Genomic DNA, 288358 nt, shown 5'->3' with positions numbered 1-288358 from the left:
AGACCAGACTGCTCTCATGTTGAGTAATAGATACCGTGTAGCAGTCTGGTCTCATTAGACATAAAAATGGAAGAATTTTTTATATCTAGAAACAACTTTATTTACCTATTTTACAGAGAAATATCTGAAATTTAAACTGTAACAATTTCAACAATACCAATTGACCCATATTTTGTTTATGTTTACTCACAAATGTGGTCTCAAAACCTTAATTCTCAAGCAAAATACATACGTTACAAGAACTCTCGTATTTGAAAGTATTTTTCTATGATTTACAAATAAAATTATACAGGGACCATGGTTGAAAATTGTATAATTAGGTATCTTGCGATAATTTCACATAAATTTAATTCAAAACATTTTAGCGTTTTCTATTGTGAATTATGAAAAAAGACAGTAAATTGTGCGTAAAGTGCATCTTTACCAAAATTTCTCATATTTTACATTTTATTTAAGTTGATAATAAATATTCAAAACATTAAAAACATTTTAACTTGTAAAATTAATACCATTCTAATCATAACAGTTTCCGATTCAAAATATAAGTACGAAAATTTAAAATGTGTATGCCTTTTTAGTCACTCCAAAAACATAACGTATCAGATGCACACGACAAGAGACTGTTCATTAAATCTATAATTGATTTCAGTGTTTTCCTGCTTCCCTTTTGGTCATGAAAATATGGCATGAAATTATTACAAATATGTTTGTATAACCATATTAAAGACGTACATTCGTCATTGTAGTTATTTCTCCAGTATGTGACAGTTGAACATCATCATTATGCCCATGATCATTGATCTGATATAATCATTATGACTTATTTAGATAAAATGATTTAAATTGTTATGCTTAATTTAAATGAATTCACGAAATTTTTAAATAAAATGAAATAACTAATATATTTTATAAAATATTTTGTTACGTAGAATGGTAACGTATGTGTCTAGTGTAAAACAGAAATATTTTTAAGTTCAAGCAACTGTTTCGACGCCTTTATTTCAGTCAAACTGCATTGCATACAAAGAGTTTTCTTCTTAAAAGATTCCGTCTTCTTGGGGTCAGATATAAATTTTCAACATCTGCAACGGCTTTTTTACTTGGTTTTAATTCCTTAAGTGCTGCCAACAGTCTGAGGTTTTTTATTTAATCGCTCAATTTTCTTTTTTTTTTTTCTCTGTCTTTCTTTTACGTTTCAGGTTTGAAACATCAGATTTCAGAATACCTATATTTTTTGTGGTCACGAGGAAGAGCCCTAAGCCTGATCATCTGCAAACCTTTTCCTTTGTTACTTTTAGTACTAAAGGGTATCCTTACTATCAGGTGATCATTGTGCTCTTCATTTCTTGGTACAATATTGCCTTTACATAGCTCTCTCTCTTTGGAGGAACTCCGGACCTTTAGCCCTCTGGCGTTTCCTGTAGGCCTTTTGTATTTCCTTTCTTGTTTTGGCCATTTTAAACTAAAAAAAGTGTTATGTATATTTGATTTAATTGAATTGTCAGTAAGTTTTAAAAAATAATTTATTACACGTTAAAGTAATGTAATTTTGTTTACTAGAATTCGGCATTTTCGTAAACATCTAAAGCTGACCTAGTTCCCGACCTTGATTTGGAAACCAGTGAGTCAAGTGAACAACTTTCTATTTTTATCTTATTCTTAGAGTAAAATGATTGGTTTTTGTCAAGGTCATTCTGGGAATAGGTGACTTGAGATGTAAACAGCCTATATTTCGAAATCAGGTTTTACCGGAATTGCGCAGTAGTCATGTTTAATACCGATGTTTATAGAGAATTTAGTCAGTTTGGGCTTAAAAACACTTGATGTCAAGGTGTTCGTTTTGTTGCGACCAGTTTGGAATTACATTTTAATTTTTACTCAGATTATTTGGATTCTGAAAGATTAATAGGTTTTCCTGAAAATAATTTAGTGCTCATACAGACTTCTTAGACAAAGACATTTATTTAAATTGTATTCGGAATTCAAGCACTGGAATAATATTATCTTTGGGATAGCAAAGAACTGTAGACACAACATCACATTACTAGCCTTCCATTTTGGATTTTCGGCGGGACTCAAACTCAACTTTCTTTAGAACATTATATTATTAAGACTTCTTGGATTATTTTTGGATTTTATTCTTAAAACCCTAAGTTTAATATTTTTATTTTTACCTTGTTTTTTTCCAGGGAAATAAATTATTTGTTAAATTTTACAAAGCTTGTTGTCTTCACTTTTTTTACTAGTTACTGTTTATTAGAGCCTAAACACGTAGCGTGATACAAAAACGAGTAAGGGACTAATAACGTAAGTATCGATAATACGTTACCAAATTATCACGTGACGTATTAAGTATTGCTGAAATTAACTTCTTTAATATAAATAGTAACACTCGTGGTTTGTTTCTAATTTACTTTTGCATTGAATTCTTTTTTTTTTCCTAGTTCGTTTATAATTTACCTTCGTACTAAAGATTTGTTCTTTTTTATTCTAGTCCTTCAACCATTTGTTACCGAATATACTTATGTCATTCATAGTCACTTTTAAAACTTTTTTAAAATTTATCCAATATTAATTAAGAATTATTTGTGTAGTAGAGCTAAGCTGAAGATCTAAATTGTACTCATATTTTACACTGACAATCGTTTTTTTCTTCTTGATTAAGTCTTAATACATAAGTTACGCTCTGTAACGTATGTATCAGTACTTTATACACAGTGATTACATCGCTTATAAACAAAGAGATCACAATATTTTAATGTATGATATCTACTCTTTCTTTTTCACTGATTCCAGTCCAGTACAAACGTAAAATGTTAATCAAAAGTTTTAATTGGAATCGCTTTCCTATAGGTGGGCTTTAGTACATGGAGTAAAACAATTTTACTGGCATGTCCTCGTTGTACATGATTTTTTATATATATTATATACTGAGAATTGAAAGATGGCGGCTTGATACATTTCAGCGTGTAAAGTTGGCCGGCTATCATCACGTGTTCCGTTGTTTAGTATATCTTTGTCACGTATGTATCGATAACGTAAGTAGTTAAGTGGGCCACTTTACCGTCAATGGGAATTAGCATTACAAGACCCCTTGGGCAACTCTAGCGTCAAGGGAAATTTAACATGGAGAAAAATCGTGGGCAACTCTAGGGACAATGGGAATTTAACATAGAGTTTGGGTCTGTCTAGGGACAAGGGAAATTAACATGGGGAATAGAGTTTGGGCTTTTGGGATTTTTTTTTTTTTTTTTGTAAAGTTTTTTTCAAATTTAAATTTAAATTTAAATATAAAAAAAGGAATAGGCAATGGAAAGGCTATCTCTTTTCGAGAAATATGGCTGGCCCTGAAAAGGGCCTTTGGGTTTATGTTAATGTATTCATTAACATAAATGGTACCGCATTGGTCTTCTTCTTGTCCTTAGGCTACGTCTCACTGTTGGTCCGTAAATCAGCACTCTTTTCAGGCATCCTTGTCTTTCTACGTAGATCCTACGTATCCACAGGCTGGTGTTTGTCCTGTGGACAACGGCCCACTTGGATCGGACATACATGGGTATGTCCGTCCGGAACATCATGGAAGACACAAGCGTAGAAGATTGCACATCGGTCCACATCTTGAAGCGACGAGAACAGGTGAATCAATGCACTGAACTGCGCTTATTTATAGGTAGAGGCAGGATTGAAACGGATTGAGTTCATTCACCAATCCAAACACGCGTTACAAAATTCAGTCAGCCCACATCCAATCGGAAGAGAGTAGTCTGTGACGTCAGTTGGTCTATATAGATTCGCTAGCGCTTGTGTGCAGTCAATCTATGCGACAGTGATTCAACATGACGGAAACTCAGAAAACGATCCATTGGGGTGCACCAGCAGGGGAGACTGCCCAAGGGAACCCGGACTTACTTTCAGAAGAGGTACATTGGGATTTTGTGGATTTTCTTACCTCGCAAGAATTTGTTCCGGAACCTTCGTTACCTTCTTCATTACCGCAAGTGGAGAATTTTAGACAGAGACAGAAAGAAGAATTGGAGAAATTTATGCAACGACAAAGGAAGCGGAACAAGCTTTTCTCCTACAGCAACAGCAACAGCAACAAGAAGAGGTAAAAAAAAAACAACAGCAACAACAGCAAGAAGAAGTAGCAGCAAAGAAACAAGAGGGTGAAAATCAAACGGCTACGGTACTGTTGGACATTTTAGCGGAGTTAAGAAGTCTGAAACAAATGTATCAGACTTCTTTATCACGACCGAAGAGAATACGACCTTCCCGAGCTAAACACGCCAACCCTGTGACTAAGCCTGTCGTACCACCCTTAGTGATTTCAACCCAATCATCAGAAGTAGGCCTTGGCCGTGGCGAAGGCTTAAGGCAGTTAAAGTTGATTGGTTAAACTCACTCCTACACCATAAAGAAAAAGGCCCTTTTCAGGGCCAGCCATATTTCTCGAAAAGAAATACAATTTCAATTTGCCAATAACTCAAAAATAAACCCACCCATTTTACCCTTATATTACGTGTCTGTGTATGAGTGCGTGAGTGTAGCTTCTTATTTTAAAATCAAAACTCAAAGACACTTACCTTATATCATTCATGTATTCTTTTATCCATTTTTTTACAATCCAATTCACAATTCACCACAGAACACTTTAAAAAGTTCGTACACTTCTTCTTTTTCATTATTTAGTCTCTCTGTTTTTTTGAATTTCTTCACCGTTTTTTCCTCATTTTCTTCCTTTCTTCTTTTCTTCTCCTGTTTCTTTGCCTCTTTTAAATAGAAATGTCTTCTTTCTTCCTCTTCTTCCTCTGAAGAATCCCTCTCTTCTTCCGAAGAATCCCTCTCTTCTTCCGAAGAATCCCTCTCTTCTTTTGAAGAATCCTTCTTTTCTTCTGACTCCTCTTGTTTCTTTTTTGGGCAATCTGGAGACCAATGTCCTTTTTCTTTACAATAATAACAGGTATCTTGACTTTTGTCTTTTTTAGCCCCTGTTTTTGTTCTTTTTTGACGGTCTGGACACTCTGAAGACCAATGCCCTTTCTTCTGACAGATATAGCAAGTATCTTGACTTTTATCTCGAAAGGAAGGAGAGTAGTCTGTCGGCTGGTCTGAAGAGAATTTTCTAATGACCCCTCGCAAAGCTCTGACGAAACGTTCCATCTGGGTAGTCTCTTCCATCGTTGTGCTCATCGTCATGCCACGGTGATGGCTCACAATTTCTCCGGATACGATGGACAGTTTCTTTTGAGGTACTATACGGAACATGGCACCGAACGTCCTAAAGTGATTTTGAACGGAGCCAAAATCATTTTCATGCAAGTGGGACAAGTACAGTTTAAAGATTCGATGAGTTACTTGGCCATGCCTTTGAGCCGAATGCCTAAAACGTTTGGAATGACAGAAATGGCTAAAGGGTACTTTCCACACTTTTTCAATACGGAAGCCAATCAACATGCTGTTCTACCCCATTTGCCTGAGGCTCACTATTACGACCCCGACAACATGCGTACCGAACAACGAGAAGCTTTCTACGCTTGGCACCAAGCTCACGCCTCGGACCCTTTCGACTTTCAGGAAGAAATGTTAAAGTATTGTCGTTCCGACGTGGACATTTTACGGCGTTGCTGTGGAAAATTTCGAGAACTGTTCATGGAACACGGAGAACAGCAAGGATACCAAGTGGTAGAAATGTGGGAACACGAGTACGATCACCGTTTGAAAACCGATCCCGAGTTTAAACGCCTCGTGGAAAGTTACCAGTTCATGGACCCGCTGAACCCGAGGGATAGTTTGTACGGAGGAAGGACCAATGCCACCTGTTTGCTGTACCAAGCCGACGAAGAGAAAGGAGAAGAAATCAAATACTTGGACGTGTGTTCGCTGTATCCCTACGTGTGCAAATATTGTCGCTTTCCTGTAGGGTACCCGCAATTGTTCACGGAACACATCGACCTGAAAAACATTCGACAATACGAAGGCTTGATCAAGTGTAAAGTTTTGCCTCCCACGAACCTATACCATCCCGTCTTACCTCACCATTGTCAAGGCAAACTGATGTTTCCCTTGTGCCGTACTTGTGCCGAAACGTGCAACCAGGACCAACCTTGTCATCACAGCCAGGAAGAACGTGCCTTGACGGGAACCTGGGTCAGCGTGGAATTGTTCAAAGCTCTGGACATGGGATACCAACTGTTAGAAGTGTACGAAATTTGCCACTTTCCCAAGACACAACAGTACCACAAGGGTGACCCTACTCAGAAAGGCATTTTCGTCGACTACGTGGATGCCTTTTTGAAACTGAAACAAGAAGCCAGCGGCTATCCTTCCTGGTGTCACACTCCCGAAGACCAAATACAATTCAAAGAGAAATACTACGCACAAGAAGGCATCTCTTTAGACCACATCGAAAAAAACGAAGGCAGGCGATCGTTTGCCAAAGTGATGTTAAATTGCTTGTGGGGTAAAACGGCACAACGACCGTGTTTACCCAAGACGGAATATTTGACAGAACCTTCCCGCTACTTCCAGATGATTCACGACAAAACCAAATACATGAAACACGTGGACGTCGTTCGAGAGGATTTGATCTTGGTCAATTACGAAGAAGATCTGGACTTTGTACAAGACGACCCTTTTGGAAATGTCATCATTGCGGCTTACGTGACAGCTCATGCTCGCTTAAAATTGTACGAAGCTTTAGAACTGTTAGAAGAACGCGTCCTGTACTTTGACACGGACAGTTGCATTTACATCCATCACCCGAGTCAACAGCACCCTGACATCGAAGGAGACCGTTTAGGAGCCTGGACAGACGAGCATCCCGACGACAAGATTCTAAGTTTCGTCAGTGGTGGTCACAAAAATTACGGCTACGAATACCGGGACAAACAAGGAGAAGTGCACACGACGTGCAAAGTGAAAGGACTGACTCTGAATCATCGTACCAGTCGAGTGGTCAACTTTGGGGTATTGAAAGAAGCCTTGCAATCGGGAGAGGATGGAAACTTTAAAGTGACCACCTATCAACCGAACAAGATTGTACGTTTACCCACTCACCACATCGTCAGTCGACCCTTGGAAAAAGTCTATCAAATTGTATACCAGAAGCGAGTGCGACTTCCCAATCACTTCACCTTACCGTACGGTCACGTCGGTATTGGTCTGTATATGAAAAGGAACCCTAGGCAAGATCGATAGTTCGTTGTTCATTGAAGTAACTTACCATGTCGTTGACGAAGAAGAAACCAGACTGGTTAGGAGTCAAATGTTGGAGATCACCGAGACCAGGGTTTTGAGGCTTGGACACAAGAGGTGGCCTAGTATGCACGAGAGTTATTCAAGGAAAAAAGTTACTTTTCAACCTGTGTTAGTGACGGTGCCAGAAGAACCCGTCACCCAGGACAGGACTGTCGTGGACAGGCCTGAAAGACCCTTTCGGGAGGACACTTGTGTGACCTTACCCCTACTATATAACTGGTTAGAACTTTACCCAAAACATGTTGTACAGACACTTGTGTTTATTCCACGTTCATGGTTATCATGTGCCTTTTATTCTTGTACTTAAGCCTTTGGCTTTTATGCATTTTTGTCTTTCGTATTCATGTTTGAAACATTCAATAAACGTGTTCTGAAAAAGTATATAAACTCTTGTCTTGTTTGTTTTTTCGTGTCACAAGTGCCATTTCTCACACCATGGCTACCTCTGCTGTCTCTGCTCCCTCTTCCTCTACTGTCAAAGTCATCGACGAACATTTAGATCGTGCCAGTTGGGAGGCTTTGTATCTTCGCCATCCCTTTAACATGCTCATTGCTGGACCTAGCGGTTCAGGCAAAACCGAATTCGTCAAACGTTTGATCGAACATAAACATCATTTGATCGATCGACCCCCTCAACTGATCATGTGGTGTTACAAAGAGTGGCAATCGGCGTACAGCCTCTTGCGAGAAAGTCAAGGCGATTCCATCGTGTTTGTGGAAGGCATTCCTAAAGAAGACGACGGCATCGTCTCTGACTCCCGTCTAACCCATTTGGTCATTTTCGACGACATGTTAGGAGAAGACGAAGAAGAAATTAAATTGTGGTTCACGCGCAAAGGGCATCACCGTAATGCCAGTGTCGTTTACATCACCCAACATTTGTTTCAACAAAGTAAAGCCCATCGCACCATCAGTCTCAATGCGCATTACGTGGTCTTGTTTAAAAGCCCTCGAGATAAATCGCAAGTGCAAGTCTTAGCCAAACAGTTAGGAACGCCTTGGCTGACTCAGGCGTACGAGGATGCCACTCAAACGCCACACGCCTATTTACTCGTCGATTTGAAACCTACGACTCCCGAGGATTTGCGATTTCGTACCCACTTGTTTCACCACTGGTGCCAAGACGGAGGGCCTGTCCTGTACACGTCTCCGTCCTCGACTTCATTTCACTCCCCATAAAAAAATCTATAAAAACCTCAGACCCTTTTCCGTCTGTCTCACTCTCAGTGCGAACATGACGTCCCTTCAGTCGCATCTTCCCGTCAAATTGATTCGTGCCTTGTATGGCATCAGTCGAGAAAAAGATCCACAAACACGAGCTCGTGTCTTAGAAGCTAGTCTCAAAGAAGTCTTACGATGGTTCACGGTGACGGCACGTCAATTACTCCAAGGAATCATTCAGATTCCTCATCAAAACAAACGCTTTTTCGATCGAAACAAAGTCGCTTTGGTCCAACTGGCCGATCCCCGCATCGACACTCAAACCAAAAAACAAATCATTTTGAAACCTGGAGGGAGCGGTACTCTAGGAGGGGTCATCATTCGCTCACTCTTAAGATGGGATCCTAATGCCCCCAAAGTTATACCCAAGACAAAAGTCCAACGAAGCCCCAAGAAGAAAAAGACCAGGTCCCCAAGGAGAACTTCTCCAGAGGCAGGACCCTCCTCTGACCAGACACCACCCCGGAAAAAGAAAAGAAGCCCCCAGAAAAAGAAAAGTCCACAGAAAACTAGTTGCAAGAGAGGCACTTCGGCCAGGACGCAACCTTACACTCGCAAACCACGACCTGCCACGACGGTGACTGCGTCTCCGGCAGCTTCACGTTTGTCCACTTCTCCGTTAATGAAACCCAGAACTGAAGAGTACTTGGAGACGTTGATCACACCAAGAACTTCTCCGTTGATGACCCCCAAAAGAACTTCCCCAGTGGCAGGACCTTCCAATTTAGTGGCAGTGGCTGCTGCTCACAAAGTACCTTCTCCCAAAATCAAAGTTCAAGAAAGATCGGGCATGTTACAAAGTTTACTGGATTTGTCCAAGCAAGAACTGGCTCGATTTAGTCCGTTGCGTACCCCTGCACGACGTGTCATGCCTGTCCTCAAACTGATACGACGTCAAGACAATCAGTGGCGACGCGTTCCAGTATAAAAAAGGCCTGTGACCAAGTCGGGTATCAGTGTTTTTTCGGTGCTCCTGAAGACTCAATGATGTCACCCTCCAGAAAACCCCAAGGAAAGAAAAGGAAAGGACTGCCACCACGTTTAGCCAAACATGGGGACATGTTATCTGTCCTGTCCAAAGCTTCTCCACCCCTACGAAAAAAACTCATTCAAACGGCCTCCAAAGAGGTCATCGATACCGTGTGCGAATGTTGTTTGAACGTTTTGAAAGGCACGATCCCTTTGTCCAAACACCAGAAACAATGCTTAAGCAAACATCGTCACGTTCTTCGCCAAATGGTTCGAAAGAAAATTCCCATTCGTCAAAAAAAGAAGATGTTAGTGCAACGTGGAGGTATTTTACCTCTCTTGTTAGGCCCCATACTGAAAGGAGTCTTGGGAACCATGTTGGGAGGACTGGTGGGAGCAAGATAAAAAGGCCTTCGGAAGTCCCAAGATCTCAGAATCGACCCCTGACAACCCCATGGAAGGACGAAAACTAGCTTTAGTGCCTTACAAACGATGGATGGAATACCATCGGTGGCAAGAACAACGCACCCCGCATTTACCTCCCAATCCCCATTTGAGCGAGATGTCCCAGTTACAACACGAATTGCAGTCCTTGATGGATCGCCAAGATTTGTCCGAAACAGAAAAATCGCAAAAGTACTGTCAACTCTTGCAACGACTGCAACTCTTTCACCAGAAAGCTTTAGACGAAACAGCTCTACCCACTCTGAAAGATTTTAAGACCTTGATGAAAAGTCCAGCACCATCACCAGTACCAGTACCAGTACCAGTACCACCAGTACCCGTGACCAAGACAGAAAAAGGAGAAGAAGAGGAAGGGTTTCAAACTCCACCAGAAAAAGTACGCAAGTTAACAACACCACCTACCTCCAGAATTGGATGGATTAAAAAGATGATGGCCACCCCTTCTTCCTCACAAGAGAAAAAGAAAGTGAAGACAGAAGTGAAGACAGAAGTGAAACAAGAACCGATATCCCCCGCTCAGACATCCTTCTCCTCTTCGACGCCTATTGCTGGCCGCACACGCAAAGCATTGCAATCCAAGAAAATACCCCAAGAGAAAAAGAGTAGCATCCTCCAAGAGTGGGTGTCTTATTAATACACCAACCAACACAAAAAAATGGAAAAAGTCTTAGCCAGCATTTACTACGATCCCTCCCATCCTGCAGGTTACGCAGGAGTTCAAAAATTGTATCGTGCTGCCAAAACTCGACTGAAAAGTCTCCGTTTACCTCAAGTGCAACGATGGTTACAAGAACAAGCTACCTACACTTTACACAAACCCATTCGACGCAAGTTTGCCAGAAGTCGCACCCGAGTGGAAGGCATCGATCATCAATGGCAAGCCGATTTAGCCGATGTCTCTCATTTGGCCAGCTACAATCGTAGCTACAAATATTTGTTTTGTGTCATCGACGTCTTTTCCAAATTTGCCTGGGTCGTGCCCTTGACTTCCAAATCGAGCAGCGAGTTAGTGCGAGCCCTGCAACGAGTGTTGAAACAAAGCGGTCGTCACCCTCTTCGATGGCAAACGGACAAAGGTACCGAATTTCTGAACCAAGCTTTCCAAAAAGAATTAAAGAAACGTGACATTCATTTTTTTACCACCGAGAATCCCGAAACCAAAGCCAGCATCGTGGAACGTTTTCAACGCACTTTGAAAGAACGCATGTGGAAATATTTTACGCATCACCACACTCTGAAGTACATCGACATCTTACCGCACCTGGTGCAAGCGTACAACCAATCTTACCATCGAAGCATCGGACGTGCCCCGCAAGACGTGACTCCCGAGAACGAAGTGTTGGTGTTTGAGCGCCTGTTTGGTACGTCCCCGACGAGGGCTGTCCCCAAGGAAAGTGGAGAGTTGACCGTAGGAGATTGGGTGCGCATTGGCAAAACCAAACGCACTTTCGACAAAGGTTACTTACCTAACTGGACGACCGAATTGTTTCGCGTCACTGGACGAGTGCATGGCCGTCATCCTGTCATCTATAAATTGGAAGACATGAACGGAGAAGTGCTCAAAGGAACGTTTTATTTACCCGAGTTACAACGTGTGACCAAAAAAGAAGACGACGTGTACGACATCGAAAGCATTCTCGAACGCAGAACCCGTAAAGTGGGCAAACGACGTGTCAAAGAAGTCAAAGTACGTTGGAAAGGATATCCGCCCAGTTTTGATTCTTGGATCGACGCTTCGCAAGTCATCGACTATAAAAAGAAGTGACCATCATGCCTTTTCACACAGCAGACGCAGCTACGTCGACCACTCCTCCTTCCCCTAGTTCTTCTGTGCAAGATTTACAAAAACAACCCTTGTGGGTGTGGTGTGGAGAACGTGTGCCTAAAACGCAAATCGTCTTTTTCTGCCAAATCTTCGTGGTGTATTGTGTCATCGGGGCAGCCATCGCCAATTTGAGTTTGCAACAAGGAGACAAACAATTGTGGACCATTTTATTGAGCAGTTGCATCGGTTACCTGCTTCCTAATCCCTCCCTGAAATTCACCTCGAACGGGAACCCCGGGAACCTTGTGTCCAGTGCCAGTGCCAGTCACCACTTCAATCACAACCAGAACCCCATTTTAGACGGAGACACGCCTCTGACGTCCAGTAACCCCTCGGACAGCCACAGAACTCTGGAATTATGAGTCACCAAAACCAATTTTACTTAACTTTACCCAGTGACAGTTCCATGGAGGTGTTTCCCAAGAACACGTTGTGCTGTTACACGGCCAAATTAGCTCAGACCATCCCCTTAGATCACGAAGCCCATTGGGAAGTGTCTTTAGTAGAAATGATTCACCCGACCCAAGTCCTCAATGTCCTTCCCAATCAAAACTTTTTTGATGTGGAAGTTCATGACGAGCAAATGCAACAGTGGATGGATAGCAATGTCAAATATGACAAGAAAACCCGTACACAAAAGTACACCACCTATCACTTGTTCATTCCCCCAGGCTATTATTTTAGTGGTCAACATTTGGTCAGCACCATAGCCTCCAGGTTTAATGTCGTGTTTCTGAAAGCTTTGGAGCATGTCAACAAAAGTGTCACCATGGAGTACCACAAAGCAGCTCGTCGCTTCTTGATGAAATTTGAACGAAGTAAAATCATGTCCATTTTATTTTGTCCTGAATTGTTTGACATGTTGGGCGGAGACATGGACATGAGAAAGGCCATGCTCAAGAAAAACGAATTACCCATCGTTTACGACAACGAGTCTTTTAGCAAGTTATTTCGTGCCCCGGTAGAACTGAACCAAGGACTGAATTTGATGTTCGTGTATTCCGATGTGGTGGAGTACAACGTGGTGGGACACACCTCCGTACCGTTACTGCGTGTCATTCCTTTCAAAGTAGATTCTGTCACGAACGCTGACGAGGAAGGTGGAAACACTTACCACGTTCACCGCGAATTTGTCCATCCTCACTATTTGCCTGTCAGTAAGTCGTATTTGGACACGGTCAACATTGCTATAAAAGGAGATCTGGGACAAAATATTCCATTCACCAAAGGAAAAGTCATGGTGAAACTCCATTTTCGAAAACGGTTCTCTCACGACTCGTAAGTCATGTATCCAGTGTACCGAGGGGTTGCTCGACAGCGAGGACACGGTTTAGGAGACATGTTAAAATCGGCCTTTCGTTCGGTGGCCCCGGTGTTGAAACCGATGGTGACACGCGGATTGCACGCCTTGAAAGATGCGGCACTGACGCAAGGCAAAGAATTTCTCCAAAATGTCATCATCGACAAACAAAACCCTAAAGAAGCCTTCATGAGAGCAGGCAAAAATGTCTTGCTGCAAACGGGCAAAGACATTTTAGGCCAACGAGAAACACCTATAAATGCCCTGCACGCTACCGAGTCAGGCATTCAGCAAGGACAAGGCAGAAAGAGACGACGAGGAAAACACCCTTTCACCAGACTTCAAGCGAGAAAGGCCAAGAAAAGAAGAACCGTTCGAGACTTAGACGTTTTCGATTATTGAGAAAAAAGAGACAAAAAAATGATGCACCGAGAATCTTGCGCTTGTTCCAAGACGGAACTGGATCTGTTTGCCATGCCCCCCACGATGATGACGATGCAAGAATCCCAGTGGGTGGAATTTCACCCCGTCTCCTCACTGACCGATTCCGCTCCCATCGAGTTTGAAATCAAAGGACAGCCCGAAGATTACATCGATCTGAATAGCAGTTACTTGTACCTGAAAGTCAAAATTCTAGATAAGACTGGAGGTGCTATAGACGATGAAGCAGTAGCTCCCGTCAACAATTTCATGCATTCCTTGTTCAGTGGAGTGGACTTGTACTTGAATAACAAACTGGTCAGTAGCAGCATGGATACTTACCCTTATCGTGCCTACCTGGAAAATCTCTTGACGTACGGAATAGATGCCAAGAACACTCATCTCAATGCCTGTGTGGTATGGGAAGCTGACGAACCTACCAAGTTTGAAATATTGGAAACTGATGAAAAGAAAGACAACAATGATGGATTTGTAGAACGAAGAAAGAGAATCACGGGAGCCGACACAAGTTTAGAACTGATGGATCGTTTGCATTTGGACATGTGGTTGCAAGAAAAGTATTTGCTGAACGGGGTGGATGTCCGCCTGAGACTGAATCGTAGCAGTGCCGCTTTCCATTTGATGGCTGATAGTGACGGTTACAAAACCAAAATCCTAGAAGCCAGACTCTACGTACGCCGTGTGGAAGTGTTACCTAAAGTGGGAAACGACATCAGTCAGACGTTGAGTAGAACGACTGCCAAGTATCCCATACGACGCGTGGAAGTGAAAACCTTCACCATTCCCAAGGGACAGCGATCCATGATCGAAGATCATCTGTTCCAAGGACAGTTACCCAAACGTTTGATCGTTGGTATCGTCGAGAATACAGCCTTCAACGGAGCTGCCGAAAAAAATCCTTTCTACTTTCAACACTTTGGCGTGTCCAAAATCGAAGTCAGTCGCGATGGCAAGACCTTGTGTACCCGACCTTTCGAACCTGACTTTACCAAGAAGAATTACTTGAGATCGTACTTGTCCCTGTGCGAAGCCACCGGACAGTTAGGAACCAATACCAGTCACGGTATTACGTACGAGGATTATGCAGGAGGCTACGCTTTGTGGGCTTTCGATTTCACTCCAGACCAAGGCAGCGACGAGGGACATTTCCACCCTACAAAATCCGGCCAGATTCGTGTGGAAATTCAGTTTAAAGACCGAGACCCTGATGAAACGGTGAACGTCATCCTGTATGCAGAATTCGATAATACCATAGAAATCAACAGTTTGAGAGAAGTCATCCTAGATTACTAGAAACCATGGAAGACTGTTATCCCTCTTTACCTAGTGGAGAAACTTTTAGTGTTGGATTATTGTTAAAAAATGTTAGAGTTCTTGTTGTTTAGTGTTAAGTGATTTTTTAATAAAAAATGTTGTGTTTTTAAAACAATTGTTTGATGTCATATTGTTGGATTATTGTTAAAAATGCTAGAGTTGTTGTTTAGTGTTAAGTGATTTTTGAATAAAAAATGTTGTGTTTTGAAAAAAAATGCCTTTGTCTTTTGTTTAGCTATAAGAATGTTGGATTGATGCTCTTTCATTTCTTACTATCCCTCTCATGACACTCACTAAACGTTGCGACTCAAACACCGTGTGGGGGATGTTTTCCTTCACGTCCGCGCTTTGACTTTAAGAACCGGGTTGTTTCCAGTCTAACCATCCATTGTCGACTCATCCTCCTAAGACGATGTGCTCCAAACTAGCTAAACTCAACGAAGCCTACGTGAATTTGCATAGGGTCAGACACAGTCTGATACCGAAGCCAGAAGAAATAGAGAATGTGAGAATGTTAAAAATCACTGAAGACCTGATAGAAGAGCTCTTCAGAGAAGAAATGAACAGGGAAAAAGAAGAATGGACAGAGAAGTACAGACTTCAGAGACAGCAGCAACAACAACAACAAGAGCAGCAGCAGCAGCCTGAAGCTGACAGAGGCTTTGTCGATTGCCGTATCGACACCAAAGAGTTCTTCTTCTCTTTCCGAAGAAGCAGACCTATCGCCAGAAAGTCTATCCTCAGAGGACATCGCATTCTTAGAAACTAAAAAAAGAATGCCATAGCAAACAAAAAAAACAGCCCTTTTCAGGGCTACCCCAATACTCTAGAAAAGAAATAACGATCGATTTGCCAATGTGTGTAGGTAGAGTAGTGTGAAAATAAACACTAACTCTTTTTTAAAAAATGTGAGGGTATGTGTTTGTGTGTTAGTAAGTGCTTAAGTAAGTTGGTATGAATAGTAGATTAAAATCATGTTTTTTTTGGTGTTTGAGGTGTATATTTGGAGTTAGATTGGATTGCTTTGCGTATGTGGATAGTCTAATGAAGTGATTTATAAAAAATTTTAAAATAGTGATGGGTAGCATAAAAAGTGAGTGAGTGTTTCTTTTAGGTCCGCGCGTTGTTGTTTTTGGTCATGATGTAGGTAACATCAATTTTATTTTTTTTAGGGGGATGTTTTCCTTCACGTCCGCGCTTTCACTATAAATTGAAACTCGCTGGGCAGTCTAGCTACCCTTGTTGATTGATCAACACCAAAAATGAACACGAGACTGTCTAAACTGTTGGAACTTCATGTGCATCTGGAATATGCCAGGCGCCTGTTGAATGAACTGGCCGCGGAAGCCATTGTGGAGGAGGGAAGGATAAGAGAGGAGGAGGAAAGAAGAAAAAAAGAAGAGGAGGAGAGAAGATACAAAGAAGAAGAAGAAGAGGAAAGAAGATACAAAGAGGAGGAGAGAAGAAACAAAGAACAGGAGGAGGAGGAGAAGGAAAAGAAGAGAAGAAGAATAAATTTCAGAATCCCAGAGAGCGAAAATTGGGATTCTGAAGCGACATATCCTGCCTCTGCTCTCTCCCCCAAAAAAGTAAAAAGTAACTGGGGGATAAGATGTGTATGTGGCGCCAGGCCTGGAAGGTGCCACCATTAACCAGGTGTCCATGAAGTTCCAAAAAAACAGCCCTTTTCAGGGCTACCCAATACTCTAGAAAAGAAATAACCATCAATTTGCCAATGTGTAGGTAGAGTAGTGTGAATATAAATACTAACTCTTTTCTAAGATAGTGTGAGGGTATGTGTTTGTGTGTTGGTGCTTGTAAGAGCTAAGGTATGTTTGTGTGAATAGTAGATTATGGGTTTCTTTATTGTTTCTTAGCGTATGTGGAGAGTATAGTTTGGGTTTTGTAACCGCTCACGTACGATTGTGTGGATAGTAGATTATGGATTTTGTTTATTGTTTCTTAGCGTATGTGGAGAGTATAGTTTGGGTTTTGTAACCGCTCACGTACGATTGTGTGGATAGTAGATTATGGATTTGTTTATTGTTTCTTAGCGTATGTGTTTGTGTGTTTGTGTTTGTGTGTTTATGTTTGTACCCGCTCACGTACGATTGTGTGGATAGTAGATTATGGATTTGTTTATTGTTTCTTAGCGTATGTGAAGAGTATAGTTTGGGTTTTGTAAGCGCTCACGTACGATTGTGAGGATAGTAGATTATGGATTTTATTTATTGTTTCTTAGCGTATGTGTTTGTGTGTTTGTGTTTGTACCCGCTCACGTACGATTGTGTGGATAGTAGATTATGGATTTTGTTTATTGTTTCTTAGCGTATGTGGAGAGTATAGTTTGGGTTTTGTAACCGCTCACGTACGATTGTGTGGATAGTAGATTATGGATGTGTTTATTGTTTCTTAGCGTATGTATTTGTGTGTTTGTGTTTGTGTGTTTGTGTTTGTACCCGCTCACGTACGATTGTGTGGATAGTAGATTATGGATTTGTTTATTGTTTCTTAGTGTATGTGAAGAGTATAGTTTGGGTTTTGTAAGCGATCACGTACGATTGTGAGGATAGTAGATTATGGATTTTGTTTATTGTTTCTTAGCGTATGTGTTTGTGTGTTTGTGTTTGTACCCGCTCGCGTACGATTGTGTGGATAGTAGATTATGGATTTGTTTATTGTTTCTTAGCGTATGTGTTTGTGTGTTTGTGTTTGTACCCGCTCACGTACGATTGTGTGGATAGTAGATTATGGATTTGTTTATTGTTTCTTAGCGTATGTGGAGAGTATAGTTTGGGTTTTATTATATGAAATGAAAAAGTAGGGGATGTTTTCCTTCACGTCCGCGCGTTGTTTGGTCATGATCTAGGTAAGATCAATTTTACGTTTTAGGGGGATGTTTTCCTTCACGTACGCGCTTTAAGTATAAGAACCCACAGTATTCGTCGTTCAAACCATTCTGCAAAGAATAAAAAAAGAAGATGGCTTCTAACCAAATGGACAAAATACAAACATTACAAGACGTTTTAGACAACTTAGGAATGATGGAGCAGATGTTGATAAGACTGGTTGAAGACCATTATTCCTATAGTCCCCATCGTGTAAAGATGGAAATTAATAACTTAAAAAAGGTAAAGGACAAGATTAGTGGTGTCATGAAAGAGATAAAGGAGGAGAAGGAGGATGAAGAGGAAAGAATAAGAATAAGCAAATGGAACGAAAAGATTGAAAAAGAAGAAGAAAATGAGAAGAGGAAGAAAGAAGAGGAGGAAGAGAAGAAGAAAGAAGAGCAGGAGAAAAAAAAGAAAGAAAAGAAGAGAAAGAGTGTTGGAGATAAAATAAGAACTTGGTGGAGAAAAAGAAGAAACTAGAAGCAGAAGAAAACCCAAAGGCCCTTTTCAGGGCCAGCCATATTTCTCGAAAAGAGATAGCCTTTCCATTGCCTACCCCTTTTTTAAATTTAAATTTAAATTTAAATTTAAAAAAACTTTAAAAAAAAAAAAAAAAAAATCCCAAAAGCTTAAACTCTATTCCCCATGTTAATTTCCCTTGTCCCTAGACAGACCCAAACTCTGTGTTAAATTCCCATTGTCCCTAGAGTTGCCCACGATTTTTCTCCATGTTAAATTTCCCTTGACGCTAGAGTTGCCCAAGGGGTCTTGTAATGCTAATTCCCATTGACGGTAAAGTGGCCCACTTAACTACTAACGTATGTATTATTAAGCATTAGTTATGCTAAAATTTGTAAAAATATGACTTGATAGATTTATCAAGATTTTTTTCTCAGACATATATTAAACATGAGTAGTGAAGTGGGATACTTTACGGACAATGGAAATTCCAGTCAAAACACCCCTGGGACACTTTACGGACAATGGAAATTTAACATGGCGAAAAATCGTGGGAACATATACGGACAAGGGGAATTAACATGGGAATAAATCGTGGGACACTTTACGGACAAGGGGAATTTAACATGGGAATAAATCGTGGGACAATCTACGGACAAGGGGAATTTAACATGGGATTTTTTTTTAAATTTTAAAAAATTTTTTTTTAAAAAAGGGGTAGGCAATGGAAAGGCTATCTCTTTTCGAGAAATATGGCTGGCCCTGAAAAGGGCCTTTGGGTTTTCTTCTTCTTCTAATTTCTTCTTTTCCTCCACCAAGTTCTTATTTTATCTCCTACACTCTTCTTCTCTTTCTTTTTTTTCTTCTCCTCTTCTTTCTTCTTCTCTTCCTCCTCTTCTTTCTTCTTCTTTTCATTTTCTTCTTCTTTTTCAATTTTTTCGTTCCAATTGCGTATTCTTATTCTTTCCTCTTCATCCTCCTTCTCCTCCTTGATCTCTTTCATGACACCACTAATCTTGTCCTTTGCTTTCCTTAAGTTATTAATTTCCATCTTCACACGATGGGGACTATAGGAATAATGGTCTTCAACCAGTCTTAATAGCATCTGTTCCATTATTCCTAAGTTGTCTAAAACGTCTTGCAAGGTTTGTAATTTGTCCGTTTGGTTTGACGCCATCTTCTTTGTATTCTTTGCAGAATGGTTTGAACAACTAATACTGTGGGTTCTTATACGAAAAGCGCGAACGTGAAGGAAAACATCCCCCTAAAACATAAAATGGATCTTACCTAGATGATGACCAAACATCGCGCGGACGTGAAGGAAAACATCCCCCTACTTTCTCATTTCATATAATATAACCCTAACTATACTCTCCACATTTGCTAAAAAACCCATAATCTACTATTCACACTAACATACCTGAGCTCTTACAAACACACAAACACATACACTTCCACTATTAATAAAGAGTTAGTGTTTATTTTCACACTACTCTACCTACTCACATTGGCAAATTAATAGTTATTTCTTTTCTAGACTATTGGGTAGCCCTGAAAAGGGCTGTTTTTTTTAAACTCCAGATGCACCTATCTAATGGTTGCACCTTCCTGGCCTGGCGCCGCACACGCATCTTCTTCCCCAGTCTTCTTTCACCTTTCTTCTGGGGAGCGCAGAGGGAGGATGATTCGCTTCAGCACCCCAATCCTCTGTTTCAGGAATATTAAACGACATCATCTCTTCTCTTTTCTTTTCCTCCTCTTCCCTCTGTCTTCTCTCCTCTTCTTCCTTCTTTATTCTTGCTTCTTCTACGATAGCCTCCGCTTATAGTTCGTTTACTATCCGCCTGGCATATTCCAGGTGCATCTGGAGTTCTAACAGTTTCACTATTCTGCTAGTCATTCTTCTGGCTGTGTTGATCAATCAACAAGGGTAGCTGGACTGCCGAACGAGTTTCAATTTATACTGAAAGCGCGGACGTGAAGGAAAACATCCCCCTAAAAACATAAAATTCATCTTACCTAGATCATGACCAAAAAAAACAACAACAACGCGCGGACCTAAAAGAAACACTCGCTCACTTTTTTATGCTACCCATCACTTCAATAGACTATCCACATAATCAAAGCAATCCAATCTAACCCCAAATATACACCTCAAGCAGCCCAAAAAAAACAAACAAACATCATTTTAATCTACTATCCACACCAACCTACTTTATCACTTACAAACACAAACACACCAACACATACCCTCAAAATTTTTAAGAAAGAGTTAGTGTTTATTTTCACACTACTCTACCTACACACATTGGCAAATGGATCATTACTTCTTTTCTAGAGTATTGGGGTAGCCCTGAAAAGGGCTGTTTTTTTGTTTTGCTATGGCATTCTTTTTAGTTTCTAAGAATGCGATGTCCTCTGAGGATAGACTTTCTGGCGATAGGTCTGCTTCTTCGGAAAGAGAAGAAGAACTCTTTGGTGTCGATACGACAATCGACAAAGCCTCTGTCAGCTTCAGGTTGTTGCTGCTGTTGCTGTTGTTGCTGCTGTTGCTGCTGTCTCTGAAGTCTGTACTTCTCCGTCCATTCTTCTTTTTCCTTGTTCACTTCTTCTCTGAAGAGCTCTTCTATCAGGTCTTCAGTGATTTTTAACATTCTCACATTCTCTATTTCTTCTGGCTTCGGTATCAGACTGTGTCTGACCCTATGCAAATTCACGTAGGCTTCGTTGAGCTTAGCTAGTTTGGAGCACATCTTCTTAGGAGGATGAGTCGACAATGGATGGCTAGACTGGAAACAACCCCGGTTATTATAGTGAAAGCACGGACGTGAAGGAAAACATCCCCACACGATTTTCGATTCGCAACGTTCAGTGATTGTCATGAGAGGGATAGTAAGAAATGAAAGAGCATCAATTCAACATTCTTATAGCTAAACAAAAGACAAAGGCATTTTTTCAAAACACAACATTTTTTATTCAAAAATCACTTAACACTAAACAACAACTCTAACATTTTTTTTAACAATAATCCAACACTATAACATCAAACAATTTTTTCAAATCACAAACTTTTTTTCTCAATGGACAATCTACTTTAAACAGGGCTGACAACGTTGTGAATGAAATTGTGATTTCCACTGTTGGAAATCATTAGGCCATTGATGGACACTACGTTTCCTAGCTTGAGACAAAAGATAAGCATAATGGTCACAAAACCATCGATCTACTTTCACATCGTTTCTAGCAGAAGAACGAGGATCAAAATGAGTCACTAAATGTTCTAAGGAATAGCCCAGGCTGCGATGATGCAGAAAATACACACAGTACTGTCCACACACCAAGGAATCTGTGCCTTGTAATTTCACGTTATTGAATCGGGTGGTTTGAGCATTTCTTCTCATAAAGTCGATGATATCGTCTTCCAAAGGGGGCAATCCGTACGAATCGAAATATTCCACACATCCTTCTTGAGGAAAGTAGACGGCTACCCAGTGGGTTCCTGGGAGATGACTTTCGTCCGTGTTGATCACGTAAGCTTGATGGTCTTTAGGTTTGCGATGAGGGAGTTCATCTTTAGCACAGACGACAGGATTCCAAGAAGCCGTATACGAACTATGGTTCAAAAGGTAATAAAGTTCCCAGGTATCCATTGATTTGTGTTTTTTTTCTTCTTCACAGGTAATAATAAGTCGTCAATTCGATCCTGACTTTTTGCTTGAAAATGTCTGACGAATAAACGGTTATTCGTTCTGTTTCCTCACTCTGATTCAGGAGAGCTTCGATACGATGGATCTCTTGAGTGGTTAATGGTGGACAAGAATGTTCACGCAAGTCTTTATACCACTGGTGCAACACGTCTTTGTTTGAGATGAGACTCCAAGCTTCGTCCAGATACTCGTCCAATTTTTCTTCTTGACTCAACATCAGGCATTTATCGTGTTGAATTTGACTGGGATGATCGTTTTGACATCCATAACAATTTTTCTTGATCAATTCCGTCATTTTGTCGACCAAGTGTTTGGCAAAACAGGAGACTAAATGGGCTTCTTGTTCTGGCCATCTCGACTTCATCATGACAATTTCTTCGTCTTTGTCTTGGGATTCTCCTTCCACGGTCTCCTCACATTTCATGTCCAAAGTTTCTTCACTAGGTAAAGAGGGATAACAGTCTTCCATGGCTTCTAGTAATCTAGAATGACTTCTCTCAAACTGTTGATTTCTATCGTATTGTCAAATTCTGCATACAGGATCACGTTCAACGTTGGATCAGCAGGGTCTCGATTTGCAAACTGAATTTCCACACGAATCTGGCCAGATTTTATAGGGTGGAAATGTCCCTCGTCGCTGCCTTGGTCTGGAGTGAAATCGAAAGCCCACAAAGCGTAGCCTCCTGCATAATCCTCGTACGTAATACCGTGACTGGTATTGGTTCCTAACTGTCCGGTGGCTTCGTACAGGGACAAGTACGATCTCAAGTAATTGTTCTGGGCAAAGTTAGGCTCAAAGGGTCGTGTACACAAGGTCTTGCCGTCGCGACTGACTTCGATTTTGGACACGCTAGAGTGTCGAAACTCAAAAGGATTTTCGTTGTGAAGTCCATTGAAAGCTGAATTCCTGACGATACCAACGATCAAACGCTTGGGTAACTGTCCTTAGAACAGATGATCTTCGATCATGGATCGCTGTCCAACAGGAATGGTGAACGTTTTCACTTCCACACGTCGTATGGGATACTTGGCGGTCGTTCTGCTCAACGTCTGACTGATGTCGTTTCCCACTTTAGGTAACACTTCCACACGGCGTACGTAAAGTCTGGCTTCTTGGATAACAGTTTTGTATTCGTTGGCATGGGCCATCAAATGGAAAGCGGCAGTGCTACGATTCAGTCTCAGGCGAATATCAACTCCGTTCAGTAAATACTTTTCTTGTAACCACATGTCCAAATGCAAACGATCCATCAGTTCTAAACTACGTCCTTGCAAAATTTTAGTTCTACGTGTGTTAAACCCCACATTGTGAGGATTGTCATCTTCTGTCAGGGCTGTGTCGCTAAACGTGCCTGCACCTGCCGTGTCAGGTTTCCATACCACGCAAGCATCCAGATGAGTATTCTTGGCTTCTTTTCCGTACGTCAAGAGATTTTCCAAGTAGGCACGATATGGGTAAGTATCCATGCTGCTGCTGACCAGTTTGTTATTCAAGTACAAGTCCACTTCGCTGAACAAGGAATGCATGAAATTCTTGACGGGCGCTACCCTATCATTGGCTCCAGGATTGGTGTTGTCAGTTTTGATCACTTTGACTTTCAAATACAGGTAACTGCTATTCAGATCGATGTAATCTTCGGGTTGTCCTTTGATTTCGAACTCGATGGGAGCGGAATCCGTCAAAGAGGAGACGGGATGAAATTCCACCCACTGGGATTCTTGCATCGTCATCATGGTGGGGGGCATGGCAAACATATCCAGTTCCGTCTTGGAACAAGCACATGACTCTCGGTGCATCATTTTTTCTGTGTCTCAATAATCGAAAACGTCTAAGTCTCGAACGGTTCTTCTTTTCTTGGCTTTTCTAGCTTGAAGTCTGGTGAAAGGGTGTTTTCTTCGTCGTCTCTTTCTGCCTTGTCCTTGCTGAATGCCTGACTCGGTAGCGTGCAGGGCATTTATAGGTGTGTCTCGTCGGCCTAAAATGTCTTTACCCGTTTGCAGCAGGACATTTTTGCCTGCCCTCATGAAGGCTTCTTTAGGGTTTTGTTTGTCGATGATGACATTTTGGAGAAATTCTTTGCCTTGCGTCAGTGCCACATCTTTGAAGGCGTGCAATCCGCGTGTCACCATCGGTTTCAACACCGGGGCCACCGAACGAAAGGCCGATTTTAACATGTCTCCTAAACCGTGTCCTCGCTGTCGTGCAACCCCTTGGTACACTGGATACATGACTTACTTACGAATCGTGAGAGAACCGTTTTCGAAAATGGAGTTTCACCGTGACTTTTCCTTTGGTGAATGGAATATTTTGTCCCAGATCTCCTTTTATAGTAATGTTGACCGTGTCCAAATACGACTTGCTGACTGGCAAATAGTGAGGATGGACAAATTCGCGGTGGACGTGGTAAGTGTTTCCACCTTCCTCGTCAGCGTTCGCGGCAGAATCCACTTTGAAAGGAATGACACGCAGTAACGGTACGGTGGTGTGTCCCACCACGTTATACTCCACCACATCGGAGTACACGAATATCAAATTCAGTCCTTGGTTCAGTTCTACTGGGGTACGAAATAACTTGCTAAAAGACTCGTTGTCGTAAACGATGGGCAATTCGTTGTTCTTGAGTATGATCGTTCTCATGTTCATGTCTCCGCCCAACATGTCATACAATTCAGGACAAAATAAAATGGACATGATTTTACTCCGCTCAAATTTCATCGAGAAGCGACGAGCTACTTTGTGGTACTCCATGGTGACACTTTTGTTGACATGCTCCAAAGCTTTCCCAAACACGCCATTAAACTTGGCAGCTATGATGTTGACCAAATGTTGACCACTGAAATAATAACCTGGAGGAATGAAAAAGTGGTAGGTCCACTTGTGAGTTTTCTCATTATAGGTTTTATTGTCATATATGACTTTCTTATTCAACTCCTGTTGCAATGACTCGTCATGAACTTCCACATGAAAAAAATTTTGATTGGGAAGGACATTGAGGACTTGGGTCGGGTGAATGATTTCCACTAAAGCCACTTCCCAATGGGCTTCGTGATCTAAGGGGATGGCCTGAGGTAATTTGGCCGTGTAACAGCACAACGTGTTGTGGGGAAACACCTCCATGGAACTGTCACTGGGTAAGGTTAAGTAAAATTGGTTTTGGTGACTCATAATTCCAGAGTTCTGTGGCTGTCCGAGGGGTTACTGGACGTCAGAGGCGTGTCTCCGTCCAAAATGGGGTTCTGGTTGTAGTTGTTGGAGTGGTGACTGACACTGGCACTGGACACAAGGTTCCCGGGGTTCCCGTTCGAGGAGAATTTCAGGGAGGGATTGGGAAGCAGGTAACCGATGCAACTGCTCAATAAAATGGTCCACAATTGTTTGTCTCCTTGTTGCAAACTCAAATTGGCAATGGCTGCCCCGATGACACAATACACCACGAAGATTTGGCAGAAAAAGACGATTTGCGTTTTAGGCACACGTTCTCCACACCACACCCACAAGGGTTGTTTTTGTAAATCTTGCACAGAAGAATTGGCTGAAGAAGGAGTGGTCGACGTAGCTGCGTCTGCTGTGTGAAAGGGCATGATGGTCACTTCTTCTTTTTATAGTCGATGACTTGCGAAGCGTCGATCCAAGAATCGAAACTGGGTGGATATCCTTTCCAACGTACTTTGACTTCTTTGACACGTCGTTTGCCCACTTTACGGGTTCTGCGTTCGAGAATGCTTTCGATGTCGTACACGTCGTCTTCTTTTTTGGTGACACGTTGTAACTCGGGCAAATAAAACGTTCCTTTGAGTACTTCTCCGTTCATGTCTTCCAATTTATAGACGGTAGGATGACGGCCATGCACTCGTCCAGTAACGCGAAACAGTTCGGTCGTCCAGTTAGGTAAGTAACCTTTGTTGAAAGTGCGTTTGGTTTTGCCAATGCGCACCCAATCTCCTACGGTCAACTCTCCACTTTTCTTGGGGACAGCCCTCGTCGGGGACGTACCGAACAGGCGCTCAAACACCAGCACTTCGTTGTCGGGAGTCACGTCTTGCGGGGCACGTCCGATGCTTCGATGGTAAGATTGGTTGTACGCTTGCACCAGGTGCGGTAAGATGTCGATGTACTTCAGAGTGTGGTGATGCGTAAAATATTTCCACATGCGTTCTTTCAAAGTGCGTTGAAAACGTTCCACGATGCTGGCTTTGGTTTCGGGATTCTCGGTGGTAAAAAAATGAATGTCACGTTTCTTTAATTCTTTTTGGAAAGCTTGGTTCAGAAATTCGGTGCCTTTGTCCGTTTGCCATCGAAGAGGGTGACGACCGCTTTGTTTCAGCACCCGTTGCAGGGCTCGCACTAACTCGCTGCTCGATTTGGAAGTCAAGGGCACGACCCAGGCAAATTTGGAAAAGACGTCGATGACACAAAACAAATATTTGTAGCTACGATTGTAGCTGGCCAAATGAGAGACATCGGCTAAATCGGCTTGCCATTGATGATCGATGCCTTCCACTTGGGTGCGACTTCTGGCAAACTTACGTCGAATGGGTTTGTGTAAAGTGTAGGTAGCTTGTTCTTGTAACCATCGTTGCACTTGAGGTAAACGGAGACTTTTCAGTCGAGTTTTGGCAGCACGATACAATTTTTGAACTCCTGCGTAACCTGCAGGATGGGAGGGATCGTAGTAAATGCTGGCTAAGACTTTTTCCATTTTTTGTGTTGGTTGGTCTGTTAATAAGGCACCCACTCTTGGAAGAGGCTACTCTTTTTCTCTTGGGGTATTTTCTTGGATTGCAAGGCTTTGCGTGTGCGACCGGCAATAGGTGTCGAAGAGGAGAAGGATGTCTGAGCGGGGGATATCGGTTCTTGTTTCACTTCTGTCTTCACTTCTGTCTTCACTTTCTTTTTCTCTTGTGAGGAAGAAGGGGTGGCCATCATCTTTTTAATCCATCCAATTCTGGAGGTAGGTGGTGTTGTTAACTTGCGTACTTTTTCTGGTGGAGCTTGAAACCCTTCCTCTTCTTCTCCTATTTCTGTCTTGGTCACGGGTACTGGTGGTACTGGTACTGGTACTGGTACTGGTGATGGTGCTGGACTTTTCATCAAGGTCTTAAAATCTTTCAAAGTGGGTAGAGCTGTTTCGTCTAAAGCTTTCTGGTGAAAGAGTTGCAGTCGTTGCAAGAGTTGACCGTACTTTTGCGATTTTTCTGTTTCGGACAAATCTTGGCGATCCATCAAGGACTGCAGTTCGTGTTGTAACTGGGACATCTCGCTCAAATGGGGATTGGGGGGTAAATGCGGGGTGCGTTGTTCTTGCCACCGATGGTATTCCATCCATCGTTTGTAAGGCACTAAAGCTAGTTTTCGTCCTTCCATGGGGTTGTCAGGGGTGAATTCTGAGATCTTGGGACTTCCGAAGGCCTTTTTATCTTCCTCCCATCAGTCCTCCCAACATGGTTCCCAAGACTCCTTTCAGTATGGGGCCTAACAAGAGGGGCAAAATGCCTCCACGTTGCACTAACATCTTCTTTTTTTGACGAATGGGAATTTTCTTTCGAACCATTTGGCGAAGAACGTGACGATGTTTGCTTAAGCATTGTTTCTGGTGTTTGGACAAAGGGATCGTGCCTTTCAAAACGTTCAAACAACATTCGCACACGGTATCGATGACCTCTTTGGAGGACGTTTGAATGAGTTTTTTTCGTAGGGGTGGAGAAGCTTTGGACAGGACAGATAACAGGTCCCCATGTTTGGCTAAATGTGGTGGCAGTCCTTTCCTTTTCTTTCCTTGGGGTTTTCTGGAGGGTGACATCTTTGAGTCTTTAGGAGCACCTAAAAACACTGATACTCTACTCGGTCACAAGCCTTTTTTATACTGGAACGCGTCGCCACTGATTGTCTTTACGGCGTATCAGTTTGAGGACAGGCATGACACGTCGTGCAGGGGTACGTAACGGACTAAATCGAGCCAGTTCTTGCTTGGACAAATCCAGTAAACTTTGTAACATGCCCGATCTTTCATGGACTTTGATTTTGGGAGAAGGTACTTTGTGAGCAGCAGCCACTACCGCTAAATTGGAAGGTCCTGCCACTGGGGAAGTTCTTTTGGGGGTCATCAACGGAGAAGTTCTTGGTGTAATCAACGTCTCCAAGTACTCTTCAGTTCCTGGTGACATCAACGGAGAAGTGGACAAACGTGAGGCTGCCGGAGACGCAGTCACCGCTGTGGCAGGTCGTGGTTTGCGAGTGTAAGGTTGCGTCCTGGCCGAAGTGCCTCTCTTGCGACTAGTTTTCTTCTGTGGACTTTTCTTTTTCTGGGGACTTTTTCTCTGTTTCTTTTTCTGGGGGCTTCTTTTCTTTTTCCGGGGTGGTGGTGTCTGGTAAGAGGAGGGTCCTGCCACTGGAGAAGTTATTCTTCTTGGGGACCTGGTCTTTTTCTTTTTCTTCTTGGGGCTTCGTTGGACTTTTGTCTTGGGGATAACTTTGGGGGCATTAGGATCCCATCTTAAGAGTGAGCGAATGATGACCCCTCCTAGAGTACCGCTCCCTCCAGGTTTCAAAATGATTTGTTTTTTGGTTTGAGTGTCGATGCGGGGATCGGCCAGTTGGACCAAAGCGACTTTGTTTCGATCGAAAAAGCGTTTGGTTTGATGAGGAATCTGAATGATTCCTTGGAGTAATTGACGTGCCGTCACCGTGAACCATCGTAAGACTTCTTTGAGACTAGCTTCTAAGACACGGGCTCGTGTTTGTGGATCTTTTTCTCGACTGATGCCATACAAGGCACGAATCAATTTGACGGGAAGATGCGACTGAAGGGACGTCATGTTCACACTGTGTGAGACAGACGAAAAAGGGTCTGAGGTTTTTATAGATTTTTTTCATGGGGAGTGAAATGAAGTCGAGGACGGAGACGTGTACAGGACAGGCCCTCCGTCTTGGCACCAGTGGTGAAACAAGTGGGTACGAAATCGCAAATCCTCGGGGGTCGTAGGTTTCAAATCGACGAGTAAATAGGCGTGTGGAGTTTGAGTGGCATCGTCGTACGCCTGAGTCAGCCAAGGCGTTCCTAACTGTTTGGCTAAGACTTGCACTTGCGATTTATCTCGAGGGCTTTTAAACAAGACCACGTAATGCGCATTGAGACTGATGGTGCGATGGGCTTTACTTTGTTGAAACAAATTTTGGGTGATGTAAACGACACTGGCATTACGGTGATGCCCTTTGCGCGTGAACCACAATTTAATTTCTTCTTCGTCTTCTCCTAACATGTCGTCGAAAATGACCAAATGGGTTAGACGGGAGTCAGAGACGATGCCATCGTCTTCTTTAGGAATGCCTTCCACAAACACGATGGAATCGCCTTGACTTTCTCGCAAGAGGTTGTACGCCGATTGCCACTCTTTGTAACACCACACGATCCGTTGAGGGGGCCGATCGATCAAATGATGTTTATGTTCGATCAAACGTTTGACGAATTCGGTTTTGCCTGAACCGCTAGGTCCAGCAATGAGCATGTTAAAGGGATGGCGAAGATACAAAGCCTCCCAACTGGCACGATCTAAGTGTTCGTCGATGACTTTGACAGTAGAGGAAGAGGGAGCAGAGACAGCAGAGGTAGCCATGGTATGAGAAATGTCACTTGTGACACGAAAAAACAAACAAGACAAGAGTTTATATACTTTTTCAGAACACGTTTATTGAATGTTTCAAATATGAACACGAAAGACAAAAATACATACAACCCAAATAGTGATGTACAGGAATATAAAACACAGCAAAGCGATCAAAGTGGAATATAAACAAGTGTCTGTACAACATGTTTTGGTTAACCAAGATGTCCTAGGGACAGTGTGTAATGTTCTTACAGTCTCTACATGAGGTATTGTCACACAAGTGTCCTCCCGGAATGACCTTTCAGGCATGTCCATGACAGTCCTGTCCTGAAGCGAGTGGTTGTTCTCGGTGACGGGTTCTTCTGGCACCGTCACTAACACGGGTTGAAAAGTAACTTTTTTCCTTGAACAACTCTTGTGCATACTGGGCCACTTCTTGGGTCCAAGCCTCAAAACCCCCCTTTTTCCAATCACGAACATCTGTCCAATGAGGGTGTAAGTCACAAGCTACACACACATCGTCATACACGTCTTGGGTCGCTAAAAGTTGACGAATCTTTTTTTCCTGTTGAGGTCGAGAAGTATCCAGATGAAAACGCAAGGCTTTGAACAAAAGGAGTTTTTCGTGACCATTTAAGGCCATGGAGGTGGTAAGTACTGATCGTAAAGAGTCCACAAAGAATCGGCTGGTAAACGAAATCCCAGAAAACAAGTCACTAAGACACACACCACTTGTCGTCCAAAATTGAATGGATACAGTTCTTGTAATAATTGATGGTAATGATCCACGGTTTGAATATGGTCATTGAGTTCCTTCCACGGAATCTGTTGGATGACATGTGACATAAACCGTGGCATGGCAGCCTGTTTTTATATTCTCTTTTTTTCGGATGCAATAGACGTACTTTCTAGCCAGAGATCTTCGTTCTCCAGTAGGGAATCTAAATCTTGCATACTGTAACCGAAACGTCAGAGTTCGTTTAGGTGTTTCCTCTTCCTCTAAGTAGATTCCACGTAAAATATGTTGGTAATCCTTTAACTTGTCTTCCTCAATGCATTGCACTAGGTGAATCTCGAAGTAACCATAATCATGAACATGTCGATCATTAGCGACCTCAAAGTTTTGAACAATGTCTGACCATTGAAAGAATTTCTGACGAATCAGTTCTCTTATACCCTTCAGGTACCAGTGGTTAAAGATCTGGTGACGTATCGGATGCAATTGTTCTTTACGTTTCACTTGTATTTTGACCAGCTCTCGGTAAATGCGTTCTCTCAACTCCACAGGCAAAGCACGAATGTTCTCTTGTAAAGTATCCATGAATAGGTCATACTAAATCCTCTTTGGTCTGACACAAGAAATGTACTCTTTGCACAAACATGGTTTCACTTCAGTGTCGAATTTAAATCGTTGAGTCACTAATCTACACATTACAATTCGTTCAGAAGTTTCCTCTTTCACCAAGTTGACATTGTGTTCAAGATGTTGGTAATTCGTTAACTCTTCCTCTGGAATTCGATGCAGTACGTTTACAATGTAGTAGATAGAATCGTCAATACCAAACCATTCCTTTTTATAACCAGGAGGTCGTTGATCAATGTCTGTCCAATGGAACACTTTCAACTCAATCAGTCCTTGTATAGCCTTCAGGTACCAGTGGTTCAAACACCGGTGACGTAACGGATGCAATTGTTCTTTACGTTTCACTTGTATTTTGACCAGCTCTCGGTAAATGCGTTCTCTCAACTCCACAGGCAAAGCACGAATGTTCTCTTGTAAAGTATCCATGAACAGATTATTATGGTAAGAAATTACTTCAATGTCTCGGTCCCACTAAAGGTAAGTAATGACAATTCGGTGACCATCGAGCATGTTCAACGTAGGCCGAATCTTGCGGTTCCCAGTGGTGAAGTGACACACCGCAACTGAAGCACTTGACTTTATCTCCTTCGCCCAAGTAGAAAAATCCGGCTCTGGCTAATTCTTCGGGGGTCGGCCCTCCCAGATACTTTGGCCATTTTCCTTTGAACGATTGAAGACGATTTTCAAAGTCGCAGTATTCCGACAAACGCACAGGAAACGAATATTCGTTTTTCACAGGTTCGTTTCGATGAGGGTTGAGTGAAATGGGCAGGAGTTTGCTCAGGGCTGGATGACATCCGTAGGGAGGTAAACGTGAAGGTCGACATTCCCCTTTAAAACGAAACCCAGTAAAATGTCCAAGAGGACGAGCAGCATCGCTTTCGCATCCCTCAGGTTTGACACGCACAGCATCACTTTCCATGACAGGGGCAGTGAGAACAAAGTTCCCATGATGCTTTACGGCATCGCTCAGGTCACAACGTACAGCATCGGTCCCATCGCAAGGCTCACAATCGCACTCGTCTGCAAACTCCGTTACGCAATTACAATGGTAACCACATGGACAATCGCAGTTTCCTTCCGGACATTTTCCGTCGCAATGCATGGGTCTTATCCATCCAGTATTAGTCACACTAGAGGAAGATACAACTTTTTTACAATCCCCAAACTGGAACGATGTCTTTTTCAAAGTATTCATCTTGTTCGCTCGGTCTTGGTAGTCACAATGAACTATCGATCTTGACCATAGCCCCCTTTTTATACTAGTCGCAATGCAGTCTCCAGCTTGTACATCTTTCCTTTTTTACGTTTTTTATGTCTTGTTCTGGAAGGTACCGTCTCTAAGGTACCGTCAACATTGTACCGTAGTGTGATGGGTGGAAAGGCCATAGAAAGGTAAGGGCAGTGCGGAGACCATCGAGTATGTTCCAGAATAGCTGAATCTTTATAGATACATAGATCCATTCGTAACTTCAGTCCGCAAGCAAAACACTGTACCTCGTATCCCAATCCTGACTCAGGTCCCAAGTAGACAAATCCTGTTCTAGCTAAAACATGCGAAGAAGGTAATCCTTCCCTATCCGTAGGCCATTTCTGAAACGTGTCCAATCGACGGGCACAATCACAATAGTCAGGTAAGAAGAATGGAAAATGGTAGGGTTTGAACTTGGAGTTCTCATCGGGTTTCTCACTCGATTCTTGCTGTGGCGAAGTCATCTTTCTGGTGGGGTAACTATCCTCTTACAACCAATGTTTTATACCAACGTGTCCATACGGTAAGGTGAAATGATTGGGAAGTCGAACTCGCTTCTGGTACACGATTTGATAGACTTTTTCCAAGGGTCGACTGACGATGTGGTGAGTGGGTAAACGTACAATCTTGTTCGGTTGATAGGTGGTCACTTTAAAGTTTCCATCCTCTCCCGATTGCAAGGCTTCTTTCAATACCCCAAAATTGACCACTCGACTGGTACGATAATTCAGAGTCAGTCCTTTCACTTTGCACGTCGTGTGCACTTCTCCTTGTTTGTCACGGTATTCGTAGCCGTAATTTTTGGGACCGCCACTGACAAAACTTAGAATCTTGTCGTCGGGATGCTCGTCTGTCCAGGCTCCTAAACGGTCTCCTTCGATGTTAGGGTGATGTTGAATCGGGTGATGGATGTAAATGCAACTGTCCGTGTCAAAGTACAGGACGCGTTCCCCTAACAGTTCTAAAGCTTCGTACAATTTTAAGCGAGCATGGGCTGTCACGTAAGCCGCAATGATGACATTTCCAAAAGGGTCGTCTTGCACAAAGTCCAGATCTTCTTCGTAATTGACCAAGATCAAATTCTCTCGAACGACGTCCACGTGTTTCATGTATTTGGTTTTGTCGTGAATCATCTGGAAGTAGCGGGAAGGTTCTGTCAAATATTCCGTCTTGGGTAAACACGGTCGTTGTGCCATTTTACCCCACAAGCAATTTAACATCACTTTGGCAAACGATCGCCTGCCTTCGTTTTTCTCGATGTGGTCTAAAGTGATGCCTTCTTGTTCGTAGTATTTCTCTTTGAATTGTATTTGGTCTTCGGGAGTGTGACACCAGGAAGGATAGCCGCTGGCTTCTTGCTTCAGTTTCAAAAAGGCATCCACGTAGTCTGCGAAAATGCCTTTCTGACTGGGATCACCCTTGCAATACTGTTGTGTCTTGGGAAAGTGGCAAATTTCGTACACTTCTAACAGTTGGTATCCCATGTCCAAAGCTTTGAACAATTCTACGCTGACCCAGGTTCCCGTCAAGGCCCGTTCTTCCTGGCTGTGCTGACAAGGTTGATCTTGGTTGCACGTTTCGGCACAAGTACGGCACAAGGGAAACATCAATTTGCCTTGACAATGGTGAGGTAAGACGGGATGGTAGAGGTTCGTGGGAGGCAAAACTTTACACTTGATCAAGCCTTCGTATTGTCGAATGTTTTTCAGGTCGATGTGTTCCGTGAACAATTGCGAGTGCCCTACAGGAAAGCGACAATATTTGCACACGTAGGGATACAGCGAACACACGTCCAAGTATTTGATTTCTTCTCCTATCTCTTCGTCGGCTTTGTACAGCAAACAGGTGGCATTGGTCCTTCCTCCGTACAAACTATCCCTCGGGTTCAGCGGGTCCATGAACTGGTAACTTTCCACGAGGCGTTTAAACTCGGGATCGGTTTTCATACGGTGATCGTACTCGTGTTCCCACATTTCCACCACTTGGTATCCTTCCTGTTCTAACTTTAGGCGTCGCTGACAAGTGTCCTGGTACAAGTCTTCCATGGTTCGTTGCAAAAACTGATTTTTAGTGCCACGGTCAGGGTAACAGACGGGACATCCGTGAAATAAGCAACCGTTAAACTCGTACACGATCTTGGGGTTTTCTAAGTCCCAGCCATCGACCGAATACGTTCCGATGGTCTTTTCGCCCCCTCCGTTGCGGGCATGCTGAATCCACTTGTCTTCCTTGTCGCACAAGTAATGTAACCAACGTAGGGCTTTGACCGAGTATTGACGTTTGACAAAGTGGGTCGTTTGAGGGCTGATGACAGCCACGGTGTTTTCAGGCATGAATCGTTGTCGATACACTAGGGAACACGCTTTGGCAATGGTGCAAGCTTCTTTCAAAGGATCCACCCCTCCGTGTTCCATGAACAGTTCTCGAAATTTTCCACAGCAACGCCGTAAAATGTCCACGTCGGAACGACAATACTTTAGCATTTCTTCCTGAAAGTCGAAAGGGTCCGAGGCGTGAGCCTGGTACCAAGCGTAGAAAGCTTCTCGTTGTTCGGTACGCATGTTGTCGGGGTCGTAATAGTGAGCCTCAGGCAAATGGGGTAGAACGGCGTGTTGATTGGCTTCCGTATTGAAAAAGTGTGGAAAGTACCCTTTAGCCATTTCTGTCATTCCAAACGTTTTAGGCATTCGACTCAAAGGCATGGCCAAGTAACTCATCGAATCTTTAAACTGTACTTGTCCCACTTGCATGAAAATGATTTTGGCTCCGTTCAAAGTCACTTTAGGACGCTCGGTGCCTTGTTCCGTATAGTATCTGAGAAGAAACTGTCCATCGTATCCGGAAAAATTGTGAGCCATCACCGTGGCATGACGATGACAATCTCCGTAACGTTCGATGTCCTCTTGGCTCCACGTCTTGTCGACGGGGTCTAAGACCCATTGGGCAAAATCGGCTAACGTGTTCGGTCCCCGAAAGATTTTTTCACGTCCTCCAGGAATCTTGCTGCAGTGAGGGCAATGACTGAAGATAGGTTCTTGAATGCACTTCTCGCACGCTCGATGAGCCACGCAGAAATTAGGGATGTGAATGCCAGTCTCTTGCATGCATTCGAAATCGAAAAAGATGAAATTGCCTTTCTTCTTGTGACCGTCCTCTTTCTCTGGTGGGGGTTGGTATTTTTGCACGTAACATTGGTGTTCCAAGTCCACGATGTGGTGACAAATGTGACATTTTTTCTTTCCTCGACATACGTGTGCCTTGGCATTGTTGGTAAGTATGCCTTGTCCACACGTAGAGCACAATCTCAGGAGTTGACAAGCACATTTCTTCTGTGAACCTTGTGTTTTCAAATGTTGTTGGTAACAGGTAGGGCTGACAAACGTGCGCAGACAAGTGGAACAAGGCACTGGTTCTTCGCTCAGACAGGGTGGAGAGGCCAAACATCCTGAGCATTTCCATCCACAATGTTTGTGTTGCTCTCGATTATTATAACCATAGTCACATTTCTCACAGTAATAACCGTATCCCAGGAATCCGGTGATACTGGTAATGGTATCGAAATGGTCATCGTGATGATAAACATGAATGTATTTTCCGTCCTTAAAATCTTGGCCTCGAAACAATAGAGGCCCGCGCATTTCTTGAGGGTGCACTTTCAAGGTGTAGCGTGGAGCTAGGGCATCTTGCAATTTTTGCATCTCAGGAATGCCACAGGGTGTGTCTTTGGGCAGTCCGGCTTGTTGTAACAGGAGTTCTGCTTCGTTTCGTTGTTTGGCTCGGTCGGAACGTTGAATAGTGTCCCAGGTTCTTTTCCATTCTACCGTGTCGTTCTTGTTGGCATAGGTTCGTCCCACCACGATGGCACGGGCTAAACACATCTGGTCTTGAGGGTTGTTAATTCGGACGAGACTCTTTTTGGTGTTGCGAAGGTCGTCCACCAATAACATCTTTTTGCGTCCTGTCCCTTGAGGAGGAGAGACGTGGGTCATTTCCAGTGTGGCTTTACCATCGGTGATGTCAAACTGATCATTGGATTGTTGTACGTGTTGAATCTTGTCCATGACTTTGGAAGCAGTCAATTCTGCAGGGGTGCTAAACTCGATCCAAACAGGGGATTTCAAACCGTCGTGTTGTATGGAAAGTCTCAAGCGATCGTCTTCTTTGGGTTGACATTGTCGCTTGAGTGCAGTGAGCAAAGAATCCCACACCTCGGTGATGAACACTTCTGCTTTCTCTAACGGCACTTCGGACTTGAAATCTTTAAACTTCACCGTGTATTTGTAAGCCGTGGTTCTAAATTTTCTAGAGGAGCGCTTTTCCGTCTCTCGAATGGAATAGTACTTTTCAGGGTTGACTAAGGGTGGTGAACTTGGTTTAGAGGGTTCGGATTCTGGTTCACTCATGTCCTCTTCAAAATCACTGGCATGAATTTGTGCCAAGATTTCAGCCCTGGTACGAGGCGATAGATCACGTTTCTGCCTCTTACTTTCTTCTTCTTCTTTCTTCTCGAATGAATGGGATCGTTTCATCTTGAAAGCAAAAAGTCAAATGACTCAAGTTCAAACACCATAAACTACTTTATAGTCATAGCAGACCAGCGTATATAAAAGGGTGTGTGTCTTGTCCTTTCACTATTCATTTCACTCTCAAGCCGAGCACAACGATGGAAGAGACTAACCAGATGGAACGTTTCGTCAGAGCTTTGCGAGGGGTCATTAGAAAATTCTCTTCAGACCAGCCTACGGACTACTCTCCTTCCTTTAGAGATAAAAGTCAAGATACTTGCTATATCTGTCAGAAGAAAGGGCATTGGTCTTCAGAGTGTCCAGACCGTCAAAAAAGAAAAAAAACAGGGGATAAAAAAGACAAAAGTCAAGATACCTGTTATTATTGTAAAGAAAAAGGACATTGGTCTCCAGATTACCCAAAAAAGAAACAAGAGGAGTCAGAAGAAAAGAGGAATTCTTCAGAAGAAGAGAGGGATTCTTCAGAGGAAGAGAGGGATTCTTCTGAGGAAGAAAGAAGACAGGTGAAGAAAAAGAAACAGGAGAAAAAAAGAAGAAGGGAAGAAAGCGAGGAGGAAGAAGAAGAGGAAAAGAGTGTGACGGTGAAGAAATTGAAAAAACAGAGAGACTAAACAAGGAGAAAAGAAGAAATCAATGAACTTTTTACTAAAGTGTTGTGTTGTGAATTGTGAATTGGATTGTAAAAAATGGAGAAAAGAATAAATGAATGATATAAGGTAAGAGTCTTTGAGTTTTGATTTTAAAATAAGAAGCTACACTCACGCACTCATACACAGACACGTACTATAAGGGTAACATGGGTGGGGTTTATTTTTTTTTTGAGTTATTGGCAAATTGAAATTGTATTTCTTTTCGAGAAATGTGGGTGGCCCTGAAAAGGGCCTTTTTTCTTCATGGTGAAAGGGTGAGTTTAAGCAATCAACTTTAACTGCCTTATGCCTTTGCCACGTCCAAGGCCTACTTCTGGACTGCGTAATGTTGATAATGATTGGGTTGAAATCACTAAGGGTGGTACGGTAGGCTTAGTCACAGGGTTGACATGCTTGGCTCGGGAAGGTCGTATTCTCTTCGGTCGTGATAAAGAAGTCTGATACATTTGTTTCAGACTTCTTAACTCTGCTAAAATGTCCAACAGTACCGTGACCGTTTGATTTTCACCCTCTTGTTTCTTTGCTGCTACTTCTTCTTGCTGTTGCTGCTGTTGTTTTTTTCTTACCTCTTCTTCTTGTTGCTGTTGCTGTAGGAGAAAAGCCTGTTCCGCTTCCTTTTGTCGTTGTATAAATTTCTCCAATTCTTCTTTTTGTCTCTGTCTAAAATTCTCCACTTGCGGTAACGAAGAAGGTAACGAAGGTTCCGGAACAAATTCTTGCGAGGAGAGAAAATCCACAAAATCCCAATTCACCTCTTCTGAAAGTAAGTCCGAGTTCCCTTGGGCAGTCTCCCCTGATGGTGCACCCCAATGGATCGTTTTCTGAGTTTCCGTCATGTTGAATCACTGTCGCATAGATTGACTGCACACAAGCGCTAGCGAATCTATATTGACTACGTGACGTCACAGACTACTCTCTTCGGATTGGATGCGAGCTGACTGAATTCTGTAACGCGTGTTCGGATTGGTGAATGAACTCAATCCGTTTCAATCCTTTCTGTCCCTATAAATAAGCGCCGTTCACTGCATTGATTCACCTATTCTCGGAGCCTCAACATGTGGACAGACGTTGAATCTTCAACCCTTGTGTCAACAATGATGTTCAGGACGGACATGCTCATGTATGTCCGATCCAAGTGGACCGTTGTCCACAGGACCAACAGCAGCCTGTGGATAAGAAGAGTCTATATAGAGAGACAAGGTTGCCTCAAGAGGACTCTGATGTATGGCCCTGCTGTAAGACGAAGTTTGAGGACAAGAAGATGTCGCAAATGCCCTTTATGTTAAGGGCATATTAACATAAACCAAAGGCCCTTTTCAGGGCCAGCCATATTTCTCGAAAAGAGATAGCCTTTCCATTGCCTACCCCTTTTTTAAAAAAAATTTTTTTAAAATTTAAAAAAAAATCCCATGTTAAATTCCCCTTGTCCGTAGATTGTCCCACGATTTATTCCCATGTTAAATTCCCCTTGTCCGTAAAGTGTCCCACGATTTATTCCCATGTTAATTCCCCTTGTCCGTATATGTTCCCACGATTTTTCGCCATGTTAAATTTCCATTGTCCGTAAAGTGTCCCAGGGGTGTTTTGACTGGAATTTCCATTGTCCGTAAAGTATCCCACTTCACTACTAACATGATTACATTTTCAAAGGGTTTATTCAATCATTGATTTTGATTTCATATTATTTGGACCAAGTAACGTAAGTATCCCATATTTTATAACCAATGAACATCACAACATATGGCATGTAAAAATTATATTCATCAGCAATAACCATTTATTTGGTTGTTTTTTATATAATAAAACGTACAAGCCAATTTAGATGGGTTTTTAAACTCTCCAAAATCCTCGTTTTACACCCCAAAAAATGCCGTGCATAAAAAAGTGTTACGTATGTAGCATGACCTTAGCGACCTACATTCAGAAGCCTCGTTACTTTAATGTTCAGGTCTTAATTTTCAAAATTTGCTTTTAGATTTCTCAAAGAGTATAGACGATTGATTCAGAGACTTTTTAATTCAGTCTTCAGTTTTATTTTTCATCTTTATCTGACAGAATTGGCTCGTAATTACACTAGCGACATCAACGTATGTATTGATATACATCATTTAGGTTGCAATATTTTCAGATCCATGCATTATATATTGTTTACATCGGTTTGTGTGAAATGATAGACGTATACTGATATAGCAAAATGGTATGCATTAAGGAAAGAAACGTGTCAGCGACATTGATTTGTGCCTCATTATTGAATTTGGATGGACAGTTACTGACACATATCTCATATATAGTAGTTCTTCAGCGCCATGACATACCCCCTAGCATGACTAACCTGTATGGCAGTACCTCCGTGCCATGACATAGCTACTGGCACCACTGGCTTTCATCAGCGTTCTGTCACCCACCCCCACCCCCGCTGCTAGGTGCAAGATTTATGACTAAAACATTACAGAGTGGGAACATTTTCAAAATTAATTCTGCACTGTGACAGCACTTCTATTAACTTTCATTCATAAAACACTTAAGAAAATTTAAAACCTTCTCTTGTCTGACTGACACTAACATTAGTCAATAGTACGTGCCTTTTATGGTAGTTACATGTATATACAATAAGGCGGATAAATCCGGTTTCTACGTTATTTATAATTCCAAACATCACAACATCTGCACATTGACCGAGTTTGATATTGCAGACGCAGTAGCAGTGATGCATTATTGATTTTGCTGACTCAAACCTACTCCACCCAGGTTTCGGTATCGACTTCCTTAGATGATGAGTAAGTCAATGTAACTACAAAAATCTCCGTTAAATCTACTAAATTTCAGTGTCTGCAGTAAGTTTATAATACATGAAAAACACTTAACATCAATGCCATGGGGAGCCCGCAGAATTATTTTCGGGGCTGGGGGTGAGTTGGTTAGCAAGGACGTAGTGGTCAACTATTCAATTTTACGCAAGTAGGCCACAAATTGTTTACAGCTGAATTCCAGGGTGGGGGTAAGTACCCCTCCCCTTGCCCCAATGTGTTAGCGTCCATGTCAATGCCATGTGAATCCAGAAATGCGAATTCGATATCACAATTTCACAAAATTATTGATAATGATACTGTGGCAATTATATATGTTTATATATGTTGCCTTTTCTTCTCTTATTACTGCTGTATCTACGACAGTTGTTGTTTTGGGTTTAACGTCAATTCTCAGCACAAGAACGGTAGACATGGCGGCCAGTATTATTGTTTGAGGAAGAACCCAGGAAAAATCCCGGTAAGAACCACCAACCCAGGGGACATAGTGTGAGTGCTTTAGCCCCCTCGGTCCCACAATGAAGAGGAAGACGACCACTACCACTAAAGATGGTGCCCACGTTATTGCCAATGTTTGTTATTGTGTATATACTAGTCTAATGCGTGCATTTACATATGGGGCCGACAATTTAATTGTCGAGGATGATGGATGCTTGGAATTTAAAAATAAATAAATTCAGCTTTCCGACAGCTTCAAAATATACTTCATCTGATTTATGACAAACAAAACCCTACTATACTCGTTATATTAGTTATACCCATTAGATGGGGAAAAATACCGTGTGTATGTGTGCACGTTTACGAGACAGGTATGTATTTGTTTACCTGAAAAACAGGCAAATGCCTAAAGTTATTGTTATTGGCCATGACTGGAGAACGACATGCACAATTGTTTGTAGTTACGCGGTTTCATGCAACTCATTTACTTGCTATATTATCTCCCACAGCAACATGGAATCAATACAGCTTGGGTTGATCCATACGACACATGCGGCTTCCTTTCAAAAGCGGTCAATATAACCGACAAACATCCAAGGTCATTACTTGGCATAAACACGGCATATTATATAACATGACAGGTAACTTCACTATTAACATGCATACGGCTAGAATTACGTATATAGACTGGGAGGTGTCACACCATAATAACTGGATAATAATGGCATTTAGGCATTTCAACATAACATGGCTCAGTATTAGAGCCAGCGGGGGGGGGGGGGGGAACCGGGGATATATCCCCGGGGTTTGGACCCGTAAGTGGGCCGGAACTGAACAACACTTTTTAATTTTATAACAGAAAAATGTTGTTTGAACAAGAACTAGGTGAGGCCCGGGTGTTTCTTACCCAGGGTCCGTGATCGCTCTCTACTGGCCTGCTTAGTATACACCAAGGCAGAAAACGCTCGGGTCATGGATTTCAGATTTCGGCTAATATGCTCACTTTTCCGTCATTATATACTTTGCTATAAAAACTTGCTGTTTAAATATTACTATATATAAGTACGAACAAGAAAGTCCTTGATAATTTTCGCCAGTCAACGTCAAGCATTATAGCATGGTGTCGTTCTTCCCCAACAGAAATCAGTCCGTAATTAATATCAATATTTGTTTCGGTTGTATGTCTCTCGAAAAAATATAAATATATCTCACCATCATTTATCCGTGCCCTCAACCTGCATTAATATGAAAACAACCAAGATAAAACAAAATTTTATATTAATTACAGATAAAGGTCCCCTCCCCCCCCCAAAAAAAAAAAACAAAAAAAAAAAACAAATGGAATTATGCACGATAAGCATGTAGTTAAATATTTAAGTACAATGAACAGTAACAATAACTATTTGATTGCCTTTGCGTTTCCTTTTAATAAATGTACAGTTCACGCAGTTATTGTAGTGGAGAAGGAAATTGTAGAAAACCGCTGAAGTACAAACCAGACTCGTAATCAAAGGATTGCAGATAACATACCCACCCAGCCCAGCTCGGGTCGGCTGCATCAGATCCGTTTAATTCGACTCCTTTGCCTGGTCACTTTTAGAAATTTTACCCTTACTTTTATTTCGTCTTGAACATCCTATTACATCCATTGTTTTGCAAATGTCGCTTGCACGTGACCAATTATTTCTTCATCACACCCTTTATTTGGGTGTCTTGTATGATGAGTTTATTGGGTTTTAATTAGCTCAATGTTTAGATTTTCCTCTTCCAATCTACCTCTAAAGAATACTTGTATGTAAGATGGCTATCCTATCATTATCACACCATCTTTAGGTAATATTTCAGTGAATTCTTGGAAAGAAACCCTCTGACAATTACACGGTGTCTAGAATCATTTTCACTATGATCGAGTCATACAGGGTCATATTAGGCAGACCAAGCGAGTTTTCAATGGAAACTGAAGTGTTCGTTTCGCACGATCCAAATTCTCCAAACATTCAGCTTTGCCAGCAAAACAAGTATTACCTTTTCAAGGTGTATTGTGTTTTACAAAAAAGAAAACACAATGAACTGGAAATTTCCTAAGATATTGTCTCCCTTGTAAAAAAAGAGGGAAAACTATAATTCACTATCTTGGGACCCATGCGTTTCTTTGCCAAAGCATTCTGCTTATATATATATATATATATATATATATATATATATATATATATATATATATATATATATCGCGCGTATTCAATGAGAGACCTCATGCAATAAACTTTGCTTGTAGCGATATTATCTTTCAGGATGACCATAGCATAGTGTTACGAAAATAGATGGGATGGATGGACGTACATACGTACATACATATCCATCCATCCATCAAATCCATCCAAGCAGAGTCTCTGTCATTGCGTCTGTTCATGCTAAGTATAAAACAACATAAGCAATGGTCATGTTTTCAACATTGTCTTCAACTGTAGTCTCTTTACAAATGGTCAAATTCAAACATTATATTTTGCATGAACAATTTAGAATATTGCAGAAGAGCAAAGATAAAAACTTGATAAAGTAAAGAGTCGAAAGTATTGTTTGAATTGTATGTGATAAAGTAAAGAGTCGAAAGTATTGTTTAAATTGTATGTGACAAAGTAAAGAGTCGAAAGTATTGTTTGAATTGTATGTGATAAAGTAAAGAGTCGAAAATATTATCTAAGTTGTATGTGACAAAGTAAAGAGTCGAAAGTATTGTTTAAATTGTATGTGACAAAGTAAAGAGTCGAAAGCATTGTTTGAATTATATGTGACAAAGTAAAGAGTCGAAAGTATTATCTAAGTTGTATGTGATAAAGTAAAGAGTCGAAAGTATTGTTTAAATTGTATGTGACAAAGTAAAGAGTCGAAAGTATTGTTTGAATTGTATGTGATAAAGTAAAGAGTCGAAAGTATTGTTTGAATTGTATGTGACAAAGTAAACAGTCGAAAGTATTGTTTGAATTGTATGTGATAAAGTAAAGAGTCGAAAGTATTATCTAAGTTGTATGTGACAAATGTTGCTCTTCATATACACCTTCAATTATTGAGACTTTTCATTTGAGAGAGAGAGAGAGAGATTTCTAGGGGCATCTTAAACCTGCTTAAAAACGTGCTCAGGAATTGAAAATACCTGTAAATAAACTACCAATTTAGTGTTTACTATCCTGTCATTTTAGTGCAAAAATGTATGGTTCTATTAAAAATGGACGCGATTACTCCTTTTATAGTAGAGTATACTGGTATGCCATGCTGTTCAATACATAATCCATTTTTACCGTTTATATCAAATACAAATAGAATTTGAAAGTGCTCAATATATGAATGGTCACAATATTAGGACCATAGTATTGACTCGAAACATAACATCCTTGCAGTGTACAAATGTCTTTGATTTTTTAAAATTGTGTTGTATATACTCGTCTCCATGTTTTGTACCATCAATTTGAATTGACTTGAATGAATCTTGCTCCACCACCGCGTGTGACATTTTCATAGGAACATGTTTTGTGCTGTGCATTTGAATTGACTTAACATGAATTCATCCACAGTGTGCGAAATGTTACAGAGAAACATATCATGTACCACACAAAAAAAAGGATTTGTCTTAACTTGAGTACATCATGTTCTACCACCTCGTGGGAAATGTAACATATGTTTTGTACTATACATGTGAACTGACTTGACTTGAATTGATCCTGCTTTAGGCCTATAAATGAGCGCTTCACCCGTGATGATATTAATTTTCGCATGAGGGGTTGATATTACCTGTTCATTAAAAGCTGCAATTATCCGCATCCATATTTGGCTGCACACATCGGTGTACATGTTATACACTGATCCAGGATTTCTCGTGGCTGTGCAGCACCGTCGGCTGAAGGGTTCTTTTGGTAACATGCAGATTATATTACCTTAGCAAATCATATGTTTAATGACTTGTAAATCCACCTGGAATAGCACAACCATCTGTCATGTGGCCATTTTAAATTTCGCGCTTGATATGGCTATTACCAATTATCGGTATGTTTCTAAAGTGTACGCCGGTTTGTTCCGGAATCATCTGCATGCAGCAAAAATGCACATATTAATGAACATGTGACATCATACCCTCAACATCGTCCATCAGTATCACCACAGATTTGTGGGGTTGATTTATCGGACCAATCCCGCTCCATTACCGCGTTTTGTGCCCTGTCATTTTTTTTTTTTTTAGCCTTTTGTTATTGTAGCCTTTTGTTATAAAATTTGATTTCTAAAAACAAAATAAAATAGTCAGCATATTTGAGTGTTGTACTCTCTCTCTCTCTCTCTCTCTCTCTCTCTCTCTCTCTCTCATGTTGAGAATTTTAATTGTAGCGTATAGGTTGTTCAAGTGCCTGGTAGTTGAAAGAGTTTGATGTATAGTGGAGAATGTGGGTACCATATAAATGTCAAACCACTCTCAAGTGTCGTAACATGAAATATTTATGTGTTAGCGATAATTAGAAATATTATATAAATGTCAATTCACTCTCAAATGCCGTAACACGGAAAATTTATGTGTTTACGATAATTAAAACTTTCAAGAGTTGTGAGAATAGCTATCATATTCTCAACCTTGACATGCTTCAGTAGTTTACCTGGCGACATTGATATTCAGCACATCTGTCAAATTCCAACTCATAAATATAAACCAAGGACAGGTATATTTTTATTCCCAAGGGCTGGGGGTTGGGGTTGGTGTAAACTGTAATGTATAACAGACTGAAAAACTTATTGTTTGAATTAATTTTTGTTATCGATATTTATTTGAAAAACTATTTATCTCATAAACTAAATAGAACCCCTCTTATAAAGTTTTATACATATCTCATAAACTTAAGATCTCTTACAAGTGTCATGAGATAACAAATCAAAAAAAAGATATGTTATAAAAGAAGTTAATTGAGATATCTTACAAAGAATACAAGATTGTGATCTACTTTATTTATAACAGGGTTGTCCAACATGAGTAGTATATGGGGCCACCCTAGCGACAATGGGAATTAGCATTACAAAACCCCTTGGGCCACTCTAGCGACAAGGGAAATTTAACATGGAGAAAAAACCTGGGTCACTCTAGTGACAAGGGGAATTGAACATGGAAATTGAACATGGGAATGTCACCTGGGGATCAGTGGGAATGAAACATTGGTGACGTCATAGGTTTATAGGGTCAAAACCTTTTATAGGGTGAAATGTATTTGTAGGGACAAAGGGTTGATAAGGACAAACATAGACATGCAGAAACAAACAAATACACATTGAAACACACAGAAAAGAGGACAGAAATATTCTAAAGAAAGACTCACAGATAGAATAGAGACTCGATAAAGAAAAGTCTGTTGTATGGGTTCAAAACATTTATTCAAGTACATATATACATGGGCTCTCTGGCCTGTGCTTTGGTCTAAGCACTATCCATTAAATACATAAACATTTGAACATAAAAGAAACATATTTACGAGTTGTTTAGTTATTGACTCTAGTAAACTAATGTTTAAAATTAACGTTCACTCCTTTCTAAAATCACTTCATATGCAACGAATTTACATTAAATGTTCGTTTATAAGAAAAAGTCAAAACAAAACAAGTAACGAACAATCAAATAAGAGAAAGTTCGTGTTTGTCTCTCTATCCGTTACACACGTTGTTTAATATCTGGTCAGCTACCACTTGTGTCCCAGCATAGATGTTTCCGATCTCGTATTCCCTGTCAGTCGTAAATCTGCTGTTACGTCCATCGTGCTAGGTACACTTATCGGTAAGCAGATCAAGAGCAGTGATCGTCTTCTTCCCATGGAGGTGCAACATATGCCATATGAATAGTCACTTTTTCCATCGGTGATGTCAAATTTTTCTCTCACCGACCGCACGTCTTCAATAGCCCTCAAAAGTTTGGAAGAAGTTATTTCTGCAGGTGTGCTAAATCCGAGACATACAGGCGAGTTCAAACTGTCGTGATACATAGATAGGCTCAAACGACCTTCATCTTTGACTTGGCAATGACATTTGAATTCCTCTAACAGTGAGTCAAGTAGATCCGTAATGAAACCTGATACTTCCTCGGCTGGAACGTCAGACGCGAAGTCTTTAAATTTCATCGTGTAGGTGTAAGTTGTCGTTCTAAATTTTCTTGAGGTCGCTGTCTGGGTCATTTGGATGCTAAAATACTCCTTTAGGTCTATTGAATCCTTTCCCTTCTTGAACGCACTTTGCTGTGACGGTATGGTGGTGAAAGAGGTCAATGATGTTTGTTCCTTCTCTTTTTTCTTCTGCGTAGAGTTATTCATCTTTCTCGTCGCTTGTCCTCGCAATGAAGTGTCGTTCTTGGAAGTCGTCCCTTTTTATACTGGGTGATATCAGCATGTCCATAAGGTAAAGTTTTGTGGTCTGGAAGTTTCACTGGTTGCACGTAGTTTGTCATGGCATTAGTACATAACAACTAAGATGTGGTATTGCATTGGTGATGTGATCGTGAGGCATAGAATCACACCCGAGTTTCTCGTTGGACTTGAGTCTTACGCTCTATACTTGCTGTTTGAAAGGATTCATTTTTGTCGATTGGTCTTGGCAGTGACAATGAACTGTTGGTCTTGGACGTTGTCCCTTTTTATATGCTGACCAATATCGATGTGACCGTACGGCAACGTAAAGTGATTGGGAAGTCTCACTCGCTTCTGGTACACGATTTGATAGATTTTTTCCAGGGGTCGACTGACGATGTGGTGAGTGGGTAAACGTACAATCTTGTTCGGTTGGTGAGTGGTCACTTTAAAGTTTCCATCCTCTCCCGATTGCAAGGCTTCTTTCAATACCCCGAAGTTGACCACTCGACTGGCACGATAATTCAGAGTCAGTCCTTTCACTTTGCACTCCGTGTGCACTTCTCCTTGTTTGTCCCGGTATTGGTAGCCGTAATTTTTAGGACCTCCACTCGCGAAACTTAGAATCTTGTCGTCGGGATGTTCGTCTGTCCAGGCTCCTAAACGGTTTTCTTCGATGTTAGGGTGTTGCTGACCCGGTCGATCGATGTAGATGCAACTGTCCGTGTCAAAGTACAGGACGCGTTCCCCTAACAGTTCTAAAGCTTCGTACAATTTTAAGCGAGCATGAGCTGTCACGTAAGCCGCAATGATGACATTTCCAAAAGGGTCGTCTTGTACAAAGTCCAGATCTTCTTCGTAACTGACCAAGATCAAATTCTCTCGAACGACGTCCACGTGTTTCATGTATTTGGTTTTGTCGTGAATCATCTGGAAGTAGCGGGAAGGTTCTGTCAAATATTCCGTCTTGGGTAAACACGGTCGTTGTGCCATTTTACCCCACAAGCAATTTAACATCACTTTGGCAAACGATCGCCTGCCTTCGTTTTTTTCGATGTGGTCTAAAGAGATGCCTTCTTGTTCATAGTATTTCTCTTTGAATTGTATTTGGTCTTCGGGAGTGTGACACCAGGAAGGATAGCCGCTGGCTTCTTGTTTCAGTTTCAAAAAGGCATCCACATAGTCAGCGAAAATGCCTTTCTGACTGGGATCACCCTTGTGGTATTGTTGTGTCTTGGGAAAGTGGCAAATTTCGTACACTTCTAACAGTTGGTATCCCATGTCCAGAGCTTTGAACAATTCTACGCTGACCCAGGTTCCCGTCAAGGCACGTTCTTCCTGGGTGTGCTGACAAGGTTGGTCTTGGTTGCACGTTTCGGCACAAGTACGGCACAATGGAAACATCAGTTTGCCTTGACAATGGTGAGGTAAGACGGGATGGTATAGGTTCGTGGGAGGCAAAACTTTACACTTGATCAAGCCTTCGTATTGTCGAATGTTTTTCAGGTCGATGTGTTCCGTTAACAATTGCGGGTGCCCTACAGGAAAGCGACAATATTTGCACACGTAGGGATGCAGCGAACACACGTCCAAGTATTTGATTTCTTCTCCTTTCTCTTCGTCGGCTTGGTACAGCAAACAGGTGGCATTGGTCCTTCCTCCGTACAAACTATCCCTCGGGTTCAGCGGGTCCATGAACTGGTAACTTTCCACGAGGCGTTTAAACTCGGGATCGGTTTTCATACGGTGATCGTACTCGTGTTCCCACATTTCCACCACTTGGTATCCTTCCTGTTCCAACTTTAGGCGTCGCTGACAAGTGTCCTGGTACAAGTCTTCCATGGTTCGTTGTAAAAACTGATTTTTAGTGCTACGATCAGGGTAACAGACGGGACATCCGTGAAATAAGCAACCGTTAAACTCGTACACGATCTTGGGGTTTTCTAAGTCCCAGCCATCTACCGAATATGTTCCGATGGTCTTTTCACCCCCTCCGTTGCGGGCATGCTGAATCCATTTGTTTTCCTTGTCGCACAAGTAATGTAACCAACGTAGGGCTTTGACCGAGTATTGACGTTTGACAAAGTTGGTCGTTTGAGGGCTGATGACAGCCACGGTGTTTTCAGGCATGAATCGTTGTCGATACACTAAGGAACACGCTTTGGCAATGGTGCAAGCTTCTTTCAAAGGATCGACCCCTCCGTTTTCCATGAACAGTTCTCGAAATTTTCCACAGCAACGCCGTAAAATGTCCACGTCGGAACGACAATACTTTAGCATTTCTTCCTGAAAGTCGAAAGGGTCCGAGGCGTGAGCCTGGTACCAAGCGTAGAAAGCTTCTCGTTGTTCGGTACGCATGTTGTCGGGGTCGTAATAGTGAGCCTCAGGTAAATGGGGTAGAACGGCGTGTTGATTGGCTTCCGTATTGAAAAAGTGTGGAAAGTACCCTTTAGCCATTTCTGTCATTCCAAACGTTTTAGGCATTCGACTCAAAGGCATGGCCAAATAGCTCATCGAATCTTTAAACTGTACTTGTCCCACTTGCATGAAAATGATTTTGGCTCCGTTCAAAGTCACTTTAGGACGTTCGGTGCCATGTTCCGTATAGTATCTGAGAAGAAACTGTCCATCGTATCCGGAGAAATTGTGAGCCATCACCGTGGCATGACGATGACAATCTCCGTAACGTTCGATGTCCTCTTGGCTCCACGTCTTGTCGATGGGGTCTAAGACCCATCGAGCGAAATCGGCTAGCGTGTTCGGTCCCCGAAAGATTTTTTCACGTCCTCCAGGAATCTTGCTGCAGTGAGGGCAATGACTGAAGATAGGTTCTTGAATGCACTTCTCGCACGCTCGATGAGCCACGCAGAAATTAGGAATGTGAATGCCAGTCTCTTGCATGCATTCGAAATCGAAAAAGATGAAATTGCTTTTCTTCTTGTGACCATCCTCTTTCTCTGGTTGGGGTTGGTATTTTTGCACGTAGCATTGGTGTTTCAAGTCCACGATGTGATGACAAATGTGACATTTCTTTTTTCCTGAACATACGTGTGCCTTGGTACTATTGGTACGTATGCCTTGTCCACACGTAGGGCACAATCTCAGGAGTTGACAAGCACATTTCTGCTGTGAACCTTGCGTCTTCAGATGTTGTTGGTAACAGGCAGGGCTGAAAAACGTGCGCAGACAAGCAGGACAATGCAATGGTTTTTGCCCTTCGCTCAGACAGGGTGGAGAGGCCAAACATCCTCGGCATTTCGATCCACAATGTTTGTGTTGCTCTCGATTATTATAACCACGGTCACATTTCTCACAGTAATATCTGTATCCCAGGAATCCGGGGATGGCGGTAATGGTATCGAAATGTTCATCGTGATAATAGACATGAATGTATTTTCCGTCCTTAAAGTCTTGGCCTCGAAACAACAGAGGTCCGCGCACTTCTTGAGGGTGCACTTTCAAGGTGTATCGTGGAGCTAGGGCATCTTGCAATTGTTGCATCTCAGGAATGCCACAGGGTGTGTCTTTGGACAGTCCGGCTTGTTGTAACAGGAGTTCTGCTTCATTTCGTTGTTTGGCTCGATCGGATCGTTGAATAGTTTTCCAGGTTCTTTTCCATTCTACCGTGTCGTTCTTGTTGGCATAGGTTCGTCCCACCACGATGGCACGGGCTAAACACATCTGGTCTTGAGGGTTGTTAATTCGGACGAGACTTGTTTTGGTGTTGCGAAGGTCGTCCACCAATAAGACCTTTTTGCGTCCAGTCCCTTGAGGAGGAGAGACGTGGGCCATTTTCAGTGTGGCTTTACCATCGGTGATGTCAAACTGATCATTAGATTGTTGTACGTGTTGAATCTTGTCCATGACTTTGGAAGGGGTTAGTTCTGCGGGTCTGCTAAACTCGATCCAAACAGGGGATTTCAAGCTGTCGTGATCTATGGATAGTGTCAAGAAATCGTCTTCTTTGGGTTGACATTGTTGCTTTAGTGTGGTGAGCAAAGAATCCCACATCTCGGTGATAAACCCTTCTGCTTTCTCCAATGGTACGTCGGACTTGAAATCTTTAAACTTCACCGTGTAGGTGTAAGTCGTGGTTCTAAATTTTCTAGAGGGTCGCTTTTCCGTCTCTCGAATGTGATAGTACTTTTCAGGGTTAACTGGTGGACTTTGGTTTGGAGTGGGCTCTCTATGTCTGGTCGCAGACGTGGAAGGTGTTGGTTCAGGTTTGCTCATGTCTTCGTTTTGAGCGAACACTTCTTTTCGTGTGTGAGGCGATACGTCACTTCGCTGCCTCTTACGTTCTTCTTCTCTCTCGCTGAAATCGTGCGATCGTTTCATCTCGATTGCTGATTCAGAAATGATTTAACCAAGTTCATTCTCTCCATATATACCCTCTCTACCTCTTGTTGTCACAATGACTTGGTATATTTCACAAGGGCAAGTGAAAGCCAAGCATATAGGAGCCCAACGACAGCGGTGCGTCTTAAACACCTCATGCATCTTGATGAGCCTTCGATTCAAACCCTACCACGAAAGAAAAAAGTTGCAAGAAAAAAACCCAGACAGTTGGTGTCTTCAAGAGAGCTAGAGACGCCGGCACTGTGTCGCTGGGACACGTACGTACTCCAGAAAACTACGCCACTCGACAACGTTGTCTCCTTCTCTCAGTCACTTCTACTTTGTCGCTGAATACATTCTACCAACCCTGTTTTAACACACGTTTCTTCATCTGATATTTTTAAAAAATATACTAAACGCATTTTTAAAAGAACTACCCTTTATCGACAGCAGTGACGGCGTCTCCTGCTGCTGTTACCACTGTTACTGCACAAAGATGATCTTTCCTTAAGATCAAAATATGAGACAGAGCAAGTAAGTTGTGAAGTTGAGCGGCGGTGTCTAAACAACAACTGTCAAGCCCCTATGTTCCATTTCTGTTTGTGATAATAACTTGTGATACTTCACATTTTCTAAAGTGGAAATCTTTACAAACCGTACAAAAGTTATATGACTTTGGCTTCTGACAGTTGTACAGACTCTTCACTTTATAAGTGTCACGACAAAATAGTGTATCCAAGTTTTACCATTTTCCAAAACACCCACACACTTGCAACGTGACCAGAATCTGTACTTCTTTATTTGTGGATATCCAACAGACCCGTCCCAGCATATATAGCTGGTTAAGAACTGTAGGAATATCACCTCATTTTTTTTCAGGAATATCAAAGCTTTTATGTGTATCTTCCCTGTTCCACCCTTTATTAGTGCTTAGGTATATTCCCTAAACAACACAAACAATTTGGAACAAAATTAAATTTTGAATTAAGGTTTCTCTCTGTTTATACATTTTTTTTTCAAGTTGTTGGTACATGGCATATGACATCCAAATACTTTCTCAAACTGAGAGGCATTTCTACACATGTCATTGCCTTTGTTAAATTCGGTTTTGTTGGTTAGTCATCGTTAATCTTTAATTCTATTTTTATGATGTATTTCTTTTTTGCTAGAAGATTTAATTTATTTATGTTGTTTAGTCTGCTGTTGCAAAAAAGAAAATGCATGTATCTATAGCAAAGTGTTTCAGTTTGTTCAGTTTTTTATTTCAAGCTCTACAAAAGGTATCAAGTTTGTCTTGCAGGGGGATTGAAACTTTAAGTTACGCGGACGTGAAGGAAAACATACCTTTGTTACTACAATTTGCTGTCTTTGTGTTCGTTCTAATCATGCTTGCCTTATATCTTTTTGTTTTAGGATCATATTTCTTCTGATGTAAATACATACATCAATGGATAGACAGCTTGGGTTATCATCCTTGAGGTTCACTGTACTTTTAGTTTCTTTACTTCATACAAACCCCAAAATCACTAGCTTGAAGGGAAAAAATAACAAAAAACTGACACCTGGTACTGTAACACATCTGTCTCTGTTGATGTGAGTGTGCTTGACAAAATGTTTGAGTAAGATTAAAAATGTTTGTCAGTTTCAAAACTCGAACCAGTACTGTGGCCGTTTAATATTTTCATGTGGCAAGAAGAAATGGTACAATACGCAACAAAGGGATTGTACATTTACACTCCAATCTGTCTGCACTGCAATGGTAACAACGCTCTTGCGTTGACATTATTTTGCCACACTACCTAAGAAAAAACAATTCATCACTCATCATAAACGATTTCATTGGCTATACATATTTTCTTACCGCTTTCGCTTCGAATTGACTTCAGTACCTTTTCGCACAGTGACAAGATCGGACGTGTTTTTTGCTTTTTTTTTATTCTGCGGCTGGTCGCTACACTACTTGCTCTGAATTTACAACCAAACATTGTGTTACGCATTGCAAGTGACTTCATTGGGCCAACCGATATTTGACACTTCTGTCTCTATTCATATGAGTGTGCTTGTCAAAATGTTTGAGTAAGATTAAAAATGTTTGTCAGTTTCAAAACGCGAACCAGTACTGTGGCCGTTTAGTATTTGACCTGGCAAGAAGAAATGGTACAATACGCAACAAAGGGTTTGTACGTTTACACTCTCCAATCTGTCTGCACTGCAATGGTAACAACGCTCTTGCGTTGGCATTATTTTGCCACACTACCTAAGAAAAAAAACAATGCATCACTCATCATAAACGATTTCACTGGCTATACTTATTTTCTTACCGCTTTCGCTTCGAATTGACTTCAGTACCGTTTCGCACAGTGACAAGATCGGACGTGTTTTTTTTTTTTTTTTTTATTATGCGGCTGGTCGCTACTCTACTTGCCCTGAATTTACAACCAAACAATGTGTTGCACATTGTAAGTGACTTCATTGGTCAGTCGATATTTTCCACCGCCTTAGCTTCAAATTGGTTTCACTTGTTATTCGCACCGCGAGATAATCAGACGCGTTTTTCTGTACCTGACCATTAGTCACTTCACAAACAATAAAACTAACACACAAATGATCACGCCATGGGCGACTCATGGAAATTATGTTAGTCATGTTACGAAATATATCACGACTTGTTTGGATGTACTTTTCTGTGGTCACTCTTTAATCACATGCGTCTTCAGTTCACTCTTGTCATGTTTTTTAAAGGGTGTATTTTTTCTATGGATGTGATTGTTATGTTCTATATGTTCTTTTATGTTTTCAGTGATTTTACTTTATATCTGTATTTTAATTTAGATGTATAGACTATGTAGTCTGAAATAAAGAATTCTTATCTTATCTTATGTAAGTGGAATGAGTGTTTCTTTGAAACTTTCATAAGGCAAATATACCGTAAAAAACAAACGTACGTGTCGTGATATTTTTAAAGTAGGAATACATGCTTTCTCTCTCTCTCTCTCTCTCTCTCTCTCTCTCTGTGGTTTTGATTTATACCCTAATGAAATATGTTCCCGTTTGAAGATACCTCTCCAAAATTGTGATCAGTGGTCACCATAATTACGCGAACTGTTCCGTTTGTCATCTTATTTTTTTTAAAAGTTTACACTCTAAAAAATTGTAGAACGATTTTTTTTCTTCCATCAGTAAATCTTTGGATAAAATAAAAGCTTGAGTTTGCTTAATTCTGGTATCTTAACTTTATCCTATTTTGGAACTGAAACATGTCACGGATTTTTTTTTCTTCTAACATTAGATTTACAGTTTTTCAGAAAAAAAGACAATCACACGGCTTTTTCAAGAATGAAGCAAGCGACATTGCACTGTATAACCCTGCCTATGGTTAACTCTGAATTCTAAAGTCAACACATGGGTTCAGGAAAAAATGTAACAATGTTCGTCCTATCCTCCTAAGACGAACATTGTTACATTTTTTCCTGAACCCATGTTTTGACTTTAGAATTCAGAGTTAACCATAGGCAGGGTTATACAGTGCAATGTCGCTTGCTTCATTCTTGAAAAAGCCGTGTGATTGTCTTTTTTTCTGAAAAACTGTAAATCTAATGTTAGAAGAAAAAAAATTCCGTGACATGTTTCAGTTCCAAAATAGGATAAAGTTAAGATACCAGAATTGTGCAAACTCAAGCTTTTATTTTATCCAAAGATTTACTGATGGAAGAAAAAAAAAATCGTTCTACAATTTTTTAGAGTGTAAACTTTTGAAAAAAATAAGATGACAAACGGAACAGTTTGCGTAATTATGGTGACCACTGATCACAATTTTGGAGAGGTATCTTCAAACGGGAACATATTTCATTAGGGTATAAATCAAAACCACAGAGAGAGAGAGAGAGAGAGAGAGAGAGAGAGAGAGAAAGCATGTATTCCTACTTTAAAAATATCACGACACGTACGTTTGTTTTTTACGGTATATTTGCCTTATGAAAGTTTCAAAGAAACACTCATTCCACTTACATAAGATAAGATAAGAATTCTTTATTTCAGACTACATAGTCTATACATCTAAATTAAAATACAGATATAAAGTAAAATCACTGAAAACATAAAAGAACATATAGAACATAACAATCACATCCATAGAAAAAATACACCCTTTAAAAAACATGACAAGAGTGAACTGAAGACGCATGTGATTAAAGAGTGACCACAGAAAAGTACATCCAAACAAGTCGTGATATATTTCGTAACATGACTAACATAATTTCCATGAGTCGCCCATGGCGTGATCATTTGTGTGTTAGTTTTATTGTTTGTGAAGTGACTAATGGTCAGGTACAGAAAAACGCGTCTGATTATCTCGCGGTGCGAATAACAAGTGAAACCAATTTGAAGCTAAGGCGGTGGAAAATATCGACTGACCAATGAAGTCACTTACAATGTGCAACACATTGTTTGGTTGTAAATTCAGGGCAAGTAGAGTAGCGACCAGCCGCAGAATAAAAAAAAAAAAAAAAACACGTCCGATCTTGTCACTGTGCGAAACGGTACTGAAGTCAATTCGAAGCGAAAGCGGTAAGAAAATAAGTATAGCCAGTGAAATCGTTTATGATGAGTGATGCATTGTTTTTTTTCTTAGGTAGTGTGGCAAAATAATGCCAACGCAAGAGCGTTGTTACCATTGCAGTGCAGACAGATTGGAGAGTGTAAACGTACAAACCCTTTGTTGCGTATTGTACCATTTCTTCTTGCCAGGTCAAATACTAAACGGCCACAGTACTGGTTCGCGTTTTGAAACTGACAAACATTTTTAATCTTACTCAAACATTTTGACAAGCACACTCATATGAATAGAGACAGAAGTGTCAAATATCGGTTGGCCCAATGAAGTCACTTGCAATGCTTAACACAATGTTTGGTTGTAAATTCAGAGCAAGTAGTGTAGCGACCAGCCGCAGAATAAAAAAAAAGCAAAAAACACGTCCGATCTTGTCACTGTGCGAAAAGGTACTGAAGTCAATTCGAAGCGAAAGCGGTAAGAAAATATGTATAGCCAATGAAATCGTTTATGATGAGTGATGAATTGTTTTTTCTTAGGTAGTGTGGCAAAATAATGTCAACGCAAGAGCGTTGTTACCATTGCAGTGCAGACAGATTGGAGTGTAAATGTACAATCCCTTTGTTGCGTATTGTACCATTTCTTCTTGCCACATGAAAATATTAAACGGCCACAGTACTGGTTCGAGTTTTGAAACTGACAAACATTTTTAATCTTACTCAAACATTTTGTCAAGCACACTCACATCAACAGAGACAGATGTGTTACAGTACCAGGTGTCAGTTTTTTGTTATTTTTTCCCTTCAAGCTAGTGATTTTGGGGTTTGTATGAAGTAAAGAAACTAAAAGTACAGTGAACCTCAAGGATGATAACCCAAGCTGTCTATCCATTGATGTATGTATTTACATCAGAAGAAATATGATCCTAAAACAAAAAGATATAAGGCAAGCATGATTAGAACGAACACAAAGACAGCAAATTGTAGTAACAAAGGTATGTTTTCCTTCACGTCCGCGTAACTTAAAGTTTCAATCCCCCTGCAAGACAAACTTGATACCTTTTGTAGAGCTTGAAATAAAAAACTGAACAAACTGAAACACTTTGCTATAGATACATGCATTTTCTTTTTTGCAACAGCAGACTAAACAACATAAATAAATTAAATCTTCTAGCAAAAAAGAAATACATCATAAAAATAGAATTAAAGATTAACGATGACTAACCAACAAAACCGAATTTAACAAAGGCAATGACATGTGTAGAAATGCCTCTCAGTTTGAGAAAGTATTTGGATGTCATATGCCATGTACCAACAACTTGAAAAAAAAATGTATAAACAGAGAGAAACCTTAATTCAAAATTTAATTTTGTTCCAAATTGTTTGTGTTGTTTAGGGAATATACCTAAGCACTAATAAAGGGTGGAACAGGGAAGATACACATAAAAGCTTTGATATTCCTGAAAAAAAATGAGGTGATATTCCTACAGTTCTTAACCAGCTATATATGCTGGGACGGGTCTGTTGGATATCCACAAATAAAGAAGTACAGATTCTGGTCACGTTGCAAGTGTGTGGGTGTTTTGGAAAATGGTAAAACTTGGATACACTATTTTGTCGTGACACTTATAAAGTGAAGAGTCTGTACAACTGTCAGAAGCCAAAGTCATATAACTTTTGTACGGTTTGTAAAGATTTCCACTTTAGAAAATGTGAAGTATCACAAGTTATTATCACAAACAGAAATGGAACATAGGGGCTTGACAGTTGTTGTTTAGACACCGCCGCTCAACTTCACAACTTACTTGCTCTGTCTCATATTTTGATCTTAAGGAAAGATCATCTTTGTGCAGTAACAGTGGTAACAGCAGCAGGAGACGCCGTCACTGCTGTCGATAAAGGGTAGTTCTTTTAAAAATGCGTTTAGTATATTTTTTAAAAATATCAGATGAAGAAACGTGTGTTAAAACAGGGTTGGTAGAATGTATTCAGCGACAAAGTAGAAGTGACTGAGAGAAGGAGACAACGTTGTCGAGTGGCGTAGTTTTCTGGAGTACGTACGTGTCCCAGCGACACAGTGCCGGCGTCTCTAGCTCTCTTGAAGACACCAACTGTCTGGGTTTTTTTCTTGCAACTTTTTTCTTTCGTGGTAGGGTTTGAATCGAAGGCTCATCAAGATGCATGAGGTGTTTAAGACGCACCGCTGTCGTTGGGCTCCTATATGCTTGGCTTTCACTTGCCCTTGTGAAATATACCAAGTCATTGTGACAACAAGAGGTAGAGAGGGTATATATGGAGAGAATGAACTTGGTTAAATCATTTCTGAATCAGCAATCGAGATGAAACGATCGCACGATTTCAGCGAGAGAGAAGAAGAACGTAAGAGGCAGCGAAGTGACGTATCGCCTCACACACGAAAAGAAGTGTTCGCTCAAAACGAAGACATGAGCAAACCTGAACCAACACCTTCCACGTCTGCGACCAGACATAGAGAGCCCACTCCAAACCAAAGTCCACCAGTTAACCCTGAAAAGTACTATCACATTCGAGAGACGGAAAAGCGGCCCTCTAGAAAATTTAGAACCACGACTTACACCTACACGGTGAAGTTTAAAGATTTCAAGTCCGACGTACCATTGGAGAAAGCAGAAGGGTTTATCACCGAGATGTGGGATTCTTTGCTCACCACACTAAAGCAACAATGTCAACCCAAAGAAGACGATTTCTTGACACTATCCATAGATCACGACAGCTTGAAATCCCCTGTTTGGATCGAGTTTAGCAGACCCGCAGAACTAACCCCTTCCAAAGTCATGGACAAGATTCAACACGTACAACAATCTAATGATCAGTTTGACATCACCGATGGTAAAGCCACACTGAAAATGGCCCACGTCTCTCCTCCTCAAGGGACTGGACGCAAAAAGGTCTTATTGGTGGACGACCTTCGCAACACCAAAACAAGTCTCGTCCGAATTAACAACCCTCAAGACCAGATGTGTTTAGCCCGTGCCATCGTGGTGGGACGAACCTATGCCAACAAGAACGACACGGTAGAATGGAAAAGAACCTGGAAAACTATTCAACGATCCGATCTAGCCAAACAACGAAATGAAGCAGAACTCCTGTTACAACAAGCCGGACTGTCCAAAGACACACCCTGTGGCATTCCTGAGATGCAAAAATTGCAAGATGCCCTAGCTCCACGATACACCTTGAAAGTGCACCCTCAAGAAGTGCGCGGACCTCTGTTGTTTCGAGGCCAAGACTTTAAGGACGGAAAATACATTCATGTCTATTATCACGATGAACATTTCGATACCATTACCGCCATCCCCGGATTCCTGGGATACAGATATTACTGTGAGAAATGTGACCGTGGTTATAATAATCGAGAGCAACACAAACATTGTGGATCGAAATGCCGAGGATGTTTGGCCTCTCCACCCTGTCTGAGCGAAGGGCAAAAACCATTGCATTGTCCTGCTTGTCTGCGCACGTTTTTCAGCCCTGCCTGTTACCAACAACATCTGAAGACGCAAGGTTCACAGCAGAAATGTGCTTGTCAACTCCTGAGATTGTGCCCTACGTGTGGACAAGGCATACGTACCAATAGTACCAAGGCACACGTATGTTCAGGAAAAAAGAAATGTCACATTTGTCATCACATCGTGGACTTGAAACACCAATGCTACGTGCAAAAATACCAACCCCAACCAGAGAAAGAGGATGGTCACAAGAAGAAAAGCAATTTCATCTTTTTCGATTTCGAATGCATGCAAGAGACTGGCATTCACATTCCTAATTTCTGCGTGGCTCATCGAGCGTGCGAGAAGTGCATTCAAGAACCTATCTTCAGTCATTGCCCTCACTGCAGCAAGATTCCTGGAGGACGTGAAAAAATCTTTCGGGGACCGAACACGCTAGCCGATTTCGCTCGATGGGTCTTAGACCCCATCGACAAGACGTGGAGCCAAGAGGACATCGAACGTTACGGAGATTGTCATCGTCATGCCACGGTGATGGCTCACAATTTCTCCGGATACGATGGACAGTTTCTTCTCAGATACTATACGGAACATGGCACCGAACGTCCTAAAGTGACTTTGAACGGAGCCAAAATCATTTTCATGCAAGTGGGACAAGTACAGTTTAAAGATTCGATGAGCTATTTGGCCATGCCTTTGAGTCGAATGCCTAAAACGTTTGGAATGACAGAAATGGCTAAAGGGTACTTTCCACACTTTTTCAATACGGAAGCCAATCAACACGCCGTTCTACCCCATTTACCTGAGGCTCACTATTACGACCCCGACAACATGCGTACCGAACAACGAGAAGCTTTCTACGCTTGGTACCAGGCTCACGCCTCGGACCCTTTCGACTTTCAGGAAGAAATGCTAAAGTATTGTCGTTCCGACGTGGACATTTTACGGCGTTGCTGTGGAAAATTTCGAGAACTGTTCATGGAAAACGGAGGGGTCGATCCTTTGAAAGAAGCTTGCACCATTGCCAAAGCGTGTTCCTTAGTGTATCGACAACGATTCATGCCTGAAAACACCGTGGCTGTCATCAGCCCTCAAACGACCAACTTTGTCAAACGTCAATACTCGGTCAAAGCCCTACGTTGGTTACATTACTTGTGCGACAAGGAAAACAAATGGATTCAGCATGCCCGCAACGGAGGGGGTGAAAAGACCATCGGAACATATTCGGTAGATGGCTGGGACTTAGAAAACCCCAAGATCGTGTACGAGTTTAACGGTTGCTTATTTCACGGATGTCCCGTCTGTTACCCTGATCGTAGCACTAAAAATCAGTTTTTACAACGAACCATGGAAGACTTGTACCAGGACACTTGTCAGCGACGCCTAAAGTTGGAACAGGAAGGATACCAAGTGGTGGAAATGTGGGAACACGAGTACGATCACCGTATGAAAACCGATCCCGAGTTTAAACGCCTCGTGGAAAGTTACCAGTTCATGGACCCGCTGAACCCGAGGGATAGTTTGTACGGAGGAAGGACCAATGCCACCTGTTTGCTGTACCAAGCCGACGAAGAGAAAGGAGAAGAAATCAAATACTTGGACGTGTGTTCGCTGTATCCCTACGTGTGCAAATATTGTCGCTTTCCTGTAGGGCACCCGCAATTGTTAACGGAACACATCGACCTGAAAAACATTCGACAATACGAAGGCTTGATCAAGTGTAAAGTTTTGCCTCCCACGAACCTATACCATCCCGTCTTACCTCACCATTGTCAAGGCAAACTGATGTTTCCATTGTGCCGTACTTGTGCCGAAACGTGCAACCAAGACCAACCTTGTCAGCACACCCAGGAAGAACGTGCCTTGACGGGAACCTGGGTCAGCGTAGAATTGTTCAAAGCTCTGGACATGGGATACCAACTGTTAGAAGTGTACGAAATTTGCCACTTTCCCAAGACACAACAATACCACAAGGGTGATCCCAGTCAGAAAGGCATTTTCGCTGACTACGTGGATGCCTTTTTGAAACTGAAACAAGAAGCCAGCGGCTATCCTTCCTGGTGTCACACTCCCGAAGACCAAATACAATTCAAAGAGAAATACTATGAACAAGAAGGCATCTCTTTAGACCACATCGAGAAAAACGAAGGCAGGCGATCGTTTGCCAAAGTGATGTTAAATTGCTTGTGGGGTAAAATGGCACAACGACCGTGTTTACCCAAGACGGAATATTTGACAGAACCTTCCCGCTACTTCCAGATGATTCACGACAAAACCAAATACATGAAACACGTGGACGTCGTTCGAGAGAATTTGATCTTGGTCAGTTACGAAGAAGATCTGGACTTTGTACAAGACGACCCTTTTGGAAATGTCATCATTGCGGCTTACGTGACAGCTCATGCTCGCTTAAAATTGTACGAAGCTTTAGAACTGTTAGGGGAACGCGTCCTGTACTTTGACACGGACAGTTGCATCTACATCGATCGACCGGGTCAGCAACACCCTAACATCGAAGAAAACCGTTTAGGAGCCTGGACAGACGAACATCCCGACGACAAGATTCTAAGTTTCGCGAGTGGAGGTCCTAAAAATTACGGCTACCAATACCGGGACAAACAAGGAGAAGTGCACACGGAGTGCAAAGTGAAAGGACTGACTCTGAATTATCGTGCCAGTCGAGTGGTCAACTTTGGGGTATTGAAAGAAGCCTTGCAATCGGGAGAGGATGGAAACTTTAAAGTGACCACTCACCAACCGAACAAGATTGTACGTTTACCCACTCACCACATCGTCAGTCGACCCCTGGAAAAAATCTATCAAATCGTGTACCAGAAGCGAGTGAGACTTCCCAATCACTTTACGTTGCCGTACGGTCACATCGATATTGGTCAGCATATAAAAAGGGACAACGTCCAAGACCAACAGTTCATTGTCACTGCCAAGACCAATCGACAAAAATGAATCCTTTCAAACAGCAAGTATAGAGCGTAAGACTCAAGTCCAACGAGAAACTCGGGTGTGATTCTATGCCTCACGATCACATCACCAATGCAATACCACATCTTAGTTGTTATGTACTAATGCCATGACAAACTACGTGCAACCAGTGAAACTTCCAGACCACAAAACTTTACCTTATGGACATGCTGATATCACCCAGTATAAAAAGGGACGACTTCCAAGAACGACACTTCATTGCGAGGACAAGCGACGAGAAAGATGAATAACTCTACGCAGAAGAAAAAAGAGAAGGAACAAACATCATTGACCTCTTTCACCACCATACCGTCACAGCAAAGTGCGTTCAAGAAGGGAAAGGATTCAATAGACCTAAAGGAGTATTTTAGCATCCAAATGACCCAGACAGCGACCTCAAGAAAATTTAGAACGACAACTTACACCTACACGATGAAATTTAAAGACTTCGCGTCTGACGTTCCAGCCGAGGAAGTATCAGGTTTCATTACGGATCTACTTGACTCACTGTTAGAGGAATTCAAATGTCATTGCCAAGTCAAAGATGAAGGTCGTTTGAGCCTATCTATGTATCACGACAGTTTGAACTCGCCTGTATGTCTCGGATTTAGCACACCTGCAGAAATAACTTCTTCCAAACTTTTGAGGGCTATTGAAGACGTGCGGTCGGTGAGAGAAAAATTTGACATCACCGATGGAAAAAGTGACTATTCATATGGCATATGTTGCACCTCCATGGGAAGAAGACGATCACTGCTCTTGATCTGCTTACCGATAAGTGTACCTAGCACGATGGACGTAACAGCAGATTTACGACTGACAGGGAATACGAGATCGGAAACATCTATGCTGGGACACAAGTGGTAGCTGACCAGATATTAAACAACGTGTGTAACGGATAGAGAGACAAACACGAACTTTCTCTTATTTGATTGTTTGTTACTTGTTTTGTTTTGACTTTTTCTTATAAACGAACATTTAATGTAAATTCGTTGCATATGAAGTGATTTTAGAAAGGAGTGAACGTTAATTTTAAACATTAGTTTACTAGAGTCAATAACTAAACAACTCGTAAATATGTTTCTTTTATGTTCAAATGTTTATGTATTTAATGGATAGTTCTTAGACCAAAGCACAGGCCAGAGAGCCCATGTATATATGTACTTGAATAAATGTTTTGAACCCATACAACAGACTTTTCTTTATCGAGTCTCTATTCTATCTGTGAGTCTTTCTTTAGAATATTTCTGTCCTCTTTTCTGTGTGTTTCAATGTGTATTTGTTTGTTTCTGCATGTCTATGTTTGTCCCTATCAACCCTTTGTCCCTACAAATACATTTCACCCTATAAAAGGTTTTGACCCTATAAACCTATGACGTCACCAATGTTTCATTCCCACTGATCCCCAGGTGACATTCCCATGTTCAATTTCCATGTTCAATTCCCCTTGTCACTAGAGTGACCCAGGTTTTTTCTCCATGTTAAATTTCCCTTGTCGCTAGAGTGGCCCAAGGGGTTTTGTAATGCTAATTCCCATTGTCGCTAGGGTGGCCCCATATACTACTAACATGCGGCCCGTGGACCAGAATCCTACCCTACAAAGATTTATATCTACCCCGCCATCCTTTCATAATTTTCAGCAACGGCTCTTTGAGTAAGAAATCATTATAATTTGGCTCCTCGGGTGAAAAGGATGTACACCACTGCTTTGCACGATATCTTTTATGCTGACTCCGTACCAGCTGTTTCCTTTGAACAATACGTTGCAACCATAAAATCACGCTCTTTTTGTACAAAATTGATGTATGATTTGAAAATTGCTAGTAACATTCAAAACAGTAGCTGGTTGCTCGTTTTAGTCTCGGACGAGAAGTTTGTCTGGAGAGTGCAGTTAGCTGTACATTTGGATAAAAGTCCAAATCACGTGACCTGAATAAAAATATTTTGACCCAAAGTTGAAGCTGAGGGGTCGGTGTTGGATGCAAGACCGTAATAAAATCACAATCATATACAAACGTAGTTCGTTTGAACTTAAAATTTGTTATAAAAATTCCTGATGAAAATTATAATTACTGGTATTGAGTTTCTCTATTAATGCCGGAACAGTTTACCTGGCGACGGCAATCAATACATCTGCACAATGATGTAAATGTGTCAGCAGGGCGTAGCTGTAAACATTGACCGTCGTTACTCTTGTCTGAATCGATTTGTTACCGTCGTTGCTTCCGTATAATACGCGTAAACAAATAAACAAACAAAAAATTTAGATACATTTATGCCGTTACATAATGCACATTTACAACACGTTTCCGACACAGAGGACAACATAGATAGAAATGCTTTTAGTTAATGATGATGTATAACACGTGTACAACATAGAACAATATAGATACCTATATCCCGTTACATATGCTGATCTATAACACGTGTCCAACATAAAACAATATAGATACCAATATCCCGTTACATAATGCTTATGTATAACACGTGTCCAACATAGAACAATATAGATACATATATCCCGTTACATAATGCTCACTTATAACACGCGTCCAACAGATGACAAGATAGATATATCTATGATATTGCATAATGTAATTTGGAGATAGTAATTACAGTCGTTTGTTTATCTTTTACCATTTTTTTCATGCTTTATTATTTCTTTATTTTCATTTTTAATTAATAAAAATATAAAGGTAAATATTTGATCTTGATAGAAAATATGGTTTGGACGGGTTGCTGTAACAAAGTCAATCCTCATATTGGTATTGTTTTCCAATGTAAAAGCTTACTTGCAGGGTTATCAACGATCACTTATCTCCGTTATCTACTGTATTTAGAACTACAGTTCTGGTGATCGATATTTTGAAATCATGTTTTGTTACATTTTGTTTCTTCAAGATATTTATCCAGCATATGGCGTGGCTGTGCAAGCAATACATTATGAATTCTAGATCGATAACACTGACTCAGTGTCCTTGACCAGAAAACAGTAGGGAAATCTATACTTATACAACATGTCAATTTATCTTTATTTTATTACTTTCAATATTCACCAGGCTTTTGTTTACACTGTCTTATATTTATTTATTTAATGTATTAATAACAAATGGTATTAAAAGACTAATTATTACCTTGATTATTTATCTGTATAAATGTAGCCGATTTAACGTGAAAATACTTGTTTTTATCAAGCTTTTCTTTCCAAAGCCTTAATGTTCAATGTCTTTAGGTTTATTCCTTACTAAGAATAACGTCCGGTATGTTTCCGGTTCTCTTCCTTACAAAGCGCACTGTTCAATGTTTTGTATATACGTCTATTTCTTACTCAGCCATTTGTTCAGTATATCAACAGGGATTTTCCTTACTATGTATAGTGTTCATTTGACTTTTACTAATGTTCCTTACTATGTATAGTGTTCAAATGACCTTTACTTACGTTCCTAACTATGTTTAATGTTCAATATACCTTTATATATGGTCCTTACTATGTTTAGTGTTCAATTGACCTTTATTTATGTTCCTTACTGTGTTTAGTGTTCAACTGACCTTTATTTATGTTCCTTACTATGTATAGTGCTCATCTGACCTTTATTTATGTTCCTTACTATGTTTAGTGTTCAACTGACCTTTATTTATCTTCCTTACTATGTTTAGTGTTCAGCTGACCTTTATTTATGTTCCTTACCATATAGAGTTTATTTAACCTTTACTTATGTTCCTTACTATGTTTAGTGTTCAATTGACCTTTATTTATGTTCCTTACTATGTTTAGTGTTCAATTGACCTTTATCTATGTTCCTTACTATGTTTAGTGTTCAATTGACCTTTACTTATGTTCCTTACCATATAGAGTTTAATTGACCTTTACTTATGTTCCTTACTATGTATAGTGCTCAACTAACCTTTATTTATGTTCCTTACTATGTTTAGTGTTCAATTGATCTTTATTTATGTTCCTTACTATGTTTAGTGTTCAATTGACCTTTATTTATGTTCCTTACCAAATAGAGTTTAATTGACGTTTACTTATATTCCTTACTATGTATAGTGCTCAATTGACCATTACTTATATTCCTTACCATGTACAGTGTTCAATTGACCTTTATTTATGTTCCTTACTAAGTATAGTGTTCAATTGACCTTTACTTATGTTACTTACTATGTATAGTGTTCAACTGACCTTTACTTGTGTTCCTTTCTATGTATAGTGCACAATTGACCATTACTTATATTCCTTACTATGTTTAGTGTTTAATTGACCTTTACTTATGTTACTTACTATGTATTTTGATCAACTGACCGTTGCTTATGTTCCTTACTATGTATAATGTTTAATCCACCTTTACTTATGTTCCTTACTATCTTTAGTGTTCAATTGACCTTTATTTATATCCCTTACTATGCATAGTGTTCAAGTGACCATTTTATGTCCCTTACTATGTATAGTGTTCAATTGACTTGTACTTATGTTCCTTACTATGTTTAGTGTTCAGTTGACTTTTATTTATGCCTCTTACTATGTTTAGTGTTCAATTGACCTTTACTTATGTTACTTACTATGTTTAGTGTTCAATTGACCTTTACTTATGTTACTTACTATGTTTAGTGTTCAATTGACCTTTACTTATGTTACTTACTATTTATAGTGTTCAACTGACCATTACTTATGGTCCTTACCATGTATAGTGTTCAACTGACCGTTGCTTATGTTCCTTACTATGTTTAGTGTTTAATTGACCTTTACTTACGTTCCTTACTATGTTTAGTGTTCAAATGACCTTTACTTATGTTCCTTACTATGTTTAGTGTTCAGTTGACCTTTGCTTATGTTCCTTACTATGTTTAATGTTCAGTTGACCTTTACTTATGTTCCTTACTATGTATAGTGTTCAACTGACCTTTACTTATGTTCCTTACTATGTATAGTGTACAAATGACCTTTACCTACGTTCCTTACTATGTTTAGTTTTCAACTGACGTTTACTTATGTTCCTTACTATGCTTAGTGTTCAACTGACCTTTACCTACGTTCCTTACTATGTTTAGTGTTCAACTGACCTTTACTTATGTTTCTTACTATGTTTAGTGTTCAACTGACCTTTACCTACGTTTCTTACTATTTATAGTGTTCAGTTGACTTTTACTTATGTTCCTTACTATGTTTAGTGTTTTATTGACTATTGCTTATGTTACTTACTATGTATAGTGTTCAACTGACCGTTGTTTATTTTCCTTACTATGTATAGTGTTTAATCGACCTTTACTTACGTCCCTTACTATGTTTAGTGTTCAAGTGACCTTTATTTATGTCCCTTACTATGTATAGTGTTCAAGTGAACTTTTTATGTCCCTTACTATGTATAGTGTTTAATTGACCTTTACTTACGTTCCTTACTATGTTTAGTGTTCAAATGACCGTTACCTACGTTCCTTACTATGTTTAGTGTTCAACTGACGTTTACTTATGTTCCTTACTATGTTTAGTGTTCAACTGACCTTTACCTACGTTCTTTACTATGTTTAGTGTTCAACTGACCCTTACTTATGTTTCTTACTATGTTTAGTGTTCAATTGACCTGTACTTATGTTCCTTACTATGTTTAGTGTTCAATTGACTTTTATGTATGTCCCTTACTATGTTTAGTGTTTAATTGACCTTTACTTATGTAACTTACTATGTATAGTGCTCAACTGACCGTTGCTTATGTTCCTTACTATGTTTAGTGTTCAATTGACCTTTACTTAAGTTCCTTACTATGTTTAGTGTTCAATTGACATTTACTTATGTTCCTTACTATATTTAGTGTTCAAATAATCTTTGCTTATGTTCCTTACTATGTATAATGTTTAATTGACCTTTGCTTATGTTCCTTACTATGTTTAGTGTTCAAGTGACCTTTGTTTATGTCCCTTACTATGTATAGTGTTCAACTGACCGTTGCTTATGTTCCTTACTATGTATAGTGTTTAATCGACCTTTACTTACGTTCCTTACTATGTTTTGTGTTCAAGTGACCTTTATTTATGTCCCTTACTATGTATAGTGTTCAAGTGACCTTTTTATGTCCCTTACTATGTATAGTGTTCAATTGACCTTTATTTATGTCCCTTACTATGTATAGTGTTCAACTGACCGTTGCTTATGTTCCTTACTATGTATAGTGTTTAATTGACCTTTACTTACGTTCCTTACTATGTTTAGTGTTCATTTTACCTTTACTTATTTTCCTTGCCATGTATATTGTTCAGCTGACCTTCGCTTATGTTCCTTACTACTTTTAGTGTTCAGTTGACCTTTACTTAAGTTCCTTACTATGTTTAGTGTTCACTTGACCTTTACTTATGTTCCTTACTATGTTTAGTGTTCAATTGACCTTTACTTATGTTCATTACTATGCTTAGTGTTCAGTTGACCTTTACTTAAGTTCCTTACTATGCTTAGTGTTCAATTGACCTTTACTTATGTTCCTTACTTTGTTTAATTTTCAATTGATCTTTTCTTATCTCCCTTACAATATTTAGTGTTCAATTGACCTTTACTTTTGTTCCTTGCTTTGCATAGTGTCCAATATGACTGAAGGCCTTTTCTTAACTAAGTATAGTAATCCATATTTTTAGGTTTCTTCCTTACTATGTCTAGTGTTCAGTGGATGTATGTATGTATGCACGTATGCATGTATGTATGTATGTATGCATGTATGTATGTATGTATGTATGTATGTATGCATGCATGCATGCATGTATGTGTGTATTATGTTATTAAGGGAACATAATGTTCAGAACGTCTCTAGAAATCTGCCATACTCAGCTGCGTGTTCATTATGTCTTCAGGTCTGTTCCTTGCTAAGGGTAGTGTTTAGCTTGTCTTTTACTAAGCCTAGTCTTTCCATTGGACTAGATCTGTTCCTTGCTAAGGGTAGTGTTTAGCCTGTCTTTTACTAAGCCAAGTGTTTCCACTGGTCTAGATCTGTTCCTTGTGGTGTTTAGCTTGTCTTTTACTAAGCCTAGTGTTTCCACTTGTCTAGATCTATTCCTTGCTAAGGGCAGTGATTAGCATATCTTTTACTAAGCCAAGTGTTTCCACTGGTCTAGATATATTCCTTGCTAAGGGTAGTGTTTAGCATATCTTTTACTAAGGCAAGTGTTTCCACTGGTCTAGATCTATTCCCTACTAAGGGTAGTGTTTAGCATATCTTTTACTAAGCCAAGTGTTTCCACTGGTCTAGATCTATTCCTTGCTAAGGGTAGTGTTTATCATATCTTTTACTAAGCCAAGTGTTTCCACTGGTTTAGATCTATTCCTTGCTAAGGGTAGTGTTTAGCCTATCTTTTACTAAGCCAAGTGTTTCCACTGGTCTAGATCTATTCCTTTCTAAGGGTAGTGTTTAGCCTATCTTTTACTAAGCCAAGTGTTTCCACTGGTCTAGATCTGTTCCTTGTGGTGTTTAGCTTGTCTTTTACTAAGCCTAGTGTTTCCACTTGTCTATATCTATTCCTTGCTAAGGGCAGTGATTAGCATGTCTTTTACTAAGCCAAGTGTTTCCACTGGTTTAGATCTATTCCTTGCTAAGGGTAGTGTTTAGCATACCTTTTACTAAGCCAAGTGTTTCCACTGGTCTAGATCTATTCCTTGCTAAGGGTAGTGTTTATCCTATCTTTTACTAGGCCAAGTGTTTCCACTGGTCTAGATCTATTCCTTGCTAAGGGTAGTGATTAGCATGTTTTGTTTACTAAGCCAAGTGTTTCCACTGGTCTAGACCTATTCCTTGCTAAGGGTAGTGATTAGCATGTTTTTTTTTACTAAGCCAAGTGTTTCCACTGGTCTAGATCTATTCCTTGCTAAGGGTAGTGATTAGCATGTTTTTTTTACTAAGCCAAGTGTTTCCACTGGTCTAGACCTATTCCTTGCTAAGGGTAGTGATTAGCATGTTTTGTTTACTAAGCCAAGTGTTTCCACTGGTCTAGATCTATTCCTTGCTAAGGGTAGTGATTAGCATGTTTTTTTTTTACTAAGCCAAGTGTTTCCACTGGTCTAGATCTATTCCTTGTTAAGGGTAGTGTTTAGCTTGTCGTTACTAAGCCAAGTGTTTCCACTGGTCTAGACCTATTCCTTGCTAAGGGTAGTCATTAGCATGTTTTTTTACTAAGCCAAGTGTTTCCACTGGTCTAGATCTATTCGTTGCTAAGGGTAGTGATTAGCATGTTTGTTTTTTTTACTAAGCCAAGTGTTTCCACTGGTCTAGACCTATTCCTTGCTAAGGGTAGTCATTAGCATGTTTTTTTACTAAGTCTAGTGTTTCCACTGGTCTAGACCTATTCCTTGCTAAGGGTAGTGATTAGCATGTTTTTTTTTTTTACTAAGCCAAGTGTTTCCACTGGTCTAGATCTATTCCTTGCTAAGGGTGGTGTTTAGCTTGTCGTTACTAAGCCTAATGTTCAACTGGTTATTGGGCCTATTCCTTAATAAGATCCTATGTGTAAACGTGAACATGATCGCCTCCATTTTGTAAATTGCAAGTATGCTTGGCTACATTAACTTTTTATTTTAAATTAAAAAAACCCAAAGACTAACCATGTCATACACAGAGACACGATGACTTTAGCTCGAATTTGTCTGTCTGTCTGTCTGTCTTTTGTTTTACAAATACATACAAATTCGCTCACTTGCCCTTGCTAAGTTCTTCTATTTATTTAATTTCAAAATGGTTTTGTCTAGTTTGACCAACTAAACTATCAATTTACCAAGAATAATCGATCCATTTCCTTCTTGGTATAAAGTATATTAATGACCCTTGGTCAGCGAAGATGGACCAATTAGTGTCCACGTTATGCAAACAAATTGTGGATTATTTTACAACTATACCGACGTCGACTTAAGACCAGATCGCTCTTCATTTCGAACAGTTCCATTTGAAAACATCTTTTATTCTGATCACGATGCGCAGGACGAGGATAGCCTACAACATTTGTGATGATAGCTTATCTTCGCCGCAACTAGATAATTGATATACAAGTCGTGGCACGAGCCTAGGTATTGAACAATTTAACATAAACTATGTTCATGGACTTTCAGCTTACATGCGGCGTGCAGATGATTACTGTGTCCGAACAAGACACAGAGTCCGGAAGGGGGTTGGTTATGTGTTCTTTTATTTTCACTGAAAGAATTAAAGTCGGCAAAACCAGGAATGAAATGAATTTGACTTATATGAATAATTCTATATTTTATATTGAAGATATATTGTTAACTTTTATTATTTAGCAACTATGATGAGAGAGAGAGAGAGACGGGGTGGGGTGGGGGTGGGGGGTTAGCTAGAAATCCAAGTTTGATGCAAGTAAACATATTTAAATTGTTAACCAGCATCTCTCTCACGTTAGTATGGTAACTATAGCTATTATCTACTGCCGATGTTTACGTAGCTGTCATACTTTGATGTAGTATCATCAGTCAGTACCAGATGAATACATTTCGATATCAGTTGGGGTGACACAAATAAATAACATAAATGTGTTTGGACCAGGAAGAACACGTGATACGAATATCAGGTGTTACCCAAGCACCTGTCGGAAATATACGATTGATATATAACAACTCCATGCAATGACCAGTCCCCTTGAATGTTAAGATATATAGAATATGCCCTGTAATCCTATACTATGGAAGCAGTCTTGATGGAGGAAGTAGTGTGTATGATAATGAAGGAGCTTTTTTCTTTGGACTGAGATGTCAACTCCACGTGATTTTAATACTGAGTTACTAGATATTTTTCCGTATGATTTTAGCATTAGTTATGGTACCTTACAGAACTAGACGCAACTTAAGTTTGTGAAGGGGAGTCATCCAGGGTCCATTGGGGACATAATTACATATAAAGCCGCCATAAATTACAGAGAGAGAGAGAGAGAGAGAGAGAAGGGTCTCATTGTCTGGGGTTTTAAGCCGAGGGTGCTGACGGCAAAGTCAAAGTTGGTATCTTACTGTGTTGTTTTTTTAAAAGTACTTACTACCTCAAATGGTTTCTACCACATAACAATGTTTCAAAACAGGATGCGTTCAGTTTATACAAACGGTAATGTCATCTAGGAAATAGCGACGCAATAATTGGATCAGAAATTTAACTTCCAAATAATTTATTATCTTTTTAATGAGCTTTTGAAAGGTTTTGATAGCATTATGTCTGATTTCTTTCTACACGACCTTGTTTACTTTTACCAACAGTCTTTGATAGGCTAACACCTGGATAATTAATTTGATCATGCCAGATTATATTACATCTATATTTGACTTATTTCTACACGATCTTGACTATCTCATCCAACAGTCGATAACCTACGTGATCTTTGTTATCACTACTAATAGTCTTTGATAGAGTACACGATTTTGGTTTTATCTCTATTAATAGTCTTTGATAGAGTGCACGACTTTGGTTTTATCTCTACTAGCAGTCTTCGATAGAGTACACGATTTTGGTTTTATCTCTACTAGCAGTCTTCGATAGAGTACACGACTTTGGTTTTATCTCTACTAGCAGTCTTCGATAGAGTACACGATTTTGGTTTTATCTCTACTAGCAGTCTTCGATAGAGTACACGACTTTGGTTTTAGCTCTACTAGCAGTCGTCGATAAAGTACACGACTTTGGTTTTATCTCTACTAGCAGTCTTCGATAGAGTACACGACTGTGGTTTTATCTCTACTAGCAGTCTTCGATAGAGTACACGATTTTGGTTTTATCTCTACTAGCAGTCTTCGATAGAGTACACGACTTTGGTTTTATCTCTACTTAGCAGTCTTCGATAGAGTACACGACTTTGGTTTAATCTCTACTAGCAGTCTTCGATAGAGTACACGACTTTGGTTTAATCTCTACTAGCAGTCTTCGATAGAGTACACGACTTTGGTTTTATCTCTACTTAGCAGTCTTCGATAGAGTACACGACTTTGGTTTTATCTCTACTAGCAGTCTTCGATAGAGTACACGACTTTGGTTTTATCTCTACTAGCAGTCTTCGATAGAGTACACGATTTTGGTTTTATCTCTACTAGCAGTCTTCGATAGAGTACACGACTTTGGTTTTATCTCTACTAGCAGTCTTCGATAGAGTACACGATTTTGGTTTTATCTCTACTAGCAGTCTTCGATAGAGTACACGATTTTGGTTTTATCTCTACTAGCAGTCTTCGATAGAGTACACGACTTTGGTTTTATCTCTACTTAGCAGTCTTCGATAGAGTACACGACTTTGGTTTTATCTCTACTAGCAGTCTTCGATAGAGTACACGACTTTGGTTTTATCTCTACTAGCAGTCTTCGATAGAGTACACGACTTTGGTTTTATCTCTACTAGCAGTCTTCGATAGAGTACACGACTTTGGTTTTATCTCTACTAGCAGTCTTCGATAGAGTACACGACTTTGGTTTTATCTCTACTAGCAGTCTTCGATAAAGTACACGACTTTGGTTTTATCTCTACTAGCAGTCTTCGATAGAGTACACGACTTTGGTTTTATCTCTACTAGCAGTCTTCGATAGAGTACACGACTTTGGTTTTATCTCTACTAGCAGTCTTCGATAGAGTACACGACTTTGGTTTTATCTCTACTAGCAGTCTTCGATAAAGTACACGACTTTGGTTTTATCTCTACTAGCAGTCTTCGATAGAGTACACGACTTTGGTTTTATCTCTACTAGCAGTCTTCGATAGAGTACACGACTTTGGTTTCATCTCTACTAGCAGTCTTCGATAGAGTACACGACTTTGGTTTTATCTCTACTAGCAGTCTTCGATAAAGTACACGATTTTGGTTTTATCTCTACTAGCAGTCTTCGATAGAGTACACGACTGTGGTTTTATCTCTACTAGCAGTCTTCGATAGAGTACACGATTTTGGTTTTATCTCTACTAATAGTCTTTGATAGAGGGCACGATTTTGGTTTTATCTCTACTAGCAGTCTTTGATAGAGTGCACGATTTTGGTTTTATCTCTACTAGCAGTCTTCGATAGAGTGCACGATTTTGGTTTTATCTCTACTAGCAGTCTTCGATAGAGTGCACGATTTTGGTTTTATCTCTACTAGCAGTCTTTGATAGAGTACACGATTTTGGTTTTATCTCTACTAATAGTCTTTGATAGAGTGCACGATTTTGGTTTTATCTCTACTAGCAGTCTTAGATAGAGTACACGACTGTGGTTTTATCTCTACTAGCAGTCTTCGATAGAGTACACGATTTTGGTTTTATCTCTACTAATAGTCTTTGATAGAGTACACGATTTTGGTTTTATCTCTACTAGCAGTCTTCGATAGAGTACACGATTTTGGTTTTATTTCTACTAATAGTCTTTGATAGAGTGCACGACTTTGGTTTTATCTCTACTAGCAGTCTTCGATAGAGTACACGATTTTGGTTTTATCTCTACTAGCAGTCTTCGATAGAGTACACGATTTTGGTTTTATCTCTACTAATAGTCTTTGATAGAGTGCACGATTTTGGTTTTATCTCTACTAGCAGTCTTTGATAGAGTACACGACTTTGGTTTTATCTCTACTAGCAGTCTTCGATAAAGTACACGATTTTGGTTTTATCTCGTCCAACAGTCCTTGATAGCAGAGCACCAGGCGGATTAATTTGAATATACCAAATTACATTACTTCTGCGAAAACATGGCATGCAATGTCATTTAAACCTTATTACTGCATTATATTGCGTGAAATACTAGTACTGCGATTGCCGTGAACCTTGCCTCACGGTTACTGTACTCCTATGTATAAGTCTTACTACAAGACATTATACATTTTGTTTTCAAAAGGCTTAAATCAGTTTTGTAAGATTATATTTACCATTTCAAGACTTTAATGTCTGGTCATGAAAAAGATTATTTAAAACCTTTAAATAAGATGTTATATTATTTCTATAAACTTTGGAACATAACTTGAAACTCTAAGCCGTGTCATTGTAAATATAAAACAATTATGCAAATAGCGGTGAAACCAACAGGTAATGTTTCTATTATTTATGTAATGTAAGCAATGTTATTTTGTTTTCTTCAGATAATAGTTACTATTGTTGGTCACACGTTTAGGGGAGTCGATTATCAGATACAAAAATAATATATATATGTCTTCAGTCGACAAAACATACTGAAGTCGTACACTATGGAACCTATATTGATACATGCATTATCACGGCAGATCGTTTCTTTTTCGTATCCAAACACTTTATTTGTAACATAGTAGCTGCCATATCTTTCCTCATATATGACATGTTTTTCCATCTATTTATTCATTATTAGAACGTCATCTTTTATGTTGTTTCCTGGTGATGCTATTCGGTTCAAGTATTTCGACAAGAAAGTCAAAATGATTACGAGAATCTCCATTAACAGTAAACACCTCGTATAGTTTGGCTTTTATAATACCAAGCCTACATGATCCTGGTTTATCTTTTTTTTTTAAATATATATAATGTTAATCTGGTGAGAGAGAAATTGCCCCTCCCCAACCCACCAAAAGTAAACGAGAATCTAGTGTGTATTATTGATGCTAACCAATATGTTTGAGCGAAAAAGTGTCTTCTGGGACTATGACGCATAAGATGGACAATTATATATTTCTGTGACCGTGTGAAGAATAAGACGAACAAGTGTCTGTGTTACCGTGAGACGAATAAGGCGAACAGGTGTTTCTTTCTGCGACTGTGTGAAGAATAAGACGAACAAGTGTTTCTCTCTATGACTGTGTAAAGAATAAGACGAACAAGTGTCTCCGTGACTGTGTGAAGAATAAGACGATCCAGTGTCTTTCCGTGACTGTGTGAAGATATAAGATGAACACGTGTCCTTTCTTGTCTCTGTAAATATATACCACGAACAAGTCTTTCTGTGGCTGTGAAGAATAAGACAAACAAGTGTCTTTCTGTGACTTTTTTATTACCAATAAATATAATTACAAACATATTAGTCAGGCAAACATATACATTCAAGTGACTTCCCACAGCACCTTAAGACAATACATATTTTTGTTTGATAAGCCAAGGGACTTGTATACATTCAATTTACTACACAGAATAACACATTAAAATAACTAATTAGGTTTTATGTTCCCATCTTGGACATTTATACATTACATTTTGATCACATGACTTTAATTCAACATACTAGAAACTATATTTGCAATTATTTCTAATTGCTATGAGTACTTTCATTATTGTTACTATTAGGTCAAGTTTTGGAAATAAGTAAAAACTGAAATGCTTGTGCCAATGGCAACCGATTCAACGTTTATACCTATTTTTAATTACATAAATGTAACCATGATATTTCTAACAGTTGTAATTAATTATAATGAACAGTTTCTGCTATTCTCTTTTGAAGTTGTGTGGCCAAAATATATGGAGAAAAGACCCATATGGGAACATCAAACCGTAAGTTGCGCGGATGGCCGAATCAGTTCTTTTTCAGGTACACTGAGATTAGATTGTGTTCCTGTTAAATTCTCGTTTCCTGAAAACTACGTGAGTCGATGCGATGTTTTACGTGGGACGACCATAAATAGACTTGTTAATAATGTTCAGAATTAGATTTTTGTTTGTAAAATATGTATACCTCAAATCTAGATGAAAAACCTTTAAGTCCAAGATTTCAATAACTTATTTACAAGGGTAAATATGGCTTTCGTGGCATGAAACTTGATCAATCTAACCATGTGTAAACTGAGGCGTATTATATTCCATGTTTTGTTTTTGTTTTTTTATAAATCTGCGACATTGATGTTTCAAATTGTGCTTACAAGGTTGATAAAAATGTCTCAAGTCCAAATGTTTAAAAATATACTTGTAAAAATTGTAAAAACCTTATGCAAACCAAGTCCGTCAAAATAAACACAAATACGTACTACTACAAGACAAGCCATTCCAAATAAACGTAAATACATACTCCTATAAGACAAGCCCTTCCAAATAAACGTAAATACGTACTCCTACAAGACATGTCCTTCCAAATAAACGCCAATACGTACTCCTACAAGTTCTTCCAAATAAAGGTAAATATGTACAAGATAAAAGATAAACAATAACGATATTAAAATTATTTAAAAAGTAATATAGAAAATGTGATCTAAGTAAAATAAATACTTAACAATATGCATTTGAAGAAAAAAAAATCTTCATTTAAACAATTTTTATAATAAAAGTCCATGATTCCATTTCGTGATACATACAAAACATTATGGCTTTGAAAGAAAAAGAAGAAAGGTTTCTGGATGGAAGCAATAACACTCGACAGGAACGAGTTCTACTATAAGTGGGCACGGGAAGGTATGGACTTTGGTCGAGTTTCATCCTAGAAGAGGCATGCACGAATCAAATACTTATGTGATATATGAGAGTTTCATCATAGAAGTTACATGCACTAGCCACCAGGGCCTACGGGGGGGGGGGGGGGGGGGGGGCAACCGGGGATATATTACGAGGATATAATGCGTGCCTTTGTCCTGGCAGAAAAATCGAACCCCCATCAGCTTAGCAGTGATCTAGGATCTAGACTAGTTATGTTGGTACTAGTGTTGGGATGAGATTAACAGTGACCTGGGATCTAGACTGGGTGATGGTGTTAAGTGATGGGATGAGATTAACAGTGATCTGGGATCTAGACTGGGTGATGGTGTTAAGTGATGGGATGAGATTAACAGTGATCTGGGATCTAGACTGGGTGATGGTGTTAAGTGATGGGATGAGATTAACAGTGACCTGGGATCTAGACTGGGTGATGGTGTTAAGTGATGGGATGAGATTAACAGTGATCTGGGATCTAGACTGGGTGATGGTGTTAAGTGATGGGATGAGATTAACATTGATCTGGGATCTAGACTGGGTGATGGTGTTAAGTGATGGGATGAGATTAACAGTGATCTGGGATCTAGACTGGGTGATGGTGTTAAGTGATGGGATGAGATTAACAGTGACCTGGGATCTAGACTGGGTGATGGTGTTAAGTGATGGGATGAGATTAACAGTGATCTGGGATCTAGACTGGGTGATGGTGTTAATGACTGGATGAGATTAACAGTGATCTGGGATCCAGCTGTGTGATGGTGTTAAATGATGGAATGAGATTAACAGCGATGTAATATCTAGATTGGGTGATGATGGTGTTAGTGATGGGATGAGATCAGGTTCTATTTTTATTCACAGTCTGATGTTTTCGATATTTAACAAGGCTGAAACCGTATACTTCACTGATATTAGTACTGTACGAGTTCTTTTGTTTTGTGGAGTTTGATTGCATATCAACACATGAAGGCTCTATAATACCAATGCAATGGGAGTAACGTATTTATTTGACGGCATATCAACACATGAAGGCTCTATAATACCAATACAATGGGAGTAACGTATTTATTTGACGGCATATCAACACATGAAGGCTCTATAATACCAATGCAATGGGAGTAACGTATTTATTTGACGGCATATCAACACAGGAAGGCTCTATACTACCGATACAATGGGAGTAATGTCTTTATTTGATAGCATATCAACACAGGAAGGCTCTATACTACCGATACAATGGGAGTAATGTCTTTATTTGTGGCATGTCAACACAGGAAGGCTCTATACTGCCGATGCAATGGGAGTAATGTCTTTTGTCAAACTGATTAAGGCTGATCTGGACAAGATTCGAACTCGCGACCGATGGCTTACAAATTTTGAATGGTCACCACTCAACCATCGCGCCAGCCACATTTTTTTCTGTATCTAAGTTTGGAGACACGTGCCACAAAACATTACCATTGAAACAGTAACAAAGTCATTAAAAAATGGCCCCTCCTCCACCTCAATGGCACACACCGAAATCAGTATGACCACTGTAAACTGGGGAAACAAATTTGCATTGCCTGGTGATTTAAGTCAAAGGGGAACTCCACTCCAATAAAACTCTACTCCATTAAAATCAAGAATGATACAAAATTAATCACAGTAATATGTAGATCAAAGGTACTTATGGTGGACGGGAATTCGAGAAAAATGGGTAACGCGTATAGAATACACCAATGTATATTAAAGGCAAGATAATACATAATAATAAAATCAGACACTATACAATCAAGTAAAAACTACAAGATAATACATAATAATAAAATCAGACACTATACAATCAAGTAAAAACTACAAGATAATACATAATAATAAAATCAGACACTATACAATCAAGTAAAAACTACAAGATAATACATAATAATAAAATCCAACACTATACAATCAAGTAAAAACTACAAGATAATACATAATAATAAAATCAGACACTATACAATCAAGTAAAAACTACAAGATAATACATAATAATAAAATCAGACACTATACAATCAAGTAAAAACTACAAGATAATACATAATAATAAAATCCAACACTATACAATCAAGTAAAAACTACAAGATAATACATAATAATAAAATCAGACACTATACAATCAAGTAAAAACTACAAGATAATACATAATAATTTGAAGAAAATAATCAACTGCAATATTAAAGGCAAGATAATACAAAATATACTTAAAATGTGGTAGACGTCTAGAGCTACTCATTTCCTGTGACGGAAAAAAAAATTGCTGTGTAGAATCCCGGATTCAGTTGCTAATATATATATATATATATATATATATATATATATATATATATATATATATATATATATATATATATATATATATATATAGCTCCAGAAAGTCCTGTATTTTATTCAAGAAATTTATTGTTGAAAGTATAATAAATAAATTCAACTCTAACTGCAGAAGGTCAAACAAAATTAAATAAAAATTTGCCGGTCATGCGATTTATGGCCTGCCTGCTCTAAGCATAATCTAAGACCCCAAAGAGGGTAATTTGACTTGAAGATATGTCACTGCAACCTATTTTTGGTAGAGATTGTTAGTACCCATCAAAACGCACAAGTATAGCTTGTTGGCTAAAAAAAATCTATTCAAATAGATCTGTGTAGATGCACCCCCCAGCATAAAGAATAAATTGTAAAAAAAAAGGTAAACTTCTGTAACCCTCTGCGAAATAAAATCTTCAAAACAAAACATAAATGCCAGGCAAATAAACCCAAATAAATTTTCTGATGCTTTAAGTCAAAGAGGAACTTCACTCCAATAAAACTCCACTCAATAAAATCAAGAATGTTACAAAATTAATCACAGTAATATGTAGATCAAAGGTAATTATGATGGATGGGAATTCAACAAGAAAAGGTAAGGTGCACACAATAACTACAATACCATGTAGCTCAATAAGTACTGATGGTCAAACGGGAATTCGGCAAGAAAGTGTAATGCGTATACAATACTTACATCATTATACATTAATACCCCAAATCAAACACGATACAGTCATGTAACAACTTCAAGATAATACATAATACTTATTTGAAGAAAAAATCAAAAACTATATTAAAGGCAAGAAGATACAAAATATACTTAAAATGTGGTGTACAACTACATTTCCTGTGACGAAAATAAAATGGCTGTGTAGAATCCCGGGTAATCTGACTCGACATTTGGTCACTGTAACCTACATTTGGTAGAGATTAGTAGCAGCCATAAATAATGTACAAATAAAGCTTACTGGATGTAAATTCAATCGAATCTGAGAGATCTGGGTCAACACAAAATCCCAACATCAAGAAGAAATTGTAACAATGGTAGGCTCTTGTAACTCTCTTACAAATAACAGCAAATTAAATTCTTGAAAAAAATTATGCGAAAAACGTTAGAAATAAATGTAAATATTTTGTCGTTCAAGATAAAAGGCATTGAGCCTGAAAAAGTTGCCAGAATATCTATGTTAACAAGTGAAGTGCTTCAAATGATAAACCTTCCAAATAAAAGTAAATATTTTCTTTTACAAGATAACTATAAAAGTCTCGTCTTTGGAATTTGATATACTTAACGTGTTCTGCTGTTAGTGGACACTAGCAAGGCACTCACTCAAGGTCAAGGTTCATTTTTCAAAAGGTATGCATGGGTTAGATATGTGTATTATATGCGTGTGATATTTGTTAGATATGTGTATTCTATGCGTGTGATATTTGTTAGATATGTGTATTCTATGCGTGTGCTATTTGTTCTGTATGAATTATAGCATTCTTCAATGCTTCGAAGCTTGCTTGGTGAGTTTCCATTGCACATATTTTGCGAAGTATAACTAGCATATTAATTAACATACACCACCTTTATGTCTGTATATGGAAAATTCCATTTAGAAACGGGTGCCATTGTTGCCGTTAACGGTAATACTGATGCAATAGGGCATCCAGCCGTACAGAATACTTTTTCCACTTTGTATAAGCATATCACGTACGAAGCGATTGTAAAATTTAACATTTTGTCAAGTTTTCAGTGTGGAAAATGAATCTGATTATATAATGATAAAAAAATGTGTACAAGTTTCGATATAGTGCAATAATTTAGGCTATTTTCTGAGAAATGTGAAAATTTTATTCTGTTGTAAGATGAAGAAAAAAAAAGAAAGTGAATAAAAGGTAGTTCATAGTCAGCATTATATAAGTCAGCTGTTAAGAACAAGATAAATGATGAATGCAGTAATAACAAATATTAAAAAAAACATCACAAACATTTATACATTACAGAAACCACAGATGACAACACCAAGCTAAATGTATTAGACATTCTAACACACAATATACATGTATAAATATAGTGAAATACAAATGTTATCATCATACATCGCTAGGTAAATGCACCTGTGTTTTCTCAATAAAATCCATAATTTTCTATACTTCTTTGTCTGCCTTTTTGTAAATTCTTCTCATCGAATCCCCCCCCCCCCATAAACAACATAGGATGAATTCTTGAGTTCATCGAGATTTCTGATAACTTTTTTGGTTATTTTGCAAATGACGTCAAACTTGATTGTCAACTTCCTGAATAGTTTACACACACACACACACATATATATATATATATATATATATATATATATATATATATATATATATATACACACACACTTGGCTTTATTTACAAATTGTAATTCAAACCTGTTTACTTCAGTCATACCATGGTTCTCAAGATTTCCGGTGATCACGAGACCGCATGACAGGACCCAGAACATAATTAGTTTTACTATATATTTTCTACATTTGTTTCTCAGAACTGAACTATCACTGTGTGACAATACAAATCATATAATAATCGAAAATACCTTCAAAGATGACTTCACGGTGAAGTTCTTGTCATAGGTTCACCGGCATTTTTTTTTTTGTGTTGAGGTTGGACTGTAAACAAAGCAATATGCAATGAAACATAGATTTCACTTCCGGATCATCACCAAGGCCTTATTACTCACTGTGCACTGTCGCAAAAATAAAAACAGAAAACCACACCATAAGCTCATATTCTCAAGAATAACCAATTACCTTTAAACCCCTGCCAAAAATGCATAAATATAACTCTTCTATCACCACCAAAATGAGAGAGAGGAAAAAATTATCTAAAAATAGACTGAACTACATTCGTGGGTACTGAACTGAAAGTACTATTTGTGACCCGATTCAAGATAACTAGGCCCTGGCATAATCCATCTTAGTGAAAGTACGGACCCGCATTGTTTTCCCCGTGATCCACTGCGCCCATTGATCTGATCCACCGGATCTTATTATTTTCATTATCCAATGTACTAACTAATTGGGAGTTATTTTATTAGTTATTGGCAATCAGGCTTTTCAAAAAAGTCTAGAAAGAATTCTGAACTTCTTTCATTCACACTGAACAATAATAGCGGCGGAAGGAGTCGAAATGATAAGGAACAACATCGGCCTTTGCTGTCTTAACATATGAGGTGCACTCCGCCAAAGGCGAATCACAAAACACATCCATCTGATGTGTATTCTTACATATACCTCTGAGGCTGTTTTGCGACCTGACGGAAATGTCAGTTCCAATCATAGTTACCGGCATGTGTTAGTGATCCGAGTACATGTGATAGAGAACTCTAGAAATAAGCACAATTAACACTATTGGACATACTAACATAAACAACAGTGAAAATTTGAACAAAGTGTGTGAAATAGTCTTAGGTAACAAGCACATATATTTTTCTTTGTTGGGGTGGGTGGGTGATAACTCTTTGCAAATGTATTACATTTTATAAAAAAAAACTGATGATGTAATACATGAATCAAAATCTAATTTAAAATAATTATAATAATCTTTTCAAGCTTAAAAGAAGATTTTGATCTCTTTTGTGTTTTATACCACAACTATTAATCACATACTGAAATGGAAAGGAATAAAACTGATCCACATTAATGACAAATTGAAAGTTTAGATTTAGTTTTAAAATACTAAATCTGTGTTTCCTAGGAAAATGAACAATGTTAATCTCCAATTTCTGAGTATATTAGTTACAGGTATATCATTCTTGAAGTGTCCAGTGAAATACAAAAAATGAAACATCAAATTAATATTGAGATAATACATTTTTAGAAATATAGTAGTATATTCTGAAATCATCAGAACTCATGAATATTAATTACACTGACAGAAGTTTTTCAGTTCTGAAAAGTTTTGATTAAAAAATTTCTCAAACGTTCATAATGGTATTTGATGGAATGTTTACTAATAGTTGTATTTAAATGCATTCAGTGTCAATTTAAGTCGAGAAAGATACCAATGGTAAATCTGTACAAATTTTATTTTATTTGGTGGTGTCCTGACAACACATCAATAACATATTACAGAAACACACATCAATAATATATTACAGAAAACACACATCACTACATCCATCATCTACTTATTTACTTTATCTAATCAGACCACAATACAAAAATGCATTAGAAAATTCATGTTTCAGTACAGAGTTTGAGTACTCACTTCAACAATATTTTAAAGTATTATTCATTCATTGATTGTATGGTATATTCACTATCTCATCAACAAAAGGCATTTTTAATAAAGGCAGTAAAGCTTTAAGGTAAATGACAAAATAGAAGTATTATGACACAATATCAAGTTGTTTAAAACTTTTTTCTGAAGATGAGGTGGTCTGTGTGTACTGCTTCCTTGATTACTTTAGCAAATTACTTATCAGCCCGGTCGACAAAACTCTTACTGTTAATGAATGAGTCGTCCAAAATATAAAGATCAATTGATAACGTCATATATTTGATACGACTCTATAAACTTTGATCAAATAAAATATTTAATAGGCTTACACATAATCAGTTTCTATGATATGGATAAAAATATGACTTTTATGACATACATATTACACATGCATGTTTACATATGTACACACATGCATACATAAATAGTCACAATTTCATTACATACTGAGACACACACAGGCACACATATGTAGACACAATTTACATACATACTGAGACGCACACACATGCATACATATGTAGACACAATTTGCATATATACTGATACACACACATGCATAAATATATAGATGCAATTTGCATACATACTGAGACAAACATACACGAACACATAAATATGTAGACACATTCTGCATACATACTGAGACACACACATACATACATATCAGCATTTGCACCCATTTGAATATAGAGTAAACTTTGCATATTTGTACACCTTTCTGTGATGTTTACTATAAAAATGATGAATACAGAGTTTACCTGACATGTGCCCTTTGATTGTTCTATGTACATGTGTGCACTCATCATAAAAAACATATTTTATACATAAATTATGCAATGTAGTACTTGAATGAGAATGCTGCACACACACACACACACACACACACGCGCATTTACTGGCTTCAATGATACTTTCTCTTTTCTCTTCAAATAAATTTTTATTTGTGTTGGTTTCGTGCAGTTTTTCTCCACACAATAGGTTATACATGACAGCCAGTATATGAGGTGGAGGAAGACCACAGGAAGAACCACTGACCTACGGGGAGCTTCTTGCAAATTGTTTCACATACTGACATTGGCTGAGCCGAGATTCAAGCCCATGTGTAATGAGGTGAACTGCGAGTCATCTGTAAAAGTGAGCATCTTTGACCACTTGGTCACATGGGGTAGCCTTCACTGACTTACACACCTGCTTAGTTACATGTAACTGCTTTCTAAGTTACTTATACACTTGCTTGCCTAGTATATTAGACTATTTAAAAACAGGACATTTAAGTTTATTTCACATCATTTTTAAGCCTTTCTATATCTATAGATTACTGTTTTAAAATTGATTCCCATAGATTTTGTCATTTTCTTCCTCACTTATATATATGATCACACATACACACACACACACACACACACACACACACACACAGAAAGGATTATTACGTAAAAATATCAAGACAAAAATATTGAAGACAGATTTTACACAATCTGATTAATATTCCTTAAAATGAAAACAAGTACTGGGATGATATACAGATGAATGTCATGAATCCAATTTCACTAATTAGTAATTAGAATTATATACATCATGTACATCATAATGTGATGGCCTCACTAATAGATGGTGTGCTCTAAATACTAAATGAATGTGTATTTAAAATTGATCTACATAGATTGAACATTTTAGACTTCTCATATCAAATGCAAAATGACAAGTATATGATGGTGAGTGCATTGTTTTTTTTAGTATGACAGAAATAATGAGATCACATTGGCTTTCTTTATTGGAAAGTCTGTGCTGCTTATTTATGGCAGGTAGCAAATCACCTATGATCTTTTCTACTTTTCATTGATTTCATTATTTTCTTTCACTTGACTGTTATTATTATTATTTAAACTGTATCACATCATTTTCTTTTACAGTTACTGTGATTTATTAAACCGTACAACTTCATTTTCATTTACAGTTACTGTGATTTATTAAACTGTACAACATCATTTTCTTTTACAGTTACTGTGATTTATTAAACCGTACAACTTCATTTTCATTTACAGTTACTGTGATTTATTAAACTGTACAACTTCATTTTCTTTTACAGTTACTGTGATTTATTAAACTGTACAACTTCATTTTCTTTTACAGTTACTGTGATTTATTAAACCGTACAACTTCATTTTCTTTTACAGTTACTGTGATTTATTAAACCGTACAACTTCATTTTCATTTACAGTTACTGTGATTTATTAAACTGTACAACTTCATTTTCTTTTACAGTTACTGTGATTTATTAAACTGTACAACTTCATTTTCTTTTACAGTTACTGTGATTTATTAAACCGTACAACTTCATTTTCCTTTATAGTTACTGTGATTTATTAAACTGTATCCCTTCATTTTCTTTTACAGTTATTGTGATTTATTAAACTGTACAAATTCATTTTCTTTTACAGTTACTGTGATTTATTGAACTGTACAACTTCATTTTCTTTTACAGTTACTGTGATTTACTAAACTGTACAACTTCATTTTCTTTTACAGTTATTGTGATTTATTAAACTGTACAACTTCATTTTCTTTTACAGTTACTGTGATTTATTAAACTGTACAACTTCATTTTCTTTTACAGTTACTGTGATTTATTAAACTGTACAACTTCATTTTCTTTTACAGTTATTGTGATTTATTAAACTGTACAACTTCATTTTCTTTTACAGTTATTCTGATTTATTAAACTGTATAACTTCATTTTCTTTTACAGTTATTGTGATTTATTAAACTGTACAACTTCATTTTCTTTTACAGTTATTGTGATTTATTAAACTGTACAACTTCATTTTCTATTATAGGAGCTGCAGTGATTCAGTGGTTAGCATGCCAGACTCACAACTGAAAAGGGTATAGGTTCAAATCGATTTGCCAGGCTCACAACTGAAAAGGGTATAGGTTCAAATCGATTTGCCAGACTCACAACTGAAAAGGGTATAGGTTCAAATCCATTTGCCAGACTCACAACTGAAAAGGGTATAGGTTCAAATCCATTTGCCAGACTCACAACTGAAAAGGGTATAGGTTCAAATCCATTTGCCAGACTCACAACTGAAAAGGGTATAGGTTTAAATCTATTTGCCAGACCAGCCTGAATTAGCTACCATGTTGTGTCCTTGGGCAAGGTACCTTGCACCAACTGCATTCACACTAAATAACTTTGTATCCTTGGGCAAGGTGCCTTACACCAACTGCATTCACACTAAATAACCTATTTGTGTTGCTGTACTGTAGAACATGAAACCAAATCATTTCCTTGTACAGTTGGTGTGATTTTTTAAACTGTATCACATCATTTTTTTTTTACAGTTGTGATTTTTTAAACTGTTTCACATCATTTTAATTTTTATTACTGAGTGAGAGACAAAGGTAACAAACACATCATTTTTATGTCTAATTTATTTCTGAGTTCACAGTGCTACAAGGTAACACATGACATCATATCAATGAGATCAAAATAAAATGATCACAAAATTATTTTGAGCCAAGCAGGAAGCATTGAATTTACAAAATCAGACATCCTTTAAACTGCCACAGAACAATATTACATAACAGAAGACCAAGAAGACTTGTTTGAATGACCAAATCATTTTATGTTATGCAGCAGACATTGCTATAACTACCAAATCATTTTCAGTTATGCAGCAGACATTGCTATAACTACCAAATCATTTTGTGTTATGCAGCAGACATTGCTATAACTACCAAATCATTCTGAGTTATGCAGCAGACATTGCTATAACTCCCACAGCCCAATATTAAATGTTACAAGGCTGAGATGATGTCCAATTGGAATAATCATGTCATTTGGAACTGTACAGTAAGCATTGATTTTAATGATAGGAGACTGAGATGAAGCCAGTGATGTGTATGCAAATTATTCTAGATTTTGTACATATGTATTAGTACAGAACATCAATATTAAAACTCTACCATAATAAAGAAATAGAGCATACAACCATACAGAGAGACCACCTTGTATTCAAGCATATCAAATATTGTAACACTGTCCATAGCAGCCAAGTAGTGTTTATAGTGGCACCACCTTACAATAAAGTATATAATACTGTAAGAGTGTATATTGGATGCATGGCATATTCCATCTTAAAGTAAACCTTGCACATTATAAAGTACATGATACATATCATTTTAATAGTACATTAATAACATGGAATTCATCACAATATCCACCTCATGATAGGCTGTTATAGTGAAGGGTATTATAGTGAGGGAGTTCTGTATAATACAAAGTTATATGTTAACAGTAAGTAAAGGATATAAAATTATCACAGGTACAATATAGTTAAATGGATAAACTCCAATGTTTCAAATGAATCACATATTGAAATCAGATTCAATTTAAAATTCTGACATTTGATTAGTCAGTGATTTGATGTCAGCCAATCAGACATCAGAAGGGAAAGCTGAGTTTTACTTGAAGCATGAAAATCTTATTATAATCTTGTGGCCTTTTATTTTCGTATTGGCCTTGAATGAATATAATGAGTGAAAGAAAATGAATGACATTATTTTATCTAAATCCAGTTCTAAAGATTAATTTCAAATGTTTGTGGCAAAGAAGTACTACATCAATAAACCTCTTCAAATTTGTGAATAAAATAAACTAGCTGAGACATGAAGTTTAAACATAATTCTAAAAACAGTTAAAATTTGTCCTTTTTTTGAATATTTGGTGATGTTTCACAAAGTGCTGTTTCAGGAATATTCTTTCCATTCAACTCTTTCTGCTCCTCCTCTTGCATATTCAGATCCCTCAGACTGGTTTTTGTTTTCTGCAAAGAAAAATTAAAAAGTCAAATGAAAACAGAAACATGTGCATATAAAAAAGATGTGCCAAAGCACTGTGTCTGGAATTCAATAACACACATTTTTACCTCTGTGATGGATGCAAGGATTGTCTATACCTAAACTATATACATACACCATTGTGCCTGAACCTACATGTAAGCCTACAATGGGTGTGATTCATGGACAGAAAGACACATGGACAAGGGTAGATGCCTCTACCACTGCCATAGTGGAGTATAAATATCTAGCCTTGAAGCGGATAGTCTCAATGCCTGTGTCCATGTCTATGACTTTGGCCAGTTGTAGACTACTAAGTATCATTTGCTGTGGCTTTTCTCTGCCTTAAATATATTACTTCTTCACAGCCAGTACACTGTGTCATTCCAGGACAGCCACAACACAAGTTCAGGGTAAGTTTTCACTTTCTTTTTTGCCAGACATCTTGAAATAGGACTCTGTCTAATGTATCTGACAAATTGCGAAGCAGCCTGCCTGTATTAATCTTATTGACAAAGACTGTCTGTATTAATCTTATTGACAAAGACTGTCTGTATGTATTAACCTTATTGACAAAGACTGTCTGCATTAATCTTATTGACAAAGACTGTCTGTATTAATCTTATTGACAAAGACTGTCTGTATTAATCTTATTGACAAAGACTGTCTGTATGTATTAATCTTATTGACAAAGACTGTCTGTATGTAATAATCTTATTGACAAAGACTGTATGTATTAATCTTATTGACAAAGACTGTCTGTATTAATCTTATTGACAAAGACTATGTATTAGCCTTATTGACAAAAACTGTCTGTATGTATTAATGATATTGATAAAGACTTTATTAATCTTATTGACAAAGACTGTCTGTATGTATTAATGATATTGATAAAGACTGTATTAATCTTATTGACAAAGACTGTCTATATGTATTAACCTTATCGGCCAAAAATGTCTGTATGTATTAATCATATCGACAAAGACTGTCTGTATGTATTAATGATATTGATAAAGACTGTATTAATCTTATTGACAAAGACTGTCTATATGTATTAACCTTATTGGCCAAAACTGTCTGTATGTATTAATCATATCAACAAAGACTGTCTGTATGTATTAATCTTGTTGACAAAGACTGTCTGTATGTATTAATCATATTGACAAAGACTGTCTGGTTTCTGTAAACATTAGCACATATTGACAATTTTAACCAAAATTAGTATAACCCACATATTTAAATATACTAGTACTTGATACTCTGATGACCAGATTATTCTCCGTAACTGGTTATGTCATACCCTGATGACCACATTGTTCTGTGTAGCTGGTAATGATATACTCTGATGACCAGCTTGTTCTATGTAGCTGGGAATGTTATACTCTGATGACCAGCTTGTTCTATGTAGCTGGGAATGTTATACTCTGATGACCAGCTTGTTCTATGTAGCTGGGAATGTTATACTCTGATGACCAGCTTGTTCTATGTAACTGGGAATGTTATACTCTGATGACCAGCTTGTTCTATGTAACTGGGAATGTTATACTCTGATGACCAGCTTGTTCTATGTAGCTGGGAATGTTATACTCTGATGACCAGATTGTTCCTTACAGCTGTAATTTTATAAAATGCAGATGTTGAATAAAAGAAATGTTACCTTATGAAAGCCATTATGTCATTCTTATTTTGGTGTTAAATTACGAGGGTAGAATAAAAAGGAAGCACATGCTTGAGCAGGTAAATCAATACAAGATATGGTGTAGAAATTGGTTATACTTCACTCCAGTGTTGGTACATTCATACAGGAAAAGATGTACCATTATATTGTACTATATTCCAGTGCTGGTACAGTAATACAAAATAACATGTATAATGATACTATGCTGCATTCCAGTGTTGGTACATTCATATAAGACATACAATTATACATTCCAGTGTTGGTACATTCATAAGATAACATATACAATTATAATATACAGCATTCCATAGCTGGTTACAAGAGAGTGACAGTTATACAGTTATACCATAAGAGATGGCCATGCATAATAATTAAATAAGCATGTAATTGGGTTTAGACTTGCATGAAACAATAAGCAAAAGCATTTATGGCATCATCCAACATGTACGGCATCAAATTGGGATCCATCACCTTAACTTATGAAATCAAAATCAATTTACTTATATTGAAATACAAATTATTAATATGATACATAAATTAAAAGCAATTTTTAATTTTAAAATGTCTACATACATACCTTTTTGTTGTCTGGTCTTGTACCTGAAGAAAATTGCCACTAAAACAAAATCACAGATCAATTTGTATAATATTTAAGGACAACTAATACAACCACATAACAAGTTTCTCCTTGTCTGTGCTGATGAACAGGTTGGAAGGAGAGCGGCATCAGACCATATGAAGTATGTGTGGCGTTACATCAGGAATTATGTCACTTGTCATTAATGATGCCATTTGTTATTTATTATGACATGGTATGTAAGTATTTATCTTGGAGTGATGAAGGTGATAGTTGCATGGGGAACCATTTTGTCCAGCACAAAATTATCATGTCCATGTGTGTGTGTGTGTGTGTGTGTGTGTGTGTGTGTGCAAGCTATTTGGTATGGACTGTAATTTAAGATAACAAAAACTAACTATATCATAAATTTTATTGAAATATAGAAAGTAAAGACATAAATATCAATAGCTGACTACAATATTGACAGATACAAAACAATAATGACAGACAGAATGTTAGAAAACTTACAAATATACAAAGTCAGATCTCCTCTCTGTCAAGTTGTACTTATCCAGAAATATATCACATGTAAATTTCAGACAAATTCAATCAAGATGACTTCACTTATACATTGTATGAGTATCTGTCCCTTGCAGTATAACCAAAACAATAGAGCACTGATTGAAATCCTGTGTATAACCAATGCTAAGGGTACCGACATTGTCGTAAACATGGCAGTAATGGTCATTCAAATCCTGTGTATAACCAACATTAAGGGTACTGACATCATGGTAAACATGGTAGTAATGGTCATTCAAATGTCACATATGACCAGTACTAAGGATGCTGACAAAGGGATACATGGTGGTATTGGTCATCCAAATCACATGCATAACCAACACTAAGGGGGATGACATAGTGTTAAACATGTGATGGGTGGGTGGTTGGATAAATCCCATGAATAACCAGCACAACTGGGGTTGGCATAAGGGTTAATATATAGAGATAATATTCAGACATAACCTGTATATAACCAACACTAAACATGGATCTAATGTCCATCCAAATCCAATGATTAACCAACACTAGTGGGACTGACAATGGGGTATATATGGTAGTAATAATTATCCAAATTTTGTTTGGTTTTCTTTTTCAAATGATAGTGCAAAGACTGGTAGTCACTGAGCTCATTATACAAAATAATCTATATCCCAGGAGAAGCCACCACAATGGAAAATTAGTTTTGACATCAATTAATGGTAATGGATAAAACTAATTAAAATTCAGTATAGTCATTAGAAATCTTTTCTGGGCTAAAATCTGGTTTGGCCCTAGAAAGAGTGTTTTGTTATTCTAAATGGCACACCAACATATGAATGATTATTTAGTGCCAAGGCATATGCAGTCAAGTGCCATGCCCTGGGACACACCAGTCACCTGGGATTGAAACCAATGGTAGGATTTGTACTCAAATTCTTTTGGTCACATGTCTTGCATGCTATTCCCTTCCTTCATGCTAACCCTTGTTATAATGTGACCCCTGCTATTTAATGTGGAACCTGAGACAAAAGATGGATCAAACTGCAATTAGAAATAATTGATTGAATCTTGCATGGACCTATAATATTTTGGATTATTTTTAAGGTACAGTAACACAGAAATTGTTATTCAGTGCCATGGTAATTGCAGTAAAGTGCCTTGCCAAGGATATAACAGGGTCTAAACAAGAGTAGGATTGAAACTCAGATCCTTTTAGTCACAAGCCCAGCATGCTAATCACTTAATTGTGATCCCTGCTATTGCGAATGAAACTTGTGACGTTATATGACTCTAATTTAGGTACATGTGTGTGTTTGTGTGTACAATTTGGATTTTTAACTTAGCTTTAAAAAAAGTTCAGTTGTATTGCTATCATGTCGGCAGTGTGGCAGTTTATAGTGATGTCTAGCACTGGGGCATCAATCCACCCAGTCACATTATCCTGACACCAGTCCAACCAGTCCTAACACTAACCTCTTAATGCTGAGCACTAAGTAATGCACCTACTAGTACCATTTTTATATCTTTGTTTGGTATGACTTGGCCGGGGTTCGAACCCATGACCCACTACACTCTAACCTTAAGGTCACTGGAGCAGTTTAATTTAGATACAAACTTGAGTTTCATCAAAACTTAAAATATCCACTCGGGACTTGAGCAGTCTCATAAAGTATTGAAAGATCACTGAGGCCATTTTGAATGTACATTACTGTAGAGCTGGATCACCCAGTTCTACACTTAGATTTATAGCATGAAGACTGGTTGTCCTCAATTTTGATTAGTACTGAATCCACGGTCAGATCATCCAGTTCTGCCCTTAGATAAAGTTTTAAGATTTTTCTTGTCCTTGGTTTAAATTAGTAGAGAATTGTGGAAGTACAACCTAGACCAGGAGAATATTAGATGTGGACAAAATTGGGGACAGAGACACAATATTGGCAGATGCATGTTGCTTTGGTACATGTATACTGCATTGTATGCTGGATTGGTATATGTATGTTGCTTTGGTACATATTTGTTGCATTGGTACATGAATGTTGGATTGGTACATGTATGTTGCATTGGTACATGAATGTTGGATTGGTACATGTATGTTGCATTGGTACATGTATGTTGTACTGGTACATGTATGTTGCATTGCTACATGAATGTTGCATTGGTACATGTATGTTGCATTGGTACATGAATGTTGGATTGGTACATGTATGTTGCATTGCTACATGAATGTTGCATTGGTACATGTATGTTGCATTGCTAGATGAATGTTGGATTGGTACATGTATGTTTCATTGGTACATGAATGTTGCATTGGTACATGTATGTTGGATTGGTACATGTTGTATTGGTACATGTATGTTGTATTAGAACATGTTGTATGGGTACATGTATGTTGTGTTGGTACATGAATGTTGCATTAGTACATGTATGTTGTAATTGTACATACATATATACTGTATATTTCTTAGTTTAACAAATACATCCTTCCGTATAAACTCACCAAGTATACAATTACTTTAATATAAATACATTTATTTGACTTTACACAACAATTTCTATTCCTATTCTTATTCTATGGGGAGGAAGACAGCTATAATTATACCACTGATGTCTTCTGATGAGTCTAGAATTCAATACAAAACCACATTACTTACAAGTGTATACAAATATTGTGACATATGAATAGATATAAAATCAATTCTAAAACTAGAAATTTATAAAAATATATAAATTGATAAAAGATCACAGACTTTTCTTATATAGTACATGTATAAAAAAAGATGCTCTACACTACCAATCAATATTTTATCACATGAAAATGCAAACAAAAATCTCTACACAAGTAATTTAATTTATGTTATGGCAAACACATCTTATAACAACTGATCATAATTGACTATATATATAGTGCATATATGGCTCCTAGATCAAAATGCAAGCTTACAACACACAAATATATACATAAGCTTACATTTTGAAAAGTACCAGTACAATACAAAAAAAAGTGCTATTTAAAAATACTAAACTTCAAAGTTAAAAAGTTAACTTTTGTAAAGTTGTAGATGGCAAATTAAATAGATTCATGTCACTGATCATTACTGTACACCTGTACTTGTATCATACCCATTCTCATCAGGGTTCTTAAAAAACATACATTATTGCATTTATTTACAAAATTAAATATTTTGTGAATGGATCTTATCAAACACAGGACATGGACTGTAGTGGCCATTTGCCTTATGTACACTGGTATTGTGTACATTGGTCTTGTGTACATTGGTCTTATGTACATTGGTATTGTGTACATTGGTCTTGTGTACATTGGTATTGTGTACATTGGTCTTGTGTACATTGGTCTTGTGTACATTGGTCTTATGTACATTGGTCTTGTGTACATTGGTCTTGTGTACATTGATCTTATGTACATTGGTCTTGTGTACATTGGTCTTATGTACATTGGTATTGTGTACATTGGTCTTATGTACATTGGTATTGTGTACATTGGTCTTATGTACATTGGTCTTATGTACATTGGTATTGTGTACATTGGTCTTATGTACATTGGTCTTGTGTACATTGGTCTTGTGTAAATTGGTCTTATGTACATTGGTCTTATGTACATTGGTCTTGTGTACATTGGTCTTGTATAAATTGGTCTTATGTTCATTGGTATTGTGTACTGTTGTCTAATTATACTGTATTCCATTGCCACTGATTGTCTAGTCATTATACCACAACAGCACTAAGTTTGAGTAATTACTTTGTATCAGACTGTTCAAATCTAGCAAGCATATATATCACATTGCAATATGGTCTAGTAATTAAATGGTATCAGATTACCACTGATATATATTAATTGTTTCAGATTAGCACTGAGGTCTAGTAATTACACTGTATCACACTGTCAGTAATATCTAGTAATTATAATGTATCTCAATCACCAATGTCTAGTAATTATACTCTATCACACTGCCACTGACATGTAATAATTATAAGGTATAAGTCGGCCACTGACATGTAGTAATCATACTATATCAGACTGCCACTAACATGTAGTAATTATACTATATCAGACTGCCACTAACATGTAGTAATTATACTATATCAGACTGCCACTGGCATGTAGTAATTATATTGTATCAGACTGCCACTGGCATGTAGTAATTTTACTGTATCAGACTGCCACTGAGATGTAGTAATTATACTGTATCAGACTGCCACTGGCATGTAGTAATTTTACTGTATCAGACTGCCACTGACATGTAGTAATTTTACTGTATCAGACTGCCACTGACATGTAGTAATTATACTGTATCAGACTGCCACTGGCATGTAGTAATTATACTGTATCAGACTGCCACTGGCATGTAGTAATTTTACTGTATCAGACTGTCACTAACATGTAGTAATTTTACTGTATCCGACTGCCACTGACATGTAGTAATTTTACTGTAATTAATTATTATTCTATCAGTTTGCCAAGACATGTAGTAATTATACTGTATCAGACTACCATTATGGTCTAGTAAATATGCCACATTTTAGTGCTGGAAGATGCTGGGAACCACATGGAAGATTAATGATAAAAGACTAATATATATATATATATATATATATATATATATATATATATATATATACATATATATATATATATATATATATATATATATATCCAGAAATTCAGTTATTTGCTAAAACATATAACTTAATATGATGGACGGATTCAGTTTACTCATATCACATTTATATAAAATACTTTGAGACATTATTGCCCTATATTGTAAGCGTTCATCAACTGACATGTTAGACTTCAATTGTCCATTTATTCATTCATACATAATCATCAATCACATGGATCTGTGCCCTTCCTTGCCCTCCAATATAATCACAGTTTGGTGTGATGAAATTATTATACTTCAGTATTTTGTAAATTTTGATCACATATAAATATAAGCTTCAGGGCTAGATATAAAAATCATCACAAGTCAATTTCTACACATTAAGGACAATGAACAATTACTGAAAATGCTATACATTACTTTGGTTCTTGAAACACTTTTACTCTTAAGATAAACTTTCATTTCTTTTGTACAAATGTAATACATGTAATACATGTTCAATCATTGTTAGTTAGACATTACATAAATATTACCTAATTATCTAAAGAAACTCTCATAATAAATAATCTTGGTAATATGAATTCCTTTATATGATACATGTACATAACCATCTCAGACTCCCACTTGAACATAAAGATAATGCTTCATGATAATCAATACTGTGTTTTAATGCATAGTAAGGGACTATTGTTAAATCATGAAGGAAAGGAAAAAATTAATCTTCTTGTAAAGAAAACTTTCTAAAAGAGCATACTATATAATAATTAATGCAGAATTCCAAGAAATTTTATTTTTGCAAAATAATTCTATTAAATGAACCTTAAAAAAGGTCATGTGACTTTTCTTCTCTTAGCTGTATTATAACAGAGCTTCATTTACCAAAATCGAGACATGTGATATTTTTCCTAGACAATTTAGCTGAAGATAACATGGATTAGCTCTTCATGATGGGAGTCTGCTAAATGCTGTAATGAATAGACCCTGGTTAATCTCCATCAGATTGGTCTTCTGGCATTTCTGGCAATTTTCTTTTACTTGTTAATACTACCATTTCTCCTTCTGGATTCCCATCATTTATCTGACCCCTCTTATTTTTTTTTTCTTCTTTTTTTTCTCTTTGGGCTTATCTGAATCATCTGCGAGAGGAGGTAGCTTATTGGATCGAGATGTTGGTATGCCTTGCTTATCATCAGAAGTAGCAGATATCTCTTGCTGATTTGGATTTTTAACATCAGTGTCCTCTGGGGGTGTAGGTAGTGCACGAGGCTTTGGTATACCTCCAGTTACTACAGCTACATGTGGCGAAGGTTGAGATCCACCATTTGTTTTCTTACTGGTAGTTTCTGATTTACCTTGGTTTTCTGTATAAAATGCTGCAGGCCTGGAAATTAAAAAACCCCGTCTCAGTGGTTATTAAAATTTTCTACGAAGAAAACTGTGCATTTCAGAAATTTAATAATGACTATATCATGTTATAGTCTGCTTCAGTTTGTAAGATACATTGTCACTGGGACCTGAAAATGAAGAATCCTCATCTAAAGGGCATACTACTATAGTACATAAAAGATACAATGTAACAGGGACCATATATTAATAATCCCTGTCTGAATGGCATATTACTATAGTACATAAAAGATGCAATGTAACAGGGACCATACATTAAGAATCCCTGTCTGAATGGCATATTACTATAGTACATAAAAGATGCAATGTAACAGGGACCATACATTAAGAATCCCTGTCTGAATGGCATATTACTATAGTACATAAAAGATGCAATGTAACAGGGACCATACATTAAGAATCCCTGTCTGAATGGCATATTACTATTATAATAGTACATAAAAGATGCAATGTAACAGGGACCATACATTAAGAATCCCTGTCTGAATGGCATATTACTATAGTACATAAAAGATGCAATGTAACAGGGACCATACATTAAGAATCCCTGTCTGAATGGCATATTACTATAGTACATAAAAGATGCAATGTAACAGGGACCATACATTAAGAATCCCTGTCTGAATGGCATATTACTATAGTACATAAAAGATGCAATGTAACAGGGACCATACATTAAGAATCCCTGTCTGAATGGCATATTACTATTATAATAGTACATAAAAGATGCAATGTAACAGGGACCATACATTAAGAATCCCTGTCTGAATGGCATATTACTATAGTACATAAAAGATGCAATGTAACAGGGACCATACATTAAGAATCCCTGTCTGAATGGCATATTACTATTATAATAGTACATAAAAGATGCAATGTAACAGGGACCATACATTAAGAATCCCTGTCTGAATGGCATATTACTATAGTACATAAAAGATGCAATGTAACAGGGACCATACATTAAGAATCCCTGTCTGAATGGCATATTACTATAGTACATAAAAGATGCAATGTAACAGGGACCATACATTAAGAATCCCTGTCTGAATGGCATATTACTATTATAATAGTACATAAAAGATGCAATGTAACAGGGACCATACATTAAGAATCCCTGTCTGAATGGCATATTACTATAGTACATAAAAGATGCAATGTAACAGGGACCATACATTAAGAATCCCTGTCTGAATGGCATATTACTATAGATAGTTCCTGAATGACATCATCAGCAGCCATATTTGTGGTATGATGCCATATTTACCATTGAGTTTATATGGTGTTTGGACATTGAATTAAATTTATCAAAAGAAAGTGTTTAGTAAAAAAACTACACTGATATAACCATCCATTCAGTAGGATTAGTGATAATATTTTCAATATGTATATAATATCCACACCATTTTCATTTGGGGCCAGCTGTACATCATAAGAAGTCTTCTGGCAATATTACTTTTCATTCAGGAAGATTAGCTATGACAAGATTTTTGAGATGGTCAATGTGGCAGCCATATCAGGCATCAGATCATACCATTTTCATTTAAGACCAACATGATATAATAAGAAATCTTCTGGAACCAACTCATGGCAATAATACACTTCATTCATAAGTAGCAATAACATGATGGCCACTGTGGAAGCCATATTTGACATCAGATGGGCGCCATTTTCATTTAGGATGAAATAGACATCATGAGAAGTTCTTGAGTGAAATCTCCATGTTGATATGTCCATTGATTCATGAGGAGTACCAATAAGATTTTCAGGATGGCCACTGAAGTGGAATTGATGGATAACAGGCTCGCACCATTTTCATGTAGGGTCAACTAAGCATCATAAGAAGTCTTCTGTTGAAAACTGTCAGTTAGATTTTCTGTTCAGGAGGAGTATCAATAACAACTGTGCTGGCCATACTGGACATCACATCAATCCAATTTTCATACAAGACCAACCAGACATCATACAAATTCTTTTGTGGAAACACCCATAACCATCCATTCTGGCAGAATAGTGATAACAATATTTTCTGTATGGCTACTGTGATGGCTGTATTAAATGTCCACATGGCACCATTTTGATTTAGACCAAGTACACCATGGGATAAATGTGTGTATAAGTTTCCTCTAAGTAGTTTAGGAGGAGTAGTGTTAACAAACTTGTGCTGATGGACAGATGGACATTGATAAACAGACCATCATAAAAGCTCTTCTGGTCTATGACCAGTAGAGCTAACAAAATACAAGAAATCCTAGTGGTCCCCAAGATCATTCAACTGCATCTTCTTAATAGCCAAATGCAAGACCCAATGACCAATAAAGAGTTAATATAATGCATTATGTTTGATTTGTTTCCAAATCTGTTGATTAGTAACAACAAAGGTTGAAAGTGTTTCTTTTTGGCATGTTCAGTGATTTGTTTTAGCATGATTCTGTATCATTTGCATATTATTTAGAGACTTTCAGTCCAAGACGAACCTTTGCAAAAGTTTGCTCTAATTTTGTTGAGTGGTTTGGCAAAATTGTCATTTAAAGATTTTGCTTTCTAGTTTTAATAATGTTTCCATAATGGATTTCAGATCAGAATAATTTGCACAATGAAAGAACATGCCTGAATGCTTTTATAAAATTTCATCAATTTCTGTTGATCATTTAAAAAAATTTAATTTGTTAACCTTTTTAACCTTTTCTTTAGTGATTCGGCCTTATTAGGTGACATAACAGTCTCATTTGTTCCCCCCCCCCCATCAGCAGGAGTTCATTTCAGTCTAATCTAGTCAAAAGTTTTGTAACAGTTTTTGAAGAAAAGCCATTTAAAAGTTTTGCTATTTTCATTAACAGCAGTAATCTCACCAGCCATATTGCATGGCAGACTAGTATTATTTAATCCAATTATTGGAGTGCATTTTGTAAATTGAATTTTATCTTTTTATTGAGCTAAAACTGTCAAAGTAATACAATCTTGCCTCTCATAAATATGTTTTAATGATTTGGTTAACAGATTTTATTTCTATAAATGTTTTGTGTTTCCAGACAGACTGGGTTGTAAAGATTTTCTTGGACTCATGTAGTGATTCCAGTCAGACTGGGTTGTAATGGTTTTCTTAGAGTCATGTAGTGTTTCCAGATTGACTGGATGTAATGGTTTTCTTGGATATGTGTAGTGTTTCCAGGCAAATTGGGCTGTAAAGTTTTTTTTTGACACATACTATGTTTCAAGTCAGACTGTGTTATAATGGTTTTCTTGGACACAAATAGAGGTTCCAGTCAGACTGGGTTGTAATGGTTTTCTTGGACACAAATAGAGGTTCCATTCAGACTGGGTTGTGATGGTTTTCTTGGACACAAATAGAGGTTCCAGTCAGACTGGGTTGTAATGGTTTTCTTGGACACAAATAGAGGTTCCAGTCAGACTAGGTTGTGATGGTTTTCTTGGACACAAATAGAGGTTCCAGTCAGACTAGGTTGCGATGGTTTTCTTGGACACAAATAGAGGTTCCAGTCAGACTGGGTTGTGATGGTTTTCTTGGAGTACTGTAGTGGATATTAAATAAAGAGCAAAATGTCTCTTATCAATAACACTTAAGGATGTCTTTGATTTGATCTGTGCTATACCCATCAACAAAGTGTACAAATCAATGAAGATAATGATGATGGACATATAAGCACTTTTTTGTGAATAGTACACAGATAATACCTTGTCAAAGCTCTGACCAGAATATATCATATCAAACTGTCTGAAACTAGATGCAAAGATGTAGTGTTCAAATTCTTTCTCAAGCATTTTGGAAAAGGTCTGAACATTGACTGTAATTCTTACATAATCAATTTCCAAATTAATTATTTATAAACCAGTTGTTAATCCAAAAGAATTCTCATGAAGTTAAACATGGTATAGTGTAGGGTGCATATCTTAGAAGGCCATAGATGGGCAGAAATAACATAAAAACTAAATTTTATGGGAATGTGAAAAAAGTTTTAGAACTCAGATTAATGGCATGTTAAAGGGAAATGTGAAATATTTGTCTTAGAACTCACATCACTGGCATATTAAAAATATGCCTCAGTTATTTGGACCTCAACTGCCTAGTTTGTACAAAAAAATACACAAGCAAAATATTCCAAAATCTGCACTAGATATCTGAACTGAAATCATCATTTTGAAAATTAGGAAATGATCTTGAAATACAATACTTTTGTAAAAGAACTAAATTTTTAGTTATCTACTCAAACTTTCAAGTTGTATAAATGTACATCTTGATTATGTTAGAATACCACATTACAGATTAAAGTCCAGGTACATATACACTCATGATAATTCTATCAAAGAAAACAAAATGTTCTATTATTCTGACCTCTCCTCGTCATCTCCCTTAACACCTTTTCTCTCCATCTGTACCTCAACATGTCCTCGTGACACAGCAGAACTGTTACTGAAATTGATCAGTAAATATATTGATTAGAAAGTCAAATACTTTTGGAAAGAACATGTGATGATCTTCAGTTCCTTTACAAGTTAGCATCAAGCAGAAATCCCTGCCAAGTTTTCAGTTCCTTTACAAGTTATTGCTGAGATTCTTGCCAAGTTTTCAGTCTTTTCAAGCTATTGCATCAAGCAGAAATCCCTGCCAAGTTTTCAGTCTTTTCTAGCTATCTACCAAACTGATGAAAAGAATACTTGTACAAGTATTGCCTTTTATGCAGCAAAACATGACAGGAAGGAAAATAATTGGACAAAGTGCATTTTGCAATGAAGAGCTATTTATATCAATAGTTGCATTGGTGTCAAAAAGCATGCACAGTGGAGAGAATGTTGGCATACCTCTGTGCTACATTAATGTAATGTGAATGATATTTCTTTGGATATTGTACTTGGACACACACTAAAGTTTTTGTAAGTGAAAAAGAAAATTACTGACAACACACATTCCCCTTCTATTAAATTAACAAGGCAGTTATAATTCATACTGTTTGGAATGTCCCATTACAGAGTATGTACTAATTTTTCCTTAATCATGCTGGCACATTTAGTAACTCATTAGGTATATATATTTCATAAAAAGGAGATATTCCAAGTGTGTTTCCCAATAAGATTTAAGTACATTAAAGATCATTTAATAGTCAGTTTTGTTTGAAGATTCTCCGTAACTTTGTAATTATACAGACTGAGTTTGGATGCCAATGCTTCTGGAATGTCATACTGTCAGTTCTGGTTGGTTGTTATTGTTTATTCAAGTCCTGGGTAAAGCAATAACCACCAATCAAAATTAATGTAGCATATTTCATTGCATGACACAAAGCTGAGTCCTTATATTTGATACAAGTAGACAAGATGTTATGCAGCAGTGAAACTTTGCATAAATGGGGTTATTACATAATCAGTAAAGTACTTATATACACATGGGGTTATTACATAATCAGTAAAGTACTTAAATCACACATGGTGTTATTACATAATCAGTAAAGTACTTAAATCACGCATGTGGTTATTACATAATCAGTAAAGTACTTAAATCACACATGGGGTTTTTACATAATCAGTAAAGTACTTAAATCACACACGGGGTTATTACATGATCAGTAAAGTACTTAAATCACACACGGAGTTATTACATAATCAGTAAAGTACTTAAATCACACACAGGGTTATTACATAATCAGTAAAGTACTTAAATCACACATGGAGTTATTACATGATCAATAAGTACTTAAATCAAACAAGAGGTTATTACATAATCAGTAAAGTACTTAAATCACACATGGGGTTATTACATAATCAGTAAAGTACTTAACCCTTTACCTCATGCAGGCGTCTTTGGATGCCTCTACTCCGTTTGCATGGAAGCGCCTTTTGACGCTGGCTGTAAAAATCAGCCATTTTAAGACGGTTTTCGCTGCACCACCTTCGGGGGAAAACCCCCTATTAGACACTACATTCATTTCTGCGATTGACAATTACTTCAGATCACGTGGTCACTGTTTATGCACTGGTTGATATCTGCTATTTAATGTAACTGGGTTGTAATCTCCACTCTCCAAAATGGCGGTCGCGGATTTCATTCAGTACTTACAACGTTTTCATGATTAGAATCACAACTATGAAAGATTCAATAACTTAGGTAAAGGCTCAGATATTGATGAAGGCAGCAATTAGCTTTTATAAATGATCAGAATCAGATGACTTAGTGATGTAGACAGACAAAAAACTTGTAAATTTCGAGTATGAGAAATGGCAGCTATGTTTGGTCATGTGGCCTCACTGACATGATGGTGAATGAGTTCTCTCAAGATTTTAAAGCACATAAAATATTCTTCCATGAAAAATAATTACACAGCTATAACAATCAGACTTTACTCTTAAATTTTTCCACACAAAATAGATGTGTACCAAAAAGGTAAAATGGTTAAAATTGCTGTTAAACGTAATATACACTACATTGGTTAACAGTTAAAGCAGCAGAGGGGGCGAACAGACCGAAACTATTTTCACAATAAACCCTTTCACGGAAACTTTTCCCGATAGAGGGCTTATTTCGACAAATAAACCCTTTTATTCAGAATACAGGACAAAAAAAAATGTCCCCGATCCCTCGAAGAGTTTTCAGGGACAACCCGTGTTGAGTTTGCACTGCCCAACTTGGGTTACTTCAATAAATCTGAAACAGTTTCCGTGGCGGGGTCGTTATTGAAAAATCCATGGGTCGTGTCCAGCCCCCCCTCTGCTGCTCTACGAAATGAGTTTCCATGGGAATCTTCGATTCCTAAGAAAACATTTTTATGTCGCAAATAGTGTATCAAGGCCGACGCGGTATCGTGTACGCGGGTCGTGTAAATTTATTGTCACAAATCCGTGCTGGTTTCTTTGAGCGCGACTAAAGAAATTCTTAAACTTATTAATATCCATATCGCCGCTACACCAGGTTTGATGAATGTTTCTCAGCGTGTGAACATCAACTCCATTAAACACCGCAAGAAGATTACAGTTATCCCTGATTACTTTTGGAATTTGTGTATAACGCTGAGTAACATAAATCACATCAGTGTTTTTGTGACGACCCCGGGAAAATATTCTTGCAGGATTTTTTTGCTTGTCCAACATCACATCATCATACACTACTAGGTTATTTATTTCCCCGTTAAGGTCTTCCACGGACGGAGCTTCTTCAATATCAGTTATAAATTCAACAACATCCTCGCCGTCTTCACTCAGCGCTTTTGCACTCTCATTAAAATCTTTTATAACATCATAACAACGTTGATCATCCACAGACGGAGCTATCAAGTATAGTTTGTCCCATTTCATCCACTTCATTATCATGTTCAGCAACAGCTGTGTTTTACCTGATCCTGACGGTCCTATGATGATCATTCTGATAGAATTTGGTAGCACGGAATTATGCTTGACTGGTTCTTTCCTTCGCGTCGCAGAAAAATCAGTGATCTCCATTTGTATATAAGGAATAATAATTATGGATCTATATTGTGTAAAGTGTCGGGCACGAACCCCTACGAATGATCTAACAACCATTACAACAAAAAATAACAGACAAGCACTTTCTGGTAAGTGTGCGCGATGTGGCACAAAAAAATTTAGATTTCAAAAAAAAAGCCTGACAAACGCGGAGGTGACATCGCAGCAACCCTCGGACGACTTCCAGGTACCCCTTGGGGAAAATATCCCGGAGAAAAACATCTCCCAGGATACAATTACTGCGGTCCAGGGACACGACTAGATATCAGACTTGATGAACAATCTAAACCAAAACCGGGAGAGTATCCGATAAACGCTATCGACGCAGCGTGTCACATGCATGATGTTGCTTATCGAAGTAAAGATCTGCAAGACAGGCATATCGCGGATGTGAAATTAATTCATGCACTAAGCGCCATAAAAAATAAATCATTTAAGGAGTCACTCGCTAATTGGTTAATAAGATCAGCGATGAAATCTAAATTAGTAATCGGGGCTGGATAATTAATAACAATGGAAGCGATTTATTATTCCCCGGCCGGATACTGGAGAGGTAATGCAGCAATTAATAAACTCGCCAACGCGGCATCAGTACCACGCGAGGTTGCCAAAAAATGGCTGTCAAAACAAGCAATATGGCAAATCTACTTACCACCACCTCGACAAATCAACTTTGCACATTTTGATGTTAGTACCCCCAATGAAGTTCATCAGGCTGACATACTATTCCTGCCTCATGATACTGTCCGCAGAAAAATATACAAATACGCGCTAACAGTAGTTGATGTTGCCAGTAGATACAAAGAAGCAGAACCGTTAGCGACTAAAACAGCGTCCGAAGTCGCCTCTGCGTTTTCGCGAATTTATCAGCGAGGACCTCTAAGCTGGCCTCGATTATTACAAGTTGATCCTGGCAAGGAATTTCAGGGCGCGGTGTCATCACTGACAAAGCAGCATAACGTTACCATACGACGAGGACATACTGAAATTCATCGGGATCAGGCAATTGTTGAGCGATTTAATAGAACACTCGCTGAGAGATTATTCGGATACCAGTACGCGAAGGAATTTCTTTATGATACACGATCTCGTGAATGGGTTGCAAGACTGCCAAACGTGATCCACGCACTGAATAATGAAATTACCAGAACAACAAACATGAGGCCTGTAAATGCAATCACAAAAAAATATATACCCCGCGTCAGTGAACGTGTTTCAACGCAGCCAACGACGCTAGCGTCCCCGTTGCTGGGTAATGTCACCGTTAGGTATTTATACGAACCCGGCGAACTCGAAGGAGGAAAAAAAAGGGCAACTGATCCTATATGGAGTGTTACCACACACAAGATATCCAGCATAACCAGATCAACTGGGAGAAACGCAATCTACAGATTAGATTCAACTGCTCCTCAGCGTGGATTCACACGCGAGCAACTTCAGGTGATTCCCACGGATACACAATTACCACCTCGATCACTTAAATAACTGCAGCAGCACCTCTGCGTCGATTACACTCAAGACAGGTCAACATCACATTTTCACGCGTATGACCGCGATTACTATCTATTCTATCTACGGTAAATTGCCTTGGATTATTTTTCGAATACTGCCACAGCAATAAACAATTACAACTCGCGCAGTGATTATTCTGCTGCTGTTGTAATTGTATAATAAATGTTTCGTCGAGATCAAACTCGTTGCCATTTTTTTTGTCGCTCTGTTTGTAACCGGCTAATTTCTTTCTTATTGTATCATCAGCGATTGATCTGTTGATGCTGTCGTTGATAACATCATCTAATACAATTCTTCGTAACTGACCTATCCTTCTTACTCTTGACACGGCTAAATAAACTAAATTTGACCACTCGATGCGATCATCAACAATCCAAACTGTTGTATCTGAAATAGTTAGTCCCTGCGAACTGTGGATGGTCATAGCGTATCCTAGCGTCCACGGGGATTTGCTCATTTTCAGTGCCTGTTCAACAGCATCAATATCAACTGTGACAATATCATTTAATACTAAATTCTGTTTTTCCGATCTCCCAGGTATATCAACGTCGGTATTCTGCAATCGCGTATCAGCTGGTCTATAACACAACGGCACTACCAGCATTGGAAATTTCTTCTGATGTAACTGAAATAACCGCTGCTGAAGTGTGTCCCTGACTATCTTTCTACTTGCCACAATTAAATCACCTGGTTTCCACGTTTCCCAAAAGTCGCTCAGCTCCGTCTCTGGAATTATTTCACGCATTATCTCACACTGGACTTTATTGGTTTGTAGCCTGATCAACGCCTTAAACTCTTTCAGCGTTTCATCGAGTGCTCTAACATCGTTAGTTATTTCCTCATAATAATCTACAAAAGTTTTCAGCCACGTGTGTGGAGATTCACCTGTAAATGGCGGTGGTTGACCATGATCGCCGCACATCACCACTGCGGTATTTTTCTTTAGCAACCAATCCAGAAACTGTTTTAATGTATCCAACGGCACAGTGTCTATCTCATCCCAGATGATTATTCCAGGGATATATTTCGTTCCCATTCGCGTAGGAGTCCATGTGCCGCCGCTGTATTTGAAAAAACTGTGATACGTGCACGCGTTAACATCCCGTTGTCTCATCTCCCTGGCAAGTCTATGTGTGGGTGTTAGCACAATCATGTCAGAGTTTCTAAATAATTCTATCGCGCGAGTTGTCTTACCGGAACCACCAGCCCCGTTGAGATAAACTGTTCTATGTCTCACAACAGGATCGTGCACCGGCGGCAGCGAAGTTGTCGTAGAAATTGAAAATTTCCCAGATATTTCTGCGCCGCGATATTCATCCTCGATTTCAACATCAGCTGATTCACAATATCCATGCAACATTTCATTTTTTATTCTCCATGAACCCCACGATGGATCATTCGGTATAACCTTATTCAACGCCGCTAAGTGTTTTTTATCGATATAGAATGAATCCGTTGCAACTCTCACTGCGTCAACGGGAAACCTATTAATCATCGACAATAGGTTTATTGATACATAAGCTAGCATCGAAGATCTCAAATGTGTGTACTGAGATGATTCTCCGTCGATATAACTAAAAACAGTTCCTAATTTTTCCCCGTTTGACAGAAACACATCTTCGCGGGTACAAAACGTATTATTCGTGGCGGCATCAGCGACAATAAGATCCAATTCGGCCTCGTCCATGATTAATCGACTATGATGTAGTTTATGATCATACGCTCCACCTTGAGTAAATTTTCCTATTATTCTTCGTCCTAGATCTTTTGCGGCGCTTTCATCAGTTTGGGAAATTTTAGGAGTTCTTTCGATGATAGTGTCGATAAAAGATTCTGGATACTCCTGGAAATTATTAGTTTCTTCGATGACTTGCGGAGTTGGCAACCAAACTTCGGTTTGACGACAGTAGCATATAATCGCTTCACTGACCGTCAGCGACAGCAGTATTCGACTGTCAAGCATGTATCGCAATAACACTATTGGGGCCCATCGCTTCTCAACGAAATGTTTACCAAACCAAGCATAACACACAGGATGTAAACCCGTAGCGAATTTAAACGACGACACACAAGCAACCCCGGTCAGGTCAAAATCAGGCAATGGTCCGTCAACAGCTACTCTTGTCATCGAGTTTGTAATGTGACCAAACCGTTTAAAATACTCACTACATTCTCCGCGCCCAAGGAAACTTCCTGGATAACACGCCGTCATATCCACGGATATCATATCGCGGTGATCATACTGGGTATTCCACAAACCACCGTGTCCGTATTCGATACAGCTCTGTTGAATATCCTCGAGAAAACTCTTCGGGGTTGGTCTCCATGAATTTCGTTCTCGGGCTATATGCGTGACAACACCCGGGACAGTAAAACACTGCGTCAGTAACGTATCAGTGTTCGTCGCATGATATTTTTCTGCGAGTTTTTTCATTTCGTGATGTAATGCCGCCGTTCTGTATACCTCCCCGTTGGGTTTCACAAACTGATCAAACTCACCCTCGAGGTCACTTCGGAATAACCACACCGACACTGGATCGGTTTTACTTATCTGATAAATAAAATCAAACATGGAAACTCTTCGAGTTTCACCACTAGTGGTTCCCATGCTAGCATTTTCCAATTCCGGATAATACTTTACAACACGGTCTCGAGGAAATATCCTAACCGAGTCAGTCCAGGCGTGACTGTTATGATCGATAATAGTTATTGGTGCTCCACGGGAATCATATTTACTCTTGTACAATACCTCACCGGTCAACGATGAAACCGTTATAGGAAATTTTAGTAATCGTTCGAGCTCGGCAACATCATTTATTGACGCTCCTTCATCCACTACTTTTGCCGCCCACGCTGTTATTTTAGTCTGTCTTAGCGGTGTTAGGCCGTTTCCTCGCGCGGCATTTTTAAAATGTTCCATTACTCGCTCGGCTACACAATTCATCCTGGAAGTCAGAGACTTCTCTGTGGATTTTATCAATGACTCTGACATCTTCATCGGGGCGAGTTTATCAACGCGTGGTTTCTTCATCGGATAAATTCCATAAATGACTGCGGTCACAGGATACGCTCTGGCATAATATGGTATATCAATCCCAACAAGTACTCCCGGGTTTGAGTCTTTGGTTACGACGACGGTTTTTCCCCGTCGGGCATCAAGAATAGGGTCTAGTTTGTCTCTGATAATCCATGTTGTTTCACCTGTTTCCGTGTCGTCGACGCCAACGATAAATTTTATCTGAATGAAATATTTTTTATCATCGAGATACCCAATTATGTTCGACGCGATTGTATCGTTGATGGTACCATCAATGATGGCATTTTCAGAAATGATTTTATACGAAGACCACACATGTGCAGCACCATCACGACGAAACTCTTCTTTGGCGTTCTTGATAACACCAATTACGAGTGTGAGTTCTCGTCGTCGTCGATCAAAAGTTAACCGGTCAAGATCGAATCGACCTCGGGGAAATTGGAGATTTCCAGGTTTTATTCTGGATAGTCTTTCAAAACTCATTATTATAATTAAGACAAGTATTTAAATAGACAAATATATTATATGCACCAATGCAAGTGGATTAAACTAAATTCATCAGCGCCGTGTAGCAGACGTTGCAGACACGAATACTGTGGACAACATGCTCAACAGGTCCGCGGTGGGAGTCTAGGACCGATACCGTGTATCAGATGCGGCATTGGAGTACGAGGAAAAACGCAATTATGTTCAGCGTGTGGGGGGAAACGCTATCGAGAACTAAAACGGTATTATGATAAAAAAAATCCAGACTCGAACACGTTCTCGGAGCGTGATTACATAAATAAGTTTTCAGACAAATTATGAATTAGACAAATGATTTGCTTATAGTATAATGAATCAAGAATTTGTTCCCAAACAAGAATTTGTTCCCGAACAAGAATTTGTTCCCGAACAAGAATTTGTTGCACATCCAACTATTAAAAATTATGAAGCATCACGCGACGGCATAGTCAGACACTGCACGCGAAGACGACCACTCGGATTTGCAACTAATACTGGTTATCGAATGTTCACTGCTGAAAAAGGAAGAAAACATTATTACTGCCATCGTTTTATCTACGAATGTTTCTTTGGAGAGATTCCTAAAGGTCTTGTCATTGATCACATTAACGGTAACATACTTGATAACTCTATAAACAATCTTCGCGTGGTCACTCAGAGCAAAAACTGCCTACTGGGTAACACAGGGTGTTGTAAAACAGTTGCAAGAAGAGCTATTAAATCTATAAACGCAGGTGAAGAAATTGTATTCCCCTCAATAAACGCCGCCGGTAGGTATTTCGGTATTTGTCCACCTTCTGTACAGCGTGTCGCAGCTGGGATCCGCAAAACAGCATTTTCAAAGAAGCTCAAACAGAAGATTTCATTCTGTTATATAACTCTTATCGCTGACACAAACGACGATAACTCCTCCACGAGTGTGTAACGCTTTGCAGAGTTGTCGTCGTCAGAGGATTTACTTCCCCTGACAGAGTCAAACCTGATAAAATATTTTATCGAGTTCATAACATGTAATCATTTATTTACCGTAGAATATATATTTTTTTACAAACAATATCCTCGTTTTACTGAATATATCCGACTGTTTTGCTCTTCTGTGCTTGTTATATGACCGCGCTCGAGAAAACATACAATTAAAATATTTTAAACAAGTCCCGCCCACTGCTAGAGCGAATTTCCAACTCGCAAGTAACAGTTGGGTTATATACGAAATCGCTCCCTAAGACCTTTGGGTCGATCGAAAGTCAGCACGCGCAAGCAAAACCATAAATTTAATCCGCCAATGGCGGGTGTCTTTTGTGCACCATCCAATGGTCGATTCAATGGATGGTTTTGCTCTGCTGCTGATCGTAGAAAATGACCCACCTGCATGTTTGTGTCGTCATAGGATAAGTTAGGATAAGATTACATGTTCATTGTGCCTTTACTTGCTGTCATACTCGAATCAGAGGTTAAAGGTTGTTCTGTGTTGTATCGTCCCTCCCGAGCTTCTAGACCGTTATTTGACGATCTAGAAGTTCCTCATGGGGGTGAGTGACCCCCAAAAATAAACAGATAGATGGATGCATAAAGCTCTACGTCACCTGGGTGCCCACCAATAGAAACATTCAGAAAGAGTGTTGGCCAAAAATAAACGGTAACATGAGGTGCCTAAGGGAAAAATCACAACACGAAGGTCTAATATAAGACCAAGAAAAAAAAATCCTAACAAAGGACTCATGAAAGAACCGTAGGCCGGTGAAGAGTACCCAGTAAGTGATAACCGCTCATCATCTATCTGTTTATTTTTGTTTTTGGTGATGCTAGCATTTTTCATGCATTTAAAAATATAAAAATATATAATAATATGAATCACGAAAATATAAATACCATACTTGTTGAAATTAAAGAATTACAACAGCGAGGTTTTAATATTTTACTAGACACTGAAACAATTATGTCAGATTTTGAATCCTTGAATGAGCTATCACAATCGGGGAAGAACAATCTCCCCGCGTGTTATAGGTTCATTAAAAATATACAGAATCACGTTTACAAATCACTTGCCGGGATAACTGAAAATCAGGTATCTGAATTTATTCCACTGTGCCGTGCAGTTGAGAAGATTCGTCTTGTATTGTCAAGCGAGTATGAGACTCGAAAATTAATTAGCACCAGGGTGAGACGGTTAAAAGGTTATATAAAGAATCTAGACACGGAAATGCCTTGCATTTCTGACGAAAATACTAGTATTTGTGACTACGAGGCCGACAAGGAAGTATAAACCGCCGCGTGTGACTCACAGCACAAAGTGAAAGTAGAACCTGAGAAACGCTAGCCCGAGAAGTCCCTTGGACTTCCGGGGAAACTCAAAGAGTTTCTCGAGTGTAAAGCACATTTCCACGGTAAAAAAAAGTGTATTATTTTTTTTGCCCGAGCGTGGAAACTCTTCGAGTTTTACATGAGAAATGCTTTGCATTTCCAGAGAAGTCCTTAGACTTCCAGGATTTGCTTAAGCGTTTCAACATCAATACAACAATGAGAATAGTTCATAATCTGTTCTCGTTGACACCAAGCTGTGATCATATGATTTTGCTGTAGCTGTGTTAATTGTGACGACGTTAACAAGAAGTCTTCGTCGCCGTACACGTCAACGATTATTTTAACGGGGAAATACTGTTCTGGGAATGTCTGTATTTGAAATGCGGTTTTTATTGCCGTGTGAAGAATTTGCTTATCATGAATATGAACTCGTGCGTGAATGTATTCACACATTATATACAACTGTTTTTTTTTTAAATGCGCGCCTGCGTGCTAAGCACTCGCATGAGAAGTCCTTTGGACGAGAAATGCAAAGCATTTCCAGAGAAACTCTTCCAGAAATGCTTTGCATGAACGATGCCGGTTTTGATGGGGTATTTGCACGCGATGACGAAAGTGGACCACTGCAGAAAAAAAACTATTATTATGGATCCGTTGACTTGTCCTTGTCCTCGAAGAGTTTCAGGACTTCACCAGTAAGTTCACGGAGACAGTCTCGCCACGCAGGTCCAACAACCCCCCCCGTTGGTTGGTGAGTTTAAAATTTATCGTTGACAACCACGGATTATTACACCGCAGATAGACCACATTGATTGGTTCTTGCACAATCAGAAAACCAGGGGGGTCTCTTGGTGTAAACGTATACAGGATAAACCCCTGTTGGGCCGTCGTTGTGTCAGCGCTAGCGCTGTAGCTACCGTCGATGACGTCACATACAAGATTGACCGCGACCACATCTGTGATATTTACGATCCCGGGTGAGATGTGTCTGCCATCGGATGCTGTACTGTTGTCGTGTCTTAAAATAACAGGTTGTGGTTTTATTTTCGCATACGCGGCAAGAATATCCTTGTAGGATTCCTCGATGAGATCCTGGACTGATTTTCTCAGTGTGTGCACGTTATATCCAGGAAGTTTAAAATCTGAAATATCCTTCACGGAAATACCAAATAGGGTTGCAAAATTCGATCTTTTTCGGTTTCCATAATCGCCCTTGAGATCCAGTAGATGTTGAATTACTTTTTGATTCATAAATTCCATCGTGGATGCGAGTTTGTTTAGTTTTTCTATGGTGGTGATAATGTTCGTGCGAGAATGCAAAGCATTCCGAGAACTGCTAGCGTTTCCAGTTCCAGGTTTTGTTATATCAGAGATATAATCTTGGAAATGTCCCCGCAACAGGTCTAGCTGTTGTTTATGTGCTTGTTTGATCGGATTAAAAAAATGAGCTTCTATGTCTTCTGCCCGGTAATTCCGGCCTCCATACCCCTCAAAAAAAACTGCCCCTATTATATCCAAGGGAACTTTATCTGATGCTGAAAACCAGGCTTGGCCTGATCGTAATCGATCTGAAAATAATAAATACTCGCCGTACACGAGGTCGTGTAGTTCTTCCTTCGTGGTCTCGAAATCCGACTTCGATGGTGGCGGTAGATCCGGTTCAACCTCGGGTCGTTCTCGTGGCCATCCTAATACTGTTCGGATTGAGCTGCTATAAATATCCACGGCGTATCCCGGTGTTGAGATTTCAATGACCGCAGACAGCGTTGGTTCGTGCGCGGCCACAGATATTTTGGCTTCCTTGCCGGTGATTCGTTTTATTTGGCGTTGTATTTCATTATTGATTTCTTCGATCTGATAACTCCCAGTGGGTAGCGTAATTGTATCCCATTCAAGTTCACGTTGTTGTGGGTCCGCGCTGGGTCTCCCGAACACAAACGAATTATTTGGCTGCTGACCGGAAAATGATGCCGACCTGATATTGGGCCAGCTGTGATACACACTGAGCTTCGCCAACGCGATTTCATTTACGGTAATAGGAGTTGGAAAATTAATGCTGAATTGTGGTGTCGTCGAGGACACTGAGATCATCGTTGTTTTTACCGGTGTTGTGTTTGTGGCTATTTGTTGAAGCAGTTCTTGTGGCGTTGCCATCAGTGACATTATTTATTTGTTTAGTTTTCAAATAGTCATTGTACACATCTGACATTAGTTTGAATTCAGAATCTGATATCAACGCGGCGTCGCTGGATTGCGCGTCTAACGATGATGATATCAGCGATGATAATTTCTGATATGCGGTCGTGGCTGTATTTAATTTTGTCGTGTAATCGTGTAATTTTGTGACCGCGCACGAGGATATTTTTTTTGCTATGATGCCGAAAACTCCTGCTGTTGCTGTAGCAGCGGAAACAGAGATCGTGGCAGCGACTACTGCAGTCACTGGAGTGACCGCTGATAGTATTACTCCCGCGGATGCAACAACGGCAGATACTGAATAAACCATAACGTCTAACACTGTTATGCGTCTGCGGTATTTTTTTACTTTTTGACTGGTTACTTCGATGACAGTTTTTAACTCAGATTGCCACTCACGGACTTGATTATATCGATATTGTTGAGCATCTGGAAATGTTTCGGATGGAAATCCGAAGGATTTTAACGTTGACATATTATTTAAAAATCGCTGGCGATTTTCAATTACGCGGTGACCAATTGAGGCGTTTCTGCGACGAATTCCAAACACCACCAGTAAGATGTTGCGGTTAATTTCTTGTCTGCGGCTTCAAGTATAAATATTTCTTCGGTTCCGCTGTTTAGTATTATAGTTACAACCCCGGAATACTTATCGGTGGAATGTCTCCAAGGATATGTTGTGAAGATTTCAAATTTAGCGGCTGAAAACACAGACAACCTGTACACGCCAGTGACCGTTGCTGTGTATTTGATAGTGTTGTTTTGTTGTGACCACGTTGCGAATCCCGATGATACCGTGAATACGATGTTGGTGATATGCCCGGAAGTAACTCCAGTGGGGACTTTAATCAAACTGGTTTTGCTATCGATCTCAGGAATTCCCGCTACGATATTCTGCTGTGTTTGTTTGATCGTGTTAATGTTATTTTCTATTATCTGAACCTGATCTGAAAAACTTTTTTCCGTTCTGACTACACCTAACCGGGTATTAATCTTATTGATATCGTTGGCGTTATTAGTAAGATTTGGTATGATTTCAGAAAGTTTCGTGTCGACGACTGGAGGATCCCCAAAGAACTTATCCACGGTCTCATCAGTTTTTGAGAAGTTTCTTCGAAGTCTTGTAAACGCGCCCACGTGAACATCATACTCTGCACGCAGCGTATTTAGTTTACCGTTGACGATGTCCACGTATTGTTTGTTTGACGCATCCTGGTCGGATTCGGGATTTGCTAACGCGGTTATTTTGTTGCCGCTCATGCTGAGTTCACCGGTCATTACGTCGCCGGCTTTTGTTACTTTATCGCTGATTAGGCCAGCAACGTGTTGGTACTGCGTGTCGACGTATTGTTTATTTGCGGCATCTTCGAGACCTTCCGGATTTTTTAGAACGGTTATTTTGTTTCCATTCATGCTGAGTTCGCCTGTCATTACGTCGCCGGCTTTTTTCACACATTTATCAACGCCGCTATCAATACTGTCTTTGATGCTTGCGATTGATATGTTCGAGTCCTTGATCCGGCAGCCATCACTAAATGCGGCGAAGTTATCCTTGGTAGCTCCAAGAACTCTGCGAATTATGTCATTGAACTTAATGTTGCTCGTTCTTAGTTTTCCTTGCTTGTCCTGAAAAATAGCAACTTCATCTGGGTCAACTCCAGCTATATTCAAAAGATTATCGACTTCATCTCGGGTCGCATATTTTGAGAGATCAACATCTGTGCCAGGTTTGACTTTTCTTGTGAAAGGTCTTCCGTAAATATCCACCATTATTCTTATTGCTGTTTTTCAAATGCGTGAGAAGTCCTTTGGACTTCCAGAAATGCTAAGCATTGGAAACGCTAGCATTTCTCGATGCGGTATATTCATACACTGCTCGATGCGGAGACGTTGCTGGATTTCTTGAGATTGCATCAAGAACATTTAAAACCTCGTTTCCACAAATGGGCGGATCAATTAATGTTTGTGTTGGTAGCGTCGACTGCCACACTGGAACATTAGAAAATCTGCTGTTGAGAGTGCGAGGCACTCCGCGGACATACCTGAGAAACTCAACTGGCGGTGCTAAACCGTACGAATCAAAATAGATAATTCCACGTGGATCGATCGCGTAAGCAACCCAGTGAGTTCCAGGACCGTCTTTGTTGTCGAGATTGATAATGCCAGTTTCTGGATTATTCGGCCGCGTCGGTAATTGATCTCGCATAAATACTCCTCTGAAATGTTTTATACGCAATTTTTTAACAGCATCGAGTAAATCAAAATTGCTCAACGGCGTTAGAATTTTTTTGGATACCATGATGGTGGAGTTCCTGGTAGTCTTAGACCTGATCCGCGAGTGGATCTCCCCTTTTTTTTCTTGTATCCTTTTCCCGTTGCCTTCTTTAGTGCCATTCCAGCTGCGGTTCCAACTGCACCTAACGCTGCAGCTTTTGCCGCTGCGCCGAGTAATCCTGGAATTGCAGCAGCTAGTATTGGGATGAGGGGAAATATTCCACCGGTTTTAGTCATGTCCTTGATAGCTGCAGCAGAGAAATCAAGGCGGATACCGGTTTTTGCTGTTAGTGCCTTATTAAAATGTTTAATCTGAGTATTAGTCAACGACAGCTTGTTTGGACCGCCAGTAATCTGATCTCGTTTTAGTGTTATTGATGTCCCGCACGTGCTTGCGTGTTTTGATTGCAATTTCTTCGTTTGACCGGAAGTCAAGGTGACATTAACATGACTGTATGACATTATATTTCAGAAACTAATCTAATTGTTACATATTTTCTACTGGAGCGTCAATAACTCTCATTCGTCCGCCAACACCTTCAAGCAGCATTGCTTTATCGGAGAGTATAACCGCGACAGCTCTAAAACCACCAGGAATTGCAGGTACGGCTGGAGGTCCAACCACTGCAGCAACTGCAGCGGGAAACTCACCAACGTTAGCCCGGAAGTGTATATCAACGACAGATTGTTTGGTTAGATCAAGATGTTCCAGCGAAAAGTAATAAATCGGATACAGCGTTGTGAAATCCAACTGTGATATTTGCAACCCGGTATCAATATTCTGATCACGTCCCATGAATGTCATTAGACGATGATACGCACGCGCGACCTGATTATTTGCGTAATTTATTAATATATCCTCGGATGGTTCCTGATGCCCGTTTATTCGCAGCGAAACCCCAGAAACAGCGAGTTTATCAAATATCATATGCGATCGTGCTTGTCTATTTACTCGTGCGTTACCCTGAAGTGCTATAAAAATATGTCGCGGTGCCGACACACCCTGCTGTGATGAAATATGCCACGTAAACTCCCCAGCACCGGCACCTTGAATAGAATCTGTTGTTGTTGTCAACCATGATATCAGTGATTTACCGCCTGTGTCCATAAAAGAGAGTAACCGTTGCTCTTCAGCGAGTGATGGAGACATTACTGGCATCCACAATGCAAGCTTTAATAATATTACTTTACCGGCAGCGACAGCGGGATTATCGTCTCGCCAGATAGCGTCGTTGTCGTCACCTTTTCGTACGAGTATAACCGAATGTTTGGCACCAAAAATAACTTTGCGAACATTTCTACAAAAACCAAAGATGTGAGACAATGGAATTATACATGAGAATTTTCTCTGTGGATCTGCCAACATTAATTGACGTGACCTAAATCCTAAATTATAATTAGGGTTGGGAAATACTAAATCTTCAATATCATTACTAGGAGCAGCAGGAGCAGCACGGTCGAATGGTCGTCTAATAATGCTAGGCCGTCCATCTGGTTCATCGTAATTATCCTTAGCGAACATCATAGTCGGACCAGCCGATCTGGTGTAATCATCTGAGTATCGTGCTAATCCGACGATTGTTGTGGCAACGTCAACATTATCCTGAATCGTTTCAATTTCTCTCCCGTCAATGCTGTATGAGGCACTTCTGAATAGTGCCATGATACCGTTGTTAACAAACCCAACTTGAATATTAGCGTCGTATGGTGTATCAGCAGGAACATCTGTTACAAGTTCCCCCGTGACTTCAAGAAATGCTTCAGCGGGCAAGAAATATCTACTTGTGTCCTGAACTTGTAATTCAATTCGTCCTCGCTGATTAGGATTTCTTGCTTCGTAAGAATAATACTGATAATCGCGAACAGATTCATCTTTGAGTATTGGTGCTTCCATGTCAAATGCTGGATCAGATACGCGTTTAAACATTTTATATAAAATTATTGTCGTCTAAAACGAAGACCACTTCGGGAAATTCCGCTTCCTGATATCAGGCTTGTATTTATTTGTTCGGGTGTTTGGGTTACAAGCTCTGCAAGTTTTTGATTGGCAGCCTGATTTATTACTTTACTGACGTCCGCGGGCATAAGTTCAGTACTGGCCAGTTTCACCGGTGGTGGTTTTTTTGATCTGCGAATTAACCGTGACAGTCTGTCCTTGATTGACGCGAATGCTTTCCCGGCGAGATCACCAACACCGCCAAGGGCTTTATCCTTGATAACATCAATAGCTTTCATCGACAATTGTTTTGCAATCGGTAATGCCTTAGGGGCTATTCTTGAAAACAAACCAGTAATTGTATCACCGAGACCATCTCCGTAGGTTGCTCTGTAGACTGGTAATCGCGAGTTTACTACGCGGACTTGTAACACACGAGCGTGTCCGGGTTGAGAATTGTGCACGATCATTTTATTTAATTATTGTTTCTCTAACTAAATTTGCTAGTCGCTGTGGTAACCGTCTGCGAGTTCATCAATGAGTCCCCGGTAGATGCTGATATCCATAATGCCACGCTGAAATAGTCTCTGACAGATATCTGCGGCTTCATTTATAATTTCCGGAGAGTTGTTTCCGGCGCGTCTTCCTCCGATGAGAACTTCTAACCGTGATACGTCATTGATGATATTATCAGGACAGATGTGGTTGTTATATCCGCGACCAGTGTAACCTTTTCCTATTTTCCTTATTTCCCTTTGTACCCTTTTAATATCAGAAATTACATCATTTTTCTGAGCTATTTTATCTGATAAAACCATTTTAGCAGAAGCACCCTTCAATGTTTTTTGTTCTCTTATTTCCTCATTTAATTCGTTTAATATATCATTTAAATTGGCTAGTTTCCCCTCTAATTTTTTTCTTTTTTCTGATATATCGGAGGGAGTGGTATCATCATCTTTTTCTTCTTCTGGAGGTGTCGGCGCTGGTTTTTCAAGTTTTCGTTCAGGCTCCTGGCGCTGTAACGGTGGAGGAAGAGGATAAGGATCTTGCGCTGGTACATATTTTGGCGGCGGAGACGGTGGTTGATTTGCAAGTTTATTTATTTTTTTTATATATTCATTATATTTCTCACCACCACTCTTTTTTCTATTATAGTATACGAGAAAAATATTTTTAACAAAATCACTGTCTTTCATAGAACGATATTTTTTGTCCAAAGCAAGATCCTTGCGATCCCATCCCCGTAATACCATTTCGGCTAATTTATCTTCTGGTGTTCCCTTGATCGCCTTAACAAATTCTGGGGTGAATTTTTCAGCGGCGGGAATAATTGTTCTGGGTTTAATCTTTTTAGCAACAACAGCTGGACCTGCAACAACTGGACCTGCAACAGCGAGATCTACACCACCAGGTGGAAGTCTATCCGAGATAGTTTCCAAAACTCTTCCATGCTGTTGTAATACTTCAAGCAATCCCGGTTTTCCCTTATCAGGATCAGCAGGATCAGGTTTTCCTACAATTGCAGTTTTAACAGTTTCAGTAGCTTTGGTCACGGGTTTAAATAATTCCTCCGCGGATTCTGCAAAGCCTTCCCGTGCTTGCTGTCTTAGTTGTAATTTTTGTCTGACACTATCACGGACGGGAATAAATTTCTGAATTGCTTCGAGACGTTCTCGAGCTAATCTAGTAGTGAATGCTTCTCCAATATTTGCCATTATTTATTTGTCAATGATTTAATTTCCCGTGTGACAATAAATTTACACGACCCGCGTACACGATACCGCGTCGGCCTTGATACACTATTTGCGACATAAAAATGTTTTCTTAGGAATCGAAGATTCCCATGGAAACTCATTTCGTAGAGCAGCAGAGGGGGGGCTGGACACGACCCATGGATTTTTCAATAACGACCCCGCCACGGAAACTGTTTCAGATTTATTGAAGTAACCCAAGTTGGGCAGTGCAAACTCAACACGGGTTGTCCCTGAAAACTCTTCGAGGGATCGGGGACATTTTTTTTTGTCCTGTATTCTGAATAAAAGGGTTTATTTGTCGAAATAAGCCCTCTATCGGGAAAAGTTTCCGTGAAAGGGTTTATTGTGAAAATAGTTTCGGTCTGTTCGCCCCCTCTGCTGCTGTTAATAATAATAATAATAATAATAATAATGAGGACTTTGTCTAGCACCTAATGTTTAGAAGTTCTAAGCGCTTTATAACATTACACAACACCTATAAGATAAGAAACATAATAATATTATTACAAAAACAAACAACATGAAATTAGAAAAACATTTTTAAAAAAAGACATGCTGAGAATATTTCAGGTAGGAAACATTATTAGGTCTTTAAGTTTTTTCTTGCTGTCGAAATAAGTGAGTTTTGAGAGCCCTCTTGATTGTGATCACTGTGTCTTTGTGTCTGAGTTCAGGTGGCAATTCATTCCATGTTGCTGGACCCTGGTATGCAAAAGAACACTGTCCATATGACTTTGTTTTCATACTCAGAATAATGAGTATACAGTTGTCAGAAGAGGAGCGTAAGTATCTTGCTGGTGTGTACACATGGGTGAGATCAGATAAGTATGTTGGACTAGAGTCTGACAGTGAAATGTAGCACAGAGAACAAATTTTGTGTTTGATTCTGGATCGAATGGATAGCCAATGTAGGGTACAGAGCAGCGGGGAGGTGTGCTCTGATCGTGGTACTCTAAGTATGATCCGGGCAGCTGTGTTTTGAACTTTTTGAAGTTTCTGGAGTAGATATTGAGATGAACCAAACAGAATTGAGTTACAATAGTCCAGTCTTGAAAGTACTAATGAACACACAAGTGTTTTAGTGGCATCAACTGAAAGATATTTGCGAATTGAGCTGATGCGTCTCAGCTCAAGATATGCAGCCTTGCATATGTTCATGACATGTTGGTGCAATGTGAGAGTACTGTCCAGAGTAACACCTAGGTTTCGTACTGATTGTGTGAATCTAATGTTGGTGTTGCTGATATTTATTGTTTGAGGTAAAGGATGTGAATGAGAAAGTCTTTGTGTTGTGATAGCAGGCCTATGCGCATAGAGTTGAATAGGTAACAGGTGTTCTGTTTATAGCACGCTGCACTTTGTAACTATGCTCTATGAGGTAAAGGGTTAAATCACACATGGGGTTATTACATGATCAGTAAAGTACTTAAATCACACATGGGGTTATTACATAATCAGTAAAGTACTTAAATCACACATGGGGTTATTACATAATCAGTAAAGTACTTAAATCACACATGGGGTTATTATATCATCAGTAAAGTACTTAAATCACACATGGAGTTATTACATGATCAGTAAAGTACTTAAATCACACATGGGGTTGTTACATAATCAGTAGTTGTTGTTGTTCTAGAGTTTAACACCATTTTTCAGCACAAGATAGGCTATACATGGCGGCCAGTATAACTGGTGGAGGAAGAACCCTGGCAAATCCAGGGAAGAACCACCGACCCACGAGAAGCTACTGGCAGGCTTTCCCACGTACCCACGTTAGCCGAGCCTTGGACTCGAACCCACGCAGCCAGAGGTACAAAATCAGTAAAGTACTTAAATCACACATGGAGTTAGTACATAATCAGTAAAGTACTTAAATCACACATGGGGTTATTACATGATCAGTAAAATACTTAAATCACACATGGAGTTAGTACATAATCAGTAAAGTACTTAAATCACACATGGAGTTAGTACATAATCAGTAAAGTACTTAAATCAAACACGGGGTTATTACATAATTGGTAAAGTACTTAAATCACACATGGGGTTATTACATAATCAGTAAAGTACCTAAATCAAACACGGGGTTATTACATAATTGGTAAAGTACTTAAATCACACATGGGGTTATTACATTATCAGTAAAGTACTTAAATCACACATGGGGTTATTACATCATCAGTAAAATACTTAAATCACACATGGGGTTATTACATGATTAGTAAAGTACTTAAATCACACATGGGATTATTACATAATCAGTAAAGTACTTAAATCAAACATGGGGTTATTTCATAATTGGTAAAGTTCTTAAATCACACATGGGGTTATTACATCATCAGTAAAGTACTTAAATCACACATGGGGTTATTACATCACCAGTAAAGTACTTAAATCACACATGGGGTTATTACATAATCAGTAAAGTACTTAAATCACACACGGGGTTATTACATAATCAGTAAAGTACTTAAATCAAACTTTGGTTTATGACATAATCAGTAAATTACTTAAATCACACATGTGGTTATTACATAATCAGAAAAGTACCTAAATCACACATGGAGTTATTACATGATAGCAAATTACTTAAATCAAACATGGGGTTATTACATCATCAGTAAAGTACTTAAATCACACATGGGGTTATTACATGATCAGTAAAGTACTTAAATCACAACCGGGGTTATTAAATAATCAATAAAGTACTTAAATCACACATGGGGTTATTACATAATCAATAAAGTACTTAAATCACACATGTGGTTATTACATGATCAGCAAAGTACTTAAATCACACATGTGGTTATTAAATAATTAATAAAGTACTTAAATCACACATGGGGTTATTACATGATCAATAAAGTACTTAAATCACACATGTAGTTATTAAATAATCAATAAAGTACTTAAATCACACATGGGGTTGTTACATAATTAGTAAAGTACTTAAATCACACATGGAGTTATTACATGATCAATAAAGTACTTAAATCACACATGTGGTTATTAAATAATCAATAAAGTACTTAAATCACAGGTGGGGTTATTACATGATCAGTAAAGTACTTAAATCACACATGAGGTTATTACATGATCAGTAAAGTACTTAAATCACACGTGAGGTTATTACATGATCAGTAAAGTACTTAAATCACGCATGAGGTTATTACATGATCAGTAAAGTACTTAAATCACACATGTGGTTATTAAATAATCAATAAAGTACTTAAATCACACATGGGGTTATTACATGATCAATAAAGTACTTAAATAAAACATGGTGTTATTACATAATCAGTAAAGTACTTAAATCACACATGGAGTTATTACATGATCAATAAAGTACTTAAATCACACATGGGGTTATTACATAATCAGTAAAGTACTTAAATCACACATGGGGTTATTACATAATCAGTAAAGTACTTAAATCACACATGGGGTTATTATATAATCAATAAAGTACTTAAATCACACAATGGGTTGTTACATAATCAGTAAAGTACTTAAATCACACATGTGGTTATTACATGATCAGTAAAGTACTTAAATAACACATGTGGTTATTAAATAATCAATAAAGTACTTAAATCACACATGGGGTTATTACATGATCAATAAAGTACTTAAATCACACATGGGGTTATTAAATAATCAGTAAAGTACTTAAATTACACATGTGGTTATTACATGATCAGTAAAGTACTTAAATCACACATGGGGTTATTACATGATCAATAAAGTACTTAAATCACACATGGGGTTATTAAATAATCAGTAAAGTACTTAAATTACACATGTGGTTATTACATGATCAGCAAAGTACTTAAATAACACATGTGGTTATTAAATAATCAATAAAGTACTTAAATCACACATGGGGTTATTACATGATCAATAAAGTACTTAAATCACACATGGGGTTATTAAATAATCAGTAAAGTACTTAAATTACACATGTGGTTATTAAATAATAAATAAAGTACTTAAATCACACTTGGGGTTATTGCATAATCAGTAAAGTACTTAAATCACACATGTGGTTATTAAATAATAAATAAAGTACTTAAATCACACATGAGAATAAATCTGGAATATCTTCTTTGCATTGATGTGTTATCAGTATCTAGGCATGCTAATGGGGTCAAATAATCACCATGTAATTGGCAGGAGGAAGGCAGCATATTTCAAACCATGCAAGTTAGTCACTTTAGTTGCTAATTTGCAGAAGACGAGTGGGTGTTGTCAGTTGTTTTTCTTTCTTACTGACATAAATAAATGCATGTGCCAGCAATAGCTGTCCAAGATAATTTCTCAATTCAAAGAATAAAAAGGTAAATGACAAATAATTATTCACAACGCTGAAGATTACAGTAACTTGTATAGAAAAAGTGTCATTTTGTATTAATTCTTCCCCTCTTGCACTGATCAAAAGATCAATGTCTACTACAATGTATCCTTATATCAATTAGAGTTATTGTTGTCCCCTACTACATCTACCCTGTAATCATTATACTGGATACAAGCTTACTGACCTACTACATGTACCCAGTAATCAGCTTACAGGATATGAGTTTTCTGACTTACTACATGTACTTGGTAATCAGCATACAGGAAACAAGCTTACTGACCTACAACATGTACTTGGTAATCAGCATACAGGATGCAAGCTTACTGACTTGTTACATGTACCCAGTAATCAGAATACAGGAAACAATCTTACTGACTTACTACATGTACCCAATAATCAGCATACATGATGCAAGCTTACTGACTTACTACATGTACTCAGTAATCAGCATACAGGATGCAAGCTTACTGACTTACTACATATACCCAGTAACCAGCATACAGGATGCAAGCTTACTGACTTGTTACATGTACCCAGTAATCAGAATACAGGAAACAATCTTACTGACTTACTACATGTACCCAGTAATCAGCATACATGATGCAAGCTTACTGACTTACTACATGTACTCAGTAATCAGCATACAGGATGCAAGCTTACTGACTTACTACATATACCCAGTAACCAGCATACAGGATACAAGCTTACTGACCTACAACATGTACCTAGTAATCAGCATACAGGATACAAGCTTACTGACCTACTACATGTACCCAGTAATCAGCATACAGGATACAAGCTTACTGACCTACTACATGTACCCAGTAATCATTATACTGGATACAAACTTACTACCCTACTATATGTACCCAGTAATCATCATACTGGATACAAGCTCACTGTTCTACTACATGTACCCAGTAATCAGCATACAGGAGACAAGCTTACTGACTTACTACATGTACCCAGTAATCAGCATACAGGATGCAAGCTTACTGACCTACTACATGTACCCAGTAATCAGCATACAGGAAACAAGCTTACTGACCTACTACATGTACCCAGTAATCAGCTTACAGGATACGAGCTTACTGATCTACTACATGTACTTGGTAATCAGCATACAGGATGCAAGCTTACTGACCTACTACATGTAACCAGTAATCAGCATACAGGATGCAAGCTTACTGACCTACTACATGTAACCAGTAATCAGCATACATGATGCAAGCTTACTGACTTACTACATGTAACCAGTAATCAGCATACAGGATACAAGCTTACTGACCTACTACATGTAACCAGTAATCAGCATACAGGATGCAAGCTTACTGACCTACTACATGTACCCAGTAATCAGCATACATGATGCAAGCTTACTGACTTACTACATGTACCCAGTAATCATCATACAGGATACAAGCTTACTGACCTACTACACGTACCAGGCAATCAGAATACAGGATTTATAGGTTACTGCATCTGTATGGGAAAATATGAACAGGTTTTTTGAGTGGAAATACTGCACAACCTAGGGAGTGTAGTATATCCATCCAACAAAACGAGTTCATATTCTCCCATAAAAAAACATCCAGTAACCTTTTTATTATGTGCTAATTTTCTTATTCTACGTAAGGCTTAATTATGTAAACAAAACTACACTACATGAAACAAAGTAACTGAATTTATGCACAAGCTCAGATTATTATTTCACAACAACGTTATTAATGCGCACATAACTTTGCCCAGGTAAATTTAAACTTAGTCATGCAAGAGACATAACTTTCAAAAGAAAATTACATTTTGATCTACTTAAAATTGTAATTTTGAGTAATATTGTGAACGAATGCATATTGCAACAACTTTTCCATTTGATCCGGAATGAATAGATTTTGGTATTTTTGTCAATGCTATGAAATTTCATGATTATAGACTAGATTTATCTGTGTCAATTCTACATGATATTCATCGGATTGAAGAAGCGAGAGAGAAGCATGTTGACATCTGCCAATGTGTTTATGTTCTGTCATTGAATGTTTGAAATCATAATGTGGGAAAAATATGAAGTCTTTCAATTGCAGTTATCAAAAAGATTCTATGGAATTTAATGTTTATTTCATCTTGAGTGCAGTAAGGAGGATGTAATTGCACTTGGAATATAGTCGAAATTACAGTCCAATTTTGAAATGTGTAATCAAGCTTCAGAACCCATGACATGACTCACGTAATTTTGGATTTGTTCAACTTAGTAGATTTTGAGGAAATTCAGGATGTAAAACTAGGTATATTCTTTGCCATTCTTACCAGCTAAAGACAGTTTATGCCTTGCCATTATCATGCTATTTGTAAGGACCATGTCTGGAGTGTATCGCAAGCCTAAATCTGAAACATTGTATCAAAAAAGTTAAATTGGAATGTGCCAAAGCAGCTGGTATCTGGAAGTCCACGAATCATCTTGTTTAGTTCATTCAGAAACAAATTCAATTAACCAAAATGTAAATCGTCTACTACAAGAGTGTAATGATTTGTTTGCAAAGTAGTTCCAAATAAACTAATAGGCATACATGAGTTCAATATGAAGTTGTGCGCGAGTGCAATATAAAAAAAATACTTACTGCCCTACTACATGTACCCAGTAATCAGCATACAGGTTACTCACTTATTGCCTACAAACATGGACACACAGTACACAAATTGAAGTATACCACTGCAAAAAAGCTTTTGTCATTATTTCTTTTTGTTGATGTTTACATTGTTACTTATCAAAATATGTTTGAGAAGTAAGAAATCTACCTAAATAATGCTTTTAGTCATATCTGCACTCACAGGGTAAAACTTCAAGTTGTCACCATTATGTTTTACCTGTCATAATGGAGATTGTTGTTTGAGATTGTTTGTCTACTGTTTTAGTTGAAAAAAGGGACAAAATTATTTGGAATATCATGTTTGTTACCTACAAGGAATGAACATGTTAGAGAAAAGACATAAACTGTGAAATAACTTACACCACTGGACTGCAGAGCTTTTGCAATGACCTTAGTTTAGATTAAGTCATATTTACTTACCCTGGTAATACAGTGTTACTCATCTTTTGAGTCAATTGTTCTAACCATTCTAAGTGTTTATAATATTAACAATAATAATACTAATTTTTTGCTTATCACAACGACTATATAAATATGCATACCTTAATTGTTGTAATATGAACATTGTACACTTCCAAAATTCTCATTTAGGTTAATTTCATAAGGTTAATGGTGATGATGATAAGTGCAGATCACATGCATGTACATGCTATAGAAGTGTCACCAATCACAGACTGCTTGGTTTGGTCATTTTCAGTACATCAACACAATTAGGTTATGAAATCCAGAGTACCCCCGTGAGATTTTTTAAGTGTGGTTTTGATGATAGCCTCCAATTAAGAATGGTTTAGATAGGCCCAAAAGGTACCAATAACTCGGACCATGGACTTTTATCTTTATGAACAAAAGGTCCCTTGATGAACAAGACAATCCACCTTGAAGCAGTAAAACCCAAAATATAAGCCAAGTCCTTTAGGGTTTGGAAAATATGCTTCCTACCCTTTCTTCTCCCTTTATATGTTGCTAATGTAATGCCCTGACTGGGCATACATGTCAATCCTTCCATTATATGTTGCTAATGTAATGCCCTGACTGGGCATACATGTCAATCCTTCCATTATATGTTGCTAATGTAATGCCCTGACTGGGCATACATGTCAATCCTTCCATTATATGTTGCTAATGTAATGCCCTGACTGGGCATACATGTCAATCCTTCCATTATATGTTGCTAATGTAATGCCCTGACTGGGCATACATGTCAATCCTCCCAATATATGTTGCTAATGTAATGCCCTGACTGGGCATACATGTCAATCCTCCCATTATATGTTGCTAATGTAATTCCCTGACTGGGCATACATGTCAATCCTTCCATTATATGTTGCTAATGTAATGCCCTGACTGGGCATACATGTCAATCCTTCCATTATATGTTGCTAATGTAATTCCCTGACTGGGCATACATGTCATCCTCCCATTATATGTTGCTGATGTAATGCCCTGACTGGGCATAAGTATCAATCCTCCCATTATATGTTGGCATATGGCACCCTACTATTGTAGAAGGAAGTGTACCTCTTGCTTTGATCAAACCTGGTACAACTGGTCAAACCAGACAGGGGTCTTTTCATGAGAGGGAAGTTTGCAAAACTGAAGTCAGTATCCTTCAATTATGATAGAAAGGACCCGCCTGTTGTTTATGATAGAAAGGACCCACCTGTCATTTATGATAGAAAGGACCCACCTGTCATTTATGATAGAAAGGACTCACCTGTCGTTTATGATAGAAAGGACCCACCTGTCATTTATGATAGAAGGACCCACCTGTCGTTTATGATAGAAAGGACCCACCTGTCATTTATAATGCTTGACAAAACCACTAAAAAGAGTCTTTGTCTGGCAGCAAAGGTTAAAAGAAGGAAGAGGGACACATCACATGAGAGGGAGAGAATTCATCCTAGGGCCTTCTTGGCACCTCCCAACTGCCCATAGGGAAATAGTAATCGGGGCTGCTTCTCAAAGAAATTACATTACACATGATAATAGATCACCAACTCACAAACCCCTGACAAACAATCAGTATTTGGCAAAAAGAAATGTTTCAATTTCTGTTAAATGTTTATTAAAACTGATTCCTTATTATTCATACAAATGTAACATTACAAAGTTGGATACATTGTATTACATTAGAACATATGCATATTATTTTGTATTTCAAGTTTGTAAAGTAATAACTACATATTCGTTTCAGTAAATCAAGAAAATCAGTTTTAATGCAGCTTGAGAACATATCCATATAAAAGGGAATTCACTCTAAATGATATTAATGTACTTAGTATACAGTCTTATAATTATTATTTTCACATGATTTTTGTTTATACTGCATTATAGGTAAATGAATGAAAAATATATAATAAAATGGTAAATATTTACTTGCTTAGAAGTATACCATTGTACATAAGAATTTAAAGTTCTACAAAGCTGGTTTGTACCAACAGGAAATTTTATTAGTGATGTATATCGATGTTTAAAACATGTAAGTATATGCTTAATGTATCAGAAGATAAATATTTAAAATTATAGTCTATTTACTATTACTTACAATTTTCATTCCCCAATTAGCTCAAGACTGAAAGTAAAGCTGCTCAAGTCTTGGAAAGATCCGGATGATGAAGCATTATTTTTGGGATAACCCAACATTAAAGTGTAGATTTTTGAAAATTCAAAATAATGTAATCTGGGCTTCAGTGCTTCCCATAGTTGAAAAACACACACAGCAAATCCAAAGTTGTTTTCTTTTGAGACATGTCAATTTTTACATTGTTCCATTTTCTAATTTTTTTCTTCAAAATTATTATTATGCATTTCTAATAATTTTTTGTAACAACACACATGGTAATTGAAATCAATTGTGTTCATATTCAGTGGATCATAAGGCAGTCACAAGCCTTTATCATTTTTCATCTAGGTTTTGTGAAAGAAATTAATCTAACTCCTCCATTAAGATGATCTGGGTATGAACTGTTAGAATTACAAAACCCCACCGACTTGTTTTCACCACTGTTGATGGAAAAAAACTGACAAAACATAGCAACATTGTAAATATTCACAATAACAAACTCCTTTTCAAAACAATCAGCTTGTTCAAGAATGATGGTGATCATAAGTGACGCACGTTGGTGTGCCTAATTTAAGCCCACTGACTTGTTAAGCAACCAGTGTGATTGACAAGTGGCAATAGACCAAATAAAGAACTCTGCTGATAGTCAGGATGATATTGCTTCTTGAACAGTTTCAACCAGCCAGGAGTGTATTGAGAGATGGATGTCCCTTAGATCATAGAAAGCAACAGAGGGAACATGTCCTTTGAAGAGAGTTTGTTTCCATGGGGAGCAGCCCTCAGAAGATTCTTACTGTGCTCCAGTAAGACCCAGGATGTGTCCAAGGCAACACCCATATGGCAGTGTAGAAGCATTGCTGATAAAACCATGGACATGGTTAACGCATGCCTGGATATTTTGGCCACTGCCTTCAGCAGGTCTAAAGTGCTGCTGAAGAAAGAGAATCCTCCATCAGCAGGCTGAAGGATGCTGCCAAGAAAAGACTGGCATGCAAGTCTATGATGACCAATGGCCTAGCCATAAGATTTAAGATTTCAAGTATTGTGACAAAGATGGGCCCAGGTCACCAAACGAATGCCCACTTGTGATTCCCCAGGACACAATGTTGGAAGTTTAAGGGTCCAAGACAGCAGTGTGGTCCCTATAGACAGCTGCAGAAACCAGAGGTCTCATTGTAGAGTTGGAAAATGACCACAACTTATGCTGTCTAGCAAACTCATGGCCCTTTACAAAAAGTTCCCTGACCATAAACAAGTCAATGGCTGCCTTGTCAAATGACCAAATATCTTCCTTCTTCTCAGCCTAATTTGATAGTTGGGAGGAGGCAGGGGACTGGAAAGAAAAAGGTGCTACCTCAGCCCATTCTCATCTTGGTCTTGCTTTACAGAGGCTGGATAATGTGATCCAGTGTTCCTCTGTTGTGATGGAGAACTGAGGGACTTCATCTGTAACTCTTCGCATCAGGCAATGATACTGTCACTAGTAGCAAATATGGCAAGAGACTCACCCTTCCTGGGGAGTTTTGAAGAAAAGGACCCATCCTCACATTCCATATAGACTCCACTTTCTGAAAGGTGGGATGATGGTCCATGGACCACAACATTGCTGCCAGGTCACTATAAGGATCCAATGGCAGCCTAGCAAGAATGGAGTCCTGACCTGACCAATATCCCCATACTGGGGGGTGGGTGGGATCCAATGATGGGTGACCTTTGCTTGGTGAATAGCGACCAGTCAGAGACTCTGATCTTTAAAAATACAATTCCTCAGTTAGAGATTTTCAAAGCAGGCTAAATGGGTGCCACAGGGTGCTATTCTAAATGCCCCTCCCCCCAAAAAGAAACTCTGCTTTGACAATTTGCTCTAAAGAAAACATCTGGAAAAGAATAATTTTGCATAAAATAAATTAATACACTTGAAATTGCATGTAACTAGATGCCAACGAAAATTAATAACAGCAAGACAATACCTGCCCAGTTGTTTCTTATTAAAATGAATGAAAACAAAGCAATACTTTACCATTCAATCCCAATGACAGCATGAATACTTTCATCAGAAGAGCAAAACAACAAGATATACCATGATAATACTAATGCTATGAATAAAAAGGGATATCATCCTTAGTGACTACAAAACTGAGACCCCCTTCAATGATTTCAAAACTATATCAATTCTAATGAACTAGAGTTTTATTTGTACCAATTAAAATGTATATGACTGGAAAAAGGATGATGATGATTGTACATGTGCCAGTGATGAAAGGTTGACTTCGGATCTTTCTGGAAGTCACCTTAAGGAAAAATGAATTCCCATGAAATGGTTGAAGGTAATTTATGTCCTGGAACAACAATACGTTGCATAGTACTTATCTAAAATTTTTGTTGTATTTGCATCAATCTGTAGTAATTATTTTAAGATATAAATATATATAAAATTCCTTACAGTGTGCATAAATACTATGTCTGTCTTTACCCATAATACATAGGGCGTCACATGCCACTTGGCTTTAATAAGTAGCCATAACCTCCGGTAAATATGATATGGGTTACAGTAGTCGTCCTGCCTCAATCCAGCCTTCAGTATATGGCCATGTTTAGACAATATATAGTAGATCCCATTCCTAACAACACTGAATTTTTTAGGAACGATATGATTACATTAAAACAATGAGGGCAGTTTAAAACAATGGCATAAAAATGGTCTATATTATAAATGCATATTACCTTAACTTGCATCGTGATACCTGTTACCTATTTCTTCCTTTTTTTACTGGATTCTCGAACAAATTATGATATCAGCAAAACACAGCACTCATTGGCAAATGAGACATATGTAAAAACAATTATACAAAGCATACACACTTTTATCCAGCAGCTAGGAACAAAGCCAGCAAACACCACAAGATATGATAATGGCAGGTGCAAGTGGCAGAATGTAAAAAGCATGATAGAAAGCAGGTATTTTACTTTCAAAAATAGTTTTTTTTTTCTGCAATGCTGTGAACATTCAACTATTGTGATCAAAATCAATAAGCTTTGCAAAGCCTAGCGTACATAAATCTTGAATCTATGGTCTTGGTCTCATTCATGATTCTCATTGCTTCTGATATATCAATCTCAGACCAGTACTTTTCCTGGGATTGTAAGTGTTTATCGGTAAAGTCTACAACTGATATGTCAATCTCAGACCAGTACTTTTCCTGGGATTGTAAGTGTTTATCGGTAAAGTCTACAATTGATATATCAATCTCAGACCAGTACTTTTCCTGGGATTGTAAGTGTTTATCGTTAAAGTCTACAACTGATATAGCAATCTCAGATCAGTACTTTTCCAGGGATTGCAAGTGTTATCAGCAAAGTCTATGACATATGATGTCATCAAAATTATTACTTTTGTTCGTAAATTATTTAAATATTTTGCTTTGGTGTCATAAAAAAGGGAAAATTAAGGATAGCTGGTAAAATATGATATCAATTGTACTAGTACATTAATTAACAAGAGTACAAAGAATTCCTCACTATTAATGGTACAGCCACTTGACTATGCAAAACAGTGAGAGAAGCTGATCGTATACAATACAGTACAGAAAAATCACTTACCCTGGATGTTTAGTCTTGTTTTTCTTATCTGCTGGATACAAAACAAACATTATAATATTAAACAAGGTTGTCACAGAATATAATATCTGCCAGTAAGACAGAATTCATATATAACATTTTCCTTACTGAAAGGTAAAACAATAAACAGTGTCATACACTGCTTACAAAAATATTTGATTGGTTACATGAATGCTTTCTAAACCTGTATAAAATAATAAAACATGTTGATTAGTTTTAATATAATGACAATATATGTGATTAGTTTTAATATAATGCCAATATATGTGATTAGTTTTAATATAATGACAATATATGTGATTAGTTTTAATATAATGGCAATATATGGTATCACATTGAATTTTGTCCTACTGAAGACAGTTACAACTCTAAGTCACCATGTATCAAACATTGGTAACAAATATTATCATTACAACAAAAGTCATCGAAAAGAATCTAAACAAACAAATAACTTACATTTAGTTTTTGTTTCCAGCATTCAATATTAACAACCATATAGCTCCTGTCAATCATATCAATATTAACAAACATATAGCTCCTGTCAATCTTATTAATATTAACAACCATATAGCTCCTGTCAATCTTATCAATATTAACAACCATATAACTCCTGTCAATCTTATCAATATTGACAACCATATAGCTCCTGTCAATCTTATTAATATTAACAACCATATAGCTCCTGTCAATCTTATCAATATTAACAACCATATAGCTCATGTCAATCTTATCAGTATTAACAACCGTATAGCTCCTGTCAATCTTATCAATATTAACAACCATAGAGATCCGTCAATCTTATCAATATTAACAACCATATAGCTCCTGTCAATCTTATCAATATTAACAACCATATAGCTCCTGTCAATCTTATCAATATTAACAACCATATAGCTCATGTCAATCTTATCAGTATTAACAACCATATAGCTCCTGTCAATCTTATCAATATTAACAACCATAGAGATCCGTCAATCTTTTCAATATTAACAACCATGTAGCTCCTGTCAATCTTATCAATATTAACAACCATATAGCTCTTGTCAATCTTAACAATATTAACAACCATATAGCTCCTGTCAATCTTAACAATATCAACAATCATATAGCTCCTGTCAAACTTAACAATATTAATAACCATATAGCTCCTGTCAATCTTAACATAATCAACAACCATACAGCTCCTGTCAGTCATAAAAATATCAACAACCATACAGCTCCAATCAATCTTATCAATATTAACAACCATACAGCTCCTGTCAATCTCATCAATATTAACAACCATATAGCTCCTGTCAATCTTAACAATATTAACAGCCATATAGCTCCTGTCAATCTTAACAATATCAACAACCATATAGCTCCTGTCAATCTTATCAATATTAACAACCATATAGCTCCTGTCAATCTTATCAATATTACCAACTGTATAGCTCCTGTCAATCTTATCAATATTAACAAAAATATAGCTCCTGTCAATCTTGTCAATATTAACATCCATATAGCTCCTGTCAATCTTATCAATATTAACAACCACATAGCTCCTGTCAATCTTATCAATATTAACAACCATATAGCTCCTGTCAATCTTATCAATATTAACAACCATATAGCTCCTGTCAATCTTATCAATATTAACAACCATATAGCTCCTGTCAATCTTATCAATATTACCAAAAATATAGCTCTTGTCAATCTTATCAATATTAACAAAAACATAGCTCCTGTCAATCTTATCAAAATTAACAACCATATAGCTCCTGTCAATCTTATCAATATTAATAACCACATAGCTCCTGTCAATCTTATCAATATTAACAACCATATAGTTCCTGTCAACCTTATCAATATTAACAACCATAGAGCTCCATCAACCTTATCAATATTAACAACCATATAGCTCCTGTCAATCTTATCAATATTAACAATCATATAGCTTCTGTCAATCTTAACAATATTAACAACCATATAGCTTTTGTCAGTCTTAACATAATCAACAACCATACAGCTCCTGTCAATCTTAACAATATCAACAACCATACAGCTCCTGTCAATACTGTCAATATTAACAACCATACAGCTCCTGTCAATCTCATCAATATTAACAACCATATAGCTCCTGTCAATCTTAACAATATTAACAACCATATAGCTCTTGTCAATCTTAACAATATTAACAACCATATAGCTCCTGTCAATCTTAACAATATTAACAACTGTACAGCTTGTCAATCTTATCAAAATCAACAACCGTACAGCTCCTGTCAATCTTATCAATATCAACAACCATACAGCTATTGTCAATCTTATCAATATTAACAACCATATAGCCCCTGCCAATCTTATCAATATAAACAACCATATAGCTCCTGTCAATCTTATCAATATTAACAACCATATGGTCAATTTTATCAATATTAACAACCATATAGTAATTCTTATAGCTCCTGTCATTCTTAAAAATATCAACAACCATACAGCTCCTGTCTATATTATCAATATTAACAACCATACAACTCCTGTCAATCTTATCAATATTACCAACCATATAGCTCCTGTCAATCTTATCAATATTAACAACCATATTGTCAATCTTATCAATATTAACAACCATATAGTAATTCTTATAGCTCCTGTCAATCTCAACAATATCAACAACCATATAGCTCCTGTCAATCTTATCAATATTAAAAACCAAAAAGCTCCTGTCAATCTTATCAATATTAACAACCATATAGCTCCTGTCAATCTTATCAATATTAACAACCATATAGCTCCTGTCAATGTTAACAATATCAACAACCATACAGCTCCTGTCAATCTCATCAATATTAACAACCATATAGCTCTTGTCAATCTTAACAATATTAACAACCATATAGCTCCTGACAATCTTAACAATATTAACAACTGTACAGCTTGTCAATCTTATCAATATCAACAACCGTACAGCTCCTGTCAATCTTATCAATATCAACAACCATACAGCTATTGTCAATCTTATCAATATTAACAACCATATAGCCCCTGTCAATCTTATCAATATAAACAACCATATAGCTCCTGTCAATCTTATCAATATTAACAACCATATAGTCAATCTTATCAATATTAACAACCATATAGTAATTCTTATAGCTCCTGTCAATCTTAAAAATATCAACAACCATACAGCTCCTGTCTATATTATCAATATTAACAACCATACAACTCCTGTCAATCTTATCAATATTACCAACCATATAGCTCCTGTCAATCTTATCAATATTAACAACCATATTGTCAATCTTATGAATATTAACAACCATATAGTAATTCTTATAGCTCCTGTCAATCTCAACAATATCAACAACCATATAGCTCCTGTCAATCTTATCAATATTAAAAACCAAAAAGCTCCTGTCAATCTTATCAATATTAACAACCATATAGCTCCTGTCAATCTTATCAATATTAACAACCATATAGCTCCTGTCAATGTTAACAATATCAACAACCATACAGCTCCTGTCAATCTCATCAATATTAACAACCATATAGCTCCTGTCAATCTTATCAATATTAACAACCATATAGCTCCTGACAATCTTAACAATATTAACAACTGTACAGCTTGTCAATCTTATCAATATCAACAACCGTACAGCTCCTGTCAATCTTATCAATATCAACAACCATACAGCTATTGTCAATCTTATCAATATTAACAACCATATAGCCCCTGTCAATCTTATCAATATAAACAACCATATAGCTCCTGTCAATCTTATCAATATTAACAACCATATAGTCAATCTTATCAATATTAACAACCATATAGTAATTCTTATAGCTCCTGTCAATCTTAAAAATATCAACAACCATACAGCTCCTGTCTATATTATCAATATTAACAACCATACAACTCCTGTCAATCTTATCAATATTACCAACCATATAGCTCCTGTCAATCTTATCAATATTAACAACCATATTGTCAATCTTATGAATATTAACAACCATATAGTAATTCTTATAGCTCCTGTCAATCTCAACAATATCAACAACCATATAGCTCCTGTCAATCTTATCAATATTAAAAACCAAAAAGCTCCTGTCAATCTTATCAATATTAACAACCATATAGCTCCTGTCAATCTTATCAATATTAACAACCATATAGCTCCTGTCAATGTTAACAATATCAACAACCATACAGCTCCTGTCAATCTCATCAATATTAACAACCATATAGCTCCTGTCAATCTTATCAATATCAACAACCATATAGCTCATGTCAATCTTATCAATATCAACAACCATATAGCTCCTGTCAATCTTATCAATATTAACAACCACATAGCTCCTGTCAATCGTATCAATATCAACAACCATATAGCTCCTGTCAATCTTATCAATATTACAAATATATAGCTCCTGTCAATCTTATCAATATTAACAACCATACAGCTCCTGTGAATCTTATCAATATTAACAACCATATAGCTCCTGTCAATCTTATCAATATTAACAGCCATACAGCTCCTGTCAATCTTATGAATATTAACAACCATATAGATCCTGTCAATCTTATCAATATTAACAACCATATAGCTCCTGTCAATCTTAACAATATTAGCAAGCATATAGCTCCTGTCAAACTTAACAATATTAACAAGCATATAGCTCCTGTCAATCTAATCAATATTAACAAGCATATAGCTCCTGTCAATCTGAACAATATTAACAACCACATAGCTCCTGTCAATCTTATCAATATTAACAACCATACAGCTCCTGTCAATCTTATCAATATCAACAACTATACAGCTCCTGTCAATCTTATCAATATTAACAACCATACAGCTCCTGTCAATCTTATCAATATTAACAACCATATAGCTCCTGTCAATCTTATCAATATTAACAACCATATAGCTCCTGTCAATCTTCTCAATATTAACAACCATATAGCTCCTGTCAATCTTATCAATATCAACAACCATACAGCTCCTGTCAATCTTATCAATATCAACAACCATACAGCTCCTGTGAATCTTATCAATATTAACAACCATACACCATAAGCTCCTGTCAATCTTATCAATATCAACAACCATACAGCACCTGTCAATCTTATCAATATTAACAACCATACACCATAAGCTCATGTCAATCTTATCAATATTAACAACCATACAGCTCCTGTCAATTTTAACAATATTAACAACCATATAGCTCCTGTCAATCTTATCAATATTAACATCCATATCGCTCCTGTCAATCTTATCAATATTAACAACCATATAGTTCCTGTCAATCTTATCAATATTAACAACCATACAGCTCCTGTCAATTTTAACAATATTAACAACCATACAGCTCCTGTCAATCTTATCAATATTAACAACCATATAGCTCCTGTCAATCTTATCAATATTAACAACCATATAGCTCCTGTCAATCTTAACAATATTAGCAAGCATATAGCTCCTGTCAAACTTAACAATATTAACAAGCATATAGCTCCTGTCAATCTTATCAATATTAACAAGCATATAGCTCCTGTTAATCTGAACAATATTAACAACCACATAGCTCCTGTCAATCTTATCAATATTAACAACCATACAGCTCCTGTCAATCTTATCAATATCAACAACTATACAGCTCCTGTCAATCTTATCAATATTAAGAACCATACAGCTCCTGTCAATCTTATCAATATGAACAACCATACAGCTCCTGTCAATCTTATCAATATTAACAACCATATAGCTCCTGTCAATCTTATCAATATTAACAACCATATAGCTCCTGTCAATCTTAACAATATTAACAACCGTATAGCTCCTGTCAATCTTAACAATATTAACAACCGTATAGCTCCTGTCAATCTTAACAATATTAACAACCGTATAGCTCCTGTCAATCTTAACAATATTAACAACCACATAGCTCCTGTCAATCTTATCAATATTAACAACCATACAGCTCCTGTCAATCTTATCAATATCAACAACCATACAGCACCAGTCAATCTTATCAATATTAACAACCATACAGCTCCTGTCAATCTTATCAATATTAACAACCATATAGCTCCAGTCAATCTTATCAATATTAACAACCATATAGCTCCTGTCAATCTTATCAATATTAACAACCATATAGCTCCTGTCAATCTTATCAATATCAACAACCATACAGCTCCTGTTAATCTTATCAATATCAACAACCATATAGCTCCTGTCAATCTTATCAATATTAACAACCATACACCATAAGCTCCTGTCAATCTTATCAATATTAACAACCATACAGCTCCTGTCAATTTTAACAATATTAACAACCATATAGCTCCTGTCAATCTTATCAATCTTAACATCCATATAGCTCCTGTCAATCTTATCAATATTAACAACCATATAGTTCCTGTCAATCTTATCAATATTAACAACCATACAGCTCCTGTCAATTTTAACAATATTAACAACCATATAGCTCCTGTCAATCTTATCAATATTAACAACCATATAGCTCTTGTCAATCTTATCAATATTAACAACCATATAGCTCCTGTCAATCTTAACAATATTAACAACCGTATAGCTCCTGTCAATCTTAACAATATTAACAACCGTATAGCTCCTGTCAATCTTAACAATATTAACAACCACATAGCTCCTGTCAATCTTAACAATATTAACAACCATACAGCTCCTGTCAATCTTATCAATATCAACAACCATACAGCACCTGTCAATCTTGTCAATATTAAAAACCATACAGCTCCTGTCAATCTTATCAATATTAACAACCATATAGCTCCTGTCAATCTTATCAATATTAACAACCATACAGCTCCTGTCAATCTTATCAATATTAACAACCATACAGCTCCTGTCAATCTTATCAATATGAACAACCATACAGCACCTGTCAATCTTATCAATATTAACAACCATACAGCTCCTGTCAATCTTATCAATATTAACAACCATATAGCTCCTGTCAATCTTATCAATATTAACAACCATATAGCTCCTGTCAATCTTATCAATATTAACAACCATACACCATAAGCTCCTGTCAATCTTATCAATATTAACAACCATACAGCTCCTGTCAATTTTAACAATATTAACAACCATATAGCTCCTGTCAATCTTTTCAATATTGACATCCATATAGGTCCTGTCAATCTTATCAATATTAACAACCATATAGTTCCTGTCAATCTTATCAATATTAACAACCATACAGCTCCTGTCAATTTTAACAATATTAACAACCATATAGCTCCTGTCAATCTTATCAATATTAACAACCATATAGCTCCTGTCAATCTTATCAATATTAACAACCAAATAGCTCCTGTCAATCTTATCAATATTAACAACCATACAGTTCCTGTCAATCTTATCAATATAAACAACCATATAGCTCCTGTCAATCTTATCAATATTAACAGCCATACTGCTCCTGTCAATCTTCTGAATATTAACAACCATATGGATCCTGTCAATCTTATCAATATTAACAACCATATAGCTCCTGCCAATCTTAACAATATTAACAAGCATATAGCTCCTGTCAAACTTAACAATATTAACAAGCATATAGCTCCTGTCAATCTTAACAATATTAACAACCACATAGCTCCTGTCAATCTTAACAATATTAACAACCATACAGCTCCTGTCAATCTTATCAATATCAACAACCATACAGCACCTGTCAATCTTATCAATATTAACAACCATACAGCTCCTGTCAATCTTATCAATATTAACAACCATATAGCTCCTGTCAATCTTATCAATATTAACAACCATATAGCTCCTGTCAATCTTATCAATATTAACAACCATAGAGATCCGTCAATCTTAACAATACTAACAACCATATAGCTCATGTCAATCTTAACAATATTAACAACCATATAGCTCTTGTCAATCTTAACAATATTAACAACCATATAGCTCCTGTCAATCTTAACAATATCAACAATCATATAGCTCCTGTCAAACTTAACAATATTAATAACCATATAGCTCCTGTCAATCTTAACATAATCAACAACCATACAGCTCCTGTCAGTCATAACAATATCAACAACCATACAGCTCCAATCAATCTTATCAATATTAACAACCATACAGCTCCTGTCAATCTCATCAATATTAACAACCATATAGCTTTTGTCAATCTTAACATAATCAACAACCATACAGCTCCTGTCAATCTTAACAATATCAACAACCATACAGCTCCTGTCAATACTATCAATATTAACAACCATACAGCTCCTGTCAATCTCATCAATATTAACAACCATACAGCTCCTGTCAATCTTTTCAATATTAACATCCATATAGCTCCTGTCAATCTTATCAATATTAACAACCATATAGTTCCTGTCAATCTTATCAATATTAACAACCATATAGTCCCTGTCAATCTTATCAATATTAACAACCATACAGCTCCTGTCAATTTTAACAATATTAACAACCATATAGCTCCTGTCAATCTTATCAATACTAACAACCATATAGCTCCTGTCAATCTTATCAATATCAACAACCATACAGCTCCTGTCAATCTTATCAATATCAACAACCATACAGCACCTGTCAATCTTATCAATATTAACAACCATACAGCTCCTGTCAATCTTATCAATATTAACAACCATATAGCTCCTGTCAATCTTATCAATATTAACAACCATATAGCTCCTGTCAATCTTATCAATATCAACAACCATACATCTCCTGTCAATCTTATCAATATCAACAACCATACAGCTCCTGTCAATCTTATCAATATTAACAACCATACACCATAAGCTCCTGTCAATCTTATCAATATTAACAACCATACAGCTCCTGTCAATTTTAACAATATTAACAACCATATAGCTCCTGTCAATCTTATCAATATTAACATCTATATAGCTCCTGTCAATCTTATCAATATTAACAACCATATAGTTCCTGTCAATCTTATCAATATTAACAACCATACAGCTCCTGTCAATTTTAACAATATTAACAACCATATAGCTCCTGTCAATCTTATCAATATTAACAACCATATGTCCTGTCAATCTTATCAATATTAACAACCATATAGCTCCTGTCAATCTTATCAATATTAACAACCATACAGCTCCTGTCAATCTTATCAATATTAACAACCATATAGCTCCTGTCAATCTTATCAATATTAACAGCCATACTGCTCCTGTCAATCTTCTGGATATTAACAACCATATGGATCCTGTCAATCTTATCAATATTAACAACCATATAGCTCCTGTCAATCTTAACAATATTAACAAGCATATTGCTCCTGTCAAACTTAACAATATTAACAAGCATATAGCTCCTGTCAATCTTATCAATATTAAAAACCATATAGCTCCTGTCAATCTTATCAATATTAGCAACCTTATAGCTCCTGTGAATCTTATCAATATTAACAACCATATAGCTCCTTTTAATCCTATCAGTATTAACAACCTTATAGTTCCTGTCAATCTTAATAATATTAACAACCATACAACTGTCAATCTTATCAATATCAACAACCATACAGCTCCTGTCAATCTTATCAATATTAACAATTATATAGCTCCTGTCAATCTTAACAATATTAACAACCATATAGCTCCTGTCAATCTTATCAATATTAACAACCATATAGCTCCTGTCAATCTTATCAATATTAACAACCATATAGCTCCTGTCAATCTTATCAATATTAACAACCATGTAGCTCCTGTCAATCTTAACAATATTAACAACCATACAGCTCCTGTCAATCTTATCAATATTAACAACCTTATAGTTCCTGTCAATCTTAACAATATCAACAACCATATAGCTCCTGTCAAACTTACCAATATTAACAACCATATAGCTCCTGTCAATCTTATCAATATTAACAACCATAGAGATCCGTCAATCTTAACAATACTAACAACCATATAGCTCCTGTCAATCTTAACAATATTAACAACCATATAGCTCTTGTCAATCTTAACAATATTAACAACCATATAGCTCCTGTCAATCTTAACAATGTCAACAATCATATAGCTCCTGTCAAACTTAACAATATTAATAACCATATAGCTCCTGTCAATCTTAACATAATCAACAACCATACAGCTCCTGTCAGTCATAACAATATCAACAACCATACAGCTCCAATCAATCTTATCAATATTAACAACCATACAGCTCCTGTCAATCTCATCAATATTAACAACCATATAGCTTTTGTCAATCTTAACATAATCAACAACCATACAGCTCCTGTCAATCTTAACAATATCAACAACCATACAGCTCCTGTCAATACTATCAATATTAACAACCATACAGCTCCTGTCAATCTCATCAATATTAACAACCATACAGCTCCTGTCAATCTTATCAATATTAACAACCATACAGCTCCTGTCAATTTTAACAATATTAACAACCATATAGCTCCTGTCAATCTTATCAATATTAACAACCATATATCTCCTGTCAATCTTATCAATATTAACAACCATATAGCTCCTGTCAATCTTATCAATATTAACAACCATACAGCTCCTGTCAATCTTATCAATATTAACAACCATATAGATCCTGTCAATCTTATCAATATTAACAGCCATACTGCTCCTGTCAATCTTCTGGATATTAACAACCATATGGATCCTGTCAATCTTATCAATATTAACAACCATATAGCTCCTGTCAATCTTAACAATATTAACAAGCATATAGCTCCTGTCAAACTTAACAATATTAACAAGCATATAGCTCCTGTCAATCTTATCAATATTAAAAACCATATAGCTCCTGTCAATCTTATCAATATTAGCAACCATATAGCTCCTGTGAATCTTATCAATATTAACAACCATATAGCTCCTTTTAATCCTATCAGTATTAACAACCTTATAGTTCCTGTCAATCTTAATAATATTAACAACCATACAACTGTCAATCTTATCAATATCAACAACCATACAGCTCCTGTCAATCTTATCAATATTAACAATTATATAGCTCCTGTCAATCTTAACAATATTAACAACCATATAGCTCCTGTCAATCTTATCAATATTAACAACCATATAGCTCCTGTCAATCTTATCAATATTAACAACCATATAGCTCCTGTCAATCTTATCAATATTAACAACCATGTAGCTCCTGTCAATCTTAACAATATTAACAACCATACAGCTCCTGTCAATCTTATCAATATTAACAACCTTATAGTTCCTGTCAATCTTAACAATATCAACAACCATATAGCTCCTGTCAAACTTACCAATATTAACAACCATATAGCTCCTGTCAATCCTATCAATATTAACAACTGTATAGCTCCTGTCAATCTTAACAAGATTAACAACCATATAGCTCCTGTCAATCTTATCAATATTAACAACCTTATAGTTCCTGTCAATCCTAACAATATTAACAACCATATAGTTCCTGTCAATCTTAACAATATTAACAACCATATAGCTCCTGTCAAACTTACCAATATTAACAACCATATAGCTCCTGTCAATCCTATCAATATTAACAACCATATAGCTCCTGTCAGTCTTAACATTATTAACAACCATATAGCTCCTGTCAGTCTTAACATTATTAACAACCATATAGCTCCTGTCAATCTTTAATTGTACTATAATGATCTTGATAGCACATTAAAAAAGATACACTATTGAAATTTTGAAAGTTTACCAAATAAATCTCCATTTCGATGTAACAATATGTAAATGCTTTGAAAGTAAATAAATACAAATACTTCCATTTACAGGTAGATATCAGCAAATGTTGCTGTTGAGTAAAAAACCAAATCACACTGCTGAGTAATCGAAGCATCTCAGAAATTTCAGAGAAAGTATAACATGTTAAATCCGGTAACAAAAATATTTTCAAATACGTCTGAGAGAAAATGTTCACAAGTTAAGTGGCCTTAAACCTTGAACCTGAAAATATGATATCATTGCCAGACAATAACTCATCAGATAATTGGTAATACATATCCATACAGTAAATCTGGTTATATTAATATTTAATAGAGATAGTATTGAATAACAAACAACGATTCCATGACTTCCCAAAAGAGATTCACAGTACTGGTGTTTTGGGGAAATAAATTATTTGTAGAACTTTACGGAGCTTGTTGTTTCTCATTCTTTTCTATTACCTATATTAAGACCATAGAGTGGTAATATATCATAAGAAGTCATTTAGCAAAGTTCAAATGTAGATATGACAATCCTTTCAGAAAGAATAGAGAATAGTAACAATAGGATTTTCAAGCTGGCCACAGTGGTAGCCATATGGCATGTCCAAACCACACTCATTACAACCATCAAGAACATGGGATGAATGTGTTTAAAATATGGGAATTGTCCAAGAAATTTAGTAGGAGTAGTATTAGCAAACTCATTGTTGTTGTTGTAAGGTTTAATGCCATTTTTCAGCACAAGATAGGCTATACATGGCGGCCTGAATAAATGGTGGAGGAAGGACCTGGGAAAACCATGGAAAGCACCACTGACCCATGAGAAAGCAAACTTTTGGTAATGAATGAACAAATAAAAGACTACAACACAAACTCTTTGTGGTCTATGACCAGTGGAGCTAAATAATAATCATTTATCTCTTCTCTGACATCATCAGAATTCATAAATATTAAGGAGATGGACCAGTGTTATCTCTAGAAGCCATGGTGGCTCAGCGGTTAATGTGCTGTTCTCACAACGGAAAGGTTGAGGGTTGCAAACCCTAGAACTGGACCAGTCTGGCTAAGTTACCATGGTGTAACCCTGGGCAAGGCACTTTGCTCCAACAGGCTTGGCACTATATAATCTGCAAATATTGCTGTGCCATTAGGCACCAAAACAAAGCAAATTATCTCCCCTTAATTTATGAGTTTATAAAATCTTGCAATGTTCTTGATTTTGAAAGAATTTCAATGTTATTTACATTAAAATGTCCTCCTGAAGGCCATCAGCTTTTCGATTATATCATTTAAGTAAAGGTATAATTTTACTAGCTTTATTGCTCAGTAATTCCTTTGATTTATGGTGTCACATTTTTAACGATATACACTGTATTTCTGGGAACTGAACCACCAAAAATAATAAAGAATTAGAGGAGAATGACAGAAGGGGTAGAAAGGAATTGATGTAGGTAAATTAAGTGTGGGAACCAACTAGTCATTACTGTGAATGTTCATTCATTTCACTTGTTAAATGTTCTAAGAACTGACATTTTTAAGCGTATCAGTTTAGGTATCTCCACAAATCACTTAGATTGAATGGGAGTGTCTTAGTGAACTTTGCAGTGTGACCTAAACTAGGTCTTTTTCACACTTCTTGATGATCAACACTGTTCATTTATCAAAATGTGTCAAATTCAACATAGCCCATTATGCTTGACCTGACTCACTGAATGATCATTGGTCTTACTGAAGTTAAGGCCTGACTAGCTGAATGCTCATTGGTCTTACTGAAGTTAAGGCCTGACTAGCTGAATGATCATTGGTCTTACTGAAGTTAAGGCCCGACTAGCTGAATGATAACTGGTCTTACTGAAGTTAAGGCTTGACTAGCTGAATGATCATTGGTCTTACTGAAGTTAAGGCCTGACTAGCTGAATGATCATTGGTCTTACTGAAGTTAAGGCCCGACTAGCTGAATGATCATTGGTCTTACTGAAGTTAAGGCCTGACTAGCTGAATGATCAACTGGTCTTACCAAAGTTAAGGCCTGACTAGCTGAATGATCATTGGTCTTACTGAAGTTAAGGCCTGACTAGCTGAATGATCACTGGTCTTACTAAAGTTAAGGCCTGACTAGCTGAATGATCACTGGTTTTACTGAAGTTAAGGCTTGACTAGCTGAATGATCATTGGTCTTACTGAATTTAAGGCCTGACTAGCTGAATGATCATTGGTCTTACTGAAGTCAAGGCCAAAGTAGTGCCTTGCACTGGAGACACAACCCTCTATCTTTCCTCTACTTAGCTAACAGGATCCTCTACTACAAGAACATGTGATGCAACTCACATAGCAATCATGTGGCTTCCTCTCAGGTGTTCTTAAAACAGACAGAAAGCATGTGATGTGTTTATTCTACAACCCTGAATATGCAGGGAGATAAGCTGGATGATAGATGACACACTGTGCCATACCAGTGGCTTACATGGCCTTGAATAGAAATATGCCCACCAAATATTATGTGTCTATCTGAAGAGGGTTTTGCTTAATTTTGTTCGAAGGTATATAATGATAAAACTAGGAGTAAGTCCAAAAAAGATTAAAATTGTTTTTCAGAAATTCAAAGAACTGCTTAAATTTTAGTACCACTGACCTAATATGGATATAAGGCAGATACACAGATGCTGGGACCTGTAAATGGAGAGGAGAAAGGCAATATGTCCACTCCACTTCTGTTATCAGTGTGCCTATTTTCCTGATTTTACAATAATATGGATTACACTCAATCAAATGGGCATTTTGTAAACTTGCACTATTTTCAGATAAATGTTTTTCTTTGTTTTTATGATTGGGCATATTAAATTCAGAACAGGTGTCACTTGGTACCCAATTGTTTTATTGCTGCAATACAAAAGCTGATCACAGAAATCCTGTGCACTAGTAAGCAGACAAAGTTGGTCAACGAGTATGTGAGAATGGTATGCTCATTATGTGATTTCTCCCACCTGCATCAAGTATGTATACATGTACATGTACATGTATGTATGTATGTATGTATGTATGTATGTATGTATGTATGTATGCATGCATGTATGTATGCATGCATGCATGCATGCATGTATGTATGTATGTATGTATGTATCTATGTAAGTATGTATGCATGTATACATGTATGTATGTATGTATATGCTTGTGTGTGTGTGCCTCATCAAGATGACATAACAGTAAGAAATGACTGATTGCAAATCAGCTTTATCTCATACCTCATAACCCTCATAACCATTGTGCTTTTCCAGTCGATGTAATAACATGATTTTCTAAGACTTAGGACTGTCAGATTAAGAGTATGTCTGTTTTTTTGGTGTGGAAAGTGAATTTGAAAACAGTAGGTTTTCTGAGAGTTTTCAATATAGTGCATGATTTAAGTATGGCTGCAAATTTATGCAGAAAACATGTATTCAGGCTGTGATGCTTCATTGTCTCCATCTTTTAAACCATCAGAGAGAGAGAGAGAGAGTTGTTGTTGTTGGTGTGGGATTATAAACCATTTTTTTTACCACATGATAGACTATACATGGCAGCCTGTATAACTGGTGGATGAAGAACCTGGAGAAAAACAGAGAGAGAGAGAGGAGTTGAAATTAAAACTGTGACAACTTACCAGATTGTTCTGGTGATTTTTCTTCAGGGTTTACACCTATAATTAAAAGGAAAACAAACTGTAATATTTTCTTATGATGCAAGATATGACTTAGGCTAACCCTTACTCTAATATTTGTGAATGGCTCATAATAAAGCATTAAGTGCTGATTAAAATCACAAGCCAAATAATTCACATTCAAGTCAAAAGCCTTATGCAGTATAAAGTTGTTGCAATTTATAAAAAAATTCAGCAAGGACTCACACACACATACACAATGAAAATTGCACATTCTTGAGGCCATGCTGGTATTATTATTATGATTTCAGAGTTTCTGTGCTTTTCATAGCTCACAAACTATTTGAAATCTTTGATGTAATAAAGGAACCGTCATAATTAAATCCTGAAAGCTCTTGAACACATTTCAATTTTTGAGGGAGATGATGATGTAAAAATTCACATGTGATTCTGGATATCAGTGTGCAAAGTTACAGACACTCAACAAACTGCCTGTCTAATTATAATTTTACAAGAAACATTAGTAATCAACACCTGATGTAATGGAGCAAATATCTTTTTTTATTAAACTTATTATTTTGAGCTTCTTCAGTGAAAACATTTTTAAATTTGCAGCTTTAATGGACATATTTTATGTCAAATTGGATTTATTTTAACAAAATATAAACATTATAAGAGTCTCATGGTGAAAATCTCATATTAACATGATTCTAAATTTTGAAGGAAAACTGAAAACAAGATGTCTGCAAAGGTGGCCATGTGGGATATCAATCCGATACCTTTTCCATTTAGAATCAATAAGACATTATTGCAAGTCTTTTGGTGAAATCACAATGTTGATATGAACAGCAAATTAAAAATATGTGGATTAAAACTTAAGATGGGATATTAGAACAATACCTTTTCCATTTAGAATCATCAGGACATTATAACAAGTCTTTAGGTAAAATCACAATCTTGATATGACCAGAAAATTAAAAATAAATGGATTAAGAATAAAATTAAACAAGTGAAAACTAAAAAACAAAAATATTGTATGCATGTATAAGTGTATGTGTTTTGATATAACATTTCTGTCCTGCAGTTTGGAAGTTGATACACTCAGCAATAATGTGTTCTTTTGACAGTGGTAAATACTCCAATATGTCTGGGTTTTTTTTGTTTGAAAACAATAAGTTGTCAGAGAATTTTCAATACAGTGCATGATTTAAGTATAGATGCAACTGTTGCAGTTAAAATGTAGGTTTGTATTCAGTATCACACTGTGTTGCAACTGGATCTGCCTCACTGTCTCCATCTTTTCAACCATTCAGGAGTGAAAATAATTGTTGTTGTTGTTGAAGTGGGCTTAAAACCAATTTTCAGCACATCATTGACTGACTATACATGGCAGCCAGAGAGAGAGGAAGAGAGAGAGAGGAGCTGAAATTAAAACTCAGACTACTTACTTATCGATTCTGCTGTAAGTTTTTTATCTGTAATTAAAAGGAAAACAAACTGTAGTTTTTTTCTGATGATATGGCAATATTTGTGAATGGCAGATAATAAGGCATTAAGCTCTGATTAAAATCACAAGCCAAATAATTTGCATGTTTCTGAAGTATTATTTTCTAGAATATTCATAACACTGAACTGTATGATAATTTCATGATGGCCTTACATTTTAGCCATTGAGCGATGTTAATCAAATATGTATCACACACTATTAGATGCAGAATTGGGGGTTCCATTTGTTTCCTCAAAACCTGTTAGAGTCTCTAAAAGAGTCAATTCAGTGATAGCCATACTGCATGTGCAAGTGGCATCATTTTTGTTAAGGTCCAACCAGACAATGCAATAAATCTTTTAGTGAAACCCAATGTTGATGTGACCTTCCATTCTGAAGATGTAGTCATAAGAATGTTTTCAAGATGGACATTTTGGCAGCCATATTTGACATCAGATCAGTACAGTTTTCATTTATGCCCAACTAGACATCATAAGAAGTCTTTTTGACAAAACTTCATTTTCAAAAAATTCCAATTCCGGAGCAGTAGCCATATTAAGGTGTTAAAGATGGTGGAGAATCTGGAAGCTGCTTTGCAGGAGATATCCCCTGTGTTGAGACAGAAGAAACCTCCTCTGATCCCCTCCAGATTGATGAATTGCTTGGGTCACAGAGGAGAAATAAAACTGATGCACAGTGAAGTGCCTGACTTTGTGTACGATTTGTGGGATCATAATGATGGATAGAAAGGCATAATCGAAGACGATTGTACTACTTCCAGCTGAATGCATCCACTGCCCAGCCATCTGGTCAGGGACTGATAAGACTTAAAAGGAGAGCATGCTGTTCAGCTTGTTGGCAAAAGCTCCACCAAGGGTGTTCCCAAAAGTTAGAACTGGGAGTCAGCTATGAGTAGTTGGAGTGACAATTTGGTAGAACTATCTTCCCATTTGTAAAGTGACTGTCTGCCGAAATGTTCTTCCTGCCAGGAATGTGGCACACTTAAAAGAATTGTTCTCTCTGAAACTGTCTAGTGAAGGAAGATCCAAATCTCCATGTAGAGAGAAGATACACATGTGCCATCTTGTCTCCTGAGGTATGCTACCACTAATGTGTTGTTGGAGACCATCATACAATGACCTCTTTTTTGGAGGATGCACCCTTTGAAGGTCTAACACTGTACTAACTGCCAAACTGCTGATGTAGAGGGAAGATTCTTCCTGAGATCATGGACCCTGATGAATCAGACCCTTCAGCTCCAAATGAGAACCCCATTCAGAATCTGATGCATCTGTGAATAGATAAGGAGTGAGGTTCACGTGTGTTCATGAGGACTCCGGCCAAATATTGGTCCAGATTTGTCCACCAATTTAGATGGTGGTGGAAATCACAAGCTGCTAAAAGCAGAAACTGGCGGGGAAACAAGTCAAACCATCCTAGATGAATCAAGTCTGTTGAGGAGTTCAAGGTCCCCAGCAGAAAGAGAGTAAAAGACAAACTGATACCTCAGTCCTTACTCTCAGCATCTCCAACAGGGACTGGATTTTAAGTGCTGTGCCCAGAGGAACATAGCCTAATGGTGTCTGTGAGAAAATTGATCCCCATGTAGACAAAATCATGTGATGGAATGAGCTCTGATTTGGTAAATGACCAAGCCTGGTCACTATGAAGCAACAGTGAGACAGGTCTAGATCTGAAGGATTCAAGACTGCCATTGCTGATCAATCAGTCATCAAAATATTGGAACATCTGGATACGCCATGGCATTGAATGGACTATAATGTACTATAATTACTACCATGTCCTTGGTAATAGATTCAGGCGCTGAGATTAAGATGAACCACAGTCTTGGAATTAGAAGATCCATTCATCCAAAGAAATTCTGAGATACTTCATTGGTGAAGGAAAGATATGAAGATATGAATGTGAAGGTATGCAACCTAAAGAGAGATGGATATCACCCAACCATCAGGTATTATGGCATTCCTGACTGGATCCTTCAGCAGAAATATATTGAGGGAGAAATGGTCTACACTTAGAGATGTTTGACCTTTCTTGGGAGCCAGGAAAGTCTGAGATTAGAAGGCCTGAGATTGGTCTATTAACACCCTCTATATACACCCTTTCAAAGAAGGGAATTGACCTCTTCCTCTAACTGGACCAGAGTTAAATGGCAGAAGCAAAAAGGGAACTTTCTAGAAGAGGAAGAATACGGAACTGAATGAAGTAGGTAACCATCTCTTATGATAAAAACGACCAACCATCGCCCATTATACTTGACCAAGCATGGAAAAAGAGATTTAGTCTGGTGCTAATATGGACTAAAGGAAGAGGTTTAGTCTGCAGGAAAGAGGGTGAATCCTCATGGATATCCACCCTTGTCATTGCAAAATGGCGAAGACCCTGCAAACTTATTTTTCCCTGGACCTTGTGGCATGCCCTGTTAGCACCTGCCAAGTCAGAGTGAGCTCACAAATGTGGATTAGGTTGACTGGGGCTTCATGGCTAAAATAATGTATCCAATGGGTTCTGAGATCAGCCAGGTTGACTCCACTTCTTGGCTGGTTTTAATGAGCTAGAAGTGGATGCAAGAGACCTTTGTTGATGGTCTCTTAAATCCTGAGTATCCACAGATGGGATGAGCCCTATGAAAGATAGTTTCTGCCTCCAGGAGACAGCACTCAGAAGCTTCTTACTGTGCTGAAAGACCTTGGAAATGTTCAGTGCCACATCCCTGTGGAGATGGAGAAGCTCCACTAACAAGTCCATGGAAAAGGACAATGCATGCCAAGACGTTTTTGCCACTGCTTCAAACAAATGATGGCAGGTCATTGGCAACATAGATTTCTTCTACAGCAGGCTGATCAAGCCTGACAAAAAGGGGTCAGCATGTGTGGCTATGGTCACTAATAACTGAGCCTTTGGTTCTAAGGATTCCATTGTTTTTACTGGAAGCTGAACCCAGGTCCTTGTAGAAATAACCACTTGAGCTGGTTTAGCATCCAATGTTAGTGGGCCATAAAAAAGCATAAACCTTGTAGAGAGAAGCTGCTACCAAAGGTCATAACACAGAGGGAGGAAAAGAGCACCTAACATTGTTTAGCAAAAGTTTGGCCTTTGTCAAATGTTTGAGAGAGCTCCTTGATCATAACTGAGTGAGGAAGGAGCAAGAGATCCAATCGAGAGTCTGCCCATAAAATTTCTCCAAACTCAAAAGAATTTGGGCACCAGCTGAACCTGAATTTCAGACACAGATTGCTAAGCAAGTGGTGGTAAACCTCAGTCATCACTTCATCTTAATGAACCAGGATTCCTCTTCCTCCTTAACTGAAGGTTGAGAAAGGGTTGGGGATAAAAAAAATGTGGGTATCACATCAGCCTTTTCTGTGTCAATCTCACTGACTTCAAAGAGGACAGAAAACACATCTTTGTCCTGCACTCTCTCAAAGTAGGAAGAACTATGTGACTCAGTGTCTCTCTGCTTAGGGGGAGACTTGGCGGGAGGAGAAACTTGATGAGGTATCTCCTTCTGTGAATTAATAGACGGTTTAAAGCAGAGGCCTCTGCTTATTGTTTACACCGACTCTCCACCTAGCTAGAGCATTTTGGGGAAGAAGGTATATCACACTCCTTTTAAGACCCAGCCTTGTAAGACAATGAAGGCCTATGGCCAGCAGGCATGAACTCATTACTGTGCTGCCCAGATCCAGAAATCTATGGCTATGTATAGGGAATGGCTCAATGGCTTCCATGAGGAGGAAGGCCCATATCCCATAGGGATTTAGAAGGATAACAGGGAAGTTGAAGATGCCAGTTCAATCTCCTGTCCTCATCTGGCATCTGAATGCTAATTTATAGTCCACTTGGGATGAAATATAAGTCTGGATAGAGTGGGTCACTCAGCCTGATTCCTATCTCTGTATCACACTGGCTAGAAAGATCCATGTCTGGTGCAAGGACTCCACAAGTGACTCATGTTTGTAGGAAGATCCACCCAGTCATGTGAGAGACTTAGGTCAGAGCTTTCCATTATTTAAGGGACTATTTCGCTTTGCCAACGAGGGATCCCACAGAATGCTTCCCCATTATGACAGGGTGCAATTCACAATCATCTCTTACTGAGTTGTGTGTCAGTTGAAGGTGCTGCTCCACTCCTGCAGAGAGGGGGGTCATGACTTACTCTTTGTTATTTATGGACACAAGATGGTGCTGCAGCTCCCAAAGTAGAGCATGTGACTCAGTCTCTATATTAGTAATAAAAAGAGGGTGCTACTCCTCAAACGTCAAAATTCATGATACGGGTAAGGTGGATAGAAAGATTAGCAGGCTAATCGGTAGACTGAACAATGCTAGGAAAGGAGAAATTAAAATAAATACCTATAATTGTCATTTTGTAATGGAAATAAAACAATTAATTTGAAATAATAATACCATTAGAAGGGAAAAATAAAATGCCAAGAGGTAAACCATGTGAACAGAACAACTGTCTAAAAATCTCAAGAGAACTTAATCAAACCCTGATAAAAATCAATCAGGGTATATCATAATGTTTATGAAAAATATAGTTCACATGACAAATAATAATTCACTCATTAACTCACAAAATGGTGCTTAATCTTTTTCAAGTAAATGATGCTAACTATTACAACATGCGACCCAGAAATGTAGGGCTGATCCAGTGTTCGTCCTAATGGCAGTATGGAATTTTCATCATTTGGTTCGGTATTTTCCTGCAAGAAAAGTACTCTCTATCCAATAGCAACAGGTAGGGTATTACTGACATTAAAGAGATAACATCCTGCAGGGTAGATGTGTTATTTTCATTAAAGAAGTCAATGCCATTAAAATTTATCTAAAGTTTTCCTATGGGAGGTTTTACATTATAACAGTATATCATGTAGCTGCTTGATAAGGAACTGAGAGAAATTATTCCATAATTTGTAATTAAGGAGCCCTTATAAAAGATAACTCACATATTACAAACACCACAATGCCGATGACAGATGCGATGAGTAACCCTGTGATAATTCCTTTGCCAACTTCAATATCTGTAAAATAAATTTATCTACATTCAGAATATATAACAGTAAAAATGTATGTGACAATAACACTAGGATTTCAGGACATAGTATGCCATTTATCTTAATGGTGCAATGTTGGAGATTATACTGAACTTGTCTAGAACTTGCAATATGAAGGAAATACTGAGTATCATAATAATCATCAATAGCTATCCATATACATGACTTAATAATCATCAATATCTATCCATATGCATAACAATAATCATCAATAGCTATCTACATGTACATACATTACTTAATAATCATCAATAGCTATCCATATACATGACTTAATAATCATCAATAGCTATCCATATACATGACTTAATAATCATCAATAGCTATCTACATGTACATACATTACTTAATAATCATCAATAGCTATCCATATACATTACTTAATAATCATCAATAGCTATCTATAGACATTACTTAATAATCATCAATAGCTATCTATATACATTACACAATAATCATCAATAGCTATCTATATACATTACACAATAATCATCAATAGCCATCTATATACATTACACAATAATCATCAATAGCTATCTATATACATTACACAATAATCATCAATAGCTATCCATATACATTGCTTAATAATCATCAATAGCTATCTATAGACATTACTTAATAATCATCGATAGCTATCTATATACACTACACAATAATCATCAATATCTATCTATATACATTACTTAATAATTAACAATAGCTATCTATATACATTACACAATAATCATCGATAGCTATCTATATATATTACACAATAATCATCACTAGCTATCTATATACATTACTTAAGAATTAACAATAGCTATCTATATACATTACTTAATAATTAACAATAGCTATCTATATACGTTACTTAATAATCATCAATAGCTATCTATATACATTACTTAATAATCATTAGCTATTTATATACATTACCTAATAATCATCAATAGCTATCTATATACATTACTTAATAATCATCAATAGCTATCTATATACATTACTTAATAATCATCAATAGCTATCTATATGCATTACTTAATAATCATCAATAGCTATCTATATACATTACTTAAGAATTAACAATAGCTGTCTTTATATTGCCTTCATCTCCATTACTTAATTGCAATAAAAATAAACATAAAATGTAATGAAGCCGAAAGGACCCAAACTATCATATCATTATTTCCTAAAAGGGTACTACCTACACATTCTAATTTGACATGTGTTGACACTTTGGACATTGATCACTCAATGCAACTTAGTTTGATCAGTAAATACAACTTGGTTTGATCACTGAATACAACTTGGTTTGATCACTGAATACAACTTGGTTTGATCACTGGATACAACTTGGTTTGATCCTTCAACACAACTTGGTTTGATTACTGAATACAACTTGGTTTGATCACTGAATACAAACTGGTTTGATCACTGAATACAACTTGGTTTGATTATTGAATACAACTTGGTTCGATAACTGAATACAAATTGGTTTGATCACTGAATACAACTTGGTTTGATCACTCAATGCAACTTGGTTTGATCACTGAATACAACTTGGTTTGATCACTGAATACAGCTTGGTTTGATCACAGAATACAACTTGCTTTGATCACTGAATACAACTTGGGTTGATGACTGAATACAACTTGGTTTGATCACTGACTACAACTTGGTTTGATCACTGAATACAACTTGGTTGATCATTGAATACAGCTTAGTTTGATCACTAAATAAAACTTGGTTTGATCATTCAATACAACTTGGTTTGATTACTGAATACAACTTGGTTTGATAACTGAATACAACTTGGTTTGATCACTGAATACAGCTTGGTTTGATCACTCAATAAAACTTGGTTTGATCCTTTAATAAAACTTGGTTTGATTACTGAATACAACTTGGTTTGGTTACTGAATACAACTTGGTTTGATCACTCAATACAACTTGGTCTGATCACTGAATACAACTTGGTTTGATCACTCAATACAACTTGGTTTGATCACTGAATATAGCTTGGTTTGATCACTAAATAAAACTTGGTTTGATCACTGAGTACAACTTGGTTTGATTACTGAATACAACTTGGTTTGATGACTGAATACAACATGGTCTGATCACTGAATACAACTTGGTTTGATTACTGAATACAACTTGGTTTGATCACTGAATACAACTTGGTTTGATCATTCAGTACAACTTAGTTTGATCATTGAATACAATTTGGTTTGATCACTGACTACATCTTGGTTCCCTACTTTATGAGATTAACAACAACAAACAGAAATGGTACAAACAAGTGAATGACATGGACAAAACATATTTACAAACATAAATCACAAATGCATGCATGCAGAAATAGGAATACTATTTATTTCACATGACTGATATGGTCTCCCATACCATACCAGCATCATCCAATAAAGAATGGTATAGGCAATGAACAATTGATAGTCTCCCATCAAAGGTAGAAAGGCAATGGAGTTGTTTGCTACTGGGTAAGTTGTCTTACCATGTACATTCCAATGGATCAAATAATGCAATCAATTAGGAAATCATTAAGCAAAACGTTTAAGGTCAAGATTTTTCATTCTATGCGTGAAATGGCAACATGTATCATCTTCATCTTGATGGCATTATCTACAAAAAAATCAATCATCCATGTTTTCTTCAACTCAATATCTATATGAGGAAAACATACTATTTTCAAGGGTGAGAACTATGATAAACACAAGGAAATAATAATACAATAATAATAATAATAATAATAATAATAATAATTAGAAGAAGAAGAAGAAGAAGTAGATTAACAGTGGGAACAATGAGAATTGATGTTGTTGATGTTGTTATTGTTGTTGTTGTTGGCTTGACTTCACTTGCAAGGATTTAGGAAGGGGATATCCACGTCTCTTGCATGTGCACTGGTGGATTAAGAGCCCAATACATGGCAGGCACGTCCATCCACAGAGCCTGCAGGGAATGTCTGGTTTGTGGTGGGTGCTGTTGATGGTTCTCGTATTTTTCTTTGCCACCATTTTTTTCCTCCAAGCGTGTCTGATTTGTTAAAAAGTGGCAGTGGCCCGGTGAACTGATTGTGGCCAGCTTTCGTGGTCAGTAGCTTGTGATGCCCATTGGTGGTGATCGATGCCACAGGTGGTGAGGGTCTTTTTCAGTGAGTCTTTATATCTCTTTCAAGGTGTCCCTCTATCATGGTTGCCAGTGGACAGCTCACCATACAGTGCAGTCTTTGGCAGGCAATGATCCTCCATCCTGGACACGTGCCCTGCCCAGCATAGCTGTATCTTCATGAGCATGGCCTCAATGCTGGTGATCCCTGCTTGCATGATGACTTCAGTGTTTGTGATGAAGTCACTCCAGTGTATGTTAAGGATGGTGTGAAGGCAGTGCTGATGGAAGCATTCAAAGACACAGAGGAGGTGGCTGTAGGTGACCCAAGAATTGGTGCCATATAGGAGGGTGGTCAGTACAATAGCTCTGTAGGCCATGATCAATGTATCTCTTTAGACTGGAGTTGTACCACACTCAATTATAGAGTCGGCCAGAGGCTCTGTTTGCCTTGGTCAGTCTGTTGTCTATTTCTTTGTCGATCTTGGCATCAGAGAATAGCGCAGGTAGGTGAACTACTGTACTACATTCAGCTTTCTCTGGTTAATGAAGATGCTTAGTGACTGGTACTCTTTCATCGTAACAAGCTGGTGTAGTACCTTAGTTTTCTTTAGGCTGACCTCAAGTACAAAGAGCTTTGTTTTGTTCTCAACATTTCTCCTGGATCTATCTCAGGATGAACACCATGTCCGTTGTGCCCCAATTGGCTCTGAAGCCATGTTGGCTCTCTGGAGCATGTTCTTCTGCACTGGCGGGCACCAGTCTGTTAAGCAACACTCTAACAAGGATTTCACCTGCAATGGAGAGCAAAGGTATCCCAGGGTAGTTTGAGCAGTCAGACTTTTACCCCTTGTTTTGAACAAGGTGAGGATGACTGCATCTCGGAAGTCCTGTGGAAGCTTCCCTCTCTCCTAGCCACAAATGAAGAACTCATAAAGTTTGGTGTGCGATGCTGGACCTCCACTTTTCTATATAATAATAATAATAATAATAATGAGGACTTTGTATAGCACCTAATCCTTAGAAGCTCTAAGTGCTTTACAACTTTAGACAACACCTATAAGATAAGAAACATAATAATATTATTACAAAAACAAACAACATGAAATTAGAAATTTTTTTAAAAAAAATATAATCAAACATGCTGAGAATATTTCAGGTAGGAAACATTATTAGGTCTATAAGTTTGTTCTTGCTGTTGAAATAAGAGAGTTTTGAGAGCCCTCTTGAATGTGATCACTGTGTCTTTGTGTCTAAGTTCAGTGGGCAATTCATTCCACGCTGTTGGGACCTGATATGCAAAAGAACGCTGTCCATATGACTTTGTTTCCATACTTGGAATAGTGAGTATACGATTGTCAGAAGAGGAGCATAAGTATCTTGCTGGTGTGTACACATGGGTGAGGTCAGATAGGTATGTTGGACTAGAGTCCAACAGTGAAATGTAGCACAGAGAACAAATTTTGTGTTTGATTCTGGATCGAATGGATAGCCAGTGTAGGGTACAGAGCAGCGGGGATGTGCTCTGATCATGGTACTCTAAGTATGATCTGAGCAGCTGTGTTTTGAACTTTTTGAAGTTTCTGGAGTAGATATTGAGATGAACCAGACAGAATTGAGTTACAATAGTCCAGTCTTGAAAGTACTAATGAACACAAGTGTTTTAGCGACATCAACTGAAAGATATTTGCGAATTGAGCTGATGAGTCTCAGCTTAAGATAACTGCAGGCTTGCATCTGTTCATGACATGTTGGTGCAATGTGAGAGTACTGTCCAGAGTAACACCTAGGCTTCATACTGATTGTGTGAATTTAATGTTGGCATTGCTGATATTTATTGTTTTAAGTAAAGGATGTGAATGAGAAAGTCTTTGTGTTGTGATCAGAATGGCCTCAGTTTTATCATCATTCATCTGCATCTTGTTACAAGTCATCCATGATTTCACATCAGAAATGCACCTCTCTACACCTTTGATGGTAGCAACTTCTGGTGGGATACCATGTTTTCCTGCAGCCTTTCCAGTCTTCAGCTGTTCTATGGCTTTTATAGTCTCTTGCGATATGGGTGACTCATCGAGCTCCATCTTTGGAGGCTGTTGTGGGATGCGATCAATAGCTGCCTACTGACTGTACGGTTTGTTCTGAAGAGGCTATGGAAGTGCTCTAACCAGTGGTTCATGATAGATTCCCTGTCAGTGAGTAGCTCTTGGCTATCTGCACTCTGTAGGGGGCTCTTTATTGAAAGGAAGGATCATACACTGCTTCCAACACTTCATAGAACCCGTTGTAGTCACCAGTGTTAGTGTACAGCTGGGTTCTTTCTGCAAGCTTTGTCCACCATTGATTTTGTATGTCTCAGAGTCTGCACTGGAAAGAGCTGCAGATAAGTTGGAAGGCTGCTTTCTTCTGTGGACAGGTTGTTTGAGTGAGGTGTGCTTGTTACGTTGATCTCTTTTTGGCAAGCAGCTTTGGGATTTCTTGGTTGTTTTCATCAAACCAGAATGGCAGCCTTGGTGTGATTCCAGAAGTAGATCTGGCAGAAAATGAGGTTCTTCAAGACTAGACTGCAGGCTCTCTTGAAATTCTGCCTTGACGTCAGAACACGTCAGAACACAAAAGGTTCTTGATCTGGAGATTCCTTCTCGGAGTACCACTTTTTTGTCTGGGCCTGGGCTTGAAGTGGAAGTTGAGCCTGCATCAGGCAAGACAATGATCTGTGTGGCACTCTGCTCTGGGCATCACTCTGGTATGAAGGACAGATTTTAAGTCCCTCTGGCATACTATAATGTAATTGATTAGGTGCCAGTGTTTTGATCTTGGATGCATCCAGGTCATTTTCAGGATGTCTTTCTGCTGAAATATGGTGTTTGTAATGGTGAGGTGTAATTCTGCACAAAATTCAAGAAGCAGGTGTCCATTGTCATTGCAGCCACCCATGGCATGTTTCCCAAGGTCAGCTTTCAAGGCTTCTGAGTCTCGGCCCACTCTGGCATTGAAATCTCTGATTATTTTATTGTTCTCTGAGACGCTCTTTAGAAGTCTGTACAGGTAAGCATAGAATTCATCATTTTCAGAAGGATTCACCTGGAGTGTTGGAGCATATACACTGAAGAGTGTGGCATTTTGTTGGTTCCATAATGGGAGATGCATGGACATGATGCGGTGGGTGTGACCAATGGGAAGGTTTGTTAACTTGGTGGCGATTGAGTCCTTGACCAGGAAGCCAACTCCTGAAATTTGTTTTCAGTCCTTGGTTTTCCTGACTAGTAGAGGATGTATCCAGCGCTGAGTTCTCTCTGACTTTCCTCCTCTGAAAGTCGGACTTCGCTAAGAGCAGCATTTTCAACACTAAGGCAAACAATGATAATACATGGGATGGAAAAGGATAATACAAGTGTTGGAAAAGGAGCACAAGTATTTAGATGGGGTGTACACATTGGTGAGGTGAGATAAGACTGGAGCCAGTCAAAAAAATGTAGCACAGTGAACAGATTTTGTGTTTGGTTCAGGATCAAATGGGTAGCCAGTGGAGCAGAAAGAGGTGTGCTCCGTTTTTTGTGCTTTAAGGATAAACCAAGTAGTTGTCTTTTGAACCTTTTGAATATTCTGTTGTAGATACTGAGATAAACTAGACAGAAGTGAATTACAATAGTCCAGTAATGAATTTACTAAGGAACATACAAGTCTTTTAGTGGCATCAACTGAAAGAAAACTGCAAATGGAGCTGATGCATCTATGCTTCAAATTTGCAGCCGTGCATATGCTCATGACATGTTGGTGTCATGAGAGTGTTGCAAGTGACACTTAGGTATCTCAATGACTGTGTGAATTTAATGTTGGTCTTATTGTTTGAGATATAGGATGTGAATGAGAAAGTCTTTGCATGGTGATCAGGATGATTTAAAGTTTATCATTATTTATCTGCAGCTTGTCATCCATGACTTAACATCAGAAATTCACCTCGCCTTGGATAGTAGACCACACTCATGTTGGGGAGCTAGATTTGTATATTTGAGTGTCATCAGCATATAATTGTGAGACACTGGATGTTGATATATGACACATGAGAGCAGCTGAGTGTACAGAGTGAAGACAACTGGGCCCAGAAGAGAGCCTTGTGGAACACCAAAACATGGATCAACCATGCTGGAATGTTTTCTATTTACAGACACAACCCTGTGAATAAGTAGGACTTGAATCATAATAAAGCTATATCATAAATACTATATAAACACTGGAGATGGTGTAGTAATATATCAAATTCAAATGTGTCAAATGCTGCAGCCACATCAAGGAGGTTGAGGACTGTAATCTTTCCAATATACATAGATGAGATCCTTAACTACTCTCAGATGGGCAGTTTCAGTACTATGTTGAAGGCAATATGCAGACTGTACATTGCTAAAAAGACTGTTTGAATTCAAATAAGATAGAAGTTGGTATAGAACAACTTTTTCTAAGATTTTAGACATGAATGGTACGTAAGAAACAGTGTGGTAGAGCTTAAAACATTATGGTCAAGCGTCGGTTTCTTCAAAAGAGTCTTTACAGTGTCAGTTTTAAAAAATTATGGGAATTCACCAAATGAGAGAAAAGTGTTGATAACATCAGTTAGTGAAGGCAATATTGAATCTAAGCACTCAAGCACCAGTGATGTTGGAAATGGACCAAGTTCACATCACTTTAGGGTGCTCTTCATGACAACTACCGGTATATGTACCAAATCCAGAAACAGGTTCAAATGATGTTGAATGTGAGCTGCAAAATTCATATAAACTTCCTGCAGAAATATTGCTGCAGACATAAAATTTTGCAGACTCTGGATCCTTCAGTCTGTGTATTTTTTAACATGATATAATCGTATGAACAATAACATCAGAGTTAGAAGTACTGCAATGTTAATATTTATGATGCATCATACTGTATAAAATGACCAGAAATCTGGCTTAAACTTTTACCAATTTAAGCCCTTTGTTTGACCTATGTATTTGCTACATAAATACTGGGTCTAATGCAATGATGAACATTTTAAAATCATTGAAAAAATGAATTGTTAAAGGGTAAGTACATTAAGTGAATATTGCCATATTAATTAATGGTGTATTGTACAATGTGCTTCCATTCCTTCTGGAAAAGTCATATCTTGCAAGGAAATAAAAACAGAAAGTCTTTCAAGTTATAATGGTGATTAAATTTATATATACTGTATAGAGATCAGGAGTAAATCTCTTTTTGGAATATTATGGTCACTCCTACACAGAAAGATATACAATCTCATAAAATATATTCTTTTACAAAATGCATTCTCAGGAAGAGAACATAATCTGCAAAGGATATTGAGCTTTCTCTTGTCAATTTCAGCACATAAAACTTCAGTCCAGGCATGCTTTCATTCATCGTAGATATGGCATTTTATGATAATTCTTGAATGTGCTTCATGTTGATGCTGAAATACATCTAAGTTTTTATGCCTTTCCTTCCAATCTTTGACCAGATCTCACAATAATAAAGCGCTTTTGGAATAACAATATAGTATTTTGACCTGCAGTGATTTAGGGGTTCAACTTAAATTCTATTTTCCCAATCCTGATAAATAAATATAGTGATTTTCTTCCTTTTTTACATGCCTTTTCCACTTTTGCTATGCAGCTTGTTCCAGAGCTCAAACTGATAACTACATCATCTGTTTGGCAGTTTAGGAAATGATAATTATGGCTGGACTGATTTTCAACTTGACATTGCATTAGTAGAACAAAGCATAAATAGACAATTTGAGTGAGCAGCACAGTAACATTAATACTAACACTGACTTCCACCCTGCACATCATAACATCCTCTGGACTGGAATGGTAATTACAATCATTGTCATAATCGCGATCATCAAATTATATCATAGGCATCAGCTGTTTTTGTAACTAATTTCAACATGCTTATTTGAGTTTCTGTCCTGATTGTCATAGTAACCATCTGAACCAGGTGATCTCTTTCTTCTATGGACATTGCCTCTATTATTTATTGAATGAAGCTGGTTTCTTGTCATCCACATCACAATGGTCACACCTGGCCACAAGATAAAATCTCAATTTTCTACAATTCCTGATTTCTCAGCAGGAATGCTTATCTTTACAATGAGGTTTCTATTATTCCTTCTATTGAATGTTCATATTGTTGTGGGATGTAACCACTTGCTTTCCAGGCATGATATTTTTCTTGGTTGCGAAAATCTGGTATCATTGTTTCCCAGGAAATATTGAACAGTTTTATGCCATTGTACACCAATAAACAGTTGATCATCTCCTTCATCATGATTTGTCTGATCCACATTTTGATCCATTTCTTTAAACTATTTCATGCATTTCAATGACATGATGGAGTCTGCTTGATGCCAATATCTTGAAAGTATCAAGCACTAAGTTTGGTATCTACATCAGGACTAAATTTGTCAAAGTATGATGCAATATTTTTTCCTAATTAAATAATTTATTCATCATTTAAATGGATACATTGGACTGTTTTGACCAAGTCATTTTCTAATTCATAAACTATTGCCAAAACGAGTGTTTAGTTCACTTACAACTCTGCTGTCATTAGTTCATTGAAATCAGACTTGCTATTACTAATGCAAAGTGGGCATGGAGGTACTCTTGATGATGTTGTCTTGCACATTATATTTTCTATCTGTGAATTGTTACTGTTTAAAAACAAATATGAATATGTAACAATCACTAGCATACATTTCAGCATTTGTATCTTGCTTCGCTGTTTTCCATGAAACTAACTTTTTATTAGGAAATGACTGGAGGCTTCCTGCACTACTATCTATCATTAATCTAATCCAGGCAACCATGTCTTCTACTAGCTATCACTAATCTAAACCAGGCAACCATGTCTTCTACTAGCTATCATTAATCTAAACCATGAGATAAGGTCTTCTACTAGCTATTACTAATCTAAACCATGAGACCATGTCTTCTACTAGCTAGCACTAATCTAAACCTGGCAACCATGTCTTCTACTAGCTATCACTAATCTAAACCAGGCAACCATGTCTTCTACTAGCTAGCACTAATCCAAACCATGAGACCATGTCTTCTACTAGCTATCACTGATCTAAACCATGAGACCATGTTTTCTACTAGCTAGCACTAATCTAAACCATGAGACCATGTCTTTTATTAGCTAGCACTAATCTAAACCATGAGACCATGTCTTCTACTAGCTATCACTGATCTAAACCATGAGACCATGTTTTCTACTAGCTAGCACTAATCTAAACCATGAGACCATGTCTTCTATTAGCCAGCACTAATCTAAACCACAAGACCAGCTCTTCTACTAGCTATCTCTAACCTAAACCATGAGACCATGTCTTCTACTAGCTATCACTGATCTAAACCATGAGACCAGGTCTTCTACTAGCTATCACTAATCTAAACCATGAGATAAGGTCTTCTAATAGCTATCACTAATTTAAATCAGGCAACCATGACTTCTACTAGCTATCACTAATCTAAACCAGGCAACCATGTCTTCTACTAGCTAGCACTAATCTAAACCATGAGACCATGTCTTGTACTAGCTAGCACTAATATAAACCATGAGACCATGACTTCTACTAGCAACCACTAATCTAACCCATGAGACCATGTCTTCTACTAGCTATCACTAATATAAACCATGAGACCATGTCTTCTACTAGCTATCTCAAATCTAAACCATGAGACCATGTCTTGTACTAGCTAGCACTAATCTAAACCATGAGACCATGTCTTGTACTAGGTAGCACTAATCTAAACCATGAGACCATGTCTTGTACTAGCTAGCACTAATCTAAACCATGAGACCATGACTTCTACTAGCTAGCACTAATCTAAACCATGAGACCATGTCTTCTACTAGCTATCACTAATATAAACCATGAAACCATGTCTTCTACTAGCTAGCACTAATCTAAACCATGAGACCATGTCTTCTACTAGCTATCTCTAATCTAAACCATGAGACCATGTCTTGTACTAGCTAGCACTAATCTAAACCATGAGACCATGACTTCTACTAGCAACCACTAATCTAACCCATGAGACCAGGTTTTCTACTATCACTAATTTAAACCATGAAACCAGGTCTTCTACTAGCTATCACTAATCTAAACCATGAGACCATGTCTTCTACTAGCTATCTCTAACCTAAACCATGAGACCATGTCTTGTACTAGCTATCACTAATCTAAACCATGAGACCATGTCTTGTACTAGACAGCACTAATCTAAACCATGAGACCATGACTTCTACTAGCTATCACTATTCTAAACCATGAGACCATGTCTTCTCCTAGCTAGCACTAATCTAAACCATGAGACCATGACTTCTACTAGCTAGCTCTAATCTAAACCATGAGACTAGGTCTTGAACTAGCTAGCACCAATCTAAACCATGAGACCATGTCTTCTACTAGTTATCACTATTATAAACCATGAGACCAATTCTTAGTTCCAATCAATTTTTTTTTAACAATTTGTCAGTTTAGAATCTTTTAGTGAGTCAACTTAGTTCATTTTCAAGTTGCTCAAAAGTGAATTGGTCAGGGATGTGTGAGCTTTGGCTGTAATTATCCTTATCAAAGGTTTTGCAATTCATATCTGGCTATCCATGCTTGAGTTTAACCATTCTGACTGTGATCAAGCAAAGAAACAAAGAAGTGGCTCTAGTTCATGATGGTTAAATTCTTTTTAATTTAGGTTCCACATGAGGCACTATTATTGACATATGCAGTTTATTTGCATATGAACAGTGATCAGACTCAAAATACCAATCAGCAGTCAATATTAAAGTTACTTTCTGCTTAAAAAACTGGGATAATGATTTAGCTGTTTATACTAAAACTTTCCAATAGTCTTCTGAGCCCGGAGAAACAAGTCCAAACACTACTCTGTCAGTTTAGAAATTTTGTTGGTGTTTTCCTATTACAGTGCACTGTCTGTCTTTAAATTGCATTGTATGGCAAAATATGTGCTTCGTTTATCTCATACAACCTTTCCATCTAATTGGCTTTAGGACAGGTTTAGCTGAGCTATTTACTGTTCATACATACTGATTGCAGGAATAATTATATTATGATGTTCAAGAAATACTGTTTTTCATTGTTGAAAAATCTTTGCAGCTAATATTCCTGAAAACTGTTTTTATGGATGAATGGACAATAGACAGACAAAAGATGCATGATGGTTGACAGACCATGACATGCTCTTCTGGTCTCTAACCAAATACAAATAAATGGAAGATGTATTAAAGGAACTATCTGGATTAAGCCAAACTGCTCTAAAGAAAAAGCAAAATAAAAATAAAATTATGCCACAAATTTTAAAAAGTGAAAAGAAAGACCTTCTCTTCTGTTGAAAATGAGTGGCCTTAAACAAGCAGAAAGAAAGTGAAACAAACAATTCGAGCAAAATTCAACAAACAATTTATTTCTCTATGTTACAAAGTGAAAATTTAAAATCAACTTACAGTATTGTGTATTAAATTCTTAATATACTTAAATGCACTATCTCAGGTCCAGAAGAATATAATGTTTTGAATGGAATCCAATAGCCTTGAATGTCTTGATGTATCAAAATGATATAATTCAGAATATCTCTGAATGAGTCCTCAATAATTCCAAATCAATGTTCTAGTCCAAAATGTCAATGAGCACTTTGCAATTTTAATGAATAATTTAGGAAAATAATTACTCTCAAATTATGTCTAAACATAAATTCTTATTATAGATTCCCAGTGACTGATATGAATCATGAGAGGGTCAACTGACCTGTGTTATGACAGAGTATTCTGAAAAATCCATTCATCCTCATGGAAAATTGCATGAAATTGTAAACAAGTTTGCCTCCATAACTTTTTAAGCTCATAAACAAGGTTAGAACTTGAACTAAAATTGCAATAAACATCTTAAAAAACATGACAAGACATGTAGGCAAAATCTATACCCTCAATCATGGACAAAAGTCAAGCATAACACTATGACAAACAAAAATCTTTATAATAGTAAAGGTGTACATTTTTAACCACACATCAGCTCCAATAGATAAGACTTTTTACTTGAATAAAGCTGTCCAAATGTGTTCATTGTTATTTCTAGCAAGACTAGATAAACAAAACAAAATGTCAACTGAACTTGAGATCTGTCAAGCAAGAGCAAGAAGCGCATATGGGATCTGGGTTAAAAATCATGAATCCAAATATTTTCAATTACTGTAATGAAGCACATAGAAAACATCTATCATACTGGTGTGAAATACTTTTCTACCAATCTGTGTCCACACAGAAAACATCTGTTCAGAGTTTCATCACCCAACAGCTTGATTTCTCAGATCTCATCAACATAATTTGGAATACGGAATTTACTCTAAACATTTCACAACAATTCCACAAAATCTGAGATGGCTGGCATCTCTGTGATTATTAAAATCAGTTGTTCAAAGCAAATCCTGATTAATTGGTTGTCAACAAGAAGTCACTGCAAGAAAAGACGACAATGGTCCCAAAATGTGGTAATGTTCAATGAATATAATGATATATCAGTGTCATTTTTCAGTGTTCAGTGAATATGTTGACATACCAGTGTCATTTTTCAGTGTTCAGTGAATATACTGACATATCAGTGTCATTTTTCAGTGTTCAGTGAATATACTGACATATCAGTGTCATTTTTCAGTGTTAATCAATATATTGACATACCAGTGCCATAGTTTATTGTACAGTGAATATACAGTGTCATACTTTGGTGTTCAGTATTTAGTGAATATATTGACAATCCATTCACTTTCTCTCCTAACAGGCCATGCCACAAGTTGTTTATTCTGTTTTTTTTTTATGATTGGGTTCAAGCCATGGGTTGCATCTTATCTTCATGAAATCCAACACCCCTGAAAAGGTGGAAACTGCTTCCCATCATTCATGCAGATCATACTATTGTAAATGCAAGTCTTTAACGTGGACCAAATTCCTCATTAACTAGTTCCAATTCAGGAAAATAATTATCACTTCTGGATGACCAATTTGCGAAATTAACAATTCTTGTAAAAAACACTACGTAAATTTTATAGTGGTTGCTTTCAAGGTCTATTAGAATTTTCATTTACAAAAGATCCCATGCAAGAAATTGGACCAAGAGCCAGGATACTAAAACAAAATGATATCTTGCAGGTAAGAAACCTTCATTTTCATCAAGTATTCATTTTCTTTTGTATCCAATCACAAGTAGGTTGACAATAAAATTAAAATATTGCTCATCTACACAAAACATCACAAAAGCTTAAAGATTAAGTTATTGTGTCCAGTAAGCCAATATCCAACATGGCACATGTGCTTAACATATGTGTGCTAATTAAAGCATGTGAGTGAATTATGTCTAATAAGGTACTATCCTACACCATGGGTGTGTTATACACATGTGTGTTAATTAAAGCATGTGAGTGAATTATGTCTAATAAAGTAATATCCTACACCATGGGTGTGTTATACATGTGTGTGCTAATTCAAGCATGTGAGTGAATTATGTCTAATAAGTTAATATCCTACACCATGGGTGTGTTATACATGTGTGTGCTAATTCAAGCATGTGAGTGAATTATGTCTAATAAGGTAATATCCTACACCATGGGTGTGTTATACACGTGTGTGCTAATTAAAGCATGAGTGAATTATGTCTAATAAGGTAATATCCTACACCATGGGTGTGTTATACATGTGTGTGCTAATTAAAGCATATCTGGCTATTTTATGTATAATTAGTGTAATGTCCATCACCATTATAAAGGATAACTGACCTTTATATACAAAGACCACAGCAGCGATTAAGGCAATGACACATGGGATGCCTGAACCTAGGCCGAGTCCAAGGCCAAGTTCAAGTTTACATGGATTACCTGTAATATAAATGTGTCTATATTCAGAAAAGGAAACTTAAAATGTAACAAAGCCCAAGGGACCCAAACTACCATACCATTACTTCCAAAAAAAGGCAGGACCTACTTACACTAAAAAAGCAAGACCTAGTTATACTAGACGGATATGTACTTTGTACATTGATCAATGAATCGATCTTTATATCCTCCTTTAGGAGATTAATAACATAGACAAATGGTCCCATACCAATAAGTGGTTTTACAGAGTATATTCCAACGTATCAAATAGCACAGTCAATTAAGAAGGCATCAAGCAAATATTTTAAGGTTGAGTTTTTTAATTCTATGTGTGAAATGATGGCATGCATTATATCATCCTAATCATGATGTTATCCACAGGTAAATAAGTCATTCCTGTATTCTCCAGGAATACACACACACACACACACACACACACACATATATAATTTTATGTGTGAAATGATGGCATGAATTATATCATCCTAATCTTGATGTTATCTACAGGTAAATGAGTCATTCCTGTATTCTCCAGCAACACACATATATATCTAACAACACACATATATATCTAAAAACACACATGTATATCTAACAACACACACATATATCTAACAATACATATATATATAACAACACACATATATAACAACACACACATATATCTAACAACACACATATATATCTAACAACACACACACATATATGGGGTACACAATATAATTTGTTTTGGTTGAGAACAAAGACAAACATCAAAAGTATCAATAGAAGTGTAATGAAATAATCAATGCTGTGAAGTCACGTTATCTGAAAGGAAACCCAGGTGAATTTCAAGTTACTTCATTCATTTATCAACCTTTTCTTAGTTTGCCTTTGATATACATAAAACAAACAGAAAAACTAACTAAAAAAACCCAAAACATTTTGGATTAGTTGCAAAATACTGATATGCAATAAAATACATGTAGTCAGATTCATGCAGAATTCTGTATATATTGGCAATGAATCTGTTTTTGTTTAATATAGTTATTCATGCAAAGAAAGGTATATAATTTTACTAAAATACTAAAATTTCTAGCAGTTGTGTGATCTGGTGGCCTAGCACCATTTTTATTTAAAACCATACTGATTATACTGAATGATCTATAAAATGATCATTCTCATCTTCACCCAAAACCTGTTACCCAAACAAGTGTGTCCTTGGTGAAAGTTGAGATCTTTCTTTTCTTAGCTGAAACAATGTTGGTATAACATTTTCGTTGGTGAACATAACTGGGGTGGATTTGTTTGTGAATTCCACTTTGTCGCTGTAGAAACAATCCCTAGTGTTTATGCACATGCAATTCTGTCAGCCCCTATTGGAGGCGCTTTCTTCAACTGCTGGATTCACTGCTGACAATACAACTGAAATCACTACAAGGAATGAAAATATTCCATGGTCTCTTGCAATTACATCACCTCTGATTATGATAATTTTAGCAGCACCAAGGTATTGTTGTGTTTGGTCGCATCAAGTTGATCGAATTGTATTTGGATCAATCACACTGGAATAATTATAGTTAATTTCATTGGGGAAAGTTTCAGTGTGACCTGACAATTGTTTTTACAGTGTTTTTACTATTAGGCAGACTTTCATCCACTCCATGATGTGACATTATTATTTAAACATGTAACAGGTTCAATAAATATTCTCAGCTTATTTTTTTAAAAATGTTTTCTAATTTCATGGTGTTTGTTTTTGTAATCATATCATTATATGTTTTTTATCTTATAGGTATTGTCTAATGTTGTAAAGCGCTTAGAGCTTCTGAAGATTAGGCGCTATACAAAGTCCTCATTATTATTATTATTTGATATGTGTAATGCATAGTTGCTTTTCATCCTAAGACTTACTTATTTACTTCTTAATCACATAGTCCCATCATGACCTTGACAACAACCAATCATTTTAAAATAAAACAGAACTAATTTACTCGGCTGCTACTAATTTTGAATCAAGGTTAAGACCCAGGTCAACATCCGGTGTTTACTAAAACAAACAGTCAATTATCCATTACCTGATTACTCACTAACTTGTCAAAGGATGAATTTAGAACATGTAACAAAATTAATGAATTGTAATTGTCTAAGTCTAAACATCAGGTATTAATCCATGTTGTTTGGAATAACAGTTATTGGTGCTTTTGATGATGATGCTACTGCTTGCATTATTAATTGATTATCATACCCACACAGGTTATGAACGACTACAGGGATTTTTGTTTTGTTTGGGTAAATCTGAAATTACAAATTACATGGGTTGTGCTCAGATCTCCTTTATATGTGCCAGTGATGTGACAGTGATCACAAACTTTGGAACTGGAACTTCCAGTTCTGTCAGTGGAACTAAAAGCTCCTTCACAGAAACATCAATGAGTGGTTGCGGACAACTCGCCAATCTTATTGTTAGTCGTTGGATGTGAACATGTCTTCCACTGGAATATTAAGACATTGAAAATCCTCATATATAATAAATGTAACTTTCATCTTTCAGTATAATTCAGTAAATTGGAGAATATGTTTGTAGTTTTGTTGCATTATTGTCCACTGCAGTTTATCACTGATCAAAACACAGTAAAAATCATGGTCAGTGAACAGTTGTTGGGTGTTAAATAAATGCATGCAATGTCTACATGCACATTTCTTACTCTGGTATTTGCTGTGAAATAACTATTCTAACTAATCATATCACTCAGCAACAACAAATCAGTTTGAGTTCATTTGCTTTGTCCATGTGGGGATAGTGTCAAGCAGATAAAATCCTGATCCCAAGTAAACACATTAAGAACGATACCATGGTTAATTAATTCAAATTTGTTCAGTGTGGCCTCAGTAACCTGCACCAGAAATTCTCATTACCAAAACTGAGTTCATCTCAGTGTTGCCATTATTCTGAGGCTGGTCCAGATTATCACAAGCTGGATATAACACTGACAAAATTGGCCATTAAAAAATCTGTTGCTAGAACTTTTTACATTTATTATAGATATGTACTTTGACTGATATACATCTGTCAAGAGTCCATCTTGATCCAATATTGGTGTATTTTTACAATGTCTTGGGAACATACTGACATTAATTCAAGTGGCATAATTACAATATCTGCCATACCTGAGGTACCAGAGTAGTGTAACACCAATATGATTCCAGGAATCTTATTTGATACCCATTGTTGATGTATTCACCTGGTTTTCATGTTTGTGATATAATTGCCACATGATTTTCTAATTCACTACTGAGTATTCTCTTGTGTAACTTGCATCAGATGTTTAAGATGTACTAGGTGATTAATAGTCAACATCAGGGATTTCCTTTTTTCTTGCAGAATACCAAATAAAGTTTTTATCTTTTTCTGCTTTGAAGCTTGACCAAGAATACATCACTGCTGTTTTAAGATCATTCCTAAGTTAATTAATTTATCAATATGTTCCAGATATGTTTTTGAAAACATATATAACAGCCTTTGAATCTCTCTGATAAATGTGTATGATATATTCAAATGAAATAGTGCTTTAAGCCTTTCTGCCATGTATTTGTATACACCATTCATTGGGAAGAATGATATCCTTATTTTAGATCTAGGAATTCTGTCAAAATATTATGGGCATGAATATGAGAATTTGTCTCTATATATTATATATATATATCTATACATAATGGTAATTCTTCAATATAATATACATTCTCTGCTATACTGATTATAAAATATCCTCTGCCATCCAGTACAAATTCCATGCCCCACTGTGAAGACAACATGTAGGAAAAATAAATAACCTAGTTTCTGTAGCATTGTACCATTTTCTGTTGAAAGTTGTAAATAATAATTAAATACTACCACCCACCCTCCACATCATACTATTTTCCATGCTGGTCTGCCTCATATTTAGAATCAAAATGGTCATTATATTGATTGTCATAAATTTTGCCATTGATATCACAATCATCATAGCTATTTTTGGTACTACTTCCAACAGGCTTATTTCAGTTTCTGTCCTGATTGTTGCTGTAACCATCTGAACCAGGTGATCTCTTTCTTCCAAGGACACTGTCTCCATCATGTCTTGGATGAAGCTGGTTTCGTGTCATCCACTTCTCACAGGTGACTCCATGCTTTCTGATAAAATCTTGACTTTGTATAATTCCCGAGTCCTCAAAAGGAATGTTTATGATTACAATGAGGTTTCAAACATGCCTTCTATGGATGATTAGTGATGTTGTGGGATGTGGCCCTTGTTTTTCAGGTGCAATATTATTCCTGATTACAAAGATATGATATCAATGCTTCCCAAGAAATATTTAATAGGTATGAACCATGTTGCACTCAAAAATACTGTATCACCTCCATCATGAGTAGTCTGATCCACATTTTCCAATTTTTATTCAAATATTTCATTTCTTGTGGTCTCATGAATCTGTATTTACTTATGTAGTGTTGGTGTCTTTTGTTTCTTTAGCATGCTTTATAGTCCTAATTTCTGAATATATTTAAAATTTTAATTTTGACCAATAGCTTTGTTTTTTTAAATAAAAATAATGATCAATCATGTTTTTTTTTAATTTTTCCAGATTCTAAATTCACTTCTACTCACTGATTTTTAAAATGCTTTGCTTATTCATGTCTCAAGTCATGTGCTGTGTGTTTTGTCAATTTATATTCATGTGTAATGATGTGTTTGAATGTCCAACTATGCATGCTTGTTGTAATTCCTTATTTGTTTTATGTAATGTTGGTACAAAGTTTATTAAAGCTTATGCTGTATTATTTTTTTAAACCATGCTGACACTAAATAAATCTTAGCATTCTAATAGTTAGCCATTTTGTCTATATTTTGAGTTATCCACATTGAAGGCTCCCTCTCTCTCTCTGTGGATGCAATGAATAAAACACGTGGCAAATATGATTTTGTGATTGACTTATCCAAGTAAGTTAAATGGTAATAAGACAAAAAGCATCCATCATAGTATGTTCCAAGAACATTATTATGCTCCAGGCCATTGCTTCCCTCTGATTTTGCAAGTTTAACAATGGATCAAGAGTCTGGATATGTCCACACTTTGTAATTAATATTTTTAAGCATGATGCAATCCAAAATAGTAGTGTACTCTAATTAAAGCATGTGAGGTTTTTTTTATTCCATAAGGTACAGTATTATCCTTCTGTGTAGGTGTGTCATAGATGTGTACATTGATTGTCAGGGTATTAAATTCAAAAGGGAAATATTCTGCTGGGTAGATTATACAAGTATACAAATTACATCATACAAGTGTTTTATGTCTAATAAGGTAATATCCATCAGGGATGATGTGTGTTTCTTGTGTATATCAACTATTTTTCACTAAAGAAGTCAATACTATTTAAACTGATCTCTAAAGTTTCTTGTTGGAGATATTACCTGAGACTTTAGAACAGCACATGTGTCATTGTTTTTATAAGGAATGGAGAGAAACTATTTCATATGATATATATATATATATATATGAAACCATTATATAATATAACTCACCTTGAGATATGAGGCCAGCGATAATCATCCAGCCAACTTGAAATGTAATGCCTAAGCCAAAGCCTAAGCCTAGGCCTAGGTCAAGTCGTATGCCATGTACATTTGTATATATATCACCTGTAATATAAATTTGTCTACATGAAGAATATGAAACAGTAGAAGTCATGTGACCATAACCCTATTATTCAGGGCTAAAAACAGTAGGAGTCATGTGACCACAACCCTATTTTTCAGATTATAAGACAGCAAAAGTCATGTGACCATAACCCTATTATTCGGGCTATTAAAAAAATCTTTCAAGTCATATTGTTGAATATATATATATATATATATATATATATATATATATATATATATATATATATATATATATATATATATAGAAAGAATTAAAAAAGGGATATTTTAAGGAAATCATATTATATTATTTAAACTGTTGTTGACTTTTTATCTTTCTGGGAATCATAACACCATATATCAATATTTTATATATATATATATATATATATATATATATATATATATATATATATATAATTATTATTAAATATTATAAAATATATCCTATTTTTTCACATATGCTGCCATTTTTCACCTGTTTGCAACCTAATGTACTGGTTTCTTGTCATCTATATTTTGTTCTTTATAGATTAAGAAATTACAGTACATGATGTATACCAGTCTATCATACTGGCGTGAAGTATTTTTCTACTAATCTGTGTCCACATAGAAAACATCTGTTCAGAGTTTCATCACCCAACAGATTTATTTTTCAGATCTCATCAAGATAATTTGGAATACAGAATTTATTCTAAACATTTCACAATAATTCCACAAAATCTGAAATGGCTGGCATCTCTGTGATTATTCAAACCTGTTGTTCAAAGCAAATCCTGATGAAATGATTGTCAACATGAAGTCACTGCAAAAAAAGATGACACTGGCCCCAGATGTGTCAGTGTTCAGTGAATATACTGATATATAAGTGTAATTTTTCAGTGTTCAGTAAATGCATTGACATAGAGTCATTTTCAATGTTCAGTGAATATACTGACATATCAGAGTCATTTTCAGTGTTCAGTGAATATACTGACATATCAGAGTCATTTTCAGTGTTATTGAATATATTGACAAAGAGTAATTTTCAATGTTCAGTGGATATATTGACACATCAGAGTCATTTTCAGTGTTCAGTGAATACACTGACATATCAGAGTCATTTTCAGTGTTCAGTGAATATACTGACATAGTCATTTTCAGTGTTCAGTGAATATCGAGTATGCTAATATTTGTCATTTTCAGTGTTGAATGAATCTAGTCATGTATGTGTCCTTTCAGTTTCAATCCATTCACTTTCTCTCTCAACATGCTATACCACAAGTTTTTGTATTCCAGTTCATTCTGGTTCAAGCCATGGGTTGCATCTTATCTTCATGAAATCCAACACCCCTGAAAGGGTGGAAACTGCTTCCCATCATTCATCCAGATCTCATTGTTAAAAATGCAAGTCTTTAACATGGACCTATTTCCTCATTAATTAGCTTCGATTCAGGAAATAATTATCACTTCTGGATGACCAACTTACAAAATTAACAATTCTAATCTTGTAAAAAACACTGTATGGAAATATTATAATGTCTGCATATAGTAGTTGCTCTCAAGTTCAATTAGAATTTTCATTTACAAAAGATCGTATGCAAGAAATTGGACCAAGAGCCAGAAAGCTAAAACAAGATGCTGTCTTGCAGGTAAGAAACCTGTCCTCATTTTCATCATGTATTCATTTTCTTTTGTATTCAATCACAAGCAGGTGGATTATAAAGTTAAAATATCGCTCATCGACACAAAACCAATTTCCTACAGGGTATGTGTGCCATACATGTGTGTGCTAATTAAAGCATGTGAAAAAATTATGTCTAATAAGGTAATATCCTACAGGGTATGTGTGTTATATGTGTGTGTGCTAATTAAAGCATGTGAGTGAATTATGTTTAATAATGTAACTACAGGGTAGTAGTTGTTGTTGTTGTGGGGTTTAACGCCATTTTTCAGCACACGATAGGCTATATATGGCAGCCAGTATTAATGGTGGAGGAAGAACCTGGGAAAACCCTGGAAAGAACCACCGACCCACGAGAAGCTACTGGCAAGCTTTCTCACATACCCACACTGGCTGAATCCGAGACTCAAACCAGCACAGACAGAGGTGAGATGGCAGTGATCCATAACGGAGAGCACTTTAATCCACTTGGCCACTCAGGGCCCCCTACAAGGTAGGTGTGTTATACATATGTGTGCTAATTAAAGCATGTGAGTGAATTATGTCTGATAAGGTATTATCCTACAGGGTATGTGTTATACATGTGTGTGCTAATTAAAGCATGTAAGTGAATTATGTCTGATAAGGTATTATCCTACAGGATAGGTGTGTTATACATGTGTGTGCTAATTAAAGCATTGAATGAATTATGTCTAATAAGGTAATCCTACAAGGTAGGTGTGTTATACACTTGTGTGCTACTTAAAAGTATGTGAGTGAATTATGTCTAATAAGGTAATATCCTACAGGGTAGGTGTGTTATACATGTGTGTGCTAATTAAAGAATGTGAGTGAATTATGTCTAATAAGGTAATATCCTACAGGGTAAGTGTGTTATATATGTGTGTGCTGTGCTAATTAAAGCATGTGAGTGAATTATGTCTAACAAAGTAATATCCTACTGGGTAGGTGTGTTATAAATGTGTGTGCTAATTAAAGCATGTGAACAAATTATGTCTAATAAGGTCATATCATACAGGGTAGGTGTGTTATACATGTGTGTGCTAATTAAAGCATGTGAATGAATTATGTCTGATAAGGTAATATCCTACAAGGTAGGTGTGTTATACACATGTGTGCAAATTAAAGAATGTGAGTGAATTATGTCTAATAAGGTAATATCCTACAGGATAGGTGTTATACATGTGTGTGCTAGTTAAAGCTTGTGAGTGAAATATGTCTAATAAGGTATTAACATACAGGGTAGGTGTGTTATACATGTGTGCTAATTAAAGCATGTCTGGCTATTATGTATAATTGTAATGTCCTTCAGGGTAGATGTCTTACATTCAGCATATCAATTATTTTTCAAAAAAGGTGCTAACGGAATTAAAATTTATTTCTAAATGTTTCTATTGGAGGGTCTACCTGAGACTTTAGAATTGAAAATCATGACTCTAATTTAAAAAGGAATTGGAGAATGAATGAATATATATATATATATATATATATATATATATATATATATATATATATATATATATATATATATATATATGAAACCATTATAAAAGATAACTGACCTTTAAATATGAAGATCACACCAATGATACTGGTGATGACACACTGGATGCTTAAGCCTAGACCAAGTCCAAGGCCAAGTTCAAGTTCACAAGTTTTATTATCTGTAATGTAAATTTGTCTATATTCAGAATATGAACCAGTAAAAATGATGTGACCAAACCCCCATTTGTTCAGGTTATAAAACAGTAAAAGTCATGTGACTATAACATAACTAAACAGGTTAAAAACAGGAAAATTCATGTGACCACAAACCTATTATTCAGGTTATAAAACAGTAAAAGTCATGTGACCATAGCCCTATTATTAAGGTCATAAAGCAGTAAAAGTCATGTGACTATAGCCTATTATTCAGGTTATAAACAGCAAAATTTATGTGACCACAAACATATTATTCAGGTTATAAAACAGTAAAAGTCATGTGACTATAACCCTATTATTCAGGTTATAAATAGCAAAACTGATGCGACCACAAACCTATTATTCAGGCCATAAAACAGTAAAAGTCATGTGACCATAACCCTATTATTAAGGTCATAAAACAGTAAAAGTCATGTGACCATAACCCTATTATTCAGGTTATAAAACAGAAAAAGTCATGTGACCATAACCCTATTATTCAGGTTATAAAACAGAAAAAGTCATGTGACCATAACCCTATTATTCAGGTTATAAAACAGAAAAAGTCATGTGACCATAACCATATTATTCAGGTCATAAAACAGTAAAAGTCATGTGGCCATAACCCTATTATTCTAAGTTAAGGCATGTTAGTTATCTCTATGGTCTCATGTGACAGATTATGCTAAACTCATCTATAACCTGCAATATGAAGGAAATATTGAGTATCCTAATAATCAGCAATAGCTATGTTCATATTACCTTCATTTCCATTTCTTAATTAGAATAAAAACAAACTCAAAATGTGCTGAAGCCCAAGGGACCCAAACTATCATATCAATATTTCAAAAAAGGGCAAGACCTTGGCATCCTAATCTGACATGTGTTGATACTTTGGTCATTGATCATATATGCCAGTTTTATACATATAAGACAAACAACTCAGTAGCTATTTAAATTTCTGTCAAAGGAGACTAACTGAATCCCCTGCCTACACCCATTAAGGGTGAGATTAAAATTCTCAAAGTGACAATCTGCACTCAGTGCCACCAATGTCATATGTGGTGTAATAGGATATTAAAAAAGTACAACCATATATACATACATTTATAAAGACAGACTATATCACAATATGCCTGTTATCCTTTGAATGCATGGTGATAAATACCATATGTTATCCTTTGAATGCATGGGATAAATACCATCTGTTATCCTTTGAATGTGTTGGGGATAAATACCAACTGTTATCCTTTGATTGCATGGGGATAAATACCATCTGTTATCTTTTGAATGTGTTGGGGATAAATAGTATCTGTTATCCTTTGAATATGTTGGGGATAACTACCATCTCTTATCCTCTGACTGCATGGGATAATTACCATCTGTTATCCATTGAATGCATGGGGATACATATTATCTGTTTTCCTTTGAATGTGTTTGGGATAAATACCATCTGTTATCCTCTGAATGCATGGGGATAAATACCATCTGTTATCCTTTGAATGTGTTGGGGATAAATGCCATCTGTTATCCTTTGAATGTGTAGGGATAAAATACCATCATTGACTGCATTTCTTTTTGTTATGCAGTAATTAATGTTTCAGAATGGTCTAACAGTCAAGAAAGATTCAACAAAACTTGATCATGTGCTAAGTGTGTGTATGTGTATGTTTGCATCTACAATAATTTATTTTTCTTGAGTATCAATAAATGAATTGTATTTCATCAACTATGTCTGGATATTTCAGAAAATTTTGACATAAATATATTAACAGGAAAAAACAACGTTATGTGGAACAGACTCTCTATTTAACTGGCCATTGAAGAATATGATGTGGGACATAAAATAATAACATATGTCTGACAAGTGAATGGTGTTTAGATAATATAGATTTGTAATTAAACAGGTGAGACAGGAAATACTAGCATATCTGTCTGACCTGTGACTAATGTTATACCATGGATTTGTATTTATGCAGTTGACACAGAAAATATTAGCATATGGAGCATAATGGTCAAGTGAAAACAATAATTCATATATACCAAAAATATTCAGAGTATTATAAGAAATCTTTGGCTTATGACAGTCTTGTATAACAGTTGTACATATATAATCTGATATATCTATGTGATAACTACACTCTGATATATCTATGTGATAAATACACTCTGATATATCTATGTGATAGATACACTCTGATATATCTATGTGATAGATACACTCTGATATATCTATGTGATAGATACACTCTGATATATCTATGTGATAAATACACTCTGATATATCTATGTGATACACTCTGATATATCTATGTGATAGATACACTCTGATATATCTATGTGATAAAGTCTTATATATCTATGTGATAAATACACTCTGATATATCTATGTGATAAATCCACTCTGATATATCTATGTGATAAATCCACTCTGATATATCTATGTGATAGATACACTCTGATATATCTATGTGATAGATACACTCTGATATATCTATGTGATAACAGTATGTTAATCTTATATAATATTATTATTTATTGACTTATGTTATATTTGTATACTGTCATGTAGCTGGCATTAAACTTTTCGATTCTTTACTAGCTATGTGCATTTTTGTTTGAACTGCAGTTCATATAGTTAACTAATGTACTAGCTAATCATGCCAGTGTGGATAAATGAAGGACATTATTATTGTCATTACTGTTATTATTGTTGTTGTTATTATTATTATTATTATTATTATTATTATTATTTATTATTATTATTATTATTATTGTCATTTTGGAACTTGTTTCTGACAAGCTCCCTGCAGTAAAAAATGCAAACTAATCCCTGACTTGACCCAAAGGTCAGTGAGTTAGGTTTTTAAAACTCTTTCACAAAAGTGCAGAAAAGTTAGAGGCCATATTTGCACCATTTTCATTCAAAACCAATTACATACTGATTAAAGTATTTTCATGAAAACCCCTTGTCTGTGGAGTAGTGGCAAGAATTTTGAGATGGATATGGTGCCATTATGGAAATCAGATGAGCACTATTTTGATTAGAATGACCTATATGTATTGCTATAATAGCGTTTTAGTGCATGTGTGTGTGTGTGTGTGTGTGTGTGTGTGTGTGTGTGACTTGGATTTTTCACATAGCTCTAACAATTTTTCAGTCATAGCGCTATGATGTCTGCAGTATATGTATTGCTATAACAGCATTTCAGTGAAAACTCCATGTTAATATGACTGTCCATGTAGGCAGAATATCCATATGCAGATTTTCAGGATGGCCACCAGGGCAACCATTTTGAAGGTCACATCAACATCTCTTTAATATAGGATCAACTAAATACAATGGCAAGTGCTTTCATTTAAACCACATGTTAATATGAACATCCATTAAAGGGAACTTATGATATCAAGATTACCACATGACAATATGAACATCAATTACAGAGGACTACTGATATTAAGATTACCACATGCCACTATGAATATCCATTACAGGGGACTACTGATATCAAGATTACCACATGCCAATATGAACATCCATTAAAGGAGCAGCAGGGGGGGCGAATCGGACATTTTGTCCAATCGTTATTTTGCTTAATTATTACTTCTGCACTCAGCGGATCCGGTGTAGTCAGCGCTGGTAAAAAAAAAAAACGACGACGTCGTTGGGGGGATCGTCGCGTCGTCATTTGGTTTAATTAACACCTTCTGCGCGTCGATCCCCAGCGTCGTCAGCGTCCGGTAAGCACATCGACGACCGCGTCGATGTCATCGCCCCCCCTGCTGCTAAGTGGTTATTTACAATGAAAATCTTTATGATCTTACAAACAGAGTGATCACTAACTCCTCCTCTTGCAGATCAATTAGGTTATTTGACTGATCGGTAATTCTAAAATTAATTCTCGTTAAAAACCGATCATGGCATCGCATATAGACCGGATTAATCGGACTCTCAACGATTAAAAATCCCGGAGGGGCTGTTGGTGAAAACGAATAAAGGATATATCCCTGTTGAGCCTGATTTGATTGCTTGGTATCTACCTGGTAACTTCCTTCGATAGCATCACACACTAGATTAATCGCTATCACCGATGCAATATTTACGTTGTATGGAGCAATATGCCTACCACCATCTCCGTTATCGTGTCTGAGGATAGTTGATGGGGGGGTGTCCGCGGGTGGATTCTCAGGCCATCCTAGTATGGTTCTTATTGAACTGTTATAAATATCAACCATATACCCCGGTGTGCTTATTTCAATCGTCGACGATAACGTCGGTTCATGAACCGTAATAGCGATTTTTGATTCCTTTCCTGTGATCGATTTTATCCTGCGTTGAAATTCTTTATTGATTTGCTCTATTTGGTATGACCCAGTTGGTATTGTAACCTCCTCCCAGTCTGGGGTCCCATCGGGTTTATTTTTCCGTGCAAAAACCAGCGAGTTATTAGGTTGTTGTCCGTTAAATGCGTCCGCTCGAATATTAGGCCAACTGTGATATACTCGCAATTTTGCCAGCGCTATTTCCTTTACTGGAACCGGTGATGGAAAGTTTACACTGAATTCGGGTTTCGTTGACGTTATTGATATCATATTTGTTTGTACCGGAGTGGTATTCTCCGCGATCCGCTGAAGTAATTGAGACCCTTCGGGGTTCAGCGACATTATTATTATTCGTTGTTTTTAGTGTCTAATTTTAACAACCAGGTGGTTTCGGCTTCCAGTTGAAAATCCTCGATTTTTGACATCGCGGAGCTATACAACTGGACCATCGTGGAGAATTCAACATCGGATACGAACAAATTATCAATTGACAACGAGATCAACCCGGATAATTTCGAGTACGCGTCGGATACTATTTGATGTTTTACTGTATACTCGTTGAGTTTTTTCTGAAAACACGATGATATCTTCCTAGTGATTGCGTTGGCGACTCCAGCAACTGTTGTCATTGCGGAGATAGCGATTGGAACAGCGATCGGGGCTATCGTGGTTACCGTGGATAAAATAACACCGGTACCGGCTACTATACCCGACACCGAGTACACGACCGCGTCGATGGCGGTTATTTTTCGGCGGTATCTTTTTATTTTTGCGCGGTATTGTTCGGAAAGCTTTTTCAAGTTCGCGGAGAATTCTTTTGCGGTATCGAATCGATATTGATGTGACGTCGGTGATACCTCTGATTCAATTTCCTTGGTGGTCATTTTTATTTTAAAAGAGCTAGTGTTTTTAATTAATTAGATTCGCTACAAATTCCACATACCATGTGATGTTTGCCCCGGCTAGATTTCCATCAACGGCATAAATTGTAAACTGTTCAGTTGCGTTCCTGTCTATAATTGTTGATATTGTATTGTTAAACCCGGATGAACTCGACGATAATATATTAAACTGCATCATTGAAACCAGTGTCAATCGATAAATGCCCTTAACAGTTGCGGTGATATTTACTGTATTCTGTGTAGGAGTCCAATCGAATGATCCATGCCGAATTGTGTATACTGTGTTGATGGTGTTCTCATGAGGGATTTTTATTTTTATCATTTCCGGTATTCTGTCTTTGATATTTGCAACATCAATTATGATTATTTCTATTTCCCGTGTATGCACGTATAAACCCCTTTTGATCGAGCTTTCAATATCAGTTTTGATTGTTTCTATTTCCCGTGTATTCTCGGTCATACTTTTTTTGTTCGCTGCAACATCAAGTTTGATTGTTCCTATTTCATATGTATGCACGTCTATACCTTTTTTGTTCGCTGCAACATCAGTTTTGATTATTCCTATTCCTCGCCAATACGCGTCTACATTTTTTTTGTTCGCTTCAACATCAGTTTTGATTGTTCCTATTTCCTGTGTATGCGCGTCCACACCTTTTTTGTTCGCTTCAATATCAGTTTTGATTGTTCCTATTTCCTGTGTATGCGCGTCCATATTATTTATGATCGTTGTAACATCAGTTTTGATTGTTTCTATTTTCCGTCCATGCGAGTCTACATTATTTATGATCGTTGCAACATTAGCGCCGATTATTTCTATTTCCCGCTCATGCGCGTCTACATTATTTCTGTTCGTTGCAACATCAGCTTTGATTATTTTTATTTCCTGTCCATACGCAGTGATATCATTTATAGTTATTGTAATCTCATCCAGCTTGGTATTTTTTTTACCAAAAAATTTATCAAAGTTGTCATCGATCCTGTTAACATTTTTTCGTAACGTGTAAAATTGGCCCGACAGCGTCGTAAACTCCAAAATAGTATTTTTTATTGTTGCAAGATTTGGTTCGGTCACCGTCGGGGTCCCAAAAAAACTAGCGGTAGTGAGTTGTATATCGGTGATAGATTTTTTCACCTCGGCGACATATTTTTTCACCTGCGCGTCAAGTTCGGTCACCAATCTATCTAACCTTATAAAACCGTCCTGGACTAATGTTACCCTATCCGTCACCGTCGATATATGTTCACCCGGTTTGAGTCGTCCGTCGCCGGTATACAGCGCGATAGTGTCCTCGGCGGCATCACGCCGTCGTATTAAAACGTCATTCAGCGACACATTACCGGATTTCAATTTACCCTGGCGGTCTTGAAATACAACTATTTCACCCGGGTCAACACTGGTTAAATTCAACGTATCAGCGATTTCATCCTCGATTAGTTTTTTTATGTCGGCGGCGGCCGTTTCCGTGGATTCTTTCAGCGCCGAAACCGGTCGTCCCCAAATATCAATCATCGTTATTGTAAAAAAAAACGGCGTTTCTAATTAACCCGCCGGGCCTCTACGACCCCACTAGTGTATTCGTTTACAACCACATGAGGTGGTTTTCGCGATGATGAAATCGCCGCGAGTACGTTCAATACCTCACGGCCACATATCGGTGGGTCGCTTAATCGCTGTGTTGGCAGCGTGGAATAAAAAGCCCGGGCTGAACACGCCCGGATATACCGCATGAACTCGTTTGGCGGGGCTAACCCGTATGAATCAAAATAGACGATCGCACGCGGATCAATCGCGTACGCAACCCAATGAGTCCCCGCTCCGGAGGACCCATCGAGGTTAATTATGCCGGTTTCAATATTCCTTGGCGTCGCCGGTAATTGATCCCTCATAAAAACACCTCTGAAGTTTTTTATCGCTAGCGCGTTTGCGGCGTCTATTAAATCAAAATTAGACATTGGAGTCATAGACTCAGGAGTCATTGACTCCCGAGTCAATAAACGGTTCCCGGTAGTCTTAGACCCTTTCCCGAGTACCATGAATACGGGGTTCCCGGTAGTCTTAGACCCTTTCCGGCTACGGGTCGTTTTTTTTTGTAGCCTTTCCCGGTTGCCTTCTTTAATGCCATTCCCGCCGCGGTACCAACGGCCCCCAACGCCGCCGCCTTAGCCACTGCTGGGGCCGCCGCGGCAATCAACGCTGGAATCGCAGCTAACAGCGGAAATATCCCACCGGTCTTTTCCATGTTTTTAATCGCTGCGGCCGAGAAATCTATTTGAACACCCTTTCTATTCTTCATCGCATTATTGAAATGTTTTATTTGACGCGCCGTCAACGATATCTTATGATTACCACCTGCCATCTGTGACGGCTTCAGCGTTATTGTGGTTCCGCATTGTTTAGCCGACTTTGATCGTAATTTCTTGACTTGACCATCAGTCAACTCTACACTGACGACACTATACGACATTTTATTGTAAACGCGTTTTGTGCTTTGAATTACATGTTTTCCACTGGCGCATCAACGATTCTCATTCGTCCGCCAGCACCTTCTAGCAGCATTGATTTATCGCTGAGGATGACAGCAATAGCTCTATAATTAGCAATAACGCCGCGAGTTACATTAGCTCGGAAGTGTATATCAACGACGGACTGTCTTGTTAAATCAAGATGTTCCAGCGAAAAGTAATAGATCGGATATAGTTCTTTGAAATCATATTGTGATATTTGCAAACCAGTGTCGACGTTTTGATCACGACTCATATATGACAGCAACCGATGGTACACACGTGCGACATGGTTTTGACCGTAATTAAGTTGTATATCCTCGGATGGTTCCTGCTGGCCGTTTATTCTCAGCGAGACGTCAGTAACGCCTAATCGATCAAATATCATATGGCTGAATAATTGATTATCAACTCTCGTCATATCCTGCAACGCAACAAATATATGACGCGGAGCCGAAATGCCTTGTTGTGATGCCAGGTTCCATGTGAATATACCATTGATATTTGATTGCTTAGTATCTGTTGTTGTTGTTAACCAACTTAGTAATGATTTTCCTCCCTGCTCCATAAAGGATAGCAATCGTGCCTCTGTGGTAATGGATGGAGTCATTACTGGCATCCACAATAATATTTTAGTTAAAACGACTTTACCAGGGTCATTATTTGGATTTGCAGGATCCGCTGGAATTCTCCAAATTGCATTTCTATCATCACCTTTTCGCACAAGCACCACGGTATGCTTTGCTCCGTAGATAACTTTTCGCACGTTCCTACAAAATCCAAATATATGATGCAGTGGAATCGCGCATGAGAAAGATCTACGCGCCCCTGTTAACATTGATATGCGTGTTGCAGCTCCGATGTTAAAATTAGGATCGCTGTTTATAATCATATTCTCAACATCAGCATCAGCGTTATTAGCATTATTTCTTGGTCGTCTTACCACAAATTGCGAGTTTCCAGCAGTGTTTTTAGTATCCTTTGCAAACATCATAGATGGACCCGCTGATCTTGTATAATCGTCGGAATATCTTGCTAGCCCGATTATTGTTGTAGCAACATCAACATCGCGTTCTATAGACTCGATCTCTCGCCCGTCAATGAGATATTTTGCGCTCTCAAATAGCGCCATTACGCCGTTATTGACTAAGCCAACTTTGGTACCATCTGGATACGGTGCTGGTACAGCAGGAGTATCGGCCTCTGTTACAAGTTCTCCTTCGATTTCAATAAACGCTTCACACGGTAAAAAATATTTACTGGTATCATGGACTTGAAGTTCAATTCGCGATCGTATGTTGGGTTGTACTGCATGATAGGAATAAAATTGATAATTACGGACAGAATCATCCTTGTGCACTGGTGCGTCCATATCAAACGCCGGGTCAGCTGTTCGTTTAAACATTTTATTTAATAATACGCTGATGCATCTAAATCATCGTCGTGGTTTTAAACCACTTCCCGCTATTATGTTTGCGATGTCATCTTGATTATTGTTTACCAACGACGCTAGTTTTTCTTCCACGGCGTTATTTATTACTTTGCTGACATTCGCAGGCATCACTGTCGTTGATGGCATCACCGGTGGTTTCTGTTTTTTTCTCCTCACCAACGACATTAGTTTGTCCTTTGCTGCAGAAAGCGCCTTTCCGGCAACGTCTCCAATAGCACTAATACCCTTATCACGAATAACATCAATAGCCTTCATTCCTAATTGTTTGGCTAACGGCGCTACTTTTGGAGCCATTCTTGTAAATAACCCCGCAATGGTGCTACCGAGACCATCTCCATAGTACGCGCGGTAAACAGGCAATCGCGAGTTTACCACGTAGACGAGTACTGGTTTATCGTGGTTGTAGTGTATGATCATCTTTATTATAAAAACACCGGTTTTTCAATTAGTGATTGTGATCACCAGTGATTGATCACCCCCCCCCCCCGCCGTGTGGAAAACCGGAATAAATTTTATCAAAATTTCCTGGGGTTTTTGCCCTCGATAAAAATCCGGTTTTTTCTTGATTTCTAGTCATTTTTGGTCATTTTTTTGTTGCCTATAGTCGTTTTTTTTCGATTTTTCAGCAAAAACATCGATTTTCTCTAAATGATTTCCTGGGGTTTTTGCCCTCAAAAACGGTCAAAATTGACGCGGATTTACAATATTATATAATTTTGCAAACGGTTGACATGTGTGGCGGGTTAGTTTTGTAAAACATTTTTTACTCTGACCAGTTTCCATCGATGGGGGAACTGTCATAGTTCTTGTAAATAATTATTCTGACATTTCCTCCTGTGGAAAACCGGAATAAATTTTATCAAAATTTCCTGGGGTTTTTGCCCTCGATAAAAATCCGGTTTTTTTCCGGTTTTTTCTTGATTTCTAGTCATTTTTGGTCATTTTTTGTTGCCTATAGTCGTTTTTTTTTCGATTTTTCAGCAAAAACATCGATTTTCTCTAAATGATTTCCTGGGGTTTTTGCCCTCAAAAAATTGCCAAAATCGACCAAAAAACTGACAATTTTTTTAATCATCCACGAGTTCGTCTATGAGCGTTCGATATGCATTAATGTCCATGATACCGCCTGCAAATAACCGCTTGCAAATATCAGCGGCCTCATTGATTATTTCCGGAGAGTTATTTCCGGCTCGTTTTCCTCCGATTAGTACCTCTAGCCGTGATATATCACTGAGAACACTGTTAGGACAAGCGTTTTCAACTAGACCACTACCACTTGGATACCCCTCTCCGCTTGTTTTTTTAGAACCAGCTTTTTTTGGACGTTTTTCTTTTCGCTGTTCTTGTTGTTGTTGTATATCATAATCATCAATTCCTTTTTTGAATTCTTTATATCCCAATTCTTTTGTATCCAAGCGATCAACCCCTTTATTCGTTTTATACAACCAATTAACCCAGTCATCTCGTTTTATATTACTGTTTTTATACTCGTCTTTTAAAAAGTCTTTTCTTGAATGATAGCTTTGAGCGGCAAAATTACCAAAAACCCTATAATCGTCGGATTTCAGTAATTGAGGTCGTTTTATTTCCTCTATAGCCCCTTCAGTGAGTTTATCCATAAAGGAAATCCCTCTTTGAGTGGAAATTTTTTGAGATTCACCAACATCAATATCAGCTAATCGTTCATACTCTCGTTGGGTTTTTATATCACTGGAAAGTTGTTTTATCCGTTGCTGTGTTTGTTCTGTCTCTGCTGCTATCTTTTCAAGTACAGGAAGAAGAGGCGCCTCTTTCCGTTCGCCTTCCTTAGGAATATCTCCATATATTGCCCGTTCTGTTGCCGCTGTAACATCCCTAGTCGCTTTAGTTACCGGGGCAAACAGTTGTTCGCTTCCAACAGTAAAATCGGTTTGTAGTTGCTGCCGCGTTTGAAGTTGTTCTCGGACCCTGTCTCGTAACGGTATGAACTTTTTAAGCGCCGCTAGCCGCTCTCTGGCTAGCCGAGTAGTAAGTGATTCGCCTACCATTATTGCAATTGCGAAGCAATTTCTAATTTCCCGCCGAGTGTACCATCGGGGGCTCCACGGAGTTTTCGTCTATAATCCTTCTAATGTTTTTGATCTTGCTAGAAATCTCCCGGCGTCGTTCATAAACACGTCCGAGTTTTTTTCGTATTATTTCAACGGCAGTAAATAGTCCAATGAATGCATTTGCGTCATTGTGGTACAAGTTTTCATTGATCGTATGTTGTAATCGTTTTATAAAAAAGTACTCGCGGGCCAGGGTAAAACGCCCCCGTTTTGATTGTTCGTTAATAATTTCATAATCGGATAATATTTTTTCACTGTCGAGACCATCAGATAATTCAATTCCTTGATTTTTTAATTTTGAAATCTCGGCTAATATATTATTGATGTCTTCGATATTCATTATTCTTATAGAACATCTTGTTTTTAAATAAAAAAAAATGAAACCCCGTGTATCAATTCCGAAGGTGTTTAATAATTCGTTAGACGTGACCTCGTCAGCGCCATAGGCGCCGGTGACTTCATCACTCGCTGATTTCTGTTATATATGAAAATCGAATTCTATGCCCGGTCTTTTTTGAGATCGCTGAATTCTGTATTCCTTCTGCAACAAATCGTATCGAGGCTCCACAAATGTCAAAGTATCTACTGGCTTCATTCATCGACTGAAATATTTTTTCTTCGTGAGTTGTTGTATCAAATGACTTTACGGGTTTTGCTTTGTTTGAGTATTTACCAGTTTGGCCTTTTTTGACATTCTGACTCTGAGAGATGGCTTGCAGGTTTGTAAGAGAATTATCAGTCTTATTATTATTAATATGATCAATCACAAGCCCATTCTCGATTAATCCGTTAAATACTTCAAATACCATCCTATGAACATAATACTTCTTCTTTCCGGCACCAAATGTCAAATACCCCTGATTATTTACGGTACCAACCGGCTTCTTCAGTCTACGATTTCTAACAATGCCGTCGCGAGACGCCTCGTAATTGACGAGCAGGGGATGCGACTGAAATTCTCGGTCCATTTGTATAATAATACTACTTGTCTAATTTATTATTTGGTTTAATTATGAATCTTTCAACGTAGTCCTGGGGGGTTTTGATGACGAAGTCGGCGGTAGGGTCAATGACGGCGTTTTTAATTCGCTTGTCATAATAGCGTTTTAGTTCCCTGTATCGCTTTCCGCCACAATTGATACACAACTGCGATTTTCCTCTTACACCGACGTGACAAACCAAGCACGGGAGGGGGCCAAGAGAACCATTACGAACGCTTTGTAAATGATACCCGCAGAATTCACCTCTACATGATTTATTGCACGGGGTTGTCGACCCAATCATCAACCATTTGCAGTGATTCATTATACTATATTCTTTTATTTAAATACTTGTTTTAATTATATGGATGAGTTCGAGAGATTAGCAGCAATTAAGCCCCGGAAAAATATTAAGTTCAATCTCGATAGAGTCCTCAAGGACGCACCAAAAGCGTTAATAAACGATAGAACCCTGTTGAGTAAAATACGCGATTGTATCGATGAATTCAAGCGTGATGGTGCATCTCATAGTTGGTCAACATTTCGAATTGATGGCGTTGTTGATGCTACCATGAACGACAACCGCGCAGCAACGATAATATCACAACTTGACGGTAAAAAGTATTTCTTCAGAGTAAAATTCATTGTCCGGGTGGAATCAGGTGATTGGATCATACGTGATAAATTTGAACCAGTTCTCAGCGACAAGAAAACAGTCATTGTTAGCCGCGACTCCAAGCCGGGGTTGTTAACCGGAATTGACAGACCATACTATGAACGAGCGTATCCTGAAACAGCAGTTGTCTATGGAATATACCCGTTAAATAAGAAACCTGATATCGGAAAACTAGCGCCGATGAAACAGTCAACGGGGATAAATTGTGTAGCAGAACGAATAATAGAGCATTTTACAAATGCATGTCGTGGAAACAAATTGACTGATTTACGACGTAGCAAAATCAACCAGTGGGAGGAGACAGTGCGCGAGCGAGGAGCAACCATCAGCGACATAGCGAGATTAGAAACATCGCTGAGATTTCCAATAACCGTTACAACGATAACCGGTGAAGTATTACACGAATCAAAGTACAAATCGAAGGGAGCCCCAATCAAAATTATTGATCATAACGAACACGCATGGACGCCCGCGATCACAGTGTTTCCACGGGATAGAACGGTAAAGTATATCCCGGGGGAATTTTTGGGAGAAGAATTCTCCCGGGATGGTTTTCTCGCGGAGAGGAAACTATTTGATGCTATTGCTTATTTGTGTAAAAACGACCCTGTATCAGTGTGGTTACTTCGCAGCGCTGATACCTTTGATCAGTTTGTAAGACCAAACGGTGAATTATATCGCACTGAAGCATTTCACAACAAGATGAAAAAAACCGCCATGGAATTTGAAGAGCATGATGAACAACTGCTAACAAATTGTTTCACGATTCCATCGGTTGCAGCTCATGTTGCAGCGAGGAAAAATGCGTGGAGCCCAACGCGCAAGGAATTTCTACCGGATGTACAATCCAGTTGTTTGGAATACTATCACGGTGGACTATGGAACACTGAATACAACCGCGACGCTATGATTTCCGTTGATATGGTTGCCTGTTATCCAGCGAGTTTTCTCGGGTATGGATCCGCCGCTGAGTATTTCAAACGATTTGGACACCCCAGACATGAAATGACTCGTGTTGCTATTAATGGACCACTGCCTGATTTTGATTTAACCGGATTCGCTCGCATAGTATCATTTGAATTCGCAGCAGGACTTCATCGCTGTTGTTATATTTGGATCGGTAGACACATGACTGAAAAGAAGTGGCTGCCAATAGCGCTGCTACGGTATATGATTGATTGTAAAATGCTAGTTTCGTTGATTGTCAGTGACGCAATTATATCATATCGGGCGCAGACTGAAGTCTGGTTACCAGAACCGGAGCGTCTAGATAGTATAATTGACGACTCCAGAAAAAACATTGATGCCGACGAGGAATATATCATCGAATGGTCCAGGAGAATATTTAACCAACGAAACCACGAGGCAAAAGATCTCGGTAGAAGAATAATTGGTAAGTTCACACAAGGTGGAAAAAACTGCGACTACAAACGATATTGCTCACGGCTGATTATAGATGACGCAGAATATGATTTCGTAATCAAGGACGCAGTGGCGAAAAATAGATACGTGAACTGCGAAACAGCTTTCTTGTCCAATGGAACAAAGTTGGGTACAGTTGTTACCTACAGCGATGGAGACAGCCCGGCATACCCGCATTTGAGGGCGTCTATGCTGGGTTACGCCGCTATCAATTTATTCTCGATGATAAATAGATTCCCCGATACCGCGGTTAGAGTAGCCGTTGATTCATTTTATATTGACGTAAAGTATAAGGGAAACGTAGCCGAGTTTACTAGTCAGGACGAGAGTTGGGGTACATGGAGAATTAAAAATGAAATACGACGCGATTATTCCCCGTCAGCAGATGTCACCGTTGAAAACAATTACCTACGCGGTGATAAATTGTCAGAATGGTCTAATGCACCACCGTGTTCTGATCCAATTTGTAGACACAAGACGGTTTATTTAAGCGGCTGTGGCGGGTCAGGAAAGACGACTCGGGCAATTGAATTATTTCGAACGCAGGCAAGTATAATCGTGCTTACACCGACCCATAGACTAGCGCGAGAGATAAAACAACGAAATGTTGACGCCGTTACTTATCACAGCTTTTTTCGATACAGCGGCGGTGAGTGGACTCCTGATCGAATGGGTGAAAAATTTATTCCTGAAGTTATCATCTGGGATGAGATATGTACTGTTTCGTTAGATACTTTACGAATGTTTCTTGATTGGTTGCTGCTCGCGAATACAGCGGTAATCATGTGTGGCGACCATGGCCAACCACCACCATTTGTCGGCGAGGGTCCACATGATTGGTTAAGGGGTTTTGTGGACTATTATGAAGAAACCGATACTGATTACCGGGCACTTGATGAACAACTGCGCGAGGTTAAAAAATTAATCAGATTACAGCCGGATAGAATTCAATGTGAAATAATCCGCGAGGTGATTCCGGAAACGCCGTTAAATGAATTCTGGGAAACATGGAGACCAAACGATTTGATTGTAGCGAGTAGAAAGATAGTCAGAGACACACTTCAGCGGAAGTTGTTTACGTTGCATAAGGAAAAGTTTCCAACGCGTCCAGTGCCGTTATGTTATAGACCCGCGGATACACGGCGGCAGAACATTGAAGTTGAAATTCCAGGCCCGACAGCGTCGGGGACAAAAAAACAAATTCTCGTGCTGAATGATATTGTGCTCGTTGATATCAGCGTCGTCGAGGACGCGCTACGTGCTGATAAATCCCCGTGGACGCTAGGATACGCAACGACAATACATTCCTCGCAGGGACTAACTATCACGGACACAATTGTTTGGATAGTTGATAATCGCATCGAATGGTCAAATCTAGTCTATCTTGCAGTGTCCCGAGTACGGAGGATAAATCAGCTTCGAAGAATTGTTGTTGACGGAGTCACCGACAAAGTCACCATCGATGCAAGCGTCATTGATAGAAAACTCTCGGGTTACCGCCAACAGGATAAAAAAAAACAGCGGCGTTTTGATATTGATGCCGAATTAATAATCTCGCTACGACAACAACAGAATAATCACTGCGCGAGTTGCAATTGTATAATGAGTTGGCGTTATTCGGATAAAGACACTCGCCAATTTACCGTGGATAGGATCGATAACAGTCTCGGCCATGTCAAAAACAATGTGAGGTTGACCTGTCTTGAGTGCAATAGACGCAACGGCGCTAGTTAAGACCACGTGGGGGCAATTGAGTATCGTTAGGTATCACTTGTAGTTGCTCGCGTGTAAATCCGCGCTGAGGAGCAGTTGAATCCAGTCTATAGATCGGTGGTCTACCAGTTGATCGTGTTATCGTTGATATGTTATGTGTGGTAACACTCCAAATAGGATCAGTAGCTCTTTTTTTACCGCCTTCAAGCTCTCCTGGTTCATATAGATATCTCACGGTAACATCGCCGAGAATCGGCTTGGAAACGCTATCTATTTTTGATCTTCCGGGTATATACTCGTATTTAATCGCGTCGCTGGGCTTCATGTTGATTGCTCGGGTAATCTCGTTATTTAACGCGGCAATTACGCCTGGCAACCTTTTGACCAATTCACGAGATCGTTTTTCTTGGATGAATTCCTTCGCGTATTGATATCCAAATAACCGTTCAGCGAGAGTCCGATTGAATCGTTCAACAATTGCCTGATCACGATGTAGCGCAGTATGACCTCGTCGTATCGCGACGCTATGATGTTTCAGCGTTGATAAAACAGCGCCGCGAAATTCACTACCGGGATCAACTTGTAATAGATTTGGCCAGCGCAGAGGGCCTCTTCGATAAATTCTTTCAAACGCAGCGGCTACTTCAGTTGCCGACTTTGTTTTTAACGGCTCCGCTTGTTTGTATCGACTCGCAACATCAACTACGGTTAGCGCGTATTTGTAACCGTTGTCATGCGGCAAAAATAGTATATCAGCCTGATGAACTTCATTAGGTACGCTGACATCAAAGCGCGAGAAGTTGATTTGTTTAGGCGGTGGTAGATAGATTTGCCATATAGCCTGTTTGGATAACCAATTAGCCGCAGTGGTCTTTGTTACCTTTGCAGCGCTTGCAAGCTTACCAATTGCGGCCTTCCCCTTCCAGTATCCTCTCGGAGAATAATAGATGGATTCCATGTTGTTATTATAAACGCTATCGTTTTCAATTACCAGCGCCAGAAGCTCCGCTTCCAATCATTAATTTACCTTTCATAGCCGATTTTACCAACCATGAGGCCAATTTTTCTTTGACGGATTTATCAGGAATAGCATTTAATGCGTGAATTAATTTTACATCCGCGATATGACGCTGTTGCAGATCGCTACTTTTGTAAGCAACATCATGAGCATGACACGCCTTATCGATAGCATTTATTGGATACTCACCGGGTTTGGGCTGATTTTGATCATCGAGTCTGATATCTAATCGTGTTCCGGGGCCACAGTAGCTATATCCTGGGAGGTGCTTTTCTCCTGGATACTTTGCCCACGGTGTTCCGGGGAGTTTTGATAACCTGGCTGCAATATCACCTCCTCGCTTTTTTTTAAAACATCCCCGGGTTTAATAGAAATAAATCTAAATTTCTTTGTACCGCATTGTGCACACTTACCAGTAAGGGCCGATCTGTTATTTCTTGTTGTAGCGGTTGTCATATCATTTGTGCCAGTACGTACTCTACACTTCACACAATATAGATCCATAATTTATGTATAGAGATATGAATATAATTGACTTTTCAGCGACTAAAACAAGAGAACCAGTTAAGCATGTTGCAGCGTTACCAAACTCGATCCGGATGATTATCATCGGACCATCTGGATCCGGCAAGACGCAATTGTTACTCAATTTAATAATGAGATGGATGAAGTGGGATAAGTTGTATTTGGTTGCTCCTAGCGTAGATGATCAACGATGCTACGAGGTGTTGAAAGATTTCAACGAGAATGCATCAGCGATCGCTAAAAAAAATGTCATCGAGTTTATTACAGATATCAATGATGCACCAGGTATCGATGATATTGATGGCGACGTTAACAATCTAGTCGTGTACGATGATGTTATGTTAGACAATCAAAAAAACCCAGCTAGGATATTTTCCAGAGGCAGGCATAAAAACACTGACGTGATATATGTCACTCAACGATACACTCAGATTCCAAAAGTAATCAGAGACAACTGTAATATTCTTGCTGTATTCAACGGCGTTGATACACACACGCTACGAAATATTTGGCAGACATGGTGCGGCGGTGACATGGACTTTAATGTTTTTCGAAACTTTTTTAGTCATGCTCAGTCAACCCCACATGGATTTGTAACGATAAATTTACATGATCCTCGGACACGATATCGTATCGGACTTGACCAAATATTCGGTTAAATTGTAAATAACCACTTAGCAGCAGGGGGGGCGATGACATCGACGCGGTCGTCGATGTGCTTACCGGACGCTGACGACGCTGGGGATCGACGCGCAGAAGGTGTTAATTAAACCAAATGACGACGCGACGATCCCCCAACGACGTCGTCGTTTTTTTTTTTTACCAGCGCTGACTACACCGGATCCGCTGAGTGCAGAAGTAATAATTAAGCAAAATAACGATTGGACAAAATGTCCGATTCGCCCCCCCCTGCTGCTAAAGGGGACTACTGATATCAAGATTACCACATGCCAATATGAACATCCATTAAAGGGGACTACTGATATCAAGATTACCACATGCCAATATGAACATCCATTACAGGGGACTATTTATATCAAGATTACCACATGCCAATATGAATATCCATCAAAGGGGACGATTAATATCAAGATTACCACATGTCAATATGAACAGCCATCAAAGGGGACTATTAATATCAAGATTACCACATGCCAATATGAACAGCCATCAAAGGGGACTATTACTATCAAGATTACCACATGCCAATGCGAACATCCATTTTAGGCATCTACTGATACCAAGATTACCACATGTCAATATGAACATCCATTACAGGCATCTACTGATACCTAGATTACCACATGTCAATACGAACATCCTTTACAGGCATCTACTGATATCAAGATTACTACATGCCAATACGAACATCCATTACAGGGGACTATTAATATCAAGATTACCACATGCAAATATGAACATCCATTACAGAAGACTATTAACATCAAGATTACCACATGCCAATATGAACAGCCATTAAAGGGGACTATTAATATCAAGATTACCACGTGCCAATATGAACATCTATTGTATTGACATATATATCAATTCAGGGGACTATTGATACCAAGATTTCAAGATGGCCTCCATAGCATCACAAGAAATCATTTGGTGAAAGTCACATGTTGACATACACATCTGTTCAGGTGAAGCGTTGATAACTGTATTTCCAAAATGGCTGCCAGTAGAAGAAAGAGCAACAATTAACTACTGAGCATCACACAACCTCATCTATTGCATGTGTTAAGACTATATGGTCATAAACTAAGTAACAGAAAGAAGCAAAAGCAACAAAGGTTTGTAAAACTTAACAAACAACTGAAATATAAATGTTATAAAGAGAAAAATGTAAGAGGAACTTACAGTATTATAATGTGAATCCATAATATTCTTGAAAGATTCTATTAAAGTCCAAAAGAATGAACAGTTCTAGATAAATTTCGGAATTGGAAATGTATTAGACATGCCGAGAATCATGAAGTTGTCAAGATGTCATTTTCCAGAACTCCTTTTGAATAATTCACAACAGTTCCAGAATATTCCAAATAATGAACACTTTCAGTTTCCACTGAGCAGTCCAAACAAATGTTTTCTCCCTTCAATAATATCCAAGCACAACATAAAACATGTCTGCAGACTTACAACAGGAACACAAGAAATAATGACTCTAAAATAGGAATGAATCTGATTGCTCAGCTCTTTCTTTATACACACCTATTATTATTTGATGCCTGTATTTGCAACATCAGAGATCATATTACTCACTCTGTTGCAAAAGCCAACCATTCGTGTGACATGGAAAGTTATTTAATTCCTTCAGAACCATTTAAACCCCACCAGCCAAGGAGAAATTAATCCAAACTTGTCAACAAGTCTTATTATTAGTAATTGTCAACACACATAAACATCTATTTAAAGATACTATGCATTTTTGCGTTATTTAATATTCCTAAAACAGTCCCTTGCAACATGGGCAAAATCTAACTAAAGATACATTAATAGCTAAACTTTACAATCATGAGTAAAATTTAAAAAAAAAAGACAAATTCATGTACTAGGAGTAATGAAAATAAAATAATGATATACATAACACATGATTTGTAACAACTCTGAACAAAATATATTAGCAATAAAAAATATACTTATTATTGTACTCCCATTGATTGAGCATGATATTTGATATATGTAGCGTGACTGAGTAATGCATGGCATTATTTTAACGATTATTTGACTGATATATGTAGTATGGTTGAGTAGTGCATGGCATTATTTGAATGATATATGTAGTATGACTGTGTAATGCATGGCATTATTTGAATGATATATGTAGTATGACTGTGTAATGTATGGCATTATTTGAATGATATATGTAGTATGACTGTGTAATGCATGGCATTATTTGAATGATATATGTAGTATGACTGAGTAATGCACGGCATTATTTGAATGATACATGTAGTATGAATGTGTAATGCACGGAATTATTTGAATGATACATGTAGTATGAATGTTATATGTAGTATGACTGTAATGCATAGCATTATTTAAATGATATATGTAGTATGACTGAGTAATGCATAGCATTATTTGAATGATATATGTAGTATGACTGTGTAATGCACGGCATTATTTGAATGATACATGTAGTATGAATGATATATATAGTATGACTGTAAAGCATGGCTTTATTTGAATGATATATATTTAGTATGACTGAGTAATGCATGGCTTTATTTGAATGATATATGTAGTATGACTGTGTAATGCACGGCATTATCTGAATGATATATGTAGTATGAATGTTATATGTAGTATGACTGTAATGCATAGCATTATTTGAATGATATATGTAGTATGACTGTAATGCATGGCTTTATTTGAATGATATATGTAGTATGATTGAGCAATGCATGGCATTATTTGAATGATATATGTAGTATGATTGAGCAATGCATGGCATTATTTGAATGATATATGTAGTATGATTGAGCAATGCATGGCATTATTTGAATGATATATGTAGTATGATTGAGCAATGCATGGCATTATTTGAATGATATATGTAGTATGATTGAGCAATGCATGGCATTATTTGAATGATATATGTAGTATGATTGAGCAATGCATGGCATTATTTGAGTGATATATGTAGTATGATTGAGCAATGCATGGCATTATTTGAGTGATATATGTAGTATGACAGAGCATTGCATGGCATTAGTTGATTGATATAATAATGTGAAATAAGTCAAAGCCAATCCTGTATGTGTACTGACACATTAAAGACTGTCAGCCAAAACTAGTCATGTAATTTGACTTGTACAATGAAGAGTGCAAGTCAGAACCAAACATGTAATTTGACTAAAGTGCTGAAGGTTGTAAGCAGCAACAAAATATGTAATTTGACTAATGCACTGAAGAATGTAAGCAATACCAAACATGTAAATTGACTAATGCACTCAGAAGACTGCAAGTCAGATCCAAGCACGTAATCTGACTAATGCACTGAAGACTGTAAGCAACGCCAAACATGTAATTTGACTGATGCAATGAAGATTGTAAGCAACACCAAACATGTAATTTGACTAATGCAATGAAGATTGTAAGCAACACCAAACATGTAATTTGACTAATGCACTGAAGACTGTAAGCAACACCAAACATGTAATTTGACTGATGCATTGAAGATTGTAAGCAACACCAAACATGTAATTTGACTAATGCAATGAAGATTGTAAGCAACACCAAACATGTAATTTGACTGATGCATTGAAGATTGTAAGCAACACCAAACATGTAATTTGACTGATGCATTGAAGATTGTAAGCAACACCAAACATGTAATTTGACTGATGCATTGAAGATTGTAAACAACACCAAACATGTAATTTGACTGATGCATTGAAGATTGTAAGCAACACCAAACATGTAATTTGACTGATGCATTGAAGATTGTAAGCAACACCAAACATGTAATTTGTCTGATGCATTGAAGATTGTAAGCAACACCAAACATGTAATTTGACTAATTAACTGAAGACTGTAAGCAACACCAAACATGTAATTTGACTAATTAACTGAAGACTGTAAGCAACACCAAACATGTAAGTTGACTAATGCACTGAAGACTGCAAGTCAGAACCAAGCACACATTTTGACTGAGAGTCAGCAACAATAATGCATTTTGACTGATAGAGTGAAGTTTGAAAGCCAAACTCAATCATGTTTTTTTTTATGTACAGGTTGAAGACTATTTGAGTTGTGTAAGTTTTAGTGTAATAGTAGATACACAAAAACATATGCCATGTAAATGAGAATGAGTCTTGTGGCAAAACATGTATGAAACTGAAAGCACATGCATATTAACCTTTCTTAATGTTAGGACTGAGAAATGAATACATGTATATGTGAAAGCTGGTACAACACACACTACCATACCTGTTGATTCAGGTGTACTTGCTACAAACGAATAGTTGTGATTAAGTTAATGTTGTTATGGAAATTAAAATTAATTACAGCTGTAATCATTGTCAGAATCAGTATTTACAACTGATTAAAATTTTATAGATGCATTGATCTCAATGAAGGACTTCAGCCAGATGGAAATACAATTGGTAAATCATGGCTATATACAGTACTAAGCATGCACACTGCAAACTTAAAAGTTGCAAGACATTAAATCTTTGGACAATAAGAATGAAACTCCTTCAACAAAATGTAAAACAAGTAATAAAACTTGTATGGCATTTGAAGTTCAATTTGGCCCAAATCTTTTGTTAGAGTGGGAGTCAGAGAATTATGAAGGATTTACTTTGAAAACTGACAATTTGTTTGTAATTCTGAAAATGTTTGTAATCTAAACTTTCATTCTTACCTTCAAAATTTGTACATAACTACATACATACATACATACATACACACACACTTACATACATACATACATGCACATACACAAGTATGCACACAAACACAAACACATACATACATACATACATACACACACATACATACATACATGCACACACACGTTTGCATACAAACACATCCATCCATCCATACATACATACACATCCATACATGCATTCATACATACATACATACACATCCATACATGCATTCATACATACATACACACACACACATACATACATACATACATACATACATACATACATACATACATTCATACATACATACATGCATTCATACATACATACATACAGACATGCATGCATTCATACATACATACATACATACACACACACACACATACATACACACACATCCACATACATACATACATACATACATACATACATACATACATACATGCACACACATACATACATACATACATACATACATACATACATACATACATACATGCACACACACATGTATGCATACATACATACATACACACACACACATACATACATACATGCATGCACACACACATGTATGCATACAAACACATACATACATACATACATACACACACACATACATACATACCTACACACACACACACACACACACACACACACACACATACATACATACATACATACATACCAATTATATTTTACATGTGTAGTTGCATGGATATCAGCCAGCATGCAACTCACCCCATCCAATATAGTCAACTCCACAATCCCTACCACACTCCCTTGCTTGAAATGGTTACCATGTTTGACATGGTGTTTAATTTTCCAACTGAAATTCATTCAGAGGTAGATAAAAGGTATTCAGTTTGCTTCCTACATACAAATGGAACCATAATATTGCATACTATTAGTTTCCTTTTAAGTGAAGAGAAGCAATGGTCAGCCCTGACATTCACTTGACAGTCAGAAATTGTAACCTGTCATTTTTAGATGGGTAAGTGAAATTTCAACCCCTTCTTATATCATAAAGCATGGTTTTCTAAGCTCGGACAACACAAGAATTAGGATCAATGCATAATAAGCAAGCAACAATAAATGGCCTCAATTTTTTTTACCAACACCTTGTAGCAGGTTTCTATGATGACATTAGGAGGGAACTGGATTGCTATTATTTTACAGAGGCAAGGTTGATAAACAAGAATGTATTGTAAGCCATCAAGTTAATAACATAAGTTAGCACATTTTAGGTGTATAAACTAATTAATTAAAAATTTGACATTTATTTTCTTGGATATCAATCTTTGTGGTTTTACAAAGAATATTGTCATTGGGACTTAAATCATTTGTGATCCAAGCACGTAATCTGACTAAAGCACTGAAGACTGTAAGCAACATCAAACATGTAATTAGACTAATGCAATGAAGATTGTAAGCAACACCAAACATGTAATTTGACTGATGCATTGAAGATTGTAAACAACACCAAACATGTAATTTGACTGATGCATTGAAGATTGTAAACAACACCAAACATATATTTTGTTCCACACAAGGATCATTGTACAGTGGTTGTTTTAAAATAATTGTTTGTAGCAACTGTACAAACTATAACACAAGTTAATGCATTGGGAAGATGTATTTTTCCGCATAAGGATCGTCATAAAGTGGATGTTTAAATTAAATGTTTTTATCAGCTGTGAAATTATGAAAAATGGCACCAAACTGAGGATGAAAGTAAACTCAAAGTTAAAGGAATTAAATATAGTGAAGAGCCAAGTTATAATAAAAGGTTGAAAGCAAAATATCTTAAGATTTTTATGCATTATACAAGATGGAATGGTACATAGAATGCAACAGAGTACATGACTACAGCAATGCAATATTATTGCCTTGGATGTACACATATATCATACCTGAAGTCAAGTTTGTTGGAGAACTAGTACTACTGGCTGCAAATAAACTAGTACTACTGGCTGTTGTAGAACTAGTACTACTGGCTGCAAATAAACAATTTATAGTCATAGTCATATTATAAAGTCTGTGTCAGGTACACTATGAGCTGTCTTCCTTTACACATACTTATAAAGTCTGTATCAAGTACACCATGAGCCATCTTCCTTTACACATAATTATAAAGTCTGTGTCAAGTACACAATGAGCTGTCTTCCTTTACACATAATTATAAAGTCTGTATCAAGTACACTATGAGCTGTCTTCCTTTACACATAATTATAAAGTCCGTATCAAGTACACTATGAGCTGTCTTCCTTTACACATAACTATGAAGTCTGTATCAAGTACACTATGAGCTGTCTTCCTTTACACATAATTATAAAGTCTGTAAAATGTACACTATGAGCTGTCTTCCTTTACACATAATTATAAAGTCTGTATCAAGTACACTATGAGCTGTCTTCCTTTACACATAATTATAAAATCTGTAAAATGTACACTATGATCTGTCTTCCTTTACACATAATTATAAAGTCTATATCAAGTACACTATGAACTGTCTTCCTTTAGACATAATTATAAAATCTGTAAAATGTACACTATGATCTGTCTTCCTTTACACATAATTATAAAGTCTATATCAAGTACACTATGAACTGTCTTCCTTTAGACATAATTATAAAATCTGTAAAATGTACACTATGATCTGTCTTCCTTTACACATAATTATAAAGTCTGTATCAAGTACACTATGAGCTGTCTTCCTTTACACATAATTATAAAGTCTGTATCAAGTACACTATAAGCTGTCTTCCTTTATACATATTTATAAAGTCTGTATCAAGTACACTATGATCTGTATTCCTTTACACATAATTATAAAGTCTGTATCAAGTACCCTATGAGCTGTCTTCCTTTACACATAATTATAAAATCTGTAAAATGTACACTATGATCTGTCTTCCTTTACACATAATTATAAAGTCTGTATCAAGTACACTATAAGCTGTCTTCCTTTACACATAATTATAAAGTCTGTATCAAGTACACTATAAGCTGTCTTCCCTTACACATATTTATAAAGTCTGTATCAAGTACACTATGATCTGTATTCCTTTACACATAATTATAAAGTCTGTATCAAGTACCCTACGAGCTGTCTTCCTTTACACATAATTATAAAATCTGTATAAAGTACACTATGAGCTGTCTTCCTTTACACATAATTATAAAGTCTGTATCAAGTACACTATGAGCTGTCTTCCTTTACACATAATTATAAAATCTGTATAAAGTACACTATGAGCTGTCTTCCTTTACACATAATTATAAAGTCTGTATCAAGTACCCTATGAGCTGTCTTCCTTTACACATAATTATAAAATCTGTATCAAGTACACTATGAGCTGTATTCCTTTACACATAGTTATAAAGTCTGTATCAAGTACACTATGATCTGTCTTCCTTTACACATAGTTATAAAGTCTGTATCAAGTACAATATGAGCTGTCTTCCTTTACACATAATTATAAAGTCTGTATCAAGTACAATATGAGCTGTCTTCCTTTACACATAATTATAAAGTCTGTATCAAGTACACTATGAGTTGTCCTCCTTTACACATAATTATAAAATCTGTATAAAGTACAATATGAGCTGTCTCCTTTACACATAATTATAAAGTCTGTATCAAGTACACTATGATCTGTATTCCTTTACACATAATTATAAAGTCTGTATCAAGTACAATATGAGTTGTCCTCCTTTACACATAATTATAAAATCTGTAAAATGTACACTATGAGCTGTCTTCCTTTACACATAATTATAAAGTCTATATCAAGTACACTATGAGTTGTCCTCCTTTACACATAATTATAAAATCTGTATCAAGTACACTATGAGCTGTCTCCTTTACACGTAATTATAAAATCTGTATCAAGTACACTATGAGCTGTCTTCCTTTACACATAATTATAAAATCTGTATCAAGTACACAATGAGCTGTCTTCCTTTACACATAGTTATAAAGTCTGTATCAAGTACACTTGGAGCTGTCTTCCTTTACACATAGTTATAAAGTCTGTATCAAGTACACTTGGAGCTGTCTTCCTTTACACATAGTTATAGAGTCTGTATCAAGTACACTATGAGCTGTCTTCCTTTACACATAATTATAAAGTCTGTATCAAGTACACTTGGAGCTGTCTTCCTTTACACATAGTTATAAAGTCTGTGTCAAGTACACTATGAGCTGTCTTCCTTTACACATAATTATAAAGTCTTTATCAAGTACACTTGGAGCTGTCTTTCTTTACATAATTATAAAGTCTTGTCAAGTACACCATGAGCTGTCTTCATTTACACATAATTATAAAATCTGTAAAATGTACACTATGATCTGTCTTCCTTTACACATAATTATAAATAATTATCACATAACTGTGTTTTTTGGTTTAATAAAACAATATCATGTTTGTTACAAATTGTCTTGTATATAAACACACACATTTGTCTATGTGTCCCAGCTGCCAAACAAGAGGTCATGAGTCTGAAACTTGTAGTATCATTCCAAATATTTTTATACCCTTTTCATATGTTTATGTTCAAACTTTCTTTTAAGCTCACTCATAATTTTGTTTTACATTTTCTAAAAATACTTTAATACTTTTTTTCTAGGATGGGCAATTAACCTACTCTATGTAATAACATCTCAAAACTGACTAATGATGTAATGAATTCATGTAAGTAAAAGGTGTAATAAATAAGAATTAAGAATTATTTCAAAATCATTTCAATACACTACTGTGTTTGTCAGAAAAATATGGGGTATGTTTGTCATAGTGATAAAAAAATCTTACATTTGTGCTCATTAACAATGAAATGTATGAAATTTATAAATTCTGAAGAAAGTTTATATCTTTCAATCTTAACTGAATTTGAACAGCAACTACTGACAAAAGTATATGTCAAGTAAATATTTTTCTATTGTTCAGCATTGTGCTATACAGAGGTATGAGATATGAATTCAAAATTTGTCACAAAGAGTCAAGTGACTGAGATTCTACATTTCTAGTGTATATGCAGACATTTTTGTGCCTACTGGTTGACTGTTAACAACAGATTAAGATATCTGTGGGAGACAATACAGAAATCAACTGCTGCAATTTCCTGAGTATCACTGAGCCATGTATGGCACTATTTGATTGATATATGAAACATGACTACAAGCATGTGTGTGTGTGTGATTTGGATTTTTAACATAGCTTTAATCATTTTTCAGTGATATCGCTAAGATGTCTGCATTGTGGTAGTTTATAATGATGTCTAGCACTGGGGAATAATGTCCCACCCAGTCACATTTTTCTGATACCAGGCTGACCACCCCCAGCACTAACCTCTTAATGCTGAGCACCTAGCGAGGCAACTGTTAGTACCATTTTTACAAGTCTTTGGTATGACTTGGCTGGGATTCGAACCTGTGACCTCCTGTACATGAGGCAGACACTCTAACCACATGGCCACCAAAGCAGTCATGTGACTACAAGTAATGCATACTATTATTTAAGAATCGTACCAGTGGCCTAGTGGTTAGAGCATCCGCCTCAAAAACGAGAGGTCATGGGTTTGATCCCCAGCTGAGTCATACCAAAGACTTACAAAAATGGTACAAACAGCTGCTTTGCTAGGCCCTCAGCATTAAGAGGTTAGTGTTAGGACTGGTCGTCCTGGTGTCAGGATAATGTGACTGGGTGGGACATCATGCTACATGTCTGCAGCATGATGCCCCAGTGCTAGACATCACTATAAACTGCCACACTGCAGACATCGTAGTGACATGACTGAAAAATTGTTAAAGCTAAGTTAAAAATCCTAATCGCACACACACACACACACACACACACACACACACACACACTCACACCATTATTTGGTGCATGGCATTATTTGAATGATATATGTAGCATGACTGTGTAATGCATGGCATTATTTGAATGATATATGTAGTATAACTGTAATGCATGGCATTATTTGAATGATATATGTAGTATGACTGTAATGTATGGCATTATCTGAATGATATATGTAGTATGACTGTAATGCATGGCATTATCTGAATGATATATGTAGTATGACTAATGTATGGCATTATCTGAATGAAATATGTAGTATGACTGTAATGCATGACATTATTTGAATGATATATGTAGTATGACTGTGTAATGCATGGCATTCTCTGAATGATATATGTAGTATGACTGTAATGCATAGCATTATTTGAATGATATATGTAGTATGATTGTAATGCATGGCATTATTTGAATGATATATGTAGTATGATTGTAATGCATGGCATTATCTGAACGATATATGTAGTATGACTAATGTATGGCATTATTTGAATGATATGTAGTATGACTGTAATGTATGGCATTATCTGAATGATATATGTAGTATGACTAATGTATGGCATTATCTGAATGATATATGTAGTATGACTGTAATGCATGACATTATTTGAATGATATATGTAGTATGACTGTAATGCATGGCATTTTCTGAATGATATGTCGTATGACTGTAATGTATGGCATTATCTGAATGATATATGTAGTATGACTGTAATGCATGACATTATTTGAATGATATATGTAGTATGACTGTAATGCATGGCATTTTCTGAATGATATGTCGTATGACTGTAATGCATGGCATTATCTGAATGATATATGTAGTATGACTAATGTATGGCATTATCTGAATGATATATGTAGTATGACTGTAATGCATGACATTATTTGAATGATATATGTAGTATGACTGTGTAATGCATGGCATTATCTGAACGATATATGTAGTATGACTAAAGTATGGCATTATCTGAATGATATATGTAGTATGACTGTAATGAATGACATTATTTGAATGATATGTAGTATGACTGTAATGTATGGCATTATTTGAATGATATATGTAGTATGACTGTAATGCATGACATTATTTGAATGATATATGTAGTATGACTGTGTAATGCATGGCATTATCTGAACGATATATGTAGTATGACTAAAGTATGGCATTATCTGAATGATATATGTAGTATGACTGTAATGAATGACATTATTTGAATGATATGTAGTATGACTGTAATGTATGGCATTATTTGAATGATATATGTAGTATGACTATGTAATGCATGGCATTCTCTGAATGATACATGTAGTATGACTGTAACGCATGGCATTATCTGAATGATATATGTAGTATGACTGTAATGCATGGCATTATCTGAATGATATATGTAGTATGACTGTAACGCATGGCATTATCTGAATGATATATGTAGCATGACTGTAATGCATGGCATTATCTGAATGATATATGTAGTATGACTGTAATGCATGATATTATTTGAATGATATATGTAGTATGACTGTAATGCATGGCATTTTCTGAATGATATGTCGTATGACTGTAATGTATGGCATTATCTGAATGATATATGTAGTATGACTGTGTAATGCATGGCATTATCTGAATGATATATGTAGTATGACTGTAATGCATGGCATTATCTGAAAGATATATGTAGCATGATTGTGTAATGCATGACATTATTTAAATGATATATGTCGTATGACTGTAATGAATGGCATTATCTGAATGATATGTGTAGTATGACTGAGATTTGTTGGGATAAGAGGAAAGACAAGAACTGATGCGACCCACTTCCATAGTCTGGACTCGCTGCACAGGCTGACAATCCTTTTATTGGCTGTGATGGTGTGTGTGTGTGTGTGTGTGTTTGTCTGTGTGTGTGTGATTTTGATTCTTAATGTGGCTTAAACAATTTTTCAGTCATATCGCTATGATGTCTGCAGTGTGGCAGTTTAGGGTGATGTCTAGCACTGGGGCATCATGCCGCAGACATGTAGCATTATGTCCCACCCAGTCACATTATCCTGACACCAGGCTGACTAGTTCTAACTTTAGCCTTTTAATGCTGAGCACCTAGAGAGGCAGCTGCTAGTACCATTTTTATAAGTCTTTGGTATGACTCGGCCAGGGTTCGAACCTGCGACCTCCCACAAAATGTATGGAAGCTCTAACCACTAGGCCACTGGAGCAGTCAGCTGTGATAGTAGAGTGGGAAGATGGGTGTCCTCAGTAGGTTGAAACAGTTAATCAATATACCGATGACTCAGTACTTTTGCTGTACCGATACACATATTGATACAAGAGGTGGAAAATGGATGCAAACAGATACCAGATCATACTTACTGTATGCAAATTATTTTAATTTTCAGTAATTATCAACAATTATCAGTCATTGGCCTTGTTATTCTTTAACTGAGAGAATACCATGTTAATTATTTAACCCAACAGCTTATTCAGCATAAAGAGACATTGTAAATTTGTTCTACATATATAATCAAGTAAGTTCACTCATCATTTTTTACTCTTTTATGCAAAGTTTTTTGTTAATTTGTATCTTGTCTACTTTGGTCAAATTCTAAAGCTACACTACTGGTGTCATGCAGTCAAATATGTATCAATGAAGTTTCTTTGATGGTTGTTCCAGAAGAGTGTAAATAATAACCACCAATCAGAACTTAATGTAGTTTATTTGCTGCTTGACAACTGGAATTATTGGCAAAGCAAGAGAGAACTTAGCGTAAAAAAGGAATCATTAGCTGTTTTGTAAAGTACTTAAACAGGGAGCTGCCAGGGCCCTTGAAACACACACAATATCTGTATGAATTCACGCAATTGGAGAGTGATGCCTGAGAACTGCAAATTAGTCGAAAGTCATATGTGTGAAAATGTACTTGGCACAGTATACAATTTTTGTTGAACTGTTCACCCTTATTGCGCTTTTTGCAACATTAGTTGTGCCAGCAGATGTACTGTAGCACTAACTGCCACATCTGTTTTACAAGTAGGCACCTATTTACACATCACGGTTCTTCCGCTTTACATGAATGGTTGTTAAACTAAATTTGATTGCCACATTGTGCCCTTGGACAAGTATTCAGTTGTAATTTGAACAATGCATCAGTAAGTTTTACAAATGAGTGTTTAAAAACAAGCTACCTAGAAAAGCCAAAGTCTGATTCCAAGCATGGTTCATCTTCAGACAAAGATTTCATTCGGCAAATATTGACTGACCATAGTTCCGATGACCAAAAGTTTTAAAATTATAAAGTATATCAGATTACTGGAGCTAGGAAAGTGTTAGAGGGTGATTTTGAACCTGAAATGGTGTTAAAATACGAGTCAGATCTATGTGCTGAATGGACAAATATAGATGGCAGGTCAGTATCCCGTTCGGCAAATGTAGAAGAAAAAAAACAGAATTACAAGTCCGATTATAATACACAGAATTAAAAAGTAGAATGCAATTTTAGTCCTGCAGGATCATGTGCTAAAAATATATATCCCTATTGGGATTAAGATGAAACAAATAAATAAGAATGAAATAAATTAAATTAAGAGGTAAAGATATTTATTTGATCAGACTACCACTGTCTGGTGGCTAAAGTGAGTCCTGCATATAAACAAATGGAGCAGCTTTAAATGGCATAAAATGTTGAACACAAATCAGTAACAACATTTAACAGGTAGTCTGTTTGAAAGTAGTACTGTTGTCTTGTCATGGATGAGAATGGCATATAAATAGATGATAGGGTGAGAATGGCGTATAAATAGATGATAGGATGAGAATGGCATATAAATAGATGATAGGATGAGAATGGCATATAAATAGATGATAGGATGAGAATGGCATATAAATAGATGATAGGATGAGAATGGCATATAAATAGATGATAGGATGAGAATGGCATATAAATAGATGATAGGATGAGAATGGCATATAAATAGATGATAGGGTGAGAATGGCATATAAATAGATGATAGGGTGAGAATGGCATACTAAAGGATGATAAGTATAATTGTCTCTATATAACCTGCATACTGGAAATACAACCAGTAAATTGCATAAACCAGCACCACCTACCATTGATATAGTCTTTCCTTCGAAAGATGGAAAGACCATCAAATTCATATGTATATTGATAATGTATTGTATCATTGGATGCGTACAGCAAAATGTATTGTATCATAGTATGTGTATAGCAAAATGTATTGTATCGTAGTATGTGTATAGCAAAATGTATTGTATCATAGTATGTGTATAGCAAAATGTATTGTATCATATTGTATCGTAGTATGTGTATAGCAAAATGTATTGTATCATAGTATGTGTATAGCAAAATGTATTGTATCATATTGTATCATAGTATGTGTATAGCAAAATGTATTGTATCATATTGTATCGTAGTATGTGTATAGCAAAATGTATTGTATTATAGTATGTGTATAGCAAAATGTATTGTATCATATTGTATCATAGTATGTGTATAGCAAAATGTATTGTATCATATTGTATCATAGTATGTGTATAGCAAAATGTATTGTATCGTAGTATGTGTATAGCAAAATGTATTGTATCATATTGTATCATAGTATGTGTATAGCAAAATGTATCATATTGTATCGTAGTATGTGTATAGCAAAATGTATTGTATCATATTGTATCGTAGTATGTGTATAGCAAAATGTATTGATATGTAGTACATGTGTATCAATTCACCTGTGTACTTAGTCCAGTCCCTATGCCCATACTATAAGGTCTCTGAGTAATGACCAGTATGAGATGACCAGCGGCTATTCAATACAATCTGACTGGTCACTGTCAGGCAACATACCATAGATGTGTCAAAGCCTAGTTTATCTTTATCAATCATCAAGGTGTGGTGAAGCATATCCCATCTAGGATATTGTGACATGCTACCTCGTAAATGTTGAGTGTTGTACAACTCTTCCCTCATGGGAGGGCAAGACACATTAAAGGAGTGAGAAACAAAGTGTGCTTCCCTCCTCAAGGAAGGCAACACCATGCCACTGTGTATGTTTGGTATGTTTGACTTCCCCCTTTATGGGAAGAGGCAATCTACTTCTCAAACATTCATTCCATTCTACAGGAGCAGCCATACCAATCTCCAAAGAAACTGGTCCTATAAGCTCCATGGACCCAAGAGTGCTCTTCTGAACTGAAGAAGTCATCTTGCATTGGTTCCAAGTGGCAAGAAAATAACCTGAAAATTCTGATAAACGAAGGATTGATGTTTCTTCTGTACTCCTTAAGTATGTCAAGAATGGCCTAAATTGAAGATCTCACTAATCCGTATGGTGCAAAAAGGAGAGAATTGATGTTTAATCAATTATTCAGAATACAGAAATATAAATTCCTATAAAGTTGAGGCAGGCCCTGTGTTGCATTATTACTTTGCACCGGGTAACTTTGCTATATGAGGTAAAAGGTTAACACACAATATTTACCTGTAACCAATTGTATATATATACTGAAAATATGAGAGATGTACCCTAACCCCTAAAGGGTGGGATGCAATATGGTTAACCAAAGAGGACCTTTCCAGAACTAAGTTTTTAAATGATACAGAGAACATCAGCATAAGAGCAGAAGAGTAAACATGAATTGTAACAATAGATAGAATATTGTTGAGGAGAAAACAAGGTGGTTTTAAACTTGTAACAAGCAATGTTTCTCTGGTCGAATTATGCATTACACAGCCACTGACGTAATGTTCTTTGAAAAGATGACTGTTCCACACACTGGCATATATGGTGCATGAGTTTACTGTATCTTATTGACAATTCTCCACTCTGGGGAAGGATGCATTCATATTAAATGGATGAGGTATTTTGACATGAAAAGTAAAAGATGTGCAATAGTGATGGGTCAAATTATTGCTGCAATTAAAAGACCATTTGTTCCTTTTAGTAGCCTGGTGTTGCAACACTCTCTGATTTTGTTGAGAAATACCACTAAAAAGTAAAAGGTGTGCAATAGTGATGGGTCAATTTTTACTGCAATTAAAAGACCATTTGTTCCTTTTAATAGCTTAGTGTTGAAACCATCTCTGACATTGTTGAGAAACACCAATAACAAGAGTTTAAAGTACTAGTAGCCAATATAGTGACCATATTGGATTTATGATAGGCAGCATTTTCATTCAGGATCAACTAGACATTATCAGGGACTTTTGGGTGAAAACCTGTGTGAATGTAACTATTCATTCTGGAGGAGTAGCAATAGCAAGATTTTCAAGATGGCTCCCATAATGGCCATATTGGATGTCAAATCAGCACCATTTTCATTTAGGACAAATGTCTCAAGAAGACACCCATGTCAATGTGACTCTATTTAGGAGAGGTGATAATTCAATTTTCAAGACAGCAGCCATACTGGAAATCAGATCAGCACCAGTTTTATTATAAACCTGCTAGACATCACACAAAAGTGTTTTGGAGGAAATTAAATTTGAAATGATCATCCTTCTAGAAGGCATAGCAATAACAAGATTTTAAAGATGGCTGCTGTGATGGCCATATTGGAATTCAGATTAGTGGCATTTGCACTTAGAAAAACCAAACTTCTTACTGTGATGGCCATATCGGAATTCTGATTATTGTCATTTCACTTGGAACAACTAGACTTCTTCCAGTGATGGCCATAACGGGATTCAGATTAGAGGTCTTTTCCCTTGGAATAACTAAACCTCTCATTGTGATGGCCATATTATGATGTCTGAGTAGGACCATTTTCACTTGGGGCCAACCAGACACAGCATGAAATCTTTTAGTTGAAAACCCATGCTGACATGGAACAACTAAACTTCCAACAGTGATGGCCATATTGATATGACCATCTATTCATCAGGATTATGTATAACATACTTTTCAAGATGGCTACTGTAGTGGCCACACTGGATACCCAAGCAGTGCATACTTCACTGCAAATCAACTACACTGTGATACAAAAGTGTGTATAAAGTTTCAGTGCAATCCCCTCCAAGCAGTTTATTCTAAGTGGTGATAACAAACTTGTGTCAATGGAGAGCCATATGATGGACAACAAGTCATCTCTAAATCTCTCCTGGTCTGAGACAAATAGAGCTAAAAATAGCTTTTTCACAAGCAAACTAGTATTTGGCCCTAATCCTTTGTGAGCAGGAGATCCGGTAATCATGACAGTTTCGTATGAAAATTGTTGCAATTCTGAAAATATTTTAAGATTTAAAGTTTCAATGTTAACCTTCATATATAAGGTTCACATATCTAAACATTACAACCTTTATGCATAAACTTTACACACATATATTTATATATCGTGGGTGCCTAAGGCAGATCACAATTACTAAGACATCCTAGTAATATGACCACCTCATGTTGAAAACCATCCTCTGATGGAACATATGGACTTTTGGGGCAGTGTCACAGTGCTATTTCATTTCTATAATAAACCCATGGAAGAAACAATGTTAAAAATTCAGTATCTAAATTTCTAAATACTCAGAACCAAAGCATTAAAACCAAAAGAAACAAAGCATGTGCTTGAAACCCATTTTACTCATCAGGAATAAACAGCTACATTCATTACTGGCTTTCCTACATCAAGCTAATAAAATAACCGATAGCACATACTGAAACACTTTTCTCTTTCTAGGATAATATTTGAAATGATTAAAAATATTCCCTTTAAAAACCAACTGTGGAATCTCAAACCAGTATATTCAATATTTTATTTTCACCATTTTTCAAACTAGTTTTGATCTTACTGTGTAATTAGTACCATGAGTCTTTCATTAAAGGGAAATAAGCAGCCCATCAGACTTGAAATTCATTTGATGATCGAGAACTTTTGTCCCAACACTTTAAATTGGGCAACTAAATTTACATCCCATGATTACTGGGTATATCATGTTGAATCATCTTCTAAGCTGGAAGAAAACAGGCATTAGGATCATGTAAAACAAGTAGCATTATGTGAACTAAACATTTTAATCATCTCCCTGAAGCAGGTTTATATGACGATACATGTATGTGTAATAGGAGGGGACACATATATTACAAATTATGTTTACAGATACAAAGTTGAAAAGCACAAGTTAACTTGGGGCAATCAAGTTTATGGACATAAATAAGCAGGTGTCAAGTATGGTTTTAGAAGCGACTGTAAGCAGGAGTATAAGCTAATTTATGAAAAATGTTACAAGCTGAGGATGATAGTTCATATGCAGTTGTAGGAATTCAGCAAAGTGAAAAGAAAGATTGTAACATGTCTAAAGCAGAATCTTTTTGGTAGGATGCAGAGAATTTCTTGTAAGGCTATCTAAGAATTTGACTGGCTGGAATGCACCTGTATAATAGGAATATAGCACTGTTATATATTTAGCCAGGGATGTATAACAAATATTATACCTAGGGTGGTATTACTGGCTGAAAAGTAAACAGTTTGAATTTAGTCAGTCATGCTATCAAGTACATTATGAGTTGTCGTCTTTCATTATTTCAATTATTCATTACTAAACACACACACACACACACACATATATATATACTGATGTTATTTCGTCTATTTTTATACATTTAATTTATTAGTATACATGTTAATTTTTTATATCTTTTGTGATTATGATTTCTGAAATTTTAATATTACCTTTTTCATAAAACCTTTGCAGAAAACAAAACTTTTTAATTTTTAAATTTCTGTCAAGGGTTTATTATCTCTTGGTTTCAACATCACTGATTTAAAAAAATATATTTTGCAGTAAATATTTGCTTTATTATTCTGTGCAATAACTAGGTGAATATTAGCACTATCAATATGCAAACTGACATGGCAAATAAGAATTAGGAATAAAAACATCTGATGACAGGAAACAACAAGAAAGAGAAAGAAGGAGTGAGAGAGTGCATTTTTCTGTCTTAATTAACACAAAAATAATATACTATTCAGAATAAGTCTTTATTACAATACAAAACATATGTAATTAACAAGTACAGTCCTATATTATATGTTATTATATCAAAAGTGTTAGATTTTGGATTTCTATTGTCAAATAATTATAAACTATTTTCTTTTTAAACTTTTGTCTAATACAGGTAGTCACATGTTAACAGCGAAACATCCTCATTGTGATGCATAGACAATTATATTTGATAGCTCACAAGTAATGAGTTATAGAATGAAAGTATCATCTAAAAATATCCACAGTCAATCTCATTTACTTTTGAACCAGATATATTCATCACTAATTAAAGTCTATATAGGGTTAGCATTAGGGACTCTTTGAGTAAAAGCACAGGTTTTTATACAAGACAGTTTCTGATCCAAAACCTATCATTGTACCCTTTTGAATATTTGCAAATATGACCAGGTTTGGTTATCTATCAGATTATAATACAAGCTAGAAGGCAAAATAACTAATACACCTGTTGCATGTGACTAATGCAAGCTAGAAGACAAAATAACTAACACACCTGTTGCATGTGACATCTAATCATTACAACAAGCAACACATGAAATACTTGGAATGTAAGTTTTGCATGGAAATAGGGATAATTGACCTACTTCAGAATAACTATATTTTGTTCTATATTACAAGCTTATTCATTGTTATATTTGTTAACAATTACTAATGAAAACTGTCAAATATGAAAGTGTTAATGACAATGAGTTTAAATTTTTTTCCCTTAATTCATTTAGATACTGATGTACAAAATACCTATATAATTTAATTTAATATAGTCAGTTGTCTATGTGTCCATGGCCTTAAATATGCACAGTTCATTTGGTTTTACCAGCAGTCACTGCTGACATATTCATTTTCAGTTCTTATGTGTGGCAGTTAAGTGGGTGGAGTGGCAGAATATCAGTTATGCATGGTATCTCCTTTTGAATGTTTGTTTTATGCCAATTTTTTCCACCTTAAAAGGAATAAAATAAAAAACCCAGAAAAACATCACTGGGAATTTTCTCTGTTTTGATTGGTCAATGTGGATCAATAACCCTTGGCTAATGATGATGATAATGATGAGCACTAACAGTAGTTGATTTACACATGAGATCAATACAGTTCAACTAAAATACAGAAAGCATATCAAAATAATATAGATATAATGTAAATATAAAATGTGTATGAAAATAATGTAATTAAATATAAAACACACAGCTTCACAACAAGATTATCATCAATACCTGTGAAATACAACCATAATCACTTTATACTGATTATATATGAAACAAATATTCAAGATATACAATGTATAAAATCAACTAAGTATTTGCATGTTTTTTTGTTGCTTTTTTAAAAGGAAAACTAAGCTCAACTACAATGATTTATGTTCATGTTATGTTAAAACTTTATTCAAATATATTTGGTTAACTGAAACCTACAGTCAAATAAGAAATAAAACACAGATATGGTAAAACTTTGTTAACTGACATCTATGTTTAAATAAGAAATAAAACACTGTAGATATGGTACAACTATGTTAACTGATATAATGGTTATATTACTAAACAAGTATTTGCACTCAAATGGGTTTAACATCAAATCAGCACATTAGTGGCTATACTGTACTGCTTAAAAGTTGAAAAAATGTAAATTTAAAGAACTGAAAGAAAAAAAAAAAAACATGTTGGGAAGATAAAGCCTTCTGTGTGATGTGATGTGATTTGGATCTTTAACGTAGCTTTAACAATTTGTCAGTCATATCGCTACGATATCTGCAATGTGGCAGTTTATAGTGATGTCTAGCACTGGGGTGTCATGCCGCAGACATGTAGCATGATGTCCCACCCAGTCACATTATCCTGACACCGGGCCGACCAGTCCTAACACTAACCTCTTAATGCTGAGCGCCAAGCGAGGCAGCTGTTAGTACCGTTTTTGTAAGTCTTTGGTATGACTTGGCCAGGGATCGAACCCACGACCTCCTGCATCCAAGGCGGACACTCTAACCACTAGGCCACCGGAGCGGTGAAAAAGCCTTCTGTGAAAATTTTTGTCCAAAACATTCAGTACTAAACAATAAAAGTTAAAAATGTTAAATGTAGCAACCTCGAGGAATGAAACCCATCTTGCGTTGTACATTCAGGCTCTCATACCACTGGCTAAAATGGCCTGGACCAGATACGACGCTGGTTATTAAGGGTCTCGTACACCATGAATGCTAGTTTCCCCACCCCTTCTGACTAATGAAATTCATCCTTCAAGCCGAGCAGTCAAAACTCATCGGACATCCTCTTCCTTTCAAGCAGTTAATGAGTGTTGGATGTACACGAGAAGGTCTGGTTGAGTTGGTTGGTTGGGTTGTTTTCAACAGCATTTTCAACACCTTACTGACCATATAATGGTGTGAAATGTGAGCCAGAGCTCTTTCCAAGGACACAATAAAGCTACTGGTCTGGGCTGGTAGAGATCATATATATTAATCCATAAATTAGGAGCACAATAGACCAACCAAGCAAAAGCAGCAGTATACATGTCACTGTCAGGAACAGAACATGGTTCTTGCAATCAGATGCACATGTACAACTAGACTAATATGTCTTGACCAGCCAGGCTGGTCAGTGGTCTTATACCCTGACGTGACTACACAAGAGATCTATCTGATAAGCAAGTTACATGTAAACATGTCTCATTAATACAAAACCTATTTATCCAGCTACTTTGGAATCTGAATGGCATTATCTGGCATTGGATTTCTTCAAATATTCTTTGAAAAATTTTGTTCATCCATATCCCTTGCTTATAAAGATAATTTCAAGATTAAATGTCTAACATGTGACTTGTTGGTTCATTTTACACTGATAATAAAAAAATCAACATTCTGAGCTGAATGATTGTATGACCTTAGTACCAAACTTTTTCCTTAAATAAAAGATACAAAAAGCATGGAGTATTAGGGTTGATATTTAATCCAGGAGTAAATGTAATGTACTTCACTAGCTAAATGAATTTAATAACTGGATGAATCCAAGGCAAATGAGATTCATGGAATTCATACAGAGAACATTAAAACAGTCATGGTATCAATAAAAGCTCTCTGTATTAGAACACCATACCCTGTATCCAAACATCTCACCTTGTATCCAAACACCATGCACTGCATCCAAACATCTCACCTTGTATCCAAACAGCATACTCTGTATCCAAACATCTCACCTTGTATTCAAACACCATGCACTGCATCCAAACATCTCACCTTGTATCCAAACAGCATACCCTGTATCCAAACATCTTACCTTGTATCCAAACACCATACTCTGTTTCCAAACATCTCACCTTGTATCCAAACACCATGCACTGCATCCAGACATCTCACCTTGTATCCATACACCATGCACTGCATCCAAACATCTCACCTTGTATCCATACACCATGCACTGCATCCAAACATCTCACTCTAAACACCATACCCTGCATCCAAACATCTCACCCTGTATCCAAACATCGGTCCCTTTATCAAAACACTTTTTGGGCACAAAATGCAAGCTTTTGCTCTGAGTCTGTTTTTTCATCAACAATAAAACAAACTTTTTAACACCAATACTGTCCTGTACTGAATATATACCACAGCTGCATATTTAATGGACTATTTTAAATATTAATTACCAAGTTTTACACAAATTAAATGGAATTCAAGTTTAACATTTTAAACAAAATCTTCTTGTTACCTTTGTTTCTCTATCAACATACTTAGTTTCAATTATGAAGGAATACAAATATGAACTGGAAGTTTTATGCCTTTGTGTGTGTGTGTGTGTGTACACTTTTTTATATACAAAAAGGCTAATACAAGGTTGTAAATGTTACAACTGTCATGACTTTGTGATAAAAATGTTCTGAGGATATGGGGCCATATGTTGGACATGGATTCAGAGTTCAAACTAAAAAAACACTCTTCCACAAATGCCACTCTCATCTTATTATTAAAGCTTAATTATTGTATTATATGTAAAATACAAATTACACTAAATTACTATGTTTACAGTAAAATCTTTGTCATAATTACAGGTATTATGAAATAATTCATCTATCCTATCTTTACTGGAATGACCTGCTCTCTGACTTTGTGTTTATCGTTACATAAAGCTTGATCTTTTTTAAACAAGTACTGACCTTAATGAAGGGGCTGTAATGTTACATTGATCAGGTATTCTGTCAAACAAGTATACTATCAAAGAAATGTTCAATGTCAGTGCTCAAAAATTATTCTAGAAGGTAGCATTTTACTAGTTGAAGTTCTGAAATTGCTAGCTGAAAAAAGCATCATGAACTGTATGCTTCCTGCTTGTGACATTTTGTATGTTTTGTTTCAAAATATGAAATACACTTGCAGACATTGCAAGTAGACTAATTTTTGATTGCTGAAGATATTATTACTATCAAAATGATGCTAAAACTGAATAAAGTTGATTTTGATTCCTCGTCAATTTAAATCACTAGAGGAAGGTAGGTGTCAAATAAGTGCATACCTTAAGGAAGGACATGTAATGCCAAAATGGCCACGTATACCATTACAGATATACAGCTAATGGATGCCAGAATGGCCAGGTATACCATTACAGGTATACAGCTAATGGATGCCAAAATGGCCATTTATACCATTACAGGTATACAGCTAATGGATGCCAAAATGGACAGGTATACCATTACAGGTATACAGCTAATGGATGCCAAAATGGCCATGTATACCATTACAGGTATACAGCTAATGGATGCCAAAATGGCCAGGTATACCGTTACAGGTATACAGCTAATGGATGCCAAAATGGACAGGTATACCATTACAGGTATACAGCTAATGGATGATAAGTACAAGTGGAAGCTTGGTACAAAACTTGGAATGTCTTCTGATTAAAAGGCAGTCACAAAGTACATTTGTACACCTAGCAATGAAGAACAGTTATATGTGTACAAAATGTATAACTCTTTTTATCATCATCATATTAATATGACAAATAGAACAGCACATTGTCAGCATGATGAATGGACCAGCATATTATCAACATGATGAACAGAACAGCATCTTGTCAACATGGTGAATAGAACAGCATCTTGTCAATATGGTGAATAGAACAGCACATTGTCAGCATGATGAATGGAACAGCATATTATCAACATGATGAATAGAACAGCATATTGTCAACATGATGAATTGAACAGCATACTGTCAACATGATGAATGGAACAGCATCTTGTCAACATGATGATGTTGTTGTTGTTGTTGTAGGGTTTAATGCCATTTTTCAGCACACGATAGGCCATACATGGCGGCCAGTATTAATGGTAGAGGAAACCCCTGGAAAGAACCACCGACCCACGAGAAGCTACTGGCAAGCTTTCTCACATACCCACATTGGCCGAATCCGAGACTCAAACCCATGCAGTCAACATGATGAATTGAACAGCATCTTATCAACATGATGAATGGAACAGCATATTGTCAACATGATGAATGGAACAGCATCTTGTCAACATGATGAATAGAACAGCATATTGTCAACATGATGAATGGAACAGCATCTTGTCAACATGATGATGTTGTTGTTGTTGTTCTAGGGTTTAACGCCATTTTTCAGCACAAGATAGGCTACACATGACGGCCAGTATAACTGGTGGAGGAAGAACCCTGGAAAACCCAGGGAAGAACCACCGACACACGAGAAGCTACTGGCAGGCTTTCCCACGTACCCACGCTAGCCGAGCCTTGGACTCGAACACACGCAGACAGAGGTGAGATGGCAGTGATCCGGAATGGTGAGCGCTTTAGACCACTCGGCCACTCGGGGCCCCTGTCAACATGATGAATGGAACAGCATATTGTCAACATGATGAATGGAACAGCATCTTGTCAACATGATGAATGGAACAGCATCTTGTCAACATGATGAATGGAACAGCATCTTGTCAAAATGATGAACAGAACAGCACATTGTCAGCATGATGAATGGAACAGCATATTATCAACATGATGAATGGAACAACACCTTGTCAATATGATGAATGGAACAACATCTTGTCAACATGATGAATGGAACAGCATATTGTCAACATGATGAATAGAACAGCATATTGTCAACATGAAGAATGGAACGGCATCTTGTCAACATGATGAATAGAACAGCATATTGTCAACATGATGAATAGAACAGCATATTATCAACATGATGAATAGAACAGCATATTGTCAACATGATGAATAGAAAAGCATATTGTCAACATGATGAATAGAACAGCATATTGTCAACATGATGAATAGAAAAGCATATTGTCAACATGATGAATAGAACAGCATATTGTCAACATGATGAATAGAACAGCATCTTGTCAACATGATGAGTAGAACAGCATCTTGTCAACATGATGAATGGAACAGCATATTGTCAACATGATGAATGGAACAGCATATTGTCAACATGATGAATGGAACAACATATTGTCAACATGATGAATGGAACAACATCTTGTCAACATGATGAATGGAACAGCATCTTGTCAACATGATGAATGGAACAGCATCTTGTCAACATGATGAATGGAACAACATCTTGTCAACATGATGAATAGAACAGCATATTGTCAACATGATGAATGGAACAGCATATTGTCAAAATAATGAATGGAACAGCATATTGTCAAAGTAATGATGTTGTTGTTGTTGTTGTTGTGGGGTTTAACGCCATTTTTCAGCACGATAGGCTATACATGGCGGCCAGTATTAATGGTGGAGGAAGAACTCGGAAAACCCCGGAAAGAACCACCGACCCACGAGAAGCTACTGGCAAGCTTTCTCACATGCCCACATTGGCTGAATCTTAGACTCGAACCGCCGCAGACAGAGGTGAGATGGCAGTGATCCGTAACGAAGAGCGCTTTAGACCACTCGGCCACTCGGGGCCCCTTCAAAGTAATGAATAGAACAGCATATTGTCAACATGATGAATGGAACAGCATATTGTCAAAGTAATGAACAGAACAGCATGTTGTCAACATGATGAATAGAACAGCTTTCTGTGAATGCATGATGAAACATTCCACAAGTTTTGTAAACGTTGGCCTCTATTACTAAAGTTTATAGTTAGATATTTGATCTTTTGAAAATGAATGGCATATTTCTATATATCCTTGAAGCAACTGCATCCTGCAGTGTTACTGTTTCTGTAGCTTAGCTTGGCTGCTTGTTTGTGTATGCATGCCTGTCCCTCTGTTACTGTTAGCTTGTATGTGAGTATTTGTATATGTCACTCTATAACTGTTGGCTTGTATGCTTGTGTGTGTACGTGTGCCTGTCCTTCTGTAAATGTTGGTTTACCTGCTCATGTGTACGTGTGTCTGCCCCTTTGTGTGTGTGTGATTGGGATTTTTAATGTAGCTTTAACAATTCTGCAATCATATCTCTATGATGTCTGCCGTGTGGCAGTTTATATGTAGCATGATGTCCCACCCAGTCACATTATCCTGACACCATGCTGACCAGTCCTAACTCTAACCTCTTAATGCTGAGTGCCAAGCGAGGCAGCTGTTTGTACCATTTTTTATGTCTTTGGTAAGACTTAGTGGTGTGGATGCTCTAAGCACTTAGGCCACTGAAACGGTCTGTCCCTACGTAACTGTTGGCTTATATATGCTTGTGTGTGTATATGTCTCTGTCCCTGTGTCCTATGTAACTGTTGGCTTATATATGCTTGTGTGTGTATATGTCTCTGTCCCTGTGTCCTATGTAACTGTTGGCTTATATATGCTTGTGTGTGTATATGTCTCTGTCCCTGTGTCCTATGTAACTGTTGGCTTATATATGCTTGTGTGTGTATATGTCTCTGTCCCTGTACATAATTTCTACATAGTTGCCAATTACATATGCAAGAAATGGGAGTTAAATAGACCCTGTTTATAATTCTAAGAACATTCATTCTTTAATTAAAAGAAATGTTATACACAAAAATATACAAACATAAAAATTATCAACACAATGAAGATTTATAAACAAAACAATGTTCACATAGAAATATTTATGTGTAACTGGTGACAAAGTAAAGTAAAAAAGAGGACTGCAATGGTGTAAATTCTGTATTTTTGTACCATTCATTGGATCAATTTGCACAAACAGTTGCATATATATAAATTTATAAGTCACAAAATGAATATGATAGTGAAATAAATTTCTCATACAAAGTATGTTTCTATTTGTCAGGAAAAGTCTAAATCTGATAATATATGAGGAAGACTTCCTAAATGTGCCAGCTCATTTTCTCATTTTCTTACTTTTATCATAAAAACCCTATGATATCATAATCATGTCATACCCTGTAAATATTATATTCCAAACAGTTAAAATTTAAAGAATAAAACATAAGGACTGTCATTAACCAGGCATGCATTAAAAATCAAGAACCTTTAAAACAAAAAATACAACCAAATAACCTTTGTAAAACTGAACTACTATAAGTATTTTGCTGACAAACAGGCAGAAAATTACAACCGCTTTTCATGAAATAAACATATCACTGCACAAATTGCTGGTGCTGAGTTCTAATGATGACAGTACAGAATATGACTTCCTGGTTGACATTGGAGGTCTTAGTCATTACTTACTAGGCATCCTGCATACATGAAATATTTCAAATAGTTTCATAGCAGTAAAAGGTGGCTTTGTTAACGGATACTTGCATATACACTCAAGCACTGAGGATGTAAAGAAACCCGTAAATGAGGAAGGTAGATGTTAGAGATTTGATATGTTAGAAAAGCAAGTAGCATGCTTTTTAAGAATGATGGATTTGATTTGCAAGTTAGATCTTAAATTAACTCATCAAAATGATGAAAATGTACTAACAAAAGAAATAATATCTTAGAAAATATGAAAAACAGTTTTAGCTTTTAAAGAGATTATTTATGCTATCTGGATTGTAGTGAAGTTAAAAGAAAATGAAAAACCTACTAAATTTTGTATACTCAACCTCCCCATTTATTATGGAAAAGCAGAGTTATGCCAATGGTGCCTCTGCAGTAAGTATGTGTACTCAACCTCCCCATCTATTATGGGAAAGCCAAATTACACCAATGGTGACTCTGCAGTAAGTATGTGCAAGAAATCAAGATTGTTATGGACTCTGATGAAACAGTTATCAGTCTTTATGAAGTCAATATTTTCTTATTGTGTTCATGAAGGTATGACTGATGCATCATGGTTTTCTTCTGTAAATGCAAGGCAGATGGAAAATCTAAATGAAGCTGGTCTTGTGAATGAAGTAAGCAACTACATTATAGTTAGTAATAATGTTGATAAGATGAGGCAGTTATGTATGACAAAGAAGGAATTGCTGCCATCAGAATGGTCCACTCAATAACAGAAAGCCGTGTCCTGTTTTGTGTGTCTGTATCCTGCTCTATCGCCTCTATAGTCTGCCATCTCATGCTGGCTGTAGTATTCTCTCTGTTGCTTTCTGCCCTTGTGGTCATTATGTGACCTTGACCTCTGACCATAGGAATACTGTTCACCACCACTGTAGTACACATACTGACCACTTTGCCAATAGTGTCCAGTCTGTGGGTAATATGCAGCCTGATCATAGGCCCGTCTACTGGTAGCCATTACATGGGATGTTGGCTGATGTATTGGTCCTTCATAATCATAGTTTTTGCCCTTGTGAGGGTAAGTTTTAGCAGATGTGTAGGTGCTTGGAACAAATGCAGTCTGGTAACCATATGCCCCAGTGTAGGGTCTGCAGTAAAGGTCTGTTACACCATGGCGTTTCTTGTCTTTGTGAGTGTAAGATCTATGAAGTGTGAATGCACTAGGAATATATGCAGCCTGGTAACCATAGGTCCCAGGATCGGGTCTGCTGTATTGGTCTGTTACATCAAGGTATTTCTTGTCCTTGTATGATCTGGCAGTAGATATGGCTGCTGGACCTGGGTATATGATGAAGCCATCAGGTGTGGTGTAAACTGCATCAAGATTATCAGTAGCCTTGCCATGTCCTAATGACTGTTTCCATCCGTTTATATTATTGCCTTTGTCCTGTACATCTATACCATCTGGACTTTCCCGAACATTCTTTCTTGCCTTACGCCTTACACACAAGACCACAAGAAGGATTATGGCTCCTAAAATTAAAAGTCCACAAGGAACAGCTACAGCTGGTACAATCACCTTGATATCAACACTTTTGATGCTCTTGGTCCCGTTATTATCAGGAGTTGTTTTGGAGGTGGCAGTTGGTCCTGCTGTTGCCAGGTTCATTGATGTTGAAGTATTGTTGGCATTAATGGCAGGTGATACAGCACTAGGGCTTGTTGATGTTGAAGTATTGCTGGTGGCACTGACAGTTGATCCTGATGTTGTTGGGTTTCTTGATGTTGATGTATTACTGGCATTAGTTGATGTTGAAGTACTGCTGGTGGCACTGACAGTTGATCCTGATGTTGTTGGGTTTCTTGATGTTGATGTATTACTGGCATTAGTTGATGTTGAAGTACTGCTAGTGGCACTGACAGTTGATCCTGATGTTGGGTTCATTGATGTCTTGCTAATGGTTACATTGGAAGTGGATGAAGACATGGACGTTGAATACAAGGAAGATGAAGTCCCTGTAGTGGTGGTGGTTGTTGTAGTACCTGGCAATCACAAAGCCACCTTTTACTATGTAGTTATGTACTGGAGGTCAGTAATATTGTAAGCACTTATTCTGAGAAGGTTTATATATAAAACATTCTATAGTAAATGTATATAAAGTAAAAAGAATGTAGAAGTTAACATCTGTCAAAACAAACTTAGTTTCTGACTTATTACAAGATGAATTTGATGTATATATTTGATTAAAAACATTGTTGAAATCTGTGGACAATTATGAATTAAAAAAGAAAATAGTTCCAGGATTTTTTGTATACAGTTAATAAGTTTATAAGAATAAGTGTTTGGATCTTAATATCACTGAAGAATGTAATCTGCCAGTTCTGGTTATAATGTATACCATCTTATCTGTCTGTCTGTCTGTATGTATGTACGTATGGTGTGTTTAATCCTTTGCCCACAATTGTACATTGTAATGGTCATTTTGTAAACAACATAATGCATGGCTAACTTTTGTCCATTTATAATCACATGATTAAATTAACTGTCACAGTTGGTTGTCATATTGATTTTTCCATATTGTCATAGAGTGAATCATCATACAATATTTATATTCCAAATGTGTTTTGCTCTTTTTACAACACAATATATATGAGTTTATTATTAAGCAAGATGTAAGGTCAAGACAGTAAGAATGTGAATCGTCACTGTATAAAAAGCTCTTGTTGTACAGCACAGGAGATAAAACTTCATTGATTTCAGACCTTCCTTTTTAAGAAAATATTAAGAGTTTATCTGTGAGTTGCAGATGTTAATCATAAAAGTTAGAATAGTGAGCTCAGTTCAAAAATGAATGACCATTATTCTAATTCTAAATTTAAGATTTTGAGATTAGAGTCAAAAAGTAGCAAGCAAAAAGGAAGACTGACATAAGCATTGGGAAAGATGACATAATCCATAGATAAGTCGCTTCAAAGCCCAGACTTCAAGGTCAATAAGTATCGACCTGCACACTGGTAAATATATTCTTACAAAGTACTGACACAGCATTGTTTCATCTCTCTCTCTCTCACACACACACATACACACACAAACACAAATATATATACATACAATTGCTAAAAACAAGTCTTTCTTTAGTTCTTTTATTTTTACCTTATGTGTAATTTGATAAAGAGTTTACTGTTACTGTAAGAATAAAAGTTGCCTTTTAAGATTTTGACAACAGGGGTTCATATTGTTGTGTACAATGTACCAATAACAGGTGGTCATATTGTTGTGTACAATGTACCAATAACAGGGGGTCATATCATTGTGTACAATGTACCAATAACAGGGGTTCATATCGTATACAATGTACCCATAACAGGGGTTCATATCGTTGTGTACAATGTACCAATAACAGGGGTTCATATCGTTGTGTACAATGTACCAATAACACTGGTCAACAGTGAAATCATTACTGACTTGAAAAGGCCCTAATCTGTAGTATTTTGGTGTGCCGAACACGAATATAACCGTGAAAAATTTGTATTGGCTCTCGTTTGGAAGATATTCATATACCTCATTTTCTATGTTTCACTGTGTAAATTTCTCCAGTAGGACTGCAGCAACATCCGGAATAATGATGTAACATTGCATAATACCATCATGCTCACATCATCCACAGTTGATTGCATCATTTTCTGATGCAATGCAATACTAATGCCATGCGGCTGCTGAAGTAAGTTGACGTCAGCAGTGTACTATACATGTGTAGGCCTATTATACTAATGCCAGGCGGCTGCTGAAGCTGACGTAAGCAGTGTACTATATAAAGCCCAATCAGATAGGTTCAGCATTTAAAATATTTTAGACGTTGTGCGAGACAGTTCAAGCTACTGTTACATAAAACTTATTATTTTATCCATTTACGTACAATAAAGAACAGTAATGCCTCGAAAGTGTGTTAATACCGCGGACAATTTTTGCTATATTTGTGGGGAAGTGACATTTGCCAACCAGAAGAAAAGTATCAATTCTCAAGTGAAGAAGGCATATCATCTTTACTTCGGATGCAAGGTTGGTGACCAAGACAAGCCTTGGGCTCCGCATATATGCTGTGCTACATGTACAACACAGCTTTCACAGTGGTTGAATTGCAAAAGGTCATCAATGCCGTTTGCAGTCCCAATGGTGTGGAGAGAGCCAAGCAACCACCTAAATGACTGTTACTTCTGCTTGGTTCCTCCTCTTTCCGGCGGAATAACGAAGCGAAAGAAGTCGAGAATAGTCTACCCAAACATTCCGTCTGCATTGAGACCAGTTCCACATGGTGAGGGACTTCCTATTCCAGAACCTCCAGCAGAATATTCTCTTGATTCATCTGACGAAGACAAAGGTGAGTCGACCTGTTCTTCTCCTGGTCCATCAGCATGCAGTGATCCAGATTTTCACTGTGGTGCATCATCAACCCCACACAGAATAACACAGGAAGAACTAAATGACCTGATTCGTGATTTGGACTTATCAAAGAACAAGGCAGAATTGCTAGGATCAAGACTCCAACAATGGAATCTTCTAGAAGAAGATGTCACAATTACTGCATATCGAAAGCGCCACCAGCAATTGGAGCCTTTCTTCAGAAAGGAAAGTAATCTGATATTCTGTTCCGATATTGAGGGCCTCATGAATGCTTTAAAAATCACTCATGACCCACAAGAATGGAGACTATTTGTGGACTCTTCGAAACTGAGTCTCAAGGCTGTGCTTTTGCACAATGGAAACATTCTTCCATCTATTCCAGTAGCGTATGCTGTCCACATGAAAGAGACATACGATAACTTAAGGCAGCTACTGAATTCCATTGAGTATAACAAGTACAGCTGGCACCTCTGTGGTGATTTGAAGGTAGTTGCCCTTTTAATGGGACTGCAGCAAGGATATACAAAATACATGTGTTTCTTATGCGAGTGGGATAGCCGAGCAAGGGAAATGCACTACATGAGGAAGGAATGGACTCACAGGCAGAATGTAGCCATTGGAGAGAAGAATATCCAACACCCAGCTCTGGTTGAGGTTCAGAAAATCTTGCTACCACCCCTTCACATCAAACTAGGTTTGATGAAGAACTTCGTGAAAGCCATTGACCGGACTTTGCCAGCATTCCGATACCTGCATGAAAAATTCCCTCGACTCAGCGAAGCAAAGATTAAAGAGGGAGTTTTTGTGGGTCCTCAGATTCGAGAGCTTTTCAAAGATGACCGGTTCAACAACTTGCTGGAAGGTGACGCGAAACAAGCATGGAATGCTTTTCGCCTAGTTTCTACAAACTTCCTCGGAAATGTTAGGGCAGAAAACTATAAGGAACTAGTAGAAGACATGTTGATGAAGTATAAGAAACTTGGCTGCAATATGTCTCTAAAGATTCACTTCCTTCATTCCCATTTGGATTTCTTTCCTAGCAACTGTGGTATTGTTAGTGATGAACACGGCGAACGTTTTCATCAAGATATCGCAACAATGGAACAAAGATACCAGGGAAAATGGTCCACTACAATGCTGGCTGACTACTGCTGGACACTCCTCAGAGATGCTCCCGAACAGCTGTACAAGAGACAGGCGAAGAAATCTAAGATGTAGTCAATGACTTGATTTTTTATAGGTAGGCTATTACAGTTGACCTTTTACTACTGGAATGCATTTCGTTATGTAAACATTAATTTCTTGCAGATTACAAAAAAACTAGAGCCAATTTTGCAATTTGACTGTCATATTCGTGTTCAGCACATAAAAATTGATAAGAATTGACTAATTTTATTTCAGTAACATGACTTTTGTAAAAATTTGTTGTCCAGTGTAACAGGGGGGTCATATCATTGTGTACAATGTACCAATAAATAATATATGTAGAGACCATCTTAATCATTTTCCCAATTATCTGGAATAAAATACAGCGATACCATTAATATTCATAAAACTGGAAGTTACTAGCCAAAAAGATTAAGTCAAGGAGTTGATCTGGCTTCATTTTGTACTCCACATAGATTTAATTAAGAGTTTAATGTTGATTTTTGGAGTTTATCGTATAAACTGTCAGTTGCTGAATCACATAGTAAATAATGCCGGAAGGGCATTATGTAAGCTGTGTGAGTTGGCAACTGACAGTTTATACCATGATAAACTCAGAAAAAATGTTCAACTCTTATAACTGCAATTATTTATAATTTTATTTATTTTTTATTATTATTTTTTTTAAAAGATATTTTCTGTCAGTTTTAGAGCCATTGAGGCATTTGCTACATAGCTATTTATAGAACAGGAGATTCTCTGTCTGCAGTGTAATAGCTATATCAATATAAAATAAAAATGTCTACCAATGGTAGGCAATCTAAGGTTTTGAACACTCTACAGCATGGTCCTAATCCTTTATCTAAGTTGGCATATGTGATCCAAGTAGAAGTTCAATATTCAAAGTAATGATGTGTTGGTTTGTTTGATGTATGAATGGCTCTTGGATTTGATGCTATCACGATTTCTTTGTTACTTAGCCAAATTGTTATTGTCCAGACAAATGAGTAACCAATTTTCACGTCTTTAAGTCTATGATTTTCATGTTGATTAGCAATTTAGGCTTTCTACAGCGGCTACTTAAAAATGAAATTAAGAATATCAGCAAATGGTTAGAGTGATGTGGGTCCAATAGCCAAACAAGGCAAGACATCAACACTGACAGTTATGATGGGGGGGGGGAGCAGATGTCCCCCCCCATATCATAACTATCAAGGTCAGCATAATACACTTCAGGACTGTGAATCCAATTGTTATAATGTTAGTCATTGAACTCCAATCCCTATATAAAAACTATCTATAGTTTTAAATTCATTTGTAATGACCTGCAGTCAAATTGCTGTAGTCCCAATGTTTAGTAGATTTTGAGTTTTCCAGCTTTTCTTTTTCAAATCTAGTCAAAGAAAGAATTATTTATATTTAGAAGAACAGCAAAGATGTCTTATATGATTCTGTCAAATCAATTTATTAAATTTTCTAAATAAAATATAAACCCACCATTTTTATTTCTTTTTAAAAGCATGCAGTGTATATGACTTCCAGTTCAGTGTTTATGTTAGTTACTTTGCACGTGACTCTATTTATTGAGGTTAGTATAATATAGTTCTCTATACAGTTTGTACAAAAATAAGCACCATTGGGTCTGATCACATGATTATGTTCTGACCAATGAAAATCTTCCCTTCATTTATCACCTGATGCAACTGTGATTATATATATGGATGAAGGGTGGAAAAATTCCAAAATTAGTGAAGTTGACTTATACTCCACAATGACTTATAACCTGGCAAATATGGTATTAGCCAAGTCCAATTTACACTTTTGAACACCTCAGATAACAAATTCAACCAACTGGTAACACCAACACCACCACCACCAAATAAACTGAATTTGATACTGATATCCACAGATCTCTAGACTTCTTTAAAATATTGATATGTTTTGGAATACTAGTAGAATGTACTGAAAGAATTTAAGTGGAACACATCAGCAGATGAAGAGACAGACACTCGAAGGACCATAAAATCTGTGCTTTATAGTGATGTATCCTTCAAATACAGGTAAAACTGATTTGAAAATTATTAAAAGGTTCCCATAAAGGATGTCCGATATGAGCAGGTATCCCTTATATGGAGATGTCTGCTGAGGCAAGTTTCACTGTAATTGCCAGAATTTTGCATACAATTACTAATCATTTCAAAGAAAATGTGAATAGACACCCACACATCAAAGTAACATAAGCATAACCATGTGAATATGTTAGTAAATAAAACCAAATCACAACTCCATCATCAAACAAGGTTATATTTAAAGTCTGATGCACTCAATGAGAATTGTAACACTGAAGTTTTAGTAAAGACCATAGATAAGTGAAAACTTTCTGGTCCCAATTGGAGTTATTCTTATAAATAGTCTCAGGCTTTTCATGAACTTATGACTGAACTTATTATGTTCTCTGTAGGAAACCAAGGCAATATGTCTTTTCCAAGGGTCAATTTGCTTTTGTTCTTCTTGATAGTCCTTACTGGGCAACACACTGGATGTGATGTCTGAATATGGTTGTATTTGGTCATATTCATATCTAGTCCAAAGTTTGGATGTCCAGTGTATATTCACCATCTCCTGAAGGATGCTTTCTTCCCATCTGATTTGAAGGTGGATACCACTCTACTCTGTCAGTCGTATGAAGTTTGAGTATTTACTTCTGCTCTATGAATTGTTGTTATATGAGCCATTTTGTCATACAATGTCATGGGTAAAGTATTCATATTTGTGTATGGATCACTCCTGCTGTAACCTAGAGTTACTTTTTCAAATTATGACTGTCCACTATATATAATGTATCCTTCATCTCTCACCTGTCACATTTCCTCCCATTGGTCTGGTGCAAATTTACTTCAATCAGAGTTGGTGCTAATATGATTACATCTGTGCTTTTCCTTTCTTCCTTTGCTTTTTGACTTGGAAGCCTTTCTTGGACATGCTTTTCTTACAAGCAATAAAGAAGCAAGAAATACAACTATGATGAGTCCAAAATCTTCCCGACAAAACACAGTGATAGCTGCTGAGCCATCTCCATGATTTTTCTCAATTTGTTGGTGAATCAGTACCATTGGAACCAGGCTGTGTTGTAGAAAGGTAAGTGGAAGATGTGGGGACTTTAGTGTTTGACAACAATGATGTTGAAATTTGATGCATGTATGTTGTCAATGCTGATGTCAAGTTTGTCACTGAAGTTGAAGAGGTTTTTTTCTGAACCATCTGTTGCAGCCAAACCTTTTAATGCACTTAATGGACCTTTTGCGAATTATGTTGCCATTAATTGTATCAGGTTACTAGTTGATATTTTAGAATACTTTGTTGAAGTTGCTGCTGTTGAAGTTGATACTGTTGATATTTTCAGCTCTGTACTTGTAACTGTAAACAAATCCATCATGGCTGCTGTTGATTTTCAATTGGTCACTGAGTTTAGTGTTTCTGATGTAGTTGACATAATAGTTGAAGTTGTTACCTCTTGTGTTGAAGTGCTCATACCAGAAGCTGTTGGTACACTGTTGGACTTGCTGACATTGTTTGTCCAGTTGTAGTTGAGGTGAACATAAGACACTAATCCAGTTGATGAATAGGTCACCTCTTTTGTTGTTACACCTAACAGATCAAAAGCGAGACTTGATAATAAGAGTTCCTCAAATGAACTGATACCCTACTGTCCAAAAATAATTTTCAGAAATTCAAGATAAGACCATTTCTTCATTTTGATTGTTGAATGTGGAAATCATCTCTGATAATCTTGATCGATAAGATTTTCAAATTACCCATTGTGACAGTAATGTTGGATGTATTATTGGCACAGTTTTCATTTAGGGAAGATTAGACACCATTAGAAGAATTGGTGAAAACCCTATAATCCATTCAGGGTAATTAGAGACAACATTTTCAGTATGTTCATCATGTCAGCCAAATTTGAGGTCTGGTCAGAACCATTTTTGTTAGGACTGACAAGACATAATTAGACATTTTTGTTAGGTCTGACTAGACATAATTAGACATTTTTTGTTAGGACAGACAAGATCTAATAATTAGACATTGTTGTGAGGGCTGACAAGACATAATTAAGTCTTCTGGTGAAAATCCAATGTCAATATGACTTTCTATATAGGAGTAGCAATAAAAAAAAATTCAAGACAGCTACCAGAGTGGCCATACAGGATGTCTGATTGGCATCATTTTCATTTGGTACTAATGAAACATCAAAAAGTCAAGTGACAAGATTTTCAAAATGTCTACTGTGTTGGCCATATTGGATATCAGATTGGCACAATTTTTATTTAACACCATTTATACGCCATAAGATGTCTTCCAGTGAAAACCTAATGCTTGTTGATTTTCTGTTCAGGAGTATCAACAAGATTTTCAAGATGGCCTCCATAGTGGCCATACTGGATGTCACACTGGCACGATTTCATTTAAGGTCATCTACCAGAGTGGAAATACAGGATGTCTGATTGGCACCATTTTCATCTGGTATTCATTATTAATAGCTATAACAAGATTTTCAAGACAGATGTAATAGTGATTATACTGAATGTCAAATCAGCATCAATTTCATCTTGGACCAATAAGATATAAGAATTCAAGTGAAAACCCCCAGGCTGATATGATCATCCATTCTCAAGGATTTTCAAAAATTTCAGATGGCTTATGTGGTTTGCCATATTCAATGTCTAATCAGAATAATTTTCATTTTGGATCAACTAGACATCATCAGAAATCATCTGGTAAAACCCAAATATGGTTTTCCCTTCAGGATGATTAGTGACAAGATTTTCAAGATGACTGCCATGATGGCTATACTGGATATCAAACCCACACCATTTTCAATGAGGACCAACTAGACATCATAAGAAGTCTTTAAGAGATAATTCCATGTTGACATGACCATCTATTCAGGTGGAATAGGGATAAAAAGGTTGCCAAGTTGGCTGATGTGGTGGGCATACTGGATGTCTGTGCAGCATCATTTTAATTTAGGACCAAACAGACCTTAGGATGAGTATGTGTGCAAAGCTTCTGGTGAAGACATCAGGTTACAGTTTGGTAGGAGTAGCATTAACTAACTTGTGTCAGTGGATGCACAGACATTAGACGATGGGCATCAGATGATATATTATTGATAACAGGATATTCCATAAGCCAGTGTTTCCAAAAATGTATGTGTACCACTGGTGGTATGCGAAAGGGTTTCAGGTGGTACGTGGTAGAAAATAAATCATAAAATTTGCACTAATAAAGAGTTAATGCATTTTAAGAAGGGATATGACAAATGTTGTAAGTTTGGGAAACATTTCCAAGCTCTTTTGGTTTATGATCAGTAGAGCTAATGACTGATTTAACTCCTTCCGATGGAAATTTTCTTCCAGTATTAATGGTGTAATTTTGTTTATATAATTTCAAGCACAATAAAATACTGTGTTAATACACTACTGCATTTTTCACAAGTTGCAAGATATCCCTTGAAAAGTTAAAAATATATGATGCAAATGTACATTTACCTAAAGGTTACTCTACCATCTATTTATGAAATCAAATGACAACTACACATTTTTCAATTGTATAACACAGGCATATTGTGAACATTATGATGAATTCAGTTTTGTATAAACTGCTACAGATCTGAATGTATAAATTCCATTTTAAGTGTCTGGTAATTACCATTCTGATATGGATTATGGTGTATTAAGAATTGTTCTTGATGGTACCTCTATTGTTTCAGAAAGACTCCAAAATTTCCACAAGTAAATTAAAAAAAAGGTTATATGTATAATAAATAGTCTCTCCCAACTATAACATCATTCCCAATCAATGTATCCATCTGTATTCATATCTAACACACCTAATTATGCATAGACAAGTTTTTTCTGGATCTTGGGTCAGTTTAAAAGCAATTGTAAAAAATAAAACCACTAATATATTTCGTATTTCAAAAGTAAAAACCATTATGTACTTGTTATACTTTCTGGGTACTGTATATATATATATATATATATATATATATATATATATATATATATATATATATATATATATATCATAGTTGCATACTGTTCTTTTAGTTCAGTGCTCATGGATCAGCCTAGCTATTTATACTGGTACAACCTTGCCAAGCAGATATATAATTTGATGAGAAAATAAATAAGCTCCAGAAGAATGGCTGATCCTCATGTTAAACAGTAGTCATTATAAATTTAAAATTAACATATTTTTGCAGTCCAGTGACCTTGAACAATGATATTTCAATCAGTGATGCAATAGGGAGCTGAACTACCTTAAATGTAAAGCGAGTATGAAGCAAAAAGAGTCCTTTGTACAGAAAACCTGACAATAAGACTACATACATCATGTGAAACCCAAAATGACAATTTTAGCTCATGTGACCTTGATCTCTGGGACCAGGAATCAACAGGGAGGTGCCCCTAGACAAGTATTTACTACATTTAAAGTTTGATGAAAGTTGGATTCAGGAAATCTGACATGTGCAGAAAATAAAAATATTACATTGTTAGTTACAGAGTCCTTGACCTTAGCAGCAGAGAGGGTGATCAGACCACTATAGGGAATGGTCACCCTTGTTTTTAGACCAAAGAAAAAATAGTGACCCTTCATAGAGGTCAATACCACGTCTACGATTATTGTTTGTCCCAAACAGAATTGTAGGCGAGCCCTCTCTAACAAGTTCATCGATAAGTTCTCGGTAAACTCCGATATCCATAATACCACCTTGAAATAATCGCAGACAAATATCAGCTGCTTCGTTAATTATTTCTGGTGAATTATTTCTGGCACGTTTTCCTCCTACGAGAACTTCTAACCGTGACACATCATTAATGATATTATCAGGACAAACAAAATTATTTCCCAGACCACTTCCCGTTGCTCCTTCTTCGGATTTCTTAGATGGTGTTGTTCTAAATAGCTTTTTAATTTTTGACAACGGTGAAGAAGATTGTTGTTGTTCTATTTGTTGCAGGGGTGAAGGAAGTTGATACTGGGAGAGTTGTTCTAGTTGTGTCAGTCTCCCTCTATAAAGTCTTTTTACTTCTTTAATAATTTTGTGTTGTTGACCTTTAGGCTGTTTTTTGTTGTAATATACGCGATATATATATTTAATAAGATTATCATCATTTACTTTTTCATGACGGGGTTTTAAAATACTAGATTTATTAAATATAGTATTTAATATTACTTCGGGTAATTGTTCTGTTTTAGTATTTCTAATTTCTTCAACAACTCCTTCTTTGAATTTTGCAATCAATTCTACGTTTTTTGCTACTAGTTCGGGTTCAGGTGCATATTCTTTTTGCACGTCGGCGACTTCAGTACGAAGTTTTCCAATACTTTCAAGTATTTCCTCACCAACAGGTGGAGGTTGAGCAGCAGCTATATCAGCTGGAAGATCTCGTAAAATCTTCTTTGTCTGTTTAGTTCTTCTTGCTATTAGTAGTAAATGGGGGCACTTTACCGTCAATGGGAATTAGCATTACAGAGACCCCTGGGTCAGATTAGCGTCAAGGGAAATTTAACATGGAGAAAAATCGTGGGTCAGATTAGCGTCAAGGGAAATTAACATGGAGAAAAATCGTGGGACGGTTTAGCGTCAAAGGAATTTAAACAGGGTGGGACTTTATAGCGTCAAGGGAAATTGAACATGGGATTTTTTTTTTTAAATTTTTTTAAAAAAGGGGTAGGCAATGGAAAGGCTATCTCTTTTCGAGAAATATGGCTGGCCCTGAAAAGGGCCTTTGGGTTTATGTTAATATTAATATTAACATAGATGGCATCTGTCACATCTTCTTCTTCTTCTTCTTCTTAAACTCCTTCTAACTGCCGGTCCATACACAAGTACCCTCTTGAGACATCCTTGTCTTTCTATGTAAACTCTCCTCATCCATTGACTAGTATCTGTCCTATCAACAACAGTCCACTTGGACCTGACATACATGAGCATGTCCGTCCTAAACATCATGGAAGACACAAGGGTGGATGACTCAATGAGCGGGTACAAATACAAACACACAAACACAAACACACAAACACAAACACACGAACACAAACACACAAACACATACGCTAAGAAACAATAAACAAAATCCATAATCTACTATCCACACAATCGTACGTGAGCGGTTACAAAACCCTAACTATACTCTTCACATACGCTAAGAAACAATAAACAAAATCCATAATCTACTATCCACACAATCGTACGTGAGCGGTTACAAAACCCAAACTATACTCTCCACATACGCTAAGAAACAATAAACAAACCCATAATCTACTATTCACACAATCGTACGTGAGCGGGTACAAACACAAACACACAAACACAAACACACAAACACATACGCTAAGAAACAATAAACAAATCCATAATCTACTATCCACACAATCGTACGTGAGCGGTTACAAAACCCAAACTATACTCTCCACATACGCTAAGAAACAATAAACAAACCCATAATCTACTATCCACACAATCTTACGTGAGCGGGTACAAACACAAACACACAAACACAAACACACAAACACATACGCTAAGAAACAATAAACAAAATCCATAATCTAATATCCACACAATCGTACGTGAGCGCTTACAGAACCCTAACTATGCTCTTCACATACGCTAAGAAGCAATAAACAAAATCCATAATCTACTATCCACACAATCGTACGTGAGCGCTTACAGAACCCTAACTATACTCTTCACCAACGCTAAGAAACAATAAAGAAACCCATAATCTACTATTCACACAAACATACCTTAGCTCTTACAAGCACCAACACACAAACACATACCCTCACACTATCTTAAAAAAGAGTTAGTGTTTATATTCACACTACTCTACCTACACATTGGCAAATTGATGGTTATTTCTTTTCTAGAGTATTGGGTAGCCCTGAAAAGGGCTGTTTTTTTGTTTGGAACTTCATGGACACCTGGTTAATGGTGGCACCTTCCAGGCCTGGCGCCGCATACACATCTTATCCCCCAATTACATTTTACCTTTTGGGGGGAGAGAGCAGAGGCAGGATATGTCGCTTCAGAATCCCAATTTTCGCTCTCTGGGATTCTGAAATTTCTTCTTCTTCTCTCCTTTTCCTCCTCCTCCTCTTCTTTGTATCTTCTCTCCTCCTCTTTGTATCTTCTTTCCTCTTCTTTATATCTTCTCTCCTCCTCTTCTTTGTTTCTTCTTTCCTCCTCCTCTCTTATCCTTCCCTCCTCCACAATGGCTTCCGCGGCCAGTTCATTTAATATGCGCCTGGCATATTCCAGATGCACATGAAGTTCCAACAGTTTCTCCAGTCTCGTGTTCATTTTTGGTGTTGATCAATCAACAAGGGTAGCTGGACTGCCGAACGAGTTTCAATTTATAGTGAAAGCGCGGACGTGAACGAAAACATCCCCTAGAAACATAAAATTGATCTTACCTAGATCATGACCATAAAACAACGCGCCGACCTAAAAGAAACACTCGCTCACTTTTTTATGCTACCCATCACTATTTTAAAATTTTTTATAAATCACTTCAATAGACTATCCACATACGCAAAGCAATCCAATCTAACTCCAAATATACACCTCAAACACCAAAAAAGACATCATTTTAATCTACTATCCATACCAACTTACTTAACCACTTACAAACACAAACACACAAACACATACCCTCACATTTTTTTAAAAAAGAGTTACTGTTTATTTTCACACTACTCTCCCTACACACATTGGCAAATTGATTGTTATTTCTTTTCTAGAGTATTGGGTAGCCCTGAAAAGGGCTGTTTTTTTTTTTTGCTATGGCATTCTTTTTAGTTTCTAAGAATGCGATGTCCTCTGAGGATAGACTTTCTGGCGATAGGTCTGCTTCTTCGGAAAGAGAAGAAGAACTCTTTGGTGTCGATACGACAATCGACAAAGCCTCTGTCAGCTTCAGGTTGCTGCTGCTGCTCTTGTTGTTGTTGTTGCTGCTGTCTCTGAAGTCTGTACTTCTCTGTCCATTCTTCTTTTTCCCTGTTCATTTCTTCTCTGAAGAGCTCTTCTATCAGGTCTTCAGTGATTTTTAACATTCTCACATTCTCTATTTCTTCTGGCTTCGGTATCAGACTGTGTCTGACCCTATGCAAATTCACGTAGGCTTCGTTGAGTTTAGCTAGTTTGGAGCACATCTTCTTAGGAGGATGAGTCGACAATGGATGGTTAGACTGGAAACAACCCGGTTCTTAAAGTCAAAGCGCGGACGTGAAGGAAAACATCCCCCACACGGTTTTTGAGTCGCAACGTTTAGTGAGTGTCATGAGAGGGATAGTAAGAAATGAAAGAGCATCAATCCAACATTCTTATAGCTAAACAAAAGACAAAGGCATTTTTTTCAAAGCACAACATTTTTTATTCAAAAATCACTTAACACTAAACAACAACTCTAACATTTTTAACAATAATCCAACAATATAACATCAAACAATTTTTTCAAAACACAACATTTTTTATTCAAAAATCCCTTAACACTAAACAACAACAACTCTAACATTTTTTAACAATAATCCAACACTAAAAGTTTCTCCACTAGGTAAAGAGGGATAACAGTCTTCCATGGTTTCTAGTAATCTAGGATGACTTCTCTCAAACTGTTGATTTCTATGGTATTATCGAATTCTGCATACAGGATGACGTTCACCGTTTCATCAAGGTCTCGGTCTTTAAATTGAATTTCCACACGAATCTGGCCGGATTTTATAGGGTGGAAATGTCCCTCGTCGCTGCCCTGGTCTGGAGTGAAATCGAAAGCCCACAAAGCGTAGCCTCCTGCATAATCCTCGTACGTAATACCGTGACTGGTATTGGTTCCTAACTGTCCGGTGGCTTCGTACAGGGACAAGTACGATCTCAAGTAATTCTTCTTGGTAAAGTCAGGTTCGAAAGGTCGGGTACACAAGGTCTTGCCATCGCGACTGACTTCGATTTTGGACACGCCAAAGTGTTGAAAGTAGAAAGGATTTTTTTCGGCAGCTCCGTTGAAGGCTGTATTCTCGACGATACCAACGATCAAACGTTTGGGTAACTGTCCTTGGAACAGATGATCTTCGATCATGGATCGCTGTCCCTTGGGAATGGTGAAGGTTTTCACTTCCACGCATCGTATGGGATACTTGGCAGTCGTTCTGCTCAACGTCTGACTGATGTCGTTTCCCACTTTAGGTAACACTTCCACACGGCGTACGTAGAGTCTGGCTTCTAAGATTTTGGTTTTGTAACCGTCACTATCAGCCATCTAATGGAAAGCGGCACTGCTACGATTCAGTCTCAGGCGGACATCCACCCCGTTCAGCAAATACTTTTCTTGCAACCACATGTCCAAATGCAAACGATCCATCAGTTCTAAACTTGTGTCGGCTCCCGTGATTCTCTTTCTTCGTTCTACAAATCCATCATTGTTGTCTTTCTTTTCATCAGTTTCCAATATTTCAAACTTGGTAGGTTCGTCAGCTTCCCATACCACACAGGCATTGAGATGAGTGTTCTTGGCATCTATTCCGTACGTCAAGAGATTTTCCAGGTAGGCACGATATGGGTAAGTATCCATGCTGCTGCTGACCAGTTTGTTATTCAAGTACAAGTCCACTCCACTGAACAAGGAATGCATGAAATTGTTGACGGGAGCTACTGCTTCATCGTCTATAGCACCTCCAGTCTTATCTAGAATTTTGACTTTCAGGTACAAGTAACTGCTATTCAGATTGATGTAATCTTCGGGCTGTCCTTTGATTTCAAACTCGATGGGAGCGGAATCGGTCAATGAGGAGACGGGGTGAAATTCCACCCACTGGGATTCTTGCATCGTCATCATCGTGGGGGGCATGGCAAACAGATCCAGTTCCGTCTTGGAACAAGCGCAAGATTCTCGGTGCATCATTTTTTTGTCTCTTTTCTCAATAATCGAAAACGTCTAAGTCTCGAACGGTTCTTCTTTTCTTGGCCTTTCTCGCTTGAAGTCTGGTGAAAGGGTGTTTTCTTCGTCGTCTCTTTCTGCCTTGTCCTTGCTGCATGCCTGACTCGGTAGCGTGCAGGGCATTTATAGGTGTTTCTCGGTGACCCAAAATGTCTTTGCCCGTTTGCAGCAAGACATTTTTGCCTGCCCTCATGAAGGCTTCTTTAGGGTTTTGTTTGTCGATGATGACATTTTGGAGAAATTCTTTGCCTTGCGTCAGTGCCGCATCTTTCAAGGCGTGCAATCCGCGTGTCACCATCGGTTTCAACACCGGGGCCACCGAACGAAAGGCCGATTTTAACATATCTCCTAAACCGTGTCCTCGCTGTCGAGCAACCCCTCGGTACACTGGATACATGACTTACGAATCGTGAGAAAACCGTTTTCGAAAATGGAGTTTCACCGTGACTTTTCCTTTGGTGAATGGAATATTTTGTCCCAAATCTCCTTTTATAGTAATGTTGACCGTGTCCAAATACGACTTACTGACAGGCAAATAGTGAGGATGTACAAATTCGCGGTGGACGTGGTAAGTGTTTCCACCTTCCTCGTCAGTGTTCGTGGCAGAATCCACTTTGAAAGGAATGACACGCAGTAACGGTACGGAGGTGTGTCCCACCACGTTATACTCCACCACATCGGAGTACACAAACATCAAATTCAGTCCTTGGTTCAGTTCTACCGGGGCACGAAATAACTTGCTAAAAGACTCGTTGTCGTAAACGATGGGTAATTCGCTTTTCTTCATCATGCTCATTCTCAGGTTCATGTCTCCGCCCAACATGTCATACAATTCAGGACAAAATAAAATGGACAGGATTTTACTCCGTTCAAATTTCATCAAGAAGCGACGAGCTTTTTTGTGGTACTCCATGGTGACACTTTTGTTAACATGCTCCAAAGCTTTCAGAAACACGGCATTAAACCTGGAGGCTATGGTGCTGACCAAATGTTGACCACTAAAATAATAGCCTGGGGGAATGAACAAGTGATAGGTGGTGTACTTTTGTGTACGGGTTTTCTTGTCATATTTGACATTGCTATCCATCCACTGTTGCATTTGCTCGTCATGAACTTCCACATCAAAAAAATTTTGATTGGGAAGGACATTGAGGAGTTGGGTCGGGTGAATCATTTCTACTAAAGCCACTTCCCAATGGGCTTCGTGATCTAACTGGATAGCCTGAGGTAATTTGGCCGTGTAACAGCACAACGTGTTCTTGGGAAACACCTCCATGGAACTGTCACTGGGTAAGGTTAAGTACAATTGGTTTTGGTGACTCATAATTCCAGAGTTCTGTAGCTGTCCGAGGGGTTAGTGGACGTCAGATGCGTGTCTCCGCCCAAAATGGGGTTCTGATTGTGGTTGAAGTGGTGACTGGCACTGGCACTGGACACAAGGTTCCCGTGGTTCCCGTTCGAGGTGAATTTCAGGGAGGGATTAGGAAGCATGTAACCGATGCAACTGCTCAATAAAATGGTCCACAATTGTTGTCTCCTTGTTGCAAACTCAAATTGGCGATGGCTGCCCCGATGACACAATACACCACGAAGATTTGGGAGAAAAAGACGATTTGCGTTTTAGGCACACGTTCTCCACACCACACCCACAAGGGTTGTTTTTGTAAATCTTGCACAGAAGAACTAGGTGAAGGAGGAGTGGTCGACGTAGCTGCGTCTGTGTGAAAAGGCATGACGGTCACTTCTTTTTATAGTCGATGACTTGCGAAGCGTCGATCCAAGAATCAAAACTGGGTGGATATCCTTTCCAACGTACTTTGACTTCTTTGACACGTCGTTTGCCCACTTTACGGGTTCTGCGTTCGAGAATGCTTTCGATGTCGTACACGTCGTCTTCTTTTTTGGTGACACGTTGTAACTCGGGCAAATAAAACATTCCTTTGAGCTCTTCTCCGTTCATGTCTTCCAATTTATAGACGGCAGGATGACGGCCATGTACTCGTCCAGTGACGCGAAACAATTCGGTCGTCCAGTTAGGTAAGTAACCTTTGTCGAAAGTGCGTTTGGTTTTGCCAATGCGCACCCAATCTCCTACGGCCAACATTCCACTTTTCTCGGGGACAGCCCTCGTCGGGGACGTACCAAACAGACGCTCAAACACCAACACTTCGTTGTCGGGAGTCACGTCTTGCGGGGCACGTCCGATGCTTCGATGGTAAGATTGGTTGTACGCTTGCACCAGGTGCGGTAAGATGTCGATGTACTTGAGAGTGTGGTGATGCGTAAAATATTTCCACATGCGTTCTTTCAAAGTGCGTTGAAAACGTTCCACGATGCTGGCTTTGGTTTCGGGATTCTCGGTGGTAAAAAAATGAATGTCACGTTTCTTTAATTCTTTTTGGAAAGCTTGGTTCAGAAATTCGGTGCCTTTGTCCGTTTGCCATCGAAGAGGGTGACGACCGCTTTGTTTCAACACCCGTTGCAGGGCTCGCACTAACTCGCTGCTCGATTTGGAAGTCAAGGGTACGACCCAGGCAAATTTGGAAAAGACGTCGATGACACAAAACAAATATTTGTAGCCACGATTGTAGCTGGCCAAATGAGAGACATCGGCTAAATCGGCTTGCCATTGATGATCGATGCCTTCCACTCGGGTGCGACTTCTGGCAAACTTGCGTCGAATGGGTTTGTGTAAAGTGTAGGTAGCTTGTTCTTGTAACCATCGTTGCACTTGAGGTAAACGGAGACTTTTCAGTCGCGTTTTGGCAGCACGATACAATTTTTGAACTCCTGCGTAACCTGCAGCATGGGAGGGATCGTAGTAAATGCTGGCTAAGACTTTTTCCATTTTTTTGTGTTGGTTGGTGTGTTAATAAGACACCCACTCTTGGAGGATGCTACTCTTTTTCTCTTGGGGTATTTTCTTGGATTGCAATGCTTTGCGTGTGCGGCCAGCAATAGGTGTCGAAGAGGAGAAGGATGTCTGAGCGGGGGATATCGGTTCTTGTTTCACTTCTGTCTTCACTTCTGTCTTTACTTTCTTTTTCTCTTGTGAGGAAGAAGGGGTGGCCATCATCTTTTTAATCCATCCAATTCTGGAGGTAGGTGGTGTTGTTAACTTGCGTACTTTTTCTGGTGGAGTTTGAAACCCTTCCTCTTCTTCTCCTTTTTCTGTCTTGGTCACGGGTACTGGTGGTACTGGTACTGGTACTGGTGATGGTGCTGGACTTTTCATCAAGGTCTTAAAATCTTTCAGAGTGGGTAGAGCTGTTTCGTCTAAAGCTTTCTGGTGAAAGAGTTGCAGTCGTTGCAAGAGTTGACCGTACTTTTGCGATTTTTCTGTTTCGGACAAATCTTGGCGATCCATCAAGGACTGCAATTCGTGTTGTAACTGGGACATCTCGCTCAAATGGGGATTGGGAGGTAAATGCGGGGTGTGTTGTTCTTGCCACCGATGGTATTCCATCCATCGTTTGTAAGGCACTAAAGCTAGTTTTCGTCCTTCCATGGGGTTGTCAGGGGTCGATTCTGAGATCTTGGAACTTCCGAGGCCTTTTTATCTTGCTCCCACCAGTCCTCCCAACATGGTTCCCAAGACTCCTTTCAGTATGGGGCCTAACAAGAGAGGTAAAATACCTCCACGTTGCACTAACATCTTCTTTTTCTGACGAATGGGAATTTTCTTTTGAACCATTTGGCGAAGAACGTGACGATGTTTGCCTAAGCATTGTTTCTGGTGTTTGGACAAAGGGATCGTGCCTTTCAAAACGTTCAAACAACATTCGCACACGGTATCGATGACCTCTTTGGAGGCCGTTTGAATGAGTTTTTTTCGTAGGGGTGGAGAAGCTTTGGACAGGACAGATAACATGTCCCCATGTTTGGCTAAACGTGGTGGCAGTCCTTTCCTTTTCTTTCCTTGGGGTTTTCTGGAGGGTGACATCTTTGAGTCTTCAGGAGCACCAAAAAACACTGATACCCCGACTTGGTCACAGGCCTTTTTTATACTGGAACGCGTCGCCACTGATTGTCTTGACGTCGTATTAGTTTGAGGACAGGCATGACACGTCGTGCAGGGGTACGTAACGGACTAAATCGAGCCAGTTCTTGCTTGGACAAATCCAGTAAACCTTGTAACATGCCCGATCTTTCTTGAACTTTGATTTTGGGAGAAGGTACTTTGTGAGCAGCAGCCACTGCCACTAAATTGGAAGGTCCTGCCACTGGGGAAGTTCTTTTGGGGGTCATCAACGGAGAAGTTCTTGGTGTGATCAACGTCTCCAAGTACTCTTCAGTTCTGGGTGTTATTAACGGAGAAGTGGACAAACGTGAGGCTGCCGGAGACGCAGTCACCGCCGTGGCAGGTCGTGGTTTGCGAGTGTAAGGTTGCGTCCTGGCCGAAGTGCCTCTCTTGCGACTAGTTTTCTGTGGACTTTTCTTTTTCTGGGGACTTTTTCTATGTTTCTTTTTCTGGGGGCTTCTTTTCTTTTTCCGGGGTGGTGGTGTCTGGTCAGAGGAGGGCCCTGCCACTGGAGAAGTTCTCCTTGGGGACCTGGTCTTTTTCTTCTTGGGGCTTCGTTGGACTTTTGTCTTGGGTATAACTTTGGGGGCATTAGGATCCCATCTTAAGAGTGAACGAATGATGACCCCTCCTAGAGTACCGCTCCCTCCAGGTTTCAAAATGATTTGTTTTTTGGTTTGAGTGTCGATGCGGGGATCGGCCAGTTGGACCAAAGCGACTTTGTTTCGATCGAAAAAGCGTTTGGTTTCATGAGGAATCTGAATGATTCCTTGGAGTAATTGACGTGCCGTCACCGTGAACCATCGTAAGACTTCTTTGAGACTAGCTTCTAAGACACGAGCTCGTGTTTGTGGATCTTTTTCTCGACTGATGCCATACAAGGCGCGAATCAATTTGACGGGAAGATGCGACTGAAGGGACGTCATGTTCACACTGTGTGAGACAGACGAAAAAGGGTCTGAGGTTTTTATAGATATTTGTGGAGTGAAATGAAGTCGAGGACGGAGACGTGTACAGGACAGGCCCTCCGTCTTGGCACCAGTGGTGAAACAAGTGGGTACGAAATCGCAAATCCTCGGGAGTCGTAGGTTTCAAATCGACGAGTAAATAGGCGTGTGGCGTTTGAGTGGCATCGTCGTACGCCTGAGTCAGCCAAGGCGTTCCTAACTGTTTGGCTAAGACTTGCACTTGCGATTTATCTCGAGGGCTTTTAAACAAGACCACGTAATGCGCATTGAGACTGATGGTGCGATGGGCTTTACTTTGTTGAAACAAATTTTGGGTGATGTAAACGACACTGGCATTACGGTGATGCCCTTTGCGCGTGAACCACAGTTTAATTTCTTCTTCGTCTTCTCCTAACATGTCGTCGAAAATGACCAAATGGGTTAGACGGGAGTCAGAGACGATGCCATCGTCTTCTTTAGGAATGCCTTCCACAAACACGATGGAATCGCCTTGACTTTCTCGCAAGAGGCTGTGCGTCGATTGCCACTCTTTGTAACACCACACGATTCGTTGAGGGGGTCGATCGATCAAATGATGTTTATGTTCGATCAAACGTTTGACGAATTCGATTTTGCCTGAACCGCTAGGTCCAGCAATGAGCATGTTAAAGGGATGGCGAAGATACAAAGCCTCCCAACTGGCACGATCTAAGTGTTCGTCGATGACTTTGACAGTAGAGGAAGAGGGAGCAGAGACAGCAGAGGTAGCCATAGTGTGAGAAATGTCACTTGTGACACGAAAAACAAACAAGACAAGAGTTTATATACTTTTTCAGAACACGTTTATTGAATGTTTTTTTCAAACATGAATACGAAAGACAAAAATACATAAAAGCCAAAGGCTTAAGTACAAGAATAAAAGGCACATGATAACCATGAACGTGGAATAAACACAAGTGTCTGTACAACATGTTTTGGGTAAAGTTCTAACCAGTTCTATAGTAGGGTGTAAGGTCACACAAGTGTCCTCCCGAAAGGGTCTTTCAGGCCTGTCCACGACAGTCCTGTCCTGGGTGACGGGTTCTTCTGGCACCGTCACTAACACAGGTTGAAAAGTAACTTTTTTCCTTGAATAACTCTCGTGCATACTGGGCCACCTCTTGTGTCCAAGCCTCAAAACCCTGGTCTCGGTGATCTCCAACATTTGACTCCTAACCAATCTGGTTTCTTCTTCGTCAACGACATGGTAAGTTACTTCAATGAACAATGAACTATTGGTCATGGACGTTGTCCCTTTTTATATGCTGACCAATATCGATGTGACCGTACGGCAACGTAAAGTGATTGGCAAGTCTCACTCGCTTCTGGTACACGATTTGATAGATTTTTTCCAGGGGCCGACTGACGATGTGGTGAGTGGGTAAACGTACAATCTTGTTCGGTTGATAAGTGGTCACTTTAAAGTTTCCATCCTCTCCCGATTGCAAGGCTTCTTTCAATACCCCAAAGTTGACCACTCGACTGGTACGATGACTCAGAGTCAGTCCTTTCACTTTGCACGTCGTGTGCACTTCTCCTTGTTTGTCCCGGTATTCGTAGCCGTAATTTTTGGGACCACCACTGACGAAACTTAGAATCTTGTCGTCGGGATGCTCGTCTGTCCAGGCTCCTAAACGGTCTCCTTCGATGTCAGGGTGCTGTTGAATCGGGTGATGGATGTAAATGCAACTGTCCGTGTCAAAGTACAGGACGCGTTCTTCTAACAGTTCTAAAGCTTCGTACAATTTTAAGCGAGCATGAGCTGTCACGTAAGCCGCAATGATGACATTTCCAAAAGGGTCGTCTTGTACAAAGTCCAGATCTTCTTCGTAATTGACCAAGATCAAATCCTCTCGAACGACGTCCACGTGTTTCATGTATTTGGTTTTGTCGTGAATCATCTGGAAGTAGCGGGAAGGTTGTGTCAAATATTCCGTCTTGGGTAAGCACGGTCGTTGTGCCATTTTACCCCACAAGCAATTTAACATCACTTTGGCAAACGATCGCCTGCCTTCGATTATTTCGATGTGGTCTAAAGAGATGCCTTCTTGTGCATAGTATTTCTCTTTGAATTGTATTTGGTCTTCGGGAGTGTGACACCAGGAAGGATAGCCGCTGGCTTCTTGTTTCAGTTTCAAAAAGGCATCCACGTAGTCGGCGAAAATGCCTTTCTGAGTAGGGTCACCCTTGTGGTACTGTTGTGTCTTGGGAAAGTGGCAAATTTCGTACACTTCTAACAGTTGGTATCCCATGTCCAGAGCTTTGAACAATTCCACGCTGACCCAGGTTCCCGTCAAGGCACGTTCTTCCTTGCTGTGATGGCAAGGTTGGTCCTGGTTGCACGTTTCGGCACAAGTACGGCACAAGGGAAACATCAGTTTACCTTGACAATGGTGAGGTAAGACGGGATGGTATAGGTTCGTGGGAGGCAAAACTTTACACTTGATCAAGCCTTCGTATTGTCGAATGTTTTTCAGGTCGATGTGTTCCGTCAACAATTGCGGGTGCCCTACGGGAAAGCGACAATATTTGCACACGTAGGGATACAGCGAACACACGTCCAAGTATTTGATTTCTTCTCCTTTCTCTTCGTCGGCTTGGTACAGCAAACAGGTGGCATTGTTCCTTCCTCCGTACAAACTATCCCTCGGGTTCAGCGGGTCCATGAACTGGTAACTTTCCACGAGGCGTTTAAACTCGGGATCGGTTTTCAAACGGTGATCGTACTCGTGTTCCCACATTTCCACCACTTGGTATCCTTGCATGAACTAATTTGAGGCGTCGCTGACAAGTGTCCTGGTACAAGTCTTCCATGGTTCGTTGCAAAATTCTGATTTGTAGTGTCACGGTCAGGGTAACAGACGGGACATCCGTGAAATAAGCAACCGTTAAAGTCGTACACGATCTTGGGGTTTTCCAAGTCCCAGCCATCTACCGAATACGTTCCGATGGTCTTTTCGCCTCCTCCGTTGCGGGCATGCTGAATCCATTTGTCTTCCTTGTCGCACAAGCAATGTAACCAACGTAGGGCTTTGACCGAGTATTGACGCTTGACATAGTGGGTCGTTTGAGGACTGATGACAGCCACGGTGTTTTCAGGCACGAATCGTTGGCGGTACACTAAGGAACACGCTTTGGCAATGGTGCAAGCTTCTTTCAAAGGATCGACCCCTCCGTGTTCCATGAACAGTTCTCGAAATTTTCCACAGCAACGTCGTAAAATGTCCACGTCGGAACGACAATACTTTAACATTTCCTCCTGAAAGTCGAAGGGGTCAGAGGCATGAGCCTGGTACCAAGCGTAGAAAGCTTCTCGTTGTTCGGTACGCATGTTGTCGGGGTCGTAATAGTGAGCCTCAGGTAAATGGGGTAGAACAGCATGTTGATTGGCTTCCGTATTGAAAAAGTGTGGAAAGTACCCTTTAGCCATTTCTGTCATTCCAAACGTTTTAGGCATTCGACTCAAAGGCATGGCCAAGTAACTCATCGAATCTTTAAACTGTACTTGTCCCACTTGCATGAAAATGATTTTGGCTCCGTTCAAAGTGACTTTAGGACGTTCGGTGCCTTGTTCCGTATAGTATCTGAGAAGAAACTGTCCATCGTATCCGGAGAAATTGTTAGCCATCACCGTGGCATGACGATGACAATCTCCGTAACGTTCGATGTCCTCTTGGCTCCACGTCTTGTCGATGGGGTATAAGACCCATTGGGCAAAATCGGCTAACGTGTTTGGTCCCCGAAAGATTTTTTCACTCCCTCCGGGAATCTTGCTGCAGTGAGGGCAATGACTGAAGATAGGTTCTTGAATGCACTTCTCGCACGCTCGATGAGCCACGCAGAAATTAGGAATGTGAATGCCGGTCTCTTGCATGCATTCGAAATCGAAAAAGATGAAATTGCCTTTCTTCTTGTGACCGTCCTCTTTCTCTAGTGGGGGTTGGTATTTTTGCACGTAGCATTGGTGTTCCAAGTCCACGATGCGGTGACAAAAGTGACATTTTTTTTTTCCTGAACATACGTGTGCCTTGGTACTATTGGTACGTATGCATTGTCTACACGTTGGGCACAATCTCAAGAGTTGACAAGCACATTTCTGCTGTGAACCTTGCGTCTTCAGATGTTGTTGGTAACAGGTAGGACTGACAAACGTGCGCAAACAAGTCGAACAAGGCACTGGTCCTTCGCTCAGACAGGGTGGAGAGGCCAAACATCCTCGGCATTTCATTCCACAATGCTTGTGTTGCTCTCGATTGTTATAACCATAGTCACATTTCTCACAATAATAACTGTATCCCAGGAATCCAGTGATACTGGTAATGGTATCGAAATGGTCATCGTGATGATAGACATGAATGTATTTTCCGTCCTTAAAATCTTGGCCTCGAAACAACAGAGTTCCACGCATTTCTTGAGGGTGCACTTTCAAGGTGTAGCGTGGAGCTAGGGCATCTTGCAATTTTTGCATCTCAGGAATGCCACAGGGTGTGTCTTTGGACAGTCCGGCTTGTTGTAACAGGAGTTCTGCTTCATTTCGTTGTTTGGCTCGGTCGGATTGTTGAATAGTGTTCCAGGTTCTTTTCCATTCTACCGTGTCGTTCTTGTTGGCATAGGTTCGTCCCACCACGATGGCACGGGCTAAACACATCTGGTCTTGAGGGTTGTTAATTCGGACGAGACTCTTTTTGGTGTTGCGAAGGTCGTCCACCAATAACATCTTTTTGCGTCCTGTCCCTTGAGGAGGAGAGACGTGGGCCATTTTCAGTGTGGCTTTATCATCGGTGATGTCAAACTGGTCATTAGATTGTTGCACCTGTTGTATCTTGTCCATGACTTTGGAAGGGGTTAGTTCTGCGGGTCTGCTAAACTCGATCCAAACAGGGGATTTCAAACCGTCGTGATCTATGGATAGTGTCAAGCGATCGTCTTCTTTGGCTTGACATTGTCGCTTGAGTGCGGTGAGCAAAGAATCCCACATCTCGGTGATAAACCCTTCTGCTTTCTCCAATGGTACGTCGGCCTTGAAATCTGTAAACTTCACCGTGTAGGTGTAAGCCGTGGTTCTAAATTTTCTAGAGGAGCGCTTTTCCGTCTCTCGAATGGAATAGTACTTTTCAGGGTTGACTAAGGGTGGTGAACTTGGTTTAGAGGGTTCGGATTCTGGTTCACTCATGTCCTCTTCAAAATCACTGGCATGAATTTGTGCCAAGATTTCAGCCCTGGTACGAGGCGATAGATCACGTTTCTGCCTCTTACTTTCTTCTTCTTTCTTCTCGAATGAATAGGATCGTTTCATCTTGAGTGCAAAACGTCAAATGACTCAAGTTTAAACACCATAGACTAATTTATAGTCACGACAAACCAGCGTATATAAAAGGGTGTGTGTCTTGTCCTTTCACTATTCATTTCACTCTCAAACCGAGCACAACGATGGAAGAGACTACCCAGATGGAACGTTTCGTCAGAGCTTTGCGAGGGGTCATTAGAAAATTCTCTTCAGACCAGCCTACGGACTACTCTCCTTCCTTTCGAGATAAAAGTCAGGATACTTGCTATATCTGTCAGAAGAAAGGGCATTGGTCTTCAGAGTGTCCAGACCGTCAAAAAAGAAAAAAAACAGGGGCTAAAAAAGACAAAAGTCAAGATACCTGTTATTATTGGAAAGAAGAAGGACGTTGGTCTCCAGATTGCCCAAAAAAAGAAACAAGAGGAGTCAGAAGAAAAGAAGGATTCTTCAGAAGAAGAGAGGGATTCTTCGAAAGAAGAGAGGGATTCTTCAGAGGAAGAAGAGGAAGAAAGAAGACAATTCTATCTAAAAGAGGCAAAGAAACAGGAGAAGAAAAGAAGAAGGGAAGAAAATGAGGAAAAAACGGTGAAGAAATTCAAAAAACAGAGAGACTAAATAATGAGAAAGAAGAAGTGTACGAACTTTTTAAAGTGTTCTGTGGTGAATTGTGAATTGGATTGTAAAAAATGGATAAAAGAATACATGAATGATATAAGGTAAGTGTCTTTGAGTTTTGATTTTAAAATAAGAATCTACACTCACGCACTCATACACAGACACGTACTATAAGGGTAAAATGGGTGGGGTTTATTTTTGAGTTATTGGCAAATTGAAATTGTATTTCTTTTCGAGAAATGTGGGTGGCCCTGAAAAGGGCCTTTTTTCTTTATGGTGTAGGAGTGAGTTTAACCAATCAACTTTAACTGCCTTAAGCCTTTGCCACGGCCGAGGCCTACTTCTGATGATTGGGTTGAAATCACTAAGGGTGGTACGACAGGCTTAGTCACAGGGTTGGCGTGTTTAGCTCGGGAAGGTCGTATTCTCTTCGGTCGTGATAAAGAAGTCTGATACATTTGTTTCAGACTTCTTAACTCCGCTAAAATGTCCAACAGTACCGTAGCCGTTTGAGTTTCACCCTCTTGTTTCTTTGCTGCTACTTCTTCTTGCTGTTGTTGCTGTTGTTTTTTTCTTACCTCTTCTTGTTGCTGTTGCTGTTGCTGTAGGAGAAAAGCTTGTTCCGCTTCCTTTTGTCGTTGCATAAATTTCTCCAATTCTTCTTTCTGTCTCTGTCTAAAATTCTCCACTTGCGGTAATGAAGAAGGTAACGAAGGTTCCGGAACAAATTCTTGCGAGGTAAGAAAATCCACAAAATCCCAATGTACCTCTTCTGAAAGTAAGTCCGGGTTTCATTGGGCAGTCTCCCCTGCTGGTGCACCCCAATGGATCGTTTTCTGAGTTTCCGTCATGTTGAATCACTGTCGCATATATTGACTGCACACAAGCGCTAACGAATCTATATAGACCACGTGACGTCACAGACTGCTCTCTTCGGATTGGATGCGAGCTGACTGAATTTTGTAACGCGTGTTCGGATTGGTGAATGAATTCAATCCGTTTCAATCCTTCCTGTACCTATAAATAAGCGCAGTTCACTGCATTGATTCACCTATTCTCGTCGCTTCAAGATGTGGACCACAGTTGAGTCATCCACCCTTGTGTCTTCCATGATGTTTAGGACGGACATGCTCATGTATGTCAGGTCCAAGTGGACTGTTGTTGATAGGACAGATACTAGTCAATGGATGAGGAGAGTTTACATAGAAAGACAAGGATGTCTCAAGAGGGTACTTGTGTATGGACCGGCAGTTAGAAGGAGTTTAAGAAGAAGAAGAAGAAGATGTGACATATGCCATCTATGTTAATATTAATATTAACATAAACCCAAAGGCCCTTTTCAGGGCCAGCCATATTTCTCGAAAAGAGATAGCCTTTCCATTGCCTACCCCTTTTTTAAAAAAATTTAAAAAAAAAAAAAAATCCCATGTTCAATTTCCCTTGACGCTATAAAGTCCCACCCTGTTTAAATTCCTTTGACGCTAAACCGTCCCACGATTTTTCTCCATGTTAATTTCCCTTGACGCTAATCTGACCCACGATTTTTCTCCATGTTAAATTTCCCTTGACGCTAATCTGACCCAGGGGTCTCTGTAATGCTAATTCCCATTGACGGTAAAGTGCCCCCATTTACTACTGCTATTTTTTCGGTTTGTTCTGCTGTTTGTTTTGATACCGGAAGACCTTCTTTGATGACAGTTGTAACTTTTTCAGTAGCTGCAGTGACGGGTTTAAACAGTTTTTTAGTTTCTTCTTCGTACTCAACTTGTGCTTCTTGCTGCGCTTGTAGATTTTTTCTAAATGAGTCTCTGACAGGAAGAAATTTTTTAATTGCTTCTAATCGTTCTCGTGCTATTCTTGCAGTATGAGATTCTGGATGTACCATTATTTTTAATATAACAATTTTTTAATTGATATCAGCAGAAGGGGGGTGATGATAAAATTAAATTGAATTAAAAAGATATCATTAATATAATGAACAATTGTGCGTGGCTGCGTCAAGGAACCACTAACAAATGTGATAAAAAATGCCGTGGAGAATATTGTAAAAAAACATAATCATCTTATAAAGAAAAACCCTTATGCTGGTCCATGAAGTTGTGTTGGTTGTAACAATGGAGTTAGAGGATTATATCAGATTTGCAAAAATTGCGGTGGAGATCGATACAGAAGTTTAATGATATATTACAAAAAAAGAAAGAACATAAATTCAAAAATAGAAAAACCACCATCAGAACTTGAATATTACTTGAAACATGGAACAAATTCCCAGGATTCAGATGAAGATTCCCAGGATTCAGATGAAGATTCCCAGGATTACTGAGCAGCAGAGAGGGCTCGCCTACAATTCTGTTTGGGACAAACAATAATCGTAGACGTGGTATTGACCTCTATGAAGGGTCACTATTTTTTTGTCTAAAAACAAGGGTGACCATTCCCTAAAGTGGTCTGATCGCCCTCTCTGCTGCTACCTTTCACTTTCTGGCATCAGAATCAACATGGAGCTGTCCCTATCTACTTGTAGGCTACCTATGAAGTCTGAGGACAATGTGGTGAAAGAAACTCAAGATGTCACACAGAAAGGAATATCGTATTTTGAGTGTTCTGTCTTAACCTTGGATGTAGCAGCAACAAAACTGATAGAGCTTCTGACTCTGCCCATGGGTAACTATGATAAAAAGAAAATGACCAGAACAAACTGGAGATATGTCCACTTGTCCACAGATGGATGACCATTACTATTGGTATTACACCCCACATCATTGAGGGAGGGGGATAAAAACTGATTGAAAACTACAACCATGGTTCATCATTAGACAATTAGATGCATTAGACTCTTATCAGTAGCACAAATAAAGGTACTGAAAATCTCTTATGCCGAGACAGAGAGGTTTTATACAATAATTATTTCAACAATTATTTGCAAAACGATTTTTTAAATGATTATATTAACATTTTTGCAGCAATTAGAAAAAAGTAACAAATCACATGATACAGTTAATAATTGTTTTATTTTTAGCATGCTCCTGGACAAATATAACTCTAACCGATTACAATTCTGATAATTAACATACAAAAAGGACTGTAATTGTCATTCATAATTTGTATCATTTGTTTGGGATTTTTTAAAATAATTATTCCCTTTTAAGGAAATAGATGAAATACTTTAATGGTCAATTCATTTGTATCATTTAAAAGAAATACAAAAAAGAGTAGTGACCTTTCAAAAAGCGGTCACTTTTATTGTATCTTAAGGGTTGTGTATGAAGATGCTGGACTGTTGTGGAATATCAGATAAGAATGCATTATAAAACAGAAAGTACCAATGTGTAAATATCAAATAAGAATGCATTGTAAAACAGAAGCTACCAAGGTGTAAATATCAAAGAATGCATTATAAAACAGAAAGTACCAAGGTGTAAATATCAAATAAGAATGCATTGTAAAACAGAAGCTACCAAGGTGTAAATATCAAATAAGAATGCATTGTAAAACTGAAGCTACCAAGGTGTAAATATCAAATAAGAATGCATTGTAAAACAAAAAGTACCAAGGTGTAAATATCAAATAAGAATGCATTATAAAACAAAAAGTACCAAGGTGTAAATATCAAATAAGAATGCATTATAAAACAGAAGCTACCAAGGTGTAAATATCAAATAAGAATGCATTATAAAACAAAAAGTACCAAGGTGTAAATATATCAAATAAGAATGCATTATAAAACAGAAGCTACCAAAGTGTAAATATCAAAAAATAATGCATTATAAAACAGAAGCTACCAAGGTGTAAATATCAAAAAAGAATGCATTATAAAACAGAAGCTACCGAAGTGTAAATATTAAATAAAAATGTATTATTAACCAGAAGCTACCAAGGTGTACATTGCATATAATCATTTAATTCTAATATACCTCAATATACGAAGACTGTAAATCATCCATATTTATATGTCATGGTTTATTTCATTTTAGGTAGTTGTGATGTAATGGTAATGTATCACTGAATTAGAAAAAAAGATTTTTCCAAACATTCATACCCAAAATGAAGATGTATCATTGTGACATTGACATTAAGAAAACATTCCTTTTCCAAACTTTCATCCCTATGTTCTTGTATTGGTGAGATATGAACAAGACAAGCTAAATGTTTTTCAATTTGTTGTGACTCTGCAAGCTACGTGGCTTCTAGCGGAAATCAATTTTGTTTCTTTTAAAATGCAAAATCAATATCTTCAAGTATTTCTTCACCAATGGGTGGAGGCTGAGCCGCAGCTATATCAGTTGGAAAATCTCGTAAAAAATTTTTTGTTTGTTTGGTTCTTTTTGCTATTTTTTTCAGTCTGCGTTGCAGTTTGTTCTAATACCGGAAAAATACCCTTTTTCCTCTTCTCATCTTCCTCCGCAATATCTCCCCATATAGTTTTTTCAACAGCCGCTGAAGCTTTCTCACTAGCTGCAGTGATGGGTTTAAACAGTTTTTTAGTACTCAAGTTGTGATTGTTGCTGCGGTTGCAAGTTTCTTCTAAATGAGTCTCTGACAGGAAGAATTTTTTTGATTGCTTCTAATCGTTCTAGAGCTATCCTTGCAGTATGAGATTCCAGATGTACCATTATTTTAATAACATAATGATTTAATTATAGCAGCAGAGAGGGTGGGTGGGACCTCGGCGAAGACGTAATTTGCGTAAAACGCATGCATAATAAAACAGAAAAAATCACCAACGACAATGGAGTAATATTAATTAGACAAATTCCGGAGAGATTTTCTCAGTAAAGTGTCAACGCTTTTTAAAAATCTGTCGACGCTTTTTATTTTTCAATCATCCATAGGAAGCTTATTTTTCGACGCTTTTCGACCATTGTTCTGTTCACCCTCTCTGCTGCTACAATCATCCCAGAGTACAGTATATAATTTTGACTCGACATGTGAGGAGTTCAACTGATTAATATAAATTTTATTTTTAGCCATTAAATTAATGGGCAATAAACGTGCAAATTAGTTTTAAAACTGTACTTAGATTTATGCGTTGATCACAATTACTTTGGCAATGTAAGCCAGAAATGCTTAGGTGTACAGATAATTCTGACTGCATTGCATCAGATTGTGTGTGACATTTCAAGGACCCACTGACCAATTTCAGTCACTAAATGGTAAGAGGCCATTTAAAAGTACCACTAATTAGCAGCAAATGAAAAACACAGTAATCATATACACCTTTGTATATACAGTCATGAAATTTGGTGTGCTGACACATTTAAAAACATAACATGCTGAAGGTACATGTGGGTACAAGTGGCACAAATGTATCTCTAAACTTTCCAATTCCATTTTATTGGTGATTTGATCTTGATGCTAATCAGATTAGTCATGTGTATTGGCTTTTAAAATAATACATATTCAGTGTTACAAATGGGAAGATAAATATTACACTTATGGATGTCAGGTATAGTTGTAGGATTCAACACAATCTCACTTAATTTTACTAATCTCTGATTAAAGTTGATACCCCACAAACACATGATTTTGGTACCACGCTACCACATGTTTTGGCAAAGTCCATATTTTTGCCCTCTGACCTTCCATCCCAACCTAACAGTCTAAATATGGAAACAGGGTGGGAAAGGTGAAAGAAAACTCTGACTAGTACTTTTTACATGGTTCCCATGCTTTTCTGGAGATAAATTTTGTAACGAACCGAAGGCAGAATTTTGCAGAATCAGAGCATGTTGACCGGACATCTTACTAGGAGTTACATAATTTTGAATCTCTAAATTGGCTTCAAAGGTATTTAATCCTTGTGCAAGCGGGGCTTCTGCCGAAGGGCACATTCGTGCCGGATATACCCTGTAGTGCGCCAAGATGGTGTGAAGAAACCTGGACCCAGGCGGAAAGAACATCAAACGGTAGGCGTGTCGACTAATTAGGGATGAGAGAAGCTAGATCTTCCGCTGGGAGAGGCCAATACTTTAGGCAGGAAAATCCTTCATTCTTAGTCATAAATGTGCGCATACCCATTAGTGAGCTGTTAATTCTTGTGGGCAAAATATAAGCAAAAGCGTACTTTGGAGCTATGCCATCGTCTCTCGTAGACGGACGGATGCCAAGAGAGAATTCTTGTGGGAGAGAGACGTAATGTCTAGTAAAGCAGGAAGCTTATGTTGAGGAGGGAATGTTTAGCTAAAAGCCACCCCGGAACTTAACTCGTAAAAAGAAGGGAATTGAACTGGGTAAATAAGCTTCTCAAAGGTAAGACGGTATCTTGGCCGAGTCTTTGTGCTTGATTTGAGTAGATAGTTGAATATATCAGAATATTGAATCCTCACATATAGTTGCATTTATTAGAATATTGAATCCTCATGTATAGTTATTTATTAAATAATTTAATTATGACATGTACTTAACATCTATCAGAATGTAGATCGAGCACTATGCAATATTAGATGGAGTTGGATTTATGTGCATATATATTTATATGCATAATTCTGTAATTCTTAGGACGCATGCAATAGGAATGATTACATAATAACGATGGTAGATACAGTGTGAGTGTTACAAAAATTCATTGAGTAATGCTATTCATGCGTAGAGCGCAAGGCACGAATCTGACAAGTGGAAATTTATATTTACATAGGGCCTGGTAAAATTGTTCGCCAATTAGTCTGATGGAAGGTCCGTGAGAGAGTGCATAATTTCAAAGAGTAGAGTAGGGAGACAAAGGTGTACGTCCCTTATATTTCTTCAGGAAGATCCCAGGGTGCCGTGAGAGTCAGAACTGAGATATTCCAGAGTGTACAAAGTGACGACACCGAGAAAATAAGGAAGCCGTGGAGACTTCCAGTGTATACACAAGACGCATAGTGTATAGGAGGAAGAGGAAGGAAGGAGGAAAGAAGAGAAATTAGATGAGTACTTGAGAAAACTTACTGAACAGAGACTCTCTCACATTAGGACAGTACTTCTTATATGACAAAGTAAAGGGTAAAGGGCATTTGGTCAACCCAGCCATTATTGTATTATGAAATACTGAGCTGAAGATTTATGTCCATGAAATTCTTGCATTCATATATTTGATAAAATTGTTATTTATTCAACCTTGAGTTGTTATATGTATTTAGAGAGTCGGAACTGCTGACTGGGGGCTTGTGAGTCATTAAATTTGAATGCACACCTTCTGCAGTATTATTTATAATACCGTAGTGGACCAGTATTATTTATAACACAGCAGCGGGGTTGTGACAAATTTCCAGGGGTTTTCCAGTAAGAAATTACGTTTTTCAAGGTTCACATATGACTATTACTGAATGGAATTATTGAACATTTTAGACTATACAAATGCATTTTCTAAATATAAAGATGTTTCTCTTTCAAGGCTCTCCAAAACATCTAAGTCAGGAAAGATGATGTACAAACCCACAAATATTCCTAGAAATTGGCATGTAAGGTCATTACAATGTACAGAATACAGTTCTAACTTTGCTGACCTACATTATGTTGCTATGTGGAAACAACATAATGAACATAAATTGGTTTTGTTTCCTTTCAAACCGTTAATTAAAAATAATTAAATTGCAACGTATATGCATGTTACACAAAATAACATTTCCTATCACAGTATAAAAAAACTAAACACAAAATATTAGCACAAATTAACGTGGTAGTCACATGATAAAACAATACCCCGGCTGTTGTTCTAGGAATAAATTTGGATAATTTTGGGTTCTTTCGATTTTGTATTTTTAGTACAACCAGCATACGACTTTCATTTAATATTTTTTCCTACATTTGAAATGGGATATTATTGATATCACGTGACTATGGTATCTATTATGTCATGAACATATGGGTTTTGAGAGTACCAGGTCAAATTTCATCAACGTCCTAATTTTATTTTGTCTTTCAGCAGATTAAAGACATAACTATTTTAATACTCGCAATTTATGAGAAAATAAATAATTTTCATATCGATGTAATGCGGGTTTGACTAAATTTAACAATGTTTAAGTTTGCTATATCTGGTAAGCAGCTACACTTCACCGCCACCTTACTGGCCTCTTGTGATGCTAGACTGGTTTTTATATCTTCCATGTAGGGAAAGATACGGATATCAAGCTGTCTGTGGAAGAAAACAAGAGTCTACTAGATGAATCTAATCCACTGAGTGTTTGGATTGACTCAACAATTGTTATTATGGCAAGTACCCAAATAATATGTACTGGAACCTCTGAATATTCTGGTCAGAACTTGTTAAATTTAACTCGCGATCAGTTCAGTTATGACTCAATTACGTAATTGTTTTGGGCATCAAGTGCTGACAGAAAAATCCCGGATTTTTCCCAACTTACATCAATATCTGCTTAATTCAAGGACTTTTCATGGTCAGGAATGTTTTTTTCCATTTCTCCCGACTTTTTCCTGATAGTGTGGGAACCCTGTTTTTATGCTCCATTGATTTTTTTTATTTACATGTAACACCGTTTCCTAAACACTACTGCATAATCGTCATAAAACTTAAGAGCATGTGCGTTCACCTTTTGCCACTTATGTTAGCACCAATAAAAAGTAAATTATGGTTTGCAATATTCTACATTTATTCCTAAGTTTTTGGAAAAGCACAGATATTAAGATCTGTAGCAATTTCAAATGTAAGAAAGAAGATCTTTAATATGGATTGATTTTGTTGATAGAAAACACAGTAACAACTCTGTTTCATGCAATGTCAAAGGCACTCTCTCTTTTCTAAACTGCCAATATAATTCTTGCCTCTCCCAAAATCTGCTTCTGCCCATTATAAGAGTGTCCACCCCTGGATAGCATATTTTACTCAGTGAAAGTCACAGGCTTTGAGATATCTTGAACAGCCAGTATTACAAGCACCGTACACGTGTCAATAATTAACCAATTAAACTAGACTTATCAAGTAGGCATTTGACTGTAATTTCAAGAAGCCGTAAGTGCCATAGTGATCACATGAGATGACATTAGTCATGTGACTGTTCAGATGTTAGAGGATAAGAAATGGAAATCTCAATATATTATCAGGCAGGAAGTACCATGTGTGGTCATTTTTTTTACAGGGCTGGGTGTAACAGCAGCCACTGATGAGAGCAAGACATTAATGTAACTGACATTCTAACTTAAAGTCACAGTCTCCTGTGTGACAAAGCTGGTGTTATAGAGCTGGGTGTAATGAAATCCACTGATGTGATGCCAGTAGTTAATTAATGACAAAAAAAAGACTGATGAATAGTGGTGTTAAATGATTCTCAAAAACGAAGTTGTACTTATGTATGAAACTGATATGTAACAAAAGTAAAGTATATTTTTCTTAGCTAAAATACTAAGTCTTCATGTGTAATGAACTATTTGGTTTGGTATGACATTATTTTATAATTTACAGGCCAGTGGACTGCATACATTAAAAATATCAACAGTTCTGATGATCAAAAAGATTTATTGAATCAATCATATAATCAATAAAATTGTAAAAATCAATGATATTACATAGTTTAAATTGAATTACTTTCATACAGATTAACTTGATCTGCATTTTAATTAGGACTCCAAATCAGGAATATGGTGGTTTAAAATTAACAACAATTACTTTTGTACTTGATATGTGGTAACACGATAGACATTTTGACAATGACTGATCATAACATTTAAATTGTAAATAATCATGTTACAACCTGCATAGGATTATTTCACGTAAAATACAAAATTATGTGAATAATTAACAAAAAGTTACATCTCTATAAAAATAATTAAGCAATATTCATATTGATAACAAAGCATAGTGTAATTAACTTTTAATTGTATTAATCAATGAACTATTCTTTAATTAAGAGAAAATGTGCATGTTAATTCTGGATGCTCATTTTGACACACCATCTCAAAATATATTCCATGAAATGACATGGCTGGCAGAAATTGATCAAATAAACCTGTATAAAGCATAACTTGTCAATAAATGTGTAAACTCTATACGCCAGCATACCTGAAAGAACTTTTTAACCAAATTCACAGATCCTATTCTTTAAGATCAACGACATAAAGTCCCTTGAAACTTTGAAAAATCACTATTGAACAGAGTAAATGTAGTTTGAAATATCCTGAAGCAACAACATATTAAAACAGCAGAATCTGTTTAAAGTGCAACAGAAAAATATCTGACATGCTTGAACCATGCTTTTTGAATGATCCATTACACTTCCTGTGTTACTATAATTTGCTTTTACATCAATCATTTTTCAATGTATTTAACACTATTAATGTTTTAAGGAGACCTAATTTTAACATTGCTCATCATTATGCAGCTTTCTGTTCCCGAATTAAAACTTTCTGATACATAGACACAGATTGCTTATGGGTCCCAAGAGCAATTATATGCATCAGAGATATCCTTATTAAATAAAATAGTTATTATTATTAGTTTTATTATTATTATAGACAACCATGCCTGTTAATTTACAAGATAATATAAGGGGAAGATCTGGTGAATTAGTGAAGTTATATATATATATATATATATATATATATATATATATATATATATATATATATATATATGAATTTGTACATGCTATATAGTAAAATTAGCCAAGGTGTCAGACCAACATTTAGCCAGGCTGTTTTATAGTTAGCCAATCATAGGATCCCATGGATCATATAGCACCAGTGGGCTCATTTTCATGGACTCTTTTTCTTTATGGAAACTTAACTTTTCCATGTTACTTTGTTACTGCACTAACAGGTACAAAAGCAGAAGTCTCTTGATGGGACTGATCTACTGTACAAAAAGAATTTCCAAGAATTAAATGATTAGACCATTTCTGCATTTACTGCTGACAGCTGAACCATCTCTTATATTCTTGAGCAACAAGACCTTCAGGTTAGCCATTGTGGCAGTCAATTGGATAAAATGAACACCATTTTCATTCAGGACAATTTATATACCATTTGAAGACTCTGGTGAAAATTAAATAGCATAATTAGTTTTATGGTGAAAACCCCATTTTAATATGATTTTATATTTAGGAGTAGCAATAACAATATTAAGATGGCAACCATGGTGGCCATACTGGATGTTATATATGCACCATTTTAATTTATTCTGAGCAGAACCATTTCCATTTAGGGTCAACCTGATATCATAAAATGGACTGACCACTGTTTCTCTTTTAATGGTCTGGCAATAATACTGCTGACACTGTCCAGTAAATTACTTTTACTTTATTCAGTGCATACAAGTGTTTTCCGCTGATTTTTCATCACTAATAAACTTGTGCTGGAATTCACTTTTACCTGCCTAAGCTGGCAAGCCAGTACATAAAACTGTAACAAGTAAATGTTACTTCTGAATTTATAAGCGTGTGATGTCATTTCAACAGCTGTAATGTCATTCCCATACCAGTAGTTAGATACTACCACCAGAACACTGATTGATTGAGTTTCATAATGGCATTGTGGATAGTGGATAGATATTACAATATATCTGTACTTTGTTCAAAGGTGGCATCCAATAGATTACCTGTGGTCTCATGAGCTTGGGATAGTAGTTAATAAAACTAGTGAGAGCACAGTAATCTCAATTTGTGATTGTGTACAAATAGTATTAGAATGGTCACAGAATAATTTTCAGAACCCAAGATGATCAAAATAAGCTCTAAAAAATTGATAGCTTTTATATTTCTGTAATACTTGTTTTGAATAAGGCTATATTCTGGGCAAGTATATTGTTTAATACATTTGCCTGAATGGGCAAGTGGAATTTTATTAAGTTTTCAACCCCTATAATTGAAACTCTCTTCATCTACATATATGTGCTGCATGCCCCATAAACAAATCATATGAAATATAATATGTAAATAGGCAAATGGTGACTGGCAGCTATTATTTTATGAGCTACATGTATGGAACCATCCTACAGTATGCATAGTAGTATATTAAATACATTTAAAAAAATAAAGGTTGCTGAATGGCAGAAAACAATAACTAGAAAAGAAATAAAGTAGTTTATCAGAAGAAGGATAAACTAAATCCATTAGAAGGTTTGAACCTAACACCATTTTTATTTTAACACTGTCACCATGCAGGTACCACTGAATGTAAACATGGAGATCTTGTCTGTATGGATTTTTACAGTGAGCAACTAAAAGGGAATTTTTGTCAGAAGCGAGGTATGCAGCATATCATTTTCATCATTGTATAAGTTTCTTCTTGGATAGATCATTCACAAGATATAGGCATGATTTGCTAATCTTACCAAAAAAGATTAGTAATTTGGCCAAACATTAATGTTACAGTCCATGGGAATTGAATTAGTTGTCTGTGCCCATGCATATTATGATTATTTCTGTCTAGGCTAGCAGTCTTTGATGTCTGCAAATAACAACCAAAAAAAAAAAAAAAAAAAAACAAGACAGAAGAAACCGAAGAAGAGTGATCTTGAAAAGTTTGCTTTTGTCCATTTGGGTTGATTTCAAGAATCAATGGGCTAATATAACTCTGTGCAAATATGTTTACACATTTTCTGGTAATAGCATTTTTATTCAGAATTTATACACAAGTGCTAGTGACAAGGTATGTAAACAACATCTAACACCTATATCACAGTCATTTGCTATTATTTTGCTACACTATTTTGTGGTTTCATTGAAATAAATCATAGCTTTTCAACAGTGATAAGCTGAATGTCATTTTTTTTTTAATTTCATAAAATTCATTAAAATGGCAGAATGTCAATTTTCACACAAGTCTCTCAAAATATAGTAATCATTCAACAAGCTTCATACATTTTATTTGAAATGAACTCAAATATTTGATATTAACTGGGATATGCTTTTGGACATGGACTTGTTTGTCTTTTGTTTGAAATGTTTACTTTCTTTAATTTCACTGTGCTTTTTAATCCTTCCCATCCAGGTGTGAGGCACTTGTTTGATCAAATATGTGTACTTAACTGAATTTGAGCATTTGAAATTCCTTTTTCAGTTTTTGTTTTTGTAACTTCATTCCTATCTAGACAAGAATCATCTTGTGGAGTGTTAGTTACATTACATAATTCACTTGGTACATTGGTGGATTTTGATCCTTGTCATGATCTGCCTGATGTTTTGTTTGTCCTTTTTTACTCCTGTGACGGCGATAAAACCAGCAGCTGATGATGGTAACCGAAACTCCAAGCACTATGACACCAGCACTGACACTAATTATAATAACAAGTTGTTTGTTGACTTTTCTGCTTTCATTTGCTCCTGATGCGGTGGTTGATGTTGTTGATGTTTGTTGCTGGCTGTCTGTTTCACTTTTATTTGCTTGTGATGTGGTGGTCAATGGTGCTGGTGTTTGTGTTGCACTTGTTTCTTGTACTGTTGTTGCTGAAAGAAATTGAAGTTCATAGACGTAGATATGCTTTACCTTTTTTTACAATAATTTTCAATCTTGTAATCTTGTGCTATTTGACAGAAAGAAGCTTCCACACTAAACAATGTGAAAAAAATTCAATATATTTGAACATCTCCAAACTAGTGAACTTCAATTGCCTTCATGCACACAGAGTGTAAATTAAAATGATGAATATAAACTATATGACCAACTTCATTACATACCAAATATTAAAAAGCATTTACAAGCCATTATTTTGTGGAAGTCTTTTCCTCCTTTGCATAGTGGGACTGATAGTTGCTGCATGACACCAGTTACTACACTATTTCCACTCATAATAGACAGTGCATTAATTTTGTAACAAGAGGCCGAAGTAGTCCTAATATTGCCCACCATGCTGACATAATTTAACGGTTGACTATTTCACTAAGCAGGCTTATGGGTTATATTGTGAACAACCAAACAAATGTTATGTTGAAATTATCTAAAAGTATTGCTCAGAGAACCTGAGCATAATGTGCAAATATTCTTGCTCATAAACAAAGTCATCCAACTACTCTTTTTTACCACGTTTTACTGAAACTGCTTGAGATATATAGCTTTTTTTCTCCAGAGAGGTAACAAGTTCAGCTGACCAGATTCAATATCTCATCAATATGTACAGATCTAGCAGCAGAGAGGGCGATCAGACCACTTAAGGGAGTGGTCACCCTTGTGTTTGGACCAAAAAAAAAAACAGTGACCCTTCATTGAGGTCAATACCACGTCTACGATTATTGTTTGTCCCAAACATAATTGTAGACGAACCCTCTCTGCTGCTATTCATGTTGCAAAAGAAATTTTTACCACCATATCAAGTTTGATGAATATTTCTCAATGCGTTCTTTTCATCTGAATCATGGGAATCTTCATCTGAATCATGGGAATCTTCATCTGAATCATGGGAATCTTTTGTTTTGTTCTTCAAGTAATATTCAAGTTCTGATGGTGGTTTTTCTATTTTTGGATTTATGTTCTTTCTGTGTTTATAATATATCATCAAACTTCTGTATCGATCTCCACCGCAATTTTTGCAAATCTGATATAATCCTCTAACGCCGTTGTTACATCCAACACAACTTCGTGGACCAGCATGAGGATTTTTCTTTATAAGATAATTATGTTTTTTGCAATATTCTCCACGACATTTTTTATCACATTTGTTAGTGGTTCCTTGACGCAGCCACGCACAGTTGTTCATTATATGAATGATATCTTTTTAATTAAATTTACACCCCTTCTGCTGATATTAATTAAATCATTATGTTATAATAAAATGGTACATTCGGAATCTCATACTGCAAGAATAGCTCGAGAACGATTAGAAGCAATTAAAAAAATTCTTCCTGTCAGAGACTCATTCAGAAAAAATCTACAAGCGCAGCAAGAAGCTCAAGCTGAGTACGAAGAAGAAACTAAAAAACTGTTTAAACCCGTCACTGCAGCTACTGAGAAAGTTACAACTGTCATCAAAGAAGATCTTCTTCCGGTATCAAAACAAACTGCAGCGCAGACTGAAAAAATAGCAAGAAGAACTAAACAAGCAAGGGAGATTTTACGAGATCTTCCAGTTGATATAGCTGCAGCTCAACCTCCACCTGTTGGTGAGGAAATACTTGAAGAAATTGGAGAACTTCGTACTGAACATGTATCTAAACCCAAACCAGCAGAAAAAAAGTAGAATTAATTGCAAAATTTAAGGAAGGGTTTGCCGAAGATATTAGAAACACTGAAAGAGAAAAATTACCTGAAAAATATTATATTCTTTATTTAATAAATCTGATATTTTAAACCACCCTCATAAGAGTACAAATGATGACAATCTTATTAAATGGATATATCGGATATATGCAAACAAAAGACGGGTTGAAAGTAATGATTTGAAATACAGAGCTCTTCATAAAGAAGTAGAAATACTTTATAGAGAGAGAGACTGGAACAACTAGAACAAGTACAACGCTTCCGGTGGAAACTTCCTCCACCTCTGCAACGAGCAGAACAAAAACAATCTTTTTAGAATAACATCACCTAAGAAATCAGAAGAAGAAGGAGCTACTGGCAGTGGTCTGGGTGATGATTTTGTTTGTCCTGATAATATCATCAATGATGTGTCACGGTTAGAGGTTCTCATAGGAGGAAAACGTGCCGGAAATAATTCACCAGAATTAATTAATGAAGCATCTGATATTTGTCGGCGATTATTTCAAGGCGGTATCATGGATATCGGCGTTTACCGAGAACTTATCGATGAACTTGCTGATGACTAGTTGTTAGATAAATGGTAAATAAAAATAAGATGATCATACATAATAATCATCGCAAACCTGTACAGGTCAGAGCGGTAAACTCACGATTACCAGTTTACAGAGCTACTTACGGAGATGGACTTGGTGATGTTATTCAGGGATTATTTACAAGGATAGCTCCAAAAGTAGCACCCGTTGCAAAACAATTATCGATGAAGGCCATTGATATTGTTCGTGATAAAGCTCCTGGTGCAATTGTCAATGTTGCTGGTAAGGCGTTCTCGGCGATCAAAGAAAGACTAGCACGATTATTGCGACGAAAACGACAACCACCAGTAAAATTACCAAGTACTGAGGTGATGCCTGCAGACGTAAGTAAAATAATAAATCATGCTGCAAATCAAAAACTAGCGGCGATATCTGAAGAAGCAGAGAAAAATATAACAGCGAATTTAATGGCAGGAAGCGGTCTTCGTCGACGATGATCACCATTTGAAAAATGGTAATTATAATAAAAATGTTCAAGCGCGAATCAGACCCAGCATTTGATATGGAGACACCTGTCCTTAAGTATGAATCGGTACGTGATTATCAATTTTATTCCTATGACGCAAGACAACCAGATCAGCGGGGGAGAATCGAATTACAGGTTCACGATACAAGTAGATATTCTTTACCCGCTGAGGCGTTTATTGAAGTAGAAGGTAAACTTGTAAAGGGGGATAATACGGCATATGGTGCCAATTTGCGTATTGGTTTTGTCAATAACGGAATTATGGCACTGTTTGATAGCGCCACATACATGATTGATGGAAAAAATATTGAATCAATTCAGAAGGATGTTGATGTTGCCACAACAATAATTGGTCTAGCGAGATATTCTGACGACTTTACAAGATCAGCCGGTCCAACAATGATGTTTGCCAAGGATATTACTGACCATGCTGATCATATCAGGTATGCTAAAATACGAACACCACGAAATACTGCGGTTGATCCACAACCGGTTGATGAAGGTCCTGAATATGCAGCCAGACCAGCTGCTGATTTTGATATTGTACGAGGCGATAGCGCGACTTTCAACCTAGGATTTGCATCACGCCAAGCAGCGTTGTCAGGAAATAATAGAAATTTCTCATGTGCACTTCCATTATCTCACATCTTTGGATTTTGCAGAAATGTTAGAAAGGTCATCTTTGGAGCTAAACACACAATTGTGCTCGTAAGAAAAGGTGATGATAATGATGCAATCTGGCGAGGTGTTGGTATTGATGATGCTGATGCTGGTAAAGTAAATATAACAAAACTTTCATTGTGGATGCCAGTAATGACACCATCAATTACTGAAGAACAAAAATTACTATCTTTTATGGATCAAGGCGGTAAATCATTGATATCATGGTTAACAGTAACCACAGATGCTGCTCAAAGCAGTGTTAATGGTTTATTTACATGGCATATAGCATCACAACAGGGTGTTTCTTCACCACGACATATTTTTATTGGGCTGCAAGATAATGCTCGGACGAATAATCAAAGACGTTCACATATGATATTTGATAACCTTGGAGTTAATGAAGTTTCCTTGCGGATAAATGGACATCAAGAACCGGCTGAGGATATATTGTTAAATTTTGATCAAAATCATGTAGCGCGTGCATATCATCGTTTAATGTCATTTATGGGACGTGATCAAAATATAAATACTGGGTTGCAAATATCACAATTAGATTTCAGAACCTTATATCCGATTTATTATTTTTCGCTGGAGCATCTTGATTTATCCAAGCAATCTGTCGTTGATATACACTTTCGAGCTCGTGTTACTAGACCTCCTCCTGATATAGCTGGTCCACCTCTTATTCGAGGCACCTACAGAGCAATCGCGGTCATACTTAGCGATAAAGCCATGTTACTTGAAGGCGGTAGTGGTCGAATGAGAGTCGTTGATGCACCAGTGGAAAATCTTTAATTATTCAGAAAAATATTATTTATATAAAATGTCGCATAGTCATGTTAATGTTACTCTGACTCCTGGTCAGGTAAAAAAGCTTCAATCAAAAACCGCCAACAAATGCGGAACTAAAATATCACTAAAAGGAGATCAGATTAGTGGTGGTCCAAACATATTATCGTTGACAAATAATCAGATTAAACATTTCAATAAAGCCCTGGAATCAAAAACTGGAGTTCAATTTCATCTTTCTCCGAGCGCCATCAAAGACATGGTTAAAATAGGTGGTATATTTCCACTTCTTGCGGCTATTCCAGCGTTAATAGCTGCTGCTGCTCCAGCCGTAGCAAAAGCAGCCGCGTTAGGTGCTCTTGGAACAGCTGCTGAAATGGCCCTAAAGAAAGCAACAGGAAATGGATACAATAAAAAGGGACGCGGCTTAAGATTGCCAGGATCTCGTTGGGGGAGAGGCCTAAGGCTTCCACGTTAGACGTTCCAGCATCAAATTTTGATTTACTTGATGTTGCTAAAAAATTAAAAATAAAAAACTTTAGAGGTGTTTTTATGAGAGATCAATTACCAAAACAACCGAATAAACTCGAAACAGGTATTATTAATCTAGACTCGAATTCAGGACCCGGTACTCATTGGGTATCATACGCGGTTGATCCACGTGGAATCGTTTATTTTGATTCGTACGGGTTAGCTCCACCAATTTATCAAGTATGTCGCACCACTTCACGCAAGAACTAGAGTTTGGTATTCAACGCTACCCACACAAACAATGAAAGATCCGCCAATATGCGGCCGTGAAGCAATTAATGTACTCGACGCTAAATCAAAATCATCCAAACCACCATATAAAGTTGTGCATGATTATACAAGTAACCGATTCGTTGCGCGTAAAGCGTTTTAAACAACAGGTCTTATTATAAATGGTTGATATTTACGGAAGATCTTCATCTACCAGTAAGAAAAAAAATCCGACGTTGATCTGTCGAAGTATGCGACTAAAGATGATCTCGCTGATATCATGAACCTGGCTGGAGTTGACCCAGATGAAGTTGTTATTTTTCAAGATCGATATGGTAAACTAAAAACGAGCAATATCAAATGGAATGATATAGTTCGACGAGTATTTGGTGCAGTTACGGATAATATTCCCGTGTTTACTGACAGCGGCAAAATCAGAGATTCAAGTGTATCATTAGCAACAATTAGAAATGAAATTGCAAGAAGCGTTGCTAATCGCGTGAAATACACCGGCGACACAATGACGGGTGAACTCAGCATGAACGGAAATAAAATAATAGTTTTAAGAGATCCAACATCTGACGAAGACGCAGCAACAAAAAAATACGTCGACAACGTGGATGGAAAACTATCCACGCTGCGGGCCGAGTATGATGTTCACGTGGGCGCTTTTGCAAGATTTCGCAGAAATTTTCAAAAAAACGACGAATCCATAGATAAATTCTTTGGCTCTCCGCACGCCATTGATATAAAACTCGTTGATATCAAAACTAACCTAGACACGATCAAACGAACACAGCAAGACATCGTAGCGGGAATTCCTGAGATCGTCAACAAACCAATTTGATTAAAATTTCAGCTGGAATGACTCCCGGACACATCACAAACATCGTATACACGGTATCATCGGGATTTGCAACATGGTCACAGCAAAATAAAACTATCAAATATACCGCAACAGTAACTGGCGTGTACAGGCTGTCCGTGTTCAGTGCTGCAAAATTTGAAATATTTACAACGTTTCCATGGCGTCATTCAACCGATAGGTTTTCCGGGCTTGTATCTATTATATTAAATAGCGGAACCGAAGAAATTTTTATTCTGGAAGCAGCTGATGAAAAATTAACCGCTACATCTTACTGGTGGTGTTTGGAATTTGTAGCTGAAACACCTCAATTGGTTACTGCATAAAAATATATGGATGGTGCACAATACAGGTACAATCAAGCACGTGAATGGCAGGCGGCGTTAAAAGATCAAGTCGATCAATATACAGTAAAAGTAAAAAAAATATCGACGACGATTAGTTATCGTTGATGTGATTGTTTATTCAGTATCCGCTATTGTTGCTGGAACCGGTGTCATATTATCAGCGTTGACAATGATGGCACCAGCAACTGTAACTATTTGTATTTCAGCAGCAACAACTATTGCAGGTGTGCTTAATATCATCGCAAATATCATCGCAAAAAAAATATGTACTTGCACGAACGAAAAATTATCCGATTACATAACAAAATTACACACAGCGACTCGAAATTATCCTCGTTGTTATCAGCGAGTCTTAGTGATTGAATTATATCTGATTTCGAATTTTCAATGATGACTAAACTATACGACGAAGGTATCGGTATTAAAGATACAAGTATTAATAATGACAGAATTACTCCAGCAGATCGTGACCAACACAACTCCGCCAAAGATAACGATGATCTCGGTAAGTTCGTCTAATCCTGAATTTAGTGTTAATTTTCCTACTGCAATTCCAGTAAAAAGAAATAGCACTAGCGTAATTACGGGTATATTACAGCTGGCCAAATATCAGATCAAAATCATTTCATGGTACACCAGCAAATAATTCGCTTGTATTTGCTAGTAAAAATAAACCCGATGGAACACCTGACTGGGTTGTTGTTGGAATACCAACTGGCAGTTACGAGATCGAACAAGTCAATGAGGAATTTCAGCGTAGAATAAAATCAATAACCGGAAAAGAAGCAAAAATGTCAATTAATGTTTATGAACCGACCCTGTCCTCGACGATTGAAATACATTCTCCCGATTACGTCGTTGATATTTATAAATCTTCAATCAGATCCGTACTAGGTTGGCCTGAAATTCCCCCGTTGTATGAAGGACTACCAGAACCAACTCGGGATGATTTTACATCATCGAAAAGTTTTCATCATAATATTAAAATGAATTATACAAGTTTCTGGTGGAACATAGAAAAACGTGTATGGGATAAACGGGATCAATTTCGTGTCGAGCGAACTGGTGAGTACTACTGGCTCTTACACAACGTTGATGGTGGTAATTCATTTTATGATATAAATATCAGTAATGTCATTCATGTCATAAATTCAGATCACGAAGAACAACTAAACAATTTACGTGATAGTTTTCGAGAATATTTGTCTGATTTGACATCTACGCGTGAAGAAATTATTAAACGAGTAGAAATTTTAAATAATATAGCTGATACTATTGAATATTTCCATAATAGAATCATAAACCTGGTTTTTTTTAATCATCGGGCGATCATAGAAGGTTTTTCGCAGCCAAGTACAAAATGACATTGTAACATTTAAGTTTCCTGATTATAATCCATATAAATTAAGAAAATCTGTCAATGATGTCATCGATGAATATTTTCCTAAAATACTCGATGCGTGGAAAAAACTAGCACCACTAGCAACTGTTCTTAGATATGATAATAATCCACATGGCGGCGGGAGACACGTATCTCAGGGAATCGTTAATATAACATCGACAATCGTTGTCAATCTGGTTTGTGACGTAGTCGATGGCAGCTATCAAATAGATCTCGGAAGATCAAATCAGGCTCAACAAGGATATATTTTATAAACATTTACACCACAAGTTCCCCCCGGAAGTTTAATCGTGCAAGAACCAACTAATCCTGTGTATCTGCGGTGTCACAATAATATGTTAACACGAATAAATTTTAGGTTCACAGACCACCTTAATCGCTTAATTGACATACTTGGAGAAGAACTTGTGATAAATCTGTATGTGAAATATTAAATATTATGTAATGTACCACACGTGAGGGTTTTTATACACTTGAAAACACGGATCAATTTAGTTATTGATGAACACGGACACGAGGATATCTTAACAGTTAGATGAGCTCGGTCGAGAACATTTGTAACAGAGATCAGACTTACTGCTGTATTAAATTCGATCAACTTAAAAAAAAATAATATTTCAAAATAAATAAAATATTTTTTATTACTGGTATGGTGATTGGTACAAATTAATCAGGCTTGAAAAAAAAATTATTCTGAAATATGTTTTCATTCAAAAATATTTTATTTTTTTCTTCTGAAAATTTGATCATTTTACATAATTCTAGCCCATCAATTTCTGATCAAAGATCTACACGTGGTCAGCGTTGACAGGGACCCCAGTTACCAAAACTTTCATTTTCATTTTCACCAGAATTATTACTTTGGATCGTTTCACCAGTAACGGGGTTACTCGCTAACATAATTTTTCTTAATAGTCTTATGCGAGTACTAATTGTTTTCTTTATCTCGTACTCGTGGGATAACAGCGACCTAATTCTTTCTAATGCGGCAGAGAGAGGAACGAATTCCTTCACCTGATTATCTTCTACGGTAGCTAGCGACTGAAACATTGCTGCCTGAATCCGTTTCATGAGCTTGTATTCAGATGATAGTGTGTGTGTTCCCTGGTTTTTAAGTTCTTGTAAAATCTCAAAATCAGAAACTATTTTTTCAGGATTTAGTTCATCGGATATATTAATTCCATCTTTTTTCAATTTTTTAATAGCAACAATTACATCATTGATATTTTCATGGTTCATTATGTAATATATAAATCTTTAAAATAAAAAAAAATATCCCTATAGAACCCCTATCGAGTCTTTAGCGAGTTCGTCGGGATGTTTCAAGGACAGTACAACATATACAATGAATGAAGAGCCCCTATCGAGTGTATTAGCGAACTCAGATTATGCATTGGACGGCACAAACATATAACTTAACTAAGGAAATGTATATATACAATGAAATGGATATATACAATGAATATATGCAAGGACAGTACAAACATATACGCTCAGCAAAATCCCACCCACAATAATCAATCCCGTGGGTGATACGAAAATATGTATCAACCACCGGTCGATATGATGGTTGAATTTTGCTGAGCGGGGGTTTTGCGGTACCCCAATTATGCGCACCACCGACAAGTTGTCAGCCATGGGGATTCGATCCTGGACCGCGAGCGTCACAGTCCAATACGATACTGACTGAGCCATCGAATCTTGCTACAAACATATGTTTCGGAAGTTAATATATAGCTAAGGAACCAATTTCAAATATACTTGCTCAAAATACAATTCTGAATTCAAGAAATACGTTTTCACCAAACAAGTTAGATTTATAAAAGCTGGATTAAGGAATTTCCTATTTACTATAGCACGCCATCTATGATAGAACATCTAACTGTTTGATGTTTTCATCCTTCCTATAACATTCCTATGACTATTACGAGATTTTCAGTCCTCTCTCTATCTCTGCTCTATGGAGAAATATATATTACGAGATTTCCCACTCGTAAATCTATATCCATGAACATATGGTCAAAGGAGTATTTAGTTGTTAATATTACTCGATAAAAAAAAAGTAACCACACATACGCACACAAATACATAATCACACATACGTATACAAATATATTTTCCTCTGAACAAGGAAAATGCAACTTATTTTTAATTCCAAACACAATATACATGTATTTCTGTAATCGAGTAAATACATGCAGGATCCCTGTACTGTAGATCTAAAATTAACCCGCCACGATCGATACAGACTAGACGCTGGATTCTACACTCAGTAAGCTGGAATATAAATGTCGGTTTTCTGTAGTTTAGATGTAATGTATATGCTGTCTATCTGCTGTGTTGTTCTAAATGTTTCACGAATAGAACAGAAAAATACACGAACTGCATATTTTTGTAAGTTAGAAACCGTAGATAATTATGACCATATACCGAGGATCATAAAATTACCTCCCTTTCATGAGTCAAAAAATAAGTAGTGTATGGGGGAAAATCTGTGACATAAATTAAAAAAATTAATTCGAAGTGGTAATGATAATTATTGATATCGGAAGGTGATTCTCTGTTTATATTTTTTCGAGAAAGCGGTTTTATATATATTTTCTGCTACTTTTTGTACTGAATGCTGGTTAATATCAAAATATTTCGCAGCTGAATGCATCGAACGAAATATATTTACTTCGCCAGTTTCTGTGTTTGTGGAATTTGCCGCCCTCTTTCCGATTGTTTTACATCTTCCTGTATTACCATATGCAGAGTTCACGCTTTGCGTGACAATACGAAGGTTGGATAAATTATTGTTTTGAGGATCCCCATCAATATGATCAATAACAAGACCGTCATTGATCATCCCATTATGACATTCATACGTGAATCGATGACACAGATAATGTTTCTTTCCTCCCTCGTATGTGAACATTAGATAACCATGATTATTAATATAACCAACTGGTTTTTTTTAGCCTGCAGTGTCTGATGACACCATTAATATCTGATTCATAGTTTGTTTTAGTGGGATGTGGGACAAATTTATTTTGCTCCATATATACAATAATATTATTTGTTTAAATCATTGTTTGTCTGAAATCTTGATATATAATCCTCCACGGATTTTATAGCGTTTTCACCATTATTATTTTTTTGTCATAATATCTTTTAAGTTCTCTGAACCGTTTTCCACCGCACTTTCCACATAATCCTGTTTTTCCTCGCACTCCAATACCACACCGCAGACATGGTATTGGTCCTAGACTTCCTCGTCGTATGTTTTGTGAGTGCATCCAACAAAATTCCTTTTTGCAGGATTTGTTGCATCGATTTACTGAGCCGATCATTAACCATTTGCATTGAGACATTGTATATATATAATTTTCTTTATTTAAATATTTGTTTTAATTATATGAATGAGTTTGAGAGATTATCCCAAACTAGGCTTGTTAAATATAAATTCAACCTCGACAGATTATCTCCAGACTTGCCAGTGCGAGATTTGGTTGATCCGAAAAGTAAAAGTTTGATCTCGAAAATTCACGACGCCAAGAAAGAATTTTACACGGATGGTGCATCTCATATATGGTCAACGTTAGTAGTAAGGTGGGGCACTATACGTACAATGGAAATTAGCATTACGGAGACCCCTGGGTGAATATACGTACAATGGAAATTTAACATGGCGAAAAATCGTGGGTTAATATACGTACAAGGGGAATTAACATGGGAAAAAAATTGTGGGCCGATATACGTACAAGGGGAATTTAGCATGGGAATAGAGTTTGGGGGTTGTTTAGGGACAAAGGGGAATTAAATATGGGATTTTTTTAAAAAAAATTTTTTTTTAAAAAAGGGGTAGGCAATGGAAAGGCTATCTCTTTTCGAGAAATATGGCTGGCCCTGAAAAGGGCCTTTGGGTTTATGTTAATATTAATATTAACATAGATGGCATCTGTCACATCTTCTTCTTCTTAAACTCCTTCTAACTGCCGGTCCATACACAAGTACCCTCTTGAGACATCCTTGTCTTTCTATGTAAACTCTCCTCATCCATTGACTAGTATCTGTCCTATCAACAACAGTCCACTTGGACCTGACATACATGAGCATGTCCGTCCTAAACATCATGGAAGACACAAGGGTGGATGACTCAACTGTGGTCCACATCTTGAAGCGACGAGAATAGGTGAATCAATGCAGTGAACTGCGCTTATTTATAGGTACAGGAAGGATTGAAACGGATTGAATTCATTCACCAATCCGAACACGCGTTACAAAATTCAGTCAGCTCGCATCCAATCCGAAGAGAGCAGTCTGTGACGTCACGTGGTCTATATAGATTCGTTAGCGCTTGTGTGCAGTCAATCTATGCGACAGTGATTCAACATGACGGAAACTCAGAAAACGATCCATTGGGGTGCACCAGCAGGGGAGACTGCCCAAGGGAACCCGGACTTACTTTCAGAAGAGGTACATTGGGATTTTGTGGATTTTCTTACCTCGCAAGAATTTGTTCCGGAACCTTCGTTACCTTCTTCATTACCGCAAGTGGAGAATTTTAGACAGAGACAGAAAGAACAATTGGAGAAATTTATGCAACGACAAAAGGAAGCGGAGCAAGCTTTTCTCCTACAGCAACAGCAACAGCAACAAGAAGAGGTAAGAAAAAAACAACAGCAACAACAGCAAGAAGAAGTAGCAGCAAAGAAACAAGAGGGCGAAAATCAAACGGCTACGGTACTGTTGGACATTTTAGCGGAGTTAAGAAGTCTGAAACAAATGTATCAGACTTCTTTATCACGACCGAAGAGAATACGACCTTCCCGAGCTAAACACGCCAACCCTGTGACTAAGCCTGTCGTACCACCCTTAGTGATTTCAACCCAATCATCAGAAGTAGGCCTTGGCCGTGGCAAAGGCTTAAGGCAGTTAAAGTTGATTGGTTAAACTCACCCCTACACCAAAATAAAAAGGCCCTTTTCAGGGCCACCCACATTTCTCGAAAAGAAATACAATTTCAATTTGCCAATAACTCAAAAATAAACCCCACCCATTTTACCCTTATAGTACGTGTCTGTGTATGAGTGCTTGAGTGTAGCTTCTTATTTGAAAATCAAAACTCAAAGACACTTACCTTATATCATTCATGTATTCTTTTATCCATTTTTTACAATCCAATTCACAATTCACCACAGAACACTTTAAAAAGTTCGTACACTTCTTCTTTCTCATTATTTAGTCTCTCTGTTTTTTGAATTTCTTCACCGTTTTTTCCTCATTTTCTTCCCTTCGTCTTTTCTTCTCCTGTTTCTTTGCCTCTTTTAAATAGAATTGTCTTCTTTCTTCCTCTTCTTCCTCTGAAGAATCCCTCTCTTCTTCCGAAGAATCCCTCTCTTCTTCTGAAGAATCCTTCTTTTCTTCTGACTCCTCTTGTTTCTTTTTTGGGCAATCTGGAGACCAATGTCCTTTTTCTTTACAATAATAACAGGTATCTTGACTTTTGTCTTTTTTAGCCCATGTTTTTGTTCTTTTTTGACGGTCTGGACACTCTGAAGACCAATGCCCTTTCTTTTGACAGATATAGCAAGTATCTTCACTTTTATCTCGAAAGGAAGGAGAGTAGTCCGTCGGCTGGTCTGAAGAGAATTTTCTAATGACCCCTCGCAAAGCTCCGACGAAACGTTCCATCTGGGTAGTCTCTTCCATCGTTGTGCTCGGCTTGAGAGTGAAATGAATAGTGAAAGGACAAGACACACACCCTTTTTATATACGCTGGTTTGCCAAGACTATAAATTAGTCTATGGTGTTTAAACTTGAGTCATTTGACGTTTTGCACTCAAGATGAAACGATCCCATTCATTCGAGAAGAAAGAAGAAGAAGAAGAAAGTAAGAGGCAGAAACGTGATCTATCGCCTCGTACCAGGGCTGAAATCTTGGCACAAATTCATGCCAGTGATTTTGAAGAGGACATGAGTGAACCAGAATTTGAAACCTCTAAACCAAGTTCGTCACCCTTAGTCAACCTTGAAAAATACTATTCCATTCGAGAGACGGAAAAGCGCTCCTCTAGAAAATTTAGAACCACGGCTTACACCTACACGGTGAAGTTTAAAGATTTCAAGGCCGACATACCCTTGGAGAAAGCAGAAGGGTTCATCACCGAGATGTGGGATTCTTTGCTCACCGCACTCAAGCGACAATGTCAACCCAAAGAAGACGATCGCTTGACACTATCCATAGATCACGACGGTTTGAAATCCCCTGTTTGGATCGAGTTTAGCAGACCTGCAGAACTAACCCCTTCCAAAATCATGGACAAGATTCAACACGTACAACAATCTAATGACCAGTTTGACATCACCGATGGTAAAGCCACACTGAAAATGGCCCACGTCTCTCTTCCTCAAGGGACAGGACGCAAAAAGATGTTATTGGTGAACGAGCTTTGCAGCATTAAGCGTAGTCTTGTCCAAATTCACAATCCTCATGACCAGATCTGTTTAGCCCGTGCCATCGTGGTGGGACGAACCTATGCCAACAAGAACGACACGACAGAATGGAAAAGAACCTGGAACACTATTCAACGATCCGATCGAGCCAAACAACGAAACGAAGCAGAACTCCTGTTGCAACAAGCTGGCCTGTCCAAAGACACACCCTGTGGCATTCCTGAGATGCAAAAATTGCAAGATGCCCTAGCTCCACGCTACACCTTGAAAGTGCACTCTCAAGAAATGCGCGGGTCTCTGTTGTTTCGAGGCCAGGATTTTAAGGACGGAAAATACATTCACCTTTATTATCACGATGACCATTTCGATACCATTAGCAGTATCACCGGATTCCTGGGATACAGCTATTATTGTGAGAAATGTGATTATGGTTATAACAATCGAGAGCAACACAAGCATTGTGGATTGAAATGCCCAGGATGTTTGGCCTCTCCACCCTGTCTGAGCGAAGAACCAGTGCCTTGTTCAACTTGTCTGCGCACGTTTGTCAGCCCTGCCTGTTACCAGCAACATTTGAAAACACAAGGTTCACAGAAGAAATATGCTTGTCAACTCCTGAGATTGTGCCCTACGTGTGGACAAGGCATACTTACCAACAATGCCAAGGCACACGTATGTCGAGGAAAGAAAAAATGTCACATTTGTCACCACATCGTGGACTTGGAACACGAATGTTACGTGCAAAAATACCACCCCCCACCAGAGAAAGAGGACGGTCACAAGAAGAAAGGCAATTTCATCTTTTTCGATTTCGAATGCATGCAAGAGACTGGCATTCACATCCCTAATTTCTGCGTGGCTCATCGAGCGTGCGAGAAGTGCATTCAAGAACCTATCTTCAGTCATTGCCCTCACTGCAGCAAGATTCCTGGAGGACGTGAAAAAATCTTTCGGGGACCAAACACGTTAGCCGATTTTGCCCAATGGGTCTTAGACCCCATCGACAAGACGTGGAGCCAAGAGGACATCGAACGTTACGGAGATTGTCATCGTCATGCCACGGTGATGGCTCACAATTTCTCCGGATACGATGGACAGTTTCTTTTGAGGTACTATGCGGAACAAGGCACCGAGCGTCCTAAAGTCACTTTGAACGGAGCGAAAATCATTTTCATGCAAGTGGGACAAGTACAGTTTAAAGATTCGATGAGTTACTTGGCCATGCCTTTGAGTCGAATGCCTAAAACGTTTGGAATGGCAGAAATGGCTAAAGGGTACTTTCCACACTTTTTCAATACGGAAGCCAATCAACATGCCGTTCTACCCAATTTACCTGAGGCTCACTATTACGACCCCGACAACATGCGTACCGAACAACGAGAAGCTTTCTATGCTTGGTACCAGGCTCATGCCTCTGACCCCTTCGACTTTCAGGAAGAAATGTTAAAGTATTGTCGTTCCGACGTGGACATTTTACGACGTTGCTGTGGAAAATTTCGAGAACTGTTCATGGAACACGGAGGGGTCGATCCTTTGAAAGAAGCTTGCACCATTGCCAAAGCGTGTTCCTTAGTGTACCGCCAACGATTCATGCCTGAAAACACCGTGGCTGTCATCAGTCCTCAAACGACCCACTATGTCAAGCGTCAATACTCGGTCAAAGCCCTACGCTGGTTACATTACTTGTGCGACAAGGAAGACAAATGGATTCAGCATGCCCGCAACGGAGGAGGCGAAAAGACCATCGGAACGTATTCGGTCGATGGCTGGGACTTAGAAAACCCCAAGATCGTGTACGAGTTTAACGGTTGCTTATTTCACGGATGTCCCGTTTGTTACCCTGACCGTGGCACCAAGAATCAGTTTTTGCAACGAACCATGGAAGACTTGTACCAGGACACTTGTCAGCGTCGCCTAAAGTTAGAACAGGAAGGATACCAAGTGGTGGAAATGTGGGAACACGAGTACGATCACCGTATGAAAACCGATCCCGAGTTTAAACGCCTCGTGGAAGTTACCAGTTCATGGACCCGCTCAACCCGAGGGATAGTTTGTACGGAGGAAGGAACAATGCCACCTGTTTGCTGTACCAAGCCGACGAAGAGAAAGGAGAAGAAATCAAATACTTGGACGTGTGTTCGCTGTATCCCTACGTGTGCAAATATTGTCGCTTTCCTGTAGGGCACCCGCAATTGTTGACGGAACACATCGACCTGAAAAACATTCGACAATACGAAGGCTTGATCAAGTGTAAAGTTTTGCCTCCCACGAACCTATACCATCCCGTCTTACCTCACCATTGTCAAGGCAAACTGATGTTTCCCTTGTGCGGTACTTGTGCCGAAACCTGCAACCAGGACCAACCTTGCCATCACAGCCAGGAAGAACGTGCCTTGACGGGAACCTGGGTCAGCGTGGAATTGTTCAAAGCTCTGGACATGGGATACCAACTGTTAGAAGTGTACGAAATTTGCCACTTTCCCAAGACACAACAGTACCACAAGGGTGACCCTACTCAGAAAGGCATTTTCGCCGACTACGTGGATGCCTTTTTGAAACTGAAACAAGAAGCCAGCGGCTATCCTTCCTGGTGTCACACTCCCGAAGACCAAATACAATTCAAAGAGAAATACTACGAACAAGAAGGCATCTCTTTAGACCACATCGAAAAAAACGAAGGCAGGCGATCGTTTGCCAAAGTGATGTTAAATTGCTTGTGGGGTAAAATGGCACAACGACCGTGTTTACCCAAGACGGAATATTTGACAGAACCTTCCCGCTACTTCCAGATGGTTCACGACAAAACCAAATACATGAAACACGTGGACGTCGTTCGAGAGGATTTGATCTTGGTCAATTACGAAGAAGATCTGGACTTTGTACAAGACGACCCTTTTGGAAATGTCATCATTGCGGCTTACGTGACAGCTCATGCTCGCTTAAAATTGTACGAAGCTTTAGAACTGTTAGAAGAACGCGTCCTGTACTTTGACACGGACAGTTGCATTTACATCCATCACCCGATTCAACAGCACCCTGACATCGAAGGAGACCGTTTAGGAGCCTGGACAGACGAGCATCCCGACGACAAGATTCTAAGTTTCGTCAGTGGTGGTCCCAAAAATTACGGTACGAAAACCGGGACAAACAAGGAGAAGTGCACACGACGTGCAAAGTGAAAGGACTGACTCTGAATCATCGTACCAGTCGAGTGGTCAACTTTGGGGTATTGAAAGAAGCCTTGCAATCGGGAGAGGATGGAAACTTTAAAGTGACCACCTATCAACCGAACAAGATTGTACGTTTACCCACTCACCACATCGTCAGTCGACCCTTGGAAAAAGTCTATCAAATTGTATACCAGAAGCGAGTGCGACTTCCCAATCACTTCACCTTACCGTACGGTCACGTCGGTATTGGTCTGTATATAAAAAGGAACCCTAGGCAAGATCGATAGTTCATTGTTCATTGAAGTAACTTACCATGTCGTTGACGAAGAAGAAACCAGATTGGTTAGGAGTCAAATGTTGGAGATCACCGAGACCAGGGTTTTGAGGCTTGGACACAAGAGGTGGCCCAGTATGCACGAGAGTTATTCAAGGAAAAAAGTTACTTTTCAACCTGTGTTAGTGACGGTGCCAGAAGAACCCGTCACCCAGGACAGGACTGTCGTGGACAGGCCTGAAAGACCCTTTCGGGAGGACACTTGTGTGACCTTACCCCTACTATATAACTGGTTAGAACTTTACCCAAAACATGTTGTACAGACACTTGTCTTTATTCCACGTTCATGGTTATCATGTGCCTTTTATTCTTGTACTTAAGCCTTTGGCTTTTATGTATTTTTGTCTTTCGTATTCATGTTTGAAACATTCAATAAACGTGTTCTGAAAAAGTATATAAACTCTTGTCTTGTTTGTTTTTCGTGTCACAAGTGACATTTCTCACACCATGGCTACCTCTGCTGTCTCTGCTCCCTCTTCCTCTACTGTCAAAGTCATCGACGAACACTTAGATCGTGCCAGTTGGGAGGCTTTGTATCTTCGCCATCCCTTTAACATGCTCATTGCTGGACCTAGCGGTTCAGGCAAAACCGAATTCGTCAAACGTTTGATCGAACATAAACATCATTTGATCGATCGACCCCCTCAACGAATCGTGTGGTGTTACAAAGAGTGGCAATCGGCGTACAGCCTCTTGCGAGAAAGTCAAGGCGATTCCATCGTGTTTGTGGAAGACATTCCTAAAGAAGACGATGGCATCGTCTCTGACTCCCGTCTAACCCATTTGGTCATTTTCGACGACATGTTAGGAGAAGACGAAGAAGAAATTAAACTGTGGTTCACGCGCAAAGGACATCACCGTAATGCCAGTGTCGTTTACATCACCCAACATTTGTTTCAACAAAGTAAAGCCCATCGCACCATCAGTCTCAATGCGCATTACGTGGTCTTGTTTAAAAGCCCTCGAGATAAATCGCAAGTGCAAGTCTTAGCCAAACAGTTAGGAACGCCTTGGCTGACTCAGGGGTACGACGATGCCACTCAAACTCCATACGCCTATTTACTCGTCGATTTGAAACCTACGACTCCCAAGGATTTGCGATTTCGTACCCACTTGTTTCACCACTGGTGCCAAGACGGAGGGCCTGTCCTGTACACGTCTCCGTCCTCGACTTCATTTCACTCCCCATAAAAAAATCTATAAAAACCTCAGACCCTTTTTCGTCTGTCTCACTCTCAGTGCGAACATGACGTCCCTTCAGTCGCATCTTCCCGTCAAATTGATTCGTGCCTTGTATGGCATCAGTCGAGAAAAAGATCCACAAACACGAGCTCGTGTCTTAGAAGCTAGTCTCAAAGAAATCTTACGATGGTTCACGGTGACGGCACGTCAATTACTCCAAGGAATCATTCAGATTCCTCATCAAACCCAACGCTTTTTCGATCGAAACGAAGTCGCTTTGGTCCAACTGGCCGATCCCCGCATCGACACTCAAACCAAAAAACAAATCATTTTGAAACCTGGAGGGAGCGGTACTCTAGGAGGGGTCATCATTCGCTCACTCTTAAGATGGGATCCTAATGCCCCCAAAGTTATACCCAAGACAAAAGTCCAACGAAGCCCCAAGAAGAAAAAGACCAGGTCCCCAAGGAGAACTTCTCCAGTGGCAGGATCCTCCTCTGACCAGACACCACCACCACCCCGGAAAAAGAAAAGAAGCCCCCAGAAAAAGAAAAGTCCACAGAAAACTAGTCGCAAGAGAGGCACTTCGGCCAGGACGCAACCTTACACTCGCAAACCACGACCTGCCACGGCGGTGACTGTGTCTCCGGCAGCTTCACGTTTGTCCACTTCTCCGTTAATGACACCCAGAACTGAAGAGTACTTGGAGACGTTGATCACACCAAGAACTTCTCCGTTGATGACCCCCAAAAGAACTTCCCCAGTGGCAGGACCTTCCAATTTAGTGGCAGTGGCTGCTGCTCACAAAGTACCTTCTCCCAAAATCAAAGTTCAAGAAAGATCGGGCATGTTACAAAGTTTACTGGATTTGTCCAAGCAAGAACTGGCTCGATTTAGTCCGTTACGTACCCCTGCACGACGTGTCATGCCTGTCCTCAAACTAATACGACGTAAAGACAATCAGTGGCGACGCGTTCCAGTATAAAAAAGGCCTGTGACCAAGTCGGGTATCAGTGTTTTTTGGTGTTCCTGAAGACTCAAAGATGTCACCCTCCAGAAAACCCCAAGGAAAGAAAAGGAAAGGACTGCCACCACGTTTAGCCAAACATGGGGACATGTTATCTGTCCTGTCCAAAGCTTCTCCACCCCTACGAAAAAAACTCATTCAAACAGCCTCCAAAGAGGTCATCGATACCGTGTGCGAATGTTGTTTGAACGTTTTGAAAGGCACGATCCCTTTGTCCAAACACCAGAAACAATGCTTAGGCAAACATCGTCACGTTCTTCGCCAAATGGTTCAAAAGAAAATTCCCATTCGTCAAAAAAAGAAGATGTTAGTGCAACGTGGAGGTATTTTACCTCTCTTGTTAGGCCCCATACTGAAAGGAGTCT

The 288358-nt window shown here is 37.7% G+C and overlaps 2 protein-coding genes across 2 annotated transcripts; one reads left to right on the top strand and one right to left on the bottom strand.

Annotated features, from left to right (window-relative positions):
• The first annotated feature begins 77224 nt into the window (after nucleotides 1–77224).
• On the top strand, nucleotides 77225–78999 carry LOC149782392 (uncharacterized). The gene is made up of 2 exons (XM_089933779.1): nucleotides 77225–78758; nucleotides 78820–78999. The coding sequence occupies exon 1, from the start codon at nucleotides 77780–77782 to the stop codon at nucleotides 78266–78268; it is 489 nt and encodes a 162-aa protein (XP_089789905.1). The 5' UTR covers nucleotides 77225–77779; the 3' UTR covers nucleotides 78269–78758; nucleotides 78820–78999.
• Nucleotides 79000–91612: 12613 nt separating this feature from the next.
• LOC149782391 (uncharacterized) lies at nucleotides 91613–204948 on the bottom strand. Its single transcript, XM_089933778.1, has 10 exons — nucleotides 204834–204948; nucleotides 179812–179913; nucleotides 176470–176586; nucleotides 170831–170929; nucleotides 155784–155858; nucleotides 150773–150799; nucleotides 149328–149363; nucleotides 133910–133937; nucleotides 102118–102195; nucleotides 91613–97740 (listed from the first exon to the last, which is right to left on the bottom strand). The coding sequence occupies exons 1-10, from the start codon at nucleotides 204946–204948 to the stop codon at nucleotides 97434–97436; spliced, it is 984 nt and encodes a 327-aa protein (XP_089789904.1). The 3' UTR covers nucleotides 91613–97433.
• Nucleotides 204949–288358: the final 83410 nt, after the last annotated feature.

This window comes from Sinohyriopsis cumingii, chromosome 15 (genome assembly GCF_028554795.1).
Source record: "Sinohyriopsis cumingii isolate HCF-2022 chromosome 15, ASM2855479v2, whole genome shotgun sequence".
Taxonomy (NCBI): domain Eukaryota; kingdom Metazoa; phylum Mollusca; class Bivalvia; order Unionida; family Unionidae; genus Sinohyriopsis; species Sinohyriopsis cumingii.
The sequence above is the reverse complement of the archived record's forward strand: the minus strand, read 5'-3'. Positions and strand labels throughout refer to the sequence as shown.

Bases quoted from the DNA above. Each gene is read 5' to 3' on its own strand.
- LOC149782392 (XM_089933779.1), top strand. From the start codon at position 77,780: ATGAGATTAACAGTGACCTGGGATCTAGACTGGGTGATGGTGTTAAGT.
- LOC149782391 (XM_089933778.1), bottom strand. From the start codon at position 204,948: ATGACTATGACTATAAATTGTTTATTTGCAGCCAGTAGTACTAGTTCT. The intron at 170,930-176,469 runs GTGAGTTATATT...TTTATATTACAG, and splicing joins CGCTGGCCTCATATCTCAAG to GTAATCCATGTAAACTTGAA. The intron at 97,741-102,117 runs GTCAGAATAATA...TTTAATTTCCAG, and splicing joins AAGGGAGATGACGAGGAGAG to GCCTGCAGCATTTTATACAG.